The sequence below is a fragment of the Equus caballus genome, chromosome 23 (assembly GCF_041296265.1).
Source record: "Equus caballus isolate H_3958 breed thoroughbred chromosome 23, TB-T2T, whole genome shotgun sequence".
Lineage (NCBI taxonomy): Eukaryota > Metazoa > Chordata > Mammalia > Perissodactyla > Equidae > Equus > Equus caballus.
The window spans coordinates 62,205,889-62,491,328 of NC_091706.1; the positions used below are offsets into that span (position 1 = coordinate 62,205,889).

Sequence of the window (285,440 nt, forward strand, 5' to 3'; positions counted from 1 at the left end):
AATCCTAACTATGTATGCACCAAAAAACAGAGTTTCAAATAAGTGAAACAAGAAGTGGCAGAACTAAGAGGAGAAATATACCAATCCACAATTACAGTTGGAGACGTCAACTCTCTTCTCTCAACAATTGAAAGGACCACTGAACACAATGTTAACAGTCATCAACTAACAGGATCTAATTGACACTTATATGACACTCCACACACCAACAGCAGATATATACTTTTTCAAATAAACAAGGATATAGACATGTACCGAAGCATCTGCTACATCTGCTACACTTCCTTTATTTGGCATTTTTCAGACAGAAAAAGTAATAAATACATAGTAATAGTAACCAGAGAAATAATACAATTCAATGATGTATAAAGATAAATCTAATCATGTCAGACCCACTTCTCTACAATTCCAACCTGCATTGTTACTGGGGGTAAGAAAGATTTGTAATCCACGAAAAAGTATGAATGGTTTTGGCAGCCTCTATAGCAGCAAAGAGAGAATGAGGGAGTCAATATGGCATACTGTCCAAGAGTACAGACTTCAGCATCCAACATACCGGGGCTGGAGTACCACTCCTGAGATTTACTGCCTGCCCCTGAGATTTACAAATTCTCAGATTCTCTAGCCTCCTCTCCCACCTGTATCTAACGGGGATAAGGATAGCAGCCACTTTATAGGTATCTTCTTGTCCCTGTCAGTCTCAGTCTCTCACATCTGCTTCTCTCTGGATGTGTTCTTTTCTTTCCTATGCAGACTAGAAAAAACTAAATGGGGAGAAACTTTTCCACACTTATGGCAAAGGTTTAATGTTCTTCGTACATAAACTTCAATAAGAAAAAAATGAATATGGTGATAAAAAGATTGACAAAGGACATTAACAGGCAATTCACAAAAGAGGAAATTTGAAGGGCCAAAAAAAATATGAAAACTTCAATTTTATTCAAATAACTAGAATAAAACACAAATTGGCAAAAAATATTCACCCTAGTGACCAAAGAAGTGAAAAATAAAACTTTGATATGTCCGTTTTCCTTATAAAATTGGGAAAACAAATTGAAACTAGCATTGAGAATGCAGCATAATTTACATTGCTTATACTACTGATAGTGTAAATTGATACAAACTTTCTACAAGAAATTTTACAACATCAATTACAAATTTTTAAAGCAGTAATTCCCCTTCTTGATATTTATATACTATTTGTACTTACTTTAAAGAGTCATTATGCTGTAGACAATATCAGAGATTCACACACAGATTCATATAGAAGATGCTTACCAAGTTTTAGCTACAGCCTAGTGAAAGACTAGAAACTAAATTTACAACAAGGGGAGTGATGCTGAAATGAATTGTGGTATGTGCATATGATATAACACCAGCCATTACAGTCATGTTTTCTAGGGCCAGCCACGTGGCGCAGCAGTTAAGTTTGCATGTTCCGCTTCAGCAGCCTGGGGTTCACTGGTTCGGATCCCAGGTGCGGACCTATACACTGCTTGTCAGGCCTTGCTCTGGCAGGCGTCCCACATATAAATTAGAGGAGGATGGACACTGATGTTAGCTCAGGGCCAGTCTTCTTCAGCAAAAAACAGGAGGATTGGCAGCAGATGTTAGCTCAGGGCTAATCTTCCTCAAAAAAAAAAAATCTTTTTAAAATCATATTTTCTAAGATTATTTAATGACTTGAGTAAATTAATACAATATAATGTTTAAAAAGTAGTATACAAATGTTACATATAGTATGTATGTTAAAAAATACTTAAGAAAAGACTGGAAATAAAAATCAAAATTGTGAATAGTGAGTTACTTCCGGGAGGCATGGTTTTTCTTTCCTTCTTTATGATTTTGTGTCTTCTACAGTTTTCTTTAAAAAGTACTCGTCTGTTCATCTCACAGTACTTTCTACTAGACTGCAGATTGCTTGTACAGGAGCCGCATTTCCTTCGCAGCGGTGTCCTCTCTCAGAAACAGCACGGTACTGACACAAAATAGGAGCTCCCAAAGGTTAAATCAATAAAGGAACTGCTTTTGTAACCAAAGAAATGGCAATGGACTTTATTCTTAAATTAGTTAGAATTTATTCAAGGAATAATTATTTTTGTAAAAATGGAATTACAATCTACTGAACCATATTGAGCATTTCTCACTTATGGCTGGAATTTCATGAAAGTTGAAAATCATAAAAGAAGACTCTATTAACATTACGTTACAGGCCTCCCTCGGAGATGTTGCGGGTTCGGTTCCAGACCACAGCACTAAAGCGAATATCACAATAAAGTGAGTCACACAAATTTTCAAAGTTATGTTTACACTGTACTGTGTGCAATAGCATTATATCTAAAAAAAGCAATGTACATACCTTAATTAAAAAAATTTTTTTTATTGCTAAAAAAGTGCTAACCATCATCTGAGCCTTCAATGAGTGGTAATCTTTTTCCTAGCGGACAGTCTTGCCTTGATGTTGAAGGCTGCTGACTGGTCAAGGTGGTGGTTGCTGAAGGCTGGGGTGGCTGTGGCAATTTCTCAAAATAAGACAATAATGAAGTCTGCCGCATCGAATGACTCTTCCCTTCACAAAAAGTTTCTCTGCAGCATGCGATGCTGTTTGACAGCATTTTACCCACAGTAGAACTTCTTTCAAAATTGGAGTCAATCCTCTCAAATCTGCTCCTGTTTTATCAAGTAAGCTTATGTAAATTCTAAATCCTTTGTTGTCATTCAACAATCTTCACAGCATCTTCACCAAGAGCAGATTCCATCTCAAGAAAGCGCTTTCTTGGCTCATCCATAAGAAGCCACTCCTCATCCGTTGAAGTTTTATCATGAGAGTGCAGCAATTCGGTCACATCTTCAGGCTCCACTTCTAATTCTAGTTCTCTTGCTGTTTCCACCACGTCTGTGGTTACTTCTTCCACTGAAGTCTTAAACCCCTCGAAGTCATCTACAATGGTTGGAATCAACTTCTGCCAAGCTCCTGTTAGTGTTGATATTTTGACCTCTTCCCGTGAATCACAAATGTTCTCAGTGGCATCTGGAATGGTGAATCTTTTCCAGAAGGCTTTCAATTGACTTTGCCCAGATCCGTCAGAGGAATCACCATCTATGGCAGCTGTAGCCTCACAAAAGTATTTCTTAAACAATAAGACTTGAAAGTCGAAATTACTCCTCGATCCATGGGCTGCAGAATGGTCAGAGTGTTAGCAGACATGAAAACAGCATTCATCTCGGTGCACATCTCCATCAGCGGTCTTGGGTGACCAGGTGTGTTGTCAACAAGCAGTAATATTTTGAAAGGAATCTTTCTTTTCTGAGCAGGAGGCCTCAACAGTGGGCTCAAAATATTCAGTAAACCTTGTTACAGAGAGATGTGCTATCATCCAGGCTTTGTTGTTCCATTTACAGAGCACAGGCTCAGTAGATTTAGCATAATTCTTAAGGTCTCTAAGATTTTCAGAATGGTAAATGAGCATCGGATTTAACTTAAAGTCACCAGCTAGCTGCATTAGCCTCTAACAAGAGAGTCAGCCTGGTCTTTGAAGCTTTGAAGCCAGGCATTGACTTCTACAGCTATGAAAGACCTAGATGGCGTCTTCTTCCAGTATAACGCTGCTTCGTCTACATTGAAAATCTGTTGTTTAATGTAGCCACTTTCCTTAATGATCTTAGCTAGATCTTCTGGATAACTTGCTGCAGCTTCTACATCAGCACCTGATGCTTCACCGTGTACTTGTATGTTATGGAGAAGGCTTCTTTCCTTAAATTTCATGAACAAACCTCTGCTAGCTCAAATCTTTTCTCCTGCAGCCTCTTCCCCCGTCTCAGCCTTCACAGAATTGAAGAGAGTTAGGGCCTTTGTCTGGATGAGGCTTTGCCTTAAGGGAATGTTATGGCTGGTTTCATCTTCTATCCAGACCATTCAAACTTTCTCCATGGGGTCGGCCCCGAGTCCGAGTGCTTAAGTTTGCACACTCTGCTTTGGCGGCCCAGTGTTTCACCAGTTTGGATCCTGGGCACAGACCTGGCACCACTCATCAGGCCACGCTGAGGCAGCATCCCACATGCCACAGCTAGAAGAACCCACAACTAAAATATACAACTATGTACTTGGGGGATTTGGGGAGAAGAAGTAGAAAAAAGAAAAAGATTGGCAACAGTTGTTAGCTCAGGTGGCAATCTTTTAAAAGATTTTTTTTAAAAAACAAAACAACAACTTTCTCCATATCAGCAACAAGGGCGTTTTGCTTTCTAATCATTCACATGCTCCCTGAAGTAGCAGTTTTAATTTCCTTCAAGAGCTTTTCCTGAGCCAGCCCTGATGGCCTAGGGGTTAAAGTTCAGCACTCACCACTTCTGCAACACGGGTTCATTTCACAGTTGCAGAACCACACCACTCATCTGTCAGTTGCCATGCTGTGGCAGTGGCTCACACAGAAGAACTAGAATGACTTGCAACTAGGATATACAACCATGCACTGGGGCTTTGGGGAGGAAAAAGAAAAAGAGGAAGATTTTGGCAAGAGATGTTAGAGCAGGGCGAATCTTTCCCTGGAAAAAAAAAAAGAAAGAAAGAATAATAATTATAGTTTATATTTATCAAGTACTTACCACATGTCAAGTTTTCTTCTAAGTGCTTTAACTCTAAGTTATTTAATATTCATAACAATCCTATCATTTTCCCAATTTCACAAATGAAGAAACTGAGGCACCATGTTGAGGAAAACACATATGATCACACACCTGGTAATGGATGAGTTAGGGTTAAACTCAGACCCTCGGCTCCGAAGCTCTCACTCTCAGACTACACACCTGCCTTGACACAAGGAGAGATTTGAGACGGTCAGATCAGCTATGTTCTGATTTTTAAATCCCAATGTGACTTCATCTTCAACGCCCAGCCATGAAGTACAACAACTTGAAGCATGAAGCCCATGGACCAAATGCCAGGCGGACAATGTTCCTATTTTTAACCCAACCTTCTTTCGAGCCTTAACCTCTCTCCTTTTGTAGCTTCTCTTCACAAACAACACCTGAACCCTCATGCTCTCTCTGCCCTCCCTCCATCGACACTTACAAATGGGAAAGGACCTTTCCAACTTGATCATTCAGAAGTATATAAAATGACTGATGTGACATTGTCACCTGCTCCAAGGAATGTGGATTTTTAACAAGAAACAGATTCTTAAATCAAAAGACCAACTCTCTAACAGCAAGGGTTTCGAGGATAGACAAGGCCGTGAAGGAGATGATGTGGGTATAGAGAATTTCTGGTACCACTAAAATTATATCCACACAAGAGCCAGTCTGGGCTTCTGAAAACAGCAGGAGCTTTGGAGTCTGCCATTTTCTAGCTGTGTGAACATAGAAAATGTAGTTAATTGGGCCTCTTTTTTTTTTTTAATTTTTAAAGAAGAACATGGTACCTACTTTTCAGGGATGTGAGAATATTTAGTGATAATGTACACAAATTAGCACCTGCAGTCTCTGGCATAGGGTTCATTCTCCATAAATTATGGATACTGGTATTTAGTATTCATTCTGGCATTAGTATAAGTATTAACATTAGTGACATTAATATTAACATTAATTAGCATTAATGAAAAAGTACTGAAGCTGGAACCTGGATTTGAGCTTTAGCTCCACCTGACTGTGTTGGGAGAGGCGATGCCCATGGGCCCTGTACCCTCCTGCACGATCGTTCTGGCTATGCCAAGACTGTAAGGCCCTGTGGGCTCTTTATCAGGGCCATCTCTCAGATTGTTTTCTCAGCAAGCAAACTTGCAGGATCAGATAATGTCTCCAGGCAGACAAGGAGCAGGTTTGCTTAGCACTTACTATAAAAACAGCAAATTCCTCTCCTGTAACAAAACCCACTGCATGTGCAGCATCCGTCTGGGTCCCTCTGTGTCACCCCGTGGGTGGAGGGCAAGGGGAAATGGAGCCGACATCATGCTCCTGCCGTTTGTTGTGCTGCCTTCGTCTCCGACCTAGGAGTTTTATGTCTTCTGCCAGCATCCAGAGAACAGTCATAGGCTAGCTTGTCAGTTCACACGTAGGGTAAAATCTCGGAGCCTTCACAGGTCATGACAGACTCTTGATTTTCTCATTTACTCTAGCAAGAATAGTACCGCTGCCCCAATCTCCCTCACAAAACTATTGGAAATGCAGAATAAAATATATATCCATGCAGATTGTCAACTTTTATATAAGATGAGAGACTCATATAACACCAGTGACTGCAGACCGTAAGGAGAGCCTCGTGTGGTGGCAATGAGCGACTCTCAAAATAGAGGAACACTTTATTGTCAATTACAAGTCAGCAAGTGTCTGTATTTTTTAGGCTCTATCTTAAAAGCATTCCATGTGGTTTTGGTATCAAGAGATACCGGACACGGAGGATAATGGCATGTGAGTGATGTACTGCTATGCATGCATGCAAATGAACCTTCTGGTAACTCATAAACTGAAATGAAGACAAAAGTCCACAAAACATTGACTTTCCTCTGCTGAGATAACATTGTCCCTTTTTACTGTAGTTTTGAGGTAATGGCTTACATATTCATTTTCCAATTCCTTAAATGAGCTTTTCACTGTGGGAATTCTACACTACTTTCCATAAGAACCTTTTCTTTTTCTCCTGCACTAAAGACCGTGGAGATTGATATGGAAAGCGAGATTCACCCTGCTCCTCCTACCTCATGTGCATCAAGGCCAAAGGAAAAACATCTGTTCTGAGAGTTACTCCAACTAAACAACTAATGGGAAACCAGGACCTTTGAGTGGTGCAAATACTAGTTAAAGTTTGAATCTATCAAGCGATTGCTGGATATGCAACAACCCGATGCTGAAATCTTCAAATGGCCAGATGGGTCCTGCCCAAATTCGGAGAACCATTGAGAGTCATCCAAAATCACTATAACTAGTACCCTAGACATTTACCAAACCATAAACCAATCCTGGCCCAAGTGAAAAGTGATTAAGCTAAAAGTCATTACCCAGCTTTAATATTTCACAAGAAGCTTCTAATTCAGAGGCAGCCTTTTGATTCAACAGTAAACCAAAATGATCAGAAATCCATATGCATGTGAGCATGATGAAAGCTTTATTATCAACAAACAGGCCCACATCGAGATCCAAACACCTCCATCTGCAATTATCTGGGGAAACAGTGGGCGGCCAAAGCAAGTAATTTGCCTGAATCTTTTTGCAAGGGATTTTTTTGTTTTGTTTTGACTGATGAAGGAAGGTTTTGTGTGGCACCTGAAAAATCTGAGAAATGGACAAGAGAGTAATATCACGCATGTGCCTCCTATTTGCTGCTAGCCTGGCTCCGGGGAATATCAGAGCATAAGGACTGAAGCTTTGATTCTGAGCGACAGAATGAAACCTGGAAGCATAGTCTCCCTGGCAATCAGATGGCGTTCGTTGCTGTTACACTAACGCTTTAACCAGGTGTCGGGTCTATTTGATCTGGTTCAGGGATCCTAGACAATAGACTTAATATGAAAAACAGGTAAACAGCTCAGTATTACGAACTGAACACTACAGTAATTTCTTCAATGTTTACACAGAGTCTTTGCAGCCTGCATTTTCTCGTAATAATAGCCAATCAAGAAAGGAGAGAGAGGGAGAGAGACAGAGACAGAGACAGAGAGACAGAGAGAGAGAAGTAGCTAAGAAATTAAATTCTTAGAAGTATTGTTTTCCAGTTAGTCTTCATAAAAAGAGCCTTATTTTTCATTCTTTTTGTTTGCCTTTAATTTTTAAAATATTGATACTATCCTACATGATTTTCTTTTTATATAATTAACCTCTTCATAACGGTAACAGTATACGTGCTGCATGTGGATCACTACTCCTCAGAGAAATGCAGTCACTGCCTTCTCTTCACCTTTTCAGGCCTCTGGCACCGACCTGGGACCCGCTCCCGACCAGGAGATGTTCAGATACCCAGTAGACAAACTGCTCAAAAGTGAGGGGAGCGAGGTCACATCACTCAGCCTCCTGGGCCCTCGGAGGATGGGACCCTGTACTGCAGCCTGCAATGTGATCAGGCTGCTTAGCCCCTCCAACGCAGGAGCCAGGGGCTCCTGGAGATGACTGCTCAATTCCATAGGAGGTAAGCCGGGAATAAAGAGGTCAAAGACTTTTAACCACAAACTGCAGAGAGGAAGGAGACAACACAACATCACTAGGCAGGTACCAATTTGTTTTCCAGTGGAGCTTTCTGTATAATGTCTGTATGTGGCACTTACGTCCATTTGTGAAACTTGCAGCACGGCTGCCTTCGAGAGTCATCAGAACGTTGTAGTCATGGACTTGTTTCTTTAGTTATACTTTGTCATTTATATCACATACCAAACTGTACTCTAAACCATCACTCCCGGGCCACATCAACCTGGACATTCAATTCGGACTCCGAGATCTGGTAAGAAAGTCCCAGGGTCAGCCTCTACCAGCAGAACCCCTTCCAGGCCAGTGCCACTCATCCCTTCTTCGTGAGGGAGTCTGTCGGTGTCTCCCACGTGTTCCTGAATTGTGCTCCTCCTGACACCTCCCTGAATCCTCTCCTCTGCTGCCTTTGGTGCTCAGGGAGTATGATGCTTGATGCCAAGCATGGAATGTCTTTTCCACCAAAATTAAATAAAAATGACCAATGTTCTCCATACCTCATCCCTGCCATGACTCATTGTGTTCGGATTCATCTACTTTAGTACCAGCCTCTCGTAAATCTAAATATGACAGCCTTCATTCTAAGGAAGATTGGCCCTGAGCCTACTACATACGTTGCCAATCCTCCTCTTTCTGCTTGAGGAGGATTCTCAGTAAGCTAACATCTGTGCCAATCTTCCTCTATTTTGTATGTGAGACACTGCCACAGCATGGCTTGATGAATGGTGTGTAGCTGCACGCCCAGGATCCCAACCTGCGAACCCTGGGCCACCGAAGCGGAGTGCATGAACTTAACCACTTTGCCACTGGGCTGGCCTCTATATCTTTTTTTAATATAGTGCCCCTCCTGCCCCCCATATTTGAGTATTCCAGTTCCCTTGAGCAGCAGATTCAAGTCTGGGCCCTGTCAATTTCCAAGTGAGTGACACTGGGCAAAAATTTCTCTCCATCACCAGTATAAGGTAATCATCCTACCTCAAAGGTAGCTGTAAGATTAATCTCTGTTGCATTATGAAATTCCCCCAGACCCTGTAGAGGTCCTCTTGTCCAATGCAGTTGGGACCAGAAGTTCATGGGTTAATCAAAAAACCTGGAAATATGGAGAAATCTTAAGAATTAATAATACATACTGTAGTGAGCAAAGCAGTGGCCTTCCAAAGATGTGCACATCCTGATTCCCAGAACTTGTGAATAAGTTTATCACATTAGCAAAGAGGAATTAAGACTGCAGGTGGAATTAAGGCTGTTAATCAGATGATCTTAACATAGGAAGATCCATTGATAATCTATTGATTATCCTAGAGGGCTCACTGTAACTCTGAGGGTCCTTAAAGGTCAAAGAGGGAGGCAAAAGAGAAGCTCATGACAGCATGAGAAGGATACAGCCTGATGTTGCTGTCTTTGAAGATGGAGGAGTGGAGCCACAAGCCATGGGGGTATAGGAATGCTCTAAAAGATGGAAAAGGCAAGGAAATGGATTCTCTCCCAGAGACTCCAGAAGGACAGTGCCCCTGTGACACTGATTCTAGCCTAGTGAGACCCAGTATACACCTGTGACCTACGGACCTTGTAAGGTAATAAATTGGGGCTGTTTCAAGCCGCTATGTTGTGGTAATCTGTCACAGCAGCAACAGGAAATTAATATAGCTCTATTAAACATTTCAGATTAAAACACATAATTGTTCATGCACCTGCCAATCTGTTCACATGGTATCAAAACGCTTTATTTAAATTTATATCACAGAGTGGAGATACATAAAGTCCTTTTTAATGAAATGACACCCATACATTCGGCTACAATTTCCAGTTCAATTCCTTAAAGTGAAGCAGATATCTGCTAAAAGACTGTATCCAAATATAGAAGTAACTCTTAAAGAGTTAAGGAAGAAAAACAAGCAACCAAATTTTGGGCAAAAAAGTTCACACAAGAAGTTATAGGAATGTCCAGTGAGCATATGAAAAGATGCTCAACATCATTAGTTGTCAGAAAAACACCAACTAAAATCACAATGAGATACCACTATGTACCAATTAGAATGGCTAAAATTTAAAATACTGACAATACCAAGTGTTGACAAGGATTAGATTTTTCATTATGTGGCATTTGAAATAATATATTTTGTTCTCTTTTCTTGGAAATTTCATCAATAGTTCAACTGACTTTACAATTTATTCAAGAAGCAGGCTGATGGATTTTCCAAGAGAGTTTTTACATATTTTGTAAGATTAAATTATTTTTAAGATGTACATTCAAAGAAAAAAAATGCCAGATTAGCATGAGACTTCTTTCTCAAAACAGCATTTCAGAAGACAAAGCAGCAACATGAACAGAGCTTCAAGGAAAGAACATTGTGACCCAGAATTACTGTTCATGTGAAGGGAAAAATAATAAAGCATTAAAGAAATGCTGGTGGGCTGTGTAACAAAAAGGAAGAGGAGGAGGAACACACATTGCTTTGAATATTTTTAATGAAACAGGGCATATATCAAAAACAGTCCTTCGGAGCTGGCCCCGTGGCCAAGTGGGTAAGTTCACCTACTCTGCTTCAGCGGCCCAGGGTTTCACTGGTTCGGATCCTGGGTGAGGACATGCACCACTCATCAGGCCACGCTGAGGCTGCATCCCATATGCCACAACTAGAAGGACCCACAACTAAAATATACAACTATGTACCGAGGGGCTTTGGGGAGAAAAAGGAAAAAAATAAAATCTTAAAAAAAAACAGTCCTTGAAAAAAGGCAATACGACATAAAAAAATAAGTACCAATAATGTGTGTCTAAAATACTATATTATGTCTTAGGATGTAATTAATGCTGTGAGAGGAAGAAAGTTAAACCACACCAAGTTGCTCAGCTTTTACCCTCTGCCATAAGTGAGATGTTTTAAATTTCGAAACATTAAAGACTTTCACGCAACTAAATGTAATATAGTCATTAAAAATATGCACTTCTAGTTAAAAATAGCACAATAAATCCATTTCCTCTCAAGTGACACTGACCAGACTTGGTTCCCAAGCCCATCCCTGAACTGAACATCTGCAAAGCCCTGTCATGAGTCATCCCGGGTTGGGAGTGAGGCCGCCCTCCCTGGAGAACAAGAGGGTTCCACTGGCCACAACATCATGGTTCTGTTTTCAGGAAAGAAGAGATGGAAGGATTGGCAGTTGAGAAACTAGTGAATAGCGTCAATGTCCTCCAGGTGAGCTCACCAGCACACCGACACCTGGAGGATTTGGCTGTATCACTCATTGCAGTAAGGAAGAATGCACACCACGGGGACCGTGGGGCATCTCAGGAAAGAAGGGAGAGAAAGGATTTATTATAGAGCTGGGCACGGGCTAGGTGATTTTGGGGAGGGTAAAAGGAAGCAGGACTTTGCAAGGGATTGGATGCTATCAGGAAGGGAGGGCTGTCCTAGACTGAGTATCTCAACAGATCTTGTCCATTAGGCTAGAGCTACGACTTGAGGCTAGAGCTGTGATAGTCACTCATTATGAGCCATAATAGGAGGATGTTTGGGACTTTTGTGGGTTGTTTTTATCTGTGTTTAGACAAAATTACCAAGTTCTCTCATTTGTTTGTTCTCTCCCTTCACTGCAGTCACAGAATGCCCGCCTCTGATGTGATATTCGGGGGACTGTTTCTGTCCGCCTAGGTGTCATTGCCCTGCCAGTTCCAGAATGCCAGGAGCTGCTTTTCTCCTTTTCCATAGTTTTATCCAGATGGTGGGGACGAGGTGAGAGCTAATCTTAATGCTGTTATTTGCACCTCATATTCTTGATGCTTTGTATACCTAGTAAGAGGCGCAAATTTGGCAAGATTTCAGTAACAACTCTTTTTAAAGAAAAATGTGTTCGTGTCTAAACTAATGAAACAGTTCATATATCTGTGCAGGAAACGATGCCCCTCTCCCACTCCTCAATTACCCTTGGGAACCTCAGGAGTGCTCCTGTTTGCAATGAATATGTCAGGCTTTGTCTGTTTACTTGGTCTTCCCTAATACTCACAAATATTGATTCTATCAGTGGATTTATTTAAACGGCAAACAAAAAAGAGCTTCCCCATAGGAGCGCTTCTAAGCCAAGTTTCTGGCCAGCGGGAATTTGTTCCCCTTTCAGTCATAATTCTCTCCAAACAAGGTACTATCAGGGGAGGCCTGAGAAGCAGCATGTGCGACTCCGCTCACTGCGGCTTTATGTCAAGTTTCAGCTGCAGTCGGAGCCGAGCCGCACAACACAGAAACCAAGAGAAACAAGAGGTTCCTCTCCCACTGGGAGGAGTGGCTTCCGGGTCTCCGTGGGCAACATAGAGAAAAGCAAACCTCTCAGAAACAGAAAATGAGGCTTTTTCTATCCCCGGTCTACCTTCAGAGTGTTGCCATTCTGAGCTTTCTCACCATCTTAACACTCTCAGGTCAAGGAAACCAAAAGAAGAAGAAAGTGGCAATTGTTAAGTCAGCTAGAGAAATAAATCCCAAAAATCACCTGTTTGGTAACTATCTTCTACACTCTCCCGACTGAGTTGGAGGCAGGGACAGCCAGGGACACAGTCAGGCTAGTGCGACTCTGAGGGCCCAGGATTCGGGAGGAGCTGGACCTCAGCTGTGCCAGTCTGTGCAAAAACACAGACACAGCCAGTGGGCAAAGCTTGCCTGTCTGAGGATGTGTCCTGTAGGATGACAGCTGGGTAGCCTGGAGAAGTCACTCTCTGCAGTTTCCATCTCCCCATCCCCTGCTGCCTGTACTATCATAGGCATCTTCTCTAATCCATGATAAGCCAGTGGGTCAGAGCAGCCCTTCATCCTGGTTTCTAGGACACTGTTCCATGACAGTCTTTCAGGAGAAACTTCATAAGAGGTCAGCCCCTGCCTTATTTCTCTGATTTCACCTTCCCCATCCCCTCCCAGCAGGAATATCTGAGGACCCAGTTACAGCCCTGGGTCCAATGTGGCAGAGACAGGGAGCAGAGCAGCAGCTTCAGATTTCAAGGTGGTGGTGCCTGGAACTGACCCTGTCACTCGTCGACTTGGGATCTGCCCTGGGCCAGCTGGTAGACCCCTAGGCACAGCTCTCCTTTCTATCCACCCCCTCGCCCACCCGCTGCTCTGCAGTGTTGATCCAGATTCTGGGATATGACTTCCTCCTTGATTTTCCCAACTTCGACTCTCACATGAGCTCAAGGAAGCCTGATTAGGGCACAAAGATCATGCCAACCTCTTCTGGGAGATTGGGTACCATTTCATCTCCCTGCCTCTGGCTGAGGATCTAGTTTAAATTGAATTGTTTTTACCCTTTCCAAAGTCAAGCCTTTCAGCATTTATTCTGACCTGAACCAGAGGTCTCCAACCCTCTATTCTCCTTCAGAATATGCTGCACTGACTGGGAAACAATAAAAATCAGATTCACAGCCTCTACTCCACAAACCGCAAGCCAATGACATGTAGTAATCATGTCACCACTAAAGGAGGGTACAGAGTACATATAATGAAGGGGAAACCGGTTTGCTCTGAATGAAGAGTCTGAGCCAAGTTTCTACCCAATGTTGGTGGTGTAGATGGCCCTCCATAAACAGGGAACACATATACATGAACTCGAATGCCTGCCTGGAAAATATTCACATGGCAATCATGTGATTAATCAGCTCCACACAATGGTCACATTGCAAACACCATTATATGCATTGAAGTTCAAAGAACAGAGTCCCTTCTAATGTGGAGACTCTCACGTCCTCTGCTGAGTGGTGAATTATGGTCCCAAGGAGCTTGCTCTTCCTCCCCGTCCCCCTCTTCCCAGGATGTTTTGAGGGTTACGTTTCCCCTTCAGCAGTGATGAATGGAGCGTTGTGCTAATGCTGGGCACCACCATTACTCACGTCCCTATCCTCTGGCCAGGGCTTTAATTGCAGCATCCTGGAAGTAAAAGCAAAAACTGTATTACAGAGGAAACGTTCATCTTCCTGATTATAATACCTGACAAAAGGCAGCCTTTTCTATTAATCTTGGGTACCTTCCACCGGAGGGGCAACCATTCACTCACCATACATATGCAGGGCCCACATCCGGGAAGCATCACACAGAAATGGAATATGTGGCTCTTGGGGTCTATAACTTCAGCCTGAAGAAGCTGAGCTGATAATAATGTCACTCCAATGCCACATCCTTAATCAGCCTACAATGGGTACAAGGTAAGAATTTTACTGGAGAGAATCTGCGTCCAGAATTCCTGACTGCCAGGACCCAGATGAGCTCTGTTGAATATAAAGTATTCCAGCATATTCTAGCTCTCTCATTGCAGCCTATTATAATCCAATTCACGCTTACTCAGAAATGCCCCGGATTTCTCAGAGTCATCTCTTTCCTCCTTTTCAGTTCTTAAAGGGATATTCAAAAGAGGGTATTCAGTTAACACAAATTATATCTAAAGGATATTGGCCAAAGACTTATTGCTCAATATTTATAATTATAGTGATTTTCATCATAATTAACAAAGAAGCAGAACAAGTGACAAGCCCATCAGTTCACAATAAAAGCATCAATTTGGGTTACAAGACAGTCCATTACTGTAGTCGATCGTGGTCTCTAGTAAGACTTAGAGCTACAAAGGTTGTCACTTTGCCATCTGCTACTCCATCAAATGGTTTATAGGAAAGCTTCTGGCCTGGAGGAAAACTGTAATGCAGCTGCAGGCTGCTTGCACTCCTCTTTTTAAATTAAAACTTTTCAGAAAATCTAGGATCCAATCCAAACTGCAGGAAAAAGGTCACCGACTTTACGTAGTGTAGGGCCCGCGAGCCCTGCAACTCACAATGGTAAAAGTTCGGCCATGATTTCTTTTGAATTTGCTGTATATTGGGCACATCCCAGCCCCCGGGGGTACCTAGACACAGGACATACAGTGAGACCTGGCGCATCGGCCAACTGAGAGTGCTTCCCAATTGTCCTCTCTCCAGATCAACACAACAAACCTCCCTCCAGGTTGTCAACACCAGAAGCCACTACTCAACCTCTTCATAGCTGCGGAGACATTATGAGAGGGTTGAGGCAGAGTCTCTGCTCCTCCATCTGCCTGGCTTTCCTTGGACCCTCCTTTCCTGAGTCCACAGCAGGGTCCTCTCTAGTCCAAGACTGACTCTTAGAGCACAGTCAGATGGAAGAGAGTCATGGGTCTGTCCCTGGATTATATACAGACTGTGTCCCTCGACAGGCACCTTCAAGGTTTCCTTAAGTGGCTTGGGTTTTAGTAAATAAAGTGTCTTTGTAGCTCTAAGATTGAGGAGAAACTACAATCAACCATAGCTTCAACTGATCCATTTAAAAGAGAGTCAGGGTCAATAGAACAAACAGGGAATTACTCAAATATAGTGCCAAGAACTCACCATTTTCTGACAACAGGCCACATGGTTCCCTTCTGTCCTTTAATAAACAGTCTGAGTTATTTCAGGGAAAGCAGACTTGCTTGGCAGAGTGCCCAGTGGAGGAGACAAGGCTGTAGATTCTGGCTATGACCTGAAGCACATGTGCGGTTCCATCTCACTCTACATTATCAGGCATCAGAAGATGCTCTGACAAGGGAGTCATTTAGAGGAAACCTGGAAACCAACAGCTGTACTATTTGAGTGGCTGTACAGCATATTTTAAACAGCATCCCTGTCTTTCAAGAATTTCACACATTATGAGGTCTACCTTCCCAAAGGAGATGTGAGGTCAAACTCTCCAGCATCTTTTGCAAGGATGTGACGGTAAATGTTCCACAGTCAGCTTTCTAGGGGGCAAAAAAGCCCTGATTTGTAGCATTTGCCAATTTCCATGGTGTAAATACTCTCATTCCTATTTTTAAAAACTGGCCCATAAAATCCCTGAAACTTGACAGTCACTTCTCACGAGCTGGTTTGAGACAGCTTAACACACCACTTGACAGGCATGTGACTTAGATCCCATAATTAGATATACCTGATTACATCTGAGAAGAGGGAGACTCCACATGGAACCCATCTTCTTGCAGTGTGGCAGAAGAAGTGTCCTGTTTTGGAGTATCAGACACAGTGGGGCTAGTGCCCAGTCCTGGCACCAGCAGCGGGTTGCCCTGTCTGTTCTCACAACAACGGCAATAGGGTCGTCGCTGGAACAGACTCAAGGTGCATTTGAGCATTGCTCCTGACTTCAGGACCTCCTGGCCCATCCACCTGGAGGTTCTGTGAACTTCCTTATATTCTTTAATAATTCTCTTCTGTACTTTGACTGAATAGAGTGGATTCTCTTATGGGGAAATAAAGGTCCTAGCTGAGTATAGTGAGGATCCTGCTATTTCAGGCAGAGATAGAGACTTGTAAGCAGCATTAAATATTACTTCCATTAAATCTGTCCTTAGAGTTTATGACTTTCCCCATGGGGGTGAATTCAAGGAGTGGTGGACAGAAACAACCTCAAACTTAGATTGCTCTGCAGTGCAAGCCGTAGGAAGGGTGCAGCTTAACTGTGTAACGAAGCATCTATTAAGAGTTCCAGAAAGACGTGGGGAGGGTAAGGAGTAATTCCCTCCACCTTAGCAGTGCCAGCCATCACATTCACCAAAGGAACTGTGAAAAATTCCTCTGAGTTTTTCAGAAACCATGCAGGGCATCCATCATGTACATTTTGATAACTTCTCCCAAATTATTCATTCCTCAGATTTTACCTTAGATATTGCTCTAGTGCTTTCTGGACCACCTTTCTCCAAGGTAACCCAAATGCTTGTTAAAAAATTTCCTGCCTTTCCAAAGAAGATATACAGGTGACCAACAGGCACATGAAAAGATATTCAACATCACTAATTATTAGGGAAATGCAAATAAAAACTACAATGAGGGGCCCACCCAGTGGCGCAGTGGTTTAAGTTCGCGCATTCCTGTTCAGAAGCCCGGGGTTCACCATTCGGATCCCAGGTGCTGACATGGCACCATTTGACAAGCCACGCCGTGGTAGGCATCCCACGTATAAAGTAGAGGAAGATAGGCACGGATGTTAGCTCAGGGCCAGTCTTCATCAGCAAAAAGAGGAGGATTGGCAGCAGTTAGCTCAAGGCTAATTTTCCTCAAAAAAAAAAAAAAACCCTACAATGACATATCACCTCACTCCCGCCAGAATGGCTATAATTAACAAGACAGGAAATAACAAATATTGGAGAGGATGTGGAGAAAAGGGAGCCTCATACACTATTGGTGGGAATGCAAACTAGTGCAGCAACTATGGAGAACAGTAAGGAGATTTCTCATAAAATTAAAAATAGAAATACCATATGATCCAGCTATCCCACTACTGGGTATTTATCCAAAGAACTTGAAATCAACAATTCAAAGAGATTTATGCACCCCTATGTTCTTTGCAGCATTATTCACAGTAGCCAAGACATGGAAGAAACCCAAGTGCCCATCAACTGATGAATGGATAAAGAAGACATGGTGTATATATATATACAATGGAATACTACTCAGCCATAAAAAAGGGCAAAATCGTGCCACTTGTGACGATATGGATGGATCTTGAGGGTATTACATGAAGTGAAATAAGTCAGACAGAGAACAACAAATATCATATTATTTCATTCATATGTGGAAGATAAACACATACATAAGGAGAACAGATTAGTGGTTACAGAGGAGAAGGAGGAGGGGGGAGGCATAAGGAGTAAACGGGCACATATGTATGGTGACAGATAAAAACTACACTACTGGTGGTGAGCACGATGCAGTCTATACAGAAACTGAAATATAATAATGTACACCTGAAATTTACACAATGGTATAAGCCAATATGATGTCAATAAAATTTAAAATTTTTTTTAAAGTTATTTCTGCCTTGCCAGGTCTCCAAGATCAGAATCTCTCGGGGTGAAGACAAGGAATTTACATTTTTAACTTGTGCTTAAAATTTTTGAGAACCAAAATTTTTAAGATCAACATCACAGAAAAAGGGCATCTCCCCCAGAAAAAATATATTAAAAAGTTTAACAGAAAACCCTAGGTATATAACGCAAATTACATGTTTGGACATGCAAGCATAATATTTCCATGAAATGTTTAATAAAAATTCGTAAGCTATAGTTGCAGGCCAGTAAAACTCTCCACAATGCCCAGGGGCTATGAAGAGAAGTTGAGAGGAACCAGTCCATTTTGCTGGAAGTCACGCTCTTCCCCCATCTTTCTCTCCATATCCAGAAACTTCCTGCCTCTACAGGGATCTGTCTCCAGAAAGTTCTCTGAAGAGGGCTCTACCCACACAGGTTTCAAACACTGCTTCTTCTTATCAGGCCTGGAAGATACAGTGGAGTTCAAACAATAATTGCTAACCTTGAAGGAGTTCTATTTGCAAAACAGCATGCTAAGCACTTTGAATGGATTATTTCACTTAATCTTTACAACTTTGTGAGGTCAGCACAATCATTCTCACTTTATAGAGGAGGAAAGTTCCCAGGGAGTTAGTGGCAGAGGTAGGATGGGAACTGTGGGGGTCTGAATCTAGAGTCTGTCCTTAGGGACTGCACCCCACCGATAGCACCTGACAGTGGTCAGACCAAAGACAGCGGAGGGAAACGAAGGCTGCTGCAAGGAAGCTGCCTGATGGATGCATAGGAACCTGCCAGAAGCTCAGAGACTTCTAGAAAATCTTGGAGATTTTACAGGGCACTGGGTTTCATCATTAGCTGCTGGGGACCAGTGTGCGACACAAGGATGGTAGCAGTGATTGTGACTCCACCCCCGGTGTGGGTCATAAACCACATGTGTACAGTAAAGTGGCTGCGGTTCTTGTTACAGAGGATGGACTCTGCCAACGCCATCTGATGCTGTTTTGTCTCCATTAAAACCCAGGTAGAAGGACATCTTCTGGGGCTTCCGTTGAACAGGGTGGACCCTGGGTGCTGGCTGAAGCTGACTGAATGCCACCTCCTGCACTGTCTTGTTTTTGCAGGCTTCACAGACACTAAAGCCGTTCCCGTGAAGCAGCGCAGCACAGGCCTGGGCTCAAATTCCAACCCTACCACACAAGCTCTGCAACCTTACGCAAGTTAGCTGACCTCTCTGAACCTCAGTTTTTTCAACCGTAAAAAGAAGAGGATCATTCTTAACTTGCAGGAATGGTATGAGGATTAAATGAAAACAGCATTTAAGAAAGGTTCTGGCAAGAGCAAACCCTCAATAAATAATAACTACCTGGATCATTACAAAAGCCAACATCTGTTCCTATATCATTTATTCGCTAATTCCTTCACACATAAGTCCCTTCAGCAGACACTGGGGAGCCCCGTGCTTGTGCTGTGTGTACACACGTATCCCAACAGGACACTGAGAGACAGAGGATGAGTTCTCAGGCCTGTGCTCACTTTCTCTGAAGAAGCAGTGTCTTGAGACGCAGCGCCACCGCGGCCGTGCGCTGTCACTGAGGCCTCCGCTGCACAGCGAGGCCCCGGGATCTGGGCAGGCAGCTGTCTCTTCTTCCATGCTCTTCATCTTTTCCCTCCAAACAGGAAGGGCACAGTTTCTTTTCACATGGGAATAAATAGGACGCAGAAATTTTCTCTTGCATTTACAGTTTCCCTCCCACCCCTTTGCCATCTGTGCCTCGCCCACCCAGCTCTCTGTGTCTCCCCGTATTTGTGCCACCTTGAGGCTCTGTCCACAACAGACAGCAGTAAATCAAGATCACGTCCAGAAGCCACACTGAGGAGTAAAACACTTGGATGAAAGACCGCGCCTCTTCTGATGAATAAGTGCCAGCCCCACAGCCCAGGCGAGACAGAGGAGGCCTCTCTGAAGAGACCTTACCTGGGTCTCATTTTCCTGCTTGCCCCTGGTCCCCTCAGGTTGTCTTTTTCATGAATTTTTGACGTTTATTCATATGAATAAATGAATTGTTTGATCTTTCTGGATTTCCTTTTCAGTGACTAACCAAGAAAAGAGAAATTTAAATATATAATTTCAAGCCCTCAAATTACTGGTTGCAACTGCAAAGAATCATAAGAAATGAATAGACTTTTCACTCTGTTCTTTAACCAACAGATATGTTTACTATTTACTATGTCTTATCCGCCTGGCTGCACGCGCCTGCCCTCACATCCCATGGAGTAGAGCAGCGTTTCTCAGCGCCACTGACATTTGGGGACGGATGACTCTTTGCCGTGGAGAGCTGTCCTGTGCACGGTAGGATTTCGGTAATCTCCACGGCCTCTACCCACTGGATGCCAGCAGCACTCCCCACGCCACTTGTGCCAACCAAAAATATTTCCAATCTTTGCCAAACGCCCCGTGGGGAACAAAACTGACCCTGATTGAGAACCACTGGACTAGACAGACATGTAAATGAATACCTATAACACAACAAGAAGGTGGTGGATGGCAGAAATGCGCCAGGTGCTACAGAAGGACAAACTCAGACCCGGGGAAAATGGGGAACACAGAGGAGATGACAACTGAGCCTGATTTAGAGCTGCTGTTGTCAGAAGTAACTCCCTATGTTGAACTTCTCACACAACTACCATCTTTTGGTCTCGACTCTTTCGTTTGATTCTTGGAAGTTAATAGATGCAAAAACTAGTTGTCTATTCAGGTATTTCCCAGCTCACGTGACACTGTCTGAGCTCACCACTGCCAACTCTGGTCTTGAAGGAGAGAAAAGTGCGGAAAAGATGAGCGCTTCAGCCTCAGCCACGGTCTGTGAAGAAGAGGCCAAGGAGGGAGCAGGTCCTGGGAGGAAACTTGAGGAAGCAAAAGGTATCGTCCAGCACTGAGCATGGGCACCCCAGTCTACCCTTACAACTAAAGTCTGAACAAGAACTTTACCAATCTATCATTTTCTGCTGTGAAATGAAACGAAAGTGAGCTGTAGCAATGGGGTTTTTCAAAACGTCGTGAGTTTGAGCTCCTGCATTCAGTGCTTACTCAGAGCCCCACACACGCAACCACTGCTCTTGGCTGGTGGTGTTTCCTTTGCCCTCCAAGTTATAACTGTTTGCACTCTCCAATTTAAGAAAAGTCCCAGCTGAAATAGCAGGTGCTCAGACACTGCTGCAGGCCATCATGCCAGGCAGCCGCACAGTGTCCCCGTCCCACGCACACGGAGTCGTGTGGGTGCACAGGAGCCCGTGTAATCTCACTGACTTTTAATGGCTATACACGTACAAAGTAAAAATGAAGGGACTGGAGGGAAATACTTCCAGAATGGTGGAGTAAGAACCTCCAAAGTTCCACTCCTCCATGAAAGCAACAAGAACACTGGAAAAAAAAAAAAAAGGCAAATTAACTTTTTCAGAACTCTATGAATTAACTAGTCTTGCTATGATCCAAGGAGTATTTGTTCAAGAAAAGTGATTGAATGTCAGTAAAAAGGGCAAGCTTTGGGGCTGGTCCCGTGGCACAGCAATTAAATTCACGTGCTCCACTTCAGTGGCCCGGGGTTCACCGGTTCAGATCCCAGGTGCAGACCTACGCACCGCTTGTCAAGCCATGCTGTGGCAGGCGTCCCACATATAAAGTAGAGGAAGATGGGCACAGATGTTAGCTCAGGGCTAATCTTCCTCAAAAAAAAAAAAAAACAAACAAAGGGGCAAGCCTTGTGGTGTTTGCACTTGTCCTATTACCCTCCCGTTTTGAATCAGAAAGTTTGCACCATCACTTGTTGAACAAATGGATGCCATTCGCTCTGGTTAATTAAGCATTAATTGGTTTATAATATGGCTGAGAATACACATTAATGGCAAAGCAGCAATTTCATCACCCCTACATTTTCACCACCCAGCTTTGGCAGCTAAATTTTTTACCAATAAGTGAATTGACACAGTAATTTTTCTTGAGGCCTAATAGAGTTCGTGTAGATGCTAAGAGATGCCTTTAACAAGGAGAGAGTCTGAGAGCTAAGATACGTGGCACATATTGAGTTCTTTGTAAGTTTTTGATATGCTGTCATGATCACTACCATCAATGTAAATCGTGCCCATGGGCTTCTGACTGGGCCCCTGGCACTGAGCTTAGAATCCTAAGAGTTGCAGGGGGAGGCAGCAAATAACCCGTCTGCTGGGAGGAAACTCCTCCACCAGGAAGACAGACAAGCTCCATCCCCCAGAACTGTGAGTGCGGGTTGCAGGACTCCCACGCCTTTGTCTGCAATTCATTTTTGCCAAGAGTACAAGTCCCTTTCACATTGTCCCTGACTACATCGGTTGCCATGGTTTTCTAGCTTCCACTACTCCTGCAAATAAACAACCCATTAGGTTCATGTCATTGTTAATCTGTCTCTTTGCACAACACAGATAGGTGATTTGTAAGTGGAAATCGGCACTCGGGGTCCCAAGTCTCCCTTAGCGAAAAGCTGTCGCCAGAATATTTTAACAAGATGTATAATAGCAGAACTTCTATTTAGAGGACCTGTCCTCATGAAAGTGTAAGTATTATTTTTAATTAGTATGTCAATTTTGCATGATTCTAGAGTTGCTAAAGACAGTTTATTTTATTAATCTTTTGTATATTTTCAGTACTATCTTGGATCCAGGCCCTTTTTTTCATAGATAATGTGAAAATAAAAATTAGCCTAAATTTTCAAAAAAATCACAAGTTCCAAAGTGATAGACTCCAAATGAATGAGATCTTTTTAAAACATATTTACTTGAAAGTATTACGGAATTATCTGGATGCTCTTTTAGGAGGTTCTGAACTGTTTTTACTCACAACACTTCTGACACCAAATGGGGGAGGCGGGCGTGGGTTTCCTACACCGACCCATTCTCCCACTCTCCAGACACCGACTGGGTGTCCACAATTCACTTTAGTTCTGACGGTAACTACCCAGAGTGAGCACAGACCCCTGGTTAAGAGCTCAGTCCCACAAGGCTGCCCCCAATTCAGATGTCAATCACAAGTCTGGGCCCTCAAGTACCTTTGCCTGACCATCTATAAATCCGGGGTTCCCATGACCCCCTTCTCAGGTTTGATGATTTGCTAGAATGACTCACAGAACTCAGGAAAACAGTTTACTTACTATTACTGGTTTATTATAAAAAATACAACTCAGAAACAGCCAAATGGAGGAGATGCATAGGGCAAGGCATAAGGTGGGGAGCACAGAGCTTCCATGCCCTCTCCAGGCCTGCCACCCTCCCGGCGCCTCAATCTGTGCACCAACCCAGAAGCTCTCCAAGCTCTGTCTTTTAGAGGTTTTTATGAATATTTCATTAAGTAGTCATGATTGATTAAATCACTGGCCAATGGCGACTAACTCGATCTCCAGCCCCTCCCAGAGGTCAGGGGATGAGGATGAAAGTTCCAACCCTCTAATCAAGCGTTGGTCTTTCTGGCAACCAGGCCCCATCCTGAAGCTATCTTGGGTTCCCCAGCCACCAGTCATCTCATTAGCATACAAAAAGACGCTCATCACTCCAGAAATTACAAGGGTCTTAGAAACTCTCCTGTGAGGAATTAGGGACTAAGACCAAATATTATTACAAAAGATGACCTTATCATCCCCATTACCCCGGAAATTACAAGAGTTTTAGGAGCTCTGTACCAGGAACTGAGGACAAAGACCAAATATATATTTATTATATCACACAAGCACATCAATTCTTTCAAGCTGCTGAGAGCCCCAGACTACCAACTGGTGGGTGTGAGTCTCCCAAACGGACTGGTCCACCCAATCCAAGACCCAAAGAGAACTCGGTCCGAAAGAATATAAACAGCGTCATACCCACTAGTGAGAAAGGAAGTGGGAAAAAGTTTATCATCTCCCAAGGGACCAGGTCCCATTTCCTGTTGAAATTATCTTAAAAGTTCCTGAATCAAACCCATATTCCCTTTCAGTCTCATGGAGAACTGCTGCCCAAAATCTTGATGCCAGGATTTCCCATCCACTCACCCCACCCCAACCACATCATCTCTAGCTCTGTGGGACCCTAGGCATGTAATACTTGCTAGTAACTTGAAGGCAGATGTGCTGTGTTATTCTTCCTTGTATTGTCGGCACCTGCCACAGAGCCTGGGGCATAGGAAGCTCTCAGTTGGGTTGAAATAAATGGAATGAAAATATTTGTTGAATGAGCTATCTATGCACAGGCCTGCAATCATAACAACTTGAATGTAGCTAAAGTGAGACATTGGAGGGAAGAGGTCAATGTGCCCATCCCAGGCTAAGTCCAGTCAATCTGATGGAAAGAAGGATAGCAGATCTGAGGAGAGTGGCCAAGAACCAGAACCTTCAGGAAGTCAGATACACCTTACCTAGGCCACTGGTCAATCCAGGTAGCAATGAAGAGCCAAGATCACACATCTAGATTAATTGCCTTCCCTACTGGCTCCGGGACACAGACTTTCCCCGAGCCGTGAATCAGTTTATTCTTTGGTTTAACATTCAACAAGCCCACGGGCAGAACCCCTATTTGAGACATACAAGGAGAACTAAGGCCTTCCGGAGCCTGCAGAGAGCCTTGGGTGATGCACATAAGTGGCCACAATACAAAGTCGAATGGGCATGTGTCGTAAGAGGGAGATAGAACGAAGTTCTACTTGATAAGAGATCTGTTAATAATCATTTGCCAAGTTGGTTGTTATCAGAGAAGTTCTTTCTCACTTATGACTTTCTAAATATGCATGCACAGTAGAAAGGAGTTATGACATGTTGCTGAGACTGGGCCCTCTGCTTAGAACACTGGTCTCTCCCCACCCCTTCTCCTTGTCGATTCCAGTCATCTTCAGCTCTCAACTGAGAAGTCAGTTCCCCCAGAACATCTTCTTTCATCCTCCTAGGGTCCCTGCTAGGTGCTATGTGACAAATAGGATTTCCCTGATCAGAGCACTTACTACGCTGTATCCTAACTATTTGCTTAATTTTCTGTCCCTCTAATTAGATTAAATTCCATGAAGACAAAACCACTCTTGTCTGGGTCACCCTGTATCTCTGCTCAGAGTTTGGCACATTGTAGCATGCAGTGAATGTTTCATGTGGATTTATCAATCAATCAACATAGAGCACATTTGAAAAGCCTCAGCAAAAATCAAAATGGAATAACATTGAGGGGCCAAACTGCTCATCAATCTAATTGGGCATGAAAATGGATTAATGCAAATTTTCCACACCAAATATATAATTCAAGGCTATAGGTCCTGCCTCTCTTGTATGGAAAGAGATTCGCTGGTACCAGTAAGTCATAGAGGAAATGGAAATAGAGAGATCCTTTGAAACTCAAAATTATCCAACATTTGTTTATTCCTACCAGTAGTTTCTGCACCACCACAATATATTTTAATAGAACCACTAATAAAGGAGGAAGAGAAACCAGGCCCTGACTTTCCTCTCCTCCCTTGTCTGCCTTCTGCCTTCTGGGAGCCACGAGAGCGAGCTGCCCATAGCCAGAAGAAGAAAGAGGAATAAAGGAGTGAGTAATCCCTGCGCTTCAGCTTTCAGTTGCCATGCACTGTCAGTTTCTGACAAAGGATCAGAGTCGTGCCCAAGGCTTAAACAACCTGGAGTGCCAGTATTCGGGGTTCTGTATCCCCAGTCCTGGACCCCCTGCTCGGGAAGCTTCCCCATACAGGCTGTCTCTCCATGTAAGCAGCAGGCTACCGTGGAATGTTGGGTGCCATACCCATCAGCATCACTGAGTGTCATGCACACCTGGACAGCTGCTGAACATGACCCTGAGCTGCCACATTACCGCTGGGATGCAAAAAACAAGTCATACTGCACTTTTCAATGGAAGTGCTCCCATTTGATCTGTATCAGTGCAGATTGCTTTTTCTACAAGCCTGTCACTGCATGTGACGCCTCTATTACACACGCAGCCTCTGGCAACCTGGACCAGACTGAATCCCTGACCAAAATCAAAACGTGCCAAAGCAGATCAGAACATGAAGCAGTGCTTAAGTTGAGGTGGAGAGCAATTCACGGGCACAGACATCTAACTCTCAACTCTTTTTTTTGCTTCTTTTGTTAATTTCCAATTGGACTGTGGCAACCTAACTGGATGCCACACTACCACCCTCCTCCCTGCTTGTCAGAACCATTATCCCCACCAAAGTCACTGCGATTCCACTGCCTCATACAATGCTATCCATTGGCTTCTAGCAGAGAGGCAATGGAAACTCAACACGACATCTTCCATTTCTAAACAGAGCCCAGGGAAAGCATCGCTCCATTGACAAATCCTTGCTTGGGGCACACCCAGCTTTCCCCAGGTGGTTCATTTGCACACCCAGTTGGAGAGTGGCACTTTCCAGTCTGGAGCAGCTGCTCCACTGAAGCACCCTCAGAAGGTTGTCTCAGCTAAAAGCCAATTTTTTATGGCAATACCCACAGATTAATAAAGCATGTGCAAAGAGACAGCCCTCTCAGTAACCAGCTTTCCTATTGCAGATCTTGGGAAGTCCTGCTTGATCCGAGCCTGCTGCAACTCTGGCTCCTTAACCAGCACAGTTGTAAGCAGATAAGGTCTTTTGTTATAAACTTCAGGTGACTTTCCCAAAGCACGGATGAGAAGTGCAGGACAGAGTAACTTCTCCCAGCTCTTCCTGGATGCAAATGTGCTTCTCTCTGAGCTGGAAGGCACCAGTGCAATGGCCATAACGCTCCCAACTGAAATGAATCCACACTTGGGGAGAGAACAAGGACCAATGTTAGACCTTCTTGAACCCATATTTGAGGAGGCGTGAGAAAAAGGATTGATAATGGGCCTTGCTGGGAATGATTCTTGCAGCTACTTAACGAATAATGTCTTTCTTACTACAAAAGTAATTAGCGTTCACTGTAGAAATACAGACAAGCGTGGGAAGAAAAATAAATTAGCAATAATCTACTTTCCAAAAGTAATCACTGGTAAGATTTTAATGCAGTCCCGCCTTCCCATGCGCGTGTGTGTGTATTCTTTGTTGTGAGTACTATTTTGTAACTAGCGTTTTACCTTAATAAAAACTGCCATATTAATAATATTTTCATACATTTTTTAAAGATCACATGTATGGATACTAAAAATAGCTAACATTTATTGAGCCAGAAACGCTGTTGTATTCTCTCTTGTTAGCAGATAAACTGAGGCATATTAAAATTTCTAAGAGTTTGAGCAAAAATGGAATCACATCAGGCAGTGCCAAGCCGGAAGTGGTTGGGAATGCTCCACTGATAGGAGCTCCAGGAGACACTTTACACAGAAAAGGTGGAGGCGACGTGAGGAATGATTGACAGGCTATAGCTTAAAGCCTAGTTGGCTGTTTGTGATTGATTGTCCTTAGTGTTTTGATTTTGTAACCTTGAGGCATTTACAGGCTTCGATTTTGGCTTGCTTATGTAGGCTTCCACCACATTAGAGAGACATCAGTCTAACAGCCTCCTTGTTTAATAAATTTAACTCTCTAATCTTCACAAGGACTCTCTGAGTTAGATACTGTTACATTTTACCCTTTTATAAATGAGGAAACAGAGATGCAGAGATAAGCCAGGTGACGTCTCTCTTCTGCTCCTCCTCCCCTTACCCCATCCTCGTACCTCGAGACAGAAGACAGCTTCTGCTGCCTTCTCATATCTCTACAACTAGACTCGGCCCCGTGAAAAGAGACCACCAGGCAAACGGAGGATCTTCCAGGACCATCTCTGCCAGGGCGGAGCAGGTGTACCTGCAAAGCAGAGCTCAGGTTCCCAACCACCACCTCCTCACACTTTTTTGCCCTGCCTACACCCAGTGCTGGGCCTGGACTCAGCATTCATATTAATGTGGAAGTTTTCTGCCCGACACATATAGAAGCCAATAATATGGCACCAGCTTTTGAGAAAAGAAAAAGCTTTGTTGCACAGTCAACCAGCAAGGAGACAGAAGGCATGGTTCTCAACTCTGCCTTCCCAAGGGATTAGGGAGGGCAGGCTGGTATGTGGAAATGCTGGCAGGACAGGTGTTGACTGGAAGAACTTTAAATAAGACCATTTACAGGAAGTTATGGAAAGAGGCTTTAATACTGAATCTTCCTAGACAATGGACCCCTCGCTTCTGAAAAGGGTCCAGCTTTCAGCTCCGGTCGTGTTCCCGTCCTTCGGTTCCATGGGGTCAAGGGAGGTAGGGGGTGGACTTTGGTTCTGGATGTTATTTTAGGTCAAAACTTTCTCCTCTGTGCATGCTTCAGTTACACAACTTGCAGTTTTGGCTCTCTGCCCCTGCAAGATAACCTTGACATCCTGTTATTGATATGATGGGGCCAGTTTGAACTGGTCCTGTGCTTACAACATAACACCATTCTCTGGGCAGTGTTCCCTGTGTGTCACTTTTAAGTCAGTTCATGGCCTCTGCTTCAGTCATGCCAGGACCAGAAATCACATTCACTGTATTTTCTCTTGTTTGTATCACCTCTTATTAAACAAGGTGCTGAATCTTGTTCTCTCTGTTTTTTTATCTCCTGTTTTGAATTATTTTTCTTCCACTTCTCTTCCACTCTATTTGCATCACTGCTTGTCTTTGTAAGACAATACTTGATGTCGTTTCTTCTTTTGTTCCCTTTGTTCACCTGTGAACGCCGTGTACCTAGCCCCCATCTCACCCACCCTCTCCGCCAATTCATGATTTCCCGACTCCATTTTTAGTAGATATCACTCTGGATAGGAGGTCTCCTTCCTTTTTCTCTGAGTCTACATGCTTATTCCAGGCTGTTCCAGGCAGTTGGAGGAGACAAGGACACTGAAATTGACAAATCCCTGCTCCACATAATAAAGACGTGGTGGGAAATTACCCCATCTGGAAGAAGCTGCTAGCTGTTGCCACGCATAAGCACACGTATCCCTGACCACATGGAAGCTGTCTCCCTGACTTCCCATTTGTCTGCATTCTTCCTTGGTGACATCCAGCTCTCATTTGTCCCCCGTACAACCAAGACCAATGTGATGCTGTTATGCTAAAGGGTCTCTCCTAGAGCCTCTCAGTCAGCATTTTGCCTCACCGTGGTTATATCTCACCAATGCAAATACAAGTAATGTGTGCAGAAAGATTACAATGCACCCTACAGGTACCATCTGGCATCAGCTCTGCTTAGCTTCCTGACAAAGGCTGAGGTATTCCCGCAACATTTCACTGCAATCCAACCTGCTACCTGGAAACCAGGCGGCCTGATTTCACTTGTCACCAATAACTCAGGTTTAGGAGTCAGAACATTGCAGGCAGTTTAGAGTGAGGTGGGGGGCAGTCTGAAACACAATTCATTTTGCTGCCTGGGCTGACTCTCCAGCAAGGCTTCTGGGAGGACTTGTTTCTCAGTTTGATTATATTCCCTCACCACTCCAGTGTCACCAGTTCCTCCTGTCTCTTCTCTGTGTCATGCCTGCTTCCTAATTTTCACACATGCACACATGTATACACATAACACACAAATATACACCCAAGATACAAGGCTTTTCAAAACATACTCATTGATAGGAACTGTGGGGGATAAGAATTTGCTACCCCAAAATGTGTCTCTCTGGCTTGATTATTTTTAAGAACAAAAGACTCAGGAAGAAACGTTGACCTTCCCCCTACCAGCCTAAAAGAATTTAGGATAGAAGGTCTGTTCCAGGAAGGAGCTATCACCATAGATAAGCCTAGTATGAACCAGGTGGAATAGACAGGGAGGAACCTAGCAAGGCTCATTTAACCAAAGTCCTCTCCATGTACCCTTGTCTTCACAAGGCGTGGTCAATATTTGTTTACCAAACATTTGCTTTTCCATCTCCATGTGAATTGCCTTCCTTCCCTTTGAAGTTCCAAACCATAACCGCCAACATCCTCTTTTGTCTTTAACTAAAGATGATGTTTAAGGTGGTGGCTTTGACCATTTTAGCGAGCTACTCAGTTTTCCTGGGTTTCTCCCATGTATGTACGCTATTAAACTTCAATTTCCTCCTGTTATTCTGTCTCGTGTCAATTTAATTCTTAGACCAGCCAGAAGAACCTAGAGGGTAAAGAAATAGCCTTCCTTCCCTACAGAATGAAGCATTGTTTATAACAGGTATCTTTTTGTTTTTAATTTTTACCATAATGGAAAATAAAGAAGAGAATTAAAGACAGGTAGAGCTTGTAATGAGGACAAATCTCTACATATCTGCTGAGACCTGACCACTGACAATCTCCTCCGAGGACTAGGCAGTCCCCATAAGACTGTTCTCCACAGGCTTGTTGCTTTAGGGTCCCGAGTGGTTGGCAGCATCACCTGAAAATCATGAATGGCCCAAGATGCATGTTGCGGCTACCCACTGGGTTTGCTTTCTAGAAGTCTGTCCAGTCCTGACCTGTCCTCTGATGGTAACACTGGGGAGCTATTTCACAGACATCAACGTTGCAGTTAACCATTAAGAGGCTCCCATTTGAATAATATAAGTTCAAAATCCTGTTGCTGCTTCACCTCCACACACAGTCCGTACCTCAAGGCAAGATGATAGTGGCATAACTCTACTTTGCACTGAACTAGGAAAGACGTTGCATGATTTTCTCAAGGATGACAGAAACATGCAAAATGTGCCAGGATATGAATATTTCACTTAAGATCAAGTGCACAGAATTAAGACAAAGTCTACGGAGAAGTTGGAAGAACCATTGATTTGGGAAGATCTCAAGCAGGTAGAAGTGAGAGGCAAGGTTTTAAATAGCTACTGCCAGCTATAAAAATGAGTGAATTGTAAATTCTTCTGACTGTAGGTTTCCTAAAACAGCAGAGATAGAAGTATTCCTAAAATCCTAATACGGAGAAAGTCACTCAAATAAATCCTTCTTAAGGGAATCGATGCATTAAGAGGAAGCATTTGCAGACTAAAAGCCTCATGATACACAGAGGTTGCATCCTGACAGGATACTTGTTAAAAGAATCCATTTGCGGCTCCAATATTCAGGGTCAGTAATTTCTCAGAAAAAGGTTAATGGAAACAAAACAGAATTCAGGGCATATTCTCCCAACCAGTGTGCAGAAATATAAGCAAAAATACATCCTTAGTATATCCTCAGGCTATAGAATGCAAAATTATTGTAACATTCTATTCAGTAGAATTTGCAATCAATACAACGGAGAACAAGGGGAGGCTAGATGTAGGGGGCATTTGTGTGTGTGACTGGGCAGTGGGAATAAATGACATCTGGTCACTTCTGGCCTGAGGTTGCAATGATTCCATGTTTGAAGGCAGAGAGTATGGTGTGGATAAACCAAGTGGTGACCGGATGGAGCTGGAGAAACTTCCAGCCCCAGAAGCTACTCTGAAAATTTTGTAAATGTGTCACAGACTCACAGAAAGTAGGGAAAGTTGATTGAGAATGAAGCCATAACACCTAATGGCTGTGGTCTAACCTTCCCGAGGAAAACTGGATCTGGGCAGCCGTATTCTAGAAAGGTTGGGACAGTGGGACTCTGCCTTGGGTTTCAGGGCCTAGAGCAGCAATATTCACTGGAATATCACCAACAGTGAAGGTTCCAACAGAGAAGGATCAAGCAAGAGAGGATGTCAAGAGTGAGTCTAGACACACCAACAGGACATAGGAGTCTTGTGGATAAAGGTTTGGAACAGGAGAAACGAGCAAACATGAGGCTGGAAGGAATCCTTTCAGAAGGGATGTCAAGGCTATCCCAGTTCAAATGACTTTTGAAAAATACACCATTGCATTTAACAGGCCCCACAGATATCCACATGAGTCAGCCACAGCAGGGATGTGGGGCCTTTGGCTGAGAGCGGTGGGTGGTCCAGCCTGGTCACAGATGGCTCTCAGCGAGGCCTCGTTACCTGCCAGGCTCAGGGCTAAGTGTTCTGCATGCAGCATGTTATTTAGTCTTCACTGCAACCTCCATCCTGATCAAACCCTTCAGTTAGAGAAAGAATATTCATGGAGGATTGATGGATTCTAAGCCATATCCTTCAACTAAACTAGACCATCAGAAAGCTACACTAAAAGGAATGTGTTGGGGTACGTGGCGCTCACCCTCAAATTCCTTTAACTGAATAGCTCTGTGATATTACCAACCAGCTGACACTGTAAGAAGCAGTCATGTGAAAAGTATCATTGTGCTTAACGTTAAGACATTATCTATTGCATTACACAGTATCCTCTTCATGAGTCCCCAAGGGACATAATTTTTTTTTTTTAAGATTTTATTTTTTCCTTTTTCTCCCCAAAGCCCCCCAGTACATAGTTGTATATTCTTCGTTGTGGGTCCTTCTAGTTGTAGCATGTGGGACGCTGCCTCAGCGTGGTTTGATGAGCAGTGCCATGCCAAGGGACATAATTTTTGAGGTTAGTATTAAGAATTATTTTAGTTCTCCTAGCACATGGCATGTTTTTATGTTACAGACACTGAATCATGCAACTGATCCTGTTTCCCTATTTGCATTGGCTGCTAGGAAACTCTAGACCAGGTTTGTGGCCCAATTCAAGGAATGCTCTTACCTTAACTTCATTCCACTCTTTCCTGCTCCACATTTTTTATTTAGTTACGTTTTATTTTTTTATCCTAAAAATTTTGTACATTGTTTAAAACCCTTTTTGTACAAGATCAGGTACACATACATACATATACTCATTCATATGTATAGATTATAAGTGCTATGGCCAAATTGCAAAAACAGTGCAGGTACTAAGGGTTTCGTGTACATATAATTGAAATTAGTGAAATCCCTGTCTCCTGTTAAAATTATTTCTTATTAAAATTTATAAGTAACCCAGTTTTCCTGCTTCACATTTTTATTGAGGAAATCCATCTTCAGCTTGCCAGAAACGTGAATTTCTTTATTTCTCATAGAGGAGCCAAGCCTTCTGATTTATATGGAACAACTTCTCCATCTATTGGCACAATTTAATATTGCAAATAATATCTTGAAATCAAATGTTCCCTTGTTACTCTATGGAGGTTTTTTCACCCATTAAATCTCTCAAAAACTTTCCGCTGTCAATAATTAAACACACCTCCCCTGCATTAAGCTCTTTGCCTTCAGGAGTCAATAAACCTACAGAAATTAAATCCATGGCATTATCACCAGGCTGAGGGTCTTCCTGGATCACAATCTCTACCTCCAAAAGGGAGTCAAGCCAAAGTTTCCAAAATAAGATACAAAGGAATGCAGAAGTATTACGTATAGACTTCATCTAAACCAACTTAGGATGTGACAATCATTTTAAAATCATATTTAAGGGCTGAGTGAAATATTGGACATGCCAGCATTTCAACTCTCATTTGGAATAGTTTATAAGCAACAAAATCCATGGGCATCCAAGAGGGCCAGTCAACTTTATAAGTCTGTATCACAGACTAATACTGAGTATGGAGACAAGACCGGTCTCACCGTTCCTCATCCACCAACAAATCTCTACTACAAGCAAGTCATTGCCTTCATCTGACAAGGCAATCTCACTTTCTCGTAAACAAAATACATCACCCCTGAAATTTTTTTAAAGCATAAAATGTTCTGAAAATCTCTGTGATGTTGCCATCTCTATACGACTCTGCATATCTTCAGTGAATGTGTTTATATGTACATCTTTTATATTATCACCCTACAGGTCTGAGCTTAAAACCCAGCTCTTCCACTTCGACAAGGTGTGCAGCCTTGAGCAAGTTACTTTCACCTTCACAACCTTCTTTTCTAATGTGTACATCAAAAAATACTAATTACCTTGCAGGACTGCTGTGAAGATTAAATAAGATAATACTTTTAAAAACATCTTGCACTTAGTAGACACTCAATAAGTGGAAGATTTTAGTAGTTGTGGTTGTAGAAAGAAGGCTTTTTCGTGTTTTTCCCATACGTTCCTTGACCTCTCAATCCTTCTCATATTGAATCTCTGGCCTGAAGAAACAGCTTAAGAGGAGCTGAAAGCAGGGAGCATCACAAATAGCAAGAAATAGGGGACTTGATGAAAACTATGAAGTTTTAGAGAAGCAGCAGCAAATGGGAGCAGAATAAAAAAATAAGAAGAATTAGAGCAGAAACCAGTGAAACTGGAAATAGAAAATCAATAGAGAAAATCAACAAAACCACAAGTTAGCTCTTTGAAAAAAATCAGTAAAATCAATAGGCCTTTAGCCAGGCTAACTAAGCAAAAAAAAGAGAAGACACAAATTACTAGCTTTAGAAATGAAAGCAGGGACATCACTATAGTTCTCACAGACATTAAAAAGATAAAAAAGGCATACTATGAACACCTCTATGCCCACAAATTTGATAACCTAAATGAAATTGACCAATTCTTTGAATGACACAATCTGCCAAAACTCATTTAAAAAGAAATAGCTTATCTGAATAGGTCTACAGCTATCAAAGAAATTAAATAAAAAATTAATAACCTTCCAAACAGAAAGTACTAGGCTCAGATGGGTTCACTGGTGAATTCTACTAAACATTCAAGAAAGAAATTTTACTAATTGTCTACAATCTCTTTCAGAAGATAGAAGCAGAGGGAACACTTTTTAACTCATTCTATGACTCACTCTAATATCAAAACCAGACAAAGACATTACAAGAAAAGAAAACTAGAGACCAATATCTCTCATGAACATAGAACATAGATGCAAAAATCTTCAACGAAATACTAGTAAGTCAAATCCAACAATGTATAAAGAGAATTATATTCCATGACAAAGTGAGATTTATCCCAGGTATGCAAGGCTGGTTCAACATTCAAAAATTGATTAATGTAATCCATCGCATCAACAGGCTAAAAATGAAAAATCACATGATCACATCAATAGATACAAACTCAGCATTTGACAACATCCAACACCATTTATGATAAAAACTCTCAGCAAATTAGGAATAGAGGGGAATTCCTCAACTCGAAAAAGAACATCTACAGAAAAACCTATAGCTAACATCATACTTACTAACAAAAAACTCGAAGCTTTCCTGCAAAGATTAGGAACAAAGCAAGGAAGTCCCCTCTCAGCACTGCTTTTAAAATCTTACTGGAAGTTCTAGCTAATTTAATAAGACAAGAAAAAGACATAAAATGTATACAGATTGGGAAGGAAGAAATAAAACTGTCTTTGTTTGCAGATGACATGATTGTCCATGCAGAAAATCTGAAATAATCAACAAACTCCTGGAACTAATAAGCCATTATAGCACAGTTACAGGATACAAAGTTAATATATGAAAGTCAATCACTTCCCTATATACCAGCAATAAACAAGTGGAATTTGAAATTAAAAACACACTATCGTTTACATTAGGACTCGAAAAATAAATCTATATAAATCTAATTTATAAATACAATAAAATCTTATATGTAAATCTAAAAAAATATGTACAAGGGATATATGAGGAAAACTACAAAACTCTGAAGAAAGAAATCAAAGAACTAAATAAATGGAGAGAGATTCCATGTTCATGGATAGTAAGACTTGACACTGTCAAGGTGTCAGTTCTTCCCAATTTGATCTACAGATTCAACACAATCCCAGTCAAAATCCCAGAAAGTTATTTTGTGGATATCAACAAGTTGATTTTAAAGTTTATATGGAGAAGCAAAAGATCTAGAACAGCCAATTCAATATTGAAGCAGAAAAATAAAGTCAGAGGACTGACTACCCAACTCCAGGGCTTACTATAAAGCTACAGTAATCAAGACAGTGTGGTATTAGTGAAAGGATAGACAAATACATCAATGAAACACAATAGAGAGCCAAGAAATGTGCTCCCATAAATACAGTCAACTGATGTTTGACAAAGGAGCAAAGACAATACAATGGAGCAAAGGCAGTCCTTTCAACAAATGGTTCTGAAACAATTGGACATCCACATGCAAAGAAATGAATCTAGACACAGACGTTACACCCTTCACAAAAATTAACTCAAAATGGATCACAGACCTAAATGTAAAATCAAAAATATAAAACTCTAGAAGATAACATAGAAGAAAACCTAGATGACTTTGGGTGTGGCAATGACTTTTTAGATACAACACCAAAGGCCTGATCCATGAAGGAAAAAATTGATAAGCTGGACTTCATTAGAATTAAAAACTGCTCTGTAAAAGACAACGTCAAGAGAATGAGAAGACAATCCACAAACTAAGAGAAAATATTTGCAAAGGACACATCTGATAAAGGACTGTCATCCAAAATATACAAAGAACACTTAAAACTTAACAATAAGAAAGTGAACAATCTGATTAAAAATGAGCAAAAGATCTGAACAGACACCTCACCAAAGAAGACCTACAAATGACAAATAAGCACATGAAAAGATCTTCAACAGCATAGGTCACTGGGGAGTTGCAAATTTACACAACAATAAGAAACCACTACCCACCTGTAAAAATGGCTAAAATCCAGAACACTGACAATACTAAATTTTGGAGAGGATGTGGAGCAAGAGGAACTCTCATTGATTGCTGGTGGGAATGCAAAATGGTCCAGTCACTTTGGAAGACTGTTGGCAACTTCTTACAAAACTAAACATATTCTTATCACACAATCCAGCAATTGTACTCCTTGGTATCCACCCAAATGAGCTGAAAACTTATGTCCACACAAACACCTGCACATGGATGTTTAAAGCGGCTTTATTCATAACTGCCAAAACTTAGAAGCAACCAAGTTGTCCTTCAATAGGTGGTTAATTAAATTAACTGTGGTACAGCCAGACGATGGAATGTTATTCAACACTAAAAAGAAATGAGCTATCAAGCCATGAAAAGACATGGAGGACACTTAAAGACATGTTACTTAGAGAAAGAAGCCAATTTGAAAAGGCTGCATACTGTGTGATTCCAACTATATGACATACTGGGAAAGGCAAAACTAGAGACAGTAAAGCGATCAGAGGTTGCCAGGGGTTAGGAGAGAGGAAAGGATGAACAGGGAGAGCACAGAGGATTTTTAGAGCAGTGAAATTACTCTGTATGATACTACAACGGTGGATATATGTCATTATACAGTTGCCAAAACCAATAGAATGTACAACACCAAGAGTGAACCCTAATGTAAACTGTGGACTTTGAGTGATAATGACGTGTCCATGTAGGTTCATCGATTATAACAAACAAACCACTGTGGTGCAGGGTGGCAATAGTGGGGGAGGTTGTGTGTGTGTTTAAGGGTACAGAGGGTATATGGGAACTCTCTGTACTTCCCACTCAGTTTTACTGTGACCCTAAAATGGCTCTAAATAATAAAGTATATTAATTTTTTTAAAGTTCCTGTTGGTTTCTCTGACAGGCAATAATCAATGAAACATATATGATCTATTTTGAGTAATTTTTGACTGTGATATGAGGTATGGATTGAAGTCAATTTTCCCACACATGGATATCTAATTATTGCTACCTTTTTTCCATTGAATTGCATTTGCACCTTTGCTGAAAATCAACTCTCTTCGAGAAAGGACACACATATATATGCACGTCTATTTCCAGACTCTCTGTACTCTTGCAAGATCTACGTGTCTGTTCTTTTGCCAATATCAGAGGTCTTGATTGACAGTTCTACAGTAAGTCTTGAAATCAGGTAGAGCGAATGCTTCTGCTTGGTTCTTCTTTTTCAAAATTGCTCTCACTATTCTACTTCATTTGCCTTTCTATACAAATGTCAGAATCAGCTTATCAATTTCTACACAAAAAACCCTGCTGGATTATGTTAGTATTGCTTTGAAGCTACAGTTCAGTTTGGAAAGAACTGACATCTAAGCGATATTGAGACTTCAAATCCATGAACACTCTATAGCTCCCCATTTATTTAGCTCTTCTTTGATTTCATTCATCAGCGGTTTGTAAGTTTTCAGCTTACAGATCTCACACATACTTTTGTAAGATTTATACCTAAGTATTGTGTCATTTTTGTGCTATTGTAAATGAATTGGTCTTTAATTTCAATGTTAAATTGTTCATTGCTAATATATAAAAATATAGTTCAATTTTATATACTGATTTTGGATCCTAAAATCCTGCTAGACTTACTTTTTAGTTCTAGTAATATTTTGGTAAACTTACTGGGATTTCCTACATAGTTTTTCATGTCACCTGCAAATAGAATACAGTTTTCTTTCTTTCTTTCCAATTTATGTGCCTTTCATCTTTTTTCCCGGCTCATTTCACTGACTTGGACCTAGGGCAAGGTTGAATAGAAGTGATGACCGTGGACATCTTTGCCTTGTTTCTGCTCTCACGGGGAAAGCGTTCAGCCTTTCACCATTAAGTATGATGTTAGCAGTAAGTTTATCACAGGTGCCCTTTATCAGGTGGAGAACGTTCCCTCCTGTTCCTAGTTTGCTAAAGTTTTTATTATGAATGGACATTGGATTTTGTCAGATGCTTTTTCTCCATCTATTGAGGTGATTATAGTTTTTCTTAGTCTGTGAATTACACTGGTTATTTTCAAATGTTGAGTCAGCCTTGCTTTCCTGAGATAAATCTCTTTGTTCATAATATACTCTCCTTTGTATATATTGATAAATTAGGTTGACTAACATTTTGTTGAGGATTTGCCTGCTCTGGACATTTCATATAAATGAAATCATACAATATGTGGGCTTTTGTTACTGGCTTCTTTCACTTAACATAATGTTTTCAAGATCCCTCCACGGTGTAGCATGTTTCAGTACTTCATTCCTTTTTTATTGCCAGTTAATATTCCATTATAAGGATACACCACTTTTTATCCATTCATCAGCTGATGGACATTGAGTTGTTCCTACTTTTGGCCATTTTAAGTAACGCTGCTGTGTACATTCACATACAAATTTTTATAAGGACATATGTCTTCGTTGCTCTTGGGTATATACCTAGAAGTAGAGTTGCTACATCACATGGTAACTCTATATCTAATACTCTGAAGAACTTCCAAAGTGGCTGCACTATTTTACATTCCCGCCAGCAATCTATGAAGGTTCCAATTTCTCCACATCCTTGTCAATACTTGTTACTGTATTTTTTTTATTGTGTTTGGCTTTTAAATGTTTCTGCTTAAACACAATGTATTTCTACTGTACAGCCCATGTATGTCCAATAGAATCTTTTATGTGGCCTGTTTAATTATAACAAGGTCAATAAAGCCTTAATCAGTTAGTGAAATATTATAAAATTTAAATATAAATTGTCTATAACCTATGTTAAATAAGTAAAATTATCCACTTCAAAGTAGTTTTTAAAAGTAGTCAAGGTTAAAGATCTGTGTGTCACTAGAGAACATCTTGCTGATGAATTAGCCAGATCCAAATTCATGATAAAAAAAAAAAAAACCTATATAACAAAAAATTTGACAAGAACTTTATTTTCCAGCCTGGGTAATATTTACACTTTTTTTCCAAAGGATTAAATCATTTTTTCCTCAGCTTTGTTGAGGTATAACTGACAAACAAAAATTGTGTTTATTTAAGGTGTACAATGTGATGATTTGATACATTGTGAACCGCTTACCATGATCAAGCTAATTAACCCATCCATCACCTCACACAGTTACACATAGTTACCTCAAAATAATGACAATAGTTACTTTTTTGTGTATGGTGAAAACACTTAAGATCTATTCTCTTAGCAAATAAAACTATAAAACATTGATGAAAGGAATTGAAGAAGACACAAATAAATGGAAAGATATCCTGTGTTCATGGATTGGAAGAATTAACGTTTTTAAAATGTCCATACTACTCAAAGCAGCTTACAGATTCAATGTAATTCTTATCAAAATTCCAATGGCATTTTTCACAGAACTAGAAAAAGCAATCCTAAAATTTATATAGAACTACAAAAGACCCCGAATAGCCAAAGCAACCTTGAGAAAGAACAACAAAGCTAGAGGCAACACACTTCCTGATTTCGAATTGTATTACAAAGTTAGAGTAATCAAAATAGTATGGTACTGGCTAATATTTACACTCTTAAAACTTCAAGTTTTCAGCTTTCACCCTCATCTCCTTAATAATGTATAATGACTCTCTCAGTGCTTTATATTTTCAAACCACCCAGGCCAACAATTATTTTTCTTCTCAAGATTCCTGCTATCGAAATGTGTAGCTTTGGTGTCAACTATAATTTCAATCAAGGCTAAATCAAGAATAGATTGGTCATGATTTTATTTACAAATTAAATACTCAAGAAATATAAATTTTTTAAGACTATCAATTATTCATCTCTCCCATCAAATTAACAAAAAAAATGATGCCAATATCCAGCATTGTGAAAGATCCTAATAGACAGCTACTCTGCCTTGGCCAGCGGAAGTTTAAAACTAATACAAATTTTCTGACGGACAATTTGGAAACATATCTCAAAAGTTTTAAGAATGCACAAACCCTTTGACCCAGCAATTCTTCTTCTAGGAATTTGTGCTAAGGAAGTAATTAGAAATATGGTCAAAGTTTTATGCATAAAGATGTTCATCCTTATAATGGAAAAATGAGGAAATTTCAAAATAGCTAGAAATGAGGAATGGTCAGTGGCCCAACAAAACACAATTTATTTGATTGACTCAATATTATGCAACAACACAAAACTCATGTTTTCAATTAACTTTCAATGGCCCGAGAAAAGTTTTTGATGTTATGTTTTGAAGAAAATGCAACATATAAAACTACCTACTGTGTGCTTCCCACTTCCTGAGATAGAATAGAGACTGAACTAAGTATATTAGCAGTAATAAGTCATCCATGAGCGGTAGGATTAAGGGCAGTTTGTAATAGCATGTGTGTGTGTGTGCACACGTGTATATTTTCAAAGCTTTTTTGCAGGGAACATGTTTTACTTCTAAAATGATAATGAAAGTGATGGACAGAAATGTTCTTAATTTCGCCTCTGATTAAAACCACCTTTTTATTCTACTGCACAGCAATAAATGTCTGCTTCAAGAATACCTCATTTTGCTTTCTCTAAAAGTTGCAGAATCAACTTAGATAATGAGCAGTTTATTTGCAGTAATAATGTATTGGTTCTACTCAGGGAGCCAGCTCACAGAAACTTCTCCCTATGGCAAAACAAAAATGTCATACACAGAGGCATTACAGTGTTTATGCTAACTCTGGCATTTTACACGCTTGAGCTCATTATTATTCTCATTAATTTTGTGATTGTTAATAGCACTGCTATTTATATGATGACTTAACCTTTAGAGATTTCAATCAAAGATTTCAAAACTCAATGGAGAATGTGTCTAGAATGTAAGAGGATGTATCTGAGTGGTTTTCCCCAGTGGGGAGCATATTTTGATCCTCAATATATTTAAATGACTGGGATGCCTAGCTAGAGAAAAGTTTAGAAACAATTATTTTATCAGTAAAGATATAAAAATTATAAATGATTAGTTGGCTTTCATAAAAATATGTACGAATGTCAAAAATATGTATGAAATGGAAACAACCTTCAGGGGTATTTGCCAGATGTTCTCTTTTATGTAGGTAATCTTAAAATAAGTAAGGAATAAGAACTTTTTAATAAAGAGCCTTGTTTTAAAGCAAAAGCTGTTCTAGGCTTGCATCTGAGCAGGACAAACCAAAACTCAAAGAGATAAGAATACAGGAGATTCTTTATTTTGCTTATTAGGAACACAGCGAGGACCCCACTGTTCTCTTTTGCCAACAGACGGTTTAGGCTGTCTGGCACAGTCAGTTCATCCTTGGCCATGGAGTCGTTCGTTAGTCTGTGTCAGCTGTGTTTCTGTATAGTTGTAGTGTTTTACAAGCATCATTAAAGCTATTACATATGATAAGCATAAAAGCAGTAAGAACGATTGTCTCTTCCATCTTTTTCTATGCTTTAGAACAGTTTATAAAGGATGATAATGACCCAGTGTTTACAAGAACCATCTGACAGCAAAAATCTAAAAGTTTGACAAAGTAATCTATTGCCAAAGCCGTGGTGAACCACCTGGTGGCAGAGATTTGTAACAGCTCTCCCACACCTGCGCCTATGGAGGTGATTACATTGTTGCCTCTCGGCTCCAAATCCATCCTCCTATACTCTGCTTTTTGATGCTGGGGCCAGGACCTGTTTTGTCAGGTGGCTCTAAGCTAGGATGTGTCAACAGGGGCACCAGAGGGAGCCTGAGAGGCCAGAGGAGGACGGAGGGACCTGCTCCTTCCCGTCTGCTGGGGCTTCCTGTCTGCCTGCAGTTCCCAGGAGTCAGCCCTGCCGTGCTTGTCGCCCTGCTGGCAGCACCTTCGCATAGCAGCGGCCAAGTTCAGTTTTCAGTTTTCCCCAGACTTGCAAAACCCTGTCCCCCACCAGAATCAGCTGGCCACCTCCTTCTTCAAGGTCTGGGTCCCAGGCCCACAGGGCTCCCCACTTCAAACTCAGAACCACCAGCCGCGGTCCAGCGGTACCGTCTCCTCAGAGGTCTGAGCTGCAGTGTCATGGGCCCTCCTGGAAGTTTCCTCAGCTGAGGGCTGGTGCCGGCTTCCTACACTTGCTGCCTTTTTGATACCTCCAAGTCCTCTTTCTACCCGTCCAGCAATTAATAACACTACCTAGCAAACAATTCTTTACATTCAATTGTTTTGGTTCAGATAACTGATGTGGTTTCTGTTTCCAAGTCCGACCTTGCCTTAGTTTGGGCTGCTATCACAAGTAACCCTGGACAGGGTGGCTTAAACCACAAACTCTGTTTTCTAACAGCTCTGGAGGCTGGAAGTCCACGATGAAGGTGCCAGCATGGTTGCGTTCTGGCCAGAGTCCTCTTCCAGACTGCGGACTGCTAATGTTGTATCTTTACACAGCAGAAAGAGACGAACGAGCTGGAGAATCTCTTCTTAGAAGGTCACTGATCTCGCTCACGAGGGCTCCACCATCATGACCTAATCCTTCCCAAAGTCTACACCCCCAAGATGTCAGTAATTCAACATATGAATGGGGGGGGCGGGGCACATTCAGTCCACTGCAGACCCTAACTAATACAAAAAGGAATTTGGTGATATCTACCAAAAATGACATGGATTTACCCTTTGACCCAACAATACCACAGCTAGTACCCTATGCAAAAAGATACACCATCTAGGATTTTCTTTGAAGCACTATTTATAATATCAAAGATAACACTATTTATAATAGCAAAGATTGAAAATGAAAATGTCTATCAATGGTACATGCACATAATAGAGTATTACAAAGTCATAAAAAGGGATGGGAAAAGGCTCTATATGCTGCTATGGAGTGATTTCCATGATATATGGTTAGGCAAAAAAACAAGGGGGAGAAAACGTATGTAGGATGCTGCTGCATGTCTAAGAAAATGAAGAATAAAAGCATATTCACATATCTGATTTCATTAAATTGAATTGAAAGATAAACCAAAAATAAGATACCTACTGGAGGTAGGAAAGAATAGGTTGAAGATTAGGATGCAAGCTAGACTTCTCTGAATATACCCTGTTTTACAGATTAAATTTTTAAAGGTCTGGCCACCAATTCCAACATGTGGGTGGGGAGGGTTCCCACCACCAACAAGCAATTCTCCGACACCAGCTGGGTGTCCTACAATTTAACTCAATTCTGACACTATCTACCTGGAGGCTAAGGGCTCAGTCCTACAAGACTGCCCCCCCACACACACACACTTCAGACACCAATCCAAAGTCCAAGTTATCAACTCTGCTTCTGACCAACTGGCTAGAAACTGGAGGTTCCAGCAACTCCCTCCTTGCATTCAATTAATTTACTAGAGTGGCTCAGAGAATTCAGAGAAACATTTTACTTACTAGATTACCAGTTTATTATAAAAAGACATAACTCAGGAACAGCCCAGAAGGAAGAAATGCACAGGGCAAGGGACGGGGGGAGGGTGTGGAGCTTCCATGCCCTCTTCAGGTGCACTACTCTCCCTAAATCTCCACATCTTCACCAACCTGGAAGCTCTCTGAGCCCTGTCCTTTTGGGTTTTTTGTTTTGTTTTGTTTTTGTTTTTTTTAAAGATTTTATTTTTCTCCTTTTTCTCCCCAAAGCCCCCTGGTACATAGTTGTATATTTCGTTGTGGGTCCTTCTAGTTGTGGCATGTGGGACGCTGCCTCAGCGTGGTCTGATGAGCAGTGCCATGTCCGTGCCCAGGATTCGAACCAACAAAACACTGGGCCACCTGCAGCGGAGCGAGCAAACTTAACCACTCGGCCACAGGGCCAGCCCCCCTTTTGGGGTTTTATAGAGACTTCATTACATAGCCCTGACTGATTAAATCTTTGGCTATTGACGATTCAACCTCCAGCCCCTCTGAAATTTCCAACCCTAATCACATGGTTAGCTCCTCTGGCAACCAGCCCCATCCTTAGGCACTTTCCAAAAGTCACCTCATTAACAGAACAAAAGACACTCTTACCCCTCTTATCACTCAGGAAATTCCAAGAGTTTTAGGAGCTCTGTGCCAGAAACAGGATGAAGACCAACTATATATTTCTTATTACAAATCACAATATCACAACTTTGAAACCATAAATATAATTTACACAATCATAGATAAAATTAAATTTTTTAAAATGATGTCTTTCATAAACAAACAAAAACTCTATCCACTGAAAGGGCATTGTTTCTTCAAAGGTCAACCCAATAGCAATGAGCACCCCTAGTGCCTAGATTATGGTCTCAAATACCATTTCCTACCAAGAGGAACCAGGCTTCCTTGAGAAATGACAGGTTCTCAGTCCAGAGCAGAAAATGAACAAAGTGAGTGAATAAGGAAAGCCTGAAAGCTATCCGGGACAGCTGGGTTATATCAAAAGGACTCAGGAGCCAACTTGAAGAGATTCCATGAGAATATCTTCATTTGCAATCCCTAAGGATGAATGAGTCTAGGCAATGATTCTCAATGCCCACTCACATCACACAAAAAAGAGACAACCAGATATTATGTACCTCCTGATAAAAGTACACAACAACATCTATGAAGTATTCCCGTGCAAAACATGGAACTATAGTCTAGTCAAGGTTCAAGATACATGTACTGATTTGCAGGGGACAGAAGAACATATTAAATGACATCATGGAGATGCAATTAGCAAAATTCAGGCGATAGAACACTACAGGATGAACAATTATTTCGTCAACAAGTAAACTGCAAGGAAAAAAGAGAGTGTGTAAATCAGTAAATTAACAGAGAAAAGGTTATGGGTTTGATTTAGACAAGCTAATTGTTTAAAATTTTTTATGAGACAATTGGGGAAATTTGAACACAGATGGGATAGTTTAAGATATTTTGGAAATAGTTGACCAACACAGGCTCTGGTGTCTTGCTGTGGTTTGAGTGGTTTCCATATGGAAAATGGAAAAGGGGCAGGTTGACCCATCTTTGACATTGCTGGGAAAATAAGGACAGCCTGCATGGATGCAGGAGTGTGGATGCTTAGAAAAATATGGAGAAATCATAAAATCTCAGAGCATGAGAGGGTCTTTGGATTGTCACAAGCAAATAGCAGTAACATTTGAACCAAAATCAGCCAAATCTCTAAGGTGTGGAAGCTAAACTGATATAAGTTTCATATACATATGTCAGAAATTTCTGTCTCTTTATGGGTTTCAAAATTATTCGCATAGAGTATTTCACTGTATTAAATTATTTTAACATCCATATTTATAGTTACATATCTCAATGAATGTTTGCATATTTTGCCTCATTTTTAATTTGTCAGAGATTCACATGTTTTATTTATATTTTTTCAAAGTTCTCAGAATTAGTCAATACATATTTTATAATTCATTAATATTTTCTGTTTACTAATTTATATTTTCTTTAGTTTATTTTCTAACTTTTCCATTTTTTAAAAAATAACAACAGAACTTAAGGCTACACATTTGCAACTTTGTACAGCTTTGTTTGCCTCCAAAATATTTCTGGGGTAGAGGAAAGGGAGAATTGCAATGCTTTTTAAAAAAATATTATTAATGGAGCAATTTATCCTATGTTCACAAACTAGCTCTTGAGAAATACGAATACACACTATAAAACAAAGCAAGGTCGAGGCAATGATTCTAAAATAGAACACATTACAAATGAAATTATAAAATTTTATAAATGTGCTTCAAAGTAATCAAGGAAGGGAGGCAAACAGAAATGACAAGATTAGCCATGAGTTGATAACTGAAACTGAGTGGTGTCTATATGGGAGCTCAGTATACTAATCTGTCTACTTTTGTAAATGACTAAGATTGTTCATAACTTAAAAATTTTTAAATAAAGCTTAAGAAGTGACTAAATAGAAAAGTTTTACATTTCCAGCCTGGCAAAATTTGGTTAAGTTACAAGACAAGTTCAATAAACTGAATTTTTTCCTCAATGTAAAAACAAAATTACACAACTAAATTTGTGCCTGGTGACTTCAACCAAACACCATGGCACCCCCCACCCTCCAGCCCCCAAAATCAACACAGGTATCTCTCAGGGTTTGGGATTTTACCCTTCTTACAAGCTAATAAGAGCCTGTTATTGTTTTATCAGTATTGGCAGAAGACACAAGACTCCTGGTCACAGAAAAAGACTTTATTACTCATGGCACAGCAAGCAGCATGCGCATTAAGTCCTTGCCCCAGGTCCCATGGCGGTGATGTGCAGGGACCCAAAAGAATGTAACGTAATACATGGATTTGAGTCGTAGATGAGGAATGCTGAGCTCGGAAATTCACCACTTTTCTACCATGACCCAGATTCAACAATTATAAATTCTTAGACAATACTGTACCATCTATACCTTCAAATGCCCGACTTTAGATAATTTCAACCCTCAAGTTTGTTCACTGTAAACATAACCCTGAGGAGTGGCGTCAGTAAAGAGCAGGCAGGACCTTGCATTCTTGGCATATGCAGCAAAAATGTGCAGCCATGCTCAGGGCCCAGGGAAGACTGCCTTCCCCACCAATCCACCCATTGTCCCCACAGGTCTTGGCTTCTGGCCGACTTTCACAAAAGTATGTCACTCTGTTGGCTGCTTTGATTAATTCAACCAACAGAGTCTAGAACTGAATCTGTCTAAACTTGTCTCATACAGCATTTAATTAAGGCTACTATCAACAGGACTCCAAACAACAAGATGAAGTTAACCTGCAGGATTGACCTCAAATACACCTTTCAGGGTTCTGGACTCAGACACCTGTCCCAGGGGAGACCAAGGGACTTTATTTCAGACAATCAGGATGTAGTCTAGTCTAAGGCTGGTCCATTATCCATTACAACCCATACAAGGGAGTTTACACTGACCTGCTGATCTTTAGTGTCATTGCTAATAATTACAGGAGGCAACAGGTGGACCAAAAAACAAACTGCATCCCCAGTGGAGAGACATTCCATGACCCATTTCCAGCCATACACAAACATAGAACCCAAGCAGGTAACTTCTATCACGATTTGTCATTAAATTTGATTTGGATCAGCATTATATCGGTTTGGCTATGTCCCACAGGCAGTGTCACTGAGTGGTTGCAGCCTCCTTTTCCATACATGGCATAACCCAAGACTTCTCAACCATCAAAGAAGCAAGTGAATTTGTAACAGACAGAGTGAAACGAGGTTGTGCCAGTCCCTGTGTTTGTACCTGTTTAAAGGAGCTCCATGTCGAGAGCTGCTATTGTTGGCGTCAGCACTGGAGAATAATTCAGGGTCAGCCATGTTCACAGATTGTCAGCTGCAGTTGCTGTTTGACTCAAGTGGCAGTGTTCAATCTAGACAACAAAGAGATTATTAACTGCCCGCACCCTTGTACATCTGGGGTCTAAGGTGTTCCCATCACACGTGCCAGGATGGTTTAATCTATGAGTCTATAGTCTTCCGAGTGGCAGACCAGATAGCGGACCACACAGCTAAGTCATTGGCCCAAGAGGCAGTAAAAAGTATGTTTCACCATAGGATGTATTGGCCAGGGTCATGAGAATGACCTTGAGTTCTGCCCAGTGAGTTCTGAGTGGACAACCACACCAATTTTCAGTTGAACGGCTGCAGCAGCCCCATGGACAGGAACAGGTTTCAACTCAGCCAGACCATCAGTAAGCCCGGCCCAGGCATTAAGGCGAACCTCTGGAAGTGAGGGCCCCACTGAGCCAGTGGCTTTACTTCAGGCAGTATAATGCCAATAAAGTTTCCCCAAGGCAGTAGCTGCCACTTTTTCATATAACCTGAGATGCTGCTGGAGCCAGGCCACTGCGTCCTTGAATATCCAATCTTCCATTTGACAAGCGAGGTATATTGAGCCTTTTCCTTATTAGTTGTCAAGTCTGAGTTGACCCACCCCAAAATGAGGACATCAGACTACAGAGTCACAAGGCCTCCATGGGTCAGGCCAACAAAAGCTGGTGAACAGGTCAATAGCCACCCCCCCATTTTAAAAGAGGTGTACTTGATGCCCGCATCAGGCAGGTGGCGATGTTGTACCAGGAAACTGCCTCTGCATTCTGCAACCAGTAAGTCTTTAACTAAAGCCATGATTTCCATTTCTTCTCAGATTTTATATTCCTTTTCTAGACCCCCAGGAAGAGGACAGAGATTACCTCTCCACCCGCCACAGTCGCCGAGTGGAAGAATCCGTCCTGGACGTCACGGGCATTCACGATACCAGCACGTACAACATAAACATCAACGCACGTTCAACAATGAAAGACCCAATAGTAACTGAATCTGCCCAAAAGGTCCTCCCTACAAGGTCACTTTAATTTTCCTTCTTCACAGAAAATGTTGCCCAAACCCTTTCAGTTGAATTTTGGATGCTTTTCCTCCCTGCAGCAGGGCTTCTCAACCTTGGCATTAGTGACATTTTGGGCTGGATAGCTGTTTGTCTGGGGAGGCGTCCTGTGTGCTGTAAGACGTTTAGCAGCATCCTTGCTTCTACTCCTACTATCTAGCAGTTCTACTGTTTCTAGTCGCAAGGAGAACACTCCACCTTCCTCCAGTCATGACAATCAAAGTTGTCTCCAGACATTGTCAAATGCTCCGTGGGGGCCCGGGGGGGGGGGGGGCGGTGCTAAATCACTTTAGTTGAGAACCACACTCTATGGGAACATGGACCAGTGGACCAAGAAGTCTAACAGGGGCTACAGCTGATGGAAGTCCAGAAAAGTGAGAGGGATGCAGATGGAGGGAGAGGAGACAGGCTGTGAAGGATGGCTTTTTTATCCTTTATCTCTTCAAGCCAGGCTCAAAACCAGTTCCTCTGCACCCATTACTGCAGCTTCCCCCACAATCCTCACTGCCTTTATTCACCTGTGCATCCAGCACCCCCAACTAGCTGGGCGGGATTGTGACCTGGGCACCTATATACAACAACGCTAAAAATATCTGAGTTTCTCCCCTCCGTGAAGTTCCCCAAGCATACTCAGCTTTTTCCATAAAGCAGCTGAAGTTGGAGTGTGGGGGAAGGGAGGAGTCAAGAGGTATAGACGGACAGAGCAATTCCACTCCAGTAAGCAAGGCTTTGCATCAACTTTCAGTTTCAGGCAGCTACCAGCAGCTTGGGCTCATCCAAATGAACATCTATTTTTGGTCCACCTGAAGCTCTGTCTCCTTATTGCTGATGTCATTTATTTAAGCTTTGGGGATCCCTTGACTCAGCAGCTACAAACACTTTTGGCTACCCTATTTTCACTGCCCCAGTGCCATGCAACATCCCTTTTACCTCCTGTTCTTGAAGACAGTGAGCCCAACCAAAACATCATTTGGGTGGATTGTTTCAATCCTGCCTCTTGCCACTTAGCCTCTAAACACTCATTAACAGGGGGACCCTCACTCTGCCCCTTGCTCACGACTTGGGTGAGAGCATTCGCTACTGGATCCTGGAGAGTCTTCTCATATCCACTAACACAGCCCAGGGGATCTCCCAAAAAGACATGTCTCTGCCAGCATCCCATCTTGTCACCAAAACTGTCAGGCTCTGAGATTTTACCCTACACAAGCTAATAATTTAGCCTATTACTGTTCCATGGACGTTGGAAGAAGATACAAGATTCTTGGGTTAGAGATAAAGTACTCTATTACTCACATACAGCAAGTAGCATGAAAATAATGTTGCATCGGTTCCCCTTGGGGACACCAGGTAGAGGCCCAGTCGGATGCTACGCATTTAGTGAGTTTGCTCTGAAGCTGAGGAAAAGTGAGCTTGGGGAATCCACTGCTTTTATAGTAACCAGAAGACAGGTCTGAAAGAAGTATCCAGAATGAAGGACAAAGAGACCAAAGGATGGAAAAGAGCATAAGAGACACAGAGGCTACAGTAAGATTTCTAAAAAGTCGTTAAATTAATATGTGAAAGCAGTCTCTTCATAAACTGGACATGGAAGTGAGTCCAATCAATGACAACTTTGCTATTTTTTAACTGTTATTTTTCAATATTTTCAAAGCATATTCTGGGGGAAAATATTAAATAAGTGAGTAGCAGCAGCCTCCAAACAACGACATTATTGCTCCTGATTTCCAACACCTCCATCTCCCAGGATGAGGAGCATCTTTACCTGTGTGCACCTGCATTACAGGGCTGCAGCAGGGACCCCTGTGCTATCATCAGGGACAAGAAGCCCTGAAAAGAAGTGACTAAGGAACTCGAGACTATACGGTGATGGACCAAACTCCCCTCCTAGAACATTTAAGTTTTTCTCGTTTTCTGCAAAGAATAATTTATAAACTCAGAGTACTCAATAATTTTCATTCAAGTAAAATGATAGTTGATTACATAGAGGTTGAAAGCACAAACCCTGGAGCTAGATCAGCCTTTGCTTGAACCCCAGCATCGCCATCTATGAGCGATGTGACCTGAGCAAGTGACGTCACCACCCTGAATCTCTGTTTCCTCATGGGAAATGGCAACAATGTCACCAGCCTCAAGATTCATTGGGACATTTATCACATTTGGCTTTTATTCTTAGCTATGTTGAGGGGAAGAGTGCCGAAATGTAAAACAGGTGGCCAGGGGTTCCTGGTTCCCTGGAAGGCCGCTCAGGGATTCAGGCACTCAGGAGGTAAGAAAGAGAGCACAAAAATTAAGAATATGACAGGTGTGGAGGGAGTGGCAGTTGGACATTTGTGGGGGGCCAAGATGAGCCTAAGAATTGCCTTTCTTTATTATGAATATAACTTTTTTAAAAAGAAGAACAGAAAACATTTATTTCCAATTTCCTCTGGTATGAGGAAGACCCACAGTCAGTGAGGAACTGAGGTATTCTAGAGTTCCTCCAACAAGAATTCCTGGAAGGACCTCCTTATATGTCACTCATTGCCATACAGGTATCTCCCGCCTGGGCCACACTAGAGAAGGCTGAACAGCACCCAGGCCAAGAGGAAACAATAGAGCAGGGGGCAGAAAGAAACCAACAGTCAGTCAGTCAACAAACTGGTACTGTGCACCTACTGTGTGCCAGGCTTTGTGTTAGGGGTGATGAACAAGCTGGCATGGTCCTACCCTCATGGAGTGTGTATTTCCAGGCAGCAGCTCCCTGGTGCCAACCTGCGGACATGCTAGAGTAGAATCACCCTTAGTATTTCGATTCCTCAGACTCTGAGCACAGATCCCACCCCTGACCTAATGAATCAGACATTCTAGGAGGTGGGGGACACAGGAGGCTGGATTCTTAGTAAGTGCTCTCTGGTGATTCTAAGAAACACCCCGTTTGGGAACCACCATTGGTGTTCCTGCAAGGGTGGTCAGACCCTCAAGCTCAGTATCTCCAAGAGTACTGCATAGGACTGTGTTTCAGTGCACCTCGAGGTTTGAGAACCATTGTGTAAGACTGCCTTTCTCTTACACCACTTCCTTTCTATTAAATAATACATGTGAAAGTGCACAGTGATTACAAAGCATGACACAGAGTTAATGGGACCTTGTATTTAGGACCTTTCTATAAACCGAGAAAGTCCAGTCTACACAAGTAACTGAAGTCAGTGTAGAAGATAATGAGGCATTCCTCGGAGCTTAACACTTTGTTTGTTTCTTTGCTGTTGAGATGTATGAGTACTTTATATACTTTGGACATTAACCCCTTATCAGACATAAAGTTTGCAAATATCTTCTCCCAATTGTTAGGTTGTCTTTTCGTTTTGTTGATGATTTCCTTTGCTGTGCAGAAGTTTTTTAGTTTGATGTAGTCCTATTTTATTTTTTCTTTTGTTTCCCTGACCTGGTGAGACATGGTATTTGAAAAGATGTTGCTAAGACTGATGTCAAAGATGGTACTGCCTACATTTTCTTCTAGAATTTTTATGGTTTCAGGTCTTATGTCAAGTCTTTGATTCATTTTGAGTTAATTTTTGTGTATGGTGTAATATAGGTGTCCAGTTTCAGTCTTTTGGATGTGGATATCTACTTTTCCCAGCACCATTTGTTTAAGAGACTCTCCTTGCCCCATTGTCTATTCTTTGCTCCCTTGTTGACAACCATGCCTGAACAGGAGGAAGCCAGAGGAAAACCTGGTGGAGGTCCTGTCCCATATTGGAAATATAGTAAATATTCCCTCTTTTGAAATTAAGCATAACCCTTTATATTTAAAAATTAAATATAAGTAGGGGAAAGCTGTACCCTATAGTGCAGCATAATGAGAAAACTGTGGGCTTGGGAGTCAGCCAGGCCTGAGGACTGAATCCCAGCTCTGGCACATTTCATATCTGCAAAATAGAGTAATATTCCTCATTTCACAGGGCCGCTGGAAGAGTCAAAGTGAATAACATACGTAAGGATCCAATCACGGGCCCCGCAGAGTGGGAGCGGGGTAATTCGTCCCAGTCGCTATTCGTATTAGCTATTGGTTGTTCAGCCCGTAAGCTGTTTTTCAGAAACTCAAGATAGCAAACTACAGTAACTTTCCATACAAGTTGAGCATGAAAACCTCACCCATCACCTTTCATCTAGAAAGATCTAATCACTTCTTTGGACGCACCTTGCCTGAGAGGGCGCAACTCCAACCAACCCAGGGAAAGCAGGTCCTGTGAGGAAGGCCCCCTCAGGGTAAACTCGCAGCATTTCTCTGACTCCGACCGCTGACAGCCTGCGTGGTAAAGTGCTGCTACACGGTGAAAAAAAAAAAAGGACAAGAAAAGAAAAACAGAATTACACATAGAAGCTTTGCATTCGTAACCGTGGACCCGGTGACGTCCTCGCAGGTCTGCGTGACCCCAGGCGCACTTGGCACGCTGTGCAAGCAGCGAAGGCGGGGCGGGGAGCAGGAAGCAGGGCGCGGGGGCGCGGGGACGCGGGGGGCCTCGGGTACCGGAGCCGCCAGATCCCCGAGCCTCTGCTGCCCTGAGGGCCGGTTATTTGCAAACGCCGCGCGTCCTCCCACCCTTCGGTCTCTGTCCAGCGCGAGCCGGCAGTGCCCCTCCCCCCCCGGGCCCAGGCGGGGGCCCGCCGACGTGGGCGCGGGAGGCTTCGCCCGCTTCCTGCCGCTGACCGCCTAGCGACCGTCCCCTCAGGCCCAGGGCGAAGTCCCTCCAGCGGGCGGGGGTGGGGGCCCGCGCAGACGCCGGCCGGTCCCTGCTCCGCCCCTCGGCCGATGGCCCCAGGGACAGAGGGCGGAGCGCGGAGGCGGCGGCTGGCCCGCGCCGCGCACGGGAGCGCGCCCCGCAGCCCGCCGGCCGCCGTCGGAGCCCCGCCGTGCGCCCGCGGTGAGTCCCCCCCGTCCCCCCGGCGGGCTGAGCGCGGTGACTCCTTCCAGTCCCCGCGGCGGGCTGAGCGCGGCGCCCTGCCCGGAGCGGCGCGGCGTCCTCCGCGGGGCCGAGGCGCGGGCGGGCCGGGGCTGGGGGTCCGACAAGGCCGAGGCGACGCGGGCCCCAGTTCCTGAGGCCTGACCGCTCCGCCCCGGCCCAGCCCGGGCCGCGCTGGAGAGTCCCTGCCCCAGGAGGGTGTGCGGGCCGCGCTGGAGAGTCCCTGCCCCAGGAGGGTGTGCGGGCCGCGCTGGAGAGTCCCTGCCCCAGGAGGGTGTGCGGGCCACGCGGGGGAATCCCTGCCCCAGGAGGGTGTGCGGGCCGCGCGGGGGAGTCCTCACGCCAAGCCATGGTTGGCCACAGGGAAATCCTCACTGAGGAGCAGGCACGTGGGAGAATGCACACCAAGTGAGGAAGGGAAAATGCGTGAGGGGAAAGAGACGCCTCGGGGGAAAGGTTGGGCGCAGAGCCCACCCTGATTGATTCAGAGATCCAGGGGGAGCATGGGCCTCCGTTCCTGGTTCAGCCAGCACGTCAGAAGGGCGCATCTTCCTTCTTGTATCATACATGACCCTCCGCACGGCATGCGTGTTGCATGGCGGGCAGAGACAGCCTCTAGGACAGCAGTTTTCAAACTTTTGGGTGCTCAGAAAACCCCTTTACACTCTTAAAAGTTAGTATAGTAAGGAGCTTTTGTTTGTGTGGGTTACATCGTTTGATGTTTATGATATATAAGTAAAATTGAGAAATTTTTACTCTAATAATTAATTTAAAATAATAGTAGACCTCACAGAACATATATTTATGAAAATAATCATATTTTCCAAAACAGGATGTTACTGAGAAAAGTGGCATTGTGTTATGTTTTTGCAAATCTCTTTAATGTCAGGTTTAATGGAAGGCAGCTGGATTCTTATATCTCCTTCTGCATTCAGTCTGCTGCAATATCGCATGTCAAGTAGCCTCTGGAAAACTCCACTGTGTACTCCTGGGCACGTGAGGGTGAAAAGGCAGAGGGCATCTCGGTATGACTATGAAAGTGGTTTGACCCTGTGGCTCCCTGGGGTCCCTTTCACCACACTGAGAACTGCTGGTATAAGAAATGCTTTGGAGGCTCCACTCAGTGGGCCTGTTCCTTGTTCGTGATCCTTCTCTGAGTAGAAACATACAGCACCCTATGGCGTACCTCTGGTATTTGGGATCAAGCTTGACCTCATTTGGAAACCAAGTACTAGGTCCTCACATAAGCGAACGTGAGCCTTGCTGGCCTCCTGAAAACTCGGCAGGGTGCACAGGTGGCTTGCCTTGTTTCTGTGCCTGCAGAGCTCACTTGTCTGTGCATGCAGGTAGCAGCAGTGATGTTGCACACAGGGCCTGCGGGCTCTGAGAAGAACCTGTGAGGATCCCGTGCCAGGTGTGTAGGGGTTCAGGTGACAGTTACCAAGTGGTCAAGAAGTTATTTCCAAAAGAATGAGGAGGCATGCTTTTGCCTTCCTTTCCTCAGGTTCATTTGTAGTTGTGTAACCTTGAGTTTATTGGAATATGATTCCCCAGTCTTGGTGCTCTTTCACTTTCCACTTTCAGAGGTTTGTTGCTGTGAGGGGTCCTTCCTCAGCCCTTACTAGAAGGCAATGTCCTGCATTGTGGTGTGTGGTAGGTGGGATCCCTCTCTGGATTATTTCCTTGGCTTCATGCTCTGTCGGCACACAAGTTCCAGATAGAAATTACATCCATATATACCCCAAAGGAAAATGATTCTCTAACTCTGTGCTCCCTTTTGTTCATCCATCCACAGAGCCTCTGGTGCTCTGATGAAGCAGCTTGAACCACACTGATACTTTGCATGTTGCATCTGTTGTTGCGCTGTCCACAGGTGGGAGAAGGGGAGAACCCTAACCTCTGAGCACCGGCTGTGTTCTTTGTGTAAAACTCCACTTTGATGGTAGGTCTCGTTCCTTCCTCCCTGCGGTGGACATTACTGACCACCCGCTTACCACACGCCCAGGTCTGTCCTGGGCGCTGCAGAAGGTAGCGGGCACAGGGTAGTGAGACGCAGTCCCTGTCTTTCTGGAGCTCACAGTCTGGGAGCTGAGGTAACTGCTGGTGGATCGAGACAGAGTGCTGTCAGCATGTTCACATGCAACATGGCCCTGTGTGAAGAACAGTGCCCCGACCAGACGGGGGCCTCAGAGCACGTGCTAAGGGAGTCAGAGTTCCAAACTGTGAAGGGGATGATAAAGTGCACATTTATTACCATGTGCCTGGCAAAGAGCTTCATTTGCCATCCTTCCTTCGCTCCTCCTTGTATGAAGGAAGTAACTCCCAGCCAGACTCCAAGCAGGGAAACATGCTCCAGCCTGGTCCCAGTCACTGGGCCAGTCTTGGGCAAGACACTTTCTCTCTCTGAGCCTCGGTGTCTTCGTCTTTAAACTGAAAGATTGGGCCATTGATGTCCCAATGGGGACATTGCAGATGTCCCAAGGAGCCAGTGGTTTGCTGGAGCTGGTTGGTATTAGCGTTTGTGCGCATCTCTTCCCAATTCTTTGTTCAGTGGCATCGCATTTTTTAGCTTGAAATAAGCCATTATGGGAATATTTATACCATGAAATAGGCAAATGCTGTAAATCAGGGCTTCCCCCACCTCCCTGGAGAGCAGGTTGTTAAACATTTGTCAGCACATCATTGCTATTGTCTGAGCCACAGTGCTTTCTTTTTGTCTGTGTTTTAGTAGAAAATAAACTCTGGACAGAAACGCTGGATACGGGGTGTGTGATTCAAGTCCTCCAAAACTTTTGATAGAAAAAAACTGTGTTTGGCACCCGCTGGAGCATGGGTCAGCACACTTTTCTGTAAAGGGGCAGGAGTCAGTATATCAGGCTTTGTGGGCTGTACGGGCTCTGTTAAAACACTAAGCTCTGCTGTCGCAGTGTGAAAGCAGCCACAGACAGGATGCAAATGAATGAGCACAGCTGGGGTCCAATAAAACTTTATTTGCACAAGAGGTGCTAGGTGGTAGTTTGCAGACCCTTGTCCTAGAATGTCAGAACAGGACCTGGGCTTCAAGGAGGTAGTTTCATGGAAAAGGAGATTCTTCAGGACTTTATGCATGAATACCAACCAGGGGCTTGATGCTCCAAGATAGCTGGAAATAGCAACTGCCAAGGATTTGGAATCAAATCAAGAAGAATCCATAGGAGGTTGTTTAAAGGAAGGCCAGGTATGTTGAAGTTTTGAGGACACAACCACGGATGTGAAGTGGGGGTCTTTATTCCCAGCTGCCTCTCTGGAGCCGTCTCAGACATTCTGCCGGGATGGATGGACCTGCAGGCTAACCAAGGGTGTGAATTTGGGGCGTTCTTATGCAAAAATAAGTAGTGTCTCTAATAGCTATTCCAATTCCAGGGACAGAGACAAAGGAAATGCTTAAAAAGGAAGGAAAATCCTCATTATATGTGTAAATATTATAAACTGTATATGTACATCGTGAGTATGTATGCAGATGGGTACAGGTTTCCCTCGCTCTCTGAAATTTCGCTTTACGGAAGACTTACGTTAGTAGTACCTGCTTCCGCTAACTGAAAGAAATCCAAAGGTGATTTTCGTTTTTACGAAAAAAGGCAAAAGGTGAAAATAGTGTTCAGCATTTGTTTTGCAGTGAGCTGTTATAGAAGCTAAGCCGTCACGCATAGGAGCAGTGAGGTCTTTCAAGCATTCCACATCAGCGGATGAGGAAATCGACCTTCCGCATCAAGGCAGGCAGACGGAGAAGGGGGTGGAGACATGAGTGACGTGCCTGCCCTGGTGGATTCAGGTGACGATGAGATGTTGATAGATGACCCTCTTCCTCTCTCTCCTCCACCCCAGTCTCCTGTGTCTCCCATCACTCCAGCCTCCGGCGACTCAGCCTAACGCACCATCATCACCATCATCACCACCTCTCTGCCGTCCAGTGTGCTCACTGTCTTCTCCATTCTGGTAAGTGGCGCTACACTGTACAGACGTGATTCCTACTTCATATAGGCTTTGTATTTCTCATATTGTTCCTGCTTTCACCATATGCCAGTGTTAGCTTAGGTTTTATGTGTTATTTGGTAGGTTATTTTTTGGGTCTGGGAACACTCAAAAATTTTTCCCATGTAATTTCATGGTAATTTCTTCTTTGCTTTGCACCATTTCAGCTTATGAAGTGTTTCATAACGCTCTACTGTCAAATAGCAGGGAAACCAGTATATGCCTATTTGTGTATCTATATATGTACCTAAGTTGTGTGGGAGTGCGATGACGTGTATTTAAAATAGCCTTGTAAATGTTTGGAAGACAGACATACCAAGCTATTGACAGTAGCCAGTTCTGGGCGGTGGAATGGGGTGGAAGGAAGGCAGGCAAGTTTCACTTGTTACTTTTTGTTAACACCATAGTCTGCCTGCCCTGCAACATTCATGTTTTGCTTTTACAACCTGAAAACAAAGAAAACAACTCAAACCTCAACAACCTATACTTTTTAAAGAAAGATAGGATTATTTCTCTGGTTAGAATGTTACCAGCCCCTGCTCCCCCAATAAAACAAATTACTTTAATGGTCACATCACACTTCTGAATTAGTATAGATGAACTCAAAATCATATTGAGAAAGAGCCCTCTGAGATCACAACGTTTTATTAAACATTATTATTTGACTCAAGACCATGTCCGGGATTAAAAGTACCAGATCAAAATGTTCCTTAATGGACTATTATGCAGCCCTTAAACGGCTGTAAAAGGTTGTTTCATGAAGTGTCATAAAGTACAGTTTTTAAGTTTAAAAGCATGTTACCCAAGAACACTTCCCTGTGACCCTATTTTTATGGGGAAAGGAAGCGTGTGCATGTCTGTATGGGTGTGCGTGTGCATGGACAGAGGCAACAGATATGCCAGAAGCTGAGGGCTTTTCTCTTGGTGGGGGGGTCCAGTTGATTTTTAACTTTCTTCACTTTGCTTATCAATATTTTCTAGCAAGTATTTAACAAGTATTACGTTTGATATGACAGGTATTAAATTTGACATGACCAAAAGTAGCCCCTGCAGTCACTTGTACATGGGGACAACACAGCCGCCTTCCTTTTTCTGAGACTGACACACCACCCATTTGCCTAGTAGCCGACCTCTGCTGCTCCGTCCTCCCAGTGGGAAGTGGAGACACAAGGGCAGAGTGAGAGGCAGGGGGAAGCGAAAACGGGCCCAGTGACAGACCTTTGTCACACTGTGCGTATCTACTTCCCCTGTGGAGTCGGCTCCAACCTCGACCCCGCCTCCCCCTGCATATGAGCCCGAGGTTAGACAGTTCTTCACGGGATTAGTACCATCAGCTGACAAGCCATCAGCTGACCATCTCGCCAGATGGACTGGCCTGCATTTCTTTTTTAGCTGATGTTTTTGGAAAGTTTCAGACAGGCAAAGAAACGGGAGTATAACCCCCAGCTTCAGCAATAATGAACATTAACATTTGGCCAATCTGGTTTCATCCACACCTTTCTTCACTCACTTCTTTCTCCCGCTTCCAGGAGTTAGCATCTTCATCTCCAACTGTATAAATTAACAAAGAATTGTTCTCTGTTGTGTGTTTTTAGTGGCAAGCATGTACTGCCTGCTGCAGCAAACGTCTACAAACTAGTCTTCCCCAGTGTCCACCCAGCTGAACCACTGAATGGTCCTTGGACGCTTGCTCTGTCGTCTGCTTCTCTGCTCCTGTGTTTGCTTTTCTCCCTGCCTTTGAGTCTGAATCAGTCTTCCCGCTCTCCTCCTCCTGGTTCTCCTCCTCTGGAAAACCTTTCTGGATCCCCTAGTTACAGCTATCTCTTTCCCGTGACCTTTCTTACGACCTTATTATTATAGTCATTTGTGTGCTCATCTTAGTCTCCCGGACAGATTGTCTCTTGCTAGGAAACAAGGAGTGTTTTCCTAATCTCCCTGTCTCCTGTGGTACTTAGCAATGCGTGCTGCAAAGATGCTCAAGAAAGAGATGCTAAGTTAATCTCAATTAAGTTCATTGGAGGAAAATTTTTCTTATAAAAGAAATGCATCACATTAAAAGAAAAAATTTCAGATATTGCCTAGGACCAAGAACATTTCATCTCACCTGCAAGATTTGAAAAGATTTGAAAGAATTGTGACGACAAAAATCTTCAACTTGAGCCAACGTAAAAAGGCAACTTCTTTTTTGAGGAAAACATTTTTCTTTATGGTCTGTTATCATTTTTTCATGTATGTCTGGAGCCTTTAGGTCGTCTCTGATTTTAGAATGCTTTTTTCCACCAGTAGATAAGAGTGACCGCGACTGCATTTTAGAATATCCGTTGAGTTTTAAAATGTATATTTAAATCTTTAGTAAAAGAAATAGGCTACATTTAGGTCCTGATGCCCATGAAGTACGTTGATATCAATCTCATGAATAGTGGTAGCTCACAGGTGCATGTAGAGTTCCCAGCGTGCACTGCGCTTTCATCTGTTACTAATTATCACAGCAGCCCTTGGGAGCTGGGCAGAGCAGTGAGGTGTAGCCACTGTTCCCTTATGTCTGGAAGCGAGTGAACTGAGGTGTAGGGAGAGAGAACGAATCTTGTCTACTGCAGTGAGAGGCAGAGTGTGATTGTAAATGTTGCTTGGAAACTAAAGGGCTTTGGGATTAGAGGCTGCGAACATGCAAAGACGGGAAACCAGCTCTCTAAGCTACGTTTTCCGTCTTTGGGAGACAGACCAGGTTCTTGAGGTAAGTATGTATCCCTTAATACATAGAATCACTAAAATAACGTCACACTCTCTGAACTAATCGGTTCTTGGATTCCTCATGCTCTGCTTTGGTCTTTGCTGTGCAAGGTAATCCACCTGATGGATTGGCAAGACTCCCTGTGCACGCGTGCTGGTGTGGTTCTCGCTTAATCTGTTCTCTTGACCTAAGGAAAGCTCTGGGCAAGCCCATCTTTGGATAGGATGACTTGCCTGGGCAGTTGCTCAAACTGAAGTGTATGAAGCACTTAATTATTCCTTATCCCCATCATCCTTTATGACCACTATTGTAAAATTACAATGCAAAGTATGCGCTGGGGCATGGTTCATGAAGAATTTGCATCAGTCTGAGAAAGTGTCCTCCTTGTGATCACCAGGTCGGAATTTAGGGTTGAGAAGAGGAGAGGTAAATAAATCATGGTGGACAGTTGTTATATGCAAGAGCTATGCCGAGGCAGACATGCTAAAAGTCTGGTTCTATAATCGTGCTGGGATCAAGACCAGCCTCAGGATTGGTTTTAAGGATGCATGTTTCATAAAACCCTTATTTGCTCAGATAAGGAATCAGTTGCATTTTAAGTGCTGGCGATGTTGGTATCATCATTTGGTGATACCAAACACTGGTATGGGGTGATTATTAACATCAACCCATTCTTTAAAAGTTATCTATCAGACAAATTTTGCAAAAATCTGGGATATTTTAGGGGAAGTAGAGGTTGAGTATCTAGTCCTCACCTATATACCTTAGAGTGTGAAGACTGTTTTAAAATGAGATTTAATCCATTTGGTTAATCTAGGTCTTTGTATGAGTGTAAAATACTGTCACACGTGCTGCCTACTGGGAGGCAGCAGGGTGCAAGAGAGTGGGCCCTGGTGTCAAATGGGATGGTGATGCCTTTCTCACAGAGTTGCTGCGGGACCCTATTAGACAACATGGGCAAGGTGGCTGGCACCCACAGGCACTCAGCACGTGTCACCAGGCTGCAGTGCCCGTGGAGTGATGGAGCACTCCAGGCGTAATGCACACCACTGCCCTTCTTCTGAACTTCCGTCTCTGCTCAGACCTCCTGAGCTCCAGGCCCACCTGTGCTGCTGCCTGCTGGGCATCTTCATCCCAGATTCACCGTATCTAAAGCCAACATCCTATTCCCGTTCCGGTCATTGGCTCTGCCAGTTTGCCCAGATGAGGAACACAGGAGCTATCCTAGACCTCTCCATCCTCCCCAGCCACCCTCAGTCCCTTCTACTTTCCTAACGCTCCCTGGGGTTTACTGCCTCCACCCTCTTTTTCTGACCTGTAATAGCACCATAACCTGCCTCCCTGACACCAGTCTAGCATCCTTCCCCTGAGTCAGCCTCCACCCCGACCTGAGTGATCTCTGAAAATCAAATGAGGTCTTGAAGATTCCAGCTTAGAATCCTTTCATGGTGCCAAGTGGTTCAAGGTGGATCTATCCTTGTCTTCAGGATAGATCGGAACCTTTCTGTGGACCACGTTGAGGCAGCGTCCCACATGCCACAACTAGAAGGACCCACCACGAAGAATATACAACTATGTACTTGGGGGCTTTGGGGAGAAAAAGGAAAAAAATAAAATCTTAAAAAAAAAAAAAAAGAGCTACAAGTGCCCGCCCCCTCCACTCCTCCTGCTCCCGAGACCTAGATGCAGTTGGATTGGCTGAGGTCTCCGCAGGTGTCATTTTTGAAGCTCCACCAGAGACAGTGGGTTGCGGCAGGGCGGGGGACCCCCATTCCCAGAAAAGGCTGAGGACTGACCTCGATGAGGAGAGGCTGAGGTTGGGAGAAGGGGCCGGGCAGGATGCCTGGTTGTGAGGAGCTCTGCCCGGCGTCTTTACTTTCCAGCCAACGTTTCGTGGCCCCACGATGGCTTTCTTTTCTCAGTGGCTCTCTGGAATTACAGTTCTGAAGTTCACCTAGACTTTTCTGTGAAACTCCACTTAGATTAGCCCACGTTGAGACCAAAAAATAAAAATGACTATGTCAGTGCTTTTGAGTTTGTGCTACTGCAGTTAATTTAAAATGAGCTTAAAGGATGTGTCGCGTGAGCCTTTCTCCTTTGGGAATTGCATGTGACATTGTGCCATCTTGGACAGCGAGGCTAGAACTGGAGCCTTAAAGAATCAGGGCTTTACTTCCTGGCCAGAAAGTAAAGAGCAGGGCCTGTCAGTCAGACCATGCAGGGGCCAGGGCCTCATCCCCAATCCTTTGGCAGTGACTGTGTGCATCTGCCGAGTGAGTCATGGTGATTTTTGTGATACATCCTGGAAATGCCCAGGGTTACTTAATAATGAAGTTCAGGGAAAGAATAGGGTTCGTTTTCAGGCAGTAGCCACTTTTTAGAAGCAATCTAATATTTCCACATTACGAGTTAATTTCTTACCAAACTGACAAATTCTGATGTTGGAAGTCTATGACTTAGACCCAGTGGGAAGCTAAGAGAGTACTTTGTAGTTTGTCTGTAGTCCAAATTCCTACAGGGGCTGACTCTGCTATCTCCCCACCTCGTCTCCTCCTTTTTTGTCCTCACTCACTCTGCTGTGCCTCCTTGCCTTCCTCAGACCCACCTCAGGGCCTTTGCACATGACTTTACCCCTCCTCCAGATTGTAAGCAACTTATCTCCTCACTTCCTCCAAGGCTCTGCTCAAGTGGCTCCAGATCAATGAGGCCTTCTTTGACCTACCGACACCCTTCATGGTTCCAACACTCCCTACTGCCCCCATCCTGCTTTATCCACAGAGCTGGTCACTGTCTGATGTTCTGTTTGTATATTTATTTATTGTTTAATCTGTCTCCCTCCACTATTTCCCTCCATCCTCATGGAAGCACCATGAAGGCAGGGACTTTGTCAGTTTTGTTCCTGGTGTATCCCCAGGACTTCCTGTTTTAGGACCATGTAGACGGTTAACGTGAGCATGTGTTGAATAAATGAACGAATGAATCATAGAATTTTTTCACTCAGAAGGGACGTTTTAGACCATCGACTAACCTGATGTTACAGATTAGGAAACTGAGGCACAGGAAGGTTATGTAGCTTGTTCAAAATGAAATCAAATCACTTGAAAACTGTTACATCTCTTTTAAAAAATCTAGGAATATACGTGGAGCATTCTGGTCAGTTGTCCCGGACAAAACAGATGAATAAGTGAAAACACACTGATAATATAAAAATTTAGCAAAAAGAGACAAGTTTTGTGTGACAGCATAGCTTTTCATTTTATAGCATAAAGTGCACCTCTCATATAATTAGTACTGTAGGGGAGAAAGACATTTCCTCTCCCCAAATGGGGGTTCGCCTGGCCGGAGAACGAATTAAATTCACATGAGACAGAATAGCAAGAGAAAATTAAACAAAGCTTTATGAGGAACCATGGCCCGGGGCCTTTCTTCCCGAAGGAAGAAAGGGCACCAAAGAAGTGGGGTGCACAGAGTGGTTATATACCCCCAAACGGGGTTTTTCACATGTGATTGAAATGTCCCTCCCACAAGAGTCACAAGATTGCCCTGTCAGCACAGTGCTTGATGGACACAGCAGGTAATGGTCTGCTATCTCGGTGGGTGTAGCAGGAGGCAAGTCTATCATCTGGAGCTGAGTGGTCACAGGTGAGCGCAGCAATCAGTTCCTAGCCTAAGGAAAGATGCTTAATCCTTAAAGAAATGCCAAAGTTGGGAGGGGGAGGGAAGTCAGTTACAGGAGGTTACCAGACAAGCACAATAAAATGCAGATTTAAGTCCTTGCCTTTGGGATTGATTAAGAGTTTTTGGAGAGAAGGTCATCTCCTTTCTTCTTCCTGGTACAGAGAGGGAGGCACCTTTTACAGATAGAGATTTATCTTGCAAATGTAAACGTGTCCTAACAAAGGGCAAGTTCCATTCCTCAGAGCCTCCTTCCCTGTCCCGGTTTATCAAAAGCAATCAGCCTCAAATAATCCTGATGCCAAAGAGACATATCTTGGGGTGGCCATTTCCAGGTCCCCGCAGTACTCAAGGAAAATGTGTTGATGGATTTGGTTAAATTGTTATAAAGCCACTCTTTTCTCCAAGACTCTCCTGCACTACTCTTTTTCTTTTTCATTCTCTCCCAAAATAAACAATTGCTCTTATGGCCTCTCCTACAAAATTCTTTTGGTTACAAATATTGCATTTAAGAGATTTTTGTGTTGTTTTAAATTACTTTTATGAAACAGCTTAGAGGATCAAAGAGGTGACGTGGTCTCTGGGAAAATTCAGAAATATTTAATTATTCCAGATTCCCAGATGCATCTGCATCAAATAAAGCAGAGAACTGATATTTCTGGCTCCCTGTTTTGTGCAAGAACCAAGTGGAGAAGCCATGGCGGTTTGCTGGCCTGGACGGTCCTGACCTCGGTCTTGTTTATGCTTACATAGACATCTCTGGAATCTCATTTTTGAGAAAAAGTTGTTTACAAGTAGCATGCAGAATAGATACACAACGGTCAGTTTGGGAGTGGGACCCATTACTTTCTCTTTAAACAGAAAAAAGGTGACATGTAGCTGATCTAACCAGGTGAACTCTAGAGATGTGCTGACATTGCTTTGACTAGGGAGCTGGAAGCAACGAAAATTCAGGACAGGTGTATTTAGGAAAGTGAGAGAAGAGAGGAAGAGAGCTGGATAAACCACAGGAAATACAGAAGAAACCTCTTTCTGTTGTTGGTATAGATTTAAACAATCCACTCTTGTGTGTTTTTAGCTCTCCTAAATACATAGTTGGGAGCATGTGTTGTCTGTACTTCAGACCGTAGAGCGGCAGTTCTCAAGTTGTCACCTGAAAGCTCCTTCAGACTCTACAGGCTCTCCTGGAAACTGACAGGCACACTCCCCACCCCGCCCCACCCCCCACAAACCACTTCTGTCCTCCCCACCCCATCGCCAGTGGGAGTTCTGTGGCTCAGGGTTACTCCTCTCCTCTGCTCCTTCCTACTGGAGCGGGGAAATCCTGTGGTTGGTTTTAAGGTCCATTCATTTCTATGCCTCTTTCTCTATCCTAAGACAACCTAAGAGGATTCAATTCTGACAGCAGAAGGAGCTAAATCTTGGTCTATATGCTCCAAAGGCTAGAGGGAGACCTGAAGAGGTGACTCTTATTTTATCTGACCATTGGCATTTAGCTAAAGTCATTGGACAACTCCCAACAGCTCTACCAGTCAGGCTGTGCCAAATAAGCATCTTCGTGTGGCATTGCCTGTCAGCTGAGAGTACAGGCCGAGACGGTCTTCCAGCAGCAGTGATGGGTTAGCGGTGTCCTGCCCTACCCTGTACACGGTCACCTTCACAAAGCTCATCTGCAAGATTGCTGCCTGGGCTTGCAGGTTCCCTCCAGGTTACAGATAGCAAAGCTCACTGACCCTAGTGGGGATTTGCTCAGGAGTTAAGCTCATCGGTCACTTACCTGCAATCAAACTAGATTTGCAATGCGCCCAAGCATGGGTTCTGATTGCAGAGCAGGTTGTAGGGCTGACTTCATGTGAAAAGGAGGCTTGCAGACTGCAAATCTCAGGATGAGACAGAGGCCAGGGCAGTCCTTGCCTCTGCGGGGTTACAGAGCTGAGTCTCAGCCACATTAATAGCACAGTCAAGTCCTTCGGAGATGAGAACATTTGGTCACCAGAGGCCATCTTAGTGTCACTCAGTTTGGCCTCTCTGGCAGGCAGACAATTTACAAAAGAAGAAATTGAGGTGTCTAACAGACAGATGGAAAAGTATTTACCTTCACTAGCAATTAAAGAGATGCCCAAGATTAGCTTTTTAATCTCTCGATTGAGCAAATGGTAAAACAAATTATGTTGCCTGGTGTAGGCACCTCCATTCGCCGCTTCAGAAAAGGGTCATAAAACCGGTTCAGCCTGTCCCGGGCGGTCTGGTGATGGGAAACGAAATGGAGATATGCAAATTCTTCCACCCAGCTGTCCTCCTTCTAGGAACTGAAAGCTAAGAATTTATTTTAAGGAAATGGATTAAGGATCTACTCAAAGAAGTGTGTACAAAAGATTGCAGCGTTGTCTGAATGTTAATACTTGGAAACAACCCAAGTATTTTAATAGTAAGAGATTTAAGTAAATTATTATGTATCTCAATGATAGATTTTTTATGGTTAGGTAAAAGTGATATAAAATATCACGGTGGCCCTATAAAGATGTTTGTGGTCTATTGCTGACTGAAGAAAGCGATTTGCAAAACAATGTGAGATCTAATCCATTTTTTTTAAGAAATCCAAATACATTTAAAAGCCACGTTACAGGCAGCTGCAAACCATGCTATTTCAGATGACTGGTGTTTTCTTCCTTTTGTTCGCCTGCGTTTTCTAAGGCTCCTACACTGAGCACCTGCTTCTTAGTGTAATATTCTCACCGCCGAAGATGTGGTTCAGCTATAAGTTTGGTATCCTGCTGGGACTGCGGGGGGTGTGGGGGAGAAGTGTGAGCAAAGACTCACAGGAAGTGGGGTGAGTGAGGAAGAAGGCTGGAGGGTGGTGAGAAGGAGCGGGTCCAGCTTGAATTGACGTGTTTGGTTGGTGTAAGCTACGGAGCTGTCCGTCTAAAGTTAAATATGAACCATCTCTTCAGAACCATCTCACGTCATTGGTGGATAATGAAGGACGTATTTTGGGAGCAAAGTGGGTTTATCTAAAGAGTAATAGTCACAAATTTACTTTTAAATAAATCCTCATCAGATATTATTAAAGAAAGAACTGTGCATTGTAGTTCCAGGAAGGTCTTTCAAAAGACTTTGCCAAAAATGTCAAGTTCTCGTTTTATAGAGACACTGTTGCTTCCCATAGGGAATATCCTCTATCGATACTTATGTACGAATTGAAAATGATTTCTCCAACTTTTTAAAAAGTAAGTAATAAATGAATGTGTGCTTACAGAAAATAGAATATGGATTCAATTCAGAGGTATGTAACATAAAAAGTTAAAGCCCCCTCTTTATGCAATGTTTTCTTCTACTTAGGGACAATCATCGTTAACTTTATAGCATTCTTTTTTGTATTCATTTGCGTATACAGTGGGGTGTGTGTGTATGAATGAATTTACACTAATAGTCTTGAAGTTTTTTGACTTAGATTCTAGTATATATATTATTCTGCAACTTTTTCTATTTCACTTATATCACTGAATGTGAGTCTTTGCTCACATTTCTTATGTTAGATCTGAGTAAAGAATTGTATGTTTGATATTTATAGTGATAAAATTGATTTAGCTTTACTCCTCTGCCTCTCTTGGAATAAACTAGTCACCCAGGGCAGATTGTTAAAACTTAACCGTAAGTTGTTTTCCCAAAGTTTAGCTGTTACTCAGTTCTCTGGAATTCTGAACTACCTGGAAGTTTCAGTAAATGATTATAGAACTAACTCACAAAAACACTAAAAGTGTTTTCATATTCTTTGCATAAATACCCAGAAATGGAATAGCTGGATCATATGGTTTTTTTATTTTTAATGTTTTGATAAATCTACGTACTGTTTTCCGTAGTGGCTGCATCAGTTTGCATTCCCACCAGCAGTGTATGAGGGTTCCCTTTTCTCTACATCCTCTCCAACACTTGCTATTTTTTGTCTTTTTATTAATAGCCATTCTGACAGGCATGAGGTGATATCTGATTGTAGTTTTGATTCGTATTTCCCTGATAGTTAATGATGTTGAAATCTTTTCATATGCCTGTTGGCCATCTGTATATCTTCTTTGGAAAAAATGTCTGTTCAGATCCTTTAGCCATTTTTTGATCTGGTTGTTCATTTTTATGTTGTCAAGTTGTATGAGTTCTTTGTATATTTTGGAAATTAACCCCTAATCTGATAGATGATTTGCAAATATTTTCTCCCAGTTGGTGGGTTGTCTTTTTCTTTTGTTGATGGTTTCCTTTGCTGTGCAGATGCTTTTCAGTTTAATGTAGTCCCCCTTGTTTATTTTTTCTTTTGTTTTACTTGCCTGAGGAGACGTGGTATTCAGAAAGATGCTGCTAAGACTGATGTCAAAGAGCATACTGCCTTTGTTTTCTTCTAGGAGTTTTGTGGTTTCAGGTCTTACATTCAAGTCTTTAATCCATTTTAAGTTAATTTTATGTATGGTGTAAGATAGTGGTCTACTTTTTTTTGCACATGGCTGTCCAGCTTTCCCAACACTATTTATTGAAGAGACTTTTCTTTCTCCCTTGTATGTTCTTGGCTCACTTGTCAAAGATTAGCTGTTCACAGATGTGTGGTTTTACAATGCAGTCTATACGGAGGCAAAAATGATATTTATATGATATTTAAATATTTAAAATATAATGATGTAACACCTGAAATTGATACAATGTTATAAAACCAATGTGACCTCAGTAAAATAATTGAGTCAAAAAATAAAAAAAGAAGTGCCAGAAGACGGTGATATGCTTAAGTGGGACTTTTTCAACTCTACTTTTGAAGGATTTTAAGCATTTTTTTTTCCCCTTGCTGGAAATTTTACTTTTCATTGGAGGGAGAATCAGCTGTATTTTCTTCCTGGTTCACCACCAACACGTCCTGTGACCCCAAGCAGTCAGTCACTTTCTTTTTCAGGGCCTCTGTTTCCTCAGCCGGGAATGCTACATGATCTCTAAGTTTTTGCAGAAGGCTCAACACTCTCTGATTCTGGCTCATTGCTGCCTTAGCATCGAAGGTCAAGGTGTCCCGAGGGCGTGGTGATGGGGTAATGCCGCGTGCAGTGTATGTACACGTGAAGGTGCCTCTCCAGGTCTCCTGTAGAGCTCCTCAATTGAGGCCAAAGGTCACTTGGCAGCAAGACTGTTTGTGGTTGCGGGAGAACCCCAGCTCTGAACTCCTCCACCTTTTCGCTGGGAGCATGGTTCATTTGTTAAATCTGATCTGCCTGCCTGTCCCTAATAGTTGGTATTTTTAGTGATTTATTTTAAAAATCTAGTGTTCAGCACTCCTTCCCCACCCCCTCTCTTCCATGCACAAAGTGTACCTATGGGGATCATGACATTATACAAGTCACCCAGCTGGTATTTCAGGACGGGTTAGCTTTGAAAGACACTGTTTCTCTACCAAATAACTCTCTTGACTTTCAGAATGTGAATTAGGTGCGGTGAAGGGTTCCAGATACAGTACAAGTGTCTCTATTTGGATTCCTTTTGTGCAAGAGCTGTTCACATGTCCTACTGGATGAAGAAGGGGACACAGAGAAGGGTCCACGGAGAAGGGTCCACAGAGAAGGGTCCACAGTGCTAACATTCTGAAAGCAAGCATGCGGGAAGGACAGGTTCTGGGTGAGCTCCAACCGTGCTGCTCAGAGGATATCACTTCCCCTTCTTTCCTTCCTTTCTTTTTTTTTAAATTTCTTTTCCTTTTTCCTTTTCCTTTGCCTCCATGTAGAACTATCTTATTCTGTGGAACAGAAAAGGCAGCACGTGGACATATTTCCGTGTATACTAACTCTTCCCCCTTCCAAAAAAGAAAAAACTAGGATAATACTCCACCCTCTCATAAAAAGCCCACACTGACTCTCTCTGCTTGTTGCTCTCTTTTATTAGTATTGAATGGGGGTAGATAAAAGAGAAAAAAGGCAGGAACGAAGCAGCGGGAAGGGAGCATGGGGGTCAAGACAGGGAATTGAAACAGTGGGGTCTGGGGGAGTAGGCAGGGCTCCCTGGGCCGTTGGTGGGGTTCCCAGACAAAACCCAGGTCTTGGGATGATTTTGGAGTCTGCAGGACCCATGGTGATACTCAAGGTTTGGCAATGGGGTAGGATTCTGGCCAGAGTAGGGCAGACCTGGGAAGCATTCACAATGCCTCAATTCTGCTTTGCATCTGGACTGTTCTGAAGCACCCTCCTTGGGACGCAGTTGTTTTTGGCTTTCTCTTGAGAAGACCAAAGCACTGGTAACTCCTGAAAGGGAGTTTGAGACAAGAGCGACAGTCCGAGTGAACCTTGGAGTGGCTCAATTTCCAGAGCCTTCCAGGCTTTCTATGGAGGGGCTGTTTCCCAACTCCCAAGCAAAACCAGTACTGATTGCCAAAACACAGCTGCTGTTGCTTTCCAGTGACCTGTGGTTCAGTAACAAGTGGCAGGGGACATGTGACAGTCAATGCCTGGCTCCCACCCAGGTGCAGAGTGACCCATGGAGAGAAGTAACAGCAACTCCAGTATTCAGAGCTGAGTCTTACACAAGGATTTCTCATATGCCTGAGTCTCCTCCAGCTTTTACTATCTCTGGGGGTCGGTGGTGACCTCCAGCCAGCATCATCTTCAGAAAGACGTTGCTGCACATGGAGAGACGGGCGTGGGGCAGGTGGAAAGAGCTAGAATTCAACATCCAGCTGCACCTCTTACCAGCTGTATGCCCTTAGGCAAGTTTTCCCATCCCTCTGAGCTGCAGTTTCCTTAGATGTCAGATGGGAATAATGATAGGCTTTGCCTTGGGGCGAGAGTTGCCAGAGTTAGGAGAAGATGGTATCGAGCTCTTGGCATGGTCTGGTACTCAGTAATTAGTAACTGGTTCCTCTTTCCTCTGACTTCTACAAGTAGAATTTGCTTCATTATCTAGTGACATTAGACAGTTACCTGGTCCCCAAGGGCAGGGGAGGCACACAGTAGAGCTTTCCATCAGCATTTTCTACGGGAGCCACATTGGTCACTAGATCCATCCTGAAATACCAGCTGGATTTGTAGGGTGGTGGGCATTGTGGGAGGCTTCCGAAATGATGTCCAGGGCATTTGTGAGCTATGGAGAAGTAAACTGACACATTTCCTGCTCCCCGCATAACGGCAAATATGGGTACAAGTTGCAAGTGGCTTAGCCATAGAATTTTGGCAAACTTGGGGCACCTAGCTGCTTTAGGGCCTGACACAGAGATCGGGATGATTCAGAGACTGAAGACTTTCTTTTGGGGGGGCGAGAGGGGTAAGGAAGATTAGCCTTGAGCTAACATCTGTGCCAGTGCCAATCTTCCCCTATTTTGTACGTGGGATGCCTGCACAGCATGGCTGATGAGTGGAGTAGGTCCACACCCAGGATCCGCACCCATGAACCCCGGGCCACCGAAGCAGAGCGTGCAGAACTTTAAGCACTCGACCACAGGCCAGCCCTGACTTAAGACTTTTTAAAGATGTCAATGAGCCGCCTTGCCCCGTTCTGCAAAGGCGTCCCACCACCTCCCCTGGCTGCAGAGAATCTGAACTGTCCTACAGCCTGTTAGGAGCCACTTCAGCTGATCCATTTTCCAGGCAGGCTGAACAGCCGTTTTCCTGTTGAGTTGCTACGGTTGGGGTTGGAAAAGTGAATTGTAGGGGCAGTGGCATCGGTGACAAACCAAAGGGAGAGTAACATTGTTGCCTTTTAAATTTACATCCTCTTCAGAATTCCAGGCAGTGGGATTGTTAGTCTCATCTTCTGAGCCACAGGTCTGTAAACTTCTCCTTCTGCAGGCAGGCGGGCATGTTTCTTACTAGACGGTGTGTTTCTAGGTTTCTCCTCCTGACTGGCCCCTTCTTGAGTAGAGATGAATGACAGGTCTCTTGGATTTGTGTGGCACTCCATCATATGTGCAGTCTCCCCTCAAAAACTAAAGCTACAGTCTCCAACCCCCTCCCCCCGCAGCAGTCCTGACGTCCTTCAACCCTCCGCACCTGGAGTTCAGTTGGGCTCCTTCTCCCCTTTCACGATCCCCTGTTCACTCAGCAGCCATTTGCTCTACATTTCGTCTCCTCAGCCTGTAAGCCGTCTACCTCTTCTTTTCTGTTTCAGCTTCCTCCATCCCATTGCCCTCTCTGGTTCCCTCTCCGCTGCTCCCTTTCCGTGCTTTCCTACCTGAGTTTTCTCTCTCTGGTTACCCTGCCGTTCCTCCAGTTCGAAGCATCCGCCAGGCGAGGTTGGACACAAATGGGAAGCTGGTGGTCCACCGGTCAGATAGGGCCCCCCGGCGTGTTCAGCTTGGCCATCATGCTGCATACCCACACAGTGGTTTAGAAAAATTTAGTTAGCAACATTTATAAATCACCCAGACGTTCATATAGAAATCCAGACGACCAGCCTCGCCTGAAAAGCCAGATGACCTATTTGCACCGCTGGGTGGGCATTCCCGCGTGCAGCCCACGGCTGGAGCCAGTGGCCCTGCCCCTTAGACAGCAAACGCTGCTCAGGCCGCTGCTCCCTGTGCAGCCTGCTTACCTTGTCTGGTCCCTTCCTGACCCGCGGAGGCATTTTGGTTGTGATTCCCTCCCCTTTCAGACGTGCACCTTCCAGAGTGATGCGGGGTCGGTGAGCCGAAGAGTCGAAAGAAAGATTTCTTGGACTCTCAAGGTCTGGCAGTAGTGCTCTTTTATTTAGAGAATAGTATGGAATAGCATGGGGACAGGACCCATGGGCAGTCAGAGCTGCTGCTGCAATGTGTTGAGGGTCAGGGCTAAATTTATAAGGCATGGGTACGTGATTTATTTTTACTGGAAAAAGAAAAGATGATGTAAAAAGTCATTAAATGGTTTCAGTGCAGATGGGGTCTGGTTATTGTGTGGTCATATAACTTGAGATATGAATCTGGTCATATAGATCGGCATGTAGGCCAGGATGCCGTGGGCTTCTCTACCTAGGGCAGCCTTGATCCACATCACAGAGTACCTCACTGCCCCCTGAATTAGGAGGCATGAGTTCCTCACCCAGCGCTCCACAGTGTCCAGCAATAATTCTCAAACCGGACAAGCGTTAGAAACCCCTGGGAGATTACAGACTGTGATCCCTGCCACCTCCCCAGTCGATTCTGCCTCAGCAGCTCAGGGGTGAGGCTCAGGAATCTGTATTTTTAACGAGAGATCCCGAGTAATTCTAGTGCAAGTGGTCTAGAGCACGTGCTTTTGTAAACACAGTTACGGTGTGTTCCCCTGCCCCTTGCTAGCCTTTTTTCAGTTTCAGTTCCAGAATTTCTAGAGAAGGAAGTCGATTGGCCCAGATTGGGTCAGATTCCTTCCCTCTCCACCACCAGTCCCCGAGCGACTCGGGGAAAAGCAGGTCCCAGCAGCAAGGGCGGCGGGCAGACAGCCTCACCTGCCTCTGTGTTCTCCTGTGCCCCTTACAGGTGTCTGGCTTGTCCTGCTGCCTGCCACATGGGTCACTCCAGGAAGGCGGGGGCTGCTTCTGAATCGACGCCTCTCCCCAGAGCCACCCAGCACTGCAGAGCGGATGTACAAATATCTATTTCTTTTAAACTTTTAACCAGCTTTCAAAAGGTTATATGTGTACGTGTTTAAAAATGCAAACAACATGGAAGGATGCACAATGAGATCTGAGTCTTCCTCCCAGTCTTGACTTCGAGTCCCCTTTCTGTCCCTCTTTAAGGAACCAGTCCTTTTTGTGTCTTGGTGAAGATAAGATACTGGCCATCTGTGGAGACAAGGCCCACTGTAACTTTTTATCCCACAAACCCCCAAAATATGTTGAATATTTAAATATTTACTCAGAAATGCCCTGGATGAAGTAGAGAGAAGTTGTTATTCTTACCTAAAAGTTAAGACTTTGGGGGAAGGATTGATTAACGGATTTTTGCTCAAGGGGTCGGACTTGAGAGCTGGTCTTCTGACCCCACTGCACTGTGTTTTTCTCTCAGTTGTGGTAGTGAAGTTGTTTGAAATCGCTGTTTATCTGTGTGGTGCAGGCCAGGAACAGTGTTCTGCCTGTTCACCGCTTGTAATTTATGAAAAGATTCACAAGAAGTCCTGCCCAGAGCTGTGGGAGAGGGTCCCCTCCAGACTTATCTGGGGAGTTTGGGCCTTTATGCCGACACAAGGTACCTGAAAGATGTGAACACACCATTGCTACATGTGCGAAAGTGAATCAGGAAGACTTCTCACTCACACAGTTATTTAAAATGGTGCACAGACTGTTACAACAGAAAACAGCTGCTTTCAGGTCCCCCTTCCAGAGTCCACGTTTTACACAATTTCCTAATGTCGCCTGCTATGGACCTCCTACCTCCCATCAAGCAAGATGTGAGTCCAGCTCACAGGTCTGTTCCTATATTCAGGATTTACCATGACACACATCCTTCCTTTCCCTTCTTCCTACATCTCATCAGTAGAAGAATGCTGGAAAGTTGTCAGAAATAAGACAAAAGAAATTTGAGATTTTATGCTTTCTTGAGAGGTAAATTCTCACTTTCACAGTGGCTTCACAGGAGCCCATTTTATTCGCTAAGAATATCATTCTTGTATTCAAGATATTTGAATCCCCTACTTTGAAATTGGAGGAGTGCCATAATTGTGAAAGAGGGAAAACGCTTACCAGAATAAATGAGGTCCAGGTTTGAGAGTAGAAATTAAATGTTCTCTTTCCTTTTCAGAGACACGAGGCCAGCGGGAATCATGAGCAACCCATTTGCACACCTTGCTGAACCCTTGGATCCTGCACAACCAGAAAAGAAATTCTTCAACTTGAATAAATTGAAGGATTCAAGATATGGTAGGCACATGGCTCTATGCTGTACTGGCTCTGACAGCAACTGGCATCTCACTTGCTTGATAATTAAGCCATGTAATTAACTAGCCTGTAGGAGAGTTGGAAGAGGAAGTGGTCGAGAAGGGCTGAATGGTCTTGGATTAAGCACACAAACACACCAACTCACACACACCCACCTTTCTTACACTGCTCATTTTTAAGTAGATAATAATGATCATATTCGTGTAACATTCGTATAACACTTTATAGTATAGAGAGTGTTTGTACATATGTATTATATCATTTAATCTACATAACAACCATATGAGGTCATGTTTATAAAATGTAAGAAGTCAGGAGGAAGCAGAGGTCCACAGAGGAGCAAAGACATGAGAAAATAATGACCACGTGGGAGGCAGAAGAGGATGAAAACACATCTTTTTATTCCAAATCCTATGCTTTTCTACTTTTGTACTCTTATCTTTTCCAGATAATATTGGTGAATAATTTTCAAATTTCAGGATGGAACATTTCTTTTATAAATAAACAAAATACTTTTTATGAATTACCATTGTTTTACCCTAGAAACCCCAGTTACCAGTGGCCATACTAGATGGAACTTTGGTTTTTATTTCCTTTGGAAGATGTACATGACTTTGATCTTCATTACAATAATTATAAAGGAGTTACTTTCTCATTTCTCAAACACTAGTTTTTGTATAAAGTAGTGTGTGTGTGTATGTTACTTGGTAACACATAATACAGCAGCTATCTGGACTGATTTCTTTCATGATGTCTTAAGGAAAGCTCTGCAACAGGAATCCAAGGCAAGGCACCCATTCGTTATGAAAGCATTAACTGTGGTATTTTACTTTTGCCCAGTCTGTGGGTACTTTCTAGAACTGAATGTCTCTAAACCCATTCAGTATCCTTATATTTTAAACTGTTGAGATCAGTTTAAGTTTACCCTCTTTCCCTGTTGGAAGACTAGTCTCATGCCTAGTATCAAGTTCACGTAGACTGGCTTTAAAGAGCTCTTATAATCAAGTGCCTTATGGTTTTTGTTTGTCTTGTTACGCTTTCTCCTTTACTCCTAGGACGCTTACCGTTTTCTATCAGAGTTCTCCTGGAGGCAGCCGTTCGGAACTGTGATCAATTTTTGGTGAAGAAAAATGACATTGAAAATATCCTAGATTGGAATGTCACGCAGCACAAGAACATAGAAGTACCATTCAAGCCTGCCCGCGTCATCCTGCAGGACTTTACGTGAGCCTGACATCACTTCACTCTCCTTTTCACTGCCTCCCCTCTCAGCCTTTAAAGAAAGCACAACACACACCATGACTGTATCGTTTATCACCCAATATCCAGACACTTTTGAAAACAAAAGAGAGCTCGTATCCTTGGCAGCAAGAGATTGCCTCAGACAAATCCACATTTTCCAATGGCAAAGGCCATTGTCTTTGGTCTTGAAGATCCTGGTTCTGAGTACCCTAGCTCAAGCTGAAAGAAACAGCACAGAGTGGAGCTATCACAGAATCTTTTCTCCCCAAGTCCTATCACCCAAGGAGCCAGATTTCAAACAGCTGTCGTCAGAAGGTAGCTGTGTTGTCCCCTGCGGGGAGAAGATGCGTAGTTCACAAGGCCTGACCTGTCACCATTAAGCCTCAGCTTACATCCTGCTCTTCCCAGGAATCTTTGCTCCATCACAGCCTCTTTTTTTGAGACACAAACTTTCCGCTTTAAAATGTAATTTTATTCCTTCTAGAGACCAAACTTCATTTTTCTTGAGGAAGATCACCTAATTTTATCCTCTAATATAATGAAAAGGAAGTCTTCACTTAATATGAATTTGATTCACAGCCTACTTTTCTAAGTTATATCATAAAAAACTAACTTAAATTTTCTCTGAAGTTGAAGGTGTCACCCATCTGTCACCTGCAGGTCTTTGTCACCTCACTCTGTGGTGGGAAATAGTCATAGCAAGAAAATGCTCCAGAGTTTTTAAGTGCCAGCTTTCCCACAGTATCTCTATTTAGACCCTATTCATTATTAAGTTTTGGGTTTTGGGGGGGGTTTTTTTTCTTGGTTTTTGGTTTTTTTCGTGAGGGAGATTTCCTCTGAGCTAACATCTGTTGCCAATCTTCCTCTTTTTTGCTTGAGGAAGATTGTCTCTGAGCTAACATCTGTGCTCTGTTTTATATGTGGGACACAGCATGGCTTGATGAGCAGTGTGTAGGTCCATGCCCAGCATCTGAACCAGTGAACCTTGGGCCACAGAAGTAGGGTGCGCAAACTTAACCACTATGCCACCAGGCCGGCCTCTTGTTAACTTTAATGCAGTGATGAAGATGCGTACAAAGAAACCACTCAGTCATGGCACTTACTGCCTACATGATGTCTGCTCAGGGAAATGTGCTTAGAAACATTCACTTGTCTAAGTCATCCATTCTTAGCTCCACTGATGAGACAGTCCCATTGCCAATATCAGCAATGGAGGCAAAAGCTAAACATTTCAGTTACACGTGTTTAACAGATTTGTTTTCTGCTCAATTCTCTCTTTTCTTAGGGGTGTGCCAGCTGTGGTAGACTTTGCTGCCATGCGTGATGCTGTGAAAAAGTTAGGAGGAGACCCAGAGAAAATAAACCCTGTCTGTCCTGCTGATCTTGTGATTGATCATTCCATCCAGGTTGATTTCAACAGAAGGTGAGAGATTAAGATGAATACCTGGCTTTTTTGCTTTGTGCAAAATCTTGGAGTACAAGTCTTTTGTGTGTGTGTGTACGTAGCTAAATAAAAGAGGAAAATCTTTAAAAGCTATATTCAGGAAAACTCAAACTTAATATATATTTTCCAGTGAAGACTTTTTTGGGTCGGGGCGGTGAACTTTTAAAACAGTTTTTTTTTATTTTTTTTTTTACTTCTTGGGCGGGAGCAACCTGTGTTTAAATCTCGCTTGAAGTCTGGGTGAAAAACACATAAATTTTTGCCGTGAGAGCTTGTCAAGACAAATATGTGTTTGACTTTGAAAGAGTTTGGGGTTTTTTTAACTCCTGGAGCCTTATTCCTTTTTTGATCCCCAGTAACCATTTCATGTCTAGCTAACTCTTCGTCTCCATGTGGGTTTCCATATTGCCTATCCCTTTTTTTCCCTTGCTCCTTCTTCTGTTGTTTACAGTATCTGCTTCTCTTTTCCTGCCAAAATCCTACCAATAACTCTAAAATCTTAGAGACAGTCGACAATAAAAATTTATCTCTTACACATCTACAAGTTGGTTGGGAGGTCGACTGATCTAGGCTGAGGGCAGTCAGTGCCACAGTGGCTGGGGTAACTGTTTACACTGCCCTGCTCATCCACTGGGCAGCTGGCACACCTCCGGTCCAGGTGTGTTTCTTTTGGGGCTCAGGCTGAAGGAGAAAGCAGCTATCTAGTGATTACAGAGGCCCAAGAGGGCAAGAGGGCCATCTCTCTTGAGGCCTAGAACAGGACTGGCATAGGATCACTTCCGTTCACAATGATATTAATCAAAGCAAAGTCACACAGTCAAACAAACTGTCAGGGGACAGGGAGGGCACTCCGTCTCTTATAGAAGTGACTGCAAGGTTACACACAGGGTTTGGATACAGGGAGGGTAACAAGGTCCTGCTAGGAGGCTGGAGTCTTAATCTAGAAGCATAACTAAGTAAAGTTATCATCAACTATCAGTGGAGAAACAAATAACTGTTCTGCACACAGTGCTGGGGAAATTAATTGTTTGGTGGAGGGAGCAGTTCATATGAATTGAAGCATTCATATTATACAAATTGAATCATCAAAAAATTTAGAAGAGGGCCCAGCCTGGTGGCATAATGATCAAGTTCGTGCACTCTGCTTTGGTGGTTCACGGTTTGCAGGTTCAACTCCCAGGCACAGACCTATCACCACTTGTCAAGCCATGCTATGGTGGCATCCCACGTAATATAGAGGAAGATTGGCACAGATGTTAGCTCAGCTACAATCTTCCTCAAGCAAAAAGATGAAGATTGGCAACAGATGTTAGCTCAGGGCCAATCTTCCTCACACACACACAAAAAAATTTAGAAGAAAATTTAAGTATATTTGTGTCAAATGTCTTGATGAGAAAGACCTTGCTAAATTCAGAAGCAATGAATGAAGCAAAAAGGAAAAAAAAAAAATCGATAGATTTAATGACTTCAAAATTGACAGGAAATAACTTGAAAAGTATTTGCAATAAATATGGCAAAGGGTTAATATCCTTAAGATATAAAGAGTGTGTATAATCTATTTAGAAATATAGTGAGACCCAGCAGATAAATGGACAGAGGAAGTGGGCATTTCACAATAAACAGAAATACAAATAGTAAACAATATATAAAGCCTTTTCAGCCTCACAAGTAATGAAAAAGTGAATTAAATCCTTGAGATGCCATTTTCTCTTATCAAGAGAGTTAAGATTAGAAAGTAAACATTACTAATGCTAGAGGTGTTGTGAGGGGGACACTTTTGCACACTGCTGATTGCACTGCAAATTAGAAATGGTGAAAGCAGTAGATATTAAGAACTTTAGGGGGCTGGCTCCGTGGCCGAGTGGTTAAGTTCACGTGCTCCGCTGCGGAGGCCCAGGGTTCAGATCCTGGGCGCGGACATGGCACCGCTTGTCAGGCCACGTTGAGGCAGCGTCCCACATCCCACAACTAGAAGGACCTGCAACTAAGATATACAACTATGTACCAGTGGGGGGGGCGGGGGGGGGGGGGTTGGGAAATAAAGCAGAAAAAGAAAAAGAAAAAAAAAAGATTGGCAACAGATGTTAGCCCAGGTGCCAATCTTTAAAAAAAAAAAAAAAAAGAACTTTAGAAAGTGCTGTAGCCTTTGTCCCGGAATTTCCACTTGTAAGTACACCCTTTAATAGATATCTATAGATATCTGAGATTCAGAAAAGCTTAATGACTAAAGAGTGTTCTTTAAAGTATTATTTATAATAATGAAAACTTAGAAGCATTCTAAATGTCCAAGAAAGGAGAATGATTTATTAAATTATGGTACATCCTTAAAGGGCATTATTAGGAACCTTTACAGTTATATTGTTGATGTCCTTAGTAACCCTTGGAGCACGCTCGTGTCATAGCTCGGTGAGTGGCTCTAAGTTACATAGACCGAGTGACCTCAGCAGGTGAAAAGTCAGGCAGAGACTGAAGGATTGGAAAGAGAGGCACCAGACTGCCAAGTGATCGTCTCTGGGATTGTAACTGTCCTTTATTTTTAGAAGAAGAAGCTATTGTTTTTATAATAAGTCATTTAGGAATATGAAACAAACCATTCAAAGGGGAAAAATCCTTTATTTGCTTCCTTGGGGATTTAAATGGGTTCCATACAGCCTCAAGGGAAATGTAGAAACTAGTCTTTCTCAAATTAATGTCACCAGTATCCAAACCGGGTAAATTCAGGGTAACAAGAAGTCGGCTTTGTCCCCTGAGTTGACGGTTCTTGGACAAACAGACCGGATATTTGCCGGCTCTTCCCTTTCCTTGGGACTCTAAACCTTTCCTTAGGCAACGTGTCTGTTTTTTCCTCCTTAAATCACATGAGCTCAATTTAACGTTTTGGTTTCAAAGAGAAGAGTTAAAAATATATACACAAAATGTTATCCTGTTTGAGAATAAGGATAGTTCCTAAAGTTGCACTTCAGAAGTAAGAAAAGCAGCCTCGCAAAATCATGGGCGACTTTATCTTTCTTGGACACGCTCGTTGTCGTTGATAATTTGCCTCCATTTCTCTGGCCCGGGAGGCGGAAGTATTGGTGGAGACAGAATTGTAATTGTTTCAATGTCGAAAGTCTTTTGAGTCAAAATTCAAAGACCTCCTAACAATTAAGCAGTTAAATGAATCTAGGTCATCACCAAGTTCACTGTGATTTTTTTTCCCCTCTTTAAACCTTGACATCCGTCAACTCTGGTTTCAGTTTTTTATGGACCTTTTTCATTACACTGTAGCACTGAAAATATTGTTATGAAAATAGCAAAGTCCAGAGGTGAACTTTCATCCAAGTTGATATCCAGATCTCGCAGGCACTTTTTTTCTCTTTTTTGTAATTAAAGAGAACACTTTTGTTAGAAGTGTTTTCGTTGGTGGTGTTTTGTTTTTATTTCTTGAGTTTCGTTTCGCAATTTGACCTCCCAGTCTCTTTCCTCATTTTTGTAAGGAATTACATGTGATATGTCTCAACTTTTGTGAAACTCTGTGCGGTAGGCTTATTTCCAGCTGTTTCCAGAAATGAACTGGGAAAATTGGGGAAGGAGTGGTGGGATGATAAATTGTCTCAGTTAAAGTATTCCCAAGCTCTTTGTCTGGTGTGAATAATATTAATTGGCCTCGCACCATCTCTAGGAAATGAGGATATAACTAATGCATTATTGTAATGTTTACAAAGTTATCTCAGAAATAACCTTTTCTTTTTATCCCAACAAGAATATCATAATGATTTTTGACCAGGTTTCATGAGTGTGAAAACTATCTCCTCTGTAAATACCGTTTGTAACTTTCTGGAGTACCATTAAATGTAACACTCAGAAACTTTGAACTATGTCCAAATCTGAATTCAAATTATGTAACTAAGGAGAAATTTCCTCTTTAGTCTGTGAGGCCATTCGCATTCAGAGACCTTATTAAAAGCTCACCAGATTGGGTCAATTTAGGAAAGTTCTAAGTGGTGGAAAAATCCAAATTCTAAGTCTGTTTATTCATTCCAATATCTAGAACTAAGTCAGTTGAGCCCAGGTTGGCATAAAGGATGTTTTGTTTTAATGAGTAAATAGATTTTTACTCGAAATATAGGTATCTTAAAACAGACTACGCATTCCTGGCGTTTGCTTGTCCTGTGAATATGTTGTTTACATCAAACTGATGTTCCAGGGTTCTCTGGGGTAAATGTTCGCCTTCCAACCCTGCTTCTGCTCTGAGAAGCTCTGACATCTTCTGGTGCTGGAGGCAAGAGAACAAGGGGTAATGACTGGGAGTCCACAAATGCCCAGAGGAGAGGAGAAGAGATGGGGGCAACAGAGGCAGGGCTGCACATGATTAAGAATAGTATTCCAAGACACCTTCCTTTTCTTTTAAAATTAAATCCATTTAACAGATCTATTGTGTACCGGTATTTAAGAAACAGATTAGTTTCGAAGCCCAGAGAGTTAATGAACACAGCTTTCATGCGGTTGGTAAGTGGAGCACCCACAGAGAAAGAGGCACGTCATCCCGACTTGGAGCGCTGGAGGGTCCTTCGAGGAGAATCACTGGATCTCGGTCCTAAAGGGTGTTTACCAAAGAGAGAAGCGCTGGAAGAGGCATTCTACGTGGAGAGAATCGAGTGGGCAGAGGCTTGGGGAAAGTGGGGCTTGCGGACAGTCCGAGGGCAACAGTTTGGCTGAAGCCGACAGTTTGGACTGGAGGAGAAAAGAGGGCTTTATAGAGGAAGTTTGAGGTCAGAGTGAAGGACCTTGTTTTCTAAGACAAGGGATTTGTACTTTGTTTAGAAAATGGGAAGCCCTTGGTGGACTCAAGATGGGTCACGATGATCTGTATTGAAGAAAACTGATTCTGGTGACAGCACGAAAGACATGTTGAATAGACTGACAGAGAAACCAGCTACGAGGCTGTCTCTGGAATAGGTGCTTCGAGAGCTGTCGGTGCTGAGTGGCAGGAGAGGAGGTCATTAGGTGAGATATGGACAGACGGCGGTGAGGAAGAGATTTAGGAAGGAAAGTCACGCCTTAGGGTTTGACCTGTTGAGTTTGTGGTGCCGGAGGTGTTTCTGATGCAGAGGCCCAGGATCCGTTGGGAGTATGGATCTGGACCGGAAGAGGCAGGTGGGAACGGGAGGGAGGAGCCCTCAGTGTCTTGGTGAGAAGGCGGAGACGAGTACCTTGAGGAAGAGCTGCCTCGGGTCTGGAGGCTCTGCTCATGCGGGTCAGCCCTGCTCCACCAGAGCAGGCTCTCTCCTTTCTCTTTCTTCCTTTTGCTTTTCTCTAACACATAGACACATTCACAGACGTTCATTCTCCGCATCAGGGATGGGCAAATTTTCACTGTAAAGGGCCAATGGTAAATATTTTAGGCTTTGCTGGCCAGGTACTGTCTCTGTTCACGTACTCTTCTTTTTGTAAACTTTAAAAATTATCCTTTGCTCAAGGACCAGACATATACAGTTGTTGGGCCGGACGTGGTCCCTGAGCTCTAGGTTGTGCTTCCTGCTCTAAGGCACTCTCGGGAACCGATTCCACTAAAGCAGCTGACACTTGTCTTGGAGAATATTCACATCAAGAGGAAAAGGAAGAATGCAGCTTGGTGACTGACGGTGGTTTGTGTAGAGTAAATGGTCAATGCCTCTAGTCCTTTTCTGCCCAAGGATTGCCTACCCCTTTTTGTCTGGCAGACTCTCCCTCACCCTTCAGACTACGTTGCTGTCGTTTCCTTCTGGACAGTATCCCTGACTCCCTGGTCTGAGTTTGTGGCCCTTTGGTACCTCTTCTTCCCGTATCATGACATTCTTAGCATCACATGCTTGCTCCTCTGTCCTCTCCCCGGGCTCTGGGCTCCAGGTGGGAGGGCACACGCTGTTGCTCTTGTACCATTGTGTTCCCGGCAGGTGGCCCCAGGTGGTCTCTGTAGATCAAGGTAGAGGCTCCAGGCCCAGACAGACCTGGGTTCAGGTGACAAGCATCTGACCTTGGACAAGTTATCTCATCTTTCTGTGCCTCCACTTCCTCTTCTTTACATTGGGGTGACAGTAGTCCCTACGCGAGGGGTTGTTGTGGTGATTGAATGAGCTTGTGTGTGTAAAGCTTAGAGTCTGTGATGTGATCTTGCACTTTAGCTCCTGCTGTTATTATTATCGCAGAAGTGGCAGTTACTACCACAGCCCTCATTACTCCTACAGTTTCTGTCACTCCTGCTTCAGGGAGGCAGTATCTGTAGGGATTCGGAGCATCAACTCTGGAGTCAGACTGCCTGGGTTTCAGTTCCACTTCCACCATTTACAGCTGTGTGGTGCTGAGCAGGCTTCTCACCCTCTCTGGGTCTCAGCTTCCTCTTTTGAAAAATATGGATATTAGCTGCACCTAACTCGAAGGGTTGTTATGGAGACTAAATGAAAAAATAAATGTAAAGCCTTTAAAATAGTGTCTGGTTCCTAGTAACCTCAATGAGTGTTTAGTGTCAACTAATGAAGTCTACCTGGGTCTTAGCTGTTCATTTTACTATCTTTTCCTATGTTCACTCTGTCTGTGATACAGTTTGTAAGCACCTTCTGTGTGCTGAGCTGGCAGAGCTGTGACTATGACCTATTCCACCTAGCCTCAAAATAATGTAGTTCCATAATAAAAACTCTGGGAAAGCTTCTTTGTGCCCTGCATTGCCTGTGTCATTCCTGGTGGACTGAATGACCTGGAGTAAACCTCAGCATGTAATCTGGGCTTTGCAGTTATTCTTGGGTGGCACCAACCGCCTCATGAACCTCTGTCTGAAAGATAGGAGATTGTGGTTCTATAAATGCCCGTCCCTCTGGGCATCGCTGCTTCCCCATCTGCAACAGAAACAGATGAAAATGCCAGCCCAGACACGGCTGTGCTCAGAGGGGTGTTATGACAAGGTGTGGACGAGAAAGAAGAGCAGAATCAAGGGTTCTTTAAATGTCTCAGCTGCCGTCGCCGTCGGAAATGTCTTGAGTCTGTTCCTAAGAGTCAGACTTTACAATCAGTTTCGTTTTAACTTGAGTTCACTTAATGTTTTCTACCCACCATGTTTAAAGGCACTGTAGGAGTCACTTGATCCAAATAATCATTATTCTTTTTACTTTCACTAATTACCTCTCCTTTCCCGTGTGACGAATGCATAATACCACCCAGCAACCCTGCGGATGAAATTGCCATTTTGTTTACTCATCACCAATAAGTCTGACCAGTGACATTTTAAGCCTTAAAATTTATACATTTAGTTTTTCTCTCTGACAGGACAGACAGTTTACAGAAGAATCAAGACTTGGAATTTGAGAGAAATAGAGAACGATTTGAATTTTTAAAGGTATGGGCGGGGTTTGCTTCCCTTGGCTGGTTCTTTGCGGATGTGGAGTACGAGGGAGAGGTGCCAAGGAGATGGGCTGCGGACTGGTGTGCCAGGCATTCATAATGTTCTTCCCATTTCTCGATCCTAGTGGGGTTCTCAGGCTTTTCACAACATGCGGATTATTCCCCCTGGCTCAGGAATCATCCACCAGGTGAATCTGGAGTATTTGGCAAGAGTGGTATTTGACCAGGATGGCTATTATTACCCAGACAGCCTTGTGGGCACGGATTCACACACAACCATGATTGACGGTTTGGGCGTTCTCGGTTGGGGTGAGTGTTCTGCCAGGTTCCTATCGCATTTGCTGTCCTATGGCACGTACCTCAGTTTACTTTGATACCATTACGTCCCAGAAGCATGAACATGCGTGACCTCAAGTGTCGGAGGGCTATTTTTGTCTGTTACTGCTGTATTTGCGGTGCCCAGAAAAGTGCCTCATGCCTAGTAGGCGCTCAGTAATAATTTTTGAAAGAATGAACTGGAATAAGGGGTTAGGGACATTTAGAATAAATGAAAATCACCTGAGGTGTTTGTTAAAAATGGAGACTCCTGAACCGCACTCTCCATTTTGGTGTGGAATCGAGGGGATTTTGATACAGGTGTTTGGGGACCCACACTTTGAGAAACACTTGTTAAAAACTCTGTAGAGGGCAATAGAGAAAAGGTAACTGCTCTTTCTAGAAACATAACTCTGTCCTAATGAAACATGGTAACTGGTTTGATCACCCATTAATGACACTGAATCATGCCTGAGGACACACTGAGTAATAATGCAAGCGTTATTCTGTTGCACCATTGCTTGCAGGTGTGGGTGGTATCGAAGCAGAGGCTGTCATGCTGGGTCAGCCCATCAGCATGGTGCTTCCCCAGGTGATTGGCTACAGGCTGATGGGAAATCCCCACCCTCTGGTAACCTCCACGGACATCGTGCTCACCATTACCAAGGTAACGATGCGCAGCCTCCTCTGCCGTCTTGGAGAGTCATAGTGACAAACGGGGAGGAAATACATGAGGGAGTCCAGAAAAACATGATGATTTCCATGTGTTCTAGAAATGCTAGGAAACAGGATGTTGGTGACTTAAAAAGAGATAAGGGGACAGTTCTGTGGTTAAGTTTCAGATAATCATGTTCATTTGACTCTTCTGTGGCTGCATGTATCTTTTTCTTTAAAAAAAACTTTTGAAATTGTGAAATAGTTCAGATACGAAGACATTAAAATGATATTCACATGCCCACCACCTAGGCTTAACGGATGGTAACATTTTGCCGTATTTGCTTCAGAGCTCTCTCTGTATGTGTATTTTTTAAGAAATAAAATGTAGTATTTATGGCTAAAGCCATCCTCTCCATTCCTGGAAGTAATCACTCTCTCGAGGTTATAAGAATCATTCCCATGCGTGTGTTTATACTTTTTCTACATTTTTTCCACATGGTTCTTCTTGTTTGTAAATAGCAAACTCCTTCTATGAAGAATGTTTTTTTTTAATTCCCTTCTCTAAGTTACATTATTGTAACAGATGTTTCTCCAGGCTGAAAAATATTACTTTTGTTCTTTTTCTTTAGCTTTTGTAAGAAATGATCTTTTTTTGTAATGTGCTTGCTTTGCAAAAAGAAGGCAGCTTCATTTTGAAAGAATATCAGAGGGGCCAGCCCTGTGGGGTAGTGGTTAAGTTCGCACAGTCTGCTTTGGCAGCCTGGGGTTCGTGGGTTTGGATCCCAGGCACAGACCTACACACCACTCATCAAGCCATGCTGTGGCAGTGTCCCACATACAGAATAGAGGAAGATTGGCACAGATGTTAGCTCAGCAACAATCTTCCTCAAGCAAAAAGAGGAGGATTGGCAACAGATGTTAGCTCAGAGCCACTCTTCCTCACCAACATAAAAAACGAAAAGAATGTTAGAAAAGTGATGGTTTTTATTATCACAAACAATTTTTTCTGATTGTCTAGTTTGGAGGCTTGGGGTGTTTGGGATGGATACTATACCGTTAAAGACCAAAAATGTTTCTCTTTGATTTAATCTTCATGGAATTTGAAATTGGATTTATTTGAACACTATTAGCTTATCGTAGATATCTGTGCATTGTTCTTCAAATGTAGAATAACATAAAGCTTGCTCACAAGATTTGGCAGAATCCCACGTAACCAAAAGAGCCTACTCATGAGATTGTCATAAAAGCCGTTTCATGAAAGTGGCTTTGTTTGGGGCCAAGTCAGTCATGGAAGCCCCTGCCCTGGCCAGGGGCTTGCATGGAAAAGGTACGGGAGTCAGACTGTCTGGATCATTTGGTTACATCTGACTTGTACCTGTGTCCAGGAAATTTGCTCATTATACCTTGAAAACCAGCCGTTTTCTTACTCAGCTCGTGCAAGTCATAATTTATTTGGGTTGAAAGAATTTATTTAATTTTTAGCATTTCTAGGCACTTCCAACAATCTCATTAGAGAGAGTGTTTCTCATTTTGAAAAACTTTTCTTAATGTTGTTATTTGTATTTTTGGTGTTTTGACATAGTTTTAGATTTACAGGAGGATTCCTGTAAAGATAATACAGAGCATTCCTGTTGCTTTTCTTTTAGCTTCCCCAAATGTCAACATCTTACCTCACTATCGAAATGAAGACGTTAATGTTGTTATGACACTATTAACTAAACTAGAAACTTCACCAGTTTTTTTCAGTAAGGTCCCTTTTCTGTTCCAGGATCCAGTTGTACTTAGTTGGCATTATTTTTTAAGTTTTATTTTTAAAGTAATCAAAAATATGTTGAGCTAATTTTTTGTGTTTACTCACAAAGCTGATTTATAAGAATTGCTAGGTGACAGTTCTGCATTTTAAATATGGGCTTTAAGTCTCAGACTTTGCTGTCATTCTGCTGCACAGCACCTCCGCCAGGTCGGGGTCGTGGGCAAATTTGTCGAGTTCTTCGGGCCAGGAGTAGCCCAGTTGTCCATTGCTGACCGAGCAACGATTGCCAACATGTGTCCAGAGTACGGAGCAACTGCTGCCTTTTTCCCAGTTGATGAAGTTAGCATCAAGTACCTTGTGCAGACAGGTAGGTGCAGACCTGTCAGAGCGGAGGCCCTGGGTACCGTCCACAGAACCCTGAGAATCAGAGCTCGCCCTTCTGCCTCTGCCCCGAGCGCGCTGGGTCAGCGTTACAGTTCTTTTCTTCTCTGTGTGGAGTCAAAAGGGTTGCTGGGATTTCAGAAGACATGAGGTAGACGTGGTCTGGCCAATAGAAAGAGTGCCAGTACCCTGGAAGCCTAGATATGTGTACTGGTCTACTACTGGTTATTCGACATGAAACAAGGGATCTGGGTAATGGGAGCTGCTGTCTGTGGGGTATCTGCTGAGTGCCAGACACTTGGCATGCATTTGTCTTCATCCTCTTCACAGATCTAGTCATGCATGGCCTAATGACAGGATTACGTTCTGAGAAATATGTCACTAGGCAATTTCATCATTGTGCAAATATCACAGAGTGCACTTACACAAACCTAGGTGGTATAGCCCGCTACACACATAGGCCGTGTGGTGCTAATCTTATGGGACCACCAGCGTATATGTGGTCTGTCATTGACCAAAACGTCGTTATGCGGCACATGACTGTTTAGGGTAGATTGACTAGTTAATTAGCTAATAGAGAAAACTGAGGATCAGAGAAGCAGGGTAAATATCCAAAGCTAATAAATAGTGGAGCTAGAATCCAAACCTGAGGCTGCCTGGCTCCAGACAGAGACCGCGTTCCGTGACACCCTCGCAGGGCTGTCTGAAAGGTGAGATGAAAGACTGCATCTGAAGGCATTTTGAAACATCAATGGTTCTTTAACTCTGCATAGATTTATTTAGAGATTTGACTTTTACTTTGAGAAAGGTTTTTTTTTTAAATTTCTCAAGTGTGTCTCTTAAAATCCTTCAGCCATTCATTTAACACATTATCAGCATCTGGTTGAGGTCCAAGAGATACAGCAGTGAGCAAGGTAAGGTCTCTGCACTCATGGGGCTTACATTGCAGTGAGGGAGACGGACAGTGAACAAGTAAACAAATAAATACCAAAGTATTTGTATGGCATTATGTTTATGTTTATGAGATAATGAGAAAGAAATCAGAGAGGTGGTTGCAGTAGCCTGAAGGTGCTACTTCATGTGTAGGGGGGTCAGTGAGGGGTTCTTGGAGGTGGAGTCTGAGGAGGTGTCTGCATGACGTGGGGGACAAGCCAGGGAAGTGGTGGAGAAGGTGTTTTCCAGGCAGAAGAAACCACAACTGCAAAGGCCCAGGACAGAGATGGGCTCGGTGTGTCAGAGGACAGCAGAGGGGCCTAGGTGGCTGGAGCCCAAAGTTGAGGCCATGGGAAGTGAGGTCAGGGGGTGGGTGGGCAGGGGCCAGAGCCACACAGGGGCTCAGAGACCATGGTAGGAAGTTAAGTTTTGTGGGGTTTTTTTGCTGAGGAAGATTGACCCTAAGCTAACATCTGTTGTCAATCTTCCTCTTTTTTTACTTGAGGAAGACTAGCCCTGAGGTAACATCTGTGCCACTCTTCCTCTGTTTTGTCTGTAGGATGCTTCCACAGCCTGGTAGGTCCGCATCTGGGATCTGAACCTGCAAACCCAGCTCTGCCAAAGTGGAGTGCACTGAGCTTAACCACTACGCCACTGGGCCAGCCCCTAGGATTTTATTCTAAATGTGCTAGGAAGCCAATGGGGTCATTTTAAGCAAGAAGGAAACATGAAATAATTTTATTTTTAATACCTCATTCTGTTTGAAAAAGATAGAGGACACCTTTTATTTTCCAAACGACTTTTAAAATTACAACTAAGTTATTAAGGAGACAAGAATGGGGTCTTCTCATCCATATCCAGTGTTTAGTAGTGAAGGATTCCAAAGACTGGTGTTTTTTTTGAAATGGCAGGAGTAGCAGGCGTTCACGCTAAGAGCTGGGCCAAGCTGTGTTGGCATGTGCACATCTCTTCATAAGGTTTCATGAGAATCTTACCTTCTCCAACTAAATCCAAGTCTTATCCCCAATTTTCCTGAGTAAAATCCTCTGGAAGTAGTTAAGATTGTGATGAAAAAAATTATTTTAAAAAAATATTTTTGTTAAACATATCCTTGTTGAAATTGGTTAATTGATATCTTCCTTGATCCCCAAAGGATTTGAAGTAAGGAAAAGTTGTGGGAATAAAAGAACAGAATAAATAGTTGCGGGAATGAATCTTAAGAAGAGAAGGGAAGTGATGGTGAGGAGGAAGAAGCACAAAATACATCCAAACCTGAGAAGAGTGTCTCTAGGGGTGGCCTCTACCCTTCTCAGCGACCGGGCACCACGTTTGTAGCGTCTGTTAAATTGAAACAAACATACTGCTTCAGAGAAATAGAACCCTTTCTCCTACTGAAACCTAAGAGGAGTTTCTCCTGTGCATCTGCATCAAGAATTGGCATGGGATGTAAGGAACTTAGGGTCCAAGAACAGGTCGTGATAAATACGTCGATGAAGCTCAGACTGTCATCTTTTATGAGATCCGTGCTGAAAGCTGGTGACCTTTCCAATTCAGTTAAACAGGCGGATAAAAAATGCTGATCTGGGGCCGGCCCCGTGGCCAAGTGGTTGAGTTCACACCCTCCGCTTCGGCAGCCCAGAGTTTCACCGGTTTGGATCCCAGTTGGGGACATGGGCAGCGCTTGTCAGGCCACGCTGAGGAAGCATCTCACATGTCTCAACCAGAAGGACCTACAACTAGAATATACAACTATGTACTGGGGGGCTTTGGAGAGAAGAAGAAGAAGGGAAAAAAAGGAAGATTGGCAACAGATGTTAGCTCAGGTGCCCATCTTTAAAAACAAAAGAAAGAAAAAAATACTATCTACTGTGAGTCCAAGAATCCAGGTCTCAAGGAGGCATATTCAGGCGGCAGGGGTTCGGGTGCACTGCCTGTCCGTGGGCGTACTTCACAAGCGTTATCTTCTACGCCCAAGGTCTTGATAAGAATTAAACAGCAGAGCATTCAGGGTCATATTCCTGGTGATCCAGGTTTATGAGTTAAGACTTTGGACTTTCGAGTCAAACTCAGGTTTGGATCCTGGTTCTGTCGTTTACTGGCTGTGTTCCGTGGGAAAGTTACTTAATCTTGACTCACCATTTCCTGATCTATAAATGAGAATAACAACAGTACACGTCTCATAAGGTCATGATGGAGGGTCAGAGATTGAGATAAAGCATTCAAAACGTTTAGCACACAGTGCGGGGCACACAGGAAGTGCTTATAGCTGGTGGTTTGTGGAGGGAGTTAATGGATTATTATTGTAACAGTAATAGTGTGGAATGCTGAGAGTCTGTGGCCAGCTGAAGGCAGAGGTATTGACGTGCTCTGACCGTTAGCTAAGGCTTAGGGTCCTCCTAATTAAGGACATAACCAGAGTGACAGAGAGTGCTTATAGGTAGGACCAGAGTCTTCTTCAGAAAATAGTCACTTTGGGAAGAATGGCAGATCAGTCAATGGCCCCTAATAAACAGCAGCATCAGCTGGGGAGTCAGACTGCAGCCTGAACGCGGAAGCATCAGCAGAGCCGATGGTGCGTGTGTAAGAGAAATGCACATCACTTGTATAATAGCTGGTGGAGGCGTTAGTTTATGGTCTTTAACCAGGAAATATTAACATCCGTTACTTGTTGCCTCTTAAAATGCCCATTTAGGTCGTGATGAAGACAAGGTGAAGCAAATTAAAAAGTACCTTCAGGCTGTAGGGATGTTCCGGGATTTCAGTGACCCCTCTCAAGACCCAGACTTTGCCCAGGTACGAGAGCGCCTTCCGCCGAACGTGTGTCTGCTCTTCTTCGAGGCTGTGGTGGTAGTTGTGTTTGGTTTTTCTCCGGGCGTGTCCTTGAGGGAACTGGTCCCTGCCAAATCATTGCAGAAGAACAGGGTGTTAAAAGACTGAAAACAAAAAGATAAGGAATTGTAAACATATCCAAATAATATAACTTCTTCCATCCCTCCTGGCCGTTGGTTTGAGTTGGGTGTGCTCTCCCTTTTTGAACTACTTACTCCTCCGATGTGGAAGACCTTCAAAGAATGACTTGAGCTATTTAAAGGCTAAGCTCGTCATTATTACAGATGAGGAAAGAAATGGATGTGTGAACATCTCTATTAGTTCCTATTAATCCAACCACTCACCTTCATTCATTGTCTAGAGTGCAAACCAAATCCACATTGTTCTCAGCAGCCAAGCTCAGAGGGTCGGCTAGATGTGGGACGCTTGTTTCCTTTCCTGTTAGATGGAGGGAAGGAAATATTCACTTAGACTAAGGCCCATTTCCTGGCGTTGATGACTTCATGGCTGCATTCCTCCCAGTCATCTCAGAAAAAGCGCAGTCATGTGTGTGTATCATTTCAGTAGGAAATTCACCTCAGACTAACGTAAGCAATAACATGGATGGATGAGCTGCTTTACAAAGATGGACAAGTGGAAGACACTGGGCAGCAGCTACAGTGCCCACCGTGGGCTTCCTGAGAGGTGGCAAGGGGGCCCATCCCACGTTACTTAGATGCCCACCTCGACCTTTGGAAATTCGTCCCTTAAGTGTTAAAATGAACATTGACTTCCTTCTTGTTGAGTGTGGTGGTTTCGTTGTTTGTGTTGTGGTGGTGGTTTACATTCTCAGGCATGGATGTGGTTTTTCTCCGTGGATATAACGTGAGTTCTGCACTTCCTTTTCTTTTCGGTGCCCAGACTGTGGAATTAGATCTGAAAACAGTAGTGCCATGCTGCAGTGGACCCAAAAGGCCTCAGGACAAAGTCGCCGTGTCCGACATGAAAAAGGACTTTGAGAGCTGCCTTGGAGCCAAGGTAGGCCCGCAAGAGGCAGGTGAAAGTCCCCCAGCCTTGCTCCCGGCCCAGTTTCTTGGTGCCCAGGCTTCTTCTCAGCGCCCTCGATGATGAATCTTCCTGGAGCCCGGCGCTGAGGGTGTTTCTTTTCCGTCCTCTTCTCCTTAATGCCCACCATTACCTAAGAGCCAGGCAGCTTCCTTAGGGCACTTGATCACCTGCAAACACAGCTCAGCCCACCTTTTATCAAAGCATATTTGCTTTTCATGTGACTCTAACTGCACTGTCCACTCTCCTTGCTCAAGCTTTTCTGGTGATGGTACTTTCGTCCATGCCATTCCCTGCCTGCATGTCTCCTCCCTTCCACGTGTCCTAATCTCTCCGCTCCTCCACAACGTGGCCTCAGATCTCAGAGCAGAAGGTCATCTTTACCTCCGTTGAATCTTCATGGCACTTGGTCTGAAGCCCTGCGATGGCTTTCCATGTTCTTTAACTTACATTATTGGTACTTTATAGTACTTGCGTGTCTGATTTCCCTACTGGACTATGTGTTTGAGGATCAGATTTTTGTCAGAATCACCTTTGAATCCTGCAGAGTACCCAGCATAACATCTTGTAGGCAGTAGATTTTTGACGTGCAGTTCCCAAACAAATGAGTAGGATGGGCGATGGCTGTTCTTTTTGTGGCTCCAGCATTATACCAGAGGCCCAGCTGTACTGTGTGCACCTTGTTGGACAGGATTAGTTCAATCTGGCCAAAATGACACCTATTTCTAGATTTCCGTCAGGTTAGGATCAGTGGCCTCAGTCCATATCCATTTTCATTTTTGAGGTGGGAAGGAAGTAATTGTTAATAATTTCAAAGCGGAGTAAGATTCAGAAGTTGTGACTGCCTTTTGTAAAGATGTAAAAAGAATAAAGAGAACTTTGATTTTTTGGTAGCATTTCAGAGTTTGCTGGCCAAGGTATTTATGGTTTGTTAAGAATTGGCCTTTAAAGTTATAGTTACCGAAGTATTTCTTCTTCCAAAGTGAGAACTTTTGACCATATATATATTTTTTCTTCCTACAGCAAGGGTTTAAAGGATTCCAGGTTGCTCTGGACCATCATAACGACCATAAGACATTTATCTATAATAATAGCGAATTCAGCCTCGCTCACGGTTCTGTGGTCATCGCTGCCATCACCAGCTGCACAAACACCAGTAATCCATCTGTGATGTTAGGAGCAGGTAAGCGCACTTGCATCCCTCCCCATGGTCATGGGACATGTCGGGGAAATCTCCCAGGGCATTACCCTGGGGCTTGACTGGGCTCCACGTGTAGTACCCTGAGCCTTGTCTTTTCCAGATACAGAGATTTATTGGCCCAGAAATGTTTACACAATAACTAACATCTAAAGCAAAGTGTTTAAAGTAGAATGCATAATAGTCTTTAGAAGTAACACAGAAAATAAGTAAAAGAAAGCAAAAAAAGGTGAATTTCTGGTAAAGCCTAGAATCTTGTAACACATTTTAGAAGGAAAAACTGTTTTCATGTCACAGAATGTTCTCTGGAAAGCCCCCGATAGGCCTGTTGTACAGTGAATTTAGTCTATCTTAGAAGTGTTATCAGGTACATCTGAATTAGCGCACAGGGCCCTGATTGATAAAACTCACCTGCCTCTCATGTAATTCTGGTTAAGCAGTTAATATTTACATGCAGAGTGTCATTGATATAAGGTCTCCTTAGTTTCCAAATTTTTGATCATCCCTAAGAGTTCCTCTTATGTCCACAGACCAAAGAGTATCAGCAGTTCTGTCTTTCTTTCTTTCTTTTTTTGCTGAGGAAGATTGGCGCTGAGCTAAGATCTTTGACCATCTTCCTCTATTTTGTATGTGGTTCACCGCCACAGCATGGCTGCTGACGAGTGGTGTAGGTCTGCACCTTGGATATGAACCTGGGCCGCCAAAGCAGAGCACACTGAACTTAATTAACCACTAGGCCATCGGGCTGGCCCCCTGCAGTTCTTTCTTTATGAAGTGAACAAGTGCCTAAGGAAAATCTTCTTTGTCCGAGAATTCATCTGTTGCCATCTCAGCTTTTTTGTTTTGTTTTGTTTTTTTGAGGAAGATCAGCCCTGAGCTAACATCTGCTGCCAATCCTCTGCTTTTTGCTGGGGAAGACTGGCCCTGAGCTATCATCTGTGCCCATCTTCCTCTCCTTTATATGTGGGACGCCTGCCACAGCATGGCTTGACAAGCAGTGCCATGTCCGTACCCAGGATCTGAACCGGAGAACCCTGGGCCACTGAAGCAGAATGTGCACACTTAACCACTGTGCCACTGGGCCGGCCCAGCCTTCTCAGCTTTCCTTGTCTGGAGCAACCCAGTTTCCCCAAGACAAGTCACCAGCATGTCTGTAGCTTTGTGTCTCTTTGTGCCCTCGTTCCTCGTTTCTTTCCTGCTCCTGTTGTTGGTCCTAGGACAGCACACCTGGCATCCTGTCACGGTCTCTGTATTTGCCGAAAGACCGATGGACCAGGAGCTCTTCATCTTCCACTTCAAGAAATATCCGAAGGCTAGATTTTTACTTCTAGACTGACAGTATTCCTCACCAACCAGTACACAATTCATGTGCTTTAAAAAGGGCCCTTCCAATTATAATTTTCATCCAAAGAAAATGTAATTAGAAAGATCGCCTTCCCACCAAAAATTAAAAACTCATTCTGTAATATATTCCTAAACAGTTTTAGGTTTATCTCTAAAAAAAAAAAAATGCACATCTCTTTCTCCGTTTCCAGGACTAATTTCGAATTTACTGCAGATACATAAATGACTTGGGGCCAGTGAGCTTTTGATCTCTGGCAGGCAGCAGAGATAGCAGACAGTGCCACCATGAAGAGAGTCAGGCTCTTTCCCAAACTGTCCGTGAGCCTCGAGTAGGCAGCCGCCCACACCGCGTCTGTGTTTACCTTTCACAGGGCTGTTAGCAAAGAAAGCTGTGGATGCTGGCCTGACCGTGAAGCCGTACATCAAAACCAGCCTGTCTCCTGGGAGCGGGGTGGTCACCTACTACCTGCGAGAAAGCGGAGTCATGCCTTACCTGTCTCAGCTTGGGTGAGGGGGAATTTGCATTTCCACCACTGCTTTTGTTGTGTTTTATTCCACACGTCTCTTGGTGTGTCCCCTTGTAACAGATGTAAGCTCATGTGAGGTCTCTAGTGACGTAGTCTCGTCTGATGGTAAGTAGACTGAAGCTGTTACACTCCAGCAGAGTGGGGCCCTCCCGTGGACAGCTGTGCTGGCTGTGCATCATACGAGGGTGCCCCCAAAGGGCAGAGCAGGGGCTGACGTCAAGCCTGTGCTTTGGCATGGTGCTGCACGCTCCTGGAGGAGGGGGCGCCTTTGCTCAGTTACACAAAACTATGCTAGAGGCGAGCACTGGCCCTGCACCTGCGAGTCTGCCCTTCGGTGTGAAAGTAATTATTTACCATGGCTAAAAATGTTCTAATTTCTTGAAGTAAATTAGTTATTTGTTGCCAAATACAGTGTTTCCAATTTCCCCATTTTCCTAATTTGGATGACATAGATTTTATTCATATTCGTTTATTCATAGATCTTATTAATATGTCATTTTCAAAAGTCAAAAGTCCTTGGGATTATATAATAGAAGTAGTGAATAGAGATATTAAATTAAATAGAAGTAGTGAATAGAGATATTACATGTCATATGTGATTTCAACTTTTAAAAAGCCTAGATCGGGGCCAGCCTGGTGGCGTAGTGGTTAAGTGCGCACTTTCCACTTCTTGGTGGCCAAGGGTTCGCCGGTTCATATCCGGGTGTGGACATGGCACCGCTTGGCAAAAGCCATGCTGTGGTAGGCATCCCACATATAAAGTAGAAGAAGATGGGCACGGATGTTAGCTCAGGGCCAGTCTTCCTCAGCAAAAAGAAGAGGATTGGCAGCAGATGTTAGCTCAGTGCTAATCTTCCTCAAAAAAATAAATAAGTAAAAAATAAATAAAATCCTGAATAAAGTAAGTGGAAAGAAAAAGAAAGTCTAGGTCTTTAATTAGACTCCTTTTTGTAAGTTACTCAGAAAGTAGTGTAATTGAATTGTCTAGAAAGGATGAATTCTAGAAAGAATGCTCCCAAGAATGAAAGCGATGTAGAAACAGCCGTGCCCTGAGCTTATGTCATGCGCTGTATTCTCTCTAAATCAGTGGTCTCTAGGGACTGTTGCCTGCAGAGGGGCTCACTGAGCCTTAGTCTCCGTCTTGTGCTTCTCTTCTGGCACCAGGTTTGATGTGGTGGGCTATGGCTGCATGACCTGCATTGGCAACAGCGGTCCCTTACCCGAGCCCGTGGTAGAAGCCATCACGCAGGTGAGTGAGAGGAGCCTGGGGGTCTTCAGAGCTGTTGTCTCTTTTCATATGACGTGGGACCAAAATGCTGGTAAGAACAGCTGGGAGGCGGAGATGTGGTTAGATGTATGGTCTTTGGAGTGAAGCTAAACTTACCAGCTATTTGACCTTGGGCAAGTTCATTGACCTCTTTGTGCCTCAGTTGTCACCACTGTAAGTTGGAGATGATATTAGAGCTTGTTTCATAGCGTTGGGAGCATTGAGATGATAAGGGACACAAAAGACGTACTGCGAACCCTGGCACACAAGTGCTCAATAAATGCTGGTTTTGACTACAGGGGACTCTAGAATTGTGTGTTCCTGGTAATCTGAAAACTGGTTCCAAGTCAGACAAGCCTCCACACAAATGAATCTAAACTAAATTGCATTGGCTTGATTTGTGTCCCATAAATTCCGTAGCGTTGTGAAACACTATTTGGTTTGCTTTGCATGAATTATAGAACCCATGTGAGTCGCTGTGGCTTCCTTTAGGTTCCAACTTTTAGTCTTTCCCACCTGTTCTTAGGCCCCAGGCAGCAAAATAACCAGGATGTTGCCTTTTGACCTACCTGGTATTTTCTCATGAGCAGAAACCACTGAGCATGTCTCTCTGTGTCTTTTGACCCAGAGTGTCTCCCAGAGGGACACCTGGGGGCTCCCCCGCAGAGCAGAGAACCAGGTGAGAGGGAGCAGAAAGAGCCACGGCCACTTTGGCAGTTGGTCTAAGACAAGAAGCCCAGGGAATCTCTTCTCTCTGTGACCTGAGTTTTCTCTCCTGACTCAGGGGGACCTTGTCGCTGTGGGAGTTCTATCTGGGAACAGGAATTTTGAAGGTCGAGTCCACCCCAATACCCGCGCCAACTATTTAGCCTCTCCGCCTTTAGTAATAGCGTATGCGATTGCCGGGACCATCAGGATCGACTTTGAGAAAGAACCGTTGGGTAAGATTTTGTTCATGAGGCTACAGTCTTTTTTCCAATGAATTCAAAAATGTTACCGGAAGAAAGTTACTGCTCTTTGTAATAAACAATGAGGAGAGAACTTCCAGAGATGAGATGAGAGGAGAGTCTTTTCTTTATGCCCCAATACACAGCTAAGACATAACTGAAATAAATAAGAACTTACTAAAAGGCAAAGGATAAGAAAAGGAAAATACAGCAATAAAGAAATAAAGTAATGGAGAGCTTGCCGTTCTGGCTTCTTGCCTGGTTCCTCTCCCGAGCTCCTGCTCCAACCCGTTGATAGGCGTTGTTCTAATGTCTCCTCCATAGGGACCCATCCCAGACAGTTCACCTTCTCGAAATTCAGGGAGATGGTGTTTTATCTCCTTTCCGCTGGTCTTCTTGCTATGGCCTCCTCAATCCATTCTAAGCCTACTAGACAATATGAAAACAATGCCCCTTAAATTTACTTTCAGGAAATCATACCTTCAGAGGTACAGTTGATTCTCATTATATGTGGATTCTGTATTTGCGAATTTGCCTAGTCACTAAAATGTGTTTTAACCCCAAAATCAATACTCCTGCTTCTGCGGTCATTCACAGACATGAACAGAGAGGAGAAGTCTTTGAGTCACTCAACGCACATGTTCTCAGCTGAGGTCAAACAAGGCGATGCTCTGCCTTCTTGTTTCAGCTCATACTGTAAACGTGTCCTGTTTGTGGTCTATTCAGTGCCATGTTTTTCACATTTTTGTGCTTTTTTTTGGTCGTTTCACTATTTAAAGTGGCCCCTAAGCACCATGCTGAAGTGCTGTCTAGTGCTCTAAGTCCAGTAAGCCTGGGATGTGGCTGGAGTTAGATGGGCTCCATCCAGGCAGGAGTCACAGTGCTGCTGGCCGTGAGTTTAAGGTCAATGCACCGAAAATATATATTCAATAAGGTGTCTGTGAACAGAAACACACATACAGTGAAGTCATGTATTGGTCGGTTGACAAAAATGGTGTAACCAGAGGCTCACAGGAACCTACCCCCGTATTTCCCCTATGGGCAGTGATTGGGTATTCACTAATTCAGTGTTTACCCAGACTCTACAGGACGGAACGACTATGAAGAATGAGACTTGACTGTATGCAATAATGAAAATGGGGTCTGAAATGAAGTTTTTCTCATTAGTAAACATTTTTTCCTCAGGGGTAAATGCAAAGGGACAACAGGTATTTCTGAAAGATATCTGGCCAACTAGAGACGAGATCCAGGCGGTGGAGCGGCAGTTTGTCATCCCTGGGATGTTTAAGGAGGTCTATCAGAAAATAGAGGTGAGGTGCCCCCCCATCTGCCCTCAGGGACCTAAGGGGAAGCCCCACCCTTTTGTCATCTCTGCAGACCTGCAGGCCAGTGCGGGTGTAAACTATCGAAAATAACGTTTATTTCTTCAGAGAACCAGCCACGTGGTTCTCAGTCATTTCTCCCCTGTGACTCACATTTTTACAAACCCCACACTCCCCAAATGTTCCCAGATTTGGACAAGTGGGTGGCAGCCTCAAGAAGAAAGACCTCAGGTGGTGCGTCCTTCCTGACCAGCTCTCCGTAACTCTCCCCCTTTTCTCAGACACCCTGGGGTGTTGTGTCACCTGTGGTTGAGGACCCCCGATGTCACTATCATGTGTCAGTGAGATAGAATCAATTGGTTGAATGCACCTCTCAGAATTATTTGGATGCTTAAAAAATAAAAATAAAAAAGGCCACTAGTAGGAAGCACCAAACTACCAAACTGCTAAAATAAATAAAACCTTCTGTGCATGTTACAAATGGAGAGAAAAGGGGCCCACTGTTATTTTCTGAGACCCTTGGGTGTTATTTCCCCACCTGCTTTCTGTGTTAGGCTGCCCCAAGGGCTGCCGACTGGGGCTTGGGTTTGAAATATGAGAGCAGACTGTCTGGGGAGAGGGGTCAAACGGGAGTCGTATTTGCATGCTGTGCCCTCCCACAGGTGGCGCATTGGGAAATGGTATGAGGGAGTCTGGCTGACATTGGATTACATGCATTTCTCCAAAGGCTGAGTTAATGGACCTTTGGAGCGAATTCAAGCTGATTTTAATTTATAGCAGCTGTCATTTGCATCCAATGTCCATATGACCTGGCAGTCTACTTCCCCAAATCTTCAGAGAGTAAACAATTTCCCCTTTGGTACAATCTGCATTATTATTTCATAAATTATATTTGTAAGTATATGGATTAGTTATCTATCGCTGTACGACAAATTACCCCAAAACTTAGTGGGTTAAAACAGCAAGCATTTATTATCTCACAGTTCCTGTGGATCGGAAATCCATGTGCAGCTTAACTGGGTGCCTCTGCCTCCATGAGGCTCCCATCATGGTGTCACCTGGGGCTGCAGCTCACCTGAGGGCTCAGCTGGGGCAGGATCCACTCCTAAGGGCTCTCAAGTGGTTGTTGGCAGGATAAAGTTCCTCAGAGGCTATTGGTTCCTTGCTGACAGTTAGCTAGAGGCCTCCGCCAGTGCCTTGCTCCATGAGTCTCTTCACAGCTCACAGCAGAGTACTGGCTTCCATCAGAGCAAGCAAGCAAGAGAGCAAGAAAGGCTGAGAGAGACAGAAGGCAGAGTCTGTTTATAACCTAATCGTGGAAATGAGTCACTAGGTTCAACTCATATTCAGCAGGAGGGGATCACTTAACGGTGTGAATCCCAGGAGTTGAGGGGGCAGGGGGGTCCTTGAGGGCCATCTTGGAGGCTGCCTATTACGGTGCACATGCTTTTAAGTGACTTAGCATGGCATTGTCTAGAATAAGGAACTCTTTTGTGTGATGAGAATAAGAATAGTTTTTATTGTATTCTTACCTTGAATATACCTTTTGTGTTTGCACGTTAAATTTTCCTTAGAATGGAATGTGATTCAATCTGCCTTTCTTTTCTTTTTTTTTCTTAAGACCGTGAATGAGAGCTGGAACGCCTTAGCAGCCCCGTCAGATAAGCTGTATTACTGGAATCCCAAATCTACATACATTAAATCACCTCCATTTTTTGAAAACCTGGTATGACGTTTATTTTTCAACATAATGAATTCTTCAAAAGGTTTCTTTCCTTATAATATCTACTTTATTATCCCAGACCCTTGATTTGACTGCCTATTTCCTTAAAACATTTACCAGCCCCAGCACTTAATACTGGGGAGAGTTTGGGAAGCTGGGATATTTGGCTTACAGTTTCTTTGTCTGGGGGTTCTGTGTGACGGTGTAGGGACACTCTGGTGTTCAAGTACCCCCAGGACATAGACTCAATAATGTCTGAGGGACTGTTCCAGGAGACCATCCCCAGGGCCTGCCATATTTAAACCTTATGCCCATAAAAACAAGGGAATTCTTCCCTGAAACTGATGATCACAGAGTCCGTTCTCCCTGGGAGGGTCCCTGTGGGAAGGGGGTGGGAGTGGAAGCCAGGATTCCAGTTGTCCACAGCATCTGAGGAGTTCTGTGATGTGGAGGGAGAGATGTCACTTGCACTTGCATCCGTGTTGCTTTTGAGGGAATAGTGCCAATACTTGGCCTTTCCTTCAAGGCTGAGATACAACTGTTTTGGGTAAATTCACCTTAATTTTCTAAGCACCCCTGATAAAATGAAAAACTAGAATTTTCTATGTGTTGATGTAGGGCTGTCATCTGGTTTAGCCTTGGACCACGACTATTGAGAGTCCCTGGTGACTTGTGGGAGAAAACTGGGCGAACACTGACTTGTTGTGTTCTCTGCTAGACTTTGGATCTTCAGCCCCCTAAGTCTATAGTGGATGCCTATGTGCTATTAAATTTGGGAGATTCAGTAACAACCGACCACATCTCTCCAGCTGGAAATATTGCTCGAAACAGCCCTGCCGCTCGCTACTTAACCAACAGAGGGTAAGTGTGAGTGACACAGTGAGGAGAGACGCAGGTGGAAATAGAGTGAATGAGGCCAGTAACTCTCTTTTCACATGGTCCCTTTGGAATCATATTCTGGTTTATCGCTGAACCCTGGGGCTTGGAAACCAATCGCTGTTTCTGTTTGAGGCTTCAGAGCTTCCGTGGGCGACGCCACCAGCACAGGAACCCAAGAGTGGAAGGGGGAGGGTGACCTTCATTTTGAGCAGGTGCAGTCGCTGGCTCAGCTGTCATCCCTGCCCCCAGCTTGGCTCGTTGTTAAAGTCCAAGGCTTTGCTCTTAACCGTGGCAGAGCCTGGGGACACTGAGGCACTGGGCAGGTATGTGACCTGAAGTCATTGCCATTGCTGGTCGAGAGACGTAGTCCTCACAGACAGCCGCTGCAGGGATTTCAGTTCACTCCTCCTTCCGTCGGTCCTTCAGTCATATCCCGATCCGAACAGGTGCTATACCAGTGTTATCTCCTGTTATCTAATATACCCGCATTAATTGAAGACAGTCTCACCGACTTTCCATCTGACTCTCTATGAGAACCATCTGGGGAGATAAAAATTCCTGGTTCCCACCACCGCCTCCTGAATCAGCTTCTTCAGGGATGGGCCCTGAGCCAACATGAGGAACAAAATCTAACACCCTTCTTTGGTTGGTGAAAGTTGACCTCTTTGAGACAGGGACTCTTCAGGGAATTGAATGAGAGCAAATATAACACGTTCCCAGAAAAATGCACATATCCACAACACTGTGGGTATAATTTCAGGGGTCCGTGGACGCGCTCACCTGCTCCTGAAGCCCACTCAGACTCTCACAGTCCTCAAGTGAGATCTCCCCACTCCATCGTATTAACACGCACACAGGCTCCCGAGCATCTAACCAAGAGCCCAGTGGGCTGGTCACTGTGTCCGCTGTGAGATGCTCTTCCTGACCTCACAAAGTTTCCTTTCACTGGGGCCCACATACAGGATTCTTCTCTGATTTCAGGACCAGGAGTAGCTGTTCTGCCCCTTTGGCGCTGCTTTGATTTCTGTCTTATGAAAATTGTGAATCATGTTGCCACTTGTGTCCTCCTTTGCGCTGAGTCCCTGATAATTAGTTCTTGGAACCTAGTTTAGGTTTGCCCCGTTCTTGGCTCCATCTGACTGGCCTGCCCTCGTGGTTCTCTCTGCTCCCTCACTCCTAGCCATTTTTAGTATTTGACCTTTTATGAAGCTTCATAGGCTATCCTAGTGAATAAACTAAGTCAAGACCCTTCTCCTGATTTGTCTACCCGTATTTATGTGACTATAAGTTGACCCGGGAAAATATGGGTTCCCACCCTTCACCCCCCACTTCTCACCTCTCACTCTGCCCTCCGTGGAATCTACGGGAATAGCTTTTCTGCCTTGGAAAACAATGGTTAGTAGAGTTAGAGAAACAGCCAGCTTATGGGTTTTTTCTTTTTTTGGTGTAAGTTTAATCTTCGTTCGGTTCACTAAACCAGCTCCTCTCCTGCTTTCCTTATTAGCCTGACTCCACGAGAATTCAACTCCTACGGCTCCCGCCGGGGTAATGATGCCATCATGGCACGGGGGACATTTGCCAACATTCGCTTGTTAAACAAGTTTTTGAACAAGCAGGCGCCGCAGACTATACATCTGCCTTCTGGAGAAATTGTGAGTATTGTCAAGGAGCCAGCATGTGTCCGGCTCTGGGTGGTTGGCTGTTTACGCGGTCACTTTCCTTTTGGTCTTATTTTTTCTTCGCAGCTCCATGCTACTCTGGCTTCCTGTAGCCCCTCTTGCCAGGGGTCCATCTATGTAGAGTTTGTCACTGACGGAGTTTATCCCTTTAAACTGTAAAACCTCCTCTTCCTGCTTAGAGACTCTGCTTCATGGTTTAACTAATTCTAGTTCCCCTGGGAGTTGAGCAGATAAAACCTCTGAGTGAAATTTCATCAGTTGAGAGTATTTGAGGGAAATTCCAGGTTAAAGCAGAGGATCTGTGTCCAGAGTGCTATTAAAAGACTTCATTAGCATTTAATTTAGTTCACCATGCCACTAGGAAAAGAAGGGATGGAGAGGCCTGCTGAGGCCCGCCGGGTCCTGACGGGAACCACTGGAGTTGGCCTGTTCCGGCTGGAGCTGTTCACAGAGGTGGGGAAGGCCTGCGCCTGCGGTCGGACAGGCCTGGGTTCAAGTCCCAGCTCCACCTCATACCAGCTGTGCAGCCTTCACAAGTTATTATCCTCTCTGAGCCTCGTTTTTCTTACCTGTGAGGTAGAAATAATATCTACCTTGTAAGGCTGTCAGGCTTAAACTTCAGTGGAAGGACAAGTGAGACTCCTCGCATAGTATTTGGCGCATGTGATGACTTCCCGGTGTCACGTCCCTTCCCCGTGCATGCTGCGAAATGGCTTGAAAACTGTTTAAGCTACTTGAGAAACAATCCTCCCAACCTATTTAATAATAAGAAGAACAGCTAATGTTTCTGTGGAACCTAACTACATCCCAGGTACCGTTTTAAGCTCATCACATATGTTGACTTATCTAATCCTCGTAACAACCATTGAGGTAGGTACCATAATTATCCATGTTTTAAATTGGGAACTTGAAGCTCAACGAGCTCATGTAATTCCCTGAGGTCACACAGTGGAGAAGCTGAGATTAAAACCCATGGAATCTGGCCCCGAAGCCAATGCCGTTTACACCGCGCATGCTGCCTCACTCGTGACTGGTCATATTCTTGTGCAGCAAACTCTGTCTTCTTAGATGGTCATTGATTACCAGGACCCAGCACAAAGTCAATGCTGGGTAGTTTATTCTACCAGGGATGATCAACAAACCATTAAATGAAAAAGGTACAGCTAAATGGTAGAATGCCCAGGAGACCGAGGGGAAGGGCTTGCAGTCCTGGAGACGGAGGGCCTCCAGAAATGGTCACAGCGAACTTCACTGATGTACAAGCCTTGCCCTGACACACAACTTCTAGTCATTTGTTTAGCACCTCATCTTAAATAAGGAGACAGCATCAGAGATGAGCAGACATTTGAGCCAAGCCTTGAACTTCAAAGGCAGACCTAAACAAAGAACAGTGGACTAAAAGGAAACAAAACGGAGATAATGCGAAGAGTAGAAGAAAACTTCAAGAAAGAAAATTGTCTCTTCACAATGATAAGAGGTGATTTTCTGTTGCTATAACATCATCAGAGGACAAGAAAGAGCTTTAAATTAAAAAAAAAATCTGCTAATAAAATTCACGGGAAAAGTTGAGAAAATCTCCCAGAATCTAGAACAGAAAGACAAAGGGAAAATTAGAGAGACAATTTAAGAAAATAAAGGAATGAACTGAGGTGGCCCAATATCTAACTGAATAGAGATGCTAAAAAGAGGACAGACAGGGGCTGACCCAGTGGTATAGTGGTTAGGTTCACATGCTCCGTTTCAGCGGCCTGGGTTCATGGGTTCACATCCCAGGGGCAGACCTATACACCGTTCATCAAACCGCACTGTGGCAGCGTTCCACATGCAAAAGAATAGAGGAAGATTGGCACAGATGTTAGCTCAGGGCCAATCTTCCTCACCAAAAATAAATAAATAAATAAAAAGAGAACAGACAAAATGGAAGAGAAGAAATGAGCAAAGAAGTGACACGAGGCGGTTCCCCAACTGCAAGACCTGCGACTCCAGATTGAAAGGCCCACTGCAGGCCCAGCCGACTGATTAAAGCAGATCCACTGCAGGTCTCCATGTCACTGTGAAGTTGAGAACCCCAGAGAGAAGGAGAAGGTCTAGAAACTTCCAGAGACAGAAAAACAGCTTATACACAGTGACTGGGGATCAGAAGTGCTCAAAGTAACACTGGAAACTTAGACCGAGGAAAATGATTTGCACCCTAAGATTCTATGTCCCTCATACTACCAGTCAAGGGAAATTAACGTATTAACGCATTCAGATGTTCAAAAGCCCTAAAAGTATCCCCCAATCCCTGTCTCAGGAAGCCACTTTGTGAATGTGTTCCAGCAAAACGAGGGAATAAACCAAAAAGGGGAAGATGTAGGATCCAGGAAGAAGAAATGCAGGGAACCCCAAGATGTCCGCGAAGGAAGATTGCGCAATCCCGGCATGCACCCCAGGCAGTCCCGACAGGAACAGGACCGAGGGCTCCAGGAGTCATATTTCCATGTGGGAGATTTTAAATGACAGATTGCCTGATATGGTTGAATGTCTTTAGAGAGGATTTGTACTTGAAGCAGAGCGTTTGGGGATTAATTAGTGGGTAGGGACATAGAAACAGGTGAGCACACACAAAAATGACAATTATTAATTCCAGTGGAAATGTTTTTTAAATTGCCAAGAAAGGAAATCATAGTACATTACATGACTCAGGTGTAAGTAGCATTGACATAATCATCATAATGCAAACACCAAATACTGACTTACCAAAACATGTGACATAATTCTATTGGGCGGCTGGGGAGAGGGGAGGTTGGAGAGGGGAACTGGGGAGCGGTGGTTAAAACCAAATCCTCATCAAAGGAGAAAATTGATGGATGATAAAAATGGAGCAATGAAGAACTACGCCTAGAAGATATAGAGGCACAATAACAGAGGAAACAACTAAAGTTTATGTTCTCTTCTTTGCAAGAGGGAGAGTGCAAGGGGCTGTTGCTTTGTAAGCTGTTGAGTACTCTCCGCAAGGCGTATGTCATAGAAGAATCAGGAGACAGAATCCTAGACCTGCTCAGTCCCCCTGATCTTGGGTCACGTGACCTGCTCTGCCATGGGGTTGACAGCTTTGCAGTAGTTTTGAAAGCACTTTAAAACACAAAGCTAGTAATAGATATCTGAAAATATCAGGTAGGTTGTTTCTTTCTGGTTTTTGAAAGGGTCCAGACTATTTGGTTGGACAGGGAAAGCTTTCACTGTTTTTGTAACAGTTTCTGTCTGTATTCATGAGTTCGGTCCAGCTGAAGACACAGAATCCTACCCGGCTTGGCCTAATGCCGTGTGAAGTTATAGCCACAGGCTCCAGCAGTCCTCCAAAATCGTACTGTGTGAATGCCTCCCTGAGAGTTTGATTGAACACCTTCTACAGCTCCTTTCAAGTAAAACATTCTCTCTCTTGAGGGATTTTGCTTTCTAACCCACATGGCCAGAGAAAACCATCATTTCAATATTCTATCTCCAGCAATGATATCAGATTTCTTTGTAGAGTCTCAGCACAGAAGAATATTCAGAGTTCCTGTGAGAAACAAATGAATCTATTTGTGTAAGATGTTTCCCATAGATGCTAAAATACTAGTTATCTGTCCCATCTGTTACTGATTGGTGCTTCCGTCTCTGTTTCCATTCTCCACCCTTGACCTCTGTGTAGAAGGGTGACTGATAGAAGTTTGCATTTTATGTAATTTCAGAACAATTTACCTTCTTTGTGTTTGGCCACCCTTCAGGACTGACCATCCCTGAGTCTCTGATACTAAAAGTCGAAACCCAGGTTTTGGTGGAATTCTCTGTTTTTTAAGCTTTAAAATAGTTTAATCAATGGAAGAGGGAAAAAAATCTGATTTAGTTTCCCTGACACCCTAGGATTTGAATGTTTTTCTAAAACCAGGACAACAGTCAGGCATTTCAGCTAAAAGAACATACAATTCAATTTGGTGGGGGTAAATGGATGGGGTTAATTGGGAATCTGTAGATCAGGCGGCTGCTTAGTTGAGTTTTCCATTGGCTTTGCATTGACTTGGCCAACTGCAGACCCTCTGACCCTGACCCTGTCACCGGGGCTCACTGGCCTGTGTCCACACTCTGTGCCTTTACTGCATCTGTGATACCTTCCTCTTCTCTCCCTCAGCTTGATGTGTTCGATGCCTCTGAGCGGTACCAGCAGGCAGGTCTGCCTCTCATCATTCTGGCTGGCAAAGAGTACGGCTCGGGCAGCTCCCGGGACTGGGCAGCCAAGGGGCCGTTCCTCCTGGTGAGTATGACGCAGAGACCTCCCAGCAGGCAGCTGCCCCTCTGAACCGGAAGAGAAGCTGGGAGGGGGCCAGGTAACTCCAAGAAGATGCGGTGGAAGAGCATGCTCAGAAAAGCATGTGATGGTTGTTCTCCTGCTTCTGGGTAGATCTGGATTTACTTCCCTCGGTGAAGGGTATCTAGAGTCAAGCTGGTTCCCTTAGATCAGACATTCACATCCTGGGAACCATGGATCTTTGGGAGCGTCTATAGAACAGATGGAGGAGGGTCTGTGAAGTCTCTGAAATTATACCCAAAAGCGTGTATGTCTTTTTTTTAATGGAGAAAGGTTTCATGGTTTTCATAACGTTCTCAAAGGTTGAGGACCCAAAATTTATTTCAGGCCATGGTGCAGGTGAATGCAAGGGATCAGCCAGGGCTGCTGCTACTGTGGTGTGTGTCAGGTTCACACAAGGAAAATAGTGAGGAGCCGGGCTTTTGGATACGCTCGGGGAAGGCACCCTTTACAGTTGCTTTTCATGGCCTGTGAAAATTTGCTTGTAGACACCATAGAAAAGGAAGCTCTGTCCATCCGTAGACAGACAGCTCTTTAGAACCTTCAGCCATTTCAGGGCTTGACCTGCTGGCGCTGTCCCCATGGGAGGGGCCATGCAGGGAGCAGAGAGCTTCACCTCTGGAGCCTTTGCTTGCCCTGAAAGATGGCAGAATCCTGAGGGCAGACTCCTGCTGCCCAGCTTTGATCCTCAGGGTAGGGTACAATGGCTTAGCTGATATCAATTTCAATGATTTATGGCTCAGGCAAATTCATGCACTTGGGAAACACTGAAAAAGTTGATATTCACAAGTGGAGTGAAAAAATGTGTCTGGCTGGCAGGCAGCCCTCCAGACCTCCAGGCTTCTAAAAAACATCTTTGAAGCTCATGCCTAGGTATGCTATGCTCAGACCAATCACTTTGGTCTGTGGAGAAGAGAGATGCTCTCAGATTAGTTGGTAGTATGTCAAAGGCCTGCCTTTTCTAGAAACTGCTGAAAAGAACTGGGGAAATTACAGAAGAAGGAAAGGATTTCAGGAAGGGGGATGGGAGCTAATAGTAGAAATGAGACCCAGGCCGGGAGCAGTTAGATGGGGCTCTGTAAGGTCCAACGGAGAAGAAGAGAGCCGGCACCCGAGGGGCCTCCGGAGCTGAGACTTCTCTGCAGAACTTCGAGTTCAGCTGCCAGGCGGCCGCAGACACTTCCATCTGTAGCTGCCCCCCTGGGCCACTCGGCTGTGCTGGGCTGTTTTCGCACTGACGGGGATAGACAGCTGTGAGCTACCCGGTCTGCAGCACCACACAGCCCTTTACACTGAGCCAGCGACGTGCACAGTGTGTGTTTACAAAGATTTTCACCTTCTCCAAAATAAATACATACTGTAGAGGAGGAAGACATTTCCTCTATCCAATGTGGGTTCGTCTGGCCAGAGAATGAATTAAATTCACATGAGACAGAATAGCAAGAGAAAATTAAACAAAGCTTTATGAGGAGCACGGCTCAGGGCCTTTCTTCCCGAAGGAAGAAAGGGCACAGAAGAAGTAGGGTGCACAGAGTGGTTATATACTCCCAAACAGGGTGTTTCACATATGATTGAAATTTCCCTCCCACAATGGTCACAAGATTGCCCTGTCGGCACAGTGCTTGATGGACACAGCAGGTAGTGGGTCTGCTACCTCGGAGGGTGTAGCAGGAGGCAAGTTTATTGTCTTTGAGCTGGGTGGTCACAGGTGAGCGCAGCAATCAGTTCCTAGCCTAAGGAAAGATGCTTAATCCTTAAAGAAATGCCAACATTGGGAGGGGGAGGGAAGTCAGTTACAGGAGGTTACCAGAGAAGCACAATAAAATGCAGATTTAAGTCCTTGCCTTCCCCATTGATTAAGAGTTTCTAGAGATAAGGTCATCTCCTTTCTTCTTCCTGGTACAGAGAGGGAGATATCTTTTCAGATGGAGAGTTCCTTTACAATGTAAATGTCTCCTAACAAAGGGCAAGCAAGTTCCACCCCTCAGAGCCTCCTTCCCTGTCCCAGTTTATCAAAAGCAATCAGCCTCAAATAATCCTCATGCCAAAGAGACATATCTGGGGGGCGCCAAATCCAGGTCCCCACAATACAAAATGTCTATACACAAATCCATACAGAACATCTACTGTCCTGAAGAATCTGCCTTCCTCTATATTTGTTTTTAAATTTGGAAACACCTGTGGGATTTTGAAAACCACCTGTGCCCAGATCTCATCCCCAGAGATTCTGGTTTAATTGGTCAGGAGAAAGGCCTGGACCTGGGGGCTTTGAAAGCCCCTCCGGGTGATTCTAACACACAGCGAGGTTGAGAACCCCTGCCCTGTTGCCACAGTCCCCGGACCTCACAAGACCTCCCGCCTTCCTCTCACACTCCCTGCGAGAGATTGTGGTGCAGTCAGTCTGGGGTGGTGCCCAGGAATCTGCATTTTAACAAGCTCCCCAAGTGCCCCTAATGCAAGGAGTCTTAGAAGTGTGCGCTGGATGTCAGGAGGCCTCTCAGGGGTATCTTCATATTACACTACAGTTAACTGATATTTGAGAATGAGGTGGTCTAGTTGATCAAGTATCCTAGCTTGTTGAGCATTGCTATATATTGCCAGTTACAGACAGACTTAAAGGAAGCTTAATATCAAGACTAGTCAATGCAGTTTATTCTTGAAACAGGAAGTGTAAAAGCAGCACACAGCAGGTAATCATTTACTTTGTGATATGCTCTGAAAGTTGCTTTTCTGATTAAATCTTCTGTGTCTGCCGATGCATCTACAATAATAGCAGATTTTAAGGGAAGGGAAAAAATTTTCTTTGTGTTGTTTTGTGTGTGGATTCCACATACAGAGGAAGTTTGTAACAGATGCTCTCTCACAAAGGGCTGAGTGCGTGGTCAGACCGCACGGGTGCAGATACCAGATCCTACCACTGACTACCTGGTCCAGGGGCCAGCGGGGCAGCAGCCCCACCTCCCGGGGTTGGCGAGGGTGGAATGAGAGAATTCATTTACCAGCTCACGTTGTGCATTGTAGGTCCTTAGTTCAGACTAGCAGCTGTGTTGCTTATAACTAGAGGGTAGCATTTTCTGTAGACGATTAATTGGTTCTTACAAAGAATTTAGGCGCGAGAAGAGTTTTGACTTCAGAAGGCTTCTGTAAAGTTTCTGAGTATCTAGAGAAAACTCAGAACTGTGTCCACCCTGCTCTCTTGGCCCATCAGGGAATCAAAGCTGTGCTGGCCGAGAGCTACGAGCGCATTCACCGCAGTAACTTGGTCGGAATGGGTGTGATCCCGCTCGAGTATCTCCCTGGGGAGAACGCAGACACCCTGGGCCTCACGGGGCGGGAACGATACACTGTCAGCATTCCAGAAAACCTCAAACCACGAATGAAAGTCCAGGTCAAGGTAAGCCGGAGCGCCTGCACGCCACACCCAGCTGAGAGGGACCCTGTGTTTGAAACCAGTCTTGTGAGAAGGAAATCAGTGGGATTTGGAAGGGAAAACTATCACTCGTTAGGGCTGCGTTAGACCCAGGAGTTCTTTCCGCACCTTTTCCACCCGCCAGCACAACACAGTGAAGAAGACATGCCTGCTGGTTTGCTGTTCATTTCTGTTTATTCATAGAGTTATCCTCAGTTCCGTTCTTACCCACCAGCCCCACTAGCTCCTGTTTCTCCTGATCTCAGGCAGCCCCAGGGAATAGTGATGAAGGCTCAGGGATAGGACATTACCTTAAAAACACCTTTTTATTATAAGAATGTGAACAGCAGACACACTCGCTCCGTCTCTGAGCCTCACCCCAGGCCCCAGACTTGGATCAGCCCAGAGGCAGAAATGACAGCTCCCTAGGCCAAGGAAGGATGGGGCACCCAGCACCAAGGTCCCGGGTGATTAGACACCCGGGGGTGAGGGGGTGGGGGGAGCGGCTGAGGTCCGTGTCCCAGGGCGAGCAGCAGGGTCAGCCGCCTGAGGGACAAGCTAGATGAGACCTCTGCTGCCCAATATGACACTTGAATCCTCAGGGAGCTCCCAGAGAGGGTTCGGAAAACAGCATCCCAAAGGGCACTGGTAGCAGCTCCCTGAGAGGCTATTTCGAATCCTCGGGTGTCTTGGGCTGCTGTCACTTTGTCCTCCGCAGACCAGTCTGCTGGGGACTGCGCTGAAGTGCTGCTTCGGGCTCGGCGGCTCTGACGGGCAAGCCGCACACCTCGGGGGGCAGGCCCGGGGGTTGGCGGGGTGGGGGGGGGGGGCCGGTGCTGGGGCCGCCCTCTCGCAGTGTCCCGCCTCCTCCCTCAGGAGTTCTCTTCTGCTTTGTCGTCACAGCTGGACACCGGCAAGACTTTCCAGGCTGTCATGAGGTTTGACACCGACGTGGAGCTCACGTACTTCCACAACGGGGGCATCCTCAACTACATGATCCGAAAGATGGCCAAGTAGGGCTCGCTCCTTGGGAGCCTGCGCCCCTCCGGCCGTGCCCGGGGCCGCCTCGCGGGGGCGTGCCTGAGCCCGGGGTCCGGGGCCAGGCCTCCAGGCGCAAAAACAGCCATTTCTGCATCCTCCATTTCTGCTCAGCTTTGTATCTTTTTCTAGAATTTGGAAGCCAGAATGGTGGGAATGTCAGTAGTGCCAGAGAGAGAGAACTGCGCTCGTCTTTGATGTTACTGATCACAGAATGATGATTTTTCACTCTTACCTGCTAATGTTCAGTCTTCTCGGAAGGTGTCTCCCGCCCTTTTTTTTGTTCCCCTCAGTTATCCTCTGCTCCGGGAAACCCTTCCCTGGGGCTCCTTGGCCTTGCCCATTGCACCAGCGTTAACTGACAGGTGGTAGATAAGAACTTTCTGCACTTCAAATCAGAGCGTGACAACGCCCCCTTCAGAGTGGATAATCCCGCCCCTCGTGGACAGGTCAAATGCTGACAGTTTTTGATTATGTACCTTTTGATAGATCAACAGTAAAGAAATGTGAAGTTTTCTTTTACTACCTTCAGAAATTTTCCTAGGAAATTCATTGGTCAAGAGGAGGACTTTGGAGGCGGTTTTAGAGAGAGACAGAACATTTCTAATTTGAATAAGATTAAATCTATTTTCAAGGAAAACGTTTGACTTTGGGATTGAATTCTGCTGTGTGTGTGGCTATAGTCTGGGGGTACTTGGAGCAGCGCCGACCTCAGAGGGCAGCACCCTGAAGCCCAGAGGACCTTCCAGTTCTGTTTTCACAGCCACATCTCTGCAAGTAAAATGGAAGTCCAGGAGCCAGGCTGTTCTCCGCCCTGTTTGGGGCCAGACGGGAGGGTCGCAGGAGCGCTAAGGTAGTATAGCGAGCAGATCGTAATTCTTTCGATTTTCATACATGTTGACCTGTTCATTTTCATCACTGACGTCATTGTAGGCACCTGTCTAGTCTACTCCAGCTGCCATATCAAAGCGTCACAGCCTGGGTGGCTCGAACAGCAACAGTTTATTTTCTCACAGACCCGGAGGCTGGAAGTCCAAGATTAAGGTTGCAGCCACTGCATTTCCTGGTGAGAGCTCTCTTCCTGCCTTGGATGGCCACCTTCTCTTGTGTCCTCAGGTGGCCTTTCCTTAGTGCCCATGCGTGGAGAGAGAGAACAGCTCTTGGGTGTCTCTTCCTGTCAGGGCCCCACTCTGCGACCTCCTTTAACCTGAATTCCTTCCTTAGAGGTCCCATCTCCAAAGAGTCACAGTGTGGGGCACGGCTTCAACATACGAATTTGGGGGTCACACAAACATTCAGTCCGTGACAGGGCACCTTGTAGCCTGCATGTTAGTCTCTTTGTAATGAGTCTTAAATCCCAGCGTTAACGCTCAGGGGATGTGGCTTGGCCATCGGAACCCCCAGGATCAAGAACTGCCTGCACCTCTTCCTGAGGAGGGACAGCTTGGGCTCCTGAGCATCCTTGCCTCTAGGTCCTGGCGTCTAAATTGTGCTCATGAACAGAAATTACCAACAGACCGTGTTATACAAAAAAGCCTGTGACCCTGAAATCAGGATCAATCCCAGCGTAAAACCACCGAGGAGGCTGAGAGCAGACCTCCACCCCCTTTGCTCCCTGTTACTGAGCGTCCGGGGAGCGGTCTAGCTCCCCTCATTCAGCGGTTATGGGGAGCCAGGTTCCTGGTTATGACTTGCGGAATGGGGTCCCTTCACTCTGGATCCCCCTCCTGTACCTCCAAACACACCCTCTATCCTTTTCTTTAATAAAGTGTCTTGGCCAGTGTCACATCCTTGCCCACAACAAGGCTCAACAATAAGTCCCTTTTACCTGGTTTCTCAAAAAGGCACTGGTCCTCTTGCTCTCCAGATTGAAGGATGCTGCTGTTGCTGGAGCCGCTCCTCCTTCCTCTCTATGGGATCCCATCTCCTCGTTCTTGCGTTTTTCTAAACCCATTATTGCCTGATCCCTCCTAGGGAAACAGGCATTCCTTGGTCTGCTCAGTGGGTTCACTCACAAACTTATTGAATGCAGCAAATAAGCACATGTGTCCTTGGCTGTGGCACAGCCTTCATGTAGGAGTGTACACACATCCCGTCTTTATGGTGCAGGGAGAGTAATCTAGGGGAAGGATATTAGTCATAACTCTCTTAGTTATGCTGTTAGAAGCACAACTCAAACTGGCTTAAGCAAAAACCACTAATAATTGGTTCCTAGAACTTGAAGAACAGGCATGGCCAAGGCCACACGCTTGATTGGATCCAGTGACTCGAACTCAGCCCCCTCCCACCTTTTTCCCTCTCATCTTACCTTCCATTTGCAATTGCCTCATTCTTCTGGGCCATTCCATGAGCCGGGGGTATGGCCACCGGCAGCTCTGGGTAACAGTTAGTAATTGTGATCTTAGCAAGTTGGCTCCCAGTGGTCCCCAGGCTAAAAATATTGGGAGTTTCCTAGTCACCTAAATGAAGAACCTTCTTTGGGGCACAGTTTCCCTTTCAGGGTTATGTTAGGACAGTGTGGCGTGGCCCACAAGGTTATGTAGGAGCAATGTAGAGTTCTGTTCTGAAGTTACTGCTGGTAACCGTTACCAAGTAACCAAGCTTCCACTGGCTGCCTTCTTGGGAAGTTGTCAAGTGTCACGGCCACAACAGAATTTAACACCCACGTGGCTTTTATTCACCCAGACAGCCTAATTATCATGAACAAAGATTATATAATTATAGCTGAAATTTTAATAGTTTTAATAATTTGCATCCCAAGAACTGAGGCCTACATATTCAATATAGATTTATTGAGTGACATTTATAGTTTTATTTGATAGTATAATAAAACATAGTTACTGGTAAGATCCTGTAATTAATTCTCCAGTTTGGTTCTGGCTGTCTAGTCTGCACCAGGGCAGACACCTGCTACTGTGCTCCTATAGGACATTAACAACGTCCCATAAGTAAGAGGGTTTCAGGGTCAGTGTATTTGGGATATCGGGTTAACTAGGTCTTATTGCGGCAGAACTGACAGAATGACACACGACAATGAAGGCTGTAAGTCTCTCATTTGAGGGGAGGGGGCAGCATGCACCACAGAAACACATTGGACCACAGAGCACTTTCTTCAGAGCATCTCATAGCACTTCGGGTCCACAAGACGTGCTTGAGGAAACGCCGACCTGATGGCTTGCGTGTTTTTTAAATTTGAATAATAATATCAACTGTAAAGACAGGAATCAGAGTTTACTGCCCTTGTTACGCCATCACATTTGATTGAAGGCGACCTTTCATTTTCAGGTGAAAACATCACAGTGTCAGCACCAGCAGGGATCACAGAGATAACCAGATCCTGTGGTTGTATAAGGGATTGTATCTGAACCACCGAGGAACTTCAAAAACTACACATGGCTGGACACCCTGCCAGGATGTTCTAACGGGGCTGGGCATGTGCTCATGAAAAAGACTCTGCAGTTGGTTCCAAAAGGCAGCCTTTGATCTAGAAATCCAATGACCAGCATTTGGGTGTCAGTCAAGAGTTTGCAATTTTTAAACCCTACCCACCAGTGTCTTTCCTTCAGTAAACATTAACCAAGTGCCTACCCTCTTCCAGGCTCCAGGCCTGGCAATGGCTTGACTCCAAGCTAAAGCCCAACAAGGAAATTCTGAGTTTGCTTGCTTCAGCTTTAGTCTGCCGCCGTCTATTGGCTGAAGAGAGGACCATTCACCTTCCTCCAAACTGAGCCATTTAGACACTCGAGAGAACTTCTCTCAAACAGATTTCCAGTAGATGTTTTACACATCCTATTGGAGTTCTGAAACAACAGCATCCAAAAAAGGCAATCGCATTTAAACAGAGACGCCTGTGAGACTGTGACTTGTAATAAGAAAAACAGGCCTACATATTTGTTCTTCATCCCCATTTCTGGCACAGAGCTTCTAAAACTCTTGGAATTTCCTAAGTGATGACAGCAGCAAAGGTGTCTTTTGTTATGTTAATGAGGTGACTTTTGGAACACACCTAAGGATGGGGTCTGCTTGCCAGGAGAATCAACCGTGTGATTAGAGGGTTGGAACTTGCAGTCCCACCCCCTGACCTCTGGGGAGTGGAGAGGAGTTGGAGGTTGAATCAGCCACCAACGGCCAGTGATTTAATCCATCATGCCTACGTAATGAAGCCTCCATAAAAACCCAAAAGGACAGGGTTCAGAGAGCTTCCGAGTTGGTGAAAGCGTGGAGATTTGAGGAGAGTGGTGCACCCAGAGAGAGCTTGGAAACTCCACGCCCTTTCCCCGTACCTCACCCTATGCATCTCTTCCGTCTGGCTGTTCCTGAGTTACATCCTTTTATAATAAACAGGTGATCTAGCAAGTAAAACGTTTCTCTGAGCTCCTTGAGATGCTCTAGCCAATCAATAGAACCCAAGGAGGAGGCCGTAAGAACCTCCAATCTAGAGCCACTTGTTCCAGAAGCACAGGTGACAACCTGGACTTGTGATCGGCATCTGAAGTGGGGGGCGGGGGACAGTCTTGTAGGATGGAGCCCTTAACCTGTGAGATCTGATGCTATGTCCAGGTAGTGTCAGAACTGAGCCAGAGAACTGCTCAGTGGTGTGGGGAAACCCCCCACGTTGGAATTGGTGACCAGAACCTTAATACGCTAATGAAATATAAATGGAAAATGAATAAAAATCAGCAAGGAAATTGGCTTAAATAACCCATTTTAATTGTGACTTACTAAGACTACCTCTAGTAATAACAATTATCAAGCAACTACTGTGTATATCATGTACTTTTCATACATTATTTCAGTTAAAAACCCTCCACTAACCCTTGTTTTACAGATGTAGAAAATTAAGCCAAGGAGAAGTTATGTACCTGGTAGGTTCTCTGATTCTCAGCCAGATGAAATGGAGAGTGAGGGAGCTGTAGCATGTCACCCCACTGATCTCCAGGCTTGATTTGGGGTATATGGGTGGTCTCTTGGACACCAAAGATGTAAACAGGTGCCACTTGAAAAGAGTTATGCAATCACATATGTTGAACATATTATTAACATTTTATGATGTTTGGAGGTTTGTTTAAGCCATTGATGGTCCTGCTGAATTACAAACAACTAATCTGAGTCTGTTTTAAGAAGCTGCTTCAATTACTGTAGAGCCTACCCTGAACCGAACACAAAATATCTTGGCCTGGATGGAAACAGCAAAATTCAGGCAGCTGTCTTCATGTCTAGAAAATCCAAAACTAAGCTATGGAGCATCAGCAAACCTTGTTAAGTGACACAGGAATGGCATCTGGATATGTATTCTGATTTTGTAAACAGCAAGAACAGAAAATTAAACTGCCTCATCAGTATCACCCAAGGGACCTAACCGAGAACACAGTCCGAGTGTTGACCATCCACTATTGTTGGAAAATGGCCTGAGATGACCATTCAAAGGGAATGATGGTACAGGTTAAGAAAGCAAATTAATAGGGCAAGAGGTACAATCAACTAAAAGAACAGATATCAGCTTCTCAAGCACTACCGTATCATTTACATGCCCCCATTACTAAACGTCATCCACTCGAGTTTTAAGATTACGTGCCACATGTTGCTATACAGAGAACATGAGCATATGTAACTATGATACATATGTATATGTACATATATTGAAGCCTTGGAATTATCAACATTTAAGGGATCGCAAAGAGGAACCAATAGAAAAGACTGGGATAGAGCTGCAAGGGAAGAAGCCAAGAGGGAGTTCCAAGAAAGGAGTGCTCAACAGGAGCAAACGCAGCAAAGAGGTCGAAAGAGAAGGACTAAGAAGTGCCCAACGGATCTGGCGACCAGAGTCACTGGTGACCTTGACAAGAACAATTTCACTAGATTGTTAAGAGCAAAAGCCAGTTTACAGTGGGTTAAGGAAAGAAACGGAAGTATGGAAAACTTTTTCAACCTTCATTCATTCATTTATTCCAATGTGCGCTGAGTGGCTACTGGGGACACACTGGCAGTTAGTTCTGAAGGGAAGGGTAGAAAGGAAAGTTCAGCTTTTTAATTTTTCCCAAGTACTTAGAGCTCTATTGGTCTACAAAGCATTCCATGCTGTGATTCGCTCCCATGTGCTTTACACGTACGACAGAGTACAAACTGTTGAAAACAATGAACAGAAGGCAAAGGTCAGTGACAAATATTCAGCGCAGTACAAGTCTTGGTAAAACATCTTTATGGTGGTACAGGCGGTCCATGGTTTGCTCGCTGGGGCTCACTTCTTCTTTGCTCAAGGTCACCCATTCCCTGTAGCTGAAGACTGAAGTCCTCAGGTCAGTTGGACATTTCTGCAGCATCAAATGGTATCTTCTCAAAATTAAAGTCCCTCCACTTTGCATACAGTGTCTGAACTCTGGTTGCGATATCCTCCACCACAAAACTTTCAATTTTGATAACTGGAATCTCAAATGTCTTATACTTCACACAGATTCCCCAGTCATGGCTGCAGTCCTCTCTGGCACAGTATATCTTTGCTTTCTTCTCAAAACTCCCAAAGATCTTTGGTTTGGGGTGTGATCTACACACAAAGCATTCCCTGAAAGCATTTCCAACCACAGTGTAATGGCATTCCTACACAGGAAGGGCGTGGATGACACAAAACAGAACATTAGGACCAGCACATAACCGCGATTACAAAAAGAAGACTCCACAACAAGCTGAGGGAGAGCAGGTGGGATCCCACTTGTTCTGTGGATGGGGGAGGAAGGAAATATGGATTCACCTGAAGGCCAGAGTGGAATCCATGCAGCCTGACTCCCAATTCATGGTGGGGGGTAGGGACGGATGACGGGACGTGGAGGGACATAGGGGACATCTCATGAAGAGGAGGACTAAGTTTCTAGGCAACCTAGCTTCTATAAGAAGAACCTCTTTATTAATTCAGAAACAAAAGGGGCACTTGTTGAAGATCTGTGAAGCCTGAGTCCACCAGTGGCCCTGCCAGGCATAATCCAAAGGGTACAGAGAAGAACAAGAAGAGGGTCAATGTGGACCTGAAGATGATCAGGGACTTCTGTGTCCACAGGCCCCGCCTGCAGTCAACCTCAGAGTAAGTGAGAAAAGGCTACACCGCACAGACCAAGGCAGGAGAATGTACAGTCTAAAAGAGCCATTTCAATAGAAAAATCACCAGCCCTGGAGCTGGAAGGACCTTTCGAAGCTAGAGAAGTGGGCTCAGAAAGGCATGGGAATCTGCCAGTGTCACCCGTAACAGGCTGCTTGCTCCAACGGTTGCACTGATTGCAGACTTCCGCCCTCGGGACCAAACAGAACCCTCGAGTAATAGCTCATCGTCTGAGCTGGCCCGGGCCTGCACCCTCCCTCCATCGGCAGCAAGGGGGACAGCCAATTTTTGTCTTTAGAGATTTTTCTAGTCCTTTATCTAAAAGTTTAGAAATACATACATAGAGAGAAAGCTAATCTGCAGGTGTCATGTTTTTAAAATAAGGAGATATTTTGTTTTCATTATAAAAGTGATCCATATCCCCAAAAGTTTAGAAAATATAAAATAGTAGAAAAACAAAAAAAGCATGGAGTCACTGCAAAATATTAATACATTTTCGTATATTTCCTCTAGGCTTTTTTCTGTACAAAAGTAAATTTTTTGCTTTTTCAGTTTTTGGTACTGATGGTGGTGTTGCTGCTATTATTTCACACCGAGATAACTATAGCATATTCATAATTTTGTATCCTGGTTATTTTTCCCACTTTACCGTTAGTCTGTAAGGAGTTTTTCATTATACTACATAAGCTTCATAATCATTTTGTTTAATAAACTTTACTTTGGAATAATCTGAGGTTTACAGAAAAGTTGCAAAGACAGTCTCAAGAATTCCTGTACCCCTCCTCCCAGCTTCCCTGAAGGCTAACATCTTACATACTGCAGCACATTTGTCAAAACTAAGAAATTAATGTCGGCACATTACTATTAAGTAAACTACAGATTTTACCAGTCTTTCTAATAATATCCTTTAACTGTTCTAGGATCTAATCCAGGATACCACACTGCATTTAGCATAATTATTATTTTTAATGGCTACATAATATCTAATTAAGTGGCTGTGCAGTAATTTTTTTAACTATTTCTTTATTGCTGAACATTAAGGATTCCTTCTTAACTTTTTAGCCTTTTGAAAATACGTGGACCAGGGCCATGATAACAACAGAAACAATGGTATTCTTACTATAAATAGCTCACCAATACACAGTAAGGTTTAATTAGTGCTAAAAAATGACCCAGTGCGCTTTGTTAAAAAGGCTGCTTACCTCCACGACTCTTATGTCAGCCGTATAACATGCAAAGGCTTTGCACTTTCTGCAGAGCAGTTTTTTATTTTTCTTATCAAGTACAGGTTTTGCTTTTCCTTGACTATCTCTGATGGATTTTTCATGAATTTGTATCTGGCAAACCTATACGCAAAGAAAAACTCATAAATGTAATCTGAGTATAACGAGGATATATATGCATATATATACACACACACACACATATTTATGTGTATAATCATTCATTCACATACAACTTCCATGAACATACAGTGCCTGGCTTTGTTTATAAAAATCCCATATAATTTTATTGGTTCTCCTAACTCTGTGTTAGTCAATGTTTAACTGTGCCCTCCAATTAGTCCTTTAATTTCTTCATCAAAGATGCCCATAAAAGCATTAACAATAGCCATAAAATAGGCATGTGAACCATGCTTTCTACTTCAGTAGTTGGCAAAACTCTAAAAATCTTTCACAAATAGACATACGATATGCATTGATTGTTTCAGGCATAATTACACCCACTTCCAGGACATAAACCCACCGAATGGAACAGCAGGCAGAGGAGCCCCCACCATCGAAAATCTTTTGTCTCTCCCCTTCCAACCACAGAGAGTGCTGTGAATTGCAGCAAAGTTAAATGCGTGTACAGGATGACTGCATTCTCTTCCAAACGTTAGGCCGTGGCTCAGTGCAACTAAGAACTCTGGACATTTACATATACGACAAACATAGAAAGATTCTGAAGGGCGAAGAGAGGAAAGCAGACTAGCGAGGGCACTTGAGACCCTAGGAACAACATGGTGGTGAGTTCCCTGGGGTCTTTTTCACCTCATATACCCCAGACTTGGAGCTGAAGATGCTGGCAACCAGAGACGCCTAAGGGCACAGATAAAAAAGTCTCAGCACAAGCCTACCCTCTCCAGCCAAAGGCCCGGGACGGGGGCAGCCCAGCAAGACAGAGAACCTCTAGGCAACAGCTGCTCTACTCCCGCCAAACACCACAGAAAACAACAACAACTGTGAAGTAACCCCACCCACACCAGCAAAGGCTGAGAGGGGAACCTAGAATTCTGCATTGCAGGGCGATAACGAAGCACCCCAACACGCCCACTTGGTGGTGTCAGAGAAGGCCAAGGAGGAAGCCAGGACTTGCAGCCCAGCCCAATGCGTGTCAGTGGAGATCAGGTGGGTAGCTGGGACTCCCACCCAGCAGCGAGGGGAGCCTCCCCCTTGCTGGTATCAACAGAGGCTGGGCAGGGAAGCTAGACTTCTACCTCCACCCAGCAGGGGCGAGACAGTGTCCCTGCCTCCCCTGCCAGAAGGGTGTCAGAAGCAGCCAGCTGACACAGAAGATTCAATAAGATCCTGAGTCTCGCGGCTGGCCCAGCAGCACAGTGGTTAAGTGTGCATGTTCTGCTTCGGTGGCATGGAGTTCACCGGTTCGAATCCCGGTACAGACATGGCACCGCTCATCAAGCCATGCTGTGGCAGGCATCCCATGTATAAAATAGAGGAAGATGGGCACAGATGTTGGCTCAGGGCCAGTCTTCCTCAGCAAAAAGAGGCGGATTGGTGGCAGATGTCAGCTCAGGGCTAATCTTCCTCAAAAATAAATAAATTAATTCAATTAAATTTTGTTTAAAAAGCATCCTGAGTCTCCTAACACAATATGAAAATGCCCAGGTTGTGATTAAAAAATCACTCTTCATACCAAAAACCAGAGCGATCTCAAACTGAATGAAAAAAAGACAATCAAGTGACGCCAACAGTAACATGACAGAGATGTTAGAATTAGCTGACAAAGATTTTAAAGCAGCCATAACAACAATGCTTTCATAAATAATCATAAACACTCTTGAAACATGAACAAATATAAAGGCTCAACAAGGAAATGGAAGATATAAAGAAGCACCAAATAGAAATTTTAGAACCTTTCAGTTCAATATAATACCCAAAATAAAAAGCTCAGTGAACGGGCTCAACAGCAGAATGCACGGGACAAAGGAAAGAATCAGGGAGCTGGAAGACAGAACAGCAAAAATTACCGAATCTGAAAACCAAAAGAAAATAGACTGAAAAAAAAAAAAATGAACAGACCCTCAGGGATGTTTAGGGCTATTTTAAAAAAAAAAGATCTAAGGGACCAGCCCGGTGGCATAGTGGTTAAGGTCGCACTCTCCACTTTGGCGGCCTGGGGTTTGCAGGTTCGGCTCCTGGGCACAAACCTACACACCACTCATCAGCCATGCTGTGGCAGTGACCCACATACAAAATAGAGGAAGACTGGCACAGATGTTAGCTCAGGGTCACTCTTCCTCACCAAAAAAAAAAGATCTAACACTCATGTCACTGGAGTCCTAGAAGGAGAGGAGAAAGAGAGCAGAGCTTAAAAAGTACTGGAAGAAATAATGGCTGAACATGTCCCAAATTTAATATAACGGAACATAAGCCCACAGATTCAAGAAGCAGAATAAATCTCGAAAAGAATAAACCCAAATAAATCCACACCACGACACATTATAATTAAACACGCGAAAACTAAAGACATAGAAAAAAGTCTTGAAAGCAGCCAGAAGAAAACACCACCTTACCTATAGGAGAAAAACAATCTGAATGACAGCAGATTTATCATCAGAGATCACGGAGGCCAGAAGGAAGTGACACAATATTTTTCAAATGCTGAAAGAAAAAACTGTCAACCCAGACTCCTATACCCAGCAATAGATCCTTCCAAAAGACAGTCATGTGCTGCATGATGACGTTTGGGTCAACGACAGACCACATACATGACGGTGGTCCCATAAGATTAGCACCGTACAGCCTAGGTGTGCAGGAGGCTATACTGTCTAGGTTTGCGTAAGTGCGCTCTATGATGCTCACATGATGACAAAATCACCTAACAATGCATTTCTCAGAACACGTCCCCATCAGGAAGCAATGCCTGGCTGTAAAGGGGAAATCAAGACATTCTCGAATGAAGGAGAGCGAAGAGACCTCGGTTCCCCAGCAGGCCTTCCTTCAAAGAACGGCCAAAGGAAGTTCTCTAGACAGAAGGGAATGACAAAAGAAGGAGCCTGGAAACATCACAGAGGAGGAGAGAACACGGTGACTTCCACAACATCGGTGGCAGAAGGAGCTGCCCAGCCCCATCTGTGGCGCTGCCTCTCTGTGACTAGACTACGTTTTCCAGTGTTCCAGGTGCAACCAGACAGCCTAGATGCAAATCCTGTTTCTACTACTTACCAGCTGTGTGATTTGCAGAAAGTGCCTCTGTTTCCTCAAATACAAAATAGGAACAATAATGGCATTTATTTCATGGGCTATTGGGAGTTAACATGACTTTATAACTGCTCAGAACCTCCTGGCACAGGTTAACTGCTCGTCGACGTTAGCACTGGTCTGTTAGACTAGTCTAGTGCTAAGAACCTGAACATGTCAATATAGCAGTTTGTGCTTTAGTATCCGATAGGGGAATACCATTCATGAGTTATTTTCTCAGAAATATCACAGCTATTTTCATTTATTTATTATCCTATATTAACTCTGGAACCACTTTATCAAGTTAAAAATATCACTCAAACTTCGATTATGAGTTGCGATAAATGATTATGGGGTGAAGGTACATCTTTAAAATATTCAGTCTTTCCATTCGAGAACGTGGCACTGCTTTTCTTTTGTCTTAATTCACCTCCTATCTCTCAGTAAAATTTTTGGAGTTGTCCTTATTGATGCTTCAAACATTTCTGGTTAGGCCAGTAGGTGCAGCAGTTAAACAGATGGCCTCTGCCAGCTCCAGCCCTAACTAGATGTGTGATGCCCTGGCACTGAGGATTTTCATGCCTCGGTCTCCCTCCTATAAAATGACCTAATAAGAGGCTCTACTGCACAGACAGCCACGAGGCCTGCTGACATAAAGAACGCGCTGGCAGGCTCAGTGGAGGGTCTGTGTTCTGCAGGTATGAGCTGTGGTTGCTGCTGTCACTGTGAACGGAAACCTCCCTCTCCCCCTCATATCTTCTACTGGTCACTCATCATCCACACAGAATCCACTGACCTCTCAAGGACTTCAAATTCAAATAAAATCTCATGTATATCAAAAACTTAGGTCTGCAATATAGGTTAGGAAAACAATCAAAATATAATTTTCTCTTCCCATGCTGCCACCTCATCCCATTTGAAATTAGCTTCACTGTTTTTGTAAAAATAAAGGATGTTTATGCCTCCTATTCTCAATTCAATTTCCCACTGCTGTAAAACTGTGACATATATGTACTTATCCATTACTTCCTTTGGATAGATTTCTTTTTTTTTCCCTTTGAAAAGATCGGCACCTGAGCTAACAACTGTTGCCAATCATTTTTTTCTTCTTTTTCTTCTCCCCAAAGCCTCCCAGTACATAGTTGTATATGCTAGTTGTGAGTGCCTCGAGTGCCTCAAGTTGTGCTATGTGAGACGCCACCTCAGCATGGCCTGATGAGCAGTGCCATGTCTGCACCCAGGATCCCAACCAGTAAAACCCTGGGCCGCCACAGTGGAGAGCACGAACTTAACCACTCGGCCACAGGGCTGGCCCCTGGATAAATTTCTAGACATGAAATTCCTAGGTTATTTACATTTCCCTATGAGCAATTTTAATTTCCTTTTTTTTTTTTGGCTGAGGAAGATTCGCCCTGAGCTAACATCTGCCACCAATCCTCCTCTTTTTTTGCTTGAGAAAGATTGGCCCTGAACTAACATCTGTGCCAATCTTTCTCTGCTTTATATGTGGGACGTCTCCACAGGAGGGCTGATGAGTGGAGAAGGTCCACGTCCAGGATCTGAATCCACAAACCTGGGCGGCAGAAGCAGAGCGCGGAACTCTAATCACTCAGCCACAGGGTTGCCCACAGTTAATTTCCTTTTTTCAGACATGGTTCTCATCACTCCTTGAGGCACACTGGGGGTAGGGGAATGTGATAGGAAAGAGGGTACACATACACACTTGCCCTTTGGGCAGCCAATTAAAAAAACATTCACATATATCTAATGATATTCAATTATAGACAAAAATTCAATTAAAAACTAACAATCTCAAATATTTAAAATGCTACCGTGGGCAACAGATATAAATCCTAATCAGTTAAAACTAACTACCACTGCTGTACTTAAGACGAACTAAAACTCAGTAACTGGATAAAGAGGCTCAACCAAAGTCACAAATTCGGTAGCCAGCCCACGGCCTCCCTCCCGCACTGGCTGGAGAAGCCACCCAGCTCCCCCCCACTGAGGGGAATCAGGCAGGACCCTGAAGCTCCGTCTGTGCGCAGGCACGGGTACACAGGCTGGAAGCTCTCCTGCCAAAAGGAACTTTCTGTCACCCCGTATCTTGTTCTCTACTCCACGAGGAAAGAAAGCAGGCTGCCTCATTTTGATCCCAGATAATCCTTCACAGCTAGAGCTGTGAGAAATAGCCCTTATACCTTATTCCTCCAGAATGAAATACTACCGAATCCTGGGCTTCCATCATGGAAGGAAGTTCTGGCATACCTCCGGACTGTCTGCATGGTAAGACGGCGGCAGAGTAACCAGAGGTCCCGGGGGCCACAGTGCTCCAGGGAGGGTCGCCACGCGCGGACAGTGGACGATGCAGCTACTCAGAGGCCGCCCTACAGAGCTCCAAACGGCTTTCCCCTCTTCTGCAGTTTCCTCCTCCCACAGAAGCCCAGGCGAAGGGCCATAGCGCTCAGATCCAACGCCCAAGCCTCTAGCAAAACCACAGAAGGGGTCTCCCCTCAGGAACCGTAAGACCTTTTAGTTCCAAGAATATAAGATTTCCCCCACCTTACTATACTTCTACTAAGCCTGTGAAAGCAAAACCTCCCTCTTCCAAGGGAGCAGCGGGGCCAGGTCACCTATGACAGGCCAGGGATGACACCAAGACGCCAAGCTCCCAGCTGCCCCGGAATTAGCAGCTGCCAGTGACTCCTGGCTGCACCTGTTCCGGGCTCTTTCTCATTCTTTACCATCTCTGCCCGTTTTCCATCTCTGGGTGTTAGAGGAATCCCAAATGCTATTAAATACCTAATTCAACAGACATTTAACCCGTTTTCTCCTCACCCCACTCCTTGACTTGTGCTGGTTACAGGAGATGTCTACGTCTGGCCCGGCCTCCGTCTCCCTCAATAGACTTTTAGTCTGTTGTTTCTGCCACATCTGAGTCTAAGCAGCTTGTCACCCAGTGGAGGAGATAAAAATTATGCCATGGGTGTTAGAGCTAGTGTGGTTTTAAAGCCTTTATTGGCAACATCCCCATATTCTACAAAATAGGGAGGTGGCTCAGTGAAAAAACCCTGTCCTCAGTAAAAGTAAGGAGGAACTAAAGAATTTCCCTGCAATTCCTCTCCCTGGAAATGTGGAAGAGGCGTTTTTAAATATCTTGATCTCCAAACGTTAGGAAGAAATGTTTTAAAATGAGTAACTACCGACATAAAGTTGTAATTTTGTCCTAAAATAAGTGTTGGTTTGCTCTAGATCTCTGCTTCACGATACTTTTTTGAGCACACAGATCGTGACTTTTTAAAGGTATGGACACGACGGAGCCGGTCTGCTGAGCTGCCATGCTCCCCTGCATGGAGTTGCAGGGTGCCTCACACCTCAGGCCAACAACCCCCACGTGTGAGTGTCACTTTATAGCAGGCACTGTGCGAAACAATGCACACCTCTCATTTTACACCCCCCCCCCCCGCCCCCGAACCTCGCGTGAGTTAAATACCGTATTCTCCCAACTTTGCAAATGAGGAGGCTGATGATTTCCAAGGGGAACTCCCCGAGGTCACACATCTTGTAAGTGGCAGAACTGGGACTGAAACCACTGGTTCCAATGTTAAACTCCCCCCAAGCCCTGCAGTGTTCAATGCTTCCACGCTGCTGAGGCGGAAATCTCTGCAGAGGGTCCGGAGAACGTGTGTGTGTGTGTGTGTGTATGTGTGTGTGTGTGTCTTGACTTTCCCCAACCTGGCTCCATGCTTCTGTGTTATTAAGGAAATTACAATCCAACTAAGGTCACTACAAGAGGCTGAACTGAATCTGTGCCACTCCCAAGTACGCATCATTCTCCATGCCTAAAAACAGGCATTCCGACGCCTGCATGGTGCACCGGGAGCTTTTCTCTGAGGACTCCGGACAGGAGAGAGAGAGACGAGGAAAAGACAAAAAGAGCTGTGTCTTGCAGTGTTGGGTGTGGCCCTCGAGATGAGCTGTCAACTTGAGAGCAATTCTAGCTCAGTTTACCTTTTAGATGTAAAAACATAACTTCAGGTATTAGCATTAATAAAATATATTTTAATCACATTGAGACAAAGTAGAATGAATCTGATGTTCACTGCAGGACAGAATTTTAAGCATGGACTGACTCTTCTAAAGCCACACTTGGAGCAATATGGTCAAAGGCACCAGCCATGCGCACAGTCCCTGTCGGTTACCTACAGGCAGATTCTGAACGTAACACAGATGCAAAGACTTACCTTTTCTTTAAATATTGCTTCATCCCATGCCTGAAGGCTTAAAATGGAGTCATTCATCATTTTTTCTTTGTACATATTCATTTTTTCTTTTTCAATTACATCAGCATTACTAGTCAGAAGGAAGCACTTGCTACCTTTTGCTCTTCCTCTGCCTATCAGAAAATAAATATTTTATTTAGTGTCTTTGATTTAAAACTCTGATAGCTCTGAGAGTAGGTAAGTAAAGGGAGAGGGGTATTCTCAAAATTCAGCTTTGGTTCACTGAATCCCGCTTTCTAGGGCAGCTGGGCAGTTAGAGGATGGACTCAAATGCAGCGTGCACCCGCACGTCAACCATGCGGATAAACGAGAGCCTCCGCAACCCGGCTTCCTCAGGGTCTCCATGGTGAGGGTGACTGCACTGCACCCTGCCAGGGTCACTGCTTTAAAGACAAGCCAACGTGAACCCTCAGGAGTGACGCTGTGAGCGCTCTGAGACGAATAATAAACAGACTCTCCCCCAAGAGCCTTCTAGGAAACGGAGAGTAAGTTATGTTCACAACCAGCCAAATATAGGTAGAAATGATGAGTGCTGAAAGAAAGACGGATATAAAGGCTTATGGTCATTCCAAAGAGAGACTGCTGCCCGCTGGGAGAATCGGCAACAGCTGATACAGGGGGAGGGGAGAGGCAAAACGGAGCCAGCAGCAGCAGCACGTGAGCAATTCCTTCAACAAGGGAGCAAGTCCAGCTGGCTGAAGTGGATAATAAATAAGGGGAAGAATGAGAAATAAGGTTGGAAAGACGGGTGGGTGCTGGATTTTGAAAACTTTTTAACATCAAGAAAATTGGGGAACCCCTGGAGTTTCTATACAGGGAAGTGACAGGCTCAGAGCTGTTTTTCAGGAAAAGTAATGTGGCAGCTGATGTTACAGAAATTGGAAAAAGGAAGACGGACTAGGCAGGAGACTGTCTAGTTCAAGTGGGACAGAAGAACTCCTTGGAGGATCTCTTCTGTAATCCAGGGGGCCCACCAGCACCTAACACAACCATGAAAGGTGCACACGTTGACTGCCAAAGCCTCAATCAGAGTGGGAATTAATGCTTCCATAATACATATGTCAGTCAGTGTTGGTCAAGTAAAATTCATTGTTTTTGAATCAAACAGGGTATATGTTAGTGGACAAAACTGTAGCCACCCAATCCTGACCAAGTAAGCCACTTTTAGAGCCAAGGATACCAGAGTCTATTGTGCCATTGGTCACACACCCAACTATGACCCGGTAAAGGAGAAAGGCCAGAGTGACAGACACACTCACAAATCAGACAAATTGGCAGCCACTTAGTAATGGCAGCAAAGATTCTCTCACCTCTGGTTTGGATCATTTTGATGACGTTGCCCACATACTCATACAGGATGACCAGATTGCACTGAGCAATGTCGATGCCTTCATCAGCAACTGAGGTGGCGATCAGAATCTTGTTATCTCCATTGGTTCTGAATGCATCTAATGCACACTTCTGTGCTGGGAGGGTCATTCCTACGTCAGAGTCAGAGGGCATTATACAACTCACCAGGTAGGGAACTTTACCCTTGAAAAAATAGCCATTAACTATGGAATGCTTATTACACGCCACGTACTGTTTAAGTGCTTTGTATTCATGATGTCACAACAACCCCAGGCAGTAGGGCCCATTCCTATCCTTGTTTTAGAGAGGACATTTAGGGTGGTGTCTGACAACTTGGACTCTGCCCACAGGGTGGCCTGAGTTCAAATTCTAGCTGCAGCACTTACTAGCCAGGTGGCTTCAGTCATGTTATCTCAAAATAAATATTGATTTTTTTTTTTTGCAAAAATATCAATAGCTAATCATAACACCTTTGCACATGGATAGAAGTTTACAGCTGACAAAATATTTTCACATCTACTTACTTCACAAAGCCCTTTGAGGTTGCTGTGCAAGCATTATGATTCCCCATTATGGACGGACACCTTGAGGTTTGGAGGGATGGTAAACGGCCAGGTTAGCTAGCGACAGAACCCGGCCTTGAACTTGAAAGGACCTTAATAGTGAGCAGCTCTCAGGCGCCGACAGACGGAGAGTACAAAGAATTTCAGTGCTCTCCACCTCAGAGTTAACAGAATTTATAAAAGTTCCAATTTTTTCCTAGCATATTGGCAGCCAAAATCTTGAGATATATTTTGCTAACACCAAAACAATTTCTTTTCACCATCATCTTCTGCTGAGCAATAAGCATGCCCAGGACAGACACCACACTCCATTAATTTCTGAACTCATTCATCCATTTGTTCCTCAAACGCTTATTTAGCAATTACGGTTTGTCAGATAAGGATACAATGGTTAAAAGGTCCATTTTTATCTATAGGGAGTTCAGAGTTTGTGGAAGAAGGATATAAATAAGAAGATATAATTCAATGGGATGAGGAATGAAATGGAGGCAGAACTGGACACTATGGGAACGTGGAGGGACACCTCTACTAGTCTTAGGAGGCTGGAGAAGGCTGCTTGGCAGAAGCACAACGACTGGTACAGAGTATGTTCTAAATAAATGTGGATGGATGGATGAAGAAATGAACAAACAAAATATATTCTGACTGCTTATTTGTGGAGTTGGAAAATCAGATTGGACTCATGTTCGATGGCAGAGAACTTTGAATCCAACCACAATAACATGGTGTTGGATTTCATTTGGTAAGCCAAATCTGAATTTACTTTTTAGACTCATGAGGTTTAAATTTTGCATAGGGGGAAAGTGCAAGGGTGATGGCTGAGGACTGACAGGGTGGGGGCTGTTTGTGATAAACAACACTAAACAGGAGAGACAGAGTGAGGGCCTGTCAGTGCCGGTCACCAAGGCACGGGGAGCAGGGCTGTGAGAGGCAAGGTGAGGGCTGGCGACCTATGACGCTCCTGGAGGATCCCAGAGGCAGCTTCATCCTTTGACACCTGAGCTAGATTTCAGGAATGTCTGCTTGGATATTTTTTTTAATTGTAAAATACATAATAGACACAAAAGCATCTAGAGTTTAAACAATAATGATAAAATAATCACAGAACATTTCTATTTCCAGTTAATCTTAATCTATTGGTTGAGAATTTGAGCAGGAGAGTAACATGCCCAAACAATATCTAAAACAATAACTTTGGTTTTGTCTGCAGGACATGAGGGAGGAGGTAACACATACAAGGTTTTGACATTTGAGCCCTGTGATGGCTTTTGATGTGTCAAATGGGCTATGCTGAACTACAGTCCCCAGTTATTCATCTTGGTGCTCCTGCGAAGGGAATTTGCAGATGTAATTCAAGTTCCTAATCAGTTGACATTACCTTAATCAAAAGGGATTTCATCCTAGGTGGGCCTGACCTAATCAAGTCAGCCCTTTATAAGAGGGCTTAGGCATTCCCTGAGCTCAGAGACTCCAAGGAGCTCCTGCCTGTGGGGTTCCAGCCTGCTCCTGACCACTTCAGACTTGCTCTTCCAGTCCAACTGTATATGCCAATTCCTTGTGATAAACGCCCGTGTGTGTGAACATACACATATAGACAAGAGATATGTGTGTATGTATAAACTCCTACTGGTTTTGCTTCTCTGATTGAGCCCTGACTAATACAAGCATTAAGAAAGAATTTGAGTATATTACCCATATTCTTATATATATACATATATACAGTATACTAAATCCAACTCACGATATATAAATACCTGTGTTATTAGTTGTTTTGCCACGGCCAGTCAATATGCCAGGTTTCAGAAAGCTCAGTTTGGGGTTTTCTTCAATCCATTTCTTTAAGGCCTGAAAATGACAAGCCATCATCAGTTGCACACTATTTGTATACCATCTGGATTAATTCAACATTGAAATATATGCAAGAGGAAAAAAACCCTTTAAGTTAGTATACAGACAGTTTTCAGACTGACAAACCTGAGAAAAAGGCTTCTTGGGATTGAATCCTAACCAATAATTAACTGTAATGGTATAGATCTTTGTGATCCGATGTGGTTTAATCTCTAAGATATTTTTTAAGTGAAAAAAATAAAGTTCAGAATAGTGGATATGTAGAACGAATAAGTGAGTTTGGTGAAGTCTCAGGACACAGAATCAATATACAGAAATCAGTTGTATTTCTATATTCCAGCAACAAACAATTAAAAGTACAAAAGTATTGTAAACAATAGCATTAAAAAATTAATACTTAGGTATTAGCCTAGCAAAATACGTGCAGAATCTGCATACTGAAAATGACGGAACACTGATAAAAGAAACCAGAGAAGATGTGGTAGGTGATCCCCACCCCCTGTGCTCAGGGTCGCGTGTAAGCCCTCCCCTAGAGTGTGAACTGGACTGACTGACTCGCTTCTGAGGAGTAAGATACGACAGACAGGATGGGGTATCACTTTCCAGTGGAAGGTACACAGTGACTGTGACCTCCCTACTAAGCATTCTCTCTCTGTCTCTCCTGGATCACTCACTCTAGGGGAAGCCAGCTGCCCGGCTGGGGAGAGGCCCCCATGAGTGAGCTTAGAAGCACATCTCCTGAGGCCTGCCAACAGCCACGTAAGTGAGGCTGGAAGTGGATCCTCCCGAGTCAAGCCTTGAGATGACTACAGCCAAGGCCAACACTTTGACTGCAGCCTCATGACAGACCTTGAGCCAGAAACACCCAGTGAAATTATCTCCAGATTCCTGACCCATAGAATGGTAAGAAAATAGATGTTTGTTGTTTCCAGCCTTTAAGTTTTGGGGTAATTTGTGATCTGCCATAGATAACTAATACAGAAGCTCCACATAAATGAAGAGATGTATTATGGTCATGGATTGGAAGATTCAATATTGTTAAGATGTCGTGTCTCCCCAATTTTATTGATTCAATGCAATCCCAAACAAAATCCCAGCAGATTTTTTCATAGGTGTGGACGAGCTGATCCTAAAATATAAATGGAAAGGCAAAGGAAGATAGATAAAACAATTTTGAAAAAAAGAAAACAGTTGAAGGACGCACACTACCTATTTCCAGACTTCCTATAAAGCTACAGTGATCAAGACAGTGAGGGATGGCTGAAAGGACAGATATATAGACAAACGGAACAGGACAGAGAGTCCAGAAATAGATCCACAGAAATACAGTCAACTGATTTTTGAAGAAGTTACGATGGCAATTCAAAAGAGAAAGGATAGTCTTTTCAATACACAGTACTGCAACAATTAGATGTCCACATACAAAAAGAAAAAAACGCATCTCAACCCATAACCAAAATGGATTGTAGACCTAAATTTCAAATGTAAAACTATAAAACTTCTAGAAAGTAACATAGAGAAAATCTTTATGATCTTGGGTAAGCAAAGGGTTCTTAGAGGCAATTTCAAAAGTACAATCCACAAGAGGCTGGCCCAGTGGCATGGTTAAGTTCATGCGCTCTGCTTTAGTGGTCCGGGGTTCACAGGTTTGGATCCTGGGCACGGACCTAGCACTGCTCATCGAGCCATGCTGTGGTGGCATCCCACATAAAATAGGGGAAGATTGGCACAGATGTTAGCTCAGTGACAATCTTCCTCAAGCAAAAAGAGGAAGGTTGGCAACAGATGTTAGCTCAGGGCCATTCTTCCTCAAAAAAAAATAAACGAAAGAAAAGCACAATCCACAAAAAGAAAAAAATTGATAAACTGAACTTTGTCAAAAGTTAAAACTTTCAATATGTAAAGGATACTGTTGTGAGAATGAAAAGACTAGAAGAAAATATGTGCAAATCACATTTCTGACAGAGAACTTTTTGTCAGAATATAGAAAGAACTCTCAAAAACTCAACAATTACATGACAAACAACCCAGTTAAACCCAGTTTTAAAATGGGTACCAGGTGTGTGAACAGACACTTCACCAAAGAAGATATAGGAATGGCTCATCAGTATATGAAAAGATGCTCAACCGTGTCAGCCATTAGTGAAATGCAAATTAAAACCCTAGTGGGATGCCACTACCGAGCCCATAGAATAGCTACAATTTTTTAAATTGATGAAAAGAATAAAAAATAGGAAGTGCTTGGTTTATAGGTGTCAAAACATTATAAACTAGAGAGGTTAAGACAGTGAGGCATAAAGGATAAACAGTGTAAGGATAAACAGACACATCATCAGAAAAGAACAGGTTGCCCAGAGACAGGCCCCACATATAGGGATGCTTGAGCGCAAAGCAGTGGGGAGAGGACAGTGTTCTCAATAAAGTGGTCCTGGATCAATCTGTCATCCATGAGGGGGAGGAAGCTTACATCCACAAGTGCCCTGGTTTTCACAAAGAGAATGGTTCTCGTCTCTGGGTTTAAGTGGTACTCCTCTTGCAAGATGAAGCAGAGGTCTTTGAGCTTAGGGTTCTCGTTGCTGGGATCCATGGAAACACTTTCTAGTTCTGGTAGCTTTTCTGCAAAAGGGGAACGTTTTATAAATGGCTTATAAATTCTAGAAATCTAGAACATACTGTGACCTTTAGCTATAGTTCAAACAGTTAATCTCTCAATCTTTGACCAGAATTTTATGAGTAATAACCACTGATTTAATGCATATATTAAATACATTGATAAATGCATACATTTTTTCCCCAATGAGCTGGTTGTTCACTGTTTAGCAGCACACCACTGGGTTGCATATATGTATAGTAAATACTTTGGTATAGGCCAAAAATTATTAATAGTAATTACCTTTGAGAAAAAGAATCTGACAGAGGGAAAAGAAAGACTTGCTTTTCATTTAATATCTTCCTATATTTTTCATAATATGAGGGCAGTGGGATTATAGGCCATTTTGGTTTTCTTCTTTATATAGGATATATAAATTATAGTCTTTTAATATCATTAAATCACTTTTTTGTACTTTCTAAGCCTGTATAAAATTACTAAAAATTAAACCAAAAAATGCTATCCATTTACTAGTTCTAAGGGATATATCCCTTGCAAATCCTACTATTTTTCCTTCTTCAAAATAGGAAATGGTGTAAGCAGTATATGTTTTCCATAAGTACCAGATTTCACTGAAGCTTAATTAATAGTCCTGCCATCAATAATATCTTCTTAAGCCCAGGACAGCTCCCTCAGCATCACTGTATGCTAAGTATAATACAATGTAAGTGTGCTGTCGCCAGGTGCCCATGCCTTCCTCCTCTAGAAACAACACCCACCTTCGAATCTTCGAGTGAGATCTTGCTCGGTCTCATCAAATCCCGCTGCTCGGACATTATTGAAGAAGTCCTTCAAGTAATCCAGAGCATCTTTCATTCGTGCATGCTCACTGATAATGAGGGCGTCATTGTATTTCTGTTTAAAATGAAAACTGAGTTTCAATGTGTTTCTAACGTCTAACACATTCACTGTACATAAGTTCAATCAGCTGTACTTAGCACAGAATTAATTTTAAGAATAAACTTTTCTCAAATCTATTCCAACTTGCTTTTTTAAGATGAATGGTCCCTAACAAAATACTGTAAAACAAAATCTCAATTAGCTAGAATCATTGATTAATTAGGATCGCTTTGGATTCTAGAATTAAACCTAGGAAGACAAAGAGAAAATTACAAGAACAAGTACATGTCAAAGATTAAAAAACGAAAGCAAATCAACTTCCACATCAGCCTGCCTCATAACTCAGACTTCCACTTCATCACTATACATCCAAAGCACTCACTGAATTGTAATTGCACCTGTTCAGAATCATGGCCCCCACCACCTACACCAAATATTCAATCAGGTTCATGAAAATTCTATCAACGAACACTGATGGAGCACATTTTAAATATTTTCCATGGCACGATAAGCAGAGGTGTTGGTGGTTGTTTCTTAACTTCTTGGTGACGCAGAAGGCAACCGGAGAGCCTGGATTTCTGAGCACGTGGCTTTGCCAAAGGTAAGAACACACATGCTTCAGGATATGGCAACAGGAGCCACTCATTGAACTTCAAAGACGGCTGCCATGGGTCACATATCTACAATAATGTTCGTCATCACCCAACTCTTTCCGGTCACGTCAATCATGGGAATGCTGGAGGCACAGCCCAGATCTCCAGCCTTTGTTTCTGTCCTGTTGCCTCTATTCTTATGTTTCAGAAAGTACACAAAGAGGATGCTGAATGGGATAACTTTTGGAGTTTGCTTCATAAGAACCTCCTGGAAAGTTCCTAATGAGCTCTCGGGGACAAGATGAAACGCTGATGTTCTGTCAGCCGCCACAGCGCAGCTCCCAGTAGCTGCTGCAAGTGAAACAGGCCTTTCCAAAGAAGGAACGTACCCGCAGGTGAGAAGTGTACAGATACAGCGCTTTACAAATCCTGCTCTCTTCGGCTTTGTCAGGCAACTGAAACACTATGCACGCTTTCTGAACTGCAATAATCCATTGTTCATATTTCTGTGTTCCAAAATCCCGATTTTGAAAGCGAGATAAGTTTTCTGGAAAAAAAAAAAGGTTTTCATTGTGCCGTAAGGTCAGCCATTTAAGGTCTGAAGCGTGCCTCGCCCTCTCTTTTTTTCTTACTCTCTGTAAACACAGTAGGCCTTCTAGACGTCTGAGCTTCCAGCAGTGTATGTGTGCATGTGCATGACTGTTGACTGAACAGTTCCTATGCACCAAGAATCGAAGGGCCTACAATCATCATTTCAGCTCATTTTCATAACCCCATCAGGTAAATTTTACATTTTACAGATGAGGAAACTGAAGCTCAGAAAAGTGAAGTAAGGGCCGGCCCAGTGGCACAGCAGTTAAGTTCACATGTTCCACTTCTCTGCAGCCCGGGGTTCACCAGTTTGGATCTGGGGTGCAGACATGGCACTGCTTGGCAAGCCACGCTGTGGTAGGCGTCCCACAAGTAAAGTAGAGGAAGATGGGCACGGATGTTAGCTCAGGGCCAGTCTTCCTCAGCAACAAAGAGGAGGAGTGGCAATAGTTAGCTCAGGGATAATCTTCCTTAAAAAAAAGAAAAGTGAAGTAATTTACCAAAAGTCACACAGCTAGAACATGGGGGGAACGCAGGAATTCAAATCCATGTGTGTCCCATGCCCCAGCCTTACTGGCTCTATGAGCTGACACCGAAGCAGCCCAGAAGTGAAACAATGGACGTGAAAAAAATCTAACTTAGCCTTTAAAAATGAAAGAGCAGTCAGTAAAAATAATAGATCGTAACAGAGGAGGAGATTTAAAAGCAGGAAAGACAGAACTCAACACAGCCTCTCCTGTTGTGCTGTGAACTTAGGCCGTCTGATCTCCACAGCACCATTCATGGGGCCAAGCAGAGAACAGGTGCTTGAAAGATACTTATCATGGATGCTTCGTACGCATGCATCTCCCGAGCTAAGCCTCTGTTGCTTGGTTCAAGAATTGCGGGCTCTGTGCAGGGTGCTGGGGAGAAAGGGTGAGGAAGACACGGCCCTGTTCTCACGCAACGCAGTCTATGAGTTACTCTAGGCTCAGCTCCCAGGACCCCTTGGGCAGATCACAGAACAATAAAATTCAGAGGCGAGAGCTGCATTTCTGGGTTAAACTTCTCCTCTCACCCACACATTGTCGTAAGATGACAAAGGGGGCTCCCCAAACAAGCAGAACTGACGCGCTTCCCTCCAGCCCAGACTACAAACAAGAGGCCAGCAGTGAACCGGATGGATCCACAAGGATTGATTGGACTTGAGCAGGTGTGAAAATAAGCTAAGCAATCTGGAAAGGAGCAGGTGATGGGATTTGGACGTATGAGAAGGTGGAGGTAGGGTACCCGGGTGGGAGGAACAAGAAGGTAGACATTCAGGTCTCCCTACCCTTCTGCCACCTGCCCCATTTGGACCATGTCCTAATGCTCCCAGATAACAGGACAGCCTCCCAACCTCCCTCCCTGCTTCCCGTCTTGCTCCCCGCAACCCACTCCTCGCTCCTCACGCCCCACTCAGCAGCGAGGGGGAGTTGCCAACATCGCAGATGAGAAGCTGTGCTACCCCACTGCTTAAAAGCCCTTGGTGGATTCCTCTGGCCAAAATCCTATCCAGCTCAGAATCCTCCATGGCAGGGTCTCCACCCACTTCTGACTCTCATCTCTAGCTGCTCCCCTTCCTGAATGTTCCAGGGCTTATGGAGGTCCCCAGACTTTCTCAACTCCCTGGCCTTTGTACATGCTGTTCCCTCTGTCTGGAGCACACCTTATCATCACCACCCACCTAACCCCTCCTCTGTTGCTTTATCATTATTACTTATCTAATTTTGGCTTTACTGTTAGACTGGAAGTGCCACGAGGGCAGGGGCTGCGTCTCAGGGCCCAGGCTGTATTCCCATCGCCTGGCATCTTGCCTGGCAGTGAATGAAGGAACAAGGGAATGAACATGTTCAAGGAATTGCTAAGTCAGAGGATTCCAGCAGGGAAGGCGTGGAAGGTAAGACTGGGGAAGTAGGAGCAGATGTGTGTGCAGGGCGCAGACTGTCAGGCAGGATATCGACACGACAAGACCAGCATTTCAGGAAGCCTAACCAGACAATGGGGGGGGGGGGTGGAAAAGAGAGTGGGAGTGTGCACTCCAGCTAGAAGGCCATTAGGGTAAGTCCTAAGTCAAGTTGTGAGAGAAAAGGAAAGAGAAAAGCAAAGTCAGTGTGAGAGAAGGTGAGACTCCATGAGGTGTCTTAGAGATGTCACAGACTCAGCATCTCCAGAAGCCTAAACTCACCTGTACCTGCCAAAGCTGCGCCTAGTTCTGGCACCAGCACCACCAGCTGGCACATGTATAGGTGAGCCAGCCAGAGCCTGGGAGGGAGCCGCCCACTCTCTCCCCTCTCTCCCACCAAATCCAGTCAGTCATTCCATCCTAACGCCTGGTTTCCGCAGCGCCCTGCACAAGCCTGCTCTCTCACCGACCCAGCTCCATGGCCTCTGTGTGGCCCTCTTCATGCACTGATACGCTGACCACATCAATAATCACTTCAACATCTTCAGCTGCTTCCCGCTGCTTTTAGGGTGAGATTCAGACTGAGCGTGGCCGACCCGGCCCTTCCCTGTCTGCCCGCCGCCTCTCCCCTTAGCCTCACTCCTTATACTCCCCACATGTTAGAGCGATCATGCAATGCCTGTACTTCCTAAATCTCACTGTGCTCTCTCCTCCCTCCATGCCTGAGGCCTTTGCGACCTCACTTGATTGTCTCTCCTCCCTAACTTGGCTGACTGCAAGATTTGTCGCAGGCACCCCCCCCCCCCCCGCCCAGGAAGCCTTCCCTGCAGCCCAGTCCAGGCCAGAGTCGGCATGTGCTCCCATGGCACCCAGTGTGTAATTCTCTCCCACCCTGCTGCTTGGAAATTGCTCCCATCTGATTCTCATTATTTGACTGTGAGCTCCCCGAGGGTGGGGATGTCTCCGATCTTGTCATTTCTACTCCTAGCACACTGCCTGGTGAATGGATGAACCGATGAATGAATGAATGAATGAATGAAAAGAATAGAACTTGGTGACTTCATGAGAGAGTCTCAAAAAGAATCAAAGACCACGCCCAGATTTGAACCTGAACCATCACGGGCATGGTGGTTTCATTCATATAAGTAAGGAAGTCAGGATGGAAAGCTAATTTGGAAGGTCAAGAGAGCAATGAACTGATCTGAATAGGGTATTTTTCAGCTGTGTGTGTCCAGATGGATTTACTTTGGATTAAAAAAAAAGAAAAAAGCGAGAGAGAATAACAGAGGACTCATAAGGTACCTGAATAACCCATAATCGAGAAGTCAACCTGTGGATGTGGTCTGCACATTGTCTGAACTGAGAATGCAAACAGACCCTGGTGAACGAGAGGTGACCATTCCTAGATGCAGAGGACACAAAATGAGCTTTATCTCACCAGGAGTGACAGCACCAAGTTCGTCAAAGATGCTCTTTGCCAGACTCTCTGTCTCCCTCATCAGCTGAGATATGATGCACTTAAAACCGTCGGTGGTTCGTGACTCCACTTTCCTGAAATCTAGAGGCATCAAAGGAAAATGAGCATTTTTCAGGAAAAACGTTTCACAGTTCTAAGTAGACATCCCCACACCTTTCCTGCCTTTGTCACTTCTCCATGAGACCTGAGACCCCCAGCTCACAAGCAGGTCAGCTAAACAAAATAAGAAATGCCCTAACAAAGCCCCAACAGCTTGCAACAGCTCTCATGTGCTTCAGGCGCTGATTCTAACATCTCTGGGTCTAATCCAGTTTATCACTCTGTGCTGTCACTCAGCACAGAGCCTCTGCTCTTACGAGGCTGATATCCTTCTTGTCTCTGCAGGGGCCACATTTTTAACCCTGTCTCTGTTCTCTGTTCTTCTCCCTCCCGACCACCCCCGATTCCCAAGGAGTGTTCGCGATGTTCCTAACATTCATTATTGTGATGTTTCAGCAGAAACTTATTAATCACCTGCCGTGTGCCACGTTCTGGTTAGAGACAGCTGAAAACAACACACTCCTGCTCCAGAGAAGACTGTGTTCTTAGGGGAGAGAAAGACACTTAGCCAATCACCACGACTGAGTGCTGTCCCCTAAGTGTGTGCAAGGGGTCATGGAGCACAGGGAAAGGACGCTCCAGTTCTTCCAGGGGAGGCAGTGTTGTGGGATAAATGGGGGAAGAGGTGAGGAGGAAGTGAGCGCAGACACGTACAAAGAACAGAACGGACGAAGGTGGAGAGAAAGCGCGTGACTGACTTGCAGAGTGCAGAGGAATGCAACATGGCTGGGTTCATGGGAAGAGGGAGGAGATGCAGCTCAGAGGGCGGGGGGGACCAGATTATAAAGAAATTTGTACGTGATATTAAAAAGTGTAGACTGGATACCTTCTCTAAACTCCTTAGAGGCAGCTCCCATGAAGGACCTCAGCTGACCCCTCCCTGACTAGTGGAGGTGTGTTGTTCTGCCTCATACCCATGCGGTCATATGCTATTCAGACAGCAAGGATAAAGTTATACATATCTTCTGTACCCCTCTCTCCCTTGCTGGGTTAGAAGAGCATTGGTATTCCATAAACATTTATTAGTCAATCTTATTTTTAAAAATCATATTCTGATCTTTTGAGGAAAGATATGATGATTTGAGATAATTTCACGTCAACCAAAATTATCAGACACATATTCAAATAATGAATGTCTACACAGTCTCTCCCTCAGGCCTGGACCCAGGGAAGGATGGAGGCATCCCCGTGCTTGGTTTCTCATGATCTCTCTCAGTGCTGGGCCCTGTCTGAGTTGAGAGAACTGAAGAGCAGGGACATTTGCTTTCCAGAGGCCACACCATCACTCGGGGAGAGCGCTTAGTTGGGGAGAGAGGCTAGAAATGTGCTTATTTCCCAAGTTTGGGGTTAAATGTTTTCTATTAAACAGAGAAAGGGTTAAAATTCAGTGCTCATCTAAATGGCTCTGAACCAGGAATCACAGAGGCTAACAAAGTCCCAAAGGCTTGTTACTGAATCCCACTCACTCTTCTCGGGTTTATAAACCACTTCCGTCAGTTCCTGCAAGTTGTCTTTCACGGTCGAGATCACTGACGCGTCAAGAGAAGCACACAGTTTGCAGATATGTTCCATGGCCTCATCTCTGTTTTTGGCGTCCCCAACACCAACGGAGGCAGTCAGCCCAACGACCTTTGAGGAGCATCCCAAAGCATTAGATGTCTGGAAATAGCATGACGTTGCCACAAGCCCTCGTGTAACCCTTTCCTGCTAAAGTTGATTTCCTTACTAACTTCAGATAAAGAGCAAAAACACCTTTTTTTTTTTCCCTGACATTCTCTATGATATTGCCAGTGGAAAGGTCCCCATTAGGCAAAGCACTGAATAAATGCAGGTATCACAACTCATCAGCTGGACACAAATCAGCATAGAAACCCAAAGAGGAAACCCTTCCAAGGCGGGACTTCTCTCCTCTCTACCCTTGTGACCCCCCATGATACACAGAACAACAGACTGAAAATGAAAAGGGCTGAAATCAGACATACTCCCATCCAACCTCAGCCACATCACCCTGGCTGTGTGTCCTTGGACAAGTCTCTTCAGCTCCCCGTAGAGCTGGGGAACAGCTATTGAAAATGGTAGCTGTGCGAGTTCAGTAAGATAACATTTGTAAAGAATTTAGTTGAATGGTCACCTAATAAATACTTATTTCTTCCTCTAGTAGCCGCTCAATAAATATTGAATGAATGACTCATCAGCAAGGTATCTAGTTAACTATCAATTTTATTCTAGAAGAAAAAGTTGTAAGAAATGTTACTGCTACTGAATTTTGTCTCTGGGCACCATACTGAAGCTCTTCTAACCTGGGCTTCCTCAACAGGTAACTGTTAGGGCTAGAGAACCTTACACAAACGTGAGACTGGTATACTATAAATTCCTGGTTTCCAACCTCAGTTGGGCCCCAGTATGACCAACCCATTCTTCTGTATATTCCTCTCAGCTCTCCCTCCCCTTTCGAATCCTCTCCACACACCCTGAGCCCCCTCCCCCATTCCCATCTTGATTATTCTCAGCAAATCATCTATCTACCTCTCCTACATTCAAGAGAAAAGAGGGGTTCTATGCCAGGGATCCCCTACCCTTCCTGCCCCATCTATGAGCTACTCTGTCTTGACTCTTCTCATCCCCTCCCCGTGATGACACAAAAATGGTGTTCCATCTGCTCTCCCATACTGATCCGTCTAGCCCTTGCCTACTTATCTCACACCCTCTGGTCTCTCCTGGCACCTCGTTCTACCAGTCATTGCCTCTCTCCCATCCTGCTTCACTGCTTCACACTCTGCAGCCAGGTGATACCGAAAAGCTTCAAGATCTCTGAGTACACGATAGCCCTGCGCCTCTGGACACACATTCGCCTTTACTGAAAACCATCCAGCTATCCGCCTTGTAAACTCTTGTTAGTTTTTGTGTAATCTGACGTTCTGTTAGGTCTGGCCTCACTTTTCCAGCACACTTAGGAGCTCTTTCATTTCTATTCCAACTGCACCTCGTACCCATCATGACAAATTATGACATAATTCTTACATATCTGGCTCCCTATGAGACTTAAGCTGTTTGAGGGCAAAGACTATGTCTTTTCATATTTGTATCCCTCGTGCCTAGCACAGTGCACAACACATGGAGGTCCCTAATACATGTTTCTTAAGTGAATAAATGAATGAATCAATCAAAATTAATCAAGGAGTTGTACAATATAGATTTACGACCTGAGAAGGACATCTTCAACATGGCCACAAGGGTAAGTACATAGGATTTAGGAAGGTGACAGTTCTGAGGAATCTCTCTGACTTTGGAGTTACCTGGGGCAGTGGGTCTGAAGAGCCTCCAAGTTTCTGATCTAGATAATTAAACATGATCATATTGTAAGGATGGTGTTTACTGGTGTTGTGGCATTCATCAAACATCATCAAAGTAAAGACAGAGAGTGATGGAATAGTCCCATCCTTAAGGCTGTTCACGAGGATCTGTGGAGTCAAAATGATGATGTCATTGTTCTCAACAATCTGGTCCACTACGACGTTCTCAGATGTTGCTCCAGAAATGCCTGCAACTTTGTACCTGGAAAATGACAGAACGTCCCTATGACCAACCACGATGTGAATGAGGAACCACAAAGATATGAAAGATCCACAAAGAACCACAAAGATCATTAAATTCTCCCTAAGTTCAAAAGGAATACATCTGGAGACAAGTTAAGTGCTTAGCACAGAGCCCGACACATGGTAAGTGATCAATAAATGCAAGCTAGTTTCAATAGTCAATAGTAGATATTAATTCTTTCAAACCACCCAGAAAGACAAATAGTACTTAAATAAGGGGGTAATATTAAATAAATTATAAAATCATTAAAAAATTAAATGTGCCATTGACCTGTAAAACTAATCTCAAGTCATTTACTCACTCTAAAGCAGTTTAGGATTTCAGGCATCTCTAATAAAAAATATTTAAATCCATGAAGGAATTACATCTAGATTATATAAAAGCTGAATCTATTATAAATTTTTTGAATCATGGTTTTCCAAAAACAAATCAAAGCAGAAAACACACCAATGACACAAAGCTAGAGAAAAAGAAGGTGGACTGACTGTTATACCTACCCACGTCTTTCAAAATATTGCGAGAATACGGATTTCTGCTGCTCGTACAGTGGGAGATGAATAGCAAAAAAGACCACCTTCCCCTTTCGTCCTTGTGGAAATTTCTTAAGATGATGTTCACATATAAGAAGCGAAACCAAGGTTTTTCCACAACCTTTTAATATATAAAAAAAGAAGACACGTAACTGATACTATACTAAAATATTTCTGCAGAAAGGTAATTATTTTTGGCTCCCCTAAAACCACTGCGCTCACTAGCAAATTGGTAAGGTGGATGGGTTAACAACTGCAGAACTTACACTATGACTCAGAAATATCAAGCTGCTTCCTGGGTGACACGCACTCAGACAGTGGGGCTCGAGGGCATGAGGGCATCTGTCTTTCCCTCCTCACGTTCCTTAAAATACCTTGTGACTACATTACTAGGACGGTTTTCGCAAAAGACAAATGGAACAACGAAAAAACTAAAACTTGCCCATTTCGACCCATATTCAATAAATGAAAAAAAGCAGCAGCAAACAGAGAAACAGACTACGTAACGGCAATCGGCTTACCAGTAGGAGCACATATTATTGTGTTTTTTCCTTCCTTGGCAGGCAAAGCGAGCTCCAGTTGGTAATTTCTTATCTTCAATGGGGCCACTTCTGTAACACAAAAGGAACAACCAAATAGTTGCTGCCCTGAGGAATCCAGGCAATAGCTACCATCAAACAGACAGGAATTCTGACTCCAGCAAGAAAGGCCTCACTTCTGGAAGTCAGGAATGCTTGTCTCTATTAACCCTTCCAGCTTCTCCACTGATCTGAAGCACAGGATTCTCCCCCGGTGACAAAGCACCAGTGGTAAGACAGGAAAAAAAAATCCCACACAGATTTCTTTCTTAAACAACCATGGGAGCCTACTAAGGAGAAACGAAAGCAGGAATAGCCTAACTCAGGGCAGGAGAGGGCCACCAGTTATAGGAAAAGCTATGCAAGACGAAACAACAACGAATCCCTCTGAGAGGTATGAAAAACACCAAATTGTAAATCCTGAACTCCCAAAGCAATCTCTTCTTGATGAGCACCCACGCTGTGTAATTCTGCAGGCTCTCACGCAGCATTTCCCAGCAACAGAACCGAAGTTTTCAAAAACAGTCAGAGGCTTTATCTCACTAGCAGATAAGCATATAGGATGTTAAGAGTTGGACAAGACCTTGGAAATCAACACTGAGTCCAACCTATCCATTTTAGAGAAAAGGAGAATTTCTGAAAGGTTAACTGAGTTCACTAAGGATCTCTACATGTCAGGAAAATTCAAAGCAACTTAACATTCATTGATTTTATTCCAGAATGAAAAGAATCTTGTATTATTCAGTTGCAGAAGTAACCTGTAAATTTTCTTCTGATGGTGTTATCCTAAAATCACACCATCCTTCTAACACTACTCATTATTAATCCTAAGTTCCTCCCCGATGCCCTTTTATCAATAACTTTTTACTACAGCTTACTATGCAACTTTCTGGTGCCTTCATGAAAATAAGCTTCTAGAAACCTAAGGCAGGCCTTATAGGACCCCAGCTAACTGATGCAGTGCCGTCGTGTGAATTAGAAAAAGAAGACTCTCTCAGAGGACACAGCTCCTCTGCGCACTGTGGAGCACACGGCACAGGCTGGATCTCAGCGCCCACTCAACCTCTCAGCCAAGCACAGTTGTGCAGTGCACAAACCTAATCAACTGACAGTGCAGCCCCAGGATCTTAAAAGGAAATGGAGCAAGTGACTCACAAATAGCAGAAGCAGTTCTTTAGAAAGCTGGGCTGATTTGGGATCTCACAGATGCTGAGCAGCTGGGAGGACTCTCTTTGCACACATTTGCACATACAGTCATGCACATACTTTCTTAGTGATAAAAGCAGACAAAAGAAGACGACGAAAGAGAAAGAAGAAGCTGACAATAGCTATGGAAGGGAGAGAATGACATTTCTAATTATAGAAAAAGTCTCTATTTTAATATAAATTCTCTTTTCTTTCTTAATTTTCCTTAAAAATCTGTTCAGAAGGCTGTGACTTTTGGCATTGCAAAACGCATCCCCACACAAAATAAGTGAAGGGCATCATTATGGAAAAGAACAGGGCTGGGTACCTGAAGGCGGACTTGAATTCTGACTCAGATTCTGGTATTCTGGTTCTTCCTTGTAGAAAATCTGTATCTCAGAAGTTTCTATTTCCTCATCCCCAAGATCTTTAGTTTCAACTCCTTTTGCACCTTTATGAGACCAAAAATCATGTTAGTATCTTTACATATTGTAATTATAGTCTTGATGATGAAAGCCCCACAAAGAGGTCCTAATACTAAATTTTTAAGCTTCCATTAACATTTCTCACAACCACTACCCTCACCTCCTAAAACAATTTTATGAATCTTTTTGAGTTTGAAATATCAGTTTGGAGTTTGAACCCCAATGTCATTTAGGGCTTTATTATTCAAAGTGTGGAACACAGACCAGCAACTTCCAGAACTCGTTAGAAGTGCAGACTTTGGAGCCTCCACTGAATTAGCATCTGCATTTTAACAAGCTCTCCAGGTGACTGACATGTACACTAAAGAAGAGAAGCAGCGGTCAGCAGACCTTGATGTCTTCCATTCTTGATCTGACCCAAGAAATCAGAGGTGTATTTATACAATTTCTGGAACAACTTTGTGATCTAAAGAAGCCTAGGAAAAGCTAACTTTACCACTCAGCCTGCAACAACGCTCGGAGAAGGCGTTAGCTTCAGGAAGCCAAACGATGGCTCAGATGCTTCTCACAACCGATTCTTCACAGTTCTGTTCTGGTTCAGATGGCTTCCAGGCCAGAGAACCAGGCAATGTCTACCATTAGTCTATTCTGAAAAGGGGGCGGGTCCTGGAGTTTGAAGCTTTAACTGTAGTACTTTCAAGCTATGTCTCTGATAATCTAAACTCATACAGCAAGCTCAGACCCTACCTTCCCCAAGTCCTTTTGGCCAGATGGGCTAATTTCGGATGAGAGCCGTTTGCCCTGGTCCATTTTTAGGGGTTATATACAACCAAACTACTTCTGTAGGCAAGTAGGCACTCGCCTCCCAGAGATTTCCTGCTGGTCTCTCACCAGAGATGTACCATGGGGAAAACCCCTCTGGCTGTGAGCAAAATCAGATAGGAATGAAGGAGGCCCTGAGGCGAATTCTCAGGAAGGCAGAGCACAGGTTCAGCCCCTCCCACCCTGCAGAGCTCTCTCCTGGAACATCCCACCTTGCTCTACAGTCCACAGCTCACTGAACACGCTTTCTTCTTTCTCCAAAGCAAGTTTCAAAGTTTTGGGCCAGTTCTCCTTGTCTGATCTGAGAAGGCATTCGACCATTTTCTCTGCACCTGCCATCAGCCCCTTGTTGGAACAAACCTAAGCAACACAACCACAGTTGATTGACCAATTACTTCAAAAGGTTTCCTTTTATGAGTTTTTACTGAAGAAATATCAGTTCAATCACTACCTGATTTAAAGTCATCATATACTATGGTTCGAAAGGTCTTTTTCATGACCATTTTTGCCCCATCCAGTACAGTCTTTTAAGATACCTTTCCTTCATCCTTGTCCTCCACACATGATATCACTACGTTAAGCCAGGCCTTCTCACCTCCTCTGAGATCTTATATTTGTCATCAGCACCAATATGAGGAAAACAATCCATCTGACAACCATTCAAAATATGAGCATATGAGCAGAGAGAGATTTGGAAGGATATAACAAAAGATTAACAAATGGTTTTTTCAGGGTAGTGGGACATACATTACTTAATAACTAAAATTTACCAAGCACTTATGTGCCAGGAATGTGTAAGTACTTTACATATATTATCTCATTTAATTCCTATAAAAATACGACATTAGTAAGGTACTATTACTCCCACTTTACACACGAAGAAGCAGAGGCTTAGAGAAACAAGGTAACTTGCCCAAGATCACTCGTAAGTGGGTAAGCTAGGATTCTGACAGAATTCATTTGTGTCCAGAGCCGGAATGCTTAACCACTAGAGTCTAGAGCCTTTTTTCTTTTTATTTGCTAAACTGTTTGATTTCATTTAGATTTGCATAAAACATTATTCACAAAAATAATAAAACAATTTTAACTGAAAGTAGGGCAAACCTGAAAAAAAGTTGTGACATAAAAATTACTCGGATCACAATTAAAAGTACAGTTCTAGGTAATTATGCTTTAGATTTGAGGAATTCTGTGGATTTCGATGATCTTTCTCAGGGCTAAAGCAGAAGACATTTCCCATGTGCAAATCATTTCCCCCAAATTCAGTGCTTTATATTAATTAAATTACCTGGATAATTTCTTCACATTCCTGATCAATTAAACATTCAGATATATCAGGAAGGATATCTTTCGGATTAACTCTGGTTTTAAACACTGGTTGTAAACGCCTTAAAAGTGCTCTGTGCTCCTCCAACTTTTCAATTTTTTGGAAATCCCAACTTTCAATGGCTTCATAAAGTCCAGAATAACCTGAAAAGAAAGAAGGAAATGGGGGCTTTTATGAGACCAACTAAAAACTACTTCGAGATTAATAACATAGGAATCATGTTTGAATGGAGAGTGAAAGAACTCAAAAAATATCTGTAAATCACCTCAATTATTAGTGACCTTTCAAAAAGAAAAGTCAGTCCTCATCTTAGGCACCTAACATTTGAGATCCTCTAACAGCATGTATCGTCTCTTAGGAGAGAGTACTACAGCTAAATATGAAGTCTTACATTAGCTCTCAGTACAAAGTCTTCCTTCCAAAGCGCTCCCTGGAGTTCACCCCCAACTCCGATTTGTCTTTCAATGAGTCAAACCATCCTGTTACTAAGTAGCTTCTCAGTGCAAAGTAGTAAAGAGAGCAAAAAGAAATAGAAATCTTAATTCCTGCCCCTCAGGAGCTCACCTTCTACATTATTCCAAGAAAAGAATATTAAGTATAATGGGAAATTTGAGGAGGAAAAAAATTATTTCCAACTGTAATAATCCAAGAATGCTTCACTCTAAGTTTCTCTAACAAAACCTTGTCTGACTTTAAGGCCACACTCGCTTCATGAGGCTCTAAAGAGCACCAGCAACAGAATGAACGCCTATGAACCACCACCCAACTTAGGAATTAGAATATTCCAATACTCTTGTGGGTGGGTGTCTCCTGTCTCCCGGGCTTCAACCTCCCTGCAAGGATGCCACTGTCCTGTATTTGATGTGTCACTTCCTTGATTTGTTGGAATAGCTGTATGGCCCATGTCTGATTCCCTAAACAATACACATTTGGTTTAGCTTGTTTGGAACTTTATAAGCATAACTTACTAAATGTAACTTTCTCTGACTCTTTAGAAAGTTTAATATTACATTTCTAAGCTTCACCTGTATTGTCGTCTGTAGCTGAGTTCATACATTTTCACTGCAGGATAATGGACCATCATGTGCATATTATAAAATGTACGCGGGGCCAGCCCCATGGCCAAGTGGTTGAGTTCATGCACTCCGCTTCGGCGGTCCAGGGTTTCACCAGTTTGCATCCTGGCGTGGACCTAGCACCACTCATCAGGCCATGCTGAGGCAGTGTCCCACATAGCACAACTAGAAGGACCTGCAACTAGAATATACAACTATATACCAGGGGGACTTTGGGGACAAGAATCAAAAAAAAAAAAATGATTGGCAACAGATATCAGCTCAGGTGCCAAACTTTAAAAAAAATTAAATAAAACAAAATGTACATATCCATTCTCCTCTTGAAGGATGCTGGGGTTGCTTCCAGTTTCATTTGTTTGCTTGGCTTGTTTTTGTTTTTATGAACGTTCTTGTACGCGTATTCTGCAACATGTGTGTAAGAGTTTTTCTCGGGCACATTCTTAAGACTGAAACCGTTGGATAGAAGGATACATGGAGTGTTGAACTACACAAGATGATACCAAATTGTTTTTCAAAATAGTAGTATCAATTTACACTCTGTTTAGCGATATTTAAGATTTCCCATTATTCAATATTCTTTTCACGCCTTAACACCGTTTGACTTCTTAAGTTTTGCTATCTAAGTTAAGAAGTTGGTGCTCTACTGGGTAATATTCGGCCTTCTCACCACTGCAGCTCGGGCTCGTTTCCCAGGGTCAGGGAACCATACCACCCTTCTGTCAGTTGTCATGCTGTGGTGGCTGTGTGTTGCTGTGATACTGAAAGCTGTGCCACCGGTATTTCAAATACTAGCAGGTTCACGCGCGGTGGACAGCGTCAGCGGAGCTTACAAACTAGGAAGAAGGACCTGGCCACCCACTTCTGAAAAAATTGGCCATGAAAGCCCCATGAATAGCAGGGGAGCATTGTCTGCTGTAGCGCCAGAAGATGAGAGGATGGCACAAAAAGACCAGGCAGGGTTCCGCTCTGCTGTCCACAAGGTCTCTAGGAGTTGGAATCTGCAGGATGGCACTAAGGACGATTTATAAAATGCTATCTCATGTTCCTAATTTACATTTCCCTAATTGCTAATTGGGCCGCGGATCTATTCACATGTTTATTAACCTTTCCTGCTGTCTATTCTTTGAAGTGTTAGCTCACATCTTTTGCCCTGTGGATGTTTTCTGTCTTATTCTAATCAATTTTAAAAACTTTGTAATGTATTCTGGATACTAATTATTTGGTGATTTTATATTTTGCATATATCCTCGCCAGGTTGGGACTTGTTTTTTCACTTTCTTTATAGTGTGTTTTGATAAACAGATATTCTTAATTTAATGTCATCAAATTTATCAAACTTTCTTTTATGGTTAATGCTTTAAGGTCTTGTTTCCTAAATCCTGCCATCCCCAAGGTCATAAAAATATTATTCTTTATTCTTTCCTAAAATTGTTAAAATTTTGCCTTTTAGAATTGTCTTTAATTCTTTTGAATTCATTTTGTGTGAATGGAATGAGGTAAGAAATACAAATTTATTTGTATCCACATGGATATGAAAGTCAGGGTCTGTTTGGTTTTTAACATTATCCTGTTTAGGTTATTCTGTTTATAATGCCCCATTTTTCATGGGAATTCAATGGCAATTTCTCAAAAAGCCCCTCCTTGCCTAATGACCCTCCTTTCCAGTGATCTCTAGTATATTAGGTTTCCATGAATACATGAGTCTAATTGAAGGCTCTCCATTCTATTTTATTGGTCAGTTTGTGGATGTCAGACCAACGTTACACTGTCTCCATGCCTATGGCTTTATAATAAATCTTGATATCTAGAAGGGAAAACTCTAATCTACTTAATTCTTCTTCTTTAGGAATGCCTCGACTATTCTTGGGTCATAATTCTTCCATGTACATTTCAGAATCAGCTTGTCAAGCTCGTGAAAAAGCATGCAGGATTTTTGCTAGAATTGTACTGAATACATAGATCACTGTAGGGAGAGCTGACACTCGTATGACATCAAGTCTTCTTCTCCACGTGCACAGGTATATATCTCTACTTAGGACTTCTTTAATATCTTTCAATAACATTTTATCATTTTCTCCGTTCAGCCTTTACACATCCTTTGCTAGGATTATTCCTAAATACATTATAACTTTTGTTACTATTATAAATGGTGTTTCATTTTGGACTACATTTTCTGTTTGCTTGCAATGGGTGGAAATGCTACTAATGTTTGTATACTGATCTTATATCCAATAAACTTGCTCAATTCTCCCCTCAGTTGCAATAATCTCTTGGTAGATTTCTTTGGCTATTTCAGGTAGACAATTATATGATCTGCCTGAAAATAGTCTTTACATTGCGTCAGATTAAGATGAACTACATGTGGATACCTCAAAATTAATAGCATCTCATTTTTATAGCATTCTGAAACAGACAAGTAACATACTCTCCTTTGTGAGTAGGATGAATGAACTAACCTGCTTGGTCAAGGGCATCCAAAAAGCCACGGAACCAGCCTTCCTCCTGGAGCTCCAACAGGTACCTGAGAAAAAGTGAGGCGGCTTCCATCGTGCCTTTATTGTTTTTCTCAGCCTGAACATACTGCACCATGTCTACAAACAGAAGCAAGAGCGACTCATCAAACTGCGGAGCCAACACTCGTCGGAGGAAAAACCTGAAAAGCGCTGTCAGACCTTCTCAAATGGGCGTGGGGATTATAACAAATCACAGCCGTGGAAAGAGCTGCAGGGCGGCAGCAAATTCTCTGCACAAGCAGATTGTGCCCCTTCTTCACCAACCCACCCACCCATCCTCTCTGGAAACTTCTCCTAGTTTGGCATGGAACTCTGGGAACACGCTCTAGGGCAGTCCTTAAGAAAAGAGTTTCTTAAAGATATTTGAAAAAGTCTCCCCGCAACAAGAGTGGATTCATGGAAGCACTGGGTGAGATGGAAGAACAAAGGATTCCTCCAACATTTTGACCAAAATCTTGTTCAAAAGTCTAAATTAACTGCAGGACTAAAAGAGTATGAGCATAGGACCACTCCACGGTATCAGCAACAATTACAGTGAACTCAGCGAGCCGAGTTACAAACAGAGATACTTTCATGGTCCTTTTTCCAGGTTTTTGCTAAAATGGTAGGAAATATGGCAGAAGAGAGACAGGAAGAGGTGCTAAAGAGAGACACAGTGAGGCTAGGTAGCAGAAAACTGCCCATCGCCTACTGGTGGCCATACTGGCTTCGTACTCTCACTCCAGGTCTGGGGTGGTGACCAAACTGCTGCCTTCATGTGACTTAACATTTGGTAATTTTCCGTTTTTTTCCCTAGTGTCAATGGAATGTAAATTCCAAGGGAGTCAACCAGTTGTCTGGCTGGTTAACCACTGTATTCTCAGAGATTAGAAGAGGACACAGCACATGATCGACACTCAACAAAGATATGTTGAATGAACGAAAGAAGAAAGGAAGAAATGCCTTCCTTCTCTGCCAAGGTCTCTATCTTGGCAACAATAAAAGTAACCCTTTTAAACAGTAAAATTCAATGCTTTTTAGAGTGGTGAATCCATCATCACTATCTAATTTTAGTATATTTTCATTACTGTAAGAAGAAATCTTGAGACCAGCCCGGTGGTGCAGTGGTTAAGTTCACGCACTCTGCTTTGGTGGCCTGGGGTTCATGGGTTCAGATCCTTGGCACAGACCTACACACCGCTCATCAAGCTATCCTGTGGCAGCATCCCACACATAAAAACATAGAGGAAGACTGGCACAGATGTTAGCTCAGGGCTAATCTTCCTCAAGCAAAAAGAGGAAGATTGGCAACAGATGTTAACTCAGGGCCAATCTTCCTCACCAAAAGAAAGAAAGAAAGAAATCTTGTACCCATTAGGAGTCACTCCCCATTCTTCCTCCCTTAACCCCAGGCAACCACTAATCTACTTGGGTCTCTATGGATTTGCCTATTTTGGACATTTCATATGAATGGAATCACACAATATGTGGTCTGTATGACTGGGTTCTTTCACTTAGCTTAATGTTTTCAAGGTTCATCCATGAGGTAGCATGTATCATCCATTCCTTTTTTTCTGGTGACTAATATTCCATTGTGTGGATATACACTTTGTCTATCCATTCATTAGTTAACGGGCATTTAGGTTGGCAAATTAATAAACAGAAATCTCATTAAATTAGAGACAGGAGGCCAAAAGGGGGAGCTCTCACACCCTACAACTATTGCAGAGCCCAAAAGAAAGAAGACAGACTTCCTCTTGTTGATGGGCAAGAAGCTCAGCCAATGAGAGACTGTCACAACTCAGCCAATGAAAACCCATTACACCTCCAACTCTTTTTTTTCACAACCGCCCTCCCAACTTCCTCTTGCCCTCTGGAAAAGAGTGTCTGCTCCCTTGCTGCTCCAGGACTTGCACATGTCTCGCCACAATCACAGACCCCAAATTGAAATTCTTTGCCCATCCCAAATAAACCCATTTTTTGCTGGAGAAATAACTGGCTGTGTATTTGTTTGAGGTCAAAAGGTTGTTTCCACATTTGGGCTATTATAAACAGTACATGAACATTCATGTACAAGTTTTTGTGTGGACACGTATTCATTTCTCTTCAGTATACACCTACGGACTGCTGGGTCATATGTAACTCCATGTTTAACACTGTAGGGGACTGCAAACTGTTGTGCAAAAGAGTTGCCCCATTTTACATTCCCACCAGCAATTTATGAGCATTCCAACTTCTACACACCTTTGTCAACACTTCTTACTGTCTGTCTTTTTAACTTTAGCCATCTCTATTAGTTTCCTGTGGCTGCAATAACAAATTACCACAAACTAGGTGGCTTCAAACAATAGAAACTTATTCTCTCACAGTTCTAGAGGCTAGAAGTCTGAAATCAAGGTGTTGGCGGGGCCACACTTCCACCAAAGGCTCTAGGGGACAACACATTCCCTGCTCCTTCCAGCTTCCGGTGCTTGTTGGCATTCCTTGGCTTGTGGCCACATCACTCCAGTCTCTGCCTCTGTCTTCACCTGGCTGTCTTCTTATGAGGACATCCATGACCTTTGATTGGGAACCCACCCTACTCCAGTATAACCTCATCTTAACTAATTACCTCTGTAAAGATCCCATTTCTAAATAATGTCATATTCTGAGGTACTGGGGGTTGGACTTTAACATATTTTTTGAGGGGGAGGACACAATTCAACCCATAACAGCAATCTATCTTGTCACCTGTCCCAGCTTCCCTGGGCACATAACCTACTCTACTCCTTCGAGTCAATCCTGTTCCTAAACCAGTCCTTACAGCTGGGTTCTTGCTCCCAGGCCTCCCTGCTGTGTGTTCTTCCCTCAGACATGCTACCAGCCGCTACTGACACTCGACATGGTGGTCCGCACCAGTCTCAGCTGAGGCCGTCCCAGGTGAACTGCCTTGCAGCATCCTGGCAGTTCAGGTTTACTTTGTACCTGGTTGGGCCTATCCTGCTGCTACCTGGCCCCAGTATCTGCTACCACTAAGCAGTGCAACTTTCCTCAAAAGCCCTGGGAATCCAAAGCAGAGAAAATCTCATTTTTGGGCAGTCAATATTTCCCGAAGCCTTTGCCATCCTGGCCACTCTGTGATGCCATCTTCAGCTCCCAACGTAGAATTTCTTAATCTCCTTTCTGTGCTTCTCAGCCTCTTTACAAGCCTCTGGCTAGAGCACTGACACTGCCTAGTCTATAGCGATTGTCTGAGGGTCTATCCTCTCCCTTAGACTGTGACCACGGACGTGCTGTCTTCGTCTTCATCTTTGTATTCTAATCATCAACAAAGTGCCTGGCTCATGCACGTGTCCAGAAACCACTACTGAAGGAATGGATAAATACTCAGATACTGCTCACCCAGTGCCCCTCCAGGATAAGAGTTAGCCTTTGACTCCGAAGGAATTTTACAAAAAATCTGTAGGCCACACCCACATCTACCTTGAAATGTCCTGGATAATCTGTGAATAACCAAGCCCTTCAGTAGCCCAGTGACCATGCAAGCTCTCAGGAAGAAACACGGCCTTAATGCTCCTTTCCCAAGATGCAACCAGTGCACAAAATCCGCCATGTGGAGAGAAGGGTTACAGTAAAAAACACTGAGTATTGCTAGTGTCATTTACACATATTGGTGTATTCGTGTGTGCGTGCAGGGGGAATGTATGGGCATAAGGAGAGCATGGATAAGCTCCCATTGCCTTCTAATGAGGGCAAAAACTGAGTCCAAAAGTTCATATGCAGCCACAACACTCATTAGCGTCTCTGCTCCCTGACTGCATCCTGACTGATAGAATATACTTGTCACAATTAAGGTTAACCAATAGAATCCAGAGCTTCCGAAGCAGCTAAGGAAAACATAGGGAATAGGGAGACTTTATCAATCTAACAGAAAACAGGAAAAGATAGGGAGAAAGCAAAAAGTTTATGGACACATGTGTAAGTGTTAAAGTATAAAGAAATGAACAGGAAAGATATAAACCAACTAAATGACAACAGTTGCCTCTGGGAGGGGCTTGAAATAAAACTTCTATGGCATCTTTAACGTTCAAAAATAAGATAATGCTATGCATAGCATTCTTCAGCTTGCTTTTTTACTTACCTTTTGGTATTTTTATTGTGATTGCATTCTAACTATAAATTAAAACTAATATATATGCTTCAAACTATCCCACCTATGTGCTCCCATAGCACTAAGGTTTTCCATCAAAGCGCTTACCACACTTTATTATCTACTGTTTATTTAGTGACCTGCCTTCACACAGCACTCCAGTCTCTGCGGGGGCAGGGACCATTTCCATCGCGCTCACCAATGATTCCTCAGTCCCTAACACGATGCCTCCTATTAGATAATGTGTGCAGTAACATGTGTAAATTGCCTCCAAAGCGTCACCATGCCTGACACGAGTGGCTTTTTTATTGAATCAATACACGAGTGCATGAAAGAATGGGACTCACACCAGTTTGCTGGTGTCGCACTCATTCCAAGGATTTCTCAGAGATGTCTTGCACAGGCTTATGTTCTTCAGGGGCCCCAGTTATTTCGTGGCCGCTAGGCAGTTACTCTGGTCCTTCCCTCTGAGCACAGCTGGAAGCTGGGGGTCCACTTCTGTTGGGGGGATTCTTTCACTCCTGGCTGCACAGCCTGTGGTTTGGTTTCACGCAGCAATTAGCATTCAAGTGACCTGTCTGCTTTAATCCAATTTCCAAAAGCTGCTTCACTCAGGAAAGATAGGTAGGTACCTGGAGTCTGAAAAGGAATTTGCCATATCCCGCCTCTCATCTGAACTCCTTCCAGACACCACCTCCCCTCTCTTTCCCCAAAGCCGCGGCTCACCTCCAGCACCAAGCACTTCAGTACAACCGCACAGACTGGCCATTACCCATCATCATGTGTCTCAAAAGCTGGATGGAAAGCCCTGAACTGACCTAAAGCCATTCGGTCCAGGGGGTCTCGCTCCCCTCGAGTTCCCCCTTATTTGGAAGTGCAAATAAGACCCGGCAGAGTAGGCATCAGTTTCCTTGGAGCTCTGACAGCATTTTGTAATCATCTGTGTGTATCTGTCCTGACTCGTCTCCCCCCCGCCAAAACCTTGGGCTGCAAAGTATTTCAAGGAAGGGCCTGTATCTTATTTCTGAATCTCTGATGTCAGCACAAAGTCCAACACACAGTAGACGGAACTATTAGTAGAAATAGGTGAAATGGACAACGATTTGACTCCCCAGCTTTGAACCTACATAGATGGGTACTCCTAAGCAAGTCATCCCACCTCGCTGGGACTCAGTTTCCCCATCTGAGCCGCCAAGGGCTCCTCAAACTCTGGCAAGCTCTAGTCTAAAACGCTGGGGGATCTTGACACAAACTCGCGTTCCTAGCAGGCTACTGGTACTGATTAAAAAAGAGGGAAAAAGCAAAGAGAAAACAAGTCCCGAACTGTTTCCGCCGCGCCATAGGCAGGCGCCTTCGGGGACCACTCACCGTCCCTAAACCAGGGGGCCATGTAGCTCAGGATGTGGGTAGGGTCCAGGGTCTTCCGGACATAGTCCCCGAAGGCGTGCAGATTCCGGCGCTGCTCGGCGGTCATGACGGCGGCTGGGCGTCCCGCGAGTCCCAGCCTCACCCGCACCCCGCTGCCTTTAAAGCCGACGGGGTCCGGCAGGGACTTTCCGAACCCCCGCGCCGAGGGAGGAGCTGCCGGGGAACCGCAACCGGAGAGGGAAAATCGAAACTGCAACCGCGGCGCCGCAGGGGCAGCTCCGCGCCCCACCTCCCCGCCGCTTCCCCCGCGCTGCGGCCGCCGCTGCCCGGCCCTGCGTGCCGCTGGGCCCGAGGGCCCCCAGAGGACTCCTGGGAATTGCTTTGTGATTTTCATTTTCTATTTTCTGTTTTGCTTTTATAGGGGTAAAGTTCACATACAATAAAATGCACAGGTTTCAGATGTACAATTCCATGAGGTTTGAAAAATGGATAGGGGTGTCACCACTTGCCCCAGGAGTGTGGGTCCTATGGGAAGTACGTGTTTCACTTTACAGGAAACCACCTGTTTTCCACAATGGCCATACCAGTTCGCATTGCCCCCGGGTTTTAAGGGCTCCTGGAGAGGCGCGCCCAGTGAATACACGTTGGTCAGGTTATTTTGTCTGCTTCTTTGTTTGCCGTCTTGGTTGGTGTGAAATGGTGTGTTCTTGTGGTTTTAATTTTAATTCCCCAAATAATTAATGCTGTTGGGCACATTTGCATGTACTTATTGGCCATTCATAGATCTTTTGTGAAACATCTGTGCCTATCTTTTGCCTGCTTGAGTTGGTTCTCTTTGTATTGTGGATTTACCAGTTATTTATTTATTCTGGATACAAGCCCATGGTCAAATATATAAACTCCAAATATCTTCTCTCAATCTGTCACTCACGGCTTCATTTTCTTAAAGGTGTCTTTTGAGCAGTTTATTTTGGTGAAATCTGATTTATCAGTTTTTTCTTTTGTTTTCTGTTTTTTGTGTCCTCTTTAATAAATGTTTGCCTACTCCAAGGCCACGAAGGTATTCTGTGATTTTAGGGTCTTTGGGTTTTTAGCTTTTACGTTATGATCATCTCAATTTTGTTGTGGTGTGAGGTAGAGGTCAAGGTTTCATTATTTCCATACTTACAACTGTCCCAGCACAAATTGTTTCATTTGTTGAAAACTTCCTTCTCCCAGTGAATGGCCTTGGCCCCTTTGTCAAAAAACCTGGGGGCCGCCCGGAGGCGCAGTGGTTAAGTTTGCCGGCTCCGGCTCCGCTGGCAGCCGCGGGGGTTTCCCGGTTTGGCTCCCTGCGCGGACCTGCACAGACCATCACGCCACACTGTGGCAGGCATCCCACATACAACATAGAGGAAAATGGGCACAGATGTTAGCTCAGGGTCAATCTTCCTCAACAAAAGGAGGAGGATTGGCAGCAGATATTAGCTCAGGGCTGGTCTTCCTAGGTTAAAAAAAAAAAAAAAATCAATTGCTTGTATTGTGTACAGGTCTCTTTCTCTCTCCACTCTGTTCCATTTATCTGTTTGCTGACACTGCTTTATTCTCCTCTGTAAAGATTGTGTTGGCTATCCCAGGATCTTTGCATTTCACTACAAAATAAGAATCAATTTGTCACTTCCTACAAAAACAAAAGATGTCTATTGGCATTGTGATCAGGATGGCATTGAACCTATAGACGAACTTGGGGAGAACTGACGTCTTGACAATACTGAGTCTTCGAATCCATGAACATGTCTTTTCATTTATTTAGGTTTTTTAAAATTTTTCTCAGCAACGTTTTATAGTTTTAAGAGTACAGGTCCTATACATCTCTGTTAAATTCTTAACTATTTTATGTTCTTCCATGCTACTGTAAATGGCATTGTTTTTAAAGTTTCATTTTCAAATTGTTGCTAATATAAATACAAATGATTTTTGCTTCTTGACCTTGTATTATGCAACGTTGCTAAATTCACTTAGTTCTAGTAATCGTTCTGTAGATTCCTTACATTTCTCTAGTTAAAAAATCGACATTTGTGGAACAGGATTTTTTACTTCTTCCTTTCTAATCTTTGCCTTTTATTTTGTTTCCTTTCCTTATTGCACCACCTGCGGCCTTCAAGAGAAAGTTGAATAAAAGCGCTGAGAGTTGACACCCTTACCTTATTACTAATCTCAGCAGGGAAACAATCAATGTTTCACTTTAACTACAAGGTTGGCTGTAGGGTTTTCTTAGATGCCCTGTATCAGATTGATGTTCTCTTTTATTCCTGGTTTGCTCAGAGTTTTTATCGTGAAGGAGTGTTCTGCATCTGTGGAGGTGACCATATATTCTGTTAATATACTGAATTTCACTGACTGATTTTTGAACATTAAACCAACCTAGAATTCATGGGATAAATCCCATTTGGTCATGATGTAGCATCCTTTTTTCTGGATTCAATTTACTATTATTTTTGTATCTATGTTCATAAGGGATATTGGTCTGTAATTTTCTTTTCTAATAATGTCAGGGTTATTCTGGCCTCATGAAACAAGTTTGTGTAAGGTTGGTATCATTTCTTCCTTAAATATTTAACAGAATCCATCAATGAAACCATTTGGGCTTGGAGTTTTCTTTGTTTGAAGATTCTTTATAATGATTCAATTTCTTTACTAGATATAAGGCTATTCTGATTTTTTATTTCATCTTGAATCAGTTTTAGTAAGTTGTGCTTTTCAAAGAATTTCACCATTTCCTCTAAATTGTTAAATTTATGGACATAAAGTTGTTCACAATATTTCTTGTTATCCTTTTACCTTTTTAAAAAAACTAGTCTTTGGCCAGCCCCGGTGACCTAGTGGTTAAGTTCAGCGCGCTCCACGTTAGCAGCCCAGGTTCAGTGGCCAGGTGTGGACCTACACCACTCAGTATCAGTGGCCGTGCTGTGACAGTGGCTCACATACAGACTAGACGAAGATTGGCACAGCTGTTAGCTCAGAGCGAATCCTCCTCAGTAAACAAAAAACAAAAAAATCAGTCTCACCAAGGATTTACCAATTTTATTTATCTTTTAAAAAAAACAACTTTGGCTTTGATAATTTTTTTGTTGTTATTCTATTTCACTGATTTCTGCTCTAATCATTATCCTTTTCTTTCCTTTGGGTTTAATCTGCTCTTCTTTTGCTAGTTTATTAAGGTAGAAATTTAGATCACTGATTTTATACATTTTTCTTTTCCAATATAAGCATTTGAGGCTATAACTTTCCCTTTTCCCAGCTGGCTTCTAACATCCCATTAATTTTGATATATCGTTTTCAATGCCATTCCATTTGAAATAGTTGCTAATATCCTTGTGATTTTTTCTTTAATCTAAGAGTTATTTAGAGGTGTGCTGTTTATTTTTCAAATATTGGGAATTTCCTAAACATCTTAGCGTTATTGACTTCCCATTTTAATCTCTTATGATCAGAGAGCATATGTTGTAAGATTTCAGTCTTTTGAAATTTATTGAAACTTGTTTTACAGCCCAGATATGACTATCTTGAATATGTTCCAGACACAAGAAGACGGTGTATCCTGCAGTTTTTTGGTGTAATGTTCTATAAATGTCAATTATGTCAGGTTGGTTTATGTTGTGGTTCAAGTCTCCTATCTCCTTACTAATTTTCTGTCTACTTGTTTTGTCAAGTATCGAGAGGGGTGTTAAAACCTACAACTATGATTATGGATTTGTACATTTGTCCCTTTTGTTGTATCAGTTTTTGCTTCATAAATTTTGTAGCTCTGTTATTAGATGCATTCATAGTTAGGATTATGTTTTCCTAATTATGTCTTTTATCATTATGAAGTGTTTCTTTTTGCCTCTGTTAATACTTATGTCAAAGTCTACTTCATGTGATATTGCTTTCTTATGCTCATTGTTTGCATGGTGTATCTTTTTCCATCCTATTGCTTTCAACCTCTCTGTTAATATTTAAAGTGCACCTCCAGTCTACAGCTTATAGTTGCGTCTTGCTTTTTTATCCAGTCTGATAATCTCTGCCTTTTAATTAGAGCATTAAATCTATTTACATTTAACTATTGATAAAGGGTTTAAAACTACAATTTTGCTGTTTGTTGTATCTGATTTTCTTCCTTTGCCCCTCTATTCCTTCAATTTGGGTTAATCAAACATATTTTTACTTTGATCTCTTTTAGCTGTAATTCTTTCTATTCTTTTAGCTATATGTCTCTCTCTTGAGATATATATGTAGTGGTTGCTCTATGGATTACAATATGTATCCTTACCTTATAGCAGTCTACTTTAGAATTAGTGTTATATCAATCACATCAGGTAAAATGTAAGATCCTCACAATGACATGCCTCCATCTACCCCAGCCCATCCTTTGTGCTATTGTTGCCATATTTCACTTCTGTGTTATAAACCACATACTATAATGTTATCAGCTTTATTGTAAAAAAGTCAGCTGTCTTAAGAAAATTATAGTCTTTTCTATTTTCCCATGCTGTTTACTATTTCTGGTGCCATTCATTCCCATTTGTAGGTACTCGCTTCCAGCTGGTGTCATTTCCCTTCTGGCTTCTCCAATATATTGTTAGGGTTTCCAGTGAATTTTTCATTTCTAATATTGTTTTTAAAAGTTCTAAGAACTCCATTGTCTCTTTTGTTCTACTTTCGATTTCTCAACTCAGAACCTCTATCTGTCCATTCATTATAACTATCTTTTCTTTAAGTTCATGTACATATTTCTAAGTGTCTTTAAAGTACTTGATAATGTGGATTATCTCACAGTATGTTTTTGCAACTGCTTTTTCTCTTGACTTTGGGTTCCTTCACATGTAGTCATTTTTATTTTATAGCCTCTTCTGCTAAACTGTGGCCCTTCAGGAGTTTCAATGAAAAGCCCTAGGTTTCCCCTGTCCTTCTAAACTGGTAGGACTCAGACTCCAAATTCTGTCTTCCCTGTGGTGGCAGCTAAGACATCTGTTGAGCTCTTTGAGCCTTCCAGTCATGGCTTTTGCAACTGCTTTTTCTCTTCACTTTGGGTTCCTTCACAACAACCTGGGCTCCTGGGAGTCTCCCCTACATGTATGCATTTCAAGGTCAGCTAAGGATTTCAGTGAAGGTTATATACAAATTTTAGGGCTCCCATTTTGTGTTTCCTTTCTTTCTGAAATTTCCCTCTCAATATGGTCACTCTGGCAGCCCCAGAGTTCATATTCTAATTCGATGACTGTGACTTTCTGCTTGTGTCCTAACCTCCATGTGGACTGGGGAGGACCCTCAGAAGAAAAGCCAAATAAATGCAGTTATCATGCAGTACAGTTCCCGTCTCTCAATGGTCTAATTCCCTCCAGTTTCTGCCTTTCGATTTTCCTCCAGTGCCTTCAAGTACTTGTCCTTTGTTTTCCATTTTTATAATCGTTCTCTCATACTTGAATTTGAATACTTTACTACTTGAATTTGCATTTTTAACTGAGAAAAAGAAATCAGATCCAAAATTCTGTTAAAAATATAAAGACATGCCTCCTTTTATGCTACCAGTGGGAAATTACATAGCCTTGAATAACAATGGATTTATTAAACATCAACAATTATAAAGTAGACTGAATCTGAAAGAACTGAAGTCCCAGAAATGGATTCATTTGGCAAATTTATACATAAAATTTGACCAAGGCCAGGGAAGAAGGAGAGTACACAGAATGGTGAGAAGAAAGAACTCAGTCTTAGACCCTCTCCTCACCTGGGCATTAATTTATCCAGCACATTTACTGAGTGTCTACTAATACCTACTAATTTGTCAGGTGTTGTGAAAAGCACTGGGAATACAGAGGTAAGTGAAAAAGAATCTTCCCCATAAGCTTAGAGTCTGACTGGGGGAGGAAGAAAACAGACAATAAAGAGGTAAAAACACAAATAATTAAGTAATTGCCAAATGTGAAGTAATACAAAGAAAGCAAATAAGAGTCATGAGACAGAAAATAATGGAAGATGGAAAAAACTGTTTAATACAGTGGTAAGGGAATATCTTTCTGAGTGGGTCACATTTCAGCTGAATTCTTAAGAAGGAGAATCAACTACTCAAAAAAAGCAGAGAGGGGGGATTTCATGCAGGGGGAAGGAAAACACAAAAGGGTCAAAAAGACAAGGTGAAAGACACTTGTAGCTTGAACTTTATGAACGGGGGTAAACGGCATGCAGTGCTGGTGCACAGGTAAACAGGGCCTTGTACGGCAAGGAATGAAGTGCACTGCAGGGTTTTAAGCAGAAGTAACATAATCTGATGACATTTTTAAAAAGACCTCTCTGGCTCCTGTGCAGAATGAGCAGGTCGGTCGGGAGGCGACTCAAGTAAGAGATGATGAGGGCATAGATAAGGCCAGTGGCAGTGGACAGTGTAAGAAGTGAACCGTTTGAGATATACCGTACACATAGGGTTGAAGTGAACAGCAGTGGAAAGAAAGGGAAAAAAAATCAAGGCTATGTTCCAGGTATCTGGTGTGCACAACTCCAAGAATGGAAGCACCACCACTGACTGGAGAAGACAGGGGCAGAGTTACCACATTGTGGAGTGGCGGCGAGCACAGTGAGCAGAAATGAAGCAGGATGAGGGAGTAAGGAATCACGGGCGCTGCTTATGTCAGATGGGTCGATCAAGGAAGACCTCAATGAAGTGAGAGTGCATGCCAATTGGGTGAAGAGCAATCTACTCAAAAGGAACAGACAGTGCCAAGGCCCAGAGGCAGGAGTGAACTGGGCCTGCAGAAGAGAAGGAGGTGAGCAGGGTTGCTAGACTGGAGTGAGCCGGGGACAGAGAGAGGAGTGAGTTGGCCATGGCAGTTCACGTAAGGCCTGAGAGACCACGATAAGGACTTCGATTTTGATCCTAAATATGATGGGAAACCACTGCAGGATTTTGAGAGGGGGAAGAACATGATCTCGTGTTTTTAAATTGTGGTTGACTGGAAGAAAACCAACTGCAGGGGGCAGGGGTGGAAGCACACGGAGCCGGTAAGAAGCTACAGCACCAGTCCAAGCGAGAGGTGATGGCATCTTGGATTAGGATCAAAGTGGTGGGAATGGTGAAGAGCAGGGTATGTAATCCTAAAACCCTACACAATTTGCTGATGAATTGGATATAGGATACGTGAGAGAGGAGTCAAGGAGAACTCCACTTTGTTTATCCTGAGCAGCTGCGTGAATGGTGGGAGCATCTGTTACCAGGGGTCACTGGAAGAGGGGCAGGCTTGGAGGAGGAAATCAAGAATGTGGCTGCTTGCTTGCTGATGAGAATGATCTGCAGGCAGTGCTTCTCAAACATGAATGGGCACACAAATCACCCACAGGTCTCGTTAAAGTGCAGACTCTGATCCAGTAGGTCTGAGACTCCGCATTCCTAACAAGCTCCCAGGTGATGGCTGATGTTGCTGGTCCACAGACCTCACTCTGAGTAGCAAAGTCACTAAAACACAAGAGATAAAGAAAAAAGGAGGATAACTAAAAACCAAAATTGTTATTAAACTGAGGGCAAGTGAAATCCAGAGCACAGGGGAGAGATTAGCCTAGAACAGTGGTTCTCAAACTGTGGTTTGCAGCCAGCAGCAACAGAACCACCTGGAAGCTTGTTACAAAAGCACACTCTTGGTATCTCTGACCTTCTGAATCAGAAACTGAGAGAGTGGGGCCCAGCAAGCTGTGTTTCAACAAACCCTCCAGCTGATTGTGATGCATGTGAAAGCGAGACCCAGAGGCCTGGGGGAGGGCTTCATCCACTGAGTGCAGAGAAGACGGATGCTGCGGTAGGTTAACTGCAAAATTACCACAATTCTTCACTCCCCCCAATACTTACACCTTTTACAATGTAACTTTACAGCTCCTCCCATCAACAGTGGAGGGAAGCTCCCCTTGAATCTGCCCAGCCTTAGGACTTTGCGAAAGGCAAGAGAATGTGGAAATGATGGTTTGTCAATTCTGAGCCCAGGCTTCAAGAGACTTAGCGCACTTCCGCTCTTTCTCTCTCGGACCCCTGTAACCACCATGTAAACAAGCTCAGGCTAAACGCTGGAAGATGAGCGACCACATAGAGAGAGCACAGTAATCCCAGCTGAGGCCACCCTAGTTTAGCAGACACATGAGAAAGCCAGTCAAGACCAACTGGGCAAGCAGGGTCTCTAACAATATGCTAGAGTTACTGTTTTTGGTAAACAGGCAGGGTTTGTGCTGCCTGAGCTTGGCGCTGACCAGAATGCCCAGCCAATCGGGAAAACGTGTGGTAGAGAGAAGTGGGAGGTTTGAGGGGGAAAAGGTATGAAACAGCCATTCTGTCAATGAGAATACTAAATAAACTTGTTCACTAATGTGTGTCACATGAAGTTGAGGCTGGTGATTGAAGCTGCACAGTTATTGATTTCCCTTAGGAACACCCAGCAGGTTGCATGCAGGCCCAACTGAAGAGTTGGGTTCACCCCAATTGAGGTCTTGCTAGGTAATGGGTTAGCAAGCTATTGCTTGCAGGACAAATCTGGCATGTGGCTTGTTTTTATACAGGCCACAAGCTAAAAACTATTTTAACATTTTTAAAGTGTGGCAGAAAAAAACAAAGATTATACAACAGAGACTGCATAAGGCCCATAGAGCCTAAAATATTTACTTTACAGGAAAAGGCTGCTGACCCCTAGACTGGGTGAACCAGGAGAGAAAGAAGGGCAACGGAGTTGGAGGGTACGGCAAGGGAGTGACTTAACCAACCCAGGAAATCACAGCTGGGCCCAAAAGGAAGGGCAGAGGAGGGTGATTGATAGAGTAGGGTCAAAAGACTGCACTTCCTAGTCCTGTGTGCTGTCCAAAATTCCTATTAGATGTCCTTGGAGGCACCGAGATACAATGATATCTAGGACAGGAGATATCCTGCTCCACCCAGAGCAACATTTCCTGATATAATGATCACAGGAAGGTAACGATGAGGTGCTCCCAAGAATTTAAAGATTAGATTAACCTCTTGGAAAGTCTGCTGATGTCCATGTGCAGGGCACTGTGTTTGGTACAAGACACAAGATAAAACTGGAGGCAAAGAACGTATACGGGACTCAAGGGAACACTTCCTGGTCTCTTTCACCTGCCTCCTTAATGTTGTGTTCCCTAAAATTCTCACTTACATCTGCTTCTCTTCTTGCTTGACCTCCTCTCTCTAGATCTCATCCAATCCCACAGCCTCATTGCTACCGTATTCTCCAGTAACTCCTCAGTCCTCTCCAGCTCCAATCTCTCCTCCAAGAGTCACACTATGCCCAGCTACCTACTGGAAACCTTCATCTGCCTGGGTATTCTCTATTCCATGCTATCCAGGAGTTTTCTGCAATGATGGAAATGCTCTCCACGTGTACTTACCAATATGGTAGCCGTGAGCCTCACATGGCTATTTAAACTTAATTAAAATTACATAAGATTAAAAATTCAGTTCCTTACAGTTTTACTAGCCACATTTCCAGTGGTCAATATCCACATGTGGCTAGTAGCTACTGTTCTAGACAGCACAGCTCTAGCCAACTCAAGCAGTCTCAAACTGAACTCATTTTCCTCCCCAACGATCCCTATTCCTGTATTTCCTACCTTGAAGATTATCACCATGCCTCTCTCATATGAAAAAAACTGTCTGGTCATGAGACTCTTCCCTCTCCCTCACAGCCCCTCTTCATGTAAATGGTGCCCAAACCTTGTCGAGTCTACCTCAGAAATCTACTGAATCTAGCCTCTCCTCTGGATCCCACTGCCAACGTTCCACAGACCCTTCTGATTTCTGGTTTGAGCTACTGCACGGAACTTCTTAAAGTCTTTTCCTGAGGCTTTCCTACTCCAAACGTTCTTCTACATTATCACCAGCTGTTTCTTAAGAACAAATCTAACCACTCCATTGCCACCTCCTTTAAAATTCCTGTTGGTTCCAGCATTCATCCTTATACCACTAGCATTTAGCAGAGTCTTGGACCGTATGTACTCAGTGTTTGATGAATAAATGAATTTTACAGACAGAAAAGCAGAGATATCCTCTTGCCTAAGAGAGAACTGTCTGCCTATTTAAAGTGCAGATGGTCATGCAGAGCAGAAGCCAGCCTCCTCCAGGCAAATACCAGATGCCTAACTTCGCCCTCGTGTTGATACAAAAGCACATCATCTGATGTTCCAGCAGAGGCCACAGCTGCAGCTCCCACTGGGGTGAATTTAGACTCAGACCGTGGCCTAACTGGAATTCCATTTTCCTTGCCCTTTGCTTTTCTGGGGCCCAGATCCAATGGTGTTTACCACCCCCTAACACCCTTGCAGGTAAAGTACGAAAGAACTCACTAATTTTCATGACACTGTAACACGCAATCTCACTGTACTTTTTCAAATGGCCATATCCCACTATTTTCTGCTACCTAAGTGATTCAGGTCTTGACTAAAAACTCAGAATGAGGAAATAAATCTATTTAGCAAGTTTTGATTATGTTCTCTGAGCATGTACCAGCTGCTGTGGCAGAACACAAGTAGAGTTTAAAGCACAAGATATAACACCCATGACACAACTACCCTTTTCTTCTCCATACTCTACCTCCTGCATCGCCCAGAGCGTCTTCCATGCAGAGGATTTACAGCCTTATTGATCACGATCCTCAATTCCAATCACCTTCACCTCCACCCATTTCCAATCACGCCTAGAATTAGGCGATCTCTAAAATATTCCTTCAGTCTTCTTACTCCTACCCCCACTATACCTACTTGAACCTCATTGGAAAACTAATCCTTTGATATCTCCCAGTTCTCTAAGTATAATGGTCACCTCGTAGTCTCACTTCCTTCCCTACACAGCCCAGACACCAGAACACATCGATTCAACCACAGGCACCACCATCTCCCTCAACTCCCTTGCTCCTTTGAGCAGAACCTCAACCACGGATAAATCCATCCATTCATTCATCTACTGTATAAATACTGAACGCATACTATACGTCCAACACTAGTTTCAGCTTCTGCTCCCAGTGTTGAATGCTACCCAGGACACAATCACAGATCTCAGTCTCTCATAAATTTAAATATCCCTTATCTCAGGTGAGGCCTCAACACTCAGCAATTCTTAGCGAACCCTCCCTCCACGCCCCTCAAGGAGCATTTTTCCACTCCTCTCAAGCCCATTCCTGCTTATGATTCATCTTTCTCAGAAGGCACTGCTTCCTGCTTCATGGAGAAGAGAGGCTTTGGAGCATGAACGACCTCATCTGACTGCATCTACGCACGCATGCCTCTGGGCATTTGTACCTCCTTCTGCCATTTTAGACGAACACTTGCCTCTGCTCCTCTCCACGACTGTTCACCTACCTGTGCTCCGGATCCCCTCTCCCACTGAAGGAACTTGGCTACGTCAGTTATCACTCTCCTTTACTTTAGAATTTTTCAGTTCCAGGGGCTCCTTCCCAAAAAGCTTGTCTTTCCCTCCTATCCTAAATTTAAAAAAACAAAGAAAACTCTCCTTTGATTTTTATACCCACACGAGCTTGCTTCTGGGCGTGGCACCGACAGTAGTAACTGTGTACCTCGCACTAACATCCTCAGCTCCACAGGCCCAGCCTCAGAATGGGACCAGAACACCTGTCTGGTGACTTGACTCTTTCTCGCAGAGAGAGGGGCTTTAAGTCACTGCGTGTTTGCCTTTGCGATTTTGTTCCCTTTTGCTGAGTATACACGGCTGACAACTCACTCTGATTGACACATGCTCACATGCAGGCAAACTTGCAGGCCTATACACAGGCACTTTTAACTTTTTGTTTTGAAATTATTTCAAACATACAGAAAAATTACAAGAATAGTACAAAGAATTCCTGTATTTTTACCTTCATTCACTAGTTTTTAACATTTTACAACATGCTTTATCTTTCTCTCTCCACATACATTTGTAGTTTTTCTGAACCATCTGAGAGTAGATTACATACACAATGGTTAAGGTTTGGCTTCCCATGTAGGTTTTCCTAAAGGTGCCAATTACTGGACATGTCTATGCAAATTCTGGTCTCAGTGACATCTACCTATCATACTAATTTAGGCAGTTCATATTTCAATTGTATGTAGGTCTAACGAGCTTAAGGTTAGAAATGGACCCATTCTCTGAACCCTGATGAAACAGTTTTTGAGGAGGAACCCCTCTCCCCTGCCCTCCACTGGTGGGGACAATGGGGCTGGCAACAACCCAAAGCAGGCTATATGTGATTTCCAGCACCCTGAAGCACCTTCTGAAAACCTTTCCAACTCCATCGCTGGCTGGCTCAGGGTGTCCACAGTCTACACTAGCAGCAGACTGCAACTATTCCCCATAATGGAAGAATTCCCGGTTGAGCGTGGGCAGTCAGCACACCTTGCCTAAGTCCTTGCCCCTGTGTACACACGGCTCATGGTCCCTCAGTTAGGTTAGGGAAGTCCTTGGGTCGGCTTCCCCAACAGCTGAGGTCAAACTTGCCTACGTAGCCTAGAAGTAAAAGTAGTGATGACTTGTCCTGCTGGGACTCTGAGGATCAATGAATGAGCAACTGCAAATGCTTGGCTGCTTTTCCTTTACACAAATAAAGTTGCAAAAGTCAAAAACACTGAAAACCTGAGGAAACACAAAACGTCTCATAGATAGTGGAGATCCCTGAAGGCCGAAGGCGGGTCTTAGGCAATTTTTTAACTCTCTAGCACCAGTCCTCCATCCAGCAAGCGCTGCACCCACCTCCCACGTGGGAGGGAGGAATCAGAGAAGGCATACAGCAGCACACATCCAGTGTCAAGGCACTTCCAGGCTGGCGAGAGGCAAGACATGCAGTCATCACCTACAACGTGTGACGTGTGCTCTGGAGGCGGCCAGGGTGGTTAAGAGAGCAAGGAACTGAGGAAAAAGAATTGGGGGGGGCCCCTTTAACAGCAGCCTAGTTTTGCCAGGATGGAATCTGGTTTCCAGCAGAAGAAAAACAACACGTGTGAAGGCTCTGAATTAGGAGGGAGCAGCACTTCCAAAAACCTGAAGCGAGCTAGCGTGGCCAGAGCACATATCACATGAGAGAAAAGCTAAAGATGGACCAGTGCCTGATTGGGCAGAGATTTGTAAGCCATATTAGGCTGGATTTTTGTTTTTAATAAATATCCTAATAATAATAGGAAGCTACTGAAGGATTTTAAGGGAATGAAATGAAAAAAAATTTTTGCAAGATCTTTTGAATGCGCATCAAGAATGCAGCAACAGTGGACACAGGGAGCCCCATTATGGTAGTACAGACAAGCAATCCTGGCTGCCTAGACGGATGATGCTGTGGACACATCAGAAATACCAGGAAAACATTCAGTGGCCAGGATTTGGTGATTGGATGAGGGGGCTGAAGGAGAGGGAAGAATCAGACTTGGAAATTTTGGGCTTCAACAACTAAGAGGATGACATGATGCTGCCATGTATCGAGATGGGTTTTTACCAAATGTTTAACTTTCTGAAAAGATGTAAAATCAGAATGTGGACTAAAACAGCATTAAGTTTTTAATACTTAAGAAAAACTACAAAGTTAGTTCATCATTTTATAATTTCAAAGTCTATTCCTTGACCAACTATAGTCTTCCTACAATTTCTCACTGTCTGAGCTTAATAAAAATTGCCATCAATTTTATACTGTCACTTTAAATCAGTTTCCTACCGCCCTTAGGATAAACACAACTGTAAAGATGGCCTGCAAAGCTTGGCCTCACACTCTGTCCTTTGGCTAAGCCTGCATTCATTTAGTTCTTGGAACACGCTACGCTCCCCTGCTGCCTTTTGATCTTTACACATCTTTACCTTTGCTAACAGCAACTCTACACCTAGCTAATGTCTACGTGTTTCCTGGATTTCAATTCAACCATCACTTCCACCTGAGATTAGGCCCCACTATAGGCTCTTATAGGAAATCATACTTCCTCTCCAGGGAACTTATAGTTTGTAATGTCTATATAGAGATATATATGTAGAAGAATATGCACCCCGTGAGGGCACAGAGCATATCTGTTTTGTTCTATCACTGAATCCCTAAAAACCTAAAACCTGCCACAGCAGGCATTCCAATTTCGGTTGAATGATGAATGAATACGGTAGCAAGGCAAACTGAAGGCTAAATTTAGATTTAATCCCCATTCTGTTCACTGGCAATCCTAGATCAGGCTACAGACGTAGAGCAATTTTTATCATCTCTAAAACAGGATAGAACATAAACATAGAAACTGTGTAAAAGCAGTCTGGCAAGGGTTTTTGTTTTTAGTAAGCTAAACGCTAAATAACTTCACTTTGCTGAAGATAGAAAGCAAATAAGATACTCTTCATAATCATACTAAGGAACTAAAATAATCATTAAAACTGTGAAAATAAATGCAGATCACCTAAAATTCAGTATTTATGACACAAGTATATCCTCAACTATTTCACGATTTTAGCTCCACTAAAATAGTCTGATTTTTTTTAAAAAATCAATACTGCTTAGTAAAATTTCTGAATTCTTGTTTTAAAGTGTTACTGTTTTATTTTTTCTTTTGTTGAATACACATCTGTTTTACTGGCAGTCCAGATAAACAAGTATATAAAGGAAATATTTAAATTTTTTGGCAGATATAGAGATAAACTGTGCAGATTAAAATGCCTCAATTTAACCTGAAGAAATGGTTTTGAATCATACAAATTTTTAAGAAGAAAAATAAAGACTGTCCAAAGGGATTCTCCTAGCTTATAACACGTTTCCAGAGTAACTCTCAAAAAAAAAATTCAAAAATACTCATTGACTACTTTAAAAATATGTCAATACCATATGGCTTTATGAAATAACTTCTAAAATTTATATTTTTTTATTTAAAAAGGATTCCAAGTTTTAAATAAACTGCTAGCAATATCATTTTTTTCAAAGTGCAAATCTCTGAGGGTGGGACACATACTTTTTCAACAAATAATGATTTTTACAAATTTTTAACACAAAAAAAATCACTTAAAATATTTTTAAGGGGGAAAAGAGTCTTCACCAAGTCATCTTTAAATAGACTGCAGTAGATGACACTGTTCCATTTTTTTCTTTTTATACCATGAGAATTCTCAATGAGATGCTTTGGCAGTTTTAAGACATGTTGTGGTCTCTACCAAGAGACACTGACATTAATGATGTCCGTGGTGATGGCAATTGCCTTGATGGCTCAGTCTGAATAGAGACATTACTGGGCTGGTTCTGCAAATCAGAGGCAAAGGTGCTCTCCTCTCTCACATCAAGAGTCTGTTCAACTGAAGCTGCCTGGGATGGAATATTATCTACAATTTTGTTGGCACTGTTCAAGTTGTTATTAAGTGTGCTAATATCACACTCCTTGTCCAGGACACCAAATTCATCTTCTATTGTAACTACATCTTTAGTTTCAAATGGTTCCAAGGAAGGAGGCAAAAACTCATTTCGTAGAGAGTCTTGAGGACCACTACTGTTACGTACTACAGCCTCCTTCACTTCGAAATCCTTATCACTATCACTGTCAATGGTAATTACAACCGGGGACCGTGATGCATTATCTCCATGGTGTTTCTTATGCTTCTTCTTATGTTTCTTCTTTTTCTTTTTATGATGTCTCATTGTATCGGTAGCTTTCCCTTCATAAACTATCTCCACACTTAGGCTTCGGGTCCTCCTTTTCCTCCTCTTGTGTTTTGTCTCTCTATCTGATGATCGGCTATCTGAAAAGCTGTCACTCTCATTTTTGTAGTTTCCATCCAATTTTGATGAAGATTTTTGGTAACGGCCTTCCTTTACTTTAGAAGTAAATTCACGAGATGGTTGAGCCACTTCCTTAGTACCCTCCAGATGTCGTGTTTTGTATTTTCGTTTCCCTCCAGGCTTTTCATTTCTGCCCCGGTCAGGCCCTGTAGATGCAGTCTTTGATCTACCACTAGACAGGCTCCTTGACCTGTGCCTTTCGTAGTAGTAATATTTCCTTTCACTGTGATTATTTTTCTTCCTAGCATTTGTTCTTTCCGAAAAGGACTGCATTCTAAATTCTGGACTTGAAGATTGTCTGGAATAATGAGCTCTGGACAGAGTCCTCCTCCTGTAAGATGATTCGTAGCCATCCCTGTCCTTGTTCCTACTGTAGTAAGTATACTCCCACTTGTATCTGCTCCCATAATTATTTCTTAAATAATAACGATCTCTATTTCTGCTCCGTGATCTTCTTTTACCATGATCACTGCTGCGAGATCTTGACCTGCTTGTGCTTTCACTACTTAGAGACAGAGTTTGGCTTTTTCTCGACCAACTGCTATCTCTAGTTCTTGATCTCTTTTTGTCTCTTCTACCTCTGGGTCTGCTACTCTCCCTGCTTCTGGATCGTCTGCTTTTCATTCTTTTCTTCCCATGATGCTTCCTACGATTCTTCTGATCATGCCCACTTCTACTCTGGGAACGTGAATCTGAACTTCTCGATCTTCCTCTCCTTCTGTGTCTATGGTTATACGGGGAATATACTCTGTCTCCTCTGATAGATGAGCTCAGGTCTCTGGGAGAGGACAATGATGTAGACCGTTTCTCTTCCTTCTTTGATTTGACTCTTGTACCAGAATCACAATGACCTTTATTTATTTGCTCCTCCTTCGCAAGGACAGAGCGTGGAGATGAACATCTACTGACATCACTATCACCAGAACTGTAAGACTGCTCCTGTTCTTGTGTCTTCACTGTCTCCATTTTCTCATAAGAGCCTAACTCCTCAGAATCAGAGGACAGTTCAACAAGTTCTGGGGTCCTCTCAGCTAGTGGTTTAACAAACCCAACAATGACACAATTATCTGAAGAGGAATCGCTATCATTATTTAGGTCCTCATTGGTTTGTACTCCTTGTATCTGAGATGTGGCTCTTCCTGTTACAAGTTCTTCATCGGAACTGTCAGAAGTATTTAAAAGGGAAGAGATGGCAGCGTGCACCTGCTCTGAGCTTGAGTAAGATGGCCCTGGAGTTTCATCATCCCATGGTGCATGACTGACAGTGGCTACATTGATATCCAGCTCGTGGGTCTCAGCTTCATCAGGAGATATTGTTATGACTGAAGAATCAGAATGGCTACCTTCTTCATATGAAGGAGCAGGGCAATCATAATTCGCATGCTGGTCAAAGGCTGCCATGTTAAAAGGAGATCGAGCAAAACTGATAAATTCATGTATAAAATGCTCAGTCCGATTAAGTAAAAATGGCCTTAAATCAGACACAAATGCCTGACTCTCCAAGTCATAGCGAGTAACATTACTCATGATGATGTGCTGGACAATGTTCACTAAAGATCCATGAGCTCCAAAAAGAACCGTAAGTTCGCGTTTCAACCAAGGAACTAATCTGTGAAGGCAGGCCGGATTCCTACGGAAAAATTCCGCCGAAATATCCCTGTAGCGACCGCCATCTTCAATATTTCTAACGCGAGCACCAGCACGGTAGAGAGTCCGCCTAAAGTTAATAATATCCTGTTCTTGAATTTTCCGCAAAGATCTTTCATCTGCAGTAGCTGGCCTCCTTATTGCAAACTGTCTCACAAATTGAGGAATTTCACCATCTCTAGGTCTTGTGGAAATGCCCAACCCTTCAAACAGTACTCCACTGTCGGGGGGGGTTGTTGTTCTTCTACTCATGGTACCACTAGGTGAGTACACAGAAGCACCTCGTTCCCGTGTCATAGTTGTACGATAGCGGAATCGTGGAACATCGGGGGTGGCAAAAGAACCATTATATGAAGGCCTTAGGACGTACTCCTTGAAGTCATCTTCTGCCCTCACAGAATGGAAAATAGAATCAAAGGGCTGTTTACATAGTGGACATTCAGCTTTGTTCTTTGACCACTCCTGTACACAGCGAAAACAGAACTTATGTAAACAGCGATCTAAGTACGACACATTATCAAATCTATCCAAGCATATAGGACACTTAGAATCAGGAGATGCATCAGCTGGGACTGTCTGTTGCAATTTGCTAGTGCCAGCTTTAGGCGAAAAGTTGTCCATTTTAAACTCCTTAGTGGCTGATGCCATTATCTGTAAAAGGGAAAAAAATACATCAGTAACCTGATAAAAGAGGAATGACTAAATCTGAAAAACATGCAAACCATGACTTGCTTTCAGTCCCCTTCCCTTTTCTTTTCCCACAAGGATCTCTAGAATCTTAAAGATTAGTTTTGTTTTCTTTAAATTTATCACTTTATATTGGCCCATAACTTAACTTACACCGGCCCAAAATAAATTTGCCAGAGCTGAAATCGAGTATGCATTACATTTTGGCCTTATCTTATAAAATCTCTCCTTAGCTGTATTCTATACTAATCATTTTGTATATACTAAATATTAGTTTCTTCCTTAATGTTTTCCTGGGCCTATTACTCATCCTTCTCCACCTTCTCTATGACAGCAAATTCCATCACTAGTCAACTACTGTCAAGTTGGTCAAATAACAGAACTGTAATTTTCTTTTTTTTTTCCCCCCAAAGATTGGCACCTAGGCTAACAACTGTTGCCAATCTTTTTTTTTTTTTTCTGCTTTATTTCACAAACCTCCCCCCGCCCGGTACATAGTTGTATATCTTAGTTCCACGTCCTTCTGGTTGTGGGAGGTGGGACACCACCTCAACGTGGCCTGATGAGGGGTGCCATGTCCGCGCCCAGGATCCGAACCGTGGGCCGCCGCAGTGGAGCGCGCGAACTTAACCATTTGGCCACAGAGCCGGCCCCAGAACTGTAATTTTCTAAACAGTACACTCACTGGCCCTACCAAACTCTAACAAAAACAAACAAAACCCACAACAAAAATCTACAGTTATGAAATAGAAGTATTTCACCATGATTTCTAATTAAACTTGCTCATCTTGGGCATCTTAGCTTTCTCAGAGCCATAACTTAAAACAGGGAATTCACTAATGCTAAACAAGTCTCTTCAGGGTGTCCACAGATTTCTAGTCTTCTATTTTCTAGAGTGGAAACGCAAAAATCACCACTGTCCTTAAGCAACATAGTAAAATTATAAATATACTAATTGCTTTTTTGTTAATATATTTAAACTCTGAAACCTTAATACTGCATAAATTTCTCAGCATTTCCCTCTACTTCTAATATTTTTTATTCTCCTACTTAGGAAAAATAAAATAAAATAAAAACCTTTAGGATAAGAAAGAGTGGGCAAGCATTAGGGGAAGGAGTGAGAGTGGAGAAGGAACTGGAGAGGCTATCAGAAGACCTGGATTGAGGACCAGTTTCACCTAAAACTAGCTGTAAACTGGAGAAACCCACATTAACTCTGCACTTTGGGGTGCCGCTCTATACAGTAAAGGGATTATTAGACTTTGAAAAAAGACTGGTGAATTTGGAGTTAATACATCCTACCTTAACTTGCTTCTTTGGAATATAGAATTTTAGTGTTTACTAAACATTTCCAGTTCTCATAAAAATTACAACCCAAAATGAATTTATTAAAGGAAATTATTAGGTAGTAAACTTGAAATTCAAATAAAATAAAGTCTCAACTAAACATGATTTTTAAAAAATGGAATCTTAGTCTTCCCTTCCCTAGTTTCATAAGCCTATTAACCACTTCGACAGCACAAGTCTAAAGAATGACCAGTAATGTCATCCATAGTAGGTAAAAAGAACAAATTAATTGGAGTTCCGTTTTGTACTTCTACACAGGAATATCTTTAGCTACAAAGAATGATAACAGAAACATCAAACAATGGCAATGAATATAAATCATCAAATGTAGTTCTTCAAAAGCATCACTAAATACTAAAATTAAAATATTTGCTAAGATACAAATAAAGTAGAATTACCATATGACCCAATTCCATACCTAGCTTTCGAAAAGAAATGAAAACATATGTCCACACAAAAACTTGTAAGTTAATAGTCATAGCAATACTTGTCATAATAGCTCAAAAGTGGAAATAACCCAAATGTCCATCAGCTGATGAACGGATAAATAAAATATGGTATACCCATACAATAAAATATTTAGCAGTAAAAAGGAATGAAGTACCGCTTCACGCTACGACACAGATGAATGTTTTCATTATGCTAAATGAAAAAAAATCAATCACAAAAGACCACATGTTCTATGATGTCATTCATACGAAATGTCCAGAAGAGAGAAATCTGTAGATGGAAAGTAGACTGGTGGTTGCCGGGAGAGAGGGGGAGGGATTATAAGGTTTCTTTCTAGGATGATGAAAATGTTCAATTCGATTATAGTTGCACAACTCTATAAATATACTAAAGACCACTACATTATATACTTTAAACAGGTGAACTTTATGGATGGAATGTAAATTACATCTCAACAAATTAAGGTATAAAACAGGGATGGCTAGCAGACAGGTTAAGATTTGCAGGTTAGTTGGAGGGGTTCTGGGTTTAGATAGCAAAAGTGAACCTGATGGTAGATTTCAAGCTTCAGGTGCTAGAAACAGCATGGAACAAAGGTTTCACAACCCCAGCACTCTAGCAATCAGGACTCCAAATTTATTTCCCCATAGAGAAGATTAACCAGTTCTTCTGATCCCATTTCCTTAACTGGCTCCCAAATTCTAAATAGTTTACCACCTTTAGGATAAATGATCAAGCCAAACCTTCCTTTCCCCCAATCTTCAAATCTGTTGGCTTTAACAAGACTAAGAACCCTTTGTGTCACATTTTGGGGGAATTTCAGATAATCAACAAGCATACACATGTAGGGAAAATGGATGGGGGGAGGGAGCAGATAAAGAATCAGGAGGCTGGAATCTAAATTGGACCAGAGACCGGACATTTAAAAAACTGCATAGAGATATAAACAAAGTAGGAATGCTCTGCAGAATTAAGTATCTTATACAGCCAAACTTCCTACGAAAGTCACCCTCTATGACATTCCTTAAATTATCACTGCACACAACATTTAATCACCAGCTGACTACATTTGGGGGAGTAGTGTTAATTCTAATACAGAGCCAGGGCTGAGAACGAAAACCACTTATTAGTGGCGTGATCTGGATGAAGTTAATTTCTCAAAACCTTCTATTTCCTCAATTCTAAAATAGGTTACGTAACAGTACCTACCTGAAAAGGTGGTTGTGTGAAAGGACATAGTCCACGTAAACATTTAGCATAGCGTTTGGTGCACAGAACTTAATACTGTTTCCCTATGTTATGTGAAAATGAAGTTAATTTTGGTCTTTTCCATCATCCAGAACTGATTATAAAGGCCCAGAAAGATGACAGTCCATAACAACTAAATAATCTTCATACTTAATATAATTGCTATCTCTAATATATCTAGGTAAAGTTGCTAAAAAGGGTTCACAGGTGGATGAACACCCCCAAGCATTAAAAGTAATCTGGGTCTGACCTTAAAGAAATCACTATACCTCTCTGAACTGCAATTTAATCACCAGTTCCAAAAGATCACATGGAAAATATCGAATCTACTGACCAGACCCTCTAAAATTTAATTCCAATTCCAGCAATTAAGACAACTGCTTGGGAAGCAACCCCCTCTAAAGCCACTCATTCCAGATAAGCACGACTGTTCTGGCTCACTATACAGCTTTAGACGTCACTTGACTAAAAACAAAATAAAAAAACCCAACTCTCATCACTATTAACTTAAATCTCGAGTAGCTCTTTTATCTTAATCTTGAAAATTACCTACCAAAAATCCTTTTCACTCTTCCTCTTAAATCACTATCTGCCTCATCTCAGTACGGCCCTCTTCCAGGCCACGAATCAGCAGCCCACGAGGACAGCTGCGCGGACTCGAGAGACGAAGGAGGCACAGGCAGGAGAGCCCAGCCCACAACGTGTGACACTGCACAGACACCTCCAAGAGTCGCGGCGACAGTCGCCTCCTTTGGCTGAGAACTGCCACCGGCCAGGATCTACGGGGAGCACCACGTGCATTACGTAATCACAGCGAACTACAATACTGTTGTTCCCATTCTGCAGACCGGCTCAGCGAGATCAGGGGACCTGTCCAAGGTCACGGCTCGGACAGTGGCGATGCCACGATTCCGAGGGGAAGGTTTCGTGTTGGGTCTCTCCCCGGAGACCAAGCTCCTTCCAGTACCAGGCCGGGCTCGCGCCCCTCGGAGCGCTCCCTGGACACGCAGCCCTCCCCCACCCGCCGCACGAATCCACAGGTGCGCACCGGAGTCGCCCGCCCGCCGCGCGCCCGGCCCCTGCCCGCCGCGGCCCGCTCGGCGCCCGGCCCAGACCGCAGCTCCCGCGGCCCCGCGCCCCGCAGCAGGGGGAGCTCCGGCCCGCCCGGCCCCGTCGACCCCGCGCCCCATTGTTCCGGATCTCGCTCACCTCGGAGGATGCGGGCGCAGGCCCGGCTGGGGCGCCCGTGGCAAGCTCCCGGCGGCCCAGAAAGCTCGGTCGGTGGCGGCAGGACCCGCGGAGGCGTACCCGGCGACTTCTCCGCCGGCCCTCGGCAGCGGGCGCGGGCGGGGGCGCTTCGCCCTCCTCGCGAGACAGCGGAGACCCCGGCGGCTGCTGCGACCCCTGTGACGCAAAACGCTCATCACCAATGGCAGCTTGGGGGCGGCGCCGCCGCCGCCGCCGCCGCGTCAAAACACAGCCCGGGCCTGCGCGGCGCATGCGCGGAGCGAGGGCGCCCCACCCCGCCCCCCCGAGGGCGGGCCTTCGCGCGGTCGGCCGGAGCCCGGCCCTTCCCCCACCGCCCCCGGGGTTCCTGGCGTGAGAGCTACGAGACCCCCGGGGCAGAAGTCACCAGCCTCGCCAGGACTCGTTACTATTAAACGCTGAGGGGGGACGACAGGGGCACTAGCTTAATGTTTGCCCCTTACTTACCAAGAAAGCGCGGTAACTAGCTCGGTCTCGTTTAAACCTCACCAAACTCTGCGAAAACTTACTAAAATTGTGTCTAGGGTGTAGATAAAGGAACTGGGTGACACGGACTTGAGGTGACTCTACCTCCGGTTGCACAGCGAGGACATAACAGCACGAGGATTCGAATGGAATCCAAAGCCAGAGCCCACCCCGCATCCTCGACAGCCTCCAGAGAGTCTGCTCCAAACGTGGGATAAACGGGGACCACCCGAGAGAGCGGCCGCGTGAACTCTCACCAAACCGAGCGGTTTCTCTGCGAGGGCTGCCTCTCCCCTTCCCGCTCCCCGCAATCGGGAGGGAAACCGCGCTCAGACGCCCTCTGAGCTGCGGAGACAGAACACCCGAGCCCGAGGCGGCCGGTTGCCCCGTTCCACGCTCGGGCCTCCCCGCGAGCGTCCCTCCGTTCCAGAGCGGAACCTGCGACATCCCCCCGCGCCAAACCGCCGTCCGCAGGCTCTCCTCGGCGGGGCTCTAGGACAGCACAACCGCCCGCAGAGCCTGGCCGACTGGCAGGCACACCGTGCCGAGGGGCCCTTCTCAGACCGACCCTTCACAGCCAAGGCTGGCGCGTCCTCGGACTCCAGCGCCCTGAGGAAGGCTCCCGATCGGGGCTCCCCACGACTCGGTACTGTTACACGGACGCGGGTGTGTTCGCGTTCCCTTGTCAAAGACGAACGTGCGGACGTCTGTTTATGTTGTGTGCGATCAGATGCGGGGGATACGGCAATGCATCCAAGTTAGACGCCGGGGAATGTTTAAAACGTGGACTCTTTCCAAATAAACTTGGGCGCACGCAGGACGGCACGTTACCCCGCCTGAACACCGCGCTGCAACTGGACGAAGACCGTCCCTCTCTCTAGGCGGCAAAAAAAGCCACTTTTAACGTATTTTCTCGTTCATCTCGTCGCCTCCCTGAAAGGCGGGCTGGGCCCGATCACGTGACCGCGCCGGCTCCGGGCGGAAGCGGCCGCCGGGCTGCGCTCCGGTGGGCGAGGGGGCGGGCCGCTGCCCGGCTGAAAGATGGCCGCCGCCGCCCGGCCGCCGTCGCCGCCCCGCAGGCTCCTCTAGGGCCCGCCGCCGCCGCGCCCGCCGCCCCCCGCCTGCCGCCGCCTTACCATGAGGCCGCTGAGTCGCCGCACGCTGGACTGGATTTACTCGGCGGTAGGTCCGGATCGGGCGGGGCCCCACGGCGTCCACTCCCCGGGCCCGCGGGCGGGAGGCCCCTATTTCTTCAGCGCCCAGAAATTCTAAAATCCATTCCTGAATTCAGCTTCTCACTCGCTCACCTCCGCTCCGCCTCTTCCTGGAGGACACGCTCTTCCGCTTCTTACGTAAGGGCTGCTCGCGGTCCTCGCTCCGGAGCCCCGTTTCTTCGAGTTTTCGATTCGCACCCTAGCAACGCGCTCGGCAACCTGATGGGGGCGGGAGGGGAGGACCCCTCACGTGACACGAAGTTTTTTGCTTTTACTCCCCCGCTTGCATTTTTCTTAGCTGCTCCTCGCGATTGTGTTGCTGTCCTGGGGGTACGTCATCTATGCATCGACAGTGGCTGCGCGACGACAGCTAAGGAAGGAATACCCACACAAAACCTTCGGATGAATGAAAATTTGTAATTCCTCTGGATATAATTCTCTGCAAATACAGTTCTTTTACCTCATGCTTATCTCACACGTCTCTAGATGTAAAATCCTTAATACAAAGTTGGCAAATTTATTTTCGTATAGTTTTTTATAATAACCACTAATACACCAATCTTTCAAATAGGGATGTCTTTTACACTCTCATATGACAAAACAAAGCAACCTAGATCTGACAGCCTTTGAGGATCACATCATAGATGGAATGACTGGCTTTTCAATCTAGTTTCTAAAATGTTTCTTAAATGCCTCAGAAAGCCTTCTTTAAAAGAAAAGTGTGTGGAGCTTGTTCTTGTATTTATTTGTTGCAGCATTTCATTCTGCTGCATCGCTTCACATCAGACTAGATTAATTACTGCGTAAAGAAAAAATCTATCAAATCCTGTTTTCCAAGTCAAGAATGACCAGAAAAAGTAGGTGATTGCTTATATCATTTTTTTAGCATGCCCAGTTTTTACTTATTGTTAAATAATTCAGTCTCAAATTGTACAATGTTTGTGAAGAAATAGACAACATATCTGAGAGTAAACTTTATTAAAGTTACTTTTCCAGAAAATATATTCAGTAAATGTGGTAACGTAGCAACAAACTTGGGCTCATACACCTTTGAAATTTTAAAGTAACCTTCAATGATGTTGATCAGGAAAGTCTCTCATTGGTGGAATTACTTCTCCAGTCTCCAGAATCGTATCACCCTAGAAAAACAAAGATGCGTTAGAAAAATCTTCTCTGCAGAGGTGATAGTTCCACTTGGTCAGACCTCGCATGGAAAATCCAGTTCAGCTCTGGCACTCACACTTTAAAAGGGACTTACACAAAGTAGAGGCTGTGTGAAGATGAGAAACCAGTATTCAAAATCTTAAGGAATATGTCAAAGAATAAGGGAAGTTTCACTCAAACAAAATGACCAGAAAGGACATGAAAGGTGTCTTTACAAAGCAATGAAGGGATAATCTCTCTTTTGCACGGCCCCAAGAAACAGGAGAAGCCCCAGAAAGAAGCTGCAGGGAAATATTTTCAGTTGAATATAAGGAGGTAATGATCCCAGCAACTGAATGTGTTAGGCATCCAGTTTACCATTTGGCTCAGATTTGAGAGACAGAATGCAAACTTTCCCTGGGCAGCTGGTTCAGGTGTCTTTTCAAACATAGACAGAGTGTGTGTAGTAGAAAGGGCAGGGGCTTTGTGGACAGAACCAAGTGGTGAGAACCAGAACCTCCAGTGACAAGCTGTATAATTTTAGGCAAATTACTTAGCTTTCATTTCACCTTTGTGTTTAACATAACAGATTCTGTCAGCCTGACGGCCCATGAATGACTGGGTAGAGTGGAATTACCCCCATCCCCACCTCTGCCCTTCCCTGACCTTGTTCCGCTCAGGACTGTGACCTGAGGAAGTAAACTTGTATTATGTTTAAGCCAATATACATGTGGCGCAAAATTTATTAGCACAGCTAGTATCCTAAGACAGAAATGAATAACGTGAAGTGGTACTAATGCTGCTGTAATAAAAAGTGAACCACATGGCAGTGGCTTAGCAGTCTGGCGGCAAGGACACTGGCAATGGAGGCTGAAAGATGGAAACAAAAGGCAGTGATGACTTGGAAGCACACGGTCTAATGAGCCTGAGGTTCTAGGAGAAGTAGCTGAGAAAAAGTATAGCGTGTGTTTAACTACTACTGGCTGCCTTGGGAATGTACTTTAAGAAGCAGGAGCTCAGGCAAGAAGTGGATGATTTCAGAGGAGAAATAAAAATGGAGAGGATCCAAAAATTCAGGACCTTGCAATATTGGAAAATCAGATTGCTTCTGAATCTCCAAAGAGTAAGAGTTAACACTGAAGAGATTCTGAGAAACAGAAGCCCAATAAAACTCAGTAAACAGAGGGATCAGCACTATGGCAAAGATCAGACAGAAGTGAAGGGCGCCTTTGAACCGTCTTTTTCAGATGGCCTCCACACAGCTGCCACTGAGTTGAGAGAGGCAGTCGCATGAGGACAAAGAAATGAGAGAACTTGGTGACTGTGTATAGAAAGCACAGATACTGGCATGCGGGACTGACCAGAGGCAAATAGCTTAGACTCCTACCAAGGATTTTTCTTTCCATACCTACCAAATGTTATGGGAATGAGATGGTCAAAGAAACCAAACATAGACGACAAAAGCCTGTGAATGTTTGAGCTTAACACCAGCTCTGGCACTCAACCTTCTGAGCAGGAGGCAGACTCTGAAGGCTAACCCTAAGGAGGGCATGCTTCCCAAAACTCATTTTAGATGGGGTCCCCCGAGACGTCCAGCCCTCTCTCCTTACTCTGATCTTGGAAGCCTCGTGTTCCAGATGGCATAATTATGAGATTGAGGAGGACAGTCTGATCCACAGTAGTCTGTGATGTCAACAGGAAATAAACCTTTCTTTGTTAAGCCACTGAGATTTGGGGGTCTGTTACTGTCTATCTTATTCTAACTAATGTATGTACAAATGAGCATTCTTCAGGTCCTCAAAGGGGAAGCTTCTCAAGGGGTCAACAGTACAGAAATAGGAAAGAACCACAGTGGCAAAAAATACAGAGAACAAGAAATGCTATGGAATCACTATGCGGTCTTCTATAGAGAGCCCTCCTTCTCCTCCTTTGAACAGTAAGGACTGAATAAATAACAGACAAACATATAAATCGAAGAATAAATAAATTACCCAACTGGTGAAACCACCAAGATAATTTCCTATTTTGAGACTACCTAGACCCTGACACACATCAATTATACACAATGAAATATGGAAGAAATCTTCTACTATTTCCTAAATCAGCTCCAACTGCAAGGGTTAACCAATTTTGGTGGTTCTCTCTAAAATTCCCTTCTGTTGCAGTAGATAATGGATTATTTGACTATGTCATTTGATTGAAGCAAGAATCAACACTGAGTTTTGGTTTTGAAAATTACAGAACTTAGAGACTGATGGTAGTTCAGTATCTGTGGCTAGAAATAGGACAAGAACATAGCACATCTTTTACTGCGCTACATAATAACCTCACAAACAGCCAGTAGAAACACCAACTGACTACTGAGGAATCTTTTAATCGTGAAAAGACTCATTTTAAATTGGGATGATAGCTTACATATTCCTAGTATGAAATTTAAAGCACACATGAGCAGATTTTAAATTCACAGATAGAGAGGTTAAGGTCAAACTGCCATAAGAAATGATAGTCTGGAAATAATGGAGGAATTCAGTTGCTGTCACTATGCTCAGGTGTCTGCTTAGGCCAGGGCCCTAAGTCCTTACCTGACATGAAATAGGGCACCGGTGAGTGAAAACCTGTTGGTACCTTCCATTCACTTTAGGACAACAAAGGTCAAGCAACAAGTTTTACAGCAAGGTTGAAAGATGTGCCCACCTGCCATTTTCAACTGCAACTGCTACCTCATACTAGTTCCTCTTTTTTTTTTTTAAACAAGAATATACAAAACAGGCATGTAAACTGACAGTGAGAAGAAGGGAACATTTTAGTCTAATGATCACTTGGGAAGGGAAAAGAGAGAGGAAAAAAATGAACAAAAGAAAAACCAGAGACGTTTTAAGACTTACTGGGAATATTCTGGGCTTCCTTTCAACAATGGCATATGGTTTTCTCTGCAATAAAAGTAATGCTCTGTTAATTACGGTTTTAGAGTTTCTTCTAAAAGTAGATCACATCCCACATTTTTAACTTAAGCTCAAAACTTTCATCGCTCTCCAGACTCATACATCCAACTGCTTACTCGAGATCTCTGCCTGGCATCAGAAACTTAACCAGGTGCAACACAACGTCCCCCAGCCCCAGACTGTCCCTGTCTCAGTAAATGCCGCTTGCTTTCATTCTCACACTTACGGAAGCCAAAGCCTTGAGTCCGCAGCAGACCCTGTTGTTTCCAGCTTGAGATTCCACCCTGAATCTAAGTGCTTCCCACCACCTCCAGTGCTACCACCCTTGCCCAGGCCTCCACCACTGTTCACCTGCTAGTCTCCCGGCTTCCGTGTGTGCCCCACTACACTGTTCTCCACTGCAGGCCAGATGTTGGAGGGAATTTTCTGAGAACCCCAAACAATTTTGGTTATTTGTTTCACTCTTCTTTCAACAGGCTAACAGAAAGCAAACCTTAACTGGATTGTCTGCAATTTGTTAGGCAGACCCTAACTTTTGTTTTTACCTTAAAGTAAACTTACAGAAAGTTGCAAAAACTATAAAAGTAATCTTTTTACTGAATCACTTCATAGTAAATTGCTGAATGCTTTATTACTTAGTGTGTATTTCCTACAGATAAGGCCGATATTCTTAAAATAATCACAATACAGCCATCACGATCAGGAAATTAACCTTGATACATTACTACCTGCTATCTAAAGAACCCAAGCAAACTTTACCAATTGTCTCGATAATTGTTTAGAGTTCTCAGAAAAATCCCCTCTTACATGACTTGTTCTCCCTTGCATAGGATCTATAAAATTCTGACTACCAATGCTATCTTTGTTCTTCTGACTAAGCACTCAGCTTATGCCCATTAATCAAGAATTGCATTTAGTTGGCATATCTCTTTAGTTCAATCTGGAACAAATCTTCAGTCATTCTTTAATTTTCATGATCTTGACCCTTTTGCGCATAACAAGTCAATTACAGAAAAGGCACTCAGTTTGGGTTTGTCTTATGTTTCCCCATGATTAGATTTTGGTTATGCGTTTTCGGCAGCAATATTGAAAACTTGATGCTGTTTCTTCTCACTGCATCCTATCAAGCAGTACACAATTCAGTTTGTCCCTAGGTTTCTCCGCTACAAAGTTAATCTTTTTCCCTTTGTAACACATGTTGAAGATAGGTATTTTGAAATTAATCTTAGCATCTTTTGCCGTTCCTTGGCTAAATAAAATATTACTATGATGACGCTCAAGTGGACTCTTCTATCATTCCCTGTCCATTTATTATTTAGCAATCAATTGTACACAAAAAAGCTTTCTCTTCTACCCATTTAATTAATTAATTTATACGAGTATGGACTCATGGATTTGCATTTTATGTATTCAGTTGGCTATCATCTATTACTATCATTATTTATTTTGATGCTCAGGGGCTGGCCCCGTGGCCGAGTGGTTAAGTTCGCGCGCTCCGCTGCAGGTGGCCCAGTGTTTCGTCGGTTCGAATCCTGGGCGCGGACATGGCACTGCTCGTCAGACCACGCTGAGGCAGCGTCCCACATGCCACAACTAGAGGAACCCACAACGAAGAATACACAACTATGTACCGGGGGGCTTTGGGGAGAAAAAGGAAAAAATAAAAAATCTTTAAAAAAAAAAAAAAAATTTTGATGCTCAAATTGTCTCAGTGGGAGTCCTTTTAAGCTGTGTTGTTTTGATAGATCTCTATCATTCTTTGAACACTTCTCTATTTTCTGGCACAACAAACTTAGCTTGTATTTTCCCTGCCCTAGCCCTGGAATCAGCCATTTCTCCAAGGAGCTCTAGATCCTTTCAGGGGAGAATTGTTTTTACAAAATAAGACTAGGCTGCTAGATGTGCTAATTACCATGGGGTAGCACTGCTCCCAGGCCTGGCAATGGACAGAGATACAGAATATCCACATTTACATCTATATTTATTTCTATATCAATACATATTAAAAACCATGAGTTCACACCAATACTTCCAATTCCACTCCAGTACCGCAGGTTTTTCTCCCTTTCCATATGTGTAACTCCCTTTTCCAACAGTGAGAATCCTGGCTCCCATTATCATCAATACATGTACTTATTTGATCAATCTTCCTCTACATAACCAACCTCCTGTCACCACCACCACACTCCAGTATAAATAACCTCCTCACCTCATGCAGGTTTGACATCTTACTCTGGGCTGCCACCTCCATCACTGCCCCAAACCACCCTTCTTCCAGATGCCCTCCTCCCCTTGCTCAGGTTCCAATATCCTACATCTGGTTGCTGCCACTGGGGCTCTCCAAACAGCTGTACTCACCAACCCCCCCCCCGCCCCCCCCCGCCGCCACCTACCCAGCAACCCACTCAGGATCTAACCTGCCTCACTGGGTACAAGAACGTCCTCCTCACTCTGTTTGGGTTACAACACTCCATGCTGGGCAGCCACCCACCACTACAACTCCTTCCATGCCACTCCCTGAAATGCACTCCTTCCTCACCCTACCCCGGATCCAGCACTCAACACCAGTCTATCCCTAGTCTTTAAAATATGGCAGCTGGCTCAGTTCAATCACCCTATGCAAGATCTTTCAGTGAAAAAGTTCAAGCTTTGGACATCCTGGACTCTAAAGAAAGAAAGTTGTAAAAAATCAGACAGAATGAAGGAAAGGGAAATGGGATGATGACAGAGATAACCTTTGTCTATCTTGAATTTTATTTTATATCAGATCTAGGCTCAAAAAAAGGAACAGAAGTTCTTTTCTCCCTTCCTCCTCAGGACCCCAAGGTTACACTAGCATCATTAGGTCAACTACATTCTGATCATTTAAACACTGTTTCTGAGGAAATGGGTTTCAAGCTGTAACCAAGTAATATAAAGACTAACTTTTTGAAAAGTCATATATTACTGAAGGTTCATTAAACTTCTTACCTAAAAAGATTCAAAGTAGTTCAAAATCTGCTGGGAGCCGTGGCTACATCATTTGATCGGCTGTTTGACAGGGTCCAGCCGATTAACGCCGAGGGGTGCAGGGTCGCCCCTTGGTGAAGAATAACCGGCCAGCCCCTCACATAGTTCTGAAACCTGTGCTGCTTCTAACTGCCCTTCATTCCTTTTCCTTTCTTAACCTCCAGTTTTCACTCCTTTGGGTGGCTGCTTGGGAGGCACTACCTCCCGGGAAAATTAGATATAGTAAGAGAATGTGACCACCTGCAGGTAACTTTCAAGATATTTTTCAGTTAATTAACGGAGGAGCACACAGTCCCATTTGAGACAAGCAGAAAGGAATCCTGTCCAGATAAGATGTCGAATTAGGTTTATGGCCTCTATCTGGTTAATGTTTCCTTCTCCCTCCAGTTCTTTGTCTAAATATATATATGCATCGTCCTTCTAAATTTGCTGGTTAATTGGATGATCAAGAAGTATCTAAATATTATTCTTGACCTTCCACTTTCTGTTAAAATGTTATAGAGGTTTTCTCCTAAAAGCAATAAATAATAAATAATTGATGAGTAGAAGGGCCGAGGGGTGCAAGAATGCCCCTCGGTGAAGAATGGCCAGCCGACACCCCTGATATTTTCTGAATTATATGCATGCTTTCTAGCAAGGTTATGTCTATACTTATTTCTGTTTTTTATTCTTGAAAATATATAGTTTAGCTTAGCTTTGCAGCCCTTTACTTTACTAACAAAATGATACTTTCTCCGGCAGTGTGTTTAAGGGACTGTTAGCTCCACAATCTAAAAGACAAAGGAATGCTTTCACCCCATAAAGGGCGGGAAAATGTAAAGATGTTTAACTGCCCACTGAGAATGCAGATAGCCCTGGGGATAAGACACCCTGGAGTCGCCTTTTGTTCCCATTAACCATCTACACTAATGGCATAAATGATTGAGGGAGGCAGGGATGGCTCCACCAGGATGTAACCAGACAGACTGCTGTCCTGTCCAGAGGCCTGGACCTTCTCTCTTTGATTTAACTTTACCATGAATTACAACAGATGCCTAGGTACCTATCTCCTTTAGCTTAGAGACAACAAACACTAGTTAATTGCGGAGAAGACTACCATTAACCTTATGCTCTATAGAATAGAAGGCTAATAAATATTCTTGTGCTCGTTTTTTACTTCCTTATCTCTCTGAGAATATTTGTAGAACTATTTCTGTACTAATCCTGAAAAATATATAAACGACACTTGTACACAGTAAAGTCGGACTTGCTAACACCAACCCAAGTCTCACGTCCTCTTTATTTTCCCCTCCCCCAGTTTTTCGCCGATGCTGTCTCTCCCGCGGGAACCTGGACTCTGCCGAGGCTGGACCCCGGCAAAAATCAGTTCTAAGTGGCAGACTATTTCCACTAAGTAAAGCAGAGTAAGGCACACTCACATAGGAAATAATTTTGTACAATATAAAAGTAAATTCTGAAAAAGACATCCTTAAAAATACTTACAGTCACATGATATTTGACATAATAATGAATAATCCAAGCAGGTATAAGTACATGAGTAAAAGCAAGGATACCATGTCGATATGTCTTATAGAGCTGGGGAAAAAAATACACAAAATAAGTAGATATCCCATTTTTTTTGTTTGTAGCAGAAAAACATCAATGTCATAACAATCTCGTGATTACTTTAAAATCTCTAAATGCTACATATTTCCTTAGTCTATAGCTAACCTCACTCATTCAAATATTTTTACTAAACATTGGGCCTGCTACAGGATAGCTAAAGAGTTCAAAGCAAATGAAGCTTAAGACAGGTAGCATTGTGCAAGACTATATAGTAAGGCATTTATAGATATGTTTTTAAAAAAAGGCTTCTAACAATATCCTTATAATAAGTTTGTTAAAGATAAAACAAGGCATAAATAATCAAAGAATACTTTTAATCAATTTAACCAGAGTAATCAAACCTACAGAATTTTTCAGGTAGTCATTTCCCTAATTTATCAATTTCAGATGGCCACCATCAACACCACTTTTATCATTCTAGGTGTAAGGCTGACATCCTGGAGCACACCAATGCTGGAAAAAGAATGTTTTACATACTGGATAGGGTGTTACAAGCTCACTTTGAGATGCCTTCAGGCACACTATTTTAAAAGAGAAAGCCAAAAGAGAACTAAAAATGGAACTTTTCCATGGCAGCCAATTTGACTGAAACACATCTATCCTTTCAGGGAAAGGACAACCTAGATTCTAAGTATTATAAAAGATATGATTACGGAAGACAAAATTAACTCAAAGTCAGGTGAGATGGATTTCAAGAAATAATCATCTATTTTCTTAGATCACTGGCTGAGGGGTGGGATGTCAGCTTTCAACCAGTAGCTGCCAAAATCCACAAGAAACGTGGGGGATACAAAGGGGATTGGAGGGTTGAATTAGAGTTTAATTTTACTACAATTTTTACCACAAAAATAAGTAATACTACTTTCTCAGAAAAATTTGCACCAGACTTAGGGGCACAGTAAGAAAGGAGATACACATGGCTTTTAATGTGAACTCCTCCAATTCCTAGCTCTGTGACCACTGGTAAGTGAATTTTTGTAGGCCTCGGTTTCCACACATTTAAAATGAGGATTAGGAATAGTTTCTATCTTATAAAAGAATTAAATAAAGTAACACATGTCAAACCCTCAGCAAAGTACCAGGCACAAAGTAAGCACCCAAATGATACTTATTAGTATAACCATTACTATTAGCCAATGTCATAGCTAACTGAAAGCAATTCTGAGGTGCAGAGTTCATCACTCACAATTGATGTAATTTAATTAATGACCTCAAGAAAATGTCCAGAGACCCTGAAAACGACGGCAGCTCTTGAACGAGTGATTTTTCTGCAAAGCCCAGGAATGGTGTTTTTAAATGAAACAGAGTTAAAAGTCCATAGTGGTAGTTTAGAAAGGTGGCTCTTGGATGTGACTCACTAGGCACACCAAGAGAACCCGACTTTTATGGTGATGACAGGGAACTGCACCGCCAGCTAGGGGCTCACTGTGCCTTCTGGTAGTGGGGTGTAGGATTAGTTGGTCTTTATAACCTCAACTTTAAAAATCAAGCAAGTGTCCCCAAATACTAAAATCATAGAATTGTAACTCCAGTGAATTCTTGGCTATCATCCGGAGGGAAGATTTCTACAATCAAAAGAGGACCAAACATATAGCGTCCGGTAAAACCCAGCAAAGATTCGCCTCCTCATCACACTTGACAGCAAAAGGGCATGACTCTCCCAAAGCCACACATGCTCCTGGACTCCTGACCCCCAGCCCGAGACTCCTGGGACAAGACAGTGTCCCAGCTAAACCTCAGTCTCGGTTGACCTGACTCTCCTTCGGGAACAACCGGGACTTGCGGGCGCAGAGCGGCCCTTCCTCGGTGTGGTTCCAATGAGCAGGCGTCCTGCAGCCAGGCTGGGGCGGGGGGGGGGGGGGGGGGTTTGTCGCAGCGGGGTGTGTGTCTGGGGACGGGGCCGTCACTCACCATGTTCTTCCAGGGGGCCTTGTCCTGCAAAAACTTATTCCAGAATTCCTCCATAGGCCACATCCTCCGCGGGGGAAGCAGCGGCTCCCGGGGGCTCAGCTCCTGGTCCTTCAGCCATCGCCTTCTCAGCTCTCGCAGCTGCTGCAGCCGCAGCTTCTCGTCTGGCGTGTACCCCGACATGTCGCCGCTGGTACCCAGGCAGAGAGACACGGCGCGCCCCCGCACCAGGGTCTTGTCACTTACGCGCGCTCCCACTCTGCACAGCGACCTTGCGGGGACGCCTGGGAGCGGCGCGCCGTTATGACGTCACTCTGGTCCCGCCTCCGCGGCGGCTCCAATCGCCGCGTCGCGGCCAGGCATGCGCAAAGCCTGCGTCCCGCTCCGTCGGTCAGGGTTGTGAGCGAGAGGGTTGGGGGAGCGCTGTACTTATGGGATAAGCGGAAGCGGGGCAGTGATGGGCAGGAAAGTACGAGCGGTCGGAGGACTTCAGGTTCTGATAAGAAAGAAGAACTGGTGTTCTGGGAGCTGAGCTGGAAGACTGAGAATATGTGATTCAATGAATTTGATGTCCAAATGCAAAATTCTTCACTTGCCTCTCCCACCTTGGAATTCCTCTTCCCCTGACCTTGAGCGTCTGTGGAGACACTTACAGACAAGATTAAATCCCCGCCGTGTCAGTGACTGGTGATGTGGCTTTGAACAGCTGTCTCGGTCTCTTCACGTGTCCCGCCGAAGTAAAGAGTAGCTTAATGTCTAGCAGAATTTCGTAGCCAAATTCACACTTTGACCGAGCAATCCGACTTCTAGGACTCTATCTTAAAGATAGCGTGGTAAAAATATGAAAGGAATGTGCACGAGTATTCACTGCAGCACTTTGTAATTTCTAATAAAATACTGGAAGTTACTCCAAAATTTCCCAATAGAGGACTAGTTGAGTAAATTATGGTACAAATACACAATGAAGTGCTTTGTATACAAACTGTGGAATGATCTCCAGAATATATCCTTAAGTGAAAAAAGCTAAGTCGAGAGAAGTGTATATAGTATGCTACCTTTTATCCAAAAAGGGGAGGGTGGTAGTAATATTAAATGTATAAATATATATACATGTTTGCTTACATTTTAAAATAATGGAAAGGAAAAGTATTGGTTTTTTTTAAATGTTACCTATGAAGGAGGAAGGGAATAGTATAGAGGAGACAGAGATAGAAGCTAAACTTCTCTGAATATATCTTATTTAATAGATTTGACTCTAGAACCATGTAACCATTTCATATCATTATAATTGAATTTACAAAAATCAGCCTCTAAAAACTAAAAGTAAAAACACATGGAACTAACTGATTTGCTTGGTGGCATAATATTAAAAACACACCATTTCAAGTAACTTTAAACCATCAAAATTACTGTATATTCATAGAGAGATATACCTCAAAGACAAATCGAACTGCAAAAAAAAAAAAATCTTAAACTGTTTTAAGAAATCATATTGTTGGTAGTGATGATAGTGGTGGTATTGTCAATCTGACACTGAAATAAAGGTTTATGCTGCGATTTTTGTTATGGGAGAAAGGAGATACAAATGTAAATTGTATCAGTAAAAACTGTAGATCTGAATTTGTATAGGAAGAATCAGTATGAACTCATGATGTATTTTATCTTTAAATATATTTATCATTTTATCTTAGCTCTGCCCATTGAAATGGCCTAAAAACAATGGCCAACCCAGAAACCAGGAACATCTTTAGCTCTTAGATTATGATCACTAAATACCATTTTTTCTTAAAAAGAACCAGGGTTCCTTGGAGCAGCAGGTCTGAAAACATTTTGCTCCCAAGCCTCTTTAAATTCTTTAAAATTGTTGAGGACTCTGAAGAGCTTTTGCTTATGTGAATTGTATCTCTTGATGTTTACTGCATTGGAAATGAAAACAAATTTTAAAATAATATATTCATTAACAAAAATTATTTTGTGAGAAGAGTGCCATTGTTTTACATTTTTGTAAATCTCTTTAAAGTCTGGCTTAATAAATGACAGCAGAGTTCTTATAACCGTTTCTGCCTTCAGTCATAGTATCGCACACCATGCAGCCTTTGAGAAACTCCACATATGTTTGTGAGAGAATGAGAGTTAAAAAGGGCAAATACGTCTTAGTACTATTATTTTGACCTCACAGACCCCGTAAAAGGATCACAGGGACTCCCAGGGGATCCCCAGATCACACTTTGAGAACCATCGCCTCGGACAAATAGCTATTCTAGCTGCAAGTTAGGAAATGTAAAAGCAGCCTAGAGCGTCGTGTCTTAGCAGAAAGCAGGGAAGTTTTTAGAGACTAGGAAGGCATGTCAGAGGATTCGGGAGCCAGCTGAAATAGTTTTCCACTGGTCAAAGATGGAACAATTTGAGCATCAATAAGAATAATGACTTTGGTGTAATGAAAAATATCAAATACATTAACATACGTGAGTTCATAATGATTTTTTTTAAAAAACCTCATTCATCACTTTTGGATGGTGTTAGGGAACCAACTCGTTATTTTGAAAACTGGTAAACAGACTGAAAAATCAAGCATTTTTATGGCCTCTACATAAATTACATCTCAGAGTAATAAAATAGTTTATGAGAGGAAATTTACTCAAAGAAGCATAAAAACCTAAAAGAAGAAGAGATGGCAGAGTTAAAATGTCACTATTTTGCAACCATTAGTTGGGTAACGAACCAATGTGGCGATCATCAATGGCTGCCGACATCTCAAAAAGAGACCAACTGCGCCTCCTGGTGGAAGGCCGCCTCACTGCCCGCGAAGTAGCCTTGCCAAACAGAAAATTGAAGCTGAATCTGATCGAATTTCTAAATCTAACTATTCGTTTACATGAAAGACGGGAGGGAGCAACTCCTTGTACCACATCAAAATGGTACACTCAGAAAAATCCAGATTGTAGAAACTGCAGACAAGAGACTCAGTTTCTTAAACAAAAATATATCAAGGGGGAAAAAAGAGAGAGAAGGAGAACCCATAGATTAAAAGAGACAACAATAACTCAACGATAAGAAAAAAACCACCACATTGAAAAATGGGCCAAAGACCTTAGCAGACACTTCACCAAAGAAGATATACAGATGGCAAATAAGCACATGAAAAGATGCCCCACATTATATGTAATCAGGGAAATGCAAATTAAAACAAGATACCACTACACACCTGTTAGAATGGCCAAAATCTGGAACACTGACAACAGCAAACGCTGGTGAGGACGTGGGGCAACAGGAACTTTCATCGACTGCTGGTGGGAATGCAAAATGGTACAACCACTTTGGAGGACTGTTTGGCAGTTTCTTACAAAAGTAAACATTCTCTCGCCGTACAGTCAAGCAATTCATTCTTTGGTATTTGCTCAAAGGAGTTGAAAACTTATGTCCATACAAAAACCTGAAAATGCGTATTTGTAGCAGCTTTATTCATAATTGCCAAAACTTGAAGCAACCAAAATGCCCTTCAGTAGGTGAGTGGATCAACTGTGGTACATCCAGACAATGGAATATTACTCAGCACTAAAAAGAAATGAGCTATCGAGCTATGAAAAGACACGGAGGAATCTTGAATGCATATTACTAAGTGAAAGAAACCAATCTGAGAAGGCTACATACTGTATGATTCCAATTCTGTGACATTCTGGAAAAGACAAAATTATGGGGGCAATAAAAAGATCAGTGGTTGTCAGGCCGGAGGGGCGAGGAGTGGTTATGAAGAGGCCAAGCACAGAGGACTTTTAAGGCAGTGAAAATCGTCTGTATGATATTATAATGATGGATGTATGTTGTTATACATTTGTCCAAACACACTGAATGCAAGACCAAGAGTAAACCTTAAGGTAAACTATGGACTTTGGGTGATTCTAATGTGACAATGTAGGTTCATCCTTGGTTTAAAAAAAAATACCATTCTCGTGAGTGATGTTGATAGCGGAGGAGGCTATGCATGTGTGAGAGCAGAAGGTATATGGGAAATCTCTGTAAATCTGTAAAATCTCTCAATTTTATTGTAAACCTGAAACTGCTCTAAAAAAATGAAATCTTGAAAAAGGGATACTGAGGGAAATTTGAAGACTACTTTGATTTTTTATGATATTAAGAAATTATAGTTAATTTTTGTATGTGATGATACTGCGGTTTTATTTTTAAAAGGGAATTCTTATCTTTTAGAGATACTTTCTGAAATATTTATGGATGAGAAGATATGATGCCTGGAATTTACTTCTAAATAATTGGAGAGAGAGGGGAGCGGTTTGGAGGAAATAAGATTACTAATGAGCTGGTAATTGTTGAAGTTGTCTGATAGGTAAATGGGGGTTAATTATACTCCTCTCATATAGTATTTTGTATGTGTTTGAAATTCTTCCAAATAAACACTTTATACGGATTTGTGCCTCGAAGTAGTAAGTAAACGATGTGTTTAAGTTATTATTAATCTTCATTCTGTTTTATAACACTATATTTTAGATTAAAATTCTGCAGCCCACTTAGGCTAGAGCTCTCAGTTCCGTTATGATGAGAGCCACACGATGGATACTCAAGTGAGCGTAAGTTCCTGCGTGCTCATCATCCCAGGAAGGACTGCCTTTGATAACCAAGATAAATGTTCTCTTTGTGAGTAGAGTTAAAGAATTCTATGACTCCTTGAATTTGGGGCCTTCATTCTGACTTTCTCTGGAAAATTACTACACTGTCCCCATTTCCCAGCACAACCACATTTAAAAAGAAAAAGAAGATCAATATTGTTTTGGAAAATATATTCTTAGACCACTGGCTCCTACCTACCATCTTTGCATCCCTTCCCATTTACCGGTGGCTGTAATGGAGCTCGTGGGAGAGCATGTGCAGCTTAGCATTCCTGGAGAATGGAGACACAAATTCAGACGGTCCGCAGTGCCTGGCTAACTACCGGCTATTTCCACAAGAGGGCGCTCTAGCTTGCTGAAAAATTATAAATACAATTAAGTCGGGTTTTATATAAGGTCTCATTAACCAGCCCACAAAACTTGAAAGGAGCTGAGGCAAAGTGGGCAGAGAAAAGAAGGGACCAGGAGATAAGGTGAGAGGGTGTCTTCTGTGAGTAAACTTTACTCTTCAGCTTTGGATCTGTGTAGTAAGGGTCCACACTTCCCGCTATGTTTTTTTTTTCTTTCCTGAGGAAGATTCGCCCTGAACCAACATCCGTGCCCATCTTCCTCTATTTTTTAGGATGTGGACCACTAGCACAACACGGCCACTAACAGAGCGGTGTAGGCTCGTGGCTGGGAACCAAACCAGGCTGCAGAAGCAGAGTCCACCAACTCAAACACTAGGCCCCTGGGGCTGGCCCCAGCTATATTTTAAAAAGGCAGCTTGGTTTGACCTGGATAAGTGCACTAGTTGACAGGTGATGTGGGACAGAAGGCTGAACTGAGGGCAGGACCCACCGTCAGACTGAGTTAACAGCCGGGAATTGAACGAGAGTTCCACATCAAAGTTCCCTTTCTTTCAGCCAAAAATGTAAAAGCCTTTGTGCTGTCTTCATTTTAAGCACTGCCTAAGCCCAATAATTGAAAACATATTTAATTTCTCTCTAAATTCCTTTATCTCCTAGTAAGATTCTTTCATTTTGTTCTTTTGTTTTTTAAAAAAAAATTGTATCAGCCCACCATACAGGCATTATTATTTCCAAGGGGACAGAGAGGAAAGGGATGCTCGCTCATGTTGATAGAAAAACCTGTGAAGATGCTAAAGCGGGGGCGTTCTGCAAATCCCTACTTTGAGGCTTTGTTTTAATGAGTGTTTTGGAGGTGTACAGAAACGAATACAATCAGCAGCTTCGTGGTGAAGTTCACTACTGGCAGAGGGTCACACGCTGTGTGCCAGAGATGGAGTTGGAGCTGCGCTCTTATTTGAACGTTAGAGCTTCCATCTATGCTGCATGGTCGGCACGACTGCAACTGTCTTCCTATCCTCCTGAGATTAATAGAGCAGCAAAGTGTTTGATGTCTTAAGCATTTCGTAATCCAAGACAATGTCCATTCGCTCAAGTTTTGCTTCTAGTTGGATCCCTGCAGTTTCACTGGCAACTGATGCCAACCAGAGACACTCTAGAAAGAGCAGTTGATTAAAACCACTAACTCTGTTACACAGAAGGCATCCTCGAGTTCTCCACAAGAGGTTCTAAAATTTGTGTTTTCATTTCACGATAATTTTTAAAAAGTAGTGTCAGGATATTCTAGATCACTTGGATAACTACCTTATCACCAACTCCCCAAATTTGTGTGTGTGGGCGCAATTGCACGGACGCCAAGTGGAGGCCATGCGATGTGAAGGCTCACTCTGAACAAAGGTTTCACAGTCGTTCAGATGTGGGAAGCAGTGAATGGAGCTGCCTCACAGCACACAGCACCCCACGGCACAGATTCTGTCTTCATATATATCGACTAGCAACCATTCATTCAGTAAGTAAGGTAATAAATACGAAAAATGAAAGAGTTTTCATTCTGCTTTCTCATTGTTAGAATATTTTGTCACTGTTGTAATTTGGAGGGTGCTACCTAGCAGAGGAGCCAAATTATGAAACAATGAATTGGTTAAAATTAATATTGTTTAAAAGGAAAAATTAAAACAATACTCCATGACTCAAATAATGTTCTAGCATGTCCAAAATCGAGGCTATACACAATGAAGCAGAAAACCCCAAACTGCGTCTTCCCTCTATTCAACACAACATCGTTTTTGTTGTATTAAATCATATCATTTTTTGAATTTTATTAATGTCATATTTTTGTTGGCATTTAATCTATAAATTAATTTTAGTTTTAAAGTTGAAACAAGATATAGACAATGAGTATATACATAATTTCTGTTTGGAGTATTTAAGTAAAGTTATCATGAAAATAATTTTATTTAGGAATTCTATGCAAGAATTTGTCTTCCCTCCTTTATTTATTTATTTATTTTTTTAAAGATTTTATTTTTTCCTTTTTCTCCTCAAAGCCCCCCGGTACATAGTTGTGTATTCTTCGTTGTGGGTCCTTCTAGTTGTGGCATGTGGGACGCTGCCTCAGCGTGGTCTGATGAGCAGTGCCATGTCCGCGCCCAGGATTCGAACCAACGAAACACTGGGCCGCCTGCAGCAGAGCGCGCGAACTTAACCACTCGGCCACGGGGCCAGCCCCTGTCTTCCCTCCTTTAAAAGGGATTATTACGTTACTTAAATTTGAAAACACTGTTGTAACATCATACAGGTTTATTTCTTTTCTATAAAGTTATTAATGACCAACAGGGAATAAACTAAGGGTAGAGTGAGTGTGTAGTCATAAGAACAGTTGCACTACCTTTTGATGACTACAGTGATAACTAACTTTTTGTAGGACCTAGTAGTCTTAAATGTAAGAGATCATTCCTTAATTTAAACCTAGTAAATTACATTTCATAAATGATCCATCTCACAAAACAGCAGGGGCAAAGTGTTTAAGCCCAGAATTTTCTGAAGTCTTCCAGAAAGACAATTTTTCTTTTCATTTTTTGTCCCCATGAGCAACTAATTTTGCCTTTTCCCCCCCTTAATTTTAGTTGGTTTTCTTGGATGAAAGAGATGGCATTTGGAGAGAGGGAGGTGGACTGATTCATCCCAACTGATTGTTACACAAATTTACATAATAATTGATAAATTTTGCCTTGACTTTTTACTTAATAGATCTGGTTAAGTGTCTTATAGTCATTATCAGTAAAAAGGAAAAGTATTGTTTAAAAAATGTGTAATTAACATTAAAACCTTTCATCCCTATGTAAATGCAGCTGTTTTCTGCTTGTGTTTTTGAAATATCATTTTATTTCTTTGCTGTTCATAAGTTATCTTTGATCTCCACACTCCTGCTTTGAAGGATCCACAGGTTTCTGTAAGGATATGAGTGAGGGGAACACTTGAATGGCTTTTTTGTTCTCTGTTCTGTTCTTATGCATCTCATTAGCGTGATGATACAATGGTCATAATCTGGACGAGTGACTGTTATTCTCTTCACTTTGTTTTTCATGTATGCACACCACATACACACACGCACAAACAGGTAGATTCTACCTACTTCAGGTCACACCACAATCACTATCATCACTTTATTTACCTGGCAAATTTAGAGTAAGAAGTAGTATGTTTAGACTGGGCACAATAAGATGGAAAGTTGAGACACCAAACTAGATAAAATCCTTTCCTTAACATTTATTGTAGCCAGAATTATACCAACGCTTGTATGTTGCTCAATTCATTGACTGTTACTGGAACTTTTTATCTGCATCTGTAAGGAGGGACCATTTCATTCATTGATCACACCAATATTTGTTCAGTGAAAACAATGTGCATTTTGTGCATAAGCCTTAATAATAGTACCTTTTATTGACATACAATTGACATGCAATATTGACATACAATTTACCAGTTTATGAGATACTTTCATTATATATCCTATTTAATGCTCACGACAGTCTTTTGAGTCTGTTTTTCATTGGCTCTAAGTTGTTCAGAGAAATTAAGATCAGAAGCAATGATCTATTTCACTTCCCTCCAAGCTACTCATGATCACATGAAGCACTCTCCTCTTAAAAAGGGAGCAAAAAGTCCTGTTTATTTGTTTTGATGGATCAAGAATGAAAAGAAACCACTGCCCAGACGTTTTCTACTGGTCTTGGATATGGTTGGGTAGAAATGCAAGTTGGGGGACTCCTCTTGACTGGGTGGAAGGTGGATGTCACCAGGGCACATTGGGTCTCAATGTGTCATCTGAGCTGGCACACTGCGCCCTTCAGTAGCCTCTGCCATGGCCGGGCTCAGCATACCGGCTTCCAGCAGATAGAGCTCAGCTCCTCTCTAGGCCATATTCCCCAAAGCTACTACTCAGACACAGCGGCTTACTTTTTATCCGCCTGTTTACTCACATGAACTTCTCAGAGAAGCAAGAGGCTGATTACAATAAGCTCAACTTGGTTTATCTGATGCAGGAAGAAAAGGGTTCAGCATTGCAACTCCACCATACTTCCACTTTCAAAGTCGTGTCTTACCACGTGCGAATATGTCAGCACTCTTCTAGCAACTGCTCACTTATAATAATATGTAATTTTCATTTATCGAATTCCTTCCAAGATCTCATATCACCAAATCTTGGTAATTTGTGAGTGCTTATAGCAGGAAGCATCCATGGATCCATTCATTCAATAACATTTTATTTAGTGTTTTATGTATGCCAGATGCTGAGCTGTGGTGAGAATAACTTTATAAACAAGACTCAAGGGACCTTACAATCTGATAAAGGAAGACAGATATTTAGACAAATCAGTGTACATAATGGCTACGGTGGATGAGTGAATAAGTCCCCAGGCTTTCTTTCGAGAAAATAAACCCATCTACTTTTCACTCATCCATCCATCTGCGCTTTCATCATATATTAATCTTGAGTACCTACCTGATGGCAGGCCTTGCCCTCAGTGTCAAGGATACAGAGTTAAATGAGACAGCCCCTGACTCCCAGAACACAATTAGCGTCGGAGCCAGATGAGTATTAAAAAGTTGCAATAAGCAGGAGATGGTTCCTGGCTGCACAAGAGAGGGAGTGATCAGCCCCCTGGGTGAGGCTTCAACGGAGACCTCAGAGTAGAGAAGGCGACAGAACCGGGTCTGGAAGGATGAGACACTGTCATCAGGTAGACGAGGAGAGAGAGTACTCAAGGGAGCAGCACACACTAGTCCTTTTCTTTGTCTCTGAATGTCTAGGTTTTGGAGCAGGGTGTTCACGCAGACCCTCTCTCAGCTGGAAATATCCATGAGTGTGCCGTGGAGAAGAGCAAGTCTGTCGAGTACCATAGCATCTGACGGGCAAGTCCAGCATGTCGGTCATGTCCGACGGGCCTGGGAGCTCTGGCTTGGAGCTTCAAATCCAAATCCTAGGGATGGTTTTCAAGGCTCTTTCTAACTTGCCTTCATGCTGCCTACCCTGCTTCTTTCACCCTCTTCCCCTCCCTCGATCCTACTTCTGAGGCCATCACCTTTCTACCCTCAACAACATGGCTTTATTCATTCCTCTCTCTTGCCTCCTGACACCAGTCCCGCTGTCTCCTTCCTCTCTGCCAGTCGACAGTTCAGCTCAAGTCCCATCTCCACTGCAAAACTTAGACCTCGTCAAAGGACAAAAGTAGAACAATTTCGTAACAAATTTAATGTCCTTTATGCAGGGAAAACAACCCACAGGTTGGGGGAGTACAGTGCCTCAAAAGCAGCGGAGCCCTTTTCCCAATGGATTTTGGGCAAGGGCGGGTTTTACAGAGCGTTAGATGAGGTAAAGCGGAAACAGGGCCTGATAGGCGGGGAGGTGGGGGGTTTCCTTGTAAGGCCAGCAGGTCCTGTTTTCTAGACTAAGGTAAACTGGCTAAGGCTGAGTGGGAGGATTGTAATTGCTGCATGTTAGGTTTCCTTGACACTGAGGCTTTTTCTGTAATAAGGGAAAGACTTAAGTTTCGATTTGTGACATGGGCTGGGCCACTGGGGCAGCCTCCACTTTGTGGGGCCTGATATACGAGTTACGTTTATCAACCTCCACGGCCTAATGGTTTCTATTGCTTTGTCCCTTTAAAGGACTCCTTTTGTGTTAAACCTGTGGCAAATATTGCTTCCACAAATGGCTCAGATAAACAATTTTGCTAATAACCCTACTCTGCCTAGCCCAAACACATCTGAAACACTTATACAGAAAGAGGCACTACCATATCCTGCAGGACATCTTGGAAGAGAGTTCACTGAGAAGTTCAACGAGCATGAAACAATGTTAGTAAATGCCTGTGGCTAAAGCTGACAAGGCCACTTTCCCAAACTTCCCATGATGTAAGTACTTCACACGGCATTCACTGTCTCGGGCTGTGGGAAGCTTCTCCTTCCAAGCATCATCGTCTGTGTCCACAGCCTGCCTTCCTGACCCCATAAGCTCAAACCCTGTCAGAAAGCGCGCTGAGGTTCTACTTCCAGCTGTCGGAGTTTCTACCTCAAAAGGATCTACCTCTGAAACCTGGAGAAGAGAGTTAGAATGCTCACAAATGCCTCCAAAGGAAATTTGGACCTTATTGCCATTCTCACATTCTCCTCCTTCCTTTCTTCCTGCTGTTTCTTCTCTTGTGTTAATCAGGGTAATTAAAAAACCATCCCCAAATCTCAGTGGCTTAAAATGATGAAATCATATTTCATGTCCACATCACAGTCCACTGTAGGCTGTGGGGATTAGGGGGTGGGTGGGCTCCACACAGGTGTTGAAGGACCCAGGCTGAAGGAGGCTCCCGTGGTCCGCCTGGGCAACGACATCCATGAGATAGGGGGTGGGGAAGGGAGAAGAAACATAGAGGGTAATGCAGGATATTTTAGGAGGCAGGACTGGAGGGAGGTGTATCTCTTCCACCCACATCCCATTGCCAGAACTCAATCACGGGGCCCCACCTAACTGCAGGGGATGCTGTGAAATGTAATTTAGTTGTATTTCCAGGAAGAGAACAAAATGAGTTTGGTGAACAAACCCTCCATCCCGTTCGACTAGGGAGAAATTTTCACCCTTCCTTGGAGGCCCGTTCTCTCCAACCAGTCCAAGGAAACACCCTTTGGTACCTCGCACAATTCCGACAACGTGTTTGATGGGTCGTGTACTGTCCAGTTACATCTATAACATCTTGATCCTATGTTGTACACTGTCTTGTGTAACTCTCAGATTGTCTCACATACACATTTCTCAATTCTTTAGAGAGAGTCCATGGTGGAGGGGGTGGCAGTGTGAGAAGAAGCAGGCTAGAAAGGGCTGTTTCTCATAGGAATGGGGAAAAAGTAAACAAATTAGACCTTTTAGAAGTTTAATTAAATGTGTATCCACAGATTATGATATTATGAAATTAATCATTGCAGGAATTTGACTGGAATGATATTTACTTCTGAGCAGACTATTTATTTCAGGGATAGTTAATTTGGACTTAAGGGCATTAAACAGGATATTTAAAAAACTCAAATGTAGAGAATGCACTCATGGTTTCAGAGTTAGGCGATCCCGCTAGATGGCCCTGTTTCAAAACTTTGCAAAGCTGGAGCTGAACGGCTTTCTGATGAATTGCAATTCTCTTACCTCTTCAGGGATTTAGGCCACTTCATTATCAATTGTAGCTGGTTTTCCTAAAATACTATTGATGTGGCAAATTTCATCTCTTAGTATGACATGGAAACTGTTTTGGTAAAAGAATTTAGCTCAAATTTTTCTTAACAGAGAGTATTTTGTTCAGAACAGATCATTTAAAATGAACAACCTGGCAACATTGAAATGACAACCTGCCCCCAAACTGCAGAATCAGCAGTGATGTCAGGAGGCTCCAGAAAGCCACCCAAGCTGTAAATTTCCTTTGCTCCAAATGGATTTTAAAACCAACACAGATTCTACTCCTTTTTTTCCAGCTCTATTTTGAGAAACACATTTCAGAATCCCTAAGGTTATTCTGCTATGTTATATGGATTCTGACAACTCTGAATGAGTCAAAGCCACTCAATTAAAATATTCTCTGCAACTAAAATGGGATGATTATAATAAAAAACTGCAAACCCAGTATTTAGCAACCAGAGCCTGGTAGTTGCCATTATAAGGCATCTCCAGAATTGCTGACAAGATAGAACAGAGGACACTAATGTCTCTTTTTCCATTTGTGCATCCATTAATACTGGCATCCTTTGTATCAGGCGCTAGCTCTTAGTGCAAGAAAGAAGTGCATGTGAATAAAAATAAAGGAAGTCAAGGAAATGGATAGTGGGCTCTGACTCTCTTTGCTTCCCTTCCCCAGCCCTCATTCCTGCTCAAAGGTGAGCAATGGTGGAATTTCCTTCCACGTTGCTCTCATCATTCCTCTAGCAAATCTGATAACAGCAACATTGGTTTCTTCCAAGAAACAGAGGAAGTCAACACCAGAACTTTCTTCCTCCACTCCTACCATCCTTCAGGATTTTTCCTATATTTAAATGGAGCCCTCACACTACACTCAATATTACTAAATCATCCTAATACTCATCCACAATTGTAGATGGAAAATCACAGCCTAAAATAATCTCCCACCAGTACTGTGGTCATCTGAGTTATCTTGGATATTATACTGAAACTGTTTCCCATCCTGGTTCTGCCAAACTCATGGCAGCCATATATTTCCTTATCCATTAAAATCCAAACCACGAAAACCATACATTTGTGTGTTCCGAGAGTTGAAGGATTAAGTTTGGCCAAGCTAAAGTGCGTATAATTCCACTCTGGCCATGATGAAGAAGTAGGGACTGGGTATAACTTTCTGACTTAAACAATTAGAAAATCAGACAAAATCTATGAAGCAATGGTTTTCAGATATTGGACAATAGGCAGTATAGGACTGTAATCCCTGAGAAAAGGGAAATAAATGAGACGAGCCCTACAGTTGCCCTAAGTACCATTTGTGAACAGGCTATTAGGAGAATCATAGCAGAATCATCAACTCTAGTTAGATGAGGTCATCCAATGACATTAGGCTATAGGTAGGTCACAATCTGTGGTGCTATGAGGTCCGTTTGGAACTTCTGAAGTTCTTGGATGCTAAATCACAGGTGGTGAAAGCAACAATATTGGACCATAGCCTGTATGGCCAGGTGGATGGTAGATCCATTAACTGAAACACGGAATACGAACCAGCACTGTGCACACCTGTAAAACAAAATACACTTCCTAGCAGCTCAAAGAGCCCGTGACCACTGCACGAGAACATTGGCACTAAAGGAGATGGGAGAGTAACTAAGATTCCAGGAGCAACCAGAGGAGGAACCTGAAAGTTATATACATGGATGGTTAGGAAAATAGAACAATGCCTGTCTTGGGAGGGTTGAACCAGAGTGGTGGTAAGCAGGGGACTCCAGGTGTGGATGCCAAGACTTTTGGTTGGAGACCTTGAACCAATGAGCAAAACAGATCTGGCAATGTCTAAATGTTGAGGGGGGATGGGAACAGGATAGCAGGACAGAGTTACGATAATCTGTATATATCTTTATATTTAAAGTAGGTTTCTTTTAGGCAACATATAATTGGGTCTTATTTTTCCATCCACTCTGACAATCTCTGTCTTTTAATTGGTGTATTTAGACCGCTGACATTTAGAGTGATAATTGATACAGTCAGATTAGTATCTACCATATTTGTTACCATTTTCTATTTGTTGCCCTTGTTCTTTATTCCTATTTTTCTGTCTTCCACTCTTTTTGTGCCTTTGTGGCTTTAATTGAGCATTTTCTATGTTTCCATTTTCTCTCCTTTCATAGCAATTATATCGATTATAATTAATATCAATTTTACTTTTTTATTTTTTTACTTTTTTAGTAGTTGCCCTAGAGTTTGCAATATACATTTACAGTTAATCCAAGTCCCCTTTCACATAACACCATATCTCTTCAAGGGTAGTGCAAGAACCTTATAAAATAAAGTATTCCTCATTCCTCCCTCCTATCTCTAGTATCATTGCTGTCATTTATTTCACTTATATAAACTATAATCCTCAAATACGTTACTATCATTATCTCAAAAAAACTATCTTTTAGATGATTTAAGAATAAGAAAAAGAAAAGTTTTTATTCTACCTTCACTTATTCATTTTCTAATAGCCTTCCTATCTTTATGTAGATCCCAGTTTCTGATCTATATCATTTTGCTTTTCTCAGAAGAACTTCTTTTAATGTTTCTTGCAAGGCAGGTCTACTGGCAACAAATTCCCTCCATTTTTGTTCATCTAAGAAAGTATTTCCCTTCATTTTTGAAGGATAATTTCACAGGATGCAGATTTCTAGGTTGGTGGATTTTTTCTCGCAGCACGAAATATTTCACTCCTCTCTTCTTGCTGGCCTGGTTTCTGAGGAGAAGTTGGATGTAATTCTTATCTCTGCTCCTCTATAGCTAAGGTGTTTTTTTCCACTAAATTCTTTCAAGATTTTTTCTTTATCTTTGATTTAATGCAGTTTGAGTATGATATGCTTAGGTATAGTTTGGGGGGTGGTATCTATTCTATTTGATGTTTTCTGAGTTTCCTGGATCTGTGGTTTGTTATCTAGTATTAATTTGGGGAAAATTCTCAGTCTTTATTTCTTCAAATACTGCCTCTGTTCCTTTCTCTCTTTCTTCTCCTTCACATATTTCCATTCTTCATAGGAGAGAGGCAACCCGGGATTGAAGCCTCGTTCTAAGGCCAAAGCCCATGATTTTCTCTATGCTACTTTAAGAACAGTTTGCTAGAAAATGTTTAGCTTTAAGCCATGAATTACTCAACCTGAGAAACTACAGCAGCATAGGAACATAAAGCCAGACTGAGTGAACAGAACAAACGCCAGTGTATAGGGCTATAAGGAAGGGGTGGGCATGGAGGAGAGACTACAATTATTGATCACTTAAAACGTATCAGGTGCTGTGGTCCAGTTTTTAAAATAGATACTATCTTCCCTCCTTCCTTCTTCTTTCTTTTTTTCTCCTTGGTTATTTTGTTGTGTGTTTGAAAATGCCTGCCCTTTGCCTTGCAGCTTGAATGACAACTTGGCTTAATAGGATGTCATTGGATCCCACTTCCTTTCCCGCAGAAACTTGTAGATACTGCTCACCTGTCTTCTGCGGAAAAACAGGAGTCCAGCCTGAACTTTCCCCTTGTGAGTGGCTAGCTTTTTCTGCCTGGATGTCTCAGGAAACCTTTCTTTGTCCCTAAAGTTAAATATCTTAATCGACATCTATTGTTTTATATCAAATAGTTTCTGGGTATATGGTGGATGCTTCGATAGCAGATTGTATTGTTCTTTCACTTCAGGGAAATTCTCCTCCATTGTATTTCTAAATAATTTTTATCCTCTATTGTTGACTATGCTATTTCAGAAACAATAGATATCTATATTTTGTATCATCTAGATCTGAACACCTTATTTGGTCTCTAATTGTTTTAATTTCTTTGTCATTTTCTGCTGTGTTCATAAGCGATCAATTCTTTCTTCAACACCAGAACCTCTTCAGTTGTGTCTAGACTGTTCTTTGATTTCTCATTTATTTGTTATATCTATAACTGTTATTATTTTGGTTCTGATTGGTTTCCTTGGCCTTGTAATTTCTCTTTCATCTCTTTCTATTGTTTCAGCATTTTGTCTTTGAATCTTTATTTTATTGATAGCATATTTTTATTAAGTTTCTCTTTAGCACAAGGCAATCTGAGGGAGTTTTCATCTGTTTTTGGTTTTGTTTTCTTCCAGACTGTTTGTTTTCTGTGTCCGGCGTGTTCTCTCTCTCTCTCTCCGCTCTGTGGTACATTTACGAGGTCAATGTGCCGTTTATTTTCATTTTGCTCAAGCTGCAGTTGGGCCGTTCTCTGATCACCCTGACCTTCTTCTTATCTTCCCTGGAAACTATGTATCACCCCTGTGGGCAACAACTTGGGGGCTGGATGTCAGCATCTGTTTACTTTTTGTAGCCTGAGACTTGAGGGTGGGAGGAGAAGAGCCCCTCTCGAGCTGCCTGCAGTCCTGGCCAGGATCCTGGACCACACCCTCTCCTCTGAGTCCCAGCAAAGGTCCTTTACCAGGACCAGTCTTCCCAGCCAGGGCAAGGCATCTCTTAATTTGTGGGCTCTGGTTGGTTCCTCCAACTCAGCAGCCACCTTGGAGAACGGCCAGCCCTGTCAACACTTCTTGCTGCAGTAGGACACACAGCAGCTCCTATGCTCACAATTTCCCCACTTACTCATCCTTCTGGCTACTTCTCTTCAAGGTGAATTCAGGGCATCAGAATGTTGTTGACTCACCTTTCCTCAGTTCTCTTTCTGGGAAGTGGGGGCATTGTAAGCGAGGTAAAGAGCCACTGTTCAAACTTTATTATATGAAATTTTATCCTTTTTCAATTTTGACTGCTGGTGATAAATTCTTGGCCTTTTGAAAAACAATATTTCTGTTCATTTCATTGGGTTCATTGGGGGAGAAATGTTCTCTGATCTGACTTCCTTTACCCTAAACTTTCAGAACAACTTTAAACAAGCATGCTTGGTGATTCCAAGCATGCGGTTCATGAACCACACTTAGAAAAAAACAAAGCATAAAATTCAGAGTCAAGGTAGAAGTAAAATTAAGGATGAGGTGGAAACGAAGAGACGATTCATTTTGGCTTTAAATATTGAGATGGTTCCTAATTCTAGATTTACTTAAATAATATGCTTCCAAGAGCTAAAAAAAATAAATAAAGGCCAAGACACTTTTACGTTTTTACCTTTCCCAATGTTAAAAAGCACTGAAGGTGATAGTTGCAGGTTAAAAACTTCATATACTAAATGCATTTAAAGAAAGAAAGCCAAAGCATCTTCATAATCACATAAGGTATCAGAATTAAAATGGCATTAAATGGCATTAAAATGTGTCCCAAGTATATAATATCCTTTTCCCAAGATGTCTCCTTCTGAAAGCAGCTGAGCCGAACATCTCTGACTTCACCATACTTTGCATTTATTTATCTCACAGAGTGAAACTAATTCTTTCGTTACTTTTAGAGATTAATTCTGTGTGCTGACTTCAGCAAGACTTGATGCTTTCCATTTGTGCTCAGCCACATTTTAAGCAACACCCTGGGAGATAGAGTCAGTGCTGTGCGCAGGGATTTCACCGCACAATTCGTATCGAGATCAGCAAAAGGGTGGATAAATCCCTAGGTGCAGTTTTAATTTTATTGCCAGGAAAAAATAAAACAACAAACCCAACCAGTGCTCAGAGTCCATCAGGCTTGGCTTCTCCGCTGTGCCTCTGCGACGTCAACGGGCAGGAAACAGCACATCTTGCAGCCTGACTCCCCTTGAATCACAGCTGCCAGCCAAGCCCAGGAGGTTTGGTCCTTGGAGTCCAGTGACCACGCTGCCCAGCCTCGCTGGGTCACAGGTTCTTGAGGGCTGCTTGTCTTCTCAGCGTTTAGCATGTAATTATCCTTGTGTTCCTTAGATGTTTCACAGTGATTGCTCCACTTGTCACCTTGATCTAGTGAGCAAATTTGTAAGAGTTGTCTATTCATTTTAAAGTATAATGATGCCTCTGAGTCACAACAGGAAGAGGCCATATGGGCCAATGACCATTAGCATTGATGTCCTGGTATGCTTCACAATGACTGGTCAGTTACTGTTATGGGGACAGGATAGCAGTGTTAAGCACTTGTGCTCTGGACTCAGGAATGTAAATCCTGGCTCCACTACTAACTAAGTGCAGGACAGGGCAAGGTACTGACCTGCATTGAACCTCAGGCTCCTCATCTGTAAAATGGAGACAATAATGGCACCCATCACGAGGATTACAAAGCTAATAGATGAGGGAATTCTTAGCCCTGGTCAAAGGATGCAGCTGCTGAAGACGATTATCATCTTATTATTTTGTTAGAGAAGGCGGGTACCAAAGGTTCAAACTTATGGATTTTAAATTTTCATTGAGTTTTGTTATCAATAAAAATGAATGTAGTGAAGTACTTCTGAAACCAGATGCCTTTTATTTTCAAGCTTTAAAAATTTATTTTTAACTGCATATAACCACCTTCTTTTATAGATGCAGATACAGAAATATAGAGACATGTCTGAGTCACAAAGCTGACTGGAGGTAAAGTCAGTACTAAACGCCCAGTAACTTGATTTTCAGTCTGGTGCCCTTTTCACGACATTCCCCTCCACTCTTCACATGATCATACTCCTCATGGAGACAGAATGGTAGCCATGTTTCTACAGCCTTTCTAGATGTTAGTAACTTCACATTTTGGTTATCTTAACAGAGAGCATCAAAATGACCCTGGGTTAAACAAGATATTTATCTTTCATGTGAGAGTCCAGGTGAGCAGTTGAGGGCTGATGCGGTAGCCTGGCAATCCTCAGAGACCCCGCTTCCTCTATTTTGATGCCCTATTCACTTCAGCACATGGGGGCTGTCTTTGGTCCAAGAGGGCTGCTCCATCCTTTACTATCATTTCCACTTTCTGGTAAAGATGTGGAGAGGGTAAAAGGTGGGCTCACTTCTTCCATTTAAGAGTACACAACATTTTTGCTCACATCCACTTGCTTGTACTTAGTCATGTAGCTACATCTAGCTGCAAGGGAGGCTGGGGAATGTAGTTTTTGCTTGTGCCCACCCAATAATTCTATTTCTATGTAAGAAGAGAATACTGGATATTGGGGTACAATTAACAGTCTGGCACACTCACACGGTAAGCTTTGAGTGGTGTGATATTTTTACAACAGGACTAGAGTTTCTAGATTTTAATACAGCTGCTGGAAAGTGTACATAGATCCTAAGCTTCTACAAAGGATAATTAATCTATTTCTTGAAATGTGGTTCAGGACAGCAGCTTCCACCTAAGGATCTAAGAAGGTGGTGTGGGTCTTTACAATATTTGCAAAGCCAGTGGACAAAAAAGCTGACAATAACAAGTGTTGGTGAGAATGTAGAGAAACTGTATCTCTTGTACTCTATTGATGAGAATGTAAACGGTGTAGCCATTCTGTAAAACATTTGGCAGTTTCTTAAAATGTTAAACATGGAGATACTGTGTGACTCAACAATTCCACTTCTAGTTATCTACCCAAGAGAAATGAAATCTTATGTCACATACACAAAGACTTGTATGTGAATGTTCATAGGAACCTTAGCCATAAGATCCAAAAAGTGAAAACAACCTAAATGTCCATCAACTTGTGAATGGATGAATAAATGGATGAATCTCAAAAACATTATGTTAAACGAAAGAAGCCAGATGCAAAAGACCACATACTGTATGATTCCATTTATGTGAAATACCAAGAACAGGCAAATCTATAGAGACAAGAAGTAGATTAGTGGTTGTCTGGGGCTAGGGGTGGGAACGGAATGGGGGAGGGGGTGACTGTAAATAAACATGAGATTTCTTTTCGTGGTGTTGGAAATGTTCTAAAAATTTGATTGTGGTAATGGTTGTACAACTCTGTAAATTTATTAAGAATTATTTAATTGTACACTTTCAAAAGGCCAGTGGAAGCAGCATATATATCCTCGACTGGCTGGTACAATAGGTTGATTCAGGGTCAGGCTGGGGCCAGGGCCGATGTAGGTCCTGGAGATACTAGAGATAGAAATACTTGTTCTATGCTTGCAAAGGGCTCACATCTTAGAGATTGTCAAGGAAAATTTCACTGCAAGGATTTTTTGATTCCACATAGTGGATTAGATAAATTAAATAGAACATTTAAAATTCCATGACTTTAAATGTTTAAAGTACATCCCACTGATATTTATTCTCCTGTTTGACAAGTTAATGATTTTTTGCTTCTCACGCATCCATCCTCATAGCATGACTGCCTTCTAATCTAATAACTTTACCTCACAGGGTATCTTTTTTTTTCTGGTAACCACACTCAGGCCTCCTGAAATATACTCTTTTATTTTTTCTTTGTGAGGAAGATTGTCCCTGAGCTGACATCTGTGCCAGTCTTCCGCTATTTTGTATGGAGCTCAACAGCAAGGTTTGATGAGGGGCGTGCAGGTCTGCACCCAGGATCCAAATCCGCAAACCCTGGGGCTGCCGAAGCAGAACGTGCGAACTTAATCACTACACCACAGGGACGGCCCCACTGAAATATACACTTAAATGAAACTTGTTCCTGCCATCAGCTCAGCAGCTTCCTCAGTCCACCAAAGGAATGATGGAGGTGTCACCAGATGTCCCCTAACATCTTCTGGATGTAGCTTTCCATGAGTCTAAGTGGGCTTTTCACTTGCTGTGTAGCCTGAGAAAATCCAGAATTCAAGGACTCACCTGAATAGTTGCTGGGGAAGTTAAGTGGTTAAAAAGGCCAGGGCCTGTGGAACGCTCAGAGATGGGAAAAGATTTACCAGGAGAGCGGCAGCAAGCATTGGGAAGAGAAGAAGTGAGAGTCAACTGTGCTGGACTCGTGCGTGGAGAATAAGCACGTGACGACTTAGGGGGTGTGGAGGAGAAGAGCCAAGAATGCAGCTAAAGCAGCATGCAGAGCACATTCTCAAGATCTCTGAGGGCCGGTGCTCTCTCCTACAGCTTCCATGAGACCAGACCACACTGTGAGAACCGACGGCCCCAATCATTCACTCATTCACTTATTTTTCACATATTCCCCAGCAAATGTTTTTGAGCCGTCCTATCGCCGGGAGTGAAGATGCTCCCAAGAGCTGTAACTTGCCTTCTTGTTCCACCTGCCTCTCAAGCTCTGCCCTCCTTTCTGGATCTTATACATTTCTCCTTTCATTTTTTTATTTCAGAGTCTATATCTTCTTGAATTTTATGAAAAAATTAAGACAAGGTCTAAAATTAGCTTCTTGTGCCTACAATAAAACTTTCCAGAAAGTACTACTTTCCCATGTTTGTTGAGCATTTGGTGTCTCTTCCTTAGCATTACGAAGTACTTTCCAAGTTCAAATACATAGCCACAATGTGCAACTTTAGACTTAAATATGAAAAAAGCATTAAATGGCTATAACTGACTCTGTTTCCAATCTGAAGACTACTATTAAATTTTTTTTAAATGATCAGAGAATTCCTTCCAAAGAAACCTCCTAGCCCAGATGGCTTTGTGGGTGAGCCCTTTCAAATATTCAAAAAACCACATGATTCTTATACTTTGTAAACTGCTTCAAAGACAAAAATATGGAAAACTACTGAATTATTAAAAAAACTAAAGTTATCCTGTTACTAAAACTTAAAACAACAGCAACCCCTGTAAACCAATCTTATTTATCAACATAGATGCAAAAAGCTTGGGTAAAACATGTACAAATTAAATGAAAGAACATATTTAGGAGTAGGAGGAGGGTGGAAGGGTAAAGGGCACATGTGCGCAGTGACAGATGGACACCAGACTTTTGGTGGCGAACACGATGCAGTCTGCACAGAAGCCAAAATAGAAGGATGTACACCTGAAATTTACTCAATATTATAAACCAATGTGACCTCACCAAAGTAATTTTTTTAAAAAAGAACATATTTAGGGACTTTCCACATGTCCAAATAGGATTTCCCCAAGAAATGAAAAGATTCTTTTTTAAAAAAATGCATTTCTTTTTTTTTTTTTTAAAGATTAGCACCTGAGCTAACAACTGCTGTCAATCATCTTCTTCTTTTTTTTTAATTCTTCTCCCCAAAGCCCCCTGGTACATAGTTGTCTATTCTAGTTGTGAGTGCCTCTGGTTGTGCTATGTGGGACGCCGCCTCAGCACGGCCTGATCAGCGGCGCCGTGTCAGCGCCCAAGATCCAAACTGGCAAAACCCTGGGCCACCAAAGCGGAGCGCACGAACTTAACCACTCGGCCACGGGGCCAGCCCCTGAAAAAAATTCCTTATTATTAACATTTGTGACAAGCTAAAAATGGCCACAAATTCTTTGACACTCTTCTCACTGAGGAGTAGGGTCTGTTGGGCACCCCCTTGAACGTAGGATGACCTGTGACTGCCTTGACCAATTTAGAATGGTGGAAGCGACACTACGCCAGCTCTGAGTCTAGCCTTTGAGAGCACTGGCAGCTTTTGTTCTGGCTTCTTGGAGCCCTGAGGCACCTTAAGAAGTTGGATTACCCCGCTGGAGAGTCCACACAGACAGGGTCTGAAACTACCTGGAGAAGGCCCAGGGCCCAGCTGAGTGCATCCTTCCAGCTATCCCCACCGAGATGCCACGCAGGTGAGGAAAGCCATCTGGGGCCCTCCAGACTGCCCCAGGCGCCAGCCCCACACTATCAAGTGACCCCATTCAAACTCCTGTGGAGAGAAGAGTCACCTGGCTGAGTCCTGCCCAAATTCCTAACCCACAAAATCATGAGATATAATACAATGGCTGTTGTTTTATTTGGGGTATTCATTAAACAACAGATAACAAACAATGGTCCAACAACATATGTGCTGACAATTCACATAAAAAAGAAAATATCTAATTTATTTACACCTATCTTCAATCTTGCAAGCACAGCATAGGGAAACCAACATCGCTATGCCATTGTTGGGTGCAGAGTTTGTGCGACCTTTTTGAAAGGTAGTTTGGCAATTTGCATTCAAATATAAAAGTTGCAGACTTGTGATCTAGAAATTTCACTTCTCAGCATTCCTTCTAAGGAAATAACTCATTAAAGGCACAATGATCTATGTATAAAGATATTTTCTGTAGAGTTTTATATAACAGAGAAAAATTGGTAACAGTCTGAACACTCATGAGCATAAGACTGGTTGGAATAAATACACACACCCTTCCAGGGACATTGTATCCAGCTATTAAAAGGATGGTCTGGAAGATATAAACCAGCTTGGTTACAATGTTTATTTCTGAGGTTTTAGAATTCTGGGGGATTTTCACTTTCTGCTTCACGTCTCTTTTTTTCCGATCACATATCCCTTGTATAAAAGAATAAGGTATTTAAATAAATAAAAAATAAAGATACAGTATTTAAAAGGCACCCTCCATACGGTTCAGCCTAACTGGAGTTTTGCTCTGGGCTTGGGACCCACCTTCACAGTAGCGAAACCCTCCTTTTACCTAGCTTCTCCTCTGTGGATATCTGCTGTTTCCTCTCGGGACCATGCAGGACCATCTATTTGGCAGAGGCTAGGATTCAAGTGTTCAGCATCTGATGTCCTAACCATCTGCCTCTCGATTTATAAATATCTATTGGCATCCAGAGATATAACTATGTATGTATACGCGCCGCCTACAGTTAGAATTTGTAAACAGAATAATTTCACACCTCTTAGGCAGCCGTGGAACTAACAACATCATATGAAGACCCTTCTCTTTACCTGAATTTTGAATGTGTGTCATATCGTTAACCAATGTCTTCAGCATCCCACCTTTAGCTCTTTGATTTGGTTTCCCTTAGGGAACCAGTTCTCCTGTCCCTTACCTCTGTGTTCCATGTGTTTGTTTCTTCATGTTCCTCACAAACTTGAACACAACTAGGAGAGAACCAGCAGGCTCAGGGTCTGGTAACGCTCAGACCGGAAGTCCCTGGGTTTCCAGGCCTGCAAGCATTTCAAGTTCCTCTCCAAATCTTGCTTAAACCTGCTCCAGCTATCTGGAGAGCTGGACCATCCTTTCTTATCTGGATCGACTTCTGCATTAATACGTAGCCATGGTAACAACTGAATGTTGATGATAAGAAGTCTTATTTGGAGGAAAGCTCTTTTATTGCCAAAGCAGCTGTGTGAGGACCTTCTTATCAATTTGAATCAATGATTCATTCCTCTTAAACTACTTGTATTAGAAGACCTGGAATATTCAGGATGGGAGGGAAGTAATCCTGGGTGAAACTGGAAGCACTGAAAAGTAGGTGGGAGACTGACAGCCCTTCTTCTGGAGGAGACAGCAATGAAGAAGGGTTAAACTCAAAACCCAGCACTTAATTTTAAGGAATCACCAGTCAAGGGCTATTTTCTTTTCCTCGCAAAAGTAGAAATATTTTAATTTTTCCTGAAAACACATGTTTATTGCTAAAATTCAAATAATAGAAAGGAATTAATAGCCCCCTTGCACTTCCTGCTTACAACCCCATGCCCCTAGAGATAAGCACTGTTACCAGTTTGTTCTGTGCACTTACAGATATTTTATGCATATGTGGTTTACACATATACATATTTGTGATATATGTGTGTGTGCGTGCATGTGCATATTTAATTTTTAAACACAAATGGGGTCTGTGTCAGTTGGGATTAGATTTGGCTGAACATAACAGAGACTTAAAAACATGAGATGAACAAGATAAATTTTACTGTGCTCTCACAAGAGAAAAACAACAAAAGGAGGAAGGTAGTTCAGGGCTGATATGGTGGCTCCGTAGTCGTCAGGGACCCCACACCTTCATTTTTCAGTCTACAATCCCTGGAGTGTGATTCTTGTCTTCGTGGTCCAGGATGATCAAAATCCAGCCATTTACATCCACATTTCACGTAGTGGATGGGAGAAAATGGGGAAGAAGGACACGACTCTCTCCTTTTAAGAGAAACTTCTGATTCTGCCTCATTGATCAGAAGTTAGTTATATGTCCACGTCTCTGCAAGGGAGGCGGGGAATGTGATCTTTAGCTGAGTGACATTGTGCCTCGCTAAAAACAGCATTCCCTTAACTTGAAGGAGAAGGCTATTTGGCAGGTGACTAACATTCTCTCCCAGTGTCATACCCTTCTTAAGGTTCTGCAACCAAATATGTTGTGGACATTTCCATTTTTAACAGCTGAATAGTATTCTATTAGGTGACTAAGCCAAAATTGGCTTAAGTAAATCCCTACTGATGAATATCTCAGTTGTTTTCTTTACTTTTTTTCCAGAAAGATATTTTCTACCCTTTGTATGTGAGAAATACAGAGGACAATTTCCACAACATCATCAACTTCCAGGCTTCTCACTTCTCTCTACGTTTCTCACCTTGTGCTGATTTCAGTTCCATTACACTTATAGAAGCTGTTCTTTTCCTCCTCAAGGCTCTGACTGCAGCTCCTTCTGGTCGACTCCTGTGGCTTCAGATCTCTTTTCTCTGGTACTGAGTCCCTGTTCTCTCCATTGAGTACATAATCTTTAACCCACTTTTAGGAATTGGTCCTATGGATATACTTTCAAATGTCATAAGGATATATATTCAAGAATTCTCAATACGACATTATTTGTAGTAGCAGCAAAAACAATCACAAAGGCAGAAAAAAATCCTGTTTTTCATTAAGTGAATCAAATAAATTATGCCACATTTATGTGATGAAATGCAATGCCACCGTTAAAAACTATTGAACTACATTATGGAAAGTTATCCAAGGTGTGCTAGTGGGGGAAAAACAAGATGCAAAGCAATATACACAGCCTTATCACATTTATCTCAAAAAAAAAGAGAAAGAATATACATACAAACACATTCAGTAAAATTCCACCCTAACACGATAAGTAGCCTAAAAAATTCAGCGACCCAAGATGCGAGTTTCCCCTATTGTGAGGTTAATGAAATGACCCCCACCTGGAGTCGAAGTCCAGTTTTGAGACTGGAATCTGACCTAGTCCTAACTTTGGTTTGGCGCCACCTGACGGCCGTAACCCACCCTAGTTTATTACTAGTCTACAGCTTCTAGAACACTGACAGTGCTTCCAGAAATCCTCCCAGTGATTGGGCCCAGAGAATAATGAGGATACGGGAACTCTTTTTTCACTTCCTCATTTCCTAAGATGGGGTGGCTTGTCGCATGTCCCTCCTCCTCCCCATGTCCCAGCTCCCGGCCTGAGAGCCTGGGCTGAGCAAGAACAGGAGGTAAAGGCATTTGTGTTGGAATCTGCACCCTGCTGGGCCACCTGGCGACCGGGTTTCGTTGCATGTGCTTACATTGGCTACAAGCTATGCTATTTTCTTAACATTAGTATGTCTTTTTAAAAAATTGAAGTTAGTCTAAAATTAAAATATTGAAATGGAAGTAATACTGGACATGAACATACAAGCTATGGCTGAATCCACTTGATTAACAGCCATAAAAAAAAAAAAACCCACAGAATGCTTATCAAAGCGCTAACATGGAGGAAGGCAGGGTTTCCCCAAGGGAGTGATGAAGAGATTGACAATGTTTCCCATCGTCATAATTGGAGGATCTCAAGCTTCTTTGATGACAGGTGACACAGAAAGGACATTAATCAACCTTACCAAACAAGCTAAATGCAGCATTTATTGATTCAAAGATGCTCATCTGAACATGACCCATGTCCCAAACTTGCCAGCTATGTCTCCACTTCCCGCTGGACATCAAGAACCAGGAAGATATGTGGGAACCAGAAGTCTAACATGATCCCTGGGCATATCTGACAGATAGAGAGCTGGGAATGGAACAGTGGACGGTGTCTCAGTGGACCACACGGAGCTCATGAGCACCTTCACGCTGCCACTTCAGGATGACACCAACAGGCTGACCACTCTGTTTTTGTGGTCACCAGGCCATGGCACCTGTGTGAGTGACAGAATGTATGAGTAGCAGTGTATATTGGAATGACTCCATACAGAGAAGAACATAGACAGGAGAGAGCACTTGTAACTCATACGTCTATTGAAAATTGGAATCCATTCAGTGGCTTTGGGTCTTAAACCTTTTTCCTCATTTCTCGTACTTGTAGAAATAATACTCGCACTTTTTCCTGATTTCCTTGCCTCTTGTTCTATTGTGCTTAACAATATATTAAGAATTGCTTCTCCTTTTCCTTGTTTCCTTTGGGAAACTAACAATATGTATTAAAATCAAAAGATACACAGATCACTTTTTAAAAATCATGTGTTAGCAATAGTTAATCATGAAAATACTCTTTAGGCAAACAGTTATGTAGGTTTTTTTGTTTAAGGTGATTAGTAAATATACACCATGCCAATAGGAATTCATAGGGAGCTCTTTCTGGGATTCTTCTGTATTCTCTGCAATCTTATTTCTCACAATTTTTCTTTATTACAAAATTCTATTTAAAAATGTAAATATTGTCTATTAGAGTGGTGCTAATTAATCCATAAGTAGAATGTGTTCTTTGTAAATAATTCGTGGTTTACAAATATTTACGTGTAGGTTAAACATACATTTATAAGTCATATTTTATTTCTATATATGGGGAACGGTTGATTTTTAAATTATTCAACTCAGCTCAAAGGTGTGTGAAAAACTATATTTGCTTCCTAATCCATAAACTGGAGCCCTTTAGATCGTTCAGCAAAGTCATCTTCTAAGGCATAGATATGCATTATTGATGATTATTTGCCTGTAGCCCATAAGTAAATATTTTGGGATGGCTAATTGATGCATGCATAATGCAAGCAATTTCTATTTTAAATCAGTAAGCAAGAACTCACATCTAATTTTATGCATAATCAGTATCTGTCACTTTTTTCATACATAAGAAACATTTATTATTAGTAACAGCAATGGCAATAAGAAAAAATATGATCTATATTGAGATTAAAAACTCAGAAAAAGCTTACCTGGGCTATGGGACATGGAGTCGGCAGGAAGATAAAACTAAAACCCAGGCATATTATCAGTGAGACGCACTGCTCTGTTTTAAAGAGGCATTCTTTTTTTTTTCTTTAATATAGTAAGAAAGAACTGTTCATAGCAACTGGATGTAGTCTGCTAAAGGGTTTAGAATTAATGCATTTTTTTCAGTCACATAGGATGTGAAGTTTCTTCTGGAATTGCAGAATTCTGGGTATATAGGGAACTGATTACTGAATGGCAAACCAATGGAAAGTATTTTTTAAAAAGAATAATAGAGAAAAAAACTCAAAGAAAGCCCAAACTCCTAGAATAGTTCAAAGGAACAAACAAGAGGCAGGGAAGAGAAGCAGACCCCGAGCTGGAGGAACGGAGAGGGCTCCGCCCCCAGGCAGGCAAGTCAGCCCCTAGGCGGAGGAATCTTGAGGGGAGACTGGCAGAATTTGTTTTTTTACTTAATAGAATAAAAACCTACACATCTCCAAATAGAATTTTAATCATATTTTTCCAACAATAAAGTGCTTCCCCCTCCATTTGTTGGGTCATCTGTAGCCCGTTTTCCTTCTGCAGGCTGATGTGTTTGCAGAGCACTGAGGTTTCTGCAGGAGAGTATGTGAGTGCTGGTGATCTGAGGGCCTGTACTCTTTTCTATATAAAAAAGTCTAACTGACACTGCGTGTGACTTTTATGGATTAAACTTCTATATAGAACTTCTATTATACACTAGTTTCAGGCCAAGAAATGTAACCAGCAAGAGAGTCACATTTCTTTATTTTTCCAAATCAAGACAAATTGAGACCAAGAGTCTCATTCTCTAAGAAGTCATTATTAGTCACTCAGGAATGACTTAGGAAGTCATTTAGGAAGAACCTCTGGCTTACAAGACCCCATAAAAAAGAAGGAGGACTCTGTCCTGGTCCTTGCCAAGGCCCGGTCATGCGGGCAGAGTTAAGAAAGAGAAGAACAGTCTACGAGGGCAAATAATAAAATTGGCGAGCCACTTGGGAGGGGACAAGGAAAGCATCCTGGGATAAGTGACACTTAACCAGAGACCTGAAGAAGAGTAGGATTAGGCTGGGCTGAGGGTAGGAGATGAGGAATCAGGGGGCACATTCCAGGAAGGAGGAACAACGAGTAGAAGAGCTGGAGGCAGAACAGAGCCAGGAGCTGAGAGAAGGCCAGGCCCCGCTCAGCACGGCAACGTCAACAGCCAACGGGAGTTGAACCCCCAGGGTGTGCCACACCCGACTATAAAGATACAGGAGACCTGCCTCCTGCCCTCAAGAAGATCACACTCTGGGGGTGGGGCTGAGAAGAAACGGGCTAAGGATTGTGAAGAGGTAAGCAAGCGAAGCAGGAGAATGAAGGGAGTGCTCACGCATTCTGGAGGAGATGAGCTGAGGACTCTGGGGAAGCTTGGGAGAGGAGGTGATAGCAAGTCAAACCAGGAGAGGGGCGTCTGCAGGCACAGGGAGCCCCACATGTGCAGGGAAAGGCCCACCAGATCAGAGAACTTGTGGTCTGAATGCCAGAGGGAGGGCCCATGCTGCGTGATGAGACTGGAGAGGGAGGCAGAAGCCACATCATGAAGGATCTGTGCGCAAAGCTCAAGGGTCTGAACTTTATCCAGTAGGTCAGTGATTCTCAGTGGAGGTGACATCACTTCCTTGGGGGCATTCTGGACTTTGTGTGGGAGTTTTGCTGGTTGTCATAATGATGGGAGGGGATGTGAAGCTGGTATTTAGTGGACAGGAACTAAGGATGCTGTACATCCTGAAATGTGAGGGACAGTCCCACACAATGAAGAATTGTTCCCCGTTATCTCAGGAGGATTCATGTGGGTGATGCTCCTGTTTATAGCAATCTGAGCCAAGAACCTAACTCTTTTTTTCACAGAGAACCCAAAATGTGTTGCTGTGGTGGTGGTGGCTGTAGTTGTGGTTTTGTTTGTTTTGGTATGGTTTTCATATACTAGAACTTTCAGGAATGAAACTTCCTTATAAATCAGGGAACTTTGTTTCACCTAGAACTTTACCAAGAGTTGTCTTGGTAATTTTGTCACCAATGGCAATGCTTCTGGTGGTATTTGAGCTGCCAATAGTACCCAAATGCTCAGCTGTATGTGTAGCTGTCACGTGCAGGGTGATTCAACATTAACCCTTGACCACTTCCTTATGTCTTCTCATGTAGTCATGTGCAAGCATTAGTGATTGAAATACATACAATTTTGTTATAAATCATTTAAAAATTTTGCCTTTACATTATGGTTAAGGCACTAAGCTTAGTTTTTTAAATACATGTGTAGAATGCCTATATTATCTACAAATTCTATTTCTGGAGAGTAAAGGGATTGGGAATGTGTATTTAAGAGAATAACTACATAGATAACAAATGAAGCTATGTGTTGATGAGATCAATCAGGGACCACATATAAAGCAGTGGTTACTACTTGTGGGGTTACAGACGCCTTTGAGAAGTTAATAGAAGTTATGAATTCATTTCCCATGAAAAAAATAAACACACATATATGCCAAATCATTCACGCAGTGCCAGTGGTATACGCAGAGGTCAACCGGAGCCCAAGCTCTGTGCATCGCCGGGAACATGTGTCAGGCCACGCTTTGAGCTATTCTGCATGACATGTACATTACAATATGGAGATAGTCTTATTTTCCTAGAAGGAAAATCCCTTCTCCCTACCCACGGGAGGAGATCTGTTTTGTTTAATACGTTATAATCAACTTGGCTGGGGACTGGGAGGTTTGACTCCTTTTGACTAGTGACTGATGGCCATCAACAGGCTAGATTCCCATGACCGAAGCATACTACTTCACTGACTGGATAGTCCCCGTTTAGCGCTCCTCAGGAGACTCACCTCTGACCCCCGCAAGCGTTTTATTGGGCCAAGCTCGTTGCTGGGTTTGCTCTTCCCTTAGTAGGATTTTTTCTTCAGGAGGTTCCTAGTGCCCCATATAGTTAAATCCTCCAGACAGAAGTGCCAGACATACCTGAATCCCAGCAACAAACACCATTAGCCTCAATCTGGGACATTCCTTCCAATCCCTTCTTTCCCACTGTGCCCTCCACAACCACCAGAATTACAGATTTAACATATGTTAACGCACATGAGCTTGTGGAACTGGAAAGTTTTAGAGAGATTTGTGATGGGGATTCACACATTTTTGTTTCCTGTGATGTTACATTGCCTACTATTTTTTTCAAGTGAAAAAAAATTTACTGAATACCTTCTCCCAAACCATTCAATGCCCCAACTTAGCATCAGTGGATGTGAACATGATTCAATTGTCCACATACAGGTCTCCAAACATTGGTAGACATTTCGTTTCTATTTATTTCAACCAATAATGTATAAAAATCAGTGCTGATACCCCAAACAAAACAAAAGAAAAGAAAATCAAAATCATCAAAAGACAAGAAGAAAGAGGTGCTTGGGTTGTGGGGAGAGGATGGGAGGGAGGAAAGAAACAAACTACAGATAATAATAGACTGATAGAGAAATCTTAGTTGACCTGGATATCTTTAATATTCTGAATATAGTTACTGTTTAATGAAAATTTGAAGTAGCAAAAACATGAGAGTCTTTCTTGTTGAGAAAAAGGAAGTAAACATGGAAACCTCTTCCCTCTGAACAAAACAGATGCTAAAACAGCTTTTAGTCACAGCAGGGTGAGAGGGGTGGAGAGATGGTTTGGGCTACATGCGTCCCCTAACTCTCCTGGATTCTGATCCTTCGCTCCCCACCCCCAACAATCCTGCCCTTCTTTAAACTCTCCACAGTAGAAAGCTACTGTCCCTTGTGGAAATGAATCGAGTCCTCTAAGTCCACTAGGACAGAAAAGACAGTTGCCAATCACTGTTCCACGGCATCTGTACATAAAAACATCTACTTTCTTATGGGAAAAAAAAAAATGAAAAAGTAAATTCACCAGGAAGCAAAGTGTGCAAAGAACAATATATATCTTTGAAATTCATAATTAAAAAATCGTTTTGTTCTTTGATATATATCCCTTTAGCCTAAGTTATTTGGCATAGAACATAGGACATCATAGATATTTAATAACATTTGTTGATACATGAATGAATAAAAATATATCACAGAGCCAATATCTTTAATATGAGGACATCAAAGTTATTATTTCTCTTCCAATGAATTTAGTACAGCTTCTGTCACAGCATTTTTAGTTTGCATTCAGTGCACTTGAGAACTCTGGAACAAAGACACTTCAATCTGTATACAAAGCAAGGCTGTGTTGGGCACCCACCGTGTACAAGGCTCTGTGCTTGGTGGTGATGGTCATGACAAGAAGTGCAAGTCAAGGTCATGCCCTCAAGTCCTAAGTCTATTTCTCCCTCCTGCTCCGGGTGATGTAAAACACTGGCCGAACTAGTGAGGGAGCTGAGCCCACAGCAAATGCCCTTCCTGTGAAAGCATCCTCAACTGTCTGGCCGTATCACAGAGGGCCATGAGCCCAGCCACAGGTGACAGCAGGAAGGACTGAAGGAGCCCCAAGTCAGACAAGCAACCAAGAGAGTCAAATGGAAGGGCTGCCTGCCCTTCTCTGAGTTGAAGGTTTATCACCATCCGACTCTCAAGAACTCCCACCTGCTCCTCAGCCATCCCCAGAGGGGACTGAAATGTCACCTCAGTCCTGAAAGGGTCAACACGGCTTCTTAAAAAGTGGTTCTCCTAGCAAATATTACATAGTAATACCGATGGATAGACATGTCCGATTTTTGACAATTACGAATGAAGTCATTTTGAATATTTGTGAACAGGTTTTTGTGTGGATCTATATCTTTATTTCTCTTGGGCAGATATCTGGAAGTGGGATCGCTGGGTCATACGGTAAGAGTATGTTTAACTTTTTAATACTGTCAAACTATTTTCCAAAGTGGCTGCACCATTTTGCTTTCCTACCAGCAATGCATGTGAGTTCCACTTGCTCTGCATCCTTACCAGCACCTGGTGTTATCAGTTCCTTTTTAATTTTTTATCTAATGGGTAGTAGTATGCCATTGTGGTTTTAGTTTGCATCTCCCCGATGACTAATGACATTGAACATCTTTTCATATGCTAAGTGGATTGTGGTTTGGAACCACATTATTTGCCATTTGTCTTGAATCTTCATTTGCTCTAAAATGTTTGATAGTTTGCTGAACAAGTTAAAATTATATTTAGTGATAGTTTGGGACCCAGGATGATGTTATTTTCCTTTTTTTCCCTAAAAAACACCTGAGTATATTAGCAGTCTGAGATCAGGTTTGAGGGGTTTTGCAGGCTAGAGTAAAATGCATACTCACGCTTCTGGGTTGCAGCCTTTGAGTGTCTCAAGGCAGAGGAAGAGAAATTATATTAGGCTCTCTCTTTCTTTGAGGGGGATGAATGCCCATCGCCAACCTTCGTGAAACTGAGTCCTCAGAAGCTTAGATCTGTGCCTCATCTGCTTCCAGTGGGTGCCAAAGACCCTCAGAGCCAAATCCAGCCCTTGGGTTCCAGGATACAGTTGGGTCATTGTCCAAGTTCTCAGCAAAGCTGTGCCTTTCAGTGTCCTTATCACTATCAGTAAATCCGCCTCTCCAAAAAGGCTTTGATTCACCTCTTCAACTCTAATTGTTTCCTTGTTCTAACTTCTTACTATCTCATTAGGTCTCTGATGCCTGTAAGAATGTGTGTGTGTGTGCACGTGTGTATGTGTGTGTTTCAGCTTATTCAGTGGTCTTCAAGTGAGAGGCTTGATTGGAATCCTCTAGTCTGCCAGTCCTGGAATCTGGAATATGGACTAATGATCTAATGGGGAGACCAAAAATAAACAAATAAACAAGTGAATCCATATTGTGTCAGGTGGTGAAAAGTGCTGTGGAGAAAGAAAAGGCAGAATAAAGGATATAGGCATGCCGTGGATGAGGGAAAGAGTTGTCAAGGAAGATTTTTCCAAAATAACAATATTTGAGCAAATACGTGTGAACAGCGAGAGAGGTATTTGTTCTAGGAGATTTTGGGTGTACCTGGAGCAGAGTGGGTATGAGGGGTACAGGGAACAAGAGATAAACACGGTGGTGAGAGAGGTAGCTGAGGGCAGGGTTATGGAGGGTCTTGCAGGTCATATTGTCTTTGGATTTTACTCTGAATGAGATGAGGGGCCATTAAAAGTTTTGAGCAAAAGAGTGACTTGGTTTTACCTGCAATTTAAATAGATTCCTCTGGTCTCTATGTTCAGAACAGACTGCAGCAGGCATGGGGAAAAGAAGAGGGGCCATTTGGAAAGTTATTGAAATAATTCAGGTGGGGGGAGGGAAACATGATGGAGGCTTGGACTAGAAAAATAGCAATGGAAGGGGGGAAAGTGTTCAGATCTTTGACATATAGCATATTGAAGGTGAAGCAACAGGATTTACTAATGTGGAGTGTCAGAGGAAGTCAGGAAATAAGTCTTTTGCCTGGGCAGCTACAAACATAGAACATTTCTTGAGATGTGGGAGACTGTACAAGGAGGGGATTGTCAGTGGAGGGATGGAGGATGCTGGTGGAGAATCAAGAGTTTGATTCGGGGCAGATTGAGTTTGAGATCTCTCTTAGATATTCCAGTAAAGATTTGAGCAGATGGTTGACTACGAGCCTGTAACTTAGGAAAGAGGTCAGGGCTAGAAATGAAAATTTGAGAATCATTGCTGTATAGATGCTTTCAAAGCTAAGAGACTTGGGATGGTGTTACTGAGGGAGTAAATAAAGGCAAAGAAATAAAAAGGTTTTAAAGCTAAACCCTGAAGTGTTTTAACACTTAGCAGTCAGGAGGTGAAGAGGACCTGACTGGCCAGTGGAATAGAAGGAGAACCAAGAGAAAGTGATATCTCAAACCAAATTTAGAAAGTGCCTCAAGAAGCAAGCAGGATGCATAGTTCTTAGAGGGGCAGGTAAAACCATGGATTAAGCAATGTCCAGGTCATTGGTGAACTTGACAGAGGCTATTTCTGTAGAATAATGATATTGACGAAGTGAAAATAATTCTTCTGTATCTTTAAAAACAGCCTCTATTTAGCTTAACAGAAAAGATGCTATTTATTGTACCAACATAAGATTTCCTAATTTTCCACTGAGACAGTTTATGTGAATTACATTGATAGGCCAATTGCTCAAAGACACTTTACTTAATCTGAATAATCTCATCGTTAGTTAAATTAGGGCTTTTAATATTCTAGAAAGACATATTTTATTTAAGAAGGAGAAGGCAAATGGAAGAGTAAATCCAAGCAATAAATGGCCTTGGACAACATTAGCATTAGAATGGCATTTGTTCTTTTGAGTAAAACCTAAGAAAAGAATTCTAATAAGACCCTCTGGGCAGCAGCAAATAACAGCCTTGCCTCGTGTCAACTCTATAGAAAGAAGAGAGAAAACTCCTCTCCACTCTGGCCATGAAAAATGCTCAATGGTTTGCCCCTTTATTTATTTGAAGTATTATTTCTTTCACCTCAGAAATAGCTTTGTCTACTTTAATTTCCGGATTTTTTTTATTTTCCACATTCTCCAATTTCTCATATTTATCTAATATTCTCATATGTTGTGATATGGGAGCAGGTGGGTATTACATAATTTTTGAGCTCTTACACAAAACAAAAGTAGCATCTGGAACCTTAAAAGAACACAAACAAGCTTTCATGTCTACAAATTCTCAAACATTTTCATGAATAATAAAACATTCATAATAAAACTTTAACTACTGCAATTGTTTCTAAATTGTGTCTATTCTATAATGAGTTCTTCCAGACTTTGATGTAAACATAACTTATTTTCTTTTCTCCACAGAATATATTTATTCTCTAAATTCTCATACAGAATAAGAAATTCAATTTTCTTTTATCAAAATGATTTTCTGATTGTCTTTCAATTAAAATTTTTGTTTCAATAGGACATTAAATATGTTTGAACCACTTAAGATATTTCGAACTGGGTGTGGTTCTGTTTTAAAGCACATTTTGATACCTTTTACAGACACAGGAAATCTTTTGGTTTGAGGAAAAAGAAGGTGAACTAAGAGCATAGACGCAATATAACGTAGCGGTTGAGACTGATGGCGTTGGAGTCAGTTGTCCTTGGGTTTAAGTCCCAGGTCTTGTACTATCTAGTTTTATAACCTCAAACAACCTACTTAGTCTTTCTTAACCTCAATCCTCATTATAAATGGGAGCAATAATACCTGGCTCGTGGGGTTATTGTGATAACTTTATGACCTAATATACAAAAAGCACTTAACACGGGGCTGACCCTCGGCTAAGTGCGGGATAAAATAAAAGTATGAATCATCATCATCATCATCATGAGAGCTGAACAATCTTCAAAGTGAAGTAGTTAAAAAAAAGAAAGAAGCTGGAGTAAGCATGATCATTACCAAAGGTTGGAATTTGGTCCCACAAGGGAGATATCTATTTACATTAAGTCTTTAACAATAAAAACACACTAAAGGGGAAAGGTCAGAAAGATTCATTGTCTTCCTTGTTCTAGATGCCAGGCATATACATCTCAATTAAGCCCAACAACAGCCCCCGAAGGGAGGTAGTATACGCCCATTTTACAGATGAGCAAATTGTAGGGGTGAAGTGATTTGACCAAGATCATGCAGCCGTTAAGATACGGAATCACTACTCAGTTCCAATTTGTTTGACTCTAAAGCCCTGATTCAACTAAACTTCCAAGTTAGAGTCACTCTGGGGACTGTTCAAACTGGACCGTGTACCCTCCTCCACACTAGATCTGAATCGAAAGCATGAGCTTGTGAGTAGCACAGGTTTTATCAACCCTCAGCTTTTATTCTCTCATTCACCCGCAATCTAATCAAACCAAAGGAGCCCCAGAATTCAGAGGGCTAGTAACCACACCTGCTGCCGGCATATAGCCTGACTCTTCTCTGCACAGAGCCGGAACATTTCACTACCCTGGACAGTGCCCTCTCCTCTGGAGTGCAAACCCGGGTGCAGCTGGGTCTGGGCTGACTGTACCTCCTGTGGTCCCATGAATGCAGCCACCATAATTACCAGCCAATTTTGAGTTGAAGAAGTTGCCTGATTCAGCGAGGCAGGCATTTCCTCCTACGTAATTCTTTCCAGCTCGTTGGCAATGATATCCAGGAGTGGCTGGAGAATCCTGATAACAGCTTGCTGGATTCCAGCGGAATAGCTCAGATTCTGCTGAAGACATATTGGAAGGTGGAGAAATACTGACAAAGGAACTTAATGATGACCACTCCGGAAACTTTGACTACCTCCACGGATGCCTTCACAGCTATTTAAAGCATACCCTTAGAATTGACTGAGACACCAGAAAATGAAAGGAACCTCATGAATGGAAATTAACAGTCAAGCTTTGACCCACTTAAGTAGGTATTGTGCCACTTGCCAAAGGCCTGCCAGAGAGCGCACCCTGGGTTAATGGCTTAGTGCCTTCATTTTCATCATTTTTGGATGGAAATTACGCAATTGTCTCCTAATTCCCTTCAGAATGGTGCCCTCTTCTTTCCTCACCTCCGTTCTGGGTAGCTTTTTCTAACTACCTAACTACTTCATAAAACATGAAAGCAAAGAACTGGAAAAAGTGACTGGCTCAAACAATTGTGGATATTGCCATGGTAAACTTATAACTTACTGTGCAATATTACAGGGTGAATCTTGAGTGAAGACATTGCACATCTCTGTAAGCTGTGGCCAATATTTGGTACACTCAGAGAGATTCAAAAACATTCTTCAAGGCCTTCCAAGCTTGGGACCTAATCAACTTTTCTAGTTACATCTCCTTTATTGCTCTTATCTGGCACTGGCCAATAGAAATATAATATGAGCAATTTATGTCATTTTAAAATCCCTAGTGGCCACCTTAAAAAAAATTAAAAGAAACAGGTGAATTGAATTTCAATAATATGCTTTAACCCAATGTACCCAAAATATTATTTCAACATGTAATCAACATAAAAATTTATTAATGATCTATGCTATATTCTCTTTTTCGTACCAAGGCTTCAGCATCTAGCGTGTATTTTACACATTTAGCACCCCTCAGTTCGGACTAGCTGCATTCCAAGTGCTCAATGGCCTGAAGTAGCCAATGGCAACCTCACTGGACCCTACGGCTCTACTCAAGGAACTTGGGAGAATGAACAGACAAAGAAGTAGTACAAGTTCTCCAAAGGAAAGTAAACATGGAGAGATTTAAGAGATTCTTGCTGTTGCATAAACTTTGATTCAATAGTAATTAACCCACACCATTTTGGTCTAATTTTGAGGAAAGTAGAAACTGAATGAGAAAGTTGGCCAAGTTGCAGAATGTCTTAAAGGCACAGAGCTGTATAAACTAAGAGTGTTCTGCCAAGAAAAGGATTGTTTAACTGAGCCTGTGAGAATGATGAGAGACATGAGGATGTGGGGAGAACGGTCTGTTATTTCTGAGATCTTTTCTAATCCAGAGGTTTTATGATTGCGTATTTTCTATCAATTTTGTAAATTAGCACTTTTGAAGTGTTTTACAAATGTTTATTCTTTTTAAATAATTTAACTATTATGTTGTCTATGATACAAATTCAAGAAAAGAACATTTTAAGTGCCAATCTCATCCTAAACAGATGAGCACAGTTCCAAATTTCTGAGGTTTGAATAAAAGAAATCCCTAACTTATTTGCAAGTAGTTTGCATAGTGGCCTAAAGCACTGACTTTGGATTCTGAGAGACCCAGGTTCTAGTCCAGCCCTCCCAGTTAAGGAATTGTGACTTTGGATGAGTCTCTTGAACTCTCTACACGTCATCTGCATGATGGAGATGATAATAGTATCTATCACCTGAGCTTGGTGAAAGAATTTTCTTAGATAATGTGCAAATCTGCAACATTCTCCATAAATGTTAGTGACTATGCCTTGTTACTAACAAGTTATAGTTTTGATGATTTTAGTGCAGCCCTTCTCATATAGTAAAATCTTTGGAATGGCTTCTTCATGTTGCTGGAAATTTTCCTTATAGCAACAGCCAAATAAATGGCTATCTTAAATAGTATTTCTTCCAACTCTAAAGGGCTCCCTTTCAAAACAGCCACTTAGGAACAAGAGCCACTGAAACGTGATTGATGCCCCCCATCAGCCCATAGCAAGAACTGGCTTGAGCATCAGCATCAGCGTCAGCATGAACTAAGAAGACCCAGGGACCAGACGTGTCCTTTGCCAGGGGGCTCCCAGTGGAGCTCTTGCAGACTATTCTACAGTGTGCTGTGGCTCCAATTCAAGTCTAAGCTCTAGTTGTCTGACTGAAAGCTTAGAGGAGCAAAAAAACAGCCTCGAAGTCCTGCCCGCTTTGAAAGACCTTCTGGCAACAAGAAACTTATGGCTATACCTCCAGGAGGGCCAAAGGGGCCAAGAAAGGCATTTCTATTTTGCAGCCCTCCTACTAACCAAAAGCACAGGAGAGGTTTTCAAAGAAATGCACATCTATGAGGAATAAAAAAATCACAGCAGAAAGAAAAAAAAGAGGAACCATTGGTTTATTGGCCATCTCTGCTCAGCAACACGCATTTAGGGGTCTTATCAGAAAATGGTATGTGCTCATAGGACCCACCCTCCTGTAAGTCACACTTTCCATCACTGGCTTATTCTAGAAACAATATGGCTCATTCCCATGGGTTGCTTAGCATTTCTAAGACATCACACCGGCCAGAGCACTTTGCTAAGCTCTAGTGCTAAGGGTCCTGGACCCTTGACTGCTCAGGCCCCACCCAGGGAACTAGTGCACAAGACAGATAACTTAGAGGTCAAGAGCCTGGCCCTGAGCCAGACGGACTGACCACTAGAATTTTGGCCTTGCTCATTATTAGCTTGTGATCTTGACAAATTACTTTACTCTCTAAGCCTCAGTGCCTTCTTCTATAAACTATCGATAAAAAGATGTCCACTTCATAGGATTGTTGTTAGGATCAAATGAGAATCCTATACAGTGCTTAGCGTAGTGCCTGCACACGGTAAGATTACAATAAACATTCACTGTTTTCCCATACAAGACTGGCGGGAACGTGTCTCAGCAGTTTCCAGAAACTGAAACTAGAAAATTGCCAAATGATGGCAATCTACCCAATCCCAGCAGTTTATACAAACAGAGCCAGGTTGCAGCAAGATCATTTATCTGGCTCCACTCGAAACTCCTGAAGCAGAAAACTCCTGTGTAAGGAAGCACAGCCTGTCAGAGCTGGAAGGGCCTTAAAGACCATTCAGTCCAAACTGTCATTTTCCAAATAAAGAAACGGAACTCTAAAGGACTCTCTCTCAAGAGGGAGCTAGTGGACTCTCACCTCTCTGAGAGGTGAAGTAACTTGTCCCATGTGAAGAGCTAGTTAGAGGCAGGGCCAGAGATCAAAATTCAGATTTCTTGACTTAATTCTGTGATTTGATGAGTTCAAGGGCTTTTGTGGTTAAAACAACTCCTGAAACGGCAGGACGTGAATCATGGTGGGGAAAACTCTGTATTTCTGATTCATCACTAACCACTCCTTTGAGAGTCCATGATTGTATCCCAAGATGCTCTCTTGATAGCAAGCAAAGAGCAAGTGATTACAAGAGGCAGCCTTAGAGGGAAGTGCCCATTTTGTGGGCCCTGCCGGCCATCACCCTCATGGTAGTTTTGCCTAAACTCATCTGAGAATAAGGCACAAAGTGTGAAACATTCTATGAAGTGCCTGTGACCATTTATGCCAAAGAACTGGGAGAAATTATAGAAATCTATACTGTGACATGTATCCCAGGAGGCATTTTTGGCAGGTGAAGAAGGTTGTACCAGCCAGTATCTCTAAGATGGCACCCAATATTTACACCTTGAGGTGATCTTGTTCCCTAGAGTGCAGACAGGATTCATTGACTTGCTCCTAACAGATGGAATACAACAGAAGTGATAGGATGTCAATTCTGATATTAGGTTATAAAAAGACTGTGGCTTCCATCTTGGGCTCTCTCTTTTGCTCGTACCTTGGAGAGCTGTCTGCCGTGTTGTAAGGTATCCTGGTAGAGAAGGCCACACGAATAAGCTTGGAAGCAGACCTTCTGAGGCCTGACAATAACCATGTGAATGAGTTTGGAAGTAGGGTTTCAGCCCCAGTCAAGTCTTGAGATGACTATAGCCCTAGTTGACAGCTTGACTGCAATTCTATGAGACCACAGAACTGGGCCAAAGTCACCCAACTAAGCTGCTCCCAAATTCCTGACCCACAGAAATTCTGAAATAATGTATTTTCTCTTTTATTCTGCTAAATTTGAGCATAATTTGTTCTACAACAAAAAATAACCAATACAAAATGCAGACAGTCTGGGAGTATAGCACCCCTGAACAAAGGGCATTATGCAATGCTCCTTTGAATGGCAAATTTCTTTATTCTCCTCACAGACAGTCCAGAAAAACACCAACTCATTTTCAGTGAGACTTCTCCAAGCTTTATGAAAATCAGGCACTTGTAATGTGGATGGTCTCAGTGCTGTTGTCTGGGCTGTGGAAAGTGGGGAACCTCAGTGTCTGGCTCATGTTGGCTCTCTATAAATAGTTGTGAAGGAAGGAAGGAAAGTTCCATCCGAATAGCATAACCTTGGGTCTTCACCAGTGTCATGGGGATAGTACTTGTTAAGTTTCTTCTGTTATTTCCTCAGTAATTTCTGAGTCATCCATGTGTTATTTTTGTCTTTCCCATGCATCCCTTCTGCCTTAAAGATAAGCCAAGACTCCTATTGTCCCAGGAAAGGAGAAGGTCAATACCACCTCTAATAAATGTCTTCTTTTTCTAATTCCACATCAAGCCAGGCTTGAAAGCCAGACATTGGAGAGAGAGAAATTTTTCATAAATTCTAAAATCTCCTTTGTACATATAAGAAGGAATGCTTATATGTCTGAAAATATATAGTTTTCCTCTAAGCCATAGGTAGAGTGGACTCAGAGGTGACCTAAGGAAAGTTCCTGTTAAACAGGAATACGAAATAAAAAGTCTTTTGTCAAAAGAAGAAGAGAAGGGGCCGGCCAGTGGTGCAGCGGTTAAGTTCGCACGTTCTGCTTCCGCAGCCTGAGGTTCACCGGTTCAGATCCCAGGTGGGGACCTACGCACAGCTAGTCAACCATGTTGTGGCAGACGTCCCACATATAAAGTAGAGGAAGATGGGCACAGATGTTAGCTCAGGGCCAGTCTTCCTCAGCAAAAAGGAGGAGGACTGGTGGTAGATGTTAGCTCAGGGCCGATCTTCCTCAAAAAAAAAAAAGAAGAGAAGAGCGATGAGAGGTTAGATCCTAGGGCCTGGCTTCCCCTCCCACCTTCGTTTCTGGGTGTCACCTTAAGGCTGTGAGAAGATAACTCCAGAAAGTTTGGGGAAAGGAAAGCCAGAGGTCTTTGTGCCCCACTTCCAGTTTGGGGCTGGAAAGAGATTTTCTCACAGAGTCCACCGCGTGGACACAGGAGTGATGGCAGCATAGAAGAGGACAAAAGAGAAGCTGTACCAAATAAAGAAACCATGCTAGTTGCACTGCTTGCTACTGATTTTGTTAAATTTTACCTCAGTTCACAAGTAGGTCCACTGAGGTTTGACTGGTTTCGGGAGTGCCCGAGGCCCAGGTTAAAGTCTTTCTGTAGCTTGTGGGAAGAAAGGTGGGAGGGCTGTTGCAGGTGTGACGGACCCCCCTTCCTTCTGTCGCTGACCAACAGGATTCTGCCCGGAACCCACTGCTCCACAACAGCGTGAGTGGGCAAGCGTTACCTCTGCCACAGCGTCCTCGGAGAACCACACTCATTCTCCTCAGGGCAGCAGGCTATAATCCAGGGGGGTGGACCTGGGTGTTCACGTGGCCCTGCCTGACCTTGAGCAACTTTCTCTGAGCGCCAGTTTTTGTTATTAGTAAGAATAATAAATAAATAAATAAATAAATAAATAAATAAAAATAATAATAAAAAGTATACTACTTCCCGGCTTACCATGTGAGAAGCACTTTACAAAGAATGTAATATGCATTATCTCATTTAATTCTAACATTCACTGTGTGTCAGGAGGATGCTAATTTTATCCCCATTTTACAGAAAAGAAAACCTGCCCAAAGTCGCACAGCTAACAAGGAGCCGTGGGAGTTGAATCTGGGTCTGGCTGACTGCAAAGCTCACGTGCTTGATGGGAGGACCCCACGGTAGGACAGGTGTACGAGCACCTGGAAGCATAGGGACCTCTTCTATGTAATCTCCCTGCTCGTCTGTGTCAATAGGCGGTCCTGGATAATATCAGCATTGATCCCGTGTGGTCAAGGTAACTCCTCTGTGTGTATTTACAACTTTTAAACAAGTCTCCGATTTATTCTGACAAAAATATTTGGATCTGTGACTATGACATCAATTTCCATTGGGCTCCATATTGGGGCTGGGGTATGCCACTGCGAGCTCCCCCTAGATCTGGAGACAGATGCCTGCTGGCAGCCACCTGCAGCAGCAGACCTCAAAGCCGATGACAGCCTGGGCAGGTTCCCAGCTGCTGAAATTAGCCTGCAGGATCCTCGTAGGCAAAGGCGTATTTTAGGACAGCAGTCACGAACAGCATCGCAGAACGGCAAGTGATCAGGACACAGCCTCTCCTGGGCTTCCTCTAATCTCCAAACAGCCCATGCTCGTGGGTGACCCTGTTGCACTGATTGTTTGTATAGAGCGCAGGAATCTATTTACACGTTAAATAAACAAATATTCAGGCACAGGCAATTCAGGAAGTGAATGATAATGATTTTCTTTTAATAAATTTTTAATTATAATAAAACAAATTCTCTTCTTTGTAGGATCGCACCGCGTCTTCGTTAGCAAATTCACTTATTGTGAATGATTTCATTAGCTGCTAAATTCTTCTATGGGAATCATTGAGAATTAGTGGTAGCAATAATGACCGGTAATAATGCTTCCTAATGAATTACCGTGAGCAAAAGTGACTCAAGAGCCCAGTGTGGAAAGAACTGCTGATCTAGACGGGGAATGTTCAAGAGAGAAGAAAACTTAGAACGGTTTATTCCACACCACCACCAGCCCCGTGGGCATAATTTAGAAGTCAGAGAGTCAATATCACTTTCAAGGTCACTCAGTGGGTCAGAGGCACAGTCAGGAGTCCTGACTTCCGGGGCAGTGAAGTCGCGTGGCTTCACCACCTGCCCCCTTCGTGTTCTGCCCTACAACTACGGCAGTCACTGTGAACAGGTAACTCACGGCTCCCCATTTGGGGGATGGAACTTAGCGGTTATTACACGGGTTATATTCACAGGAAGAATTCAAAATGTTTATTGAGTAGGAAGTAGAGATGTGCTATGAATCCAGATTCAGGAAGAACTTACCAAATCTTCAAGATGCCAGATACCCTGCGTGTTGTCTCATCTGTAAGACAGTCCACGAGATTGAGGGAACTGCCCTATTTCACGGCTGGGGAAATGGGGTGGAGGGAGGGCATGAAGTGACCCAGTCCACACAGCAATCACGGAACTAGGATTTGAAATTAAACTTTGTGACTCCAGGCCCTTTCCACTTCCTCACAGTAACAGTTTTTTGAAGCTTCCATGAGCACCCCCAAGGGGGAGAACTGCGGATCTCCTTTCTCTGCAAGCATCCGGATAGTCTATCAGGCGATGTTTCCAGTGCCCTTTATGGTGAGGCACAGCGTTCGGCTCATGGCCCTCACCCTTGAGGACTTATTCTTCCTTCTGGCTGATGAACTGACACCATTCAGAAAGCCCTTGCATAAATTGTGACTGCCGGCGTGAAATACAATGCTAAGTGTGGAATAATAATAAATTACAGACGCAAGCATCTTCCCTGCTGTTCCAGCTGGAGAACTTATTACCACACAGATAAATCCTCCAACTAGTTCAGGAAAAATATAAACATCAGCTTCCGCATTTTACCCATATCGACAGTTGGTCACATGCCGAATGGGTTTGCAGTTTAGCATGCGATATTCAAACTTCTAAATCCACCATCTCTGGCTGCATTTGATTCCCCCAAATGCTCAAAAGCTCCACCATTCACTCCCACACCAGCTGGGAATTTGTAACTCTTTACTAACCTCTCCTGCCTCTTACAGATCAGCTTCTCTTTTTGCATATGTTGCATCAGCCTGCAATGTATGCTGGAAACCTTTAACTATTTAAAGCTGTAATTTAGCAAACTACAGAGAAGCCTGAAATAGAAGTTTGGATTTTTAAATTTTTTTCTTATGAGAAAGGCTAGAAATGCACTGACCCAAAAAGAAAAGACACAATCTCCTGCACAGTTCGGGGAGTTGCAGGATAGACTTTGTAAGGTGGCATCCTGTTACCCATTGTACGCAGAGGCAAATGGCATATGGTAGATATCGCCTAATTGTCGCTCCCGCAAAGTTTCTTCTGCCAGAGCCAACGTCTTTCCCTTCTGTTTTCTCCTCCTAATTTCCCGTTCCCCCTGCACCCCTCCTGCAGGACAGCACAGCCCCCCGCCATCCGTTGGTACAGCTCTGACCATGACCACCAATGACCTTCCAGTTGTAAATCAATTGAGTATATTTCAGTCTTTATCATACTTGGCCTTTAAGCCTTACTGTTCATTGTTCCCTCCTTCTCAAAACTCTCCTCTTTAGGTCAATAATAATTATTATTGTCACTGTTACTATAAGTTTGCATTAATAGAGTGCCTACAGTATATAAAGTGGTGTGTGAAACACTTGACATGCAGCCTGTCCTTGAAGACGCATAGCCCCATGGGGTAGACATTATTATTATTCCTATGTTACAGATGAAGAAATTGAGACACAAAAGGTTAATTAACCTATCCAAGGCGACACAGGCAGTAAACGGCAGAGTCAGATTTTGAACCTAGGTTTTCCTAACTCCAGAACCCATGTTTGTGAGCGTTATGCTACATGGCTTCATGAAGTTTTCCACAGGGTGACTATATGGAGACATCAGAGCCAGGAGGGCTAGATCTGGCTTGCAAGGAGTTTTTCCATTTTTGAGCTGGAGCCACGTTCTGAAAAGAAAATCTTTTTGATGGAAAGAAAACTGGACAACGCTGTTATCAAAGATGATAAAAGGTGAGAGTGAAAATATACCATAAAAGTGCCATCAAATAAATTTTAGTCTTTTGGAAACTAATTAAAGTAAAATGGAAAAGAGATTGATCATCTGCAAGATTTTTCTCCACGCCTTGTTTCAAATAGTATTTGGTTTGTGGCCTCTGGCAGACAGACTCTGAGACGCTCCCCCGTGATCCCTGCCTCTTGGTGTTCACACCCTTGGATGGTCCTCTCCCACTGAGTGTGGGCAGGACCTGTGACCTGTTTCTAACCAATAGAAGAGGCCAAAGGTGATGGGATGTCATTTCCGTGACTAGCTTGCATTTTATAAGGCTCCATCTTGCTAGCACCCTCATTCTAGAGACTCTGCCTGCTGGCTTGGTGAAGTAAGTGGCCGTGTTGGGGAAGCCCAGGTGAAAAGAAATTGAGGGTGGCCACTAGGAACTGTGGGAACCCTTCAGGTGACAGCCAACAAGAAGCTGGAGCCTTCAGTCCTGCAACCACAAGGCAATGAATTCTGCCAAAGATATGAGCAGATTCTTCCCTAAATGAGCCTCCAGATGAGGATACAGCCCAGGGGACGCCTTGATTGCAGCTGGCGAGACCCCGAGCAGAGGACCCAGAGAAGTAAGCTCCGACCCACAGAAGCTGTGAGATAGTACATGTGTGTGGAGTTAAGCTGCTACATTCATGCTAACTTGATATGCAGCAATAGGTAACTAATACACAGCCTCACTTATGGCTTTTCCCAAATTTCAGCAAAAGTTGTTAGGAAATCACATACAGAAAAACTGGAAAAAATCATAGCAAGACTGAATACTGTGACTGAGACTCAATCTATTCTCAGAACCCTGAAGGGACAGTCTCTAACCACAAAGCCAATGAAACTGGCTTGAGAGAACCTGTGCCATATCAACTGTTCTATGTGCTAAAAGAAGGGTGATTGTTGTCTATTTCTGCATAAGAAGTTACCCCCAAACTTTAGTAGTTTAAAACATCAATTAAAATTTATTCTCAAAAAGTTAAAGTTAGAGTTACCATATGACCCAGCAATTCTACTCCTAAGTATATATCCAGGAGAATTGAAAACAAAGTCTATCTTCACACAAAAACTTGTACATGAATGTGCATAGCAGTGTTACTCTTAACAGCCAAAAAGTGGAAACAACTCAAATGATTGAACAGATCATCTGATGATGAATGGATAAACAAAATGTGGTATATCCATATAATGGAGTATTATTTAACCATAAAAAAGAACGAATGGGGCTGGCTCCATGGCCGAGTGGTTAAGTTTGCGTGCTCTGCTGCGGCCCCCCAGGGTTCAGATCCTGGGTGGGGACATGGCACCACTCGTCAGGCCACGTTGAGGCGGCGTCCCACATCCCACAAGTAGAAGGACCTGCAACTAGGATATACAACTGTGTACAGGAGGGGTTTGGGGAGATAAAGCAGACCAAAAAAAAAAAAGATTGGCAACAGTTGTTAGCCCAGGTGCCAATCCTTAAAAAAAAAAAAAAGAATGAAGTACTGATACACGCTACAACACAATAAAGCTCGAAAATATTATGCTTAATAAAAGAAACCAGGAAGAAAATGTCACATACTGTATGATTCCATTTATATGAAATGTCCAGAATAGGCAAATCTACAAAGACAGAAAGTAGATTAGTGGTTCTCAGGGGGCGGCAGGGGGAAGAACAGGAGGTGCAGGACCTATTTGGGGGATGACGGAAGTATTTTGGAATTAGGCAGTGGTGATGGCTGCACGACATCATGAATATACTAAAAACCACTGATTGTACACTGTAAAATGGTGAAAATGGTAAATTGTATGTAATGTGAATTTTATCTTAATTAAAAATTTAACAAAACAAAGATTTATGGTTTTCCACAGTTTCTGTGAGTCAAGAACGTGGGAGTGAATTGGCTGGGAGATTCTGACTTGAGGGCTCTCATAAGCAGTCAAGATGCTGCTGGGGCTACATTCACGTGGAGAAGTCGAGACTAAACTGGACTGGAGCTGGAGAATTTGCTTTGAATTGGTGCTGGTTTTGGATGGGAGGCCTCAGTTCCCCTCAACGTGGGTTTCCTCACAGGGCTGCAGGAGTGTACTTAGCACACAACAGTTGTCTCTCCTGAGAACAAGTGATCAAAAACATAGCAAGGCAGGAGACGCCATATCTTTTATATCCTAAGCCTCAGAACCCTGGCACCTCTCTTTTTGCAGAAACTAAGAGGTCTGGTTTAGCTTCTTGCCACTTTTCTTCCCCTGTTGAGAAAGTCAAGACCTTTACCAGCTGGAGTACTGAGAACAAATCCATCTACTGCAGGAATGCTATTTGTTTTTTTCAGGTTACCAGAACGTTATTCTCTATCTCCTATTTATTCTACTTTTTTTCCATTATCAGCAACTATGACTCCCATAAGCCATGCAAGCACAAAGTGGGGAATGAAGGGGATTGGGACAGCCGAGCAGGTAATGTCATCAGGTGAAGGACAGGAGTTGGAACTGGCGAAAGACAAGCTCTGACAACAAGGTATACAGGAAATGACAGACTTTCATGATATCATCTGTTTAGTGACTAGAGGGTCTGGCAGTAGGGGTAGGAGGCTGCAGCATTTCAGTCCAGCAAAGCCACACAGAATGAAAGAGTGCCAGATTCTGCCTTCTGAAAACAGAATAAGCCAGATTCAAGAGGACAAAGAACGAGACCAAAGCCCATCCACTCGCTGTGTCTGTTGATAATCATCAGTGTAGAAATACCTCTTACTCAAGTATAAGTTAGCAGGGAAAAAAAGCATAAAGTTTATTTTAAAAATACTATAGAATAGAGAAAATGGAAATGTATACTCAGTTCAGAAACCTCTGAACATCATCTAAGATCCAAAAAAGGAAAATTCTAGAAATCTGTTTGGCATCTTTAGCAGGATATAAGAAAATAATACTCTTATTATAGAAAAAACTATTAAGAGAACAGTCTAAGTTGGAAGATAACAGGGTGAGATGAAAATGGAGATGAGTGAGATAAGAAAAGATATGAACCCAAATATAATATTTAAATCTACATTTGGAGATGAAATGTACACAATGAAAGAAAATGAGGGGAAAAGAATGAAGAAAACATAATTTTTAAAATGATAGGCATGGACCACAAAGAAAGAGAACTGGACAGAAGAATTATTGATGTTCCTTCCAAAGAAATAGGAACACTTGAGACAGGAGCAGTAATCAAAGACATATTTTAGGAAAATTTTTCTGAATTGAAAAACCACTGGAGTATGAAGATTAGCAAGGAAAGGGTTGATCCCGTCTCTACCCAGGGGAATAAATGACCTCAGTCAGCCCTCACTGTAGACATGTTAATGGTATTTTCCCTGAGGAGTCTCTAGAGAATGTTGCCATCAGGACATGCCGGGCTGTCCAGGTTGCTCACTGTCAGTAGACCTGGAACGTCTGGGTTTAAGGAGTATGGTGGCTGGAGGATAAAGGGAGTCATGTAAGCTTTTCCTATCTGTGTGTGATCGATGGATTATAAATGGAACGGTCCTTGACCCAAAATGGCTCCCTTGTGAACAAGATTTCCACGCATATTGTTCAAAATTCATTGGTTAATCCAAAGTCAAAACCCAATGTGTAAAAAAGGGGATATTTTTGCAAACTTTTGCAAGCTTCTGATGATTTCAGGCTCCTCCAGGAAAAGAATGCTTGGTTTCCACCTGGTTTTTGCCTCTATCTTTGGAATTATTAGGAAAATTTGATGAGGAGGAGGCGCTACGATTCAAGTGAGTCTGCTTTGACTTTTGTGTTAGTACAAAGATTGAAAGTAACCATGTTCCGGGCAAGACTAACTGCAATAACTGTAGCACTTCCTCTGAGAGGGGCGCTGCGCTGTGCGGTTAACATCTGTGATCTCACTGAATCCTAACAGCAAACCTAAGCGGTAAAGTGCCACCATTATTCCACTTTGTAGGCTTAGGTTTGACAGACTTCTCAACTCAAGTAGCAGACTTGAGATTCAGTCTACGCTATTTGATTTCCAAGCTTGAGCCCTTAACCATTACGCTTCCTGCCTCCCTTTGAAAAAAAGATACATGCATAGGCATCTTCTGGAAAAAGTTTAGAATGATATGGATAAAGAAAAACCTTACAGGTATTTAATAAAACAAACATGTTGCACACAAGGGAACCAAAACCAGGCAGGTCCCCGGCTTCTCTGCACAACAGCAGAGGCCAGAACACAAGGGAGTCAGATCTGCAGAGTTTTTAGGAGAGAAATGCTCCAATCCAGGTTTTTAAAATTCACTCGAATAGATGTGAAGGCAATCAAAAGGCAGTCCCACGTCTGTGAGGGACTAAAAGTTTCCACTCCCCTATCGTCTTTAAAAGCAAGCAAGCAAACAATAACCTTTCAGATTAAGAGGCAAATCAAAATTTCAGGGAAAAATAGGAAGATGTAAAAGAATTGGCAACAAGCATTGAAAACATTTTGAGATAAATCTGAAGAACTATGAACTTTGCTATAAAACAGAATAGAGTTGTTAAACTATAATCTTGAAAGAAAAAAAGAGTATATAAAAGCAATTTAATTAAACTCCAGATTACATTAACAAAGACTAGAAACGGAGATGAGAAGATGAAGTAAGTGTTAATTCCTCATCCATATATATATAGAAGAAAATCCGATGATACTATTTCATCTCTTATTTTGATTATTAGAAAAAATATAGGTTAACAATGTTTTTGAAAAAGTTAAAAGGGAGCTACGAGTGATCTTCAAAAATAGAAGATAATAAAAGGAAATTATAAAGTAAGAAGACCACAAGTATGTACGTGTTAATTAAGCTCTCTAGACTCAGTTTACCCATCTATAAATGGGGCTAATAACACCTACATAAGGAGTTACTGTGAAAGCCAAAATGGTTAACGTTAACCATTTATCAAGTGTTTAGTATGACGTCTGACATATTGTAAGTACTATATAGTATTAGCAGTACTATAGTGTTATACTGTATTTAAAAAAATTCTCTAGTAATACAATGTTATCATTTTTAAAAGTCCTCTACTAAGCAGATGTTACTTTTCAAATTGAAAGCAAAAGTAAATGTCACTTTTTAAAAATTAGACAGCAATTTTAGGGCAAATTTTCCTTTCCTTCTCCCTTTTACTATACAAAAATAGCTAACTTTAAAAATTATCATTCTGTGTTAATGTAGTGGCATAAAATCTGGGTTTGGATTTTAAGAGAATTCTTTCCCATTGTAATTGCCAACGCTCTATTTCCTTCAAAATTTCTACATTGCCTTTGGTTAGATTCCATTTTTCTTCTCCAAATTGCACCCTAGGGATTATAGGCACCAAATGTGACCTCATAAACTCCTAGAATTATAAAATATGCACTAGCAATTCCAGCACTTTGGTATTATGTTAGGATCTGCTCCCAAAGACTTTGCCATGTCCTAACAACGACATCACCCCAAAGAGGGTCTGAAGAGTGTAGCCCAGGGACTCACATTGCAGAATAATTATAAGTGCTTGGAGAATCAGTTCTATAGCAATGATCGTGCCAGTAGATATTAGTGTATTTTCCACACCTTTGTTTTTCAGATTAGGTCACAGAAATAAAGTAGGAGAATGTTCAGACAGTGTGAATACAAATGTGTGCACACCTACCCTCCACCCTACTCAATATGGCCCTTGGATTGAGACGATGAATATGTGCAATGTGAACCCAATTATGTCCTGCTACTCCTGGTTGTGGTGCACACTTGGAGTTTTAGTTTCCAAAGGATATAAGAGGAAAAACAATGAGGCAGGTGTGGGACAGGTTACACAATTCTGCCTATCACAGAAAACAGCCCCTTGCAAAGAGCTCTGACCACCTGTTTTTCTAGTAAAGACATCTCAGATCTAGAGGGGGTGAGCAAAGCCTTTTCCTAAATTCATCACTGGGGGTACATTCATCATTGTTTCTGTTCTTAGAAATTCCCTGTAGTAGAAATTCCCACCAGACCACAGCATATAGTCTTTTCTTTATTTTCTGGTGGTGTATTTTTCGTGCCTTTTCTTAGGCATTTTATTGGGAAGATTTGAAATGGCATATCATGTACTACTAACATGAAATCCTGGAAATTTGTGACTTCATTTTAAACCCTTTTTTCATCAGGCCAAAACTTTAAATGACACAAATTGAACTTTAAAATTGCTATTTGGAATTACACCTCCCTTTTGGTTCAAAGTACCCCTCTTTGTTTACTTCTAATATCCTGGGACTAGGAAACTATGCTAACATGCATGTGCTCTCCATGCCTTCAATGATTTTATTGATTTTTTTTTTTACATCTTCTCTCAGTCATCATCTTTTCACATTGACTCCCAAGCTTTTCAACGTTGTTCTCCATCAATACCCTATCGCCTTTGATCACAAAAGGACTTCTTTCCAAGACATTCAAATGTGGGTCCCTCGGGGGCTAATCAACTGGTACTCAGTCAAAGAGATATTCTAAAATATTTGTTCAATGTTTATTTAACGGCTGCAGGAAGAAACTGTGTTCTATTAATAAAATAGTATACTGCTTGCTTTATATTAAAAATATAACACCATCAAAAATATTGAAGTGTAGCAGCTGACAAGATATTAATGTCTGAACATTCACAGCCTTTTCCACTTCCTCTTCTCAGGAGGGTAGGTTTTGGCAGGCTGGGTTGACGCTCAGGCTCTCCTTTGCTCTGCAGCATCTGAGAAACAGGCACAGTGGGAAAAGCAAAGAAGAAAACCTAAAGAAATCAGAGAGACTTGGTTGTTCTCTATAACAAAGGGCTCAGGTAGAAAGAGAAAGAGAGAGAGGAAGACTGATCACATGGTTGAGTATTAAAAGAGTTTGGGGGAAGCAACCCAAGGGCCCATCAATGGATGAATGGATAAAGAAGATGTGGTATATATACACACAATGGAATACTACTCAGCCATAAAAAAGACAGAATCATGCCATTTGTGACAATATGGATGGACCTTAGGGTATTATGCTACGTGAAATAAGCCAGAGAAAGACAAATACTGTCTGATTTCACTCATATATGGAAGATATATGATTCAGATAGATTCAGAAAACAGATTGGTAGTTACCAGAGGGGAAGAAGGGAGGAGAGCAAAAGGGGTAAAGAGGCACATATGTATGGAGATGGATGGAAACCAGACTTTTGGTGGTGCACATGGTGCAGTCTGTACAGAAGCAGAAATACAATGATGGACACTTGAAATTTAGGTAGTGATATAAACCAATTGACATCAATAAAATAATTTTTAAAAGAAGAGTTTGCGGGAGAAAATAGAGAGGAATCATTGACTTCAGAAGCCACTGCCAGCTGTGTATGTGAGTGTCATGTGTGCCTGTGTCTACGTGAGAAAGGGACAGGGAGACAGGAGAGTGTCCTCCCTCAGAACTTTCACTATTTGTTAAGGATATTCTCTCACTTTGGCATTTTGTCAAAAGACACTGAAAAGATGTGAAGTGCATCCAGTTACATTTTTCTGTCCTAATCCTGGGATGTATTTTTTTCATTCATGTAACACCCCAGGATGGTAGGTCCACTGGGCCTCCAGAGGGATGTGGGTTACAAAGAGAAGGCATTTATTAGACATATGGACCGGAAAAAACAATTTAATGTCTTCAGGATTGCCCTCATTTCACTGTTTTTCCATCTCTCATTATTAGACAGCCATTTGCCACTGAATCTTCACCAAGAACAGTAATAAATGGTAACTTATGTAAATATAGATGCAGTTGATCAAAATATGTTTAAAAATTTGTTTTTCCAGATTTTTTGATGGTAAAACATTTCTTGTTTTCTCTGTAGATTTCCTTTGTGATTTTTTTTGAACCAGGCAATTTCTTGAGAGGCATATTTAAAATTTACATATTTACAAGGCAAATTTACAATTTAAGTAATCAAATAAATTACCCACTCCAGAGAAATGGCACCATGTCACGTGTCACGGATTGAACGATGTGCCCCCAAAAAGATATGTTGAAGGCCTAACCTCCAATACCTCAGAATGTGACCTGATTTGGAAACAGAGTCTTTTCAGAGGTGGTAAAGTTAAAATAGGTCATTAGAATGGGCCCTAATCCAATATGACTGTGTCCTCGTACAAAGGAGAATTTGGACACAAAGACAGACATGCACAGAGGGAAGATGATGTGAAGAGACACGGGGAGAATGCCATGGGAAGACGGAGCCACGAACCAAGGAACTTCTGGGGCTACCAGATGCTGGAGGAGGCAAAGGAGAATCCTTACCACTTAGAGGGAGCATGGCCCTGCGCCACCTTAATTTCAGACTTGTCACCTCCAGAACCGTGAGACAATACGTTTCTGTTGTTCTGAACCACCCAGTTTGTGGGGCTTTGTTACAGCAGGCCTAGGAAACTGACACGACATGTATGAAACTGTCTCAGCTTGTTGGCTGACTCCAATTACCGGCGCGAGGGACGAGGGGCTGGATGTCCTCAGGATTGTTGTGGTCTCTCATTGCACCAGGTAATTTGCAGTCACTCATTGTGAAAGTACTTGACAGGTCAGTGTCTTCCCTATGAGGAGCTTTTTTCTTTCCCTTTCTCTTTCTTTCTTTCTTTTTTCAGTTCAACTTGATTATGCTGTTTCCCTGAGCCAGAGTGGATCAATTTGCATTTTTCTAGTTATGTAAGGAGTTGCTTGTGGAAATCTGGTTAATAGGAACCATATTTTCAATGTATTCTAATTTAATTTTAGCATTTCAGCCTGAAGCCCAGGTTAACCTCCTGCATCATTGTCAACCACTCAACATGGCGTGGTTCACCCTACCCCTTGTCTGGACTCTGGGGCAGGGCTCAGGAATAGGGCAAAAATATGCATTCTCGCATTACTAATTTTTTCTTAAATTGAAATTTTGCTTGTTGTAATTTATGCCCCAGCAGAATGTTCTTGGCTTCAATGTGGCTGGATCACAGCGGCTGAACTGTTGAACACCTGCCCCGGACAGCAGGGTAGCAACACTGGCGTTAGATACCTTGGGAGCGACCCAGGGTCCACAGTATCTACGGCCTACAGGTTGTGGAGCAAGACAACATTTTGTGAGATGCCCTTAGGACCTTCTTCCACCCCAGCATGCTCCTTTCCCACTCCCCACACACCCCCATCCCAAGATCTGAAGGGAAGTCTTAGATGGCGCTAGAATTCTAGAAATCCGAGTAGTCAAGATCAAGACACTGGGAATGCCTTGTTCCAACTGCACCCCAGGCTGGTGCTGCTGGGAAGTCACACCAGAATTGTTACAGGCAGTAAATGATTACATGTCAGGTGGATTGTATGGATCTGCAGGCAGGCATTTGGGTAACAACTTCACAGTCTTTACTGTGGTCTCCTACTACCTGTACTTTTCTTTAAACCAACTTGTGTAGCAGATCGACTGCAAGGTTTCCCTAGCTCTTCTCCGCACTCTACATTCACGCCCCTTGCGATGTGACTTTGTAGCTCCTCCCACTCAGAGGGAGAAACTGGCCTCATGACTTGCTTGAACCAATAGAATGCAGCAGAAGTGATGTTGTGCCGGTCCCAAGGAGCCTCAAGAGGTTTTGCATGCTTCTGCTGTATCTCCCGGACCCCTGGCTCTGCCAGGGGAAAAGCTTGGCAAGCCTGATGGGGGATGATGGACCCCATGGAGGAGAAAGAACGGGCTCCAGCCGACAGCCGAGCTGTCCCCAGAGACCTAACCACTTCGCAAACCTGCAGCTGACCACAGAGACCGGAAGGAGCCCAGCAGAAACCAAAAGACCTGCCCAGCTGAACCCAGCCCAGATTACCCACCTCTAGGATCATGAGCTCAATCAAGGACTTTTCTTCCATGCCATGAGGTTTTGGAGTAGTTGGTTTTGCAGCAATAACGAACTGATACAACCTTCAGTTAAATCACCTTTTAAAAAAATAACTGTGAAAACATGAGTCTGATATGCTAGTAATATATTTTCCTAATACACAATAAAATGAATACATAATTTTTAAATTCTCTAATAAATATTAAAGAAGTTAGGGAAAAGAAGATATTATTCCAGGCAAAGCAAATGGTCAAGAGGACATTTAGCGAAGAGAGGAAGTTTAACTGGATTTGGAAAAACATGTAGGATGTGACTTGCATAGACACCGGCAGGACAAAATATTTGGATTAAAGAGGAGAGGATAGTCTACAAATATAAAGTGTATTTGTGGGACAGTGAATAAATCAGCTTAGTTAAGACATTGTTTTGGTTTTGTTTCTTTGTGAAGTTCTAAATCTGGAAAAAGAATTTGGTTTTGAGAAGAACTTTAATGGATGCTAATGTTTTCAGTTGAACAGCGAAAAAAAAGTCACCATCTGTTCCTTAAAGCTGAGACCGGTGCATTTCAACAGATTCTAACCTCATTTTTAACCTAAAGGGGTTTATTTTTAAGGATCGTAACTCTCTTTTAAAGTCCTTTTTAGACATAAGGAACAGAGAATGACTTGCCCTCCCTACTTTAAATAATTTAGACCCCGTGTGGGGCAGAGTCTAGCTGATAATAAGGTGAACAGAAAGCGCAGCTGACCAGAAGCTAGGGCACAGCTGATGCTCTTACTCAGCAACTAATGAGCTGGGTACTTTAGACAAGTGACATGTCTCTGGATCTCAGCCTCCTCATCCTTCAAACGCGTGGGGTTAAACCAGATGATCTCTAAGATCCCTTCTGGCGCTACATTCTGTCGTTCTCTGTCAGGGATTCAGCAAGACAAGCAGTCATCAAGAGAGAGTCAAATTCACTGCTGATTCAGCCACTGGCAGGAAGTGCTTCTGAGTTCTTAAGGACAGGACATAGCGTGGAGTCCTGGTTTACCAAGATCCAAGTGATGCTCAATGTTTAACAGCTTAGTGTAACTCGGGCTCTTCCCTCAGTGTGTGTGTGTGTGTGTGTGTGTGTTGGGGTGAGGGTGAACAATGAAAAAGTTTAGGGTCTTCTGACCATATTATATTCGGTCAGTCTGAAAGATTACCATGTCTCTAAGAAGCACTTAGAATACCACTGGGGATTGAGTCACACTTTGCCTGCAAATACTGTCGTCAGGGTCAGCAAATTTCCAAAACCAGAGCGTCCTTCAAGGGAGCTCCTGGTGATGCTCTCTTGGGATAAGGCACAGCGTTCAAAACAGGGCCCAGCATCACTGGAGTAAACGACAAACGGGAAGGGAGAGGAAAAAAGAAGACCGTTTTACAATCACCCCTGACTCAACATCCATCCATTTCGTCTAGCCCTGTCTAAATGCCGGGTGCTGTTCTAGGCAGTGGGAATACAGCAAGGAAGAAAACCAACCAAAATCCCTGCCCTCGTGGATCTTACAGTCTGTTCCCAAGGACCCCTTCTGAGGCAGCCAGGACACGTGCATTACGTAGGCATCTGTTCCCGGGGGTTTGTGGTTTGCTGGTTTGCTTTCTTCTGTTTTCTTTGAGCGGATAGTAAAGAGTTGGCAGGATTGGGGTAATTTTCTGGTGGGGATGATTGGAGGGACTGAGAACATCTGAAGGACACTTGGTTCTCAAAGTTCAACTTAACTCATTTGTGCGTTCAATCACCAACAGAGATACAGAGGACCAACCACACAAAAGCTGGGCTCTGCAGCTTCAGTGGAAGTAAATGAACCAGATTCCCTGCCCCGAAGAGGTTCCCAGCTTAGTTTTCCCGAGTGAGAGAAAGAGACATGAAAACATGATTACAATCCCATATGATCCATCTACATGGATCCGAAGAGGAGAGCAGTTAACTCTGCTGGGGAAAACTTCCAGGACATCTTCCCATAGGAAGTTTGGTGACCTGGGTTTTGGGGGAAGAGCAGAAGTTTTGTTATAGGCTGGAAGCAGAGGGAGTGCAGATCAAGAGCAGGGAGGGTGGTTGCATTGTGTTTGGAGATCGGTGGTGGATCCGCGTGGCTAGAGCAGCTTGCTGCCTGTGAAGATCACCAGGAGAGCTTTTAAAACCACAGATCCCTGACCCCAGCACCAGCGTGATTAAATCAGAATCTTTAGGGCTGGAATGCAGGCCCACATGAGACTTCAAAGCTCTGCAGGCAGTTCTCAGGTGGAGCCAGCGTAGAGAACACGGAGGCCGGAATAGTACTTCTCAGCTTTCAATGTCCTCTGGATCACCGGAGGATCTTTTTAATGCAGATTCTGATTCAGGAGTTCTGGAGTGGGCCTGGGAACCTGCATTCCAACAAGCTCCCAGCTGACGCTGATGCTGCTGGCCCAAAGAACACACCAGCATGTGGCTAGAACAATGCTTTTCAGAGTCCAGAACATCAGCATCATCTGGGAACGTGGAAGAAACACAAATTTTCAGGCCCTGCTGCAGATCTACTGAACCTGAAACTGCAGATGGCGAGCCAGTAATCTGTTTTTCGAGGGCTCCAGGAGATTCTGAGTCACCATCCAGTCACCATAGCATTGGAAAACCACTGGGCTAGAGCATTAGCAGGTTGGGGTAAGGGTGTTGAAAGATCCTAGAAATGTACATGGGGCGTGATTACAAAGAAGAGTTAGAACCTTATCCTCCAGGCAACACGGAGCCCTCGGACAGTCTGAAGAAGAGGAGTGATCTAACTGAAGTTGTGTTTTGAGAAAGGTCCCTGGGGTAACAGTGCCTTTGAGGCACTTCCCAACTATGGTTCAAAGCGTCGCGGTCACCATGATGCTCTTGATGGTCCTTTCCACCCACCCACTGGAGGCCTCAGCACCCCACAGAGAGCCCAGGGGCCTGTGAAGGCTCTGATCCCGCCTGCTGTGTGACCGACTCCCTGGTGTCCACCTGCCTCTTGTCCATGCTTTCTCCCTCTCTCCTGAGGCCCTTTTGAGGGTTACTGCCTTTGAGTTTTCAGTCCCTTTTGACTTGGCTTCTCCAGGGGCCATCACCTCTTGGGTCCTCCCTCCTTGAGTTAAGCACTGCGTCCTGGCACCGCCCCTCCCTGCCCCCCCCCCCCCCCCCCCCCCCCGTTCCCATGCCACACCCTACTCCCTACCGCGCTCTGCTTGGTGCCCTGGGCCTCGGCTTGTCTGGGAGGGGAGAGTAGACACAAGGAGCCGAGAGTCAGAGACAGTCAGTCCAGCTGGCGGTGACCTTTAGGTGACCAGGGCCAAGGCACTTACCTCTCTAGGCTTCAGTTGTCTCATTTATTCACTGCAGTCTCAGGAATTGGATTAAACAATCATGAAGGGTTAAACAACCACAAAAAATTACAAAGCTCTATAATTCCACTGAAAGCATTTGCTGGACAGGATTACTTTGCTGAAAATGTATTGTGCAATCACAGCCTTTGTTCCTGGATATAGAAGTTTTGTTGGTTTTTTTTTTTTTTTTTTTTTTTTGGTGAGGAACATTGTCCCTGAGCTAACATCTGAGCCAATCTTCCTCTGTTTTATGTGGGATGCCGCCATGGAAGTTTATTTTTTTTAAATACAGAACCTGTCTTTATAAGCTCACTATCGAGGTGTAGAAGGATAACACTTTTGAAACATTAATGAATGTTTTGCCCCCAGATTTCTCCCTTTTGCCTCTCTCTCTTGTTCCAGTAGGTAGATAATCCTGTGCTTAACTGGCTTGGGGACAGATGCGACACACGTGAAAGCAGGAGAAAAGGTGGCTTCCTGCTTTGGTTTCTGCCAGTCTAAGCCTTTCGGGCAGAGGCTGCAAAATGGCAGCCCTTGGGACAAAACGGGGTGACAGATGGTCTTTTTGCTTGACCTGCAGTGATTTATCTTTTTCCAAAATGAATTAACTTCCAACATTTAAAATCAGAAAGGTTTGCATCAAGTGAAAATTTCCAGCTTCTTCCTGAAAAACAAATTGGAAGATTTGGCAACTTTGGACCTCAAAATGAGATCCAAAGCTCCCTCTTTCCTGGATCAAAGGGTCCTGGAGATTACAAAGATGACAGAGCCTCAGCTCGGGCAGGCAGAGCCACGTGCAGCCCCAGGGACTCATCCTGAAGACAGCGGGAAGTTCTACCAGGGCCAGAACCAGAGGGTGGACAGCTCAGTGGTGACACGTGTGGTCCCATGGCCAAGGACTCAATGGGATAAAGGATGTCTCTCAGCAGACGACTTTGTGAACAAATGACATAGAGGACAGTTGCCTCCTATAACACCCATCTCCTTGGTCCCAGGTAGGCACCCTGGTCCTAGGTGGGCACCCCAGAATTGAGACACAATCCCCCAGGGCAGAGAGAGAAGTAGAAAATCCTAAACATAGAGATTAAATTTCTGCCCCATGAATGGAATGAGGGCTTAAAAGAGAAATTAACTGAATTTTAGAAAAGTAAAAGAAACGTATATTTTCTGCATGCCTCAGTTTGGGACTTCGATCTGTACCCATCATAAAAGAAAGTCGGATTTTACTTATACACTTGTTTTCCACGTGTACACACCCTTTTCAAAATAACTCAGGTGTCGGGGAGAAGGGTGGTAAGAGAGAAAAACAACTGTGGCTGAATCTTCTCTTCCAGAATGAGACGAAAAATTGGTTCATACCAGAGAGCTGGGAGATGGATTTGATCTTGAGGGTTCTTCACATGTTTGGGTCATGGACTCTTTTGAGGAGCCGATTAGAGAGAGACCTTTTGTCCCCAAAACCATACACAGACACAAAATGTGCGTGTATAATTCCAGGGGGGCTTCAGACCTCACGCCCCTTCAGAAGCCCACCCACAGACCCCAGGATATGAAATCTTCTCCATGGGGGCTTCCTCTGCCTGCCACTCTTCCTGTCCCCGTTTTCTTCCGGGATTTCAGTGCAAAAAAGAAAATCCTCAGCCTATTTGGAATACAAAGAAAACTGCCGCCCACAGTCTGTCACCCTGGCACCCTCGCCATCTGCAGCCTTTCAAAGCCCTGCTCGTCCTCAACCCCAGTGGGGCCGTCCCGCACAGGCCTCTTCCTGTGGGTCGGGCGCATTCTGAGCTCTGCCCCCTGCCCCGAGCACCCTCTTTGGGACTGCCTGACAGCGACACACACTATTAATAGAAGGCAGTGCGGCCCTGAGCGCTCACCCCGCTTCTGTCAGGGGATGCTTTGACTTGCTGCCTGTCAGGAAATTCACTCTGAGGACAAAAGCATCCCGGGAACGGGCGGCTCAGCCAGAAAGGGTGCAGAAGCGCGTGGCTGAAGGAGAGGCAGAAAGCACATCCCGCCCACTAGAAGCCACAGCACACTGTTTGGTGGACTCAGCTAAAGCAGGCATCCGTCCAGCCACCAACACACATTGATGGAGCCTCCTTCGTGTGGAGAATCACTTTGGCTTGATGGTACTGTGGAGAAAAACAATGGAGATTGGCGAGTCTGGTCACAGAGGACCCACCCACCCATCACACACACCCTGGGCACTCTTATGCGTCAGCTGCTGGGCCAGGCACTCTGAAGTCCCAGGTGCGCCCAACACCCCCCTGCCCAACACCCCTCTGCCCTCCAGGAGCACCGTCCTATGGCAAGAGGGTGGGGCCGGGCCATTCCCACCTCGGGTCCTCAGTATAGCCAAGGGCACTCCTGGCTCCATTGAGCCACTGTCAGGCCTTCAGCAGGTCACTTCCCCCTTGGAGCCCCATTTTCCTCATTTGTGACATGAGGGTATCGGACCTGAAGACCAAGGGAGTTCCCTTCCAGGTTGTAAAAATTCTGATTCCTGGGTCCAGCCCAGTGGCCCAGTGGTTAAGTTCCCACGTTCCCCTTCAGCAGCCTGGGGTTCACTGTCCCGGTCCGGGTGCAGACCTACGCACGCTTATCAAGCCATGCTGTGGCAGGCGTCCCACATATAAAGTAGAGGAAGATGGGCATCGATCTTAGCTCAGGACCAGTCTTCCTCAGCAAAAGAGGAGGTTTGGCAGCAGATGTTAGCTCAGGGCTAATCTTCCTCAAAAAAAAAAAATGCTGATCCCTTTGGCCTACATACAAAGCTTTTGCAGGAAATTTTATTGCTATCTTTGAGCCACTAGATGGCAATTGTACTTAGTTGAGGAGGAATGCTGACTTCGAAGGATCACTGGTAAAAACAAAACAAAGCAAAACAAAAACCATCACCAAAAAAATGGGTTGCTTAAAGCGGTGAGGAATTATGTAGAGTTAAATGGATGACATCGAAATGCAAAGCAGCTGATCGTGTCTGCTACCTGTTTGAGAGAATATGCTTAAACAGTTATCAAACAACGCATCTAACTCATCAATGCTGACTCAGCAGGCGCGGGTCTCGTGGTCCGGGGGCAGGCAGCGGGCGCTCGCGCCGACATCAGGAGCCCTACTTCTGGTCCCAGCTCTTCCTCCACGATGCTGTGGGACATTGATGAATCACTCATCCTCTCTCTGCCTCGGTTTCTGCATCTTTAAAATGAGGAGGGGCTCAACCACGCTCCGTGGGTTAGCCCTAGCTCTAGATTCTATGATTCCCTGGATAAGATTCCCAATGCCTTGGGGCCGGCAGGTGGCGTAGTGGTTAAATTCACAGGCTCCGCTTTGGCAGTGGGGTTCGCGGGTTGGGAACCAGGCACGGACTTACACACCGCTTGTCAACCGATGCTGAGGAGGGTGTCCCACATACAAAATGGAGGAAGATCGACACAGATGTTAGCCACCATCTTCACAAAAAGAGGAAGATTGGCAACAGATGTTATCTCAGGGCCAATCTTCCTCACCAAAAAAAAAAGATTGCCAAATGCCAGTTAATAAAGATTTCCTGCACTAAACAGGGATGAGAGATTCCAATATTGTTGACCTCCAGGACAAGGGAAAGAAGCCTTATTGCCACACACGTATTTGCAACACAACATGCTGCCGCCATTCTTTGAGGCAGCTTGAGGGGGTATCTGCCGTTTCCCAAAGTAGCTTTGCCTGATTAAAGTAAACATCCCTTTAAACCTGAAATCTGCTTCTGCAGGAGAGAGTGTGGCAACAGGTCCAGCTGGTCAGGCAGACACACTGTCTCACTCCGTGACCAGAGTGGGTCGATCTCAGGCAAACAGCTTAAGCTCCAGCAGAAAGTCTTCCAGCCCCTTTCCCAGGCTGCCACCCTTGCTTTCTCCCCTTTGTTGCTCCACACCGGCTTCATTTCCCCTTCCTCTGGGCGCATCAAACTTCACTCTGGTGGGGGAGGCGCCCCTGGCTCCCAGGAACAGGAAAAAATCCCTCGCTAGAGCCCGTAGCCACAAGTGAGCCAGCAGCCCAGTCAAAGGCCGTTTCTCACAGAGTGGTCTGTTGACTTCGTGTATCAGAACCAGTTAGGCTAAAAAGGCAGACTCTGTCCTCCCTGGACCTGCTGGGGCAGGATCTCTATGGGGAAGCTGGGAAGGGACATTTTCTCCCGCATTCGGATGAGACTGCAGTTTGAGCCCCACTGCCTCACGACAAGGCCCCTCATGGAGGTCGAGGTTACTTGAGTTACAGGCAATTTAGTGGAAGTCTAGGCGCTGTAACCAGAATAAGGGGTAGCACTGTATGATTTGAGAGGGCACACATGGCATTTGTTGAAACAGAAAAGATATCAAAGAGAGAGGTTGGCAGTAGCTCGCGTGGGGCTTCTCGGAGTGGCGGGGCCCCTGTAGAATCCAGGCCTGCTCGTCTTCTTTAAAGGTGGAGAAATTTACATTTTCCTCCCAAAGTCACCAGGACCAGGAGCAACAACTCGCCCTAATTAGCCATCTCACAAGAGACTGGTAAATAAACTAGAATGCTATTTCATTAATTACAGGAAAGACAAAACTGGTAAGCAAAGTAGAATACTTGTGTCAGCATGCCGGGGAGTTGCTCTTTTTTTGAAAAGTCTACATAGGAAGGTAAATTACCATTAGCAGGTGGTTTGATGAGCATGGACTCAGACGGTGGCAATTAGATGATGTTAATCTCAAGAGATGTGGCAACCAGTGACGCTATCTCCACCCAAAGGAGGGAGATGAGAACAGACCTGCCATTTACCTAAGCACCTGCTATGGAGCAGACACTGTCCCTGTTTTTAATCTTGTAGGAATATACTTGGGAAAGGGACAAGAATCTTCTCACTAGCCGTCCTGTGCACCCTGAGAGTGCAGACCCAATGATAAATCCTTGTTCTTGTTTTTATTTTCTTTTGCTATTTTTTTCCTAGACGTTGGTGGCCATTACACATGTCAACTCCGTCTTTATTCTGTCCAGTTATAAGACAATTGAACAGGCTTCTTGAGAAGCACCTTAGTCCTGTTGACTAATAAAATGTCTCAGGGCAATTTTCTCTGCAAGTGGGATTCTAATCCATTACCTGCAATTCTGTTTGCATTTTCAACCTAATCTGCATACCTGCTAAATGCAAATTTTAGCAAAACGATGCATAACAAATGAAATATTTGTGTTCCTACTGAGCTATGTTCAAATTATGCACGCACTTAATTCTTAATATCTCTTCCAGAAGCACAGCTGGAGTGGCCTCAGACAGAACGGAGGCGACCTGGACCTTAATTATGTGCAATGCCCCTCTAACCTGTACGTAGCTCACTGGCTTCAGGCTCAGCTTCCAATCTAGGTCACAGCAGTGTGCACAGCGCCCTGACCTTCCCCATTCCCATAGGGCCACTTTGGTACCGTTAGTCATTTGTCATGTGGACTCTATTGAGATGATCTGTCCTCTTGAGGTTTATAGGTTAAATTTTCCTAAAATCAACTGAAATTTAGGGGAAAGGACAAAGCCAGAGAAAGCAGATGTATTGGAGGCTTGCTTAGGCTTATAGCAGCTGCTGGGACGGCTGAAATAGAAAACACTGGCTTCTTTCCCAAGATCTTATGTTTAAAATAAAAATATAATAATGATAATATCATTGTACATATATAATGGTCAAAGCATTAGAGAAATAATACTCTTAAAACCTGGTCCACATTTTCCTGTTTCGATGAAAAGAGAATGGGATAATTACATGGAAGAGAACCAAAGGCACAGATAACACAAAATAACAAATAATTTACCAGACATTTGTATTTTCAATTGTAATACACTTGTAAATTTTACGGTGCAACGTGGAAATAGAGGTAAAGGGTTTTGGAAAACACTCCAGTGTAGGCATCCTCCACCACACGCTCCTGTCTTCCTAGACCTCCCAGCCCTCCTCTGATGTTATCTGTTCTTTGACCTTCACAAGGTCTCCAGCAACTTGAGGACTCCGTCTTATCTCAGTCGTCCACCTGGCACCAGTCGCTTCTTTCTTCACTTTTCCTCTCTCCTGCCCAGATCCCATGGTCCATCACTTCAACTACTCTCTACCTGGAAAACACAGCTTCCTTGTCCCTGCTCTTACTCTTGTCTTATAAATCCCCAACCCTCAAGTAACCCAAACACATCTGTCTTCTCCAGCTCTACAGACTGGTAGCCAAGCAACAGAGAAATACACACGCTTGGTGGATTGGTTGCAACTACACACTTAGGATTTCCAGTCTCATCTGGGCCCCCAGTGCTTCTAGACAACCCTGTCTGTTTCCCTGGTCACTTTCCTTTTTCCCCTCTTATCTATGGTAGGTCTAAACATTTGCCCCTTTTCTCATGCTCCCTAGCCCAGCTCTAGTATCCCCACTTCCTTTAACTGATAAAATTGAGATGATCAGGAATGAGCTCCCTCAGTTTGCTACCTCTCACTCACAAGTTTACCTGCACCCCTGTCCTTCGTTCCCTGGTGTCTTAGAGGACGGATGCTTCAAGAACAAGATCACCGCAATGCTCTTGAATTTACTCTTCCCCGTTTCCATCCAGGAGTTTGTTCTATCAATAATCTATTTGTTCTCCTGTTTGTTCAACTTCTCCTTCCTCTTGGTTTCTTCTCATCATAACTTAGTCATGTTCAAGTCTCTTCGAATCTAAAAAATAATAAACAAAACTCCCACCATCCTGCATGCCTTCTCTAGGTATCGCTCTATATTTTACCTCTTTTTGTCCAGGCTTCTAGAGTCATCTCCAATCAGCTTTGCCACTTTGCCGTCCATCCAATCCTCCATCAAGCATGATTTGGCTTCTGCCCTACAAATCCACAGAAACTGCTCACCTGAAGTCATCAATGACTTCCTCATTACTAAAGCCAGTGGACAGTTGGTTCTTTCTTACTTGACTTCTCTGAGATATTTGGCATCATTATCTGCCCTCTTTTTTGAAATCCTCTTCTCTGACTTCCTGCACATGTGTAGACTGTAGGTATTCTGATGACTTTCAAATTGTATCTCTAGCCCAATCCAGAATTTCAGACCCTCATGTTGACTGCACACCAAATTCTTCACCTGGATCCAAACGCAACATATCCAAAATGGGCCTCATTTATTTCTCCCACAAACTTTTCCTTCTCTGTGCCTCAATTGCCAAGTCAGAAGCCTGGGCATCATCCTTAACTTCTCCCCAACCCACCCTGACAGCCAGTGGTTGCCAAGTTCTTTCTACTCTACCTCTTGATAAGGAGGCCTCATTGTGACCTATCTAGTAAAAGAATCAACTGACTATTCTCTGCTTCCCCTCTCAACCCAGAGAAAGCTTATGTGGACTTTAGAATTCTGTGGTTTTCTCACCCTGCTCTTCATACATAACTTCCATTCACTGAACAAAATCACTGGGCCCGGGAAGCATGAACCCAGCTGCAGTGAAGGGTGGCAAGTGTCAAGCTGATTTCTTTTTTCAATATCTGTGTTGAACAAATGAGATTTTTTCAAACTGTAATCATCTTGAATTATGTATCTGTGAGCTTCTTTGAGCAGAAAAGTTAAAGAAATAAATTTGTAAATGTTCAAGGAAAGATTGGGCCATGAAAATCATCACAGTGGGATCATTGGTGGGACTACGCCAGGCTCTTCCAGTGAGAATGAACCTCATCAGCTCCCTCTGAAATGGAGGGATTTGGGCTTCTAAACCGCAAAGTCCCATCTTTGTGCTACAAGTGAGACATGAAGATAAACCAGAGGACAGGAGGTACCAGCCACCCCCTCACCAGTCCTTGTGACACATATGGGTGGTGATCACCCCCTACTCAGAGCTCTCTGGGTCATCATGATGCACTTTCCAAGACCCATCTGGAAGGTTTTCAGAAAAAGACCAGAGGACCTCAATGTTTACAAAACGTTTCATGTTAATCAGACTCAAATTTTTATATCAGAAAAATTAGAAGAGGAGAAAAAAGAACAAAATTACCATCCAAGATTCATTTCAGTTCAAATTCTCTAATCTCTTTAAATCACTGGTCTTTAACTTCAGTGACAGTGGGGGTGGGGAGGTGTTGCAGACTCCTTTGAGAATCAATGGAAGAGATGGATTCTCTCTTCCGGAAAATGCTTACACACATTTACACACACACAGCTTTATGTATAATTTCAGAGGTTTCACACATCCCAGTTTAAGACCTCCTAAATATGGGCACTGTTTAGGCATGAATTTGAATGTGACTAAAGATTTTTTTGTGATCAGGTAAACATAAGATTCCCACCCAGTAAGACCCAGTATCACCCAGACTCTCAAACCTGTTCCTCTTCCATTTCCCAAAGATGCTTGCCGTGGACTTCCCTCAGGTGCCCAGCTCTCAGTTGAGAATAGCGTTCCTTAGCTAAGCCACTGTGTCTGAGACAAAAAGCCTTTGAGGGACTTGGTCCTTCTCCTGTCTCCATGTCCATGTCCACAGGACTGGCTGTACCAGGAAGGACAGTCCAGATTCCAGCTCTCCCGGTGGGCTTTCCTCTCCAGTCAGAGCTGAGGGTTTTATCAAAATGATCCCAGATTTAGAAGCTGGGTCAGAAGTGGGATGGAGGAGGGTAGGATGCTTTACGCTTCTCCTTTCCTGGAGAAACAAAAAAAAAAGGATCTGGCTTGGCCGGAGGTTTGAGTCAGGGATGGGTGCCCAGATCAGGGAAGAATGGGTGCCATTAAGACAAAGAAGCTTTTAAGGGCTTTGAAGGTGCTGGCAGCTGGGCCAAAAGGGAGATAGAACTGGAGCCTGTCCTAGGAGGTTGATGCTGGAGTTAAACATTTCTCACACTTACATGTTCTCAGTGCCCAGATCACTGCGCATCTCTGCAAATGTGGGAGCGTGTCTTGGGACGCATTATTCGCGTTATTCTCGCTGCTCTATTATCACCATTGCCATGCAGGCTCCAATCTCTGTTACTCCAGTTTCCCCACATCCTTCACTTTCTGGGAACTCTCCTCTACATGATTTCCTAATGACTGTTCATTTAGCACTTGCATTTCCCTACAATTTGAGGGCTTTTTCAAGAATTCCAACAAACAGTCAAAATTTCTCCTGACTTCCTTCTAATTCCAAGCCATGAAAAAATATTTTGCATGTCATAACAACCAGATAAACATAAGTGGCAATTTCTCCAACTGATGAGCAAGTCCAATTTTGTTTCACGTTATTTCTATAGAATCATAGAAAACAAAATGTTGGCAGGATTCCATGGAGAAAAAGAAGAATTTCAGCAGTTTCAACTAAGTCCATTACCTCATCGTTTCCCAAACTCACCAGTTGTCATACCATATTGCAAAATGTCACCAGCAATTTCGCGATTTCATATACTATGGAGAAAAGAGAATTTTGTTGGGTGCCTGGAAAGAAAGTGGAAGGGGAACTTGTACAAGAGAAGTGTCACATACGGTTGTTGTGTGTGCTTGCCTCCTACAAATTCTGATAGGTGCAGGGAAAAGATTTTGACAAGGTGTTTCCGTCCATAATGTTTATTTTTTTAAAAGAACAAAACTGCCAACCTCAGTTTGCATCAGTGAGCTACCACAACGTGTTGAGTGTACTGTGTAGACTACAATCCATGAAATAGATCCTTCCTGTGGCTCTCAAGGGTGGGTCCTTTATGCCAGGAATTCTCCGCTACACACAAACACATATACCCACCCACCCACACACACACACATACCCTCCTTCACTGGTTCCTTCCAGGGCATTCTTCATTTTTTACCAGATTGAGCAAGTGATTACAAGGCCAGCATGGGTGGAAAAGAGACTCCACAACTGAGGACGTGGTACCAACCTTTTTGTGAAAAGAGGAGGAAAGATGGGAAATCAATAAGCATAAGTTTTCAATGGAAACCATGTCATTCTCTTCCTGCCCCAATCTCTAGGGCACTGCAAAAGTGGAAGCAGCCCCAGCCCCAGCCCAAAGGAAGACTGAAGGATTATTTACGCATGTATGCAGTGCAGCCATATAGTGGTTCAGACCACAGAAGGCCTGGATTTGACTCCTAACTCCAACGGTTGCTACCTGCTTGATCTCACAGATTTCAGAAAAATTGTTTAATCTCCTTTTGCCTCGGTCTCCTCACTGGTAAAAGGGAAATTAATGATAATAATAATAATAATAACATCTGAGGAACAAATGGGATGCATAAGAAATAAATGAGTTGTTATATGGGCAACACCTTGTGCCTAGCACATAGCATGCACCATAAAAGTACTTGATATTATTGCCTCTTATGTTTAAACTATTTTACCAGGACAGGAGAATTTTTTGAATTACAATGACTGTCTTTTAGCAACCCTACAATTACACTTCGTTCTAATCTGTGGCCCCTTGTCCTTTCATTCACGGGCCACCATTGTCAGGAGGAGAAGTTGGCACTGGAAGGACATCTGCAGAACCAGCCTTCTCACCCTGATGCCTGAGAGACTAAACGGTTTCTCTGACCCAAGGTTGGAGGAAGAGGTGGAAGAAAAGCAAAAGAGAAGAGGCTGGTGATGGTATCTGAGGAGGGTCCTTGGGCTGAAGACTTTCTCTCGATGAAGAAACAGTAGAACCCCCAAATAAGGGTGGGGCTATGAGAGGAGAAGAGATCCCTGCCTTGCGTCCCAACTGGACTTGAGAGGTGTCAACCTCACAGAACGTCCTGCCCCACCATGGCATGACAGAAGTTGGGCAGAGACGCTGTTGAAGCAGAGAAGACCTGAAATATCCCCATTGGGTTTGCCACTGATCAGGAAGGTGTGGGAGCAACAAGTCTTCCTTGTGCCCCAGGAAGTGTGAGGAAATTTCACGGGAGAAAAGAGAAAGCCAAGCTAACAGGATATGACAGTCCTGATGCAGGGACACCATGGTAGAAGTGGAGAGGACTACATGGCTAGGGGTCAGTTAGCAATCTGGTGTTTGAATAGTTGCCAGTGTGGCAGGATAGTGATGCCTGAGCACAGGGAGAAGTTGTGTACATGTCAGTGATACCAGGGTGGACAGGTGCCTACAAACAGGGGACTGATCCCCTTGCCATTGATGCTGTGATGCTACATAAGGACCCTGGATCTTAGGGGCCAACTCTGGGTTTGAGGGTGGGACCGGGGAGGACAAAATCCTGGATTAACTCAAGTATGAGCCTTAAGTGAATGCCTTTACCTGAGAGAAACCAAGATCGGATTTTCTGCCAGGAAGCAAAATGGGGTTTGAAATAGAGAACAATTTGAGTCACAGAAAAACAAAGAGTATGGGGGCTGGAAACTTCTACTTGCTGCCGTCTCCGAGAGTGGAATGGCCAGGACTCACAGTCAAGAGCACCCTGTAAACTCAGCAACCGATGTCCCACTGTCCAGGATGACCTTGGGGATTCTGCACAGGCACTGTTGGGAATTGCCACTTTCTTTCTGAAGGAAAAAGTCCCCTGGGTTGATAGCTGGCTAGAAATGGCAGAAAAATAACAGGTAAGACAAGATATGGTAACTGGGGAAGTCAGTGTATGCCACTTATGTGAAATCAGGAGTGACTCTGGGGGGGCCCACTGCAGACGGCCTGGTAGATAGAGCCCTGAATTTGGGTCAGAGGTCCTAGCTTCAAATCCCAACCCCACCTCTGAGCTGTGCAATCTTGGGCAAGCAGATTAGCCCCTCAGACGCAGCCTCATCTAGAAGAGTCCCTCCAGATGAGCCTTAACGAGAGCAGATCTGGAAAGTACCCCCTGTAGCCAGAGCCGTGGCGGATGCTCAGTGAGTACCTACTGAAGAAAAAGCCCTTCCCCTGACTCCTTTACTTACAAACCTGGACGGGCTTCTTCCCCCAAGTTTACAGGCCTGCTGACCACACACACTTCCGCCTCTGGCTGGCGTCTTGCCCTGATTTGATGGACGACCTGGAACCGTGATGCTGCCCCACACTGATTCAAGCACTATTTGCTCTTTGGATTCTGTCAGCCCTGCTGGCTGGCTGCCCTGCCCCCTAACCCCCACCCCCAACACCACCAACAACCCCCCCACACACACACTCACACAACCCTCCCTCGCCAACCTGTGCCAGTGAGGTACCATCACGCCAGAGGCAAAGCCAGGCCTACATGGCAGGAGCAGCTACAGCTGTCTCATCCCAGAGACGTCTTCTCACCCAGGAGGGGGAGACCAGCTGAAATAAACAGCTGGGTCTGGCTTTACAATCAAGCCAGAGCGACACTGTGTGGCAATAACCCCTTGTCCTGTCTCAGTGGTGTCCAGGCCCAGGTGCGGAAGGGGCCCTGTGTGGAGGAAGCAGAGAGGATGAGCTCCACCCTCCGAATTAACGGAGCAGAACCTTGGAAAGGAAGCGGCACTTTAAAAAGGGGTGGCTCTTGAAAAACTCCCCGGGGCTGGTGGAAAGGAAAAAGGGGGTACACAGGGAGGGAGCCGGAGATGGAGGGGGCCCTAGGGCTTCGCGGGTGGGAGGCCGCCGTGCCTCCCTGACAGCTTGAGATATTTCAGCGCCAGAAACTGCTGACCTTCCCTTTCTGTTGATGTCAGCGTATTTCCTTGGCTTCCTTGTTGTGGGCGGTGAGTTATTCTGTCCTAGCTCCCCATCTGGATTCACTTTTCTCGCTTTAACACGCTATGTCTAGGTCCACGTTCTTAATAATGAAGTCAAAATGTCCTGTCGTCAGGGCTTTCAGGAAAAAGAGAAAAACCCAGCTGGCTCCAAAGCAGCAGTGAAGGCAGCTGGAACTGCGCCGGGCGGAGGGGTGGACCAAGCTGCACTCCACGAAACCTGGAAAACTCCATCAGCTCTTCCAGGTTCTCTCCAGCCTCCACCTCCCCAAGGACCTCATTGTCCCTAAAAAAAAAAGCTGTTGGCGTGCACAGGCTGAGACCCACCAGTCACCGGAATGGGAGAGACTCAACAGGGAGTCTGTTTCTGCACACTTGGCAACAGGATGCTGCAAACATCTGGTCCTCTTATCTGTGCCACCCCCACCCCGACCCCCTGGCCTATCGGCTCCAGGAGGGGCAGCTGTGGCTCCTTCAGCCTTGGCTGCCCAAGGACTTCGAGACGTCCCTGAGGAGTCCAAAGACTTCCTTGGTGGGTTCTAACCACCAGCTGGGACTCCTGCTCCCATCGAGGGGACACTGTGTCACAGTTTCACCCTCAACAATGGCTTTTGGGGAGATCTTCTTGGAAATGAAAAGGAGTTTTTTCATGAAAGCCAAGGTAAAGACATTAACAGGGATCCACTGTTTATTTCTGAAATGAGGGCTTGTTCCCAGATTATGGTGCGTGGAGGCACATGTCTGGCATGGCAACCCCCATTTAAATATGGATTCACCTCCGTGGACTAAACTCCTTCAGTCGCTGCCCACATGTCCTAAAGGAAACCACTTGGGGCCTGGGGGAGCCCAGTCACACGTGGAGAAGAAGCTGTGTAGCAGCCCTGTCTTCCTGTGCAGCCTGGCTCCCCAGGTTGCACCCATGGCCCTGCCCTGGCAGCTTCCTCCCATGATGGCGCCAGACAGCTCTGCCTCCACACAACATGCACCATGAGTTCTAGCCAATACTTGGTGAGTATCAGGCGTCAGCGCATCCACCCAGCGATGCTGTGATTCCAGAGGAACTGTCTCACAGGGCAACACAAAGAACCCGACTTCATCTCTGCAGGAGCATCTTGCTCTATTAGAGATTTTACTATGAATTAACGAGCGAGCTTTCAGGGCTCATTTACAGCCTCTGTGAGCTGTATAGAGAGTCTCTCCCTGATGAGGATTCACCCTTGGCTGACAGTCAGCCCCTGTGCAGGCATGGATGCGCCCGGGTCTGCGTGCCTCCCCGTGGGCAGGTAGCAGGGTGGCCAGCAGCCTTCTGCAGCCAGGCCCAGCACCTCCACTCGCCTCTTTTTCCTAAATGGTAGCACAGGCTTAAAAACAACAACCAAAACAAGAGGTTTAGGCTACACAGCACACATGGACACGCACGTGTTGTAGACGGCAGATAGAAACCGGGGTCCTGCTGGGCTGCTTCAGCCGCACTCATGGCCCCCAAGGAGGGAGGGCACCTTCCTGGGCCTCACGGGGAGGACCCAGGCGCTCCGCTCTCCAGCCCCCCAGGAACTCCACCTACCGTTCAGGCCTGGATCCTTTTCAAGAGCGATGTTTGGGTCCGCCCCCTTTGGTGCTTTGTCCCGTTGCTTCTGGAGCTCACCTGGCAGAGAGCACACCCTCCATCTCAGAGGAGGCACACCCTGTGTCCTTCTCCCTTCTCCACCCACAGCGCTTCCCTCGGGCCAATGCATGAAACTCCCTGGCTGTTATCCGATGTCGACACCAGCTGTCCGCACCAGGTTCTTCTATTCCCGGATGGACTTAGTCCTTGCCCTGGAACAGACAAAAGGGGTCTGAATCTAGCCGTGCAGGGTTGTATTGCACTCCATTCATTCCTGCATTCATTCATTCATCAAATGTTGTGAGGTTCCTACGTAGAGGCAGAGGAATCGTGGTAGAAATTAGACCAGGGATTCAGAAATTTATGAGCCTTGGCTTCTTCACTTCCTTAAATTGCGCACTGGACGAGCGAGAGGAACGTGCACCGGGCTGAAGCTGGGCAGCTGCTCCCCCTCAGCTCCGTTCCGGACACAGTAGTTTCTGGGTCCTCTTTTTACATTGAGTGTTACCCAAAACCAACCCCTTTCTCCTTTCCAGAAATTGTTTTGGAATCCACAGAGGAGAGAGGCCCTTGTATTCACAAGCAAACAAATTTATATGTTGCATTTGAAAAGAGACTTAAGGGTTCATTTTGAAAACCAGGGAAATAATGGTAAACACAGATAAGACATACATCTGAAAACATACATCTGAAAAGAGATTCAGATGCACATTTGGAAAGAAAAGGAGGCATAGCATTCCTTCAGGCAAAGGATCAGCATGACTTTGAGGCAGTAAAACTCTACAGATATTTGTATCCGCTGGGTTTTTAACTTCTAGACAGATGACACGGAGTTCTTCCAAATTCTGCAGTGTTGGGTTCTTCATCACAGCACAGGAGGCCCCCCGGAGGAGACACAGCCCTGGACTTGGGGTCAGGCTCCAGATGACTAGAATCATGGCGCTGAGCAGAGAGAGCCAGACCCTCCAACCCAGAAGGGGAAGGGCTCTAAAACAGAAGTACAAATGGCTGCCCGGAGATTGACCCTGGCTGTGTGTGAGAATCCCCGGACTCTGAGCCCCACCCCGCCGTCTTCTGAATCTGAATCTCCAGCTGAGATATCACCTCTACTTGTCAAGCCTTTCTGAAGCCTCCAGACTACACGACTCCCTCACCTGTGTACCTGTCCAGGCTCCCATGCGGGGTGTTCATCACACCCTCCTTACCGCGTGTCCACCTGCCCTCCAGTTCACACAGGACTCCAAGCCTGGTGAGTCAGAGGAGTAACTAGCCTACAACGAGAAGGTGTTTTTCCAGAAAGTGGTTGGATATTTAAAGTTAAAGTCAATAGGTAAGTTTTTACATTACTGATTGGAATCGCATGCAATATTTCGTCTTTAATTAGGATCCGGGCATCCCATTTATCATTCCGCAATTTAGAAGCAAATGTGCTAATTCTGCTGTTACATACCCTGAGACTGTCTCATTAATCTAGGCAGTGACCACGGCCTCAATCTTTTTCTGCAGCAGGACCAAAAGATGAGCCCAGGGAGGGAGATGGCTGTCAGGCCCTGGCTCTATCTCGGCCAGTGACTCACCTACAGCTGCCACATGACAGGATGACCCCGGCCACAGATGGGACACTGTGAGCATCACCCAACTGCCAATTTTCACATTTCAGATAGACCTAGAAATAGGAAAACAGACTATGATAAGCCCTAAAACCATATCACATCCCCCTCCATAGAGTTCATTTTCAGTTGCTAATGTCATCAGCTGTGTCCTCCGGCAGTGACATACACTGTCTCTCAAAACCCCTCTAGGAGCAAATGTCCCATGAGGTCACCTTCTCAGTCGGCTGAGTCAGAATCACAGAATTCTGGAAATATAAAGCTGACAGAAGTCTTCCTAATAACAGAACTGTTACCATTTCTTGAGTGCCAACTATGAGCCAGCCACTTCATGTATTTTATTTCGTTTAATCCTCACACTAACCCTGACATGTAGGTTTTACTGTTCTCATATTTTAGATTTAAAAACTGAGGCTTGGGAAGGTGAAGTGATCTGCCCAAGGTCACATATCTAGTAACCCAGATCCATCTGACCTAAAAGCCTCTGTTTCTCACAGTGGGGACTGTGTACAAGGCAGTATGTCCAGAGTCGCAAGAAACCACGTAGGTAAACACAGCACCTCCTCTGAAGTGCCGATTTTACTGGATGGTAAATAATTTAAAACACTGTTTTTATTAAAGCAAATGTGCATTTATTATGGAAAAGAATACAAATTTGCGCGAAATTTGAAGATAAAACATGAAACTTTAAGAAATTCATACTTGTGGCAAGCTGCCTCTGGTTTTGCATCCCACCCCCCCACCCCTCCCCCAAGGCTCCCATCGCGTCCCTCAGCCACCAGGAGTAAAAGCAGAGCCACAGCCAAACAGAACTGAGGAATGGCGCCCCCAAGTGGGAGGTGGGGGAATGGCTTGTCATCGAAGAGCAAAGAGGAGTGACTGCATTTTCCTGCCAGGCTCAGTTTCAGCGTCCATCTCTGGAGGAATATAAATCATGGAAGTCCATGGGTTGCCAAGACCCTTCCCACAAGACGGACGCTCTCAGGAGGTTTCTGAAGCTGTCCAGTGCAGAGAAAAGCATCAGCAGCAAGCTCATCTTCCCCCAAAGCCTCTCCCACCCCCAAACCTTGCTTCCCCTAAGGCCTAGGTATCTTTACCACAAAAGCCCCCAGAATCATCTTTGAGGTGGTTGCAGTCATTCGAGACTTGATTCTAAGCTAGGCAGCCCAGCCTACACTCAGAGACTTGAATTCCTCCAGAGAGGATAATCAGTGAATTCTGAAAACGATGAAAGGAAGGATTGGCCAGGCCCTCAGCCCAGGTGAGGTGGGTACACCCATTGCCTGGCGTCCTGACATCATTTCAAGTTAAGAGGTATAGCCAAGAAAACCATCGAATGAGGGAAAGAAGAGCATGGTCTGGGTAGGCTGTGGAAAGGAGACACCGACCTGGAGGAAACAGAAGGGCACCACATCTAAAGCACACTGCAGCCAGTCTGCACCATGTCCCGCTCCCCAAACCCAGCTGCTCCCTGCCCACTGACCCGCTGTCCCTGCCACTCCCTTTGACGGGAGCCTCTTTTCCCTGCTCATTGCCTCGCTAATTTCTACTCACCCTATAGGCCTCAGCTTGGATGCCACTTCTTCCAGGAAGATTCCCCTGATTCCCTTCAGCCTAGCAACTTCCTGTTTACTCCCATAGCACCCCACAGTTCCCCCATCCTGGCGTTTCTCGGATGGCACTCTAATTGCCTGTGTACTTTGTGAGTCCACAGAGCGTGAATCCCCAGAGACCATGCCCTGCGCAGAGAAGTGCTCTGTGAATGTCTTCGGAATGAATGACAGTTCAAGACACAAGTCCCCAAGGATGCCCACTGGGCCACCGGGGTACACTTTTCTGTCAACTCAGCCACCTCGAAAGCCCATAGCAGTAAAGGGCTGCTTTTGAAAAGGCCTGAGAAGGGAGAGGAGCCCGTCCCAAACTGGGCATCTCCCCTGTGCGCTGAGGACACGGGGAGAAGGCAGAAAAGGCCTTTGCACTGGAGAAACTCCGGCTAAGGAGGGAGACTGTGAGGGGCACGATAGCGAGGACACATCCTTTCAGCGAAGGTGAAATGGAGGCAGAGGTGAGAAGCAAACCAGGTGAGCAATGCCAGCGCTTACGTACCAACCTGATTGTTCTAGAACATCTCACTAGACAAAGGTTTCGGGGGGAAATATTCATGAGAATATTGACATACCTAATATGCTGTTCATTTGTAAAATAATTGAGTCAACAAAACGCTTTCATATACACCATTTATTTCATTTTACTCACGCATCAAACATTTGGGGGTTGCTGTTTACACAACACTAACATCGAGTGTGAGGCCAGTTGGGAGGGTTCAAAGATAACTACCTTTAAGGGCTTGGAGTTAAGTGGAGAAGATACTAGTAACTACAATTTAAGGCAGATAGAGATACATGCTGGGTACATTAGGATTGTTTCTGCTGTAAGTGACTCAAGCTGGCTTAACTAACGAAGTGAATGTATTTCTCATGTGACTGAAATGCCCAGGGGCATCTTTAAAACCCGAGTTTAGCTTTATCCAGGGGCTTGAATAATGTACACTGGTCCCTTCTTTCAATCTCTTGGCTTTGCCTTCTGCTGGGCTGGCATCACTCTCAGGCTCCGTCATGGCAGTCACTCATGGTTTCTGGCTCATATCTTCCAAGGGCCGATTTGACCTGAGAATAGAGCTTCTCTTCTCCCACAAGTTCTGATGAAAATCAGGGCCCGATTATCATTGGCCTGAGTGATGATCGTGTACTTCCCGTGACCCAATCACTGAGCCATGGGAACAGAATTAGTGGACTGGTTACCCCAGGTTGCGTGTCCCAAGAGCGCCTGGGCTGAAAGGAGAATGAATCCTGAGCACTCAAGTGTCGTAAAAGACAATCTGATAAGATGCTAGAGACTTGGTCCTCACAGCAATTTTGCATTTTCACCCATTTTGCAAATGAGAAAAATGAGAGTAGGAAGAGCAAGACCAGGACTAGGCTCTGGCCTCCCGCTTTGGTTCTGTGCTCTTCCACTTGTTTGTCGGGGATGGAACGCTCCTCCTTGTGTGAGACTGTCCCAAGCATTACAAAACATTCATCCGTGGCTCTGAGACCGATGACACCTGCCTCCCATCATTGCAGCAACTAAAAAGGTTTGCACGTATTTTCAAAGGTCAGCTTGGGGGGCGGCACCTCCTTCATTTGAGAAAAGTGGAATGTTGTCCAAGCGAACCTCGTCATCGGGAGTTCCATCCTTCAGAGTTACCATATGTGAGCTCTAACACTGGGCTCTAGAGACAGACTGGACTTCTGATTGGACCCACCTTCGAGGTCATCTAGTCCAACCGCTTGGGCCAGCAGTTCTGGCCTGGAGGAGAAGAGGAGAATGAGGCTGGGAGGGAAGAAGATGCTGGGGACGCACTCCTGGGAGGCGAGGTGGAGGGTTGCAGGTGGCGGGTCTCAGCTTCCCATCAATGCTGCTCTTCCTCAGATAGCGAAACCACAGAATTAACCGTTTTTATGGTCAGGATTCAAACTGCTTCTTAGGGACGACAGTACGACTCTCCCTTTCTCGGGTAAGATAAGGAATCGTGGGCATTTGTAAGGTGGAATGTTCACTTCTGGACACCACTCCCTGAGAGAGACCTTACCAAACTGGTCTGCACGCTGAGCAAGCCAACACGACAGGTGAGGCTCTGAAACCAGCTCATCACGCGAGGAACATCTTCAGGATGAGGCAAAGGTACACCCGGGAAAATACTCAAAACGAGACAAGAAATTGGCCTCCTACGACACTGAAGACAATCATACAGGAGTACTTGGAATTACTCTCCATAGCCCAAGTGGGCAGAACCAGGTCCAGCAGAGGAACAGAAAACACTTGAACAGTGGCTAATAACAGAATGAGCGTCTGGGAAGGTAGTAAGTTCCCCACTGCTGGAGGTATCCAAGCACATCCCGAGAGGTTGAAGTAAGTTTGAAGCTCAGTCTCTCAAATGTTCTGAAGCAACAGAAGTGGATGAAGTTTAGTGGCCTGCACGCTGCTAACAGCGGTTACACAGAGAGAGCAGGTGGTAAGTTATGCTCATTTCCTATCAGAATAACTTTAGGGTAAGATCTCTTCTCCGCAACCACAAAAAGTGCAATCTGTAGGACACTAGTGTGAGAGACTTATTGTAGGATAATTTTGAGTCTGTTCTAATTTACAAAGAAAAAAGAAATTTTTAAGAAGCTTTCATACTTTATTAATAATGCAAAACTTTTATCAAAACAAGTAATCATGGGGCCTGCCTGGTGGCATAGTGGTTAAGCTCACACACTCTACTTCAGCAGCCTGGGGTTCGTGGGTTCAGATCCTTGGTGCAAACCATGCCGTCCCACATACGAAATAAAGGAAGGTTGGCACAGATGTCGGTTCAGCAATAATCTTCCTCAAGCAAAAAGATGAAGACTGGCAACAATGTTAGCTCAGGACCAATCTTCCACCAAAAAAAGGGCAAGTGATCACTTGGTAAAGAACTGCTGGCCTAAGGGGTTGCCCTAGATGACCTCTAAGGTGTGTCCAACCAAAGCTGAGGCTCAACCTAAAACTCCATGGGTGAGAGTGCCCAGAGGGTGCTCAATAATCTCCCCACAGGAATTCTGCAAAGTGTGGCATGTCCTGTTGTGCTTCTGGCTATCTCACGGGCCAGCAGAGGCCCACAAACGTCCAAAGGCTAAAATGAAATGTAATTTACACCCTGGAACTGCCCGGGGAAGTGGTGGCAAGCTTTACAAAGCAATTGTAACCTCACTATGTCACTCTCTTGTCTGAAGAAGTACCGGTCGAGACAGCTCTCTTTGTAAAGCGTCCTCTCTGTCTGTTAGCTGAGCTCTGACCTAGAAAAGACGGAAGAAATGCCGTCGGGAGGAGCTCTCCAATCTTTGATCTTCGAGGTCGCTGGAGCTGAGCCAGCTGGCCATTGCATATTTTCCAGACATCAAGTCTCTGTGAGTGGAAATGTTGTTCTATTTGATACTATAGGATTTGGCATGAATTCTAGGTCACTGCTTTGGTTAAATTACAAAAATGGATGTTTCTATGGGACACCATGGGCATTAGAGATTGTTGGGATCGATGTACAGAAATATGAAAAAGTGGGACTTGGTCTTTGTCAAGAGGCCCAGAGCATGGCTGTGCCTTATTCTCTTGCTCATCAAGAAGCAAATGTGTACCTCACTGCCACCGCTACCCCGTCCTTCCCATCACCAAGGTCATTCCTCCTACTATTCAGAATGAAGTGGTGTCATTGCTGCTTAGTTGCAAGGACTCATGGGAGCAAACCTTCTGGATGGTGCTATCCCCCACCGCGTTGCCATGGTATTTGTATGTGCTGCTCTCCTCTTTCTAACCTGCTGCTGCCGCCCGCCACCATCAACACTGGTTTGTGCTATTCACCTTCATGGGATTTAAAGCAGAAGTGCCACCCTGCTGTCGGGGCGCTTCCTGTGAGGCTAAGCAAAATGAATACTCCCCCCGTGCATTCAAACAACATGTACTGAGCACTGAGATGTGCTTGCTTGGTATCTCAAGTTGATTTTACTTATCTGAAAAACATCTTGTTCGCAAAAGGATTATCTCTCTATTATATTATTTACCAAGTATTCCAAATAAACGTAGAGTTAGAGGTTCCATAAAAATGATAAAAATGGAGGTGACATATCCCAGGATTCTGCAGTCAACCCCTTTTCCCTTCTCTTCTTACTCTGCAGTTCTCTGTGGAGTAGAAAATGCCCTTTTGTGATTATGACTATCACCTGAAGTCTAGATCATCGGTCCATACGTCGGTGCTGAATTTCAGACCTCTGTGTCCAACTGCCCACAGTCATCTTCAGAAGTCTGGCAAGACACCAGATTCATGACATTCCCAGATCATCTGACAACCCCTGTCCCCTCCTTCTTACCTCCCTCCGCCCCTTCTCCTACCAGCAAACCACTTTTCCTCCATGTCCTCCCAGTCTCAGCTGGTGGCACCACCATCCGCCCATCACAAACCTCATTGTCCCACTGCACTCCTGTTCCTTCCCCCTCCACATTAAATCCTGTTGATTGAACCTCTCAGAGAGCCTTTGCGACTCTTTTTTCCTTTCATTTCTACAGCCACCACTGAAGTCTCAGCTCCTTGCACCTGGACTATTTCTCTGATTGGTGTCTTGGGCTCTAGCTAAAAACCTTCGTGTGATCTTTCTAAAATACCAATCTGATCATGTCACCCTCCACCTGCCCCCATTCCCACCTCCCACGCCTCCTGCTCAAAGTGCTTCAGGCTTCCCTCCTCACCTGCAGAGTGAACCAGGGCCCTTGGAGGGATATCACCCCTGAATACCCACCCCCTTCCCCCTGCATTTAATCAGTGCTTTAGTTTCACCTATCTTTAGTGATCCCCACATGGCATACTAGTTCTTGACACCAAATTTGTCCTTGTTTCCTCTGCCTGAAATCTTTTCCTGCTTCATCCGTCTGATAAATTCTTGTTTGTGCTTCAAAACCCGCTGGTGTGCAGTCTCCTCCCGGAAGCCTTCACTGCCTCCCCTGCTCTTTTTGCCCCTGCATCTTACACCTGCATCTTCTGCTGTTCTTATCCCACTGCTGCCACTGGGGAGCCTGTAGGAAGCCCGAGCTTCTGGAGAGCAGGGACTGGGTCTCAGTTCTCTCTGCCTCTTTGGTCCTGGGTTCTGTTCCTGGCACGCAGGAGAAGCAAACGGCCCGCAGACTGTAAAGGGGATGCTCTCACCCAGGCTCCAAAGGCAGGGAAGGGAGGCAGTGAGACAGATTTTTTTAAACCATCAACAATTTTTCTTGAAAGATGGAGGTTTGGATTCCCCTCTGAGGTCACACTGTTCCTTTGTTTCTGGAAAACGTTAATGATCTTTTATGCAAAAGTGAAGCTATGATCCTCAGTTGCAACGGCAAGCTTCTAGAGACAATGAGGAGAAACTGCCCTGCATGAAAACACAAAAGGTAGTCTTTATTGAGGATGGAGAGGTGTACCCAAGATTATTCTGATTATTATTATGCTATTGAGAGCCTGGTCACAGCTGAGAGCAAGGAGGAGCTGGGTGTCTCCTGAACGTTAGTGCAGCATGGGGTCTGGAGGAGAAAGGCAGGGACTTGGTAAGGATCCCTGTGGAAGAGCATGGCCTGAGGACCAGTGGTATCCAGTTTTAAGTCACCCCTGACTCCCTGTGTCATCCTCTCCACTCCCCTGTTCTTCAGTAAAGCTTTATGAAATGTCACAGCCCCATCTTAGCTGAAATTTTGGGAATTAATACGGCAGCCAGTGTCCACTGCCACACAGCCAACACAAAGACCTCCAACAGGGTCTCGAATGGAGGCAGAGTTCATTCCCCACCAGCCATGGAGAATCACGCTCTTTACGAAGGTCAGCGAGTCTCTCCCCAGCTGAAAGTGAAAGGGACAGATGTGACATGGAGAAGGGGACATTTTCTCCAGATTTCTGATTGGTTCAAAAGTGGATCGTAAAGTCTCTCTTGAGATCGGTTACCTTTCTGGCTTAGAATCACTGAGGCACAGGTACGGCTCTCAAACCAGTCCAGAATGGGCTGCATAAGGCCCTGAGAGGTCTCCGTGTAACTCAGTGGGCCAATTTGAATGCTCGAGGCTCCGTGGAATTTTTCTTTAATACTTTCATTGGAGTAAAACAGTACACAGGTAGCTTACAACCGTCTGAATTTTGACACAGAAAGTGACCACTGTTGGAGGACAGATGTCAGGCCAAGGTGACAAGCAACAACCAGGGTAAATTTTGAAATGCGTACATTTTCCTGAGAGATTCCCAAGGCACCCTGGACAGGCTCACCTGGTAGAAAATTAGGGAGTCAGTTGATATTTGGCTATTACAAGAGAGAGACTCCTGAACTTGGAATGACTAGGGCCCTCAGGGTCATATTAGTGTCATCACCACCTCAAAACAAAATTGCCTCTAAACCCAGTCCTTTTCTAAGACTCATCCTATTGACTCTTTACCTTCGTATGAGCTGAACTCAGGGAAAACCACGTCAGAGTTAGACGTGTGAAATTGGATCCACTCTGCATAAGGACAGTGGTGCTCTGAGTTACACACCAACACCCACAGATGCCGGGTTCATCTATTTAAGCCATGCAAGGCTTCTATGATTTTTTTTTTTAGAAATTGTTATCATTTCATGCCTCTGAAAAATCATCACAGAGGTACTGTTCATTTTTTTTTCAACGCAATTGAAATTGTACATGGTAGGGAGGTTTTTAATTAGTCCGTTCCAAGCAAGAACTGTGTGTGCTCCTGCAGCAGGAGCCTAATAAATTACTTCATAATCTCAATTGCAGGCTTTGTGTCGGAAAATACTCATTAGTTCGCACCAGCGGCCAGCGGCTTCCCGGGCAAGGCCTTCGAAAGAGGCTGCGGTGGGTGTGGATGCAGTTGCTTGCAGCAGCACTTCTGGGCCACTGAAAACAAACAGGCCTGGGTGGGGTGGCCATGCAAGGCTGAGCTTTGGCGTCTGCGGACAAAGGAACTTTTGGAAACTCCACGCCAGCCCTTTCTGCCCAGTCCACACTTTCCTTCTCATAAAGCTCTTTTCCCACCCCAAAAAGGGCTTTTCAATTTTCAGATCATCCCAGTGTCATTTTTTGAAATGTGGAGAAATCAAATACTTAGAAATAGTTGTCCCAGAGTAGGAAGGAAAGATTTATCCTGTTCTGTTTAGATGGATAACATGTACATAGACAGACAGACAGACACACGTAAAATTCAGATAGATAGAGAGAATGAGCGGGCGGAAATGTTCTTAGCCTGGCTGGTGAACAGTTCCTCTCAGAGGGAGCATGTTGTTTCATATGTTGGTCAGTCACTTGGAGTAAGGTTGAGGCCCCAGGAGGCATGCCCTTAAGGTAAAAGATGTGCCCTAAACTGCTTTCTAATGAGAGAGGGGTCTAGCTGACTTCAGGGTCCTAAAATGTTGTTGCACCCCGATGCTTTGGTAAATAAGTTGGGTTGATTGCTGAGGTAGAATTGTTCTGCAAAACTAAAAAGGGAGAATTTGAAACTGAGGAAGGAGGATTTGGGAGAGAGTTATGACGATCAAGTCGGCCTTTGTACGCAAAAAAGGAGAGAAGGAAAACTTTCCCAGCAGAGCTGGAGAGTTGCGATGTCTAAGGGGGATTTTGAAGTTATTTGCTGCGGGATGTACAATGTAAACTCCCTCCTCCATCTGCCCTAGAAAACTGCCTCCCAGAAGCAGACCCTGAGGCTAGGATTCCCGTGCAAGGGGCTTATTAAGGAGGTGCGCCCGAGGGAGACCGGTAAGGGAGCAAGGAAACAAGACAGGCAAGAGGGACAAGTCAAACCGAAGTGCAATGCGGGCAAAGTCCTGGAGCCTGACCCCACAGGGAACCTCTGGAGTGTGAGCACAGCTCAGGGTGGTCCCCACTGGGGGAAGGGAGCTGGGCTTCCGCACTCCCGCACTTGTGAGCCTTGGTCAAGGGTGGGTGGAGGCAGTGGATAAATCCCCCAGCCCTTCTGGCTCTGTCCAGGGACAGTGGCTCCAGTGGCCTGAGGGCAGTCTATTAGAGAACCTGCAGTGTTGTCTGACAGCTGCAGGTGGAGCTGAGTGCGAGAAGCCAGAGGGCTGGGTGGGGGGCAGAGCATAAAATGCTAAAAGGGGATCTGAGGAGATCTGATAGAGCACTGATGTGTCCCCTACAAAAATCTTTAATAAATTCTGCCTTTGCTCACCAATGATTGTGTGAGTCAATTCTTCATGGTAATAAAAGAGGAACTGACATATGCATCCAGGTCAGGTCTGCAGGGAAGAAAGCAGAGACTGTGCAGAGAATGGGGAACTCCTGACATCTGGGTCCCTCTGCTTTTGGAAGCAATCTCACAATTACATCCAAATATATTATGCATGCTTGTGAAGCGATACTGCTGATGCCATATTGAAATAGAATACCTGCTACCAAAATGTGATTATATATGCAAGGTACATGTATTCACACCTCTGATCATTTCTGCTGGCAAAGCAGCCACGGCTCCTCCTTGTCCACCTGACACGGTCAGCCACTCCAGGCCCTCCACAGTCCGCTCCAGCCTCTCATTCCAGCTGCATCTTAGCCCAGATCCTGCCGGGTGCTGCCCTTCCTCCACTGTCCCTGCTGTCCTTGCACTGTAGCCACCGACCAAACCTTAACATGCCCCAGGCCCCAGGCTAACATGGGTTATGGATGTCACTTAATTCTAACAACAACTCCATTCCTTAGGTGCTATTTTCTTTATTTCCCAGGTGAGGGGACTGCAGCGGGATGAGGTGAAGTCCGAGTTCTCTAAATGGGCAGGCTGGGGCTGCGTTTGGACCCAGGACCGGGTGACTCAGAGTCAGTGCTTTCAGCTGCCACATTGCTCTCCTCCATGGACGCTGTCCCCCTTTCTAAAGCCCCTTCCTGGTTTCAGAATGTCAGTCTCCTACCATCTTCCAAGGCCCGGTTCCGATTCTAAATCCTTTTAAATGAGGCAGAACTCTCAGAGGAAAGAGATCGAAACCCAACGTACCAGAAAGGAAAATTATTAGTTTGAGTGGTTGGGAAGAACACGGGCTGGCCTACCGGTTCAAAGGGACTGACACAGGCACTAGCCCTAACAGGGACTTACTCCAGCTGGAATTCTCTCTCTACCTCCATCTTTCACCTTACACCCCCTCCCAGCCCGAGAACCTCGGCACTGTGAGATGCCCCTCTCTCTCATCATCCATTTGTCACCCCAGGGAGGCTCTGATTGGCCCTATTTGGGACACACGCTTACCCCTGCCTGCATCCAAGGGAATGGAGTATTATGATCAACCAGACCAAAGAGACTGGTTTGTTACATGAGGAAGCGGGTGGGAGAAAGAGCTTCTGGGCAGTTCACAGCAGCGCTCCTGCAGCTCGTCACACCGTCCGTGAAGACCCAGACAGAACTGCTCTTTTCCCATTGTTCTGGCATGAAACAATCATTTCTCATGCTCACAGATTCTCTGGGGCAGGGATTCGGATGGGACACGGTGGGGATGGTTTTTCTCTGCTCCATGGTGTCTGGGGCTTGAGATGAAAGACTCTAAGCCAGGGCTGGATTCATGGGAAGGCTCGTGCCCTCACATGTCTGGCAGTTGATGCTGGCCATCAGCTTGGGGGCTCAGTTCCTTTCCACATGGTCTCTCCCTGGGGTTTGTCTGCGTGAGATGGTTTCGGGTTTTCTCACAGCAAGGTGGCTGGGTTCCAAAGCTGAACATCCTGAGAGAGAAGGAGAGAGCCAGGTGGGGACTGTATTGCCTTTTCTAACCCATCTTCAAAAGTTCCACCGCATTCAATTTGTTGGAGCCCCACAAGCTTGCCCAGGTTCAAGAGGGTGGGAAATAGACTCCACCCCTTGTTGAGGAGTGGAAAAATTCTGGAAGAAAATGTGGGATCAGAAATATTGCTGTAACATTTTTGGAAAATATAGACTGCCACCCATTTTTTCCAGTGAATTCTCTTTGTGTATGTTTGTCATATCTTCCCTAACTTGTGAGCTCTGTGAAATATTCATCTTTGTATTTCTATGCAATGCCTTGAACAAAACCTTATACACAGTAGGTCCTCAGATATGTTGGCTAGCTAAATATCTCTGACATGATGGCATCCCAATTTTTTCAACAACTGGCTTTGTGACTGTGAAAAAAATTACATCTCTGAGACTCACTTTGCAAACTGAGGGATTTTAACTAAAGTTGTGGTTCTAAACATTCTGGGTTAGCAGTAAATTACAAATCATTTTCTTCAAATAACATCTAATATAGAATCCCAGTATATAAAACCGATGGAAAAAAAACAGATGTGAAGAAAAGGAACCCTTGTGCACCGTTGGTAGAAATGTAAATTGGTGCAGCCACTAAAGAAAATAGTATGGATGTTTCTGAAAAAATCAAAAATAAAACTACCATCTGATCCAGCAATCCCACTTCTGGGTATATACCCAAAAGAAATGAAAACAGGATCTCAAAGAGATATTTGTACTCCCATGTTCATGCAGCATTATTCATAATAACCAAGGTATGAAAACAACCTAAACGTCCACCAACAGATGGATGGATAAAGATGATGTAGTATATATACAATGGAATATCATTTGGCCATGAGAAAGAAGGACATACTGCCACTTACAAAAATATAGACGAATCTTGAAGACTTTATGCTAAGTAAAATAAGTCAGACAGAGAAAATAAATACCGTATGATATCATTTATATGTAGAATCTAAAAAAGCTGAATTCAAGCCAGGCCTGATGGCCTAGCAGTTAAAGTTCAACGCATTCCGCTTCGGCAGCCCAGGTTTGTTTCCTGATCCCAGAACCACACCACTCATCTGTCAGTAGCCGTGCTGTGGCAGCAGCTCACACAGAAGAACTAGAAGGACTTACAACTAGAATGTACAACTATGTACTGGGGCTTTGGGGACAGAAAAAAAAGAGGAAGATTGGCAACAGATGTTAGCTCAGAGCGAATCTTTCCCAGAAAACAAAACAAAACAAAAACACAGAGTTCTGGTCCCACCCAAAGATCCTGATTCAGCATGTCCAGGGCAGAGCCTGAGAATCTGCATAAAAAAACAAAAGCTGAACTCCTAGAAACAGAGACTAGAATGGTGGCTACCAGGACTGGGAGGTGGGGGAATTGGGGTGATGTCAGTCAAGGAATGCAAACTTCCAGTTATAAGATAATAAGTTCTCAGGATCCAATGGACAGCATGGTGACTACAGTTAATTATGCTGTATTATATACTTGAAAGTTGCCAAGAGAGTAGACCTTAAATGTTCTCACCACAAAAAAGAAACGATGAGTATGTGAACTGATGGAGATTCAACCAATCCAACTGTGGCGATCATTTTCCAGTACACAAGTGCGTCAAATCAACACATCGTACACCTTAAACTTACACAATGTTATACATCAATTATAGCCCAATAAAGCAGGGAAACAGCACAGAGATGCTCTTTTTGAAGCAGATCAGAGGTCTGGACAGATACTCACTTCTGTCCCCTCTCCCCACTGCCATGGCTAACCCTGACACAGTGTTGTGGAGCTTGTGGCCATCTGCCATTTTTAATCTTCCAGAATCTCTTCTGATAACAGAATCTACTTCTTTTTGGGGGGACCATTTGTCTCTCTCTCTCTCTCTCCCCCAGTTCATTTAGTTCACATAGGGCTGACTCCAGCCCCAGCTCTAGAGAGGGGAGTGTGACCCAGACCTGGCCAAGCAGAGTCATCATGATTGATTTGGAAATGAGCACATGACCCATTCAGGGCCAACGAGACTCAATTCTAAAACTTTTTACTGAAAATATTCAGAAGGATGGTGCTCTTTGTTCCACGGTTGCTCAGCTGGTAGAATAAAAGCCCTGGAGTTGCTGTTGGCCATCGTTGCTGCTTTATCGGGGAGAGTCTAGCTGAGAATGAGGCTCTACACAGCGGGAAGATGAACTCAGAGACAAGGGTGAGGGTAGCAGCAAGGAGGCAACTGGATAATATTATTTGAGCATCTGGACCCGGGCTTGCCTGATGCTAATATTAACCCTGGATTTTTCTAGACAGTTTGAGTTGTGTTTATGCCACTTTCAAATCAAAGAATTATGGCAAATACACAGAACTGCAAGCTTCTATGGAACATTGTTTGAAAACCGTCACAATAAATGGTCTCTAAGGCCCCTGGCCCTTCCGTGAACTCTGGAGGTGTAGATCTTTCAGCTTCTCGTTGTGTGTCGCTACAGCACTACAGCAAGGGAAATGCATTGGTTTCTCCGAAAGCACAGGATACCCGGTGGCCAAGAGGACACCAAGAAAATGCTCATGGATTCAGGCAAGCCTCACTTACGATCCCATCTCACATTTGCTCTAAGGCAACCCGGATTCTCTGTTTCTAGGATTGAGCTCAGTAGATATCGAAGCTTTCAATCATACATAAATTCTATATTAAAAAGCCATATGTCTTCTGTAGGAAGAACCATATCAATGGACCTTCAAAATTCTGTTAATTGTGGAGTGGGAGGGGGAGCAGGGCATAGGGATGAATGCCCATTTGGGTAGGAGAAAAAGAAGACTGACAGACCAAATCTGATTGACTGGCTTGCTGGCTCCTGCCATGCCCTTAGCAAAGTCCAATTCACACGTCCATGGAGGGTGGTCTCTCACACGCATTCCTAGACATGGTTTAAGGATTAGAAGCAAACCTTGATGCTTTTTAGCACTTCTGTTAAGACTCCTGGAATGTCTCTGAATTTTTCACGCCCTACAGGGGGCCATTTGTAGATCTATATCAAGAACATGGAACCACATCAAAACGAGGGTTGTGTTTCGCATCCCAGTCAGTGTTACCACTGTAGGATCTGATGTCTTTGGCAAAGAATGGTATTCCCACATCTCAGGGCCCAGGGGAGTCTTGGTGCTGAGTCACTCAGCCAGTCAAGTTAGACACTTTACTCTGCACGATTCTGCATCTACCCACTTTCCTGTACTTATTTCAAAGAGATTTCAAAATAGAGGCAGATTACCCACAAAGAAGATGATTTTTAAATGGCATTTAAATAGTAATCCCTGCTCATTTTCTGCACTTTTCTTAAGTTACCTTTGTGCCTTTTCTATTTGCAAATGATATCATTGGAACATCTGTGTTTTAAATTGAGTCCCGACCACTTGCAGGAATTCCTCTCTCTTTTCATCCTAGTGCCTCATCCTGCCTGGACTCAGATTCTGTTATGTCACAGTCATTTTCAGGAATGCAGATGGTGCTGCCAGAGGCCCAGGATTATGATTTTCCCATACAGAACAATATTGTTTTCAGGGAAATTGCTCTTAGAATCATATACCTCAAAGTGGACATGAGGAAGTGATGACGAGTCAAGAAAGGAGTCCGGCGGCTCAGCAACAAGGGTCCTCTTGCCTGGTGTAGAGGCCCTCCTCACTCCTGAAAAAAGGCAGGGCCCAGCACATAGTGGGTACTTAATATGTGCCAAATGAATAAATGAATGACTAGAAGGGTGGCATAAAACAAGTGATTTCATTCCATTTTAGTGGATTCACATAGGAATCCAATAGTAGAAGAAAGAGAAACAATATTTGATCACCTGTTGTCCCTGTGGGGATACACTTGAGCATTCAAAAATAATTTCCTAAAGATTATTTCCTAGATTCTTACCTCACTGATGCTTAGAATCGAAGCATTGAAAAGGAACTTACATGCAGAAATTATCTTTTAAAGATCTACGATTGGCCCTGAAGTTCTCTAAACTGAGTTTTTCTGAGTGTATTATGGAATACTAAGAGGTGTTATTTGGAGAAATGATCCCATGTTGAAACAAGTTTGGGAAGCAACACGGTGAACAGCATCTTTACTGCAGGACTGCTCGTGGTCTTTACTGGCTATTGTTCATTGTAAATCTCCAAGGGGCGGGAGAGCGGACAATGTCCATCCAACATGTTAACACAGAATCCCTTTTTTCAGTTTCTCTTATTACTGTTCCACAGGTCATTGACACACTCTTTTGGAAAGGCTGCCCTGGAACAAAGTTCTGACTGTATTTCTTTTTATTTCTCCTATGGATATATTCAGCACAAAGGAAAATCTATTCTCCCCTAGTTTATCAAGCTCTCTCCTTCCTAATAATATAGTCCTAAGACTGTATTAAAATCTGTTGGTTCTCCCTAAGTCATTTAATGAAATACAAATAAAAATACCAACAGATTTTTTTAAACTAGTCAAGACGATTCTGATGTTTAGATGGAAGAACAAACAAAAATAAACATGAGATGAAGGGGTGGGGGTTTTCGCCCTCAGATGTCAAAACACATTATAAAGAAATGATATTTAAAAGAAAAAATAAACAAATGGGACTAAACCAGACTAAAAACTTCTTCAAGGCAAAGGAAACAATGAATAGACAACTCACCAACTGGGAGAAAATACTCGCAAATCATATATCTGACAAGGGGTTAATTTCCAAAATGTATAAAGAACTCATACAACTCAACGCATAAAAACAAATAACCCGGTCAAAAAATGGACAGAGAACGTGAGCAGACATTTTTCCAAAGAAGATATACAGATGGCCAAGAGGCACATAAAAAGATGTTCACCATCACTAATTATTAGGGAAATGCAAATCAAATCCACAATGACGTATCAACTTATATCTATCAGAATGGCTATAATCAACAAGACAACAAATAAGAAATGTTGGAAAGGATGTAGCAAAAAGGGAACCCTCATACACTGCTGATGAGAATGCAAACTGGTACAGCCACTATGGAAAACAGTACGAAGATTTCTCAAAAAATTAGAAATAGAAATACCATATGATCCAGCTATCCCACTACTGGGTATTTATCCAAAGAACTTGAAATCAACAATACAAAGAGACTTATGCACCCTTATGTTCACTGCAGCATTATTCACAATAGCCAAGATGTGGAAGCAACCCAAGTGCCCATCAACTGATGAATGGATAAAGATGATGTGGTGTATATATACAACGGAATACTACTCGGCCATAAAAAAGACAAAATTTTGCCATTTGCAACAACGTGGATAGACCTTGAGGGTATTATGTTAAGTGAAATAAGCCAGACAGAGAGAGAGGAACATCGTATGATTTCACTCATATGTAGAAGATAAACAAACACATGGACAAAGAGAACAGATTAGTGGTTACCAGAGGGGAAGAGGGTAGGGGAGGTAAAAGGGGTAAAGGGGCACATATGCATGGTGATGGATAAAAACTAGACTACTGGAGGTGAGCACGATGCGGTCTGTACAGAAACTGATATATAATAATGTACACCTGAAATTACGCAATGTTATAAACCAATATGACCTCAATAAAATAAATAAATAAAGGAAAAATAACTAAGAAAAAAAGTCTGATATTTAAAATTGTATAGTACTGGCACTTGACTACATCAACAGATCAATGGAGCAGAGTAGAAAGTCCAGAAATAGACCTGATATGCGGAGTCACCTGAAATCAGTGGAGAAATGGTGAGTCACACAATATAGAGAGTTGGGACGCTGACCAGCCGTGGAGACCAAAATAAAATTGGATCTATTCCTAACATCTTATGCCACAATAAATTCCAAATGTTCTTAATGGATGAAAGATTTAAGAGTAACAACTGAAATCATAAAAGCCATGCAAGAAATTATGGAGGAATTGTTTTATAATCTTAGAGTGGGAGATCTAACTTTAATAAAAACCAAGAAACCAAAGAAGAAAAGAATGATAAATTTGACTACCAAAAATTTTTTAAAAATCAAAGGTTCTACATGGCAAAACCCAACATGAAAAAGGCTACAAAACTGGGGGAAAAAAGTGTTTGCATCTCGTATCACAGAGGAAAGGTCAATGTCCTAGTAGAAAAGAGCTCCTACTGATCAGTAAGAAAAAAGAGAAAAAATAAAACTGAAAAAAATAAACAAAGGCTATGATCACTCCACAGAAAAGGAAATGCAAATGTCTCTTACAACGTCAGAAAACAGAATCAACCTCGTTCATAATAAGAGCGAGGCATTTGAAACCATACTGAGCTGTCACTTATGGGCTATAGAGCGAACTACTCTACTCAGAGAAAACCTCCAACATTATTGTTTGGGGGGGATCTGGGGGTTGAGATACTGGGAAGGAAGGAAGACTTCACTGTCTTTTCTTTTGTACCTTTAGAATTTTGAATCATGTGAATGACTTTGAAACGTGAAA

At 43.5% G+C, this 285,440-nt stretch overlaps 5 protein-coding genes and 2 long non-coding RNA genes across 24 annotated transcripts; 3 read left to right on the forward strand and 4 right to left on the reverse strand.

Moving 5' to 3' along the window:
- Positions 1 to 267: 267 nt before the first annotated feature.
- LOC102149554 (uncharacterized) lies at positions 268 to 53,570 on the reverse strand. 6 transcript variants are annotated; one of them, XR_002803317.2, is made up of 5 exons: positions 53,432 to 53,570; positions 52,922 to 53,047; positions 47,605 to 47,731; positions 4,738 to 4,810; positions 268 to 4,545 (listed from the first exon to the last, which is right to left on the reverse strand). It is a non-coding gene; the product is annotated as an uncharacterized lncRNA (long non-coding RNA). The 6 variants fall into 6 exon arrangements; XR_002803316.2 differs by having other exon boundaries at positions 53,324 to 53,516; XR_002803311.2 differs by having other exon boundaries at positions 4,738 to 4,806; positions 53,252 to 53,505.
- On the forward strand, positions 52,970 to 113,188 carry ACO1 (aconitase 1). 9 transcript variants are annotated; one of them, XM_070248739.1, is made up of 23 exons: positions 52,987 to 53,144; positions 57,340 to 57,436; positions 57,549 to 57,659; positions 74,801 to 74,919; positions 75,993 to 76,161; positions 77,465 to 77,602; positions 84,902 to 84,971; positions 85,102 to 85,285; positions 85,819 to 85,958; positions 87,897 to 88,068; positions 91,708 to 91,808; positions 92,745 to 92,861; positions 93,912 to 94,071; positions 95,802 to 95,937; positions 97,122 to 97,206; positions 98,009 to 98,165; positions 99,357 to 99,481; positions 101,115 to 101,219; positions 101,935 to 102,077; positions 103,600 to 103,747; positions 107,925 to 108,047; positions 111,310 to 111,495; positions 112,414 to 113,188. In XM_070248739.1, exons 4-23 carry the CDS (start codon positions 74,823 to 74,825, stop codon positions 112,525 to 112,527), a joined length of 2,670 nt encoding a protein of 889 aa, XP_070104840.1. In that variant the 5' UTR covers positions 52,987 to 53,144; positions 57,340 to 57,436; positions 57,549 to 57,659; positions 74,801 to 74,822; the 3' UTR covers positions 112,528 to 113,188. The 9 variants fall into 9 exon arrangements, with proteins under 9 accessions (XP_023483226.2, XP_070104840.1, XP_070104842.1 ...); XM_070248741.1 differs by lacking the exon at positions 57,340 to 57,436 and adding an exon at positions 73,541 to 73,646 and having other exon boundaries at positions 53,120 to 53,144; XM_023627457.2 differs by lacking the exons at positions 52,987 to 53,144; positions 57,340 to 57,436 and adding exons at positions 53,470 to 53,645; positions 73,541 to 73,646.
- Positions 113,189 to 117,236: 4,048 nt separating this feature from the next.
- On the reverse strand, positions 117,237 to 182,041 carry RIGI (RNA sensor RIG-I). 3 transcript variants are annotated; one of them, XM_070248736.1, is made up of 19 exons: positions 181,862 to 182,041; positions 180,204 to 180,398; positions 152,313 to 152,447; positions 148,742 to 148,923; positions 147,666 to 147,813; positions 146,535 to 146,657; positions 144,965 to 145,054; positions 144,411 to 144,564; positions 143,613 to 143,871; positions 141,783 to 141,945; positions 140,179 to 140,298; positions 136,615 to 136,772; positions 135,512 to 135,647; positions 134,610 to 134,758; positions 132,049 to 132,139; positions 129,692 to 129,862; positions 128,343 to 128,494; positions 120,838 to 120,981; positions 117,237 to 119,142 (listed from the first exon to the last, which is right to left on the reverse strand). In XM_070248736.1, exons 3-19 carry the CDS (start codon positions 152,443 to 152,445, stop codon positions 118,846 to 118,848), a joined length of 2,670 nt encoding a protein of 889 aa, XP_070104837.1. In that variant the 5' UTR covers positions 152,446 to 152,447; positions 180,204 to 180,398; positions 181,862 to 182,041; the 3' UTR covers positions 117,237 to 118,845. The 3 variants fall into 3 exon arrangements, with proteins under 3 accessions (XP_070104837.1, XP_005605106.1, XP_070104836.1); XM_005605049.4 differs by lacking the exons at positions 180,204 to 180,398; positions 181,862 to 182,041 and adding an exon at positions 157,846 to 158,198; XM_070248735.1 differs by lacking the exons at positions 180,204 to 180,398; positions 181,862 to 182,041 and adding an exon at positions 156,825 to 157,219.
- LOC138920430 (uncharacterized) lies at positions 130,711 to 136,620 on the forward strand. Its single transcript, XR_011431591.1, has 3 exons — positions 130,711 to 131,036; positions 132,822 to 133,045; positions 136,434 to 136,620. It is a non-coding gene; the product is annotated as an uncharacterized lncRNA (long non-coding RNA).
- On the reverse strand, positions 172,366 to 182,051 carry TOPORS (TOP1 binding arginine/serine rich protein, E3 ubiquitin ligase). 3 transcript variants are annotated; one of them, XM_070248734.1, is made up of 4 exons: positions 181,862 to 182,030; positions 180,204 to 180,398; positions 179,548 to 179,773; positions 172,366 to 175,913 (listed from the first exon to the last, which is right to left on the reverse strand). In XM_070248734.1, the coding sequence occupies exon 4, from the start codon at positions 175,908 to 175,910 to the stop codon at positions 172,974 to 172,976; it is 2,937 nt and encodes a 978-aa protein (XP_070104835.1). In that variant the 5' UTR covers positions 175,911 to 175,913; positions 179,548 to 179,773; positions 180,204 to 180,398; positions 181,862 to 182,030; the 3' UTR covers positions 172,366 to 172,973. The 3 variants fall into 3 exon arrangements, with proteins under 3 accessions (XP_070104835.1, XP_023483222.2, XP_023483223.2); XM_023627454.2 differs by lacking the exon at positions 179,548 to 179,773 and having other exon boundaries at positions 181,862 to 182,051; XM_023627455.2 differs by lacking the exons at positions 179,548 to 179,773; positions 180,204 to 180,398 and having other exon boundaries at positions 181,862 to 182,044.
- Positions 180,579 to 184,810, forward strand: SMIM27 (small integral membrane protein 27). The gene is made up of 2 exons (XM_070248743.1): positions 180,579 to 181,907; positions 182,238 to 184,810. The coding sequence occupies exons 1-2, from the start codon at positions 181,863 to 181,865 to the stop codon at positions 182,343 to 182,345; spliced, it is 153 nt and encodes a 50-aa protein (XP_070104844.1). The 5' UTR covers positions 180,579 to 181,862; the 3' UTR covers positions 182,346 to 184,810.
- Positions 182,901 to 193,360, reverse strand: NDUFB6 (NADH:ubiquinone oxidoreductase subunit B6). The gene is made up of 4 exons (XM_023627462.2): positions 192,550 to 193,360; positions 190,516 to 190,608; positions 185,968 to 186,012; positions 182,901 to 183,078 (listed from the first exon to the last, which is right to left on the reverse strand). Exons 1-4 carry the CDS (start codon positions 192,727 to 192,729, stop codon positions 183,010 to 183,012), a joined length of 387 nt encoding a protein of 128 aa, XP_023483230.1. The 5' UTR covers positions 192,730 to 193,360; the 3' UTR covers positions 182,901 to 183,009.
- Between the last annotated feature and the right edge of the window lie 92,080 nt (positions 193,361 to 285,440).

Excerpts from the sequence above, each read along its gene's own strand:
- RIGI (XM_005605049.4), bottom strand. The coding sequence starts at position 157,951 with ATGACCGCCGAGCAGCGCCGGAATCTGCACGCCTTCGGGGACTATGTC. Across the intron at positions 140,299-141,782 it reads GGTTTATAAACCCGAGAAGA|ATTTCAGGAAAGTGGAGTCA; the intron begins GTGAGTGGGATT and ends TGATGCCTCTAG. Across the intron at positions 134,759-135,511 it reads TCTCACTCGAAGATTCGAAG|AAAAGCTACCAGAACTAGAA; the intron begins GTGGGTGTTGTT and ends CCCCTTTTGCAG.
- SMIM27 (XM_070248743.1), top strand. The coding sequence starts at position 181,863 with ATGAGGCCGCTGAGTCGCCGCACGCTGGACTGGATTTACTCGGCG. Across the intron at positions 181,908-182,237 it reads TGGACTGGATTTACTCGGCG|CTGCTCCTCGCGATTGTGTT; the intron begins GTAGGTCCGGAT and ends CATTTTTCTTAG.
- TOPORS (XM_023627454.2), bottom strand. Across the intron at positions 175,914-180,203 it reads CTGCGCCCGCATCCTCCGAG|ATAATGGCATCAGCCACTAA; the intron begins GTGAGCGAGATC and ends TCCCTTTTACAG.
- ACO1 (XM_023627457.2), top strand. The coding sequence starts at position 53,534 with ATGGCCCCAGGGACAGAGGGCGGAGCGCGGAGGCGGCGGCTGGCCCGC. Across the intron at positions 101,220-101,934 it reads CTCCATTTTTTGAAAACCTG|ACTTTGGATCTTCAGCCCCC; the intron begins GTATGACGTTTA and ends GTTCTCTGCTAG. Across the intron at positions 102,078-103,599 it reads CGCTACTTAACCAACAGAGG|CCTGACTCCACGAGAATTCA; the intron begins GTAAGTGTGAGT and ends TTTCCTTATTAG.
- NDUFB6 (XM_023627462.2), bottom strand. The coding sequence starts at position 192,729 with ATGTCGGGGTACACGCCAGACGAGAAGCTGCGGCTGCAGCAGCTGCGA. Across the intron at positions 190,609-192,549 it reads AGGCCCCCTGGAAGAACATG|CTCTATAAGACATATCGACA; the intron begins GTGAGTGACGGC and ends TTTTTTCCCCAG. Across the intron at positions 186,013-190,515 it reads ATGTCAAATATCATGTGACT|AGAAAACCATATGCCATTGT; the intron begins GTAAGTATTTTT and ends CTTTTATTGCAG.